General features: G+C 45.3%; 1 protein-coding gene across 1 annotated transcript; it reads left to right on the top strand.

Annotated features, from left to right (window-relative positions):
* The first annotated feature begins 51032 nt into the window (after positions 1 to 51032).
* UBE2QL1 (ubiquitin conjugating enzyme E2 QL1) lies at positions 51033 to 195370 on the top strand. The gene is made up of 2 exons (XM_069219703.1): positions 51033 to 52359; positions 193662 to 195370. Exons 1-2 carry the CDS (start codon positions 51631 to 51633, stop codon positions 193791 to 193793), a joined length of 861 nt encoding a protein of 286 aa, XP_069075804.1. The 5' UTR covers positions 51033 to 51630; the 3' UTR covers positions 193794 to 195370.
* The last annotated feature ends 92988 nt before the right edge of the window (positions 195371 to 288358 follow it).

Below are 288358 nucleotides of genomic sequence, written 5' to 3'. Positions count from 1 at the left end.
CCAATGATAGACTACATCAACATCTGGTAGACCTGGGTCCACTTTCCCCTCAAGAATTGGGGAGGAAGTCAGACCACTGGGTCAAAACAAGGGTTACCAAAACTACCACTGGTGGGGGAGACCAAAAGAAAAGGCCAAAAAGCCCCCCCAAGGGAAAGTTGGAAGATGGAAGATTCTTCTCAAGGCCCCCAAACATTTGCACAGAAGGGTTGGCCCAGAGACTACTCACAGTCCAGGGGAGGGTACAGAGGGAAACACTTTGGGGGTCATTCTGACTTTGGCGGGCGGCAGAGGCCGCCCGCCAAATTCCCGCCGTCAGAATACCGCTGCGCGGTCAGAAGACCGCCGCGGTAATTCTGAGTTTCCCGCTGGGCTGGCGGGCGACCGCCAGAAGGCCGCCCGCCAGCCCAGCGGGAAACCCCCTTCCATGAGGATGCCGGCTCCGAATGGAGCCGGCGGAGTGGAAGGGGTGCGACGGGTGCAGTTGCACCCGTCGCGATTTTCAGTGTCTGCTTGGCAGACACTGAAAATCTTGGTGGGGCCCTGTTAGGGGGCCCCTGCAGTGCCCATGCCATTGGCATGGGCACTGCAGGGGCCCCCAGGGGCCCCACGACCCCCGTTACCGCCAGCCAGGTTCTGGCGGTCAAAACCGCCAGAACCAGGCTGGCGGTAAGGGGGTCGGAATCCCCATGGCGGCGCTGCCTGCAGCGCCGCCATGGAGGATTCCCTAGGGCAGGGGGAAACCGGCGGGACACCTCCGGTTTCCCGTTTCTGACCGCAGCTGTACCGCCGCGGTCAGAATGCCCATGGATGCACCGCCAGCCTGTTGGCGGTGCATCCGCGGTCCCCAGCCCTGGCGGTAGACAACCGCCAGGGTCGGAATGACCCCCTTTGTCCCCAACAAGACTTGATGCTCATACTGTAGGACAAAAGGGCACCAAACTGGAGGCTTTGGCTGTAAAAACAAAAATAATGCCTCTAGTCAACCTGTAGTACATGTAGTTGCCAATATCCAGATGGGGTCACAGGTGTGGCCTGACCATGTCAGTGTCCCCACAGAGGCAACATTAGTCCCTGAGGTGGGGGGAACTTTTATCTTGTACTGCCTGTCCAAGTAATAAAGGGGCAGATGTATGAAACTTTTTTGCACTCGCAAACGGTGCGAATCGCAAAAATTGATCGTTTGCGAGTGCAAAAAAGTGGTCTGTGATGCATGAAAGGCATTCGCAGACCAAAAATAAGAAATCGCAAAAATTCTGTTTTTTTGCGTTGCAACATGGTTTTGCGAGTCGCAATTTGCGATTCGGTATTTCCAGTAGGAAATTGCGAGGCGCAAATTGCTAGTGGCAAAATCCAAGTCGCAAAGAGATGCATCAAAAAATCACAAATTGCGATTTTTTTGCAGAATGGCATTTTGCACATGCAAAATACCACTAACTGAAACCAGGTGGTAACCAGGTGCAACCTATATAAAGAGGCCCAGAATGCCTCCGACTCTTTTCCACAATGGCTGCACTCTACGTCATGCGAGGAGGATGAGAATCTTGGCAGGTTTGAGGAGAGGGAGGAGGAGACAGGAGCGCATTTTCAGAGTGCGCATTACACTTTTTAACCTGACAGAGGAGGAAATATATGAGAGGTAAAGGTTGAACTCAGCCATGATACTTGATCTGATAGCTGAGCTACAACCCATACTGCAGCGCAGAACACTAAGGACTCACAGCATACCCACCCATGTGCAGGTATTATGCTCCCTCCACCGACTTGCCTAAGCAAGCTAAAGAGGGGTCATAGCAGTAGCTGGAGGGGTCTCACATAGTACCCTCTCCAGATTTTTCAATGCATTTATCAAAGCCATGCTGAGCAAACTACACCAGTACATCAGATTCCCCCACACCCCACAGGAAATACAGCAGACAAAAACTGACTTATACCAGATAGCACAGTTCCCCCACGTCATAGGCGCCATTGATGGTACACATGTGGCAATCTGTCCACCATCCGCCACAGAGTATGTGTACCGCAACCGTAAATATCAACATTCAATGAATATACAGGTGATATGCAATGCCCCCTACATCATTACTGATCTCGTGGCCAGGTACCCAGGGAGCACACATGATTCGTACATCTTTCGCCACAGCAGGATTCACACAAGACTGCTAGCTGGGGAGTTTGGTGAAGGATATCTACTAGGTATTGTCCCTCTATACAATGGCACATTGATGGCATGCTGATGTCAGATGGCCCACTTCCTATCATACCCTCTGTCCCTTCCAGGAGACAGTGTCTACGCAGTGCGCACCTACATGATGACGCCATACCTCAATCCTGCAACACCTGCTGAATGGAGATACAATGCAGCACACAGGGCAACCCGCAATGTGGTGGAGCGCACCTTTGGACTGCTGAAGAGTCGCTTCCGGTGCCTCCACAAAAGTGGAGGGTCACTACAGTACAGTCCAGAGACGACATGTAGAATAGTGGCTACTTATGCTATCTTGCACAACATAGCTACCACCAGGGGCATACCTGTAGAAATATGTGATACTTAATCTGATGAGGATGATGATCCCATACCACCCCTACATCCAGCGGACAGGACCAGTGCAGCAGAGGGAAGGCAAAGGCGTGCCGACATCACACACAACCATTTCAGACATGAGTATAAATGACACAAATCCTCTGACAACTGTACCTGTAGTGAAATAAATGTATTACCTTAAGTCAGGTAATGTTCGTGTGTGGAATAACATAAAAAGGTTAAGTGATAAACTCAAAACAATGAAAGACCTGAGTAATGCACTATTACTTCATAGTGCAAACATATGTCCACTGGCAGCTAGAGTCATTTATTGCGGCCACGCACACCACTCGGGTGCCCAGTTACCTCACTGACACCTCTTTTGTCCACCTCAGTGGCAGTGCTGTGCTTGGTACTGCGCCATCTGGTGTCCAATGCTGGTACAGCAACACTGCTGAGGCTGGAACTGTCCTCAGTGTCCCCCAGTGCAAGCTCACTCGGTGTGGCTGACCTCGGTCACATTATGTGGTCGATCACATTGGTGATCTGCACCAGTCCGTTCACAACATCCCTGCTGCTGTGTGCTGCCTCCACTTGCGCAGCCACTGCACGACGGGCAATCAGTGCAGTTGCATTTGCCGCCCTGTTAGAAGAACGACAGAAGCTGCCAAACATGTTCCTAAATCTGCGCTCCTGTCTGCGCTGGCTCACCCTCTCATGGCGCAGCTCCTGGCAGAGTTCACAGACAGCACTTGTGAGGTCTCTGGTGTCCTGTGATGCCTGCACCTGTCCCTCACGCAGCTGTTTAATGTTGGCTTTGAGGGACTCAAGTTGGCGATGCAGGCCCACCATGTTGCTGTTATGTTTGCGCAAATTCTTTTCTAATCCTTGTTTTGTAGGCGCTGTTGCTGCAACATAGCAGCTTCCAGCCCACCAAATAAGGAGGGACCCGCACCTGCTTCATGCTGCTGTGCCCCGGAATTTGTTGCCATCCTGCGTGGTGCTGTGGTCTGCTGACACCTGACCTCCTGCATCTGGCTGCGCCTGCCTGTTGGTGATGGGGGAATTGGCCCTTCCTGCTGCTCATCTGAGTCGTTACTGAGCTCTGGCAGTGGCAGTGCCCTGGGCCTGCGTCGGTCAGGCGCAATGGTGAGAGATCCACTGGTGTTGGAATCGGAGGCCGGATGGGTGTCTGTCTCGCCTACCCGTGCTGATGCTGTGGCTGCTGGGCCTGGCCCACCTGCAACGACAGTATGCAGCATGTCAGTTATGTTTGTTACATTTTCGGTCAGACAATGGTAATAAAGGTACAGGTACTTCTCTACACTGTGTTGTGTGTGTTGTGTTCCTCTGGATGTCACTCTACTTAATTACATTGTATGTGCTACTTTCAGCTCTGGGTTGTGGACTGCCACTCCCATAATGCATTGTTGTGCTGCTTCTAAGATGTAGACTAGACTACTTCTCACAATGTTTAACATTACTGGCTAATTCCTAAGGGGCTTTTGTGCATACACATATGGGGTTACAAATCAATATTGCACTTACCTTGGCTGGTACTTGGTGTGCTGGAGGTGTCTATCTCTGTGACCCCTGTCACAGCTTCAGGGAGGATTGTGGACTCAACTAGGTCCTCTAATGGGGTGGATGATGCCCCTGTGGGTGGACCGCCTCCTGTGCCCCTGGCCTCCTGCAGTCTCCTGGCCGCCATCTCCTTCGCACAGGACCGCAGGTCATATCACCTCTTCTTAATCTCTTCTACAGAACGCTGTGCCACTCCAATTGCACAGATATTTGTTTGGATATCCGCCCATAGTCTCCGTTTCTCGCTCTCAGGCACCTGGAGTGAGCTTTTTCCAAAAAGGGGGTCATGGCTCCTGACCACCTCCTCTGTCAGCACCTCAAGCTCCTGCTCACTGAATTTTAGCTTGCGCTTTCTTTCTCCCTTCTCCTGTGCTTGGGCTGAGGTGTCCATCCTTTCTCAGGTGAGCTGCCTCTTTCAGATCGCTGCTCTGTGTGGCTGGGCTGCTTTCGCTCAGGATGCTGGTTTGGGTGTGGCACCTGAAACTGCCTGGGATGACTCATATCCTGCTGGTGATGTCATCAGGCTCCTCCAGGTGTGCTTTCTGGAAACTTCTCGCAATTTGCGTTTTTTTACGAATCACAAAAAAATCACAATTTGCGAAAATGCAAATTGCGATTCGGTAAATGGGCCTCGCAAACTACAAATAGCGATTTTTAAGAAATCGCTAATTCCGAATCGCAATTTTCTTACATGGCCAATTGTGACTCGGAAATAACGATTTCTTAAAAATCGCTATTTGCGATTCACTAAGCCATTTTTTCATACATATGGCCCAAAAAGCCTTAAGGGATACAGGGACTAGCATCACTATGGTGTCTCAGCACCTAGTCCCCTCAACTCAATTCCTAGTAGGGAGGTCTTATCCTGTCAACAATGCTGACCATGAAACCAAGTTCCACCCCATGGCTATGGTAAACTTTGAATGGGGAGGAGTAGCAGGGCAGAAAGAAGTGGTTATGTCCTCATCCATCCGTGTAGATTGCCTGCTTGGTAATGATCTAGAGGATTCCCCCTGGGTTGAGGCATAGCTAAAAACCCATGCAACAATGCTAAGAATCCCTGAGTGGGCTTGTGTCAAGATTAGGGCACAGAGCAAACTTCAGAGAGAAAAGGGAGAACTGGATCCGGAAATGGTGGACCAGCCTCCCAAGAGAAAAGGCAAGAAGACTGGGGGACCAGCTTCACAACAGATCATAAGACAGGACCCCTCTCCTCAGGAGGAAGAGGAGTCACCCACCTTAGAGGGAACTGAGCCTGAGGAGCTTGGGTCTTACCATCTAGAGCTCTTGGGCCCAGGGGAACCCTCTAGGGAGGATCTGTGCCAGGAACAAATAGAGTGTTCCACTCTTGAAGGCCCGAGACAGCAAGCTGCTCAGGAGGAGCTAGGGAATGTCAGTGGTACCCACAGGGTCCACTGGGAGGAGGGGCTCTCGTACACTGAGGCCAGAGACCTCAAACCTGGTGCAACCAGGAGGGTGGTAGTACCCCAGAAGTTCAGAGACTTCCTTCTCACTTTTGCCCATGGCATCCCCCTAGCAGGGCATCTGGGTCAGAATAAGACATGGAGTAGGTTAGTTAACCACTTCTACTGGCCAGGTATGTCCCAAAAAATGAAAGACTTTTGCCAGTCCTGTCCCTCCTGCCAAGCCAGTAGTGTAGCAGGTGGGCACTTAAAGGTCCCTTTAATTCCACTCCCTTTGATTGGGGTTCCCTTTGAGAGAGTAGGGGTTGACATTGTTGGCCCCCTTGACCCTCCAACAGCATCAGGACATAGATACATTTCAGTGGTAGTGAATCATGCCATTAGGTATCCTCAGGCTATTCCCCTTAGGACATAGGTCTTCAAACTTTTTGATGCCGGGACCCCCTCTCAAATGTTTTTTAGGCATAAGGACCCCCTCCTGACAAAAAATTCTAGAAGCTGGCACTCCTCATCATCAACAACCATAAACATACCCAATTCCCACTACAAATCATTTTTACGGTGAGGAAAGAATATTAAACAGCCTTTAGCAAACCAAAGGTCAGTGACTGTGGGGTTGTGGTCCAAGGTGTGGCTAAAAACAAGGGTCCTCGTTTATGAAGAACTGGTGTAGGGCAGCGCCGCAAGTCCTCTTGCGCCAATATAAAAGGGCAGGAATGCACAGTATTTATGAAATACAGTGCATTCCTGCCCTTTCCCCCTGTGCTGGCGCACAAATTGCTCCCTAGCACCAATGTAGGCAGGGTTGGTTTTGTGCAGGAAGGCAGACTTCCATGCACAAAAACAATCCTGACAGGGATTTTCCTCTTTCCATGTGTGCAGCAGAATGCAACACGCATGGAAAGAGGAAAAAACGAGGAGAAATGAACAAATTTCTCCTCATTCTGCCTGCGTAAGGTTTTGGTGCTGCTCCAGTTTACGTGATTTTGTGACTCTGGGCAGCACCATCCCTCAGTGTTGTGTGGAACACCCACTGCAACGGCCATGGAACGCCGCCTTGACACACAACGTACTCTGTATCTATGAAGCCATACTAAGCCGCGTATGGTGGCTGTGCGTCGCCTCATAGGTATGCGTGAGAGGCTTGTGCGGCTGGAGAGTCAATAAAAGTGATGCTCTGACGGCGTAAGCCTCTCATAGATATGCCCCAAAATTTTCTGTAGGTTTTTAAACTCTATCACCATCAGGTAGCTGCATATAAAAGAACAGGCAGCTTAAAAAAAATAAAAGAAAAGAAAGTGGTTACTCATTGGGAGATGCACTGTAGAGCATTATGAAACCTCTATTAATGCACCACAGAGGTCTGTGTGAACTAGACTGCCACAGAATTAAATCTTGGTTGGTGCAGTGGAGAATAGTGATTTGTGTTTTTTAGCGCCACGAGGTCACGGCCTCTGACAGAAAGCACTGTGGAAATGTAAGTCATTATTTTATATTTGCATTACACATGGTATAAGACTGGCCACTACAAATTTACTAAAAGGTTCAAGATAAAATTTCTAAAATGTAGATTTAAGTAATACCAGACCATATATAATACATTTTTTATAGCTGTCCCTTCAACACCTTCTCAGGGGTAGTAAGCACTATGGGCAGATTTATGCAAAGTGGCGCTGCACATAGTGCAGCGCCACTTTTCTTGCGGTCCTTAGCACCCCCCTAACGACACCATGGTAGCGCCATATTTAAAATACGGCGCACCATGGCGGTAGTTAGGGTGACTAGTGTCACAATTTTTATGCTAGTCCGGCACTTTGCAGGATTAGCATAAACAATTATGACACTAATCCTGCTAAGCACCCAGAGGCCCATTGTAATCAATGGGGGCCTCTTTTTAACGCCTGCACTTAGCAGGTGTTAAAAAATGCCGATAAAAATGGCGCAAAGGAATCTCATAGATTTTTAGAGCCCCCTCTAGCACAGGACCGCCCCCTTGCATACATTATGCCTGGCGCAGGCATAATGTGGCACAAGGGGTTACAAAGTGGCGCATTGCATCACTTTGTAAATATGGCGCAGCGTTTTTCCCCTTCCAATGCCACAGCGTAAAAAAATTATGCTAAGGTGGCGTTGGAACGGCGCAAGGCCAGCATAAATCTGGCCCTATGAAGATACAATTACTAATAAAAGAACATACTTCACCGCCCAGTTATTAATCCTTTCCACTATCACTCAAAAAGAACAAATGTTTGACATCACAAAGCTTCGAGTGATTCAATCAATTAAAGCCAGAACGGGCTCCAAAGCAGACTTTACGTTTGTATATTTTACCATTTACATCTGTAGAGCAACTCGTAGCTCACAATTGCATTTAATTCAGGAAGCAGCCCCCTGGCACGATGGCTTCTGTAGCTGACTGTGCAGCTGCCTTTCACAGCACAGGATGCTCAATCAATGAAAGCTGACGGCTGGGGGAATGCATGACCCCCTTTCCAGGACACCACGGCCCCCCTGGGGGTCGCGACCCACAGATTGAAGACCTCTGCCTTAGGACCATCACTGCACCTGCAGTGGCCAAAGCCCTCCTGGGTGCCTTTACCAGGGTGGGGTTGTAAGAAAGTACCATCTTTCTTTGCATGTTACCCCCAATTTCTGCCTGTTTTTCAGTATGTTTTGCCTGTCTCGCTGGGATCCTGCTGGTCAGGACCCCAGTGCTCTTAGTTTGTGGCCTAATGTGTGTGTTGTCAGTAGTGCTTAACTGTGTCACTGAAGTTCTGCTAACCAGAACTTCAGTGCTCATGCGCTCTCTGCGTCCAAATTAGTAACTATAGTTTAGGCATTTCATATTCCAATTCCAATTGGCACACTGGACCCTCCTTATAAGTTCCTAATATATGTTACCTAGTTACCCAGGGCATTGGGGTTCCAGGAGATCCTTATGGGCTGCAGCATTTCTTCTGCCACCCGTAAGGAGCTCAGACATACCCTTCTTTAGGACTGCCACTGTAGCCTGTGTGAAATAGTGCACACACTATTTCACAGCCATTTTACACTGCACTAAGTAACGTATAAGTCACCTATATGTCTAACCTTCATTTACTGAAGGCTACGTGCAAAGTTACTAAGGCCCTCATTCTGACCTTGGCGGTCTTTTCGCAAGACCGCTGAGTTACCGCCGCGGTGAAGACCGCCGACCGCGGCGGTGTGCCGCTGTGCGCATTCTGACCGCTGGGAGCGTTCCGCCGGAAAACCGCCAGCAGCCACACTGGCGGTCGGCGGGAAAGTGGAGACTGGTCAACCTCCACCGCCACGCCAGCAGAACACCGCCCACAGAATTACGACCCACATTTCTGTGTGGCGGTCTTCTGTTGGCGGTCTTCTGTTGGCGGTCACGTCCCTATGGCTCCCGTCGCCTCCCGGAGGACCAACGCACAAGGTAAGTTGATCGTCCGTGAGGGGAGGGGGTGGGGGGGTGTTGTGTGATGTGGGCGTGCATGGGGGTGTGCGTGTGAGTGTGTAGAGGGGTGCTGCTGTGTCTATGGGTAATGTGTGCTGTTCGGCAGGTGCGCATGTCGGCATGTATGTGTGCGGGTATGTGTCCCCGTTGTGTATGTGTGTGTAGGGGGTGTGTATATGTGCATGTTGGGGGTGTGTGCATGTCGGGGTACATGTATGTACATGTCGGGGTGGGGGTGGGGAGGGGGTTCGTACCACCTCTGGGGGGTGGCAGGGGGGTGGAGGGTGTGGGGGGAGGACTCGGGTGGGTAGTGGGGGGTGGGGGAGACCCCTATCAGTGCCAGGGAAGGAATTCCCTGGCCCCGATAGTGCTTACCGCCATGGTTCGCACGGCGGTTCCCGCCCGCAAGAAACCGCGGCGGTAGGCAGGGTCATAATACCCTTGGCGGTCTTGGGACGACCGCGGGGCCGGAGTGCGCAAACTCCAGCCCCGCGGTCATGACCGCCTCGGCGGTCGGAGTGGAGAAGTAGCGGTCGGTCGCGGCGGGGACCGCCGCGGTCAGAATGCCATTTTTAATACCGCCGGTCTGTTCGCGGTCCGACCGCCGTCTCTCCGCCGACCGCCAGGGTCAGAATGAGGGCCTAAGTGTGAGGGCACCCTTGCACTAGCAAAGGTGCCCCCATGCTGTCCAGGGCCAATTCCCCAGACTTCGTGAGTGTGGTGAGACCATTACACGTGTGCACTACATATAGGTCAATCACAATGGTAACTCCGAATATGGCCATGTAAGGTGTCTAAGATCATGGAATTGTCCCCCCATTCCAAATATGGTATTGGGGGGCAATCCCATGCATCCTGGGGGCTCCACCATGGACCCCCAGTACTGCCAAACCAGCTCTCTGAGACTTGCAAAGCAGCTAATGCTACTTCCACCTCACAGACATGGTTCTGCCCTCCTGGGGTCTGAGCAGCTCAGTCCCAGGAAGGCAGAACAAAGCATTTCCTTTGGGAGGAGGGTGTTACACCCTAACCCTTTGGAAATAGGTGTTACAGGCTTGGGAGGGGTAATCTCCCAGAGCCTCTGAAAATGCTCTGAAGGGCACAGAGGTGCCCTCCTTGCATAAGCCAGTCTACACCGGTTCAGGGACCCCTAGTCCCTGCTCTGGTGCAAAACTGGACAAAGGAAAGGGGAGTGACCACTCCCCTGTCCATCACCAACCCAGAGGTGGTGCCCAGAGCTCCTCCAATGTGTCTCTGGCATTAGCCATCTTGTTTTCCAAGGTGTGGGGACACTCTGGAGATCTCTGAGTGGCCAGACATCAGAGACCCTCCTGATAGTTGCATACCTGAGTAGGTAGCCAATCCCCCTATCAGGGCTATATAGGGTCTCTCCTGTGAGTTCCTCTTTAGATTCAGCTTGCAAGTTTCCTTCCAGGAATCCTCTGCATCCTCTGCTTCAGCTTCTGACTGTTGGATCAACCGCAGATTGCTCCAGGAACCGTAACTGCAACAAAGTATCCAGAAAGGCTACTGTCACCCTGCAACTTCAGCTCCAGCTAGCAACTGCAACAGTTTCAAAGGTGTGCAAGCTCTGAGGACTCCCTGCTTTCACCCTGCAAGAGAAGAACCAGAGGAATCTCCCGTGGAGTGATGGAGTCACTTCCCTGCTCCTGCAGGCACCTTCCAAGATGACGACTGGTTCTCTGGGACTCCTCTCCTGACAATGAGCATGCTCCCTGGAACACAGGTGGTAGACTCCTTCGACCCAGAATGTCCTAAGGTCCAGCTGAACAAATTTGGCACAGGTAAGAGCTTGCCTTCCCGGTTTGTGACAGTACCCCTGTGCACCGCGTCATCTCTAGCTCCTTGGGCTTCTGTGCACTTCTTCCCATAATCCTTTGTGCACAGTGTAGCACAGTGTAGCCCAGGTCCCCAGCACTCCATCCTGCGACGCACAACTCGCTGAGTTGTTCTCCGGCGGCATGGGACCTTCTTTTGTTGTGCTGCACCAACAGCAATTTGAACATTCTTTGTCCCCGTGTCCTGGGACTCCCGTGGGTGCTGTCTGGTCATCTGTGGGCTCTGTTGAGTGTTGGGAGCCCCCTCTGCCTCGGCACCCTTTTGATGCAAAACGCAACCTTGCTTGAACCAAGGCTTGTTGGACGAATCCAGGGCCGCAAACAGACTGCATCCAACATCTCGACGTGGAACATCTCCTGCACCATCCAGGAACCCGCAGCCATCTTCTTTGGTGCTCTTCTGCAGACTTCTTCTAACCAGAGAATACTCTTTTGCAGGAGCTCCTGTCCTCCCTAAAATCTTCTGCGACTTCTGGATGTGGTCTCCTCTCTTCACAGGTCTTTAGGTCCAGGAATTCACCACTTGTTGCTTGCTGTCTTGCTTGGTTCTTGCAATAACTCGTATCACGACTTGTAGCTTGTCCTGAGGAAACTTGCAGTACTTTACTACTACTTTCCTGGGCTCTGGGTTGGGGTATTTTACTTACGTTTGGTGTTTTCTTACAGTCCCTGCACCCCTCTATACACTACACTTGCCTAGGGGGGAATTCTAATTTGCATTCTACTTTTTTAGTGTATGGTTTGTGTTGCCCCTAAGCCTATTGCATTCTAATGTATTTTCTACTGTTTGCACTATTCTATGACTATTTACTTACCTGATTTTGGTGTCTAGTGTATATATTGTGTATAGTCCTTACCTCCAGAAGAAGCATTGCCTCTAAGATATTTTTGGCCTTGTGTCACTAAAATAAAGTACCTTTATTTTTGGTAACACTGAGTATTATCTCTTATTGTGTATAAGTACTGTGTAACTATAATGGTATTGCAGGAGATTTGCATGTCTCCTAGTTTAGCCTAAGCCGCTCAGCTACAGCTACCTCTAGACAGCCTAAACTGCTAGAACACTGACTAAGTTTCACTAATAAGTGATGACTGGACCTGGTATGATGTGTAAGTACCTAAAGTATCCACTACAAACCAGGCCACCCTCCTACATTGGTGGTGCAGCGGTGGGATAAGTACTTGCAATTGCTTTACCACTTTGTTACTAGTGCTTTTCACAACAAAAGTTTACTCCAATACTTAGAGCTATACATAATTGTTCCTAGAAGTCATTTCTAACTTTCTAAAAAGTTCTTTAAAACTTTCTAAAAGTTTTCAAACGTTTCTGAAACGTTTTTATTCTTTTCTCTAAAAGGTTAGGCCTAATAGTTTACTAACCTTTTAATCTTTTCCCTAACGTCTTTCTGTCAATATGTCTGGTGTAGACGCTACCCCCAGAGTTGTAATGACAACTTATGAAAGTTTGAATTTTAAAAGTTTGAGGGGTCTCTGCATTTGAAAGATGTTTAGGGATTGGGAAGAACCCCAATAAAGAATTCCTCTTAACTCTCCTCCTGCAGGATGACAGGGGACTTAGCACTGCTCAGGTACAGTCAGAGAGGGAGGTAGAGGAAGATTCCAACCAGACATACTCAAGAGAGCATTCTGAGAATCCATGCTGGGTAGGGTCCTTCCACAATTCTTTCCATCAACAAACCCCGTAGTGTAGCTGGGAGTAGGAAGGGGTCACACACAAGTAGGGCTCCCTTCACACCTAGATGCCAGGTAACTTGGGTGAAATAAGTTAGGGAAAGATCTGCCTCTGCCAATTCCTATGTCACTTCTGTCTCAGAGGTGTCATACACATCTAACCCTGAGGACCAGTCCCTAGATAGGGAACTCAGAAAGCGGAGGTTAGAGGAGGCCGGACTGAGGCTACAGCAGCAGCAGTTGGCCTTGGACAGGGAATCCCTGGCTGTGGAAAGGGAAAGGCAGGGGTTGGGGTTAGTTCCTCATGGTGGCAGCAGCAGTAATTTCAAGAACTCCAGTGTTAGGGAACCTACATTTGATTCCATTATCTGCACATGGTTGTTCCCCCCTCACAAGGATGGGAATGACATGTATAAGTGGTTTGCTGCACTTGAGCGGGCATATAAAGTTCGGAGGGTCCCTCAAGCACAGTGGGCTGCTATCCTGTGGTTGTCTTTCACTGGCAAGGGGACAGACAGACTCCTTAATGTCAGGGAGGATGACTCAGATAATTACCACATTCTCAAAAGTGCACTCTTGGATGGTCTGGGTTTAAACACTGAGCAATATAGAATAAAGTTCAGAAAGACCAGAAAGGAGGCTTCACAGGATTGGATAGACTTTGTAGACTGTTCAGTGAAGGCCCTAGAAGGTTGGTTAAATGGCAGCAAGGTGACTGACTATGAAAGTCTGTATACCTTAATTCTGAGAGAGCATATTTTGTGTCTGATTTGTTGTACCAGTATCTTGTGTACTCAGATCTGACCTCTCACCAATAACTGGGAAAGAAGGCAGACAAATGGGTCAGAACATGTGTGAGCAGAAAAGCTCATACAGGGGGTGACAAGGACAGCAAGAAGAAGGATGGTAAGTCTCATGACAAGGGAGGTGTGAGAGACTGGCTCCTTGTTGCTGTACCCCCCCACACACACTTTTTGCCTGGTTTCTGAATGCAACTTGGACTGCAGTGCACTGAGATCCCACTAACCAGGTTCCCGGTGCCAGTGTTCTTTCCCTAACACATGGTAAAAGCAATTGGATACTCCTTTAGCTACCACTATTAGTCCCTAGTAAAAGGTAGATAGGTACCCAGGGTATGGGTACTATGGGTAAGCACCTGAGGGGGGCAGCAGCACTGATTGTGACACCCTCAAGGGCTATGCATCTAGATGCACCCAGCACTGCCATAGCAGGCTGAGTGTCCTGGTTCAAACCTAAAATGGAAACACGACTTCTCACACTCTCTGTGTGCCCTGTCTACCCTACACTGTATATTCTATGAGTAACTCATCCATGTAGCAGGCCTTTCAGCCCTAAGGCAGGGTACACCATACTATATGTGAGGGCATAATTGCATGAGCATTATGCCTCACTGTGTCCTTGCCAAACCTGGGACATAGTGAGTGAACTGAGCAGCCATTTTAATATATGTGCTGGACACAGGTAAATACGAGTTTCCCAGCTACATAATGGCTACTCTGAACCCTGGGTTGTTTGGTATCAAACAACTCAGAATAATAAATCCAAACCGGTCACAGTACTGGATTTATTATAAAAAGTACCCAGGGGTCACCTTACAGGTGCCCCCTGAAAAATAAAACTATCCTGGCGTGGGTGCTGACTAGTCCCATCCAGCCTACTGCCTCCAGACAGCAAATCCACAAACCTTGGGGTAGGGCCCTGCCACTCTGGTTTGTGAAACAAAGACCTTCCTGGGTGGAGGAGCTAACTCCCCCTCCCTTGGGAATGTGCACTGCCCTGGCAGTGAGCTTCAAAGGGCTACAGCCCTTGAAACTCAACCCCCAGGCCTGCTGCTAGCTGCAGATGCCCTCCTCTTCTGCAAACCCCCAGTCTTGGAGGGAACAAAGGCAGGAAACCACACAAAGAGTAGGAGAAGTGGTCTCCTCTAGCCTGCGCCATCCCCTGGGGGCTTGCAGGCGAAGTGGACCCTTCATTTCATTTTTCTCTATCTTGGAATGGAAGGAAATAGCGAATCAGGTTTAGGAAAGTGACTCTTCCCACAGGAAGTGGTAACTGTAGTGGATGTAGCCGCCCAAGGGTAAGTGTCTTATTGGACACTACCAGGTTTCCCCTGAAACGCCCACTAAATTCAGTATATAGTGGTCTCCCCTAGACCAAGAATTTAGATTCAAAAAGGATTCCGAGAAGACCAGCACCAAAGAATCCACCAGGACGAGAACTGTGGACCTGCTGCACCAGAAGAGGGGCCAAGACCCATGCTTGCTGCACCAGAGTTCCTACAATCGTGATAGTGGAGGAGCTTAACACTGGACCGACCCCAAGAAACCCAGGCTACCTCAAGGCTTCAAGGATCACCCCGGAGCTCCCTCCTGAGTGGAGGTACCACTCAAGAAAAAAAAGACAACTGAAAAGGACCAAGAAACCAGTGAAGGACACTTGACTGAATTGCTAATATCTCCGCGACCGGAAGTCACAGCTGGACCCAACAACACAGCAATGACAGTCCAGAAGTGCTCCCCAACTGTACCAAGTTTGGTGGCGCTGCAACCCTCAGTAGCCGAGTGTAAGAGGCTCGTCTGGCTTATAGTGGGTACCTGAGGGTACTTGTACCTTGTGCCAGGTCCAGTTATCCCTTATTAGTAGATTAGTAGTGTTCTAGCAGCTTAGGCTGATAGAGGTAGCTCTAGCAGAGCAGCTTAGGCTGTACTAGGAGACATGCAAAGCTCCTACTATACCACTTATATCATATAGCACTATATCATAAGAATCACAATACTCAGAGTTACTAAAAATAAAGGCACTTTATTTTAGTGGCAATGTGCAAATAAATATCTCAGAGGATATACTCCCTTAGGAGGTAAGTAAAATACAAAAAATATACACACAGACCAAAATCAGGTAAGTAAACAGAAAAGTAGTGCAAACACTGTAGAATACAATAGGATGCAATAGGCCTAAGGGTAACACAAACCATATACTAAGAAAGTGGAATACGAACCACTTAGGGACCCCAGGCATAGTGTAGTGTGTAGAGGGTCACTGGGAGTGTAAGAAAACACTAAGGGTGTCCAAGATACCTCACCCCAAGACCCTGAAAAGTAGGAGTAATGTTACCCTACTTCCTCAGAGACACACTAAAGTTGTGATAGGAGATTCTGTAAAGACCACAACAGACTGCAAAGCACTGAAGACAGATTCCTGGACCTGAGGACCTGTAAAGGAAGTGAACCAAGTCCAAGAGTCACAAAAGTGTCCAGGGGGGCAGGAGCCCACTAAACTCCAGATGAAGGTGCAAAATGGCAGCCTCCGGGTGGAAGAAGCTGAAGATTCTGCAACAACGGAAGATGCCAGGAACTTCTCATTTGCACAGAAGATGTCCCACGGCATGCTGGACGATGCAGAGTTGTTTCCACACAGAAAGACCGCAAACAAGCCTTGCTAGCTGCAAAGGTCGCAGTTGAAGAAAATGGGTGCTGCCCGGGCCCAGGAAGGACCAGTAGGAGACAGAGGGGGCACTCAGCTACACAGAGAGCTTATGCAGAAGCAGGCAGCACCAGCAGAAGCACCTGAACACGGTTTCAAGAAAACTGAGCATGGCGGTCATCTCAACACTACAAAGAAGGGTCCCACGAAGCCGGTGTTCAACTCAGCGAGTTGAGCAATGCAGGACGGAGTGCTGGGGACCTGGGCTGTGCTGTGCACAAAGGATTCCTTTTTCTAAAGTGCACAGAAGCCCTAGCAGCTGCAGTTCACGCAGTACACATATTACTGTCTGGCATGGGGAGGCAAGGACTTACCTCCACCAAATTTGGACAGATGGAACACTGGACTGTCGGGGTCACTTGGATCCAGCTCCTGTGTTACAGGGACCACGCTCGTCAAGATGAGAGGGGACCCAGAGGACCGATGAAGCAGAGGTTTGGTGCCTGCAGTAGCAGGGGGAAGATTCCGTCGGCCCACGGGAAATTTCTTCTTGGCTTCCAGTGCAGGGTGAAGGCAGACAGCCCCCAGAGCATGCACCACCAGGAAACAGTTGAGAAAGCCGGCAGGATTAGGTGCTACAATGTCACTGGTAGTCTTCTTGCTACTTTGTTGCAGTTTTGCAGGCGTCCTGGAGCAGTCAGCGGTCGATCCTTGGCAGAAGTCGAAGAGGGAGATGCAGAGGAACTCTGGTGAGCTCTTGCATTCGTTATCTGAAGAGAAGCCCACAGGAGAGACCGTAAATAGCCCTCAGATGAGGATTGGCCACCTAGTCAGGTAAGCACCTATCAGGAGGGGTCTCTGATGTCACCTGTTTGCACTGGCCACCCAGAGGCCTCCATTGTGCCCTCACACCTCTGCATTCAAGATGGCAGAGGTCTGGGACACACTGGAGGAGCTCTGGGCACCACCCCTGTGATGGTGATGGACAGGGGAGTTATCACTCCCCTTCCCTATGTCCAGTTTCACACCAGAGTAGGGGCTGGGGGATCCCTGAACCGGTGTAGACTGGTTTATGCAAGGAGGGCACCATCTGTGCCTTTCAAAGCATTTCCAGAGGCCCTGAAAGGCCACTCCTCTCAGGCCCTTAACACCTATTTCAAAAGGGAGAGGGTGTAACACCCTCTCTCAGAGGAAATCCTTTGTTCTGCCTTCCTGGGACTGTGCTGCCCAGACCCCAGGAGGGCAGAAGCCTGTTTGTGTGTTGGCAGCAGCGGTAGCTGCAGTGAAAACCCCAGAGAGCTGGTTTGGCAGTTCCCGGGGTCCATGCTGGAGCCCCCAGGATGCATGGAATTGGCACCTCAATACCAGATCTGGCATGGGGGACAATTCCATGATCTTAGATATGTTACATGGCCATATTCGGGGATACCATTGTGAAGCTACATATAGGTATTGACCTATATGAAGTGCACATGTGTAATGATGTCCCCGCACTCACAAAGTCCGGGGAAATTGTCCTGAACTATGTGGGGGCACATTGGTTAGTGCCAGGGTGCCCTCATACTTACTAACTTTGCACCTAACCTTCACTAGTTGAGGGTTAAACATATAGGTGACTTATAAGTTACTTAAGTGCAGTGTAAAATGGCTGTGAAATAACATGGACGTTATTTCACTCAGGCTGCAGTGGCAGTCCTGTGTAAGAATGGTCTGAGCTCCCTATGGGTGGCAAAAGAAATGCTGCAGCCCATAGGGATCTCCTGGAACCCCAATATCCTGGGTACCTAGGTACCATATACTAGGGACTTATAAGGGGGGTCCAGTATGCCAATTGAAATTGGTAAATGAAGCCACTAGCCTTCAGTGACAAATTTAAAAGCAGAGAGAGCATAAGCACTGAGGTTCTGGTTAGCAGAGCCTCAGTGACACAGTCAAGCACTACTGACAACACATACATTAGGCCACAAACTATAAGCACTGGGGTCCTGGGTAGGCAAATGCTGAAAGTGCTAGACATGGATGCTCTCTCAATAAAGCCATAGCTGGGCAAACACTTTGTCCATATGGCTGTAAGAGAGAACAGGGTTGCTGTTTCTCTTGAGTTGGAGCAGGGCTGCTGTCCTGTAAGCTCCACACTAGGACAGGGCTGCTGTCTTAAGTGTTTAGAGGTAGTGCAGGGCTGCTGCACTAAAGTTTCTCTGGGAGGGCTGGAGGGATGCTCCATATTTACTAAAATGGTTCAATTTTGCACATCTGCTTTAATAGTTCCACAGAGAGGTACCTTTACCTCTGGGAGACCAGCTGTGGCAGCTGATGGCTCCTTTGGAACAGGTTCCACCCCAGGAGCGTTTTCTCCCACCACAGGAATGGTATCCATAGTGGCACGGTGGGGAAGAGATACTTTGATACCCTATTTACCTGTTGGTGGAGAGATTTTTCACCATCTTTCTTTTTGATGTCTTTGTCACTCCCTGTATGAGCTTTTCTGCTCACCCTTGATCTGACCCATTTGTCTGCCTTCTTTCCCAATTCTTGGGGAGAGGTCAGATCTGAGTCCACAAGATACTGATGTAACAAGTCAGACACACAATTATTCAAAATATGCTTTCTCAGAATCAAGTTATAGTCAATCACCTTACTGCCATTTAACCAACCCTACAGGGCCTTCACAGAACATTCTACAAAGTCTGTCCAGTCTTATGATGACTCCTTTCTGGTTTCTATGAACTTAACTATGTACTGTTCAGTGGTTAAGCCCAGACCATCCAAGAGTGCACCTTTAAGAATTTGATAGTTATCTGCATCATCCTCTCTGACAATAAGAAGTCTGTCTCTCCCCTTGCCAGAGAAGGATAACCAAAGGATAGCAGCCCACTGTAAATGAGGGACCCTCTGAACTTTACAGGCACTCTCAAGTGCAGCAAACCACTTGTAGATGCCATCACCATCCTTGTAAGGAGGGACAACTTTGTGCAGATTTCTAGAATCAAATGAAGGTTTCCTAACATTTGAATTTCTAAAACTGCTGCTCCCACCATGGGGAACTAACCCCAACCCCTGCCTCGCTTTCTCCGCAGCAAGGGATTCCCTTTATAATGCCAACTGTTGCTGCATTGGCCTCAGTCTGGCCTCCTCTAACCTCAGCTTTCTGAGGTCCCTATCTAGGGACTGGTCCTCTGGGTTAGAATTGTGGGATGCCTCTGAAACAGAGGTAACATGACAGTGTGCAGAGGTAGATATATTACTAACAGGGGCCACTCTAGTGACCTGGCCTCTAGTGGTGAAGGGAGCCCTACTTGTGTGTGAAACCTTCCCACTACCAGTTATACTAGGGGGCTTATTGACAGATAGATCTGTGGAAGGACCCGCCCCCCTCCCCCTCAGGATTGTCAGTTTGCCCCTCTGAGCCTTCCTGGTTGGAATCATCCTCTACCTCTTCCCCTGTCTGATCTGGACCAGTGCCATGTCGCTGGTCATCTTGGAGGAGAAGATTTAAGAGGAACTCCTTATTGGGGTTCTTCCCAATCCCCAAACTTCTTTCAATACAGAGACCCCTCAGACTTTTAAAGTTAAGACTTTCATATGTTGTTTTCACAACTCTAGGGGAGCTTTTACAGAAGACATATTGAAAGAGAAAAAAGGTTTGGGAAAGTGAGTAAAAAGTTAGTAGAATAACAGAGCTAATTTTTTAAAGAAAAGAAGAAAACTTTTCAGAACTTTGTAAAAACTTTTGCAAAGTTTAAAGAAACTTTTAGAAAGTTAGAAAATTACTTCTAGGTATATACTATGTATGCTCTAAGTAGTGGAGCAAGCTTTTCTTGTGAAAAGCACCAGGAACAAAGTGGTAAAGCAATTGCAAGTACTTATCCCACTGCTGCACCACCAATGTGGGAGGCTGGCCTGGTTCGTAGTGGGTACCATGGGTACTTACACCTTATACCGGGTCCAGTCATCCCTTTATTAGTGAAGTGGTAGTGTTCTAGAAGCTTAGGCTGGTAGAGGCATCTATAGCAAAGAAGCTTAGGCTGAACTAGGAGACATGCAAAGCTCATGCAATACCATTTATAGTTACACAGTACTTATACACAAGTATAGACAATACCCAGTGTTACAAAAATAAAGGTATTTAGTTGGGTGACACAGTACCAAAAATATCTTAGAGACAATACTTCTTCTGGAGGTAAGTATTATACACAATATATGAACTAGACACCAATATAGTTAAGTAATTAGACATAGGACAGTGCAAACAATAGGAAATGCTATAGAATGCAGTGGGAGAAAACAGGTCTAGGGGCAACACTATCCATATACTAAGAAAATGGAATGTGAATCACAAATTCCCCCCTAGACAAGTGTAGTGTGTGCAGAATCGCTGGGAGAGTAAGAATACAGTAAAGGTAAGTAAAGTACCCCACCTCAGAGCCCAGAAAAGCAGGAGTAAAGTACTGCAGGTTTCCTTAGGACACACTAAACATTGTGATTGGGATTTTGCAGTAACCAACCAAGTCTGCAAACAACAACTGCTGGATTCCTGGACCTGAAGACCTGCAAAAGAAGGGGACCAAGTCCAGAAGTCGAAAGTAGTTCCAGGAAGGGCAGGAGCTCTTGCCAACCGAGAAGAGGGTACAAAAGAAGAGTCCCCGGTTGGACAAAGACTGCAGGATTGCACACTAGGAAGATGCCAGCAGGTTCCTGCATGATGCAGAAGATGTCCCACGACGTGAAGATGGATGCAGACGTGATTTCGTGTTGGAAGTTGCCAACAAGCCTTGGTTACAACAAAAGAGTGTTTTGTGTCACAATGGCGCTGGCTGGACCCAGGAGGGACCTGGGGGCCTAAACTCAGTGTGAAGAGGAAGAGGGGGTTCTCAGCCCTTAAGGTGACAGGAAACACCCACAGCAGTCCCAGGGCATTGAGACAAAGAAGGTGCAAAACGCGGTTGGTGCAGCATAACAAAGGAAGGTCCCACGCTGCTGGAGAACAACTCAGCAAGTTGACCGTCGTAGGATGGAGTGCTGGGGACCTGGGCCAGGCTGTGCACGAAGGAATTTTGCGAATAGTGCACAGAGACCTCAGGAGGTGAAGAGGACGCAGTACACAGGGGTACCGTCGCACTCAGGGAAGGCAAGGTCTTACATCTTCCAAATTGCATCAGCAGGACCTCAGGACAGTCTATGTTGATGGAGTCCACCCTCTGTGTCCTTAGGAGCATGCTCGTCGCTGTGAGAGGAGTCCAAGAGTACCAGTCGTCGTCTTAGAAGGTGCCTGCATGAGCAGGGGATTGAGTCTGTCATCCCACGGGAGATTTCTTCGGTCCTTCTAGTGCAGGATGAAGACAGGGAGTCCTCAGAGCGTGCACACCGTGGAAACTGTTGCAGTTGCTGGCTAGAGCTGAAGTGGCAGAGGAAAAGTATCCCTTGTGGATACTTTGTTGTGGTTACAGTGGTTCCTGGAGCAGGCTGCGGTTGATCCGAGGTGAGAGGATGAAGTAGGAGTTGCAGAGGATTCCTGAAGGAAACTTGCAAGCAGAATCTGAAAAGAACCCACAGGAGAGACCCTAAATAGCCCTGAGAGGGGGATTGGCTCCCTTATCAGGTAAAGACCTATCAGGAGGGGTCTCTGATGTCACCTGCTGGCACTGGCCATTCAGAGCCCTACACCTTGCAAAGAAAGATGGCTGAAGTCTGGGACACACTGGAGGAGCTCTCCAGTGTCAACCCCTACCCTCTCAAAGGGCATCCCAACAACTGTCAATGGGATTAAGGGGGCCTTTGGGGTGCCACCAGTTTTGCCACTGGCTTGGCAGGTGACACAGGAGTGATAAAACTCCTTAGTGTCCTCCGACATATGAGGCAAGTGAAAATGGGGAACAATTCTGTCCCATGTTTCACTTTGTCCCAAATGTCCTGCCAAAGGAATATCATGTGTGGGAGTTAGAAGTCATTCCCTATACTGCAAAGGGATGACCAGTCTCCTGGTGGCACCAGGTTTAGGGTCCCTTGCCTCAGTATAGAGGAGATTATTCTCCCAGTAAACTAATTGATATCCCCATTTTGCTGTTTGACAGCTTGCTGTCTGAGACCCTCTAGTGTGGGAGAGGTCTGCTGTGCCACACTCAGTTCAGCCCTGGCAGACCCCCACCCCACACCCAAAAACTCAACTGTGTCAGCTTCAAGCTCCTCTGGTGTAGGTTCTGCACAGGGAGCTGAATCCTCCTCCTCAAAAGGGGAATCATCTGGAGAGGGAGGGATAGTGGACAAGGGTTTGCCCTTTCTACCCCTAGTTTTTGGGAACACTTGGTCCATTGTTCCAGTGTGAGAAAGTAGCCTCTTTCTAGCATGGTTACCCCCACTTGTGGCCTGTTTGCCAGTGTGTGTCTGTAAGGAAATGCCTTCTTGGCATGGTTACCCCCTGACTTTTTGCCTTTGCTGATGCTAAGTTATGATTTGAAAGTGTGCTGAGGCCTGCTAACCAGGCCCCAGCACCAGTGTTCTTTCCCTAAAACTGTACCTTTGTTTTCACAATTGGCACACCCTGGCACCCAAGTAAGTCCCTTGTAACTGGTACCCCTGGTACCAAGGGCCCTGATGCCGGGGAAGGTCTCTAAGGGCTGCAGCATGTCTTATGCCACCCTGGGGACCCCTTACTCAGCACAGACACACTGCTTGTCAGCTTGTGTGTGCTGGTGGGGAGAAAATGACTAAGTCGACATGGCACTCCCCTCAGTGTGCCATGCCAACCTCACACTGCCTATGGCATAGATAAGTCACCCCTCTAGCAGGCCTTACAGCCCTAAGGCAGGGTGCACTATACCATAAGGTGGGGGCATAGGTGCATGAGCACTATGCCCCTACAGTGTCTAAGCAAAACCTTAGACATTGTAAGTGCAGGGTAGCCATAAGAGTATATGGTCTGAGAGTCTGTCAAACACAAACTCAACAGCACCATAATGGCTACACTGAAAACTGGGAAGTTTGGTATCAAACTTCTCAGCACAATAAATGCACACTGATGCCAGTGTACATTTTATTGTGAAATACACCCCAGAGGGCATCTTAGAGATGCCCCCTGAAAACATACCCAACTTCCAGTGTGGGCTGACTAGTTTTGCCAGCCTGCCACACACCAGACATGTTGCTGGCCACATGGGGAGAGTGCCTTTGTCACTCTGTGGCTAGTAACAAAGCTTGTACTGGGTGGAGGTGCTTCTCTCCTCCCCCTGCAGGAACTGTAACACCTGGTGGTGAGCCTCAAAGGCTCACCCCCTTTGTTACAGCGCCCTAGGGCACTCCAGCTAGTGGAGATGCCCGCCCCCTCCGGCCACGGCCCCAATTTTGGCGGCAAGGCCGGAGGAGATAATGAGAAAAACAAGGAGGAGTCACTGGCCAGTCAGGACAGCCCCTAAGGTGTCCTGAGCTGAGGTGACTCTGACTTTTAGAAATCCTCTATCTTGCAGATGGAGGATTCCCCCAATAGGATTAGGGATGTGCCCCCCCACCCCTCAGGGAGGAGGCACAAAGAGGGTGTAGCCATTGGCTACTAACCCCCCAGACCTAAACACACCACTAAATTCAGTATTTAGGGGCTCCCAGAACCTAGCAAGATAGATCCCTGCAACCTAAGAAGAAGAAGGACTGCTGACCTGAAAGCCCTGCAGAGAAGACGGAGACACCAACTGCTTTGGCCCCAGCCCTACCGGCCTGTCTCCCCACTTCAAGAAAAACTGCAACAGCGACGCGTTCCCCAGGGTCCAGCGACCTCTGAAGCCTCAGAGGACTACCCTGCATCTAAAAGGAACAAGAACTCCCAAGGACAGCGGCTATGCTCAAAGAAGAAACAACTTTGCAACAAAGAAACAAACTTAAAGGACTGCACGTTTCCCGCCGGAAGCGTGAGACTTTCCACTCTTCACCCGACGCCCCCGGCTCGACCTGCGGAGAAACAACACTACAGGGAGGACTCCCCGGCGAGTGCGACCCTGTGAGTAGCCAGAGTTGACCCCCCTGAGCCCCCCAAGCGACGCCTGACCGCGACTACCTGCTTCTAAGAACCAGACGCCTGGTAAAGACACTGCACCCGCAGCCCCCAGGACCTGAAGGATCCGACCTCCAGTGCAGAAGCGTCCCCCAGGTGGCCCTCTTCCTTGCCCAGGTGGTGGCTACCCCGAGGAGCCCCCCCCTTGCCTGCCTGCTTCGCTGAAGAGACCCCTGGGTCTCCCATTGAAACCTATTGCAAACCTGACGCCTGTTTGCACTCTGCACCCTGCTGCCCCCGTGCCACTGAGGGTGTACTTTTTTGTGCTGACTTGTGTCCCCCCCCGGTGCCCTACAAAACCCCCCTGGTCTGCCCTCTGAATTCGCGGGTACTTACCTGCTGGCAGACTAGAACCGGGGCACCCCCTTCTCCTTTGAAGCCTATGCGTTTTGGGCACCACTGTGAACTCTGCACCTGACCAGCCCTGAGCTGTGGGTGTGGTAGCTTTGGGGTTGTTCTGAACCCCCAAGGGTGGGCTACCTTGGACCCAACTTTGAACCCTGTAGGTGGTTTACTTACCTGCAAAACTAACAAATACTTACCTCCCCCAGGAACTGTTAAAATTTGCAGTGTGTCTAGTTTTAAAATAGCTTATTGACATTTTTGCCAAAACTGTACATGCTATTTCGCTGATTCAAAGTTCCTATGATACCTAAGTGAAGTACCTTTCATTTGATTGTAAATCTTGAACCTGTGGTTCTTAAAATAAACTAAGAAAATATATTTTTCTATACAAAAACATATTGGCCTGGAATTGTCTTTGAGTGTGTGTTCCTCATTTATTGCCTGTGTGTGTACAACAAATGCTTAACCCTCTGATAAGCCTAATGCTCGACCACACTACCACAAAATAGAGCATTAGAATTATCTCTTTTTGCCACTATCTTACCTCTAAGGGGAACCCTTGGACTCTGTGTATGCTATTTCTCACTTTGAAATAGTACATACAGAGCCAGCTTCCTACAGTGTCAGATTGTTTTTACTGTGTCACTGGGATCCTGCAAGCGAGTACCCCAGTGCTCATAGATAAAAACCTATACGTCACTATGTTTTGCCTGTCTCACTGGGATCCTGCTGGTCAGGACCCCAGTGCTCATAGTTTGTGGCCTAATGTGTGTGTTGTCAGTAGTGCTTTTCTGTGTCACTGAAGTTCTGCTAACCAGAACTTCAGTGCTTATGCTCTCTCTGCTTCCAAATTAGTCACTATAGTTTAGTGACTTCATATTACAATTGCAGTTGGTACACTGGACCCCACTTATAAGACCCTAGTGTATTGTACCTAGGTATCCAGGGCATTGGGGTTACAGGATTCCTTATGGGCTGCAACAGTTCTTTTGACAGCTATAAGGAGATCAGACAAACCCTTCTTCAGGACTGCCACTGCAGCCTGATTGAAATAGTGCACACACTGTTTCACAGCCAGTTTCACTGCACTTAAGTAACTTATAAGTCACCTATATGTCTCACCTTCATTTACTGAAGGCTAGCTGCAAAGTTACTAAGTGTGAGAGCACCCTTGCACTAGCAAAGGTGCCCCCACGCTGTCCAGGGCCAATTCCTCAGACTTCGTGAGTACAGGGATACCATTACATGCGTGCACTTCATATAGGTCAATACGTATATGTAGGTTCACAATGGTAACTCTGAATATGGCCATGTAAGGTGTCTAAGATCATGTAATTGTCCCCCATTCCAACTTTGGTATTGGGGGCAATCCCATTCATCCTGGGGGCTCCACCATGGACCCCCAGTACTGCCAAACCAGCTCTCTGAGTCTTGCACTGCAGCTACAGCTGCTGCCACCTCACAGACAGGGTTCTGCCCTCCTGGGATCTGAGCAGCTCAGTCCCAAGAAGGCAGAACAAAGAATTTCCTTTTGGAGGAGGGTGTTACACTCTCCCTTTGGAAATAGGTGTTACAGGCTTGGGGGGGGTAGCCTCCCAGAGCCTCTGGAAATGCTTTGAAGGGCACAGAGGGTGCACTCCTTGGATAAGCCAGTCTACACTAGTTCAGGGACCCCCAGTCCCTGCTCTGGCGCAAAACTGGACAAAGGAAAGGGGAGTGACCACTTCCCTGTTCATCACCACCCCAGGGGTGGTGTCCAGAACTCCTCCAGTATGTCCCTGGCGTTAGCCATCTTGTTTTCCAAGGTGTGGGGACACTCTGGAGATATCTGAGTGGCCAGTGCCAGCAGGTGACGTCAGAGACCCCTCCTGATAGGCACATACCTGAGTAGGTGGCCAATCCCCCTCTTATGGCTATTTTGGGTCTCTCCTGTGGGTTCCTCTTCAGATTCAGCTTGCATGTTTCCTCCAGGAATCCTCTGGATCATCTGCTTCAACTTCTGACCGTCGGATCAACCGCAGAGTGCTCCAGGAACCGCTGTAACTGCAACAAAGTATCTAGAAAGGCTACCATGACCCTGGAACTTCAGCCCCAGCCAGCAACTGCAACGGTTTCCAAGGAGTGCATGCTCTGAGGACTCCCTGCCTTCACCCAGCACCAGAAGAACAGAAGGAATCTCCTGTGGAGTGACGGAGTCACTTCCCTGCTCCCTCAGGCACCTTCCAAGATGATAATCGTTTTTCTGGGACTCCTCTCCTCACTATGAGCGTGCTCCCTGGAACACAGGTGGTGGACCCCTTCGACCCAGACTGTCCTAAGGTCTAGCTGTCTAAATTTGGCAGAGGTAAGAGCTTGCGTTCCCGGTTTGCAACAGTACTCCTGTGCACTACATCATCTCTAGCTCCTTGGGCTTCTCTGCACTTCTTCCAAGAATCCTTCATGCACAGTGTAGCCCAGGTCCCGAGCACTCCATCCTGTGATGCACAACTCACTGAGTTGTTCTCTGGTGGCGTGGGGCCTTCTTTTGTTATGCTGCACCAACCGCAATTTGCACCTTCTTTGTCCCCATGTCCTGGGTCTCCGTGGGTGCTGCCTGGTCATCTGTGGGCTCTCTCTAGTGTTGGGAGCCCCCTCTGCCTCCTCAGACTGAGGGGAGGCCCCCAAATCCCTCCTGGGTCTAGGCAGCACCATTTCGACTCAAAACACGACATTGCTTGAACCAAGGCTTGTTGGATGAATCCAGCGCCGCAAACAGCCTGCATCTAATATCTCAACGTGGGACATCTCCTGCACCATGCAGGAACCCGCAGCTATCTTCTTTGGTGCTCTTCTGTAGACTTCTTCTAACACGAGAATCCTCTTTTGCACCATCTTCTAGGTTGGCAGAGCTCCTGTCCTCCCTGGAATCTTCTGCGACTTCTGGACATGGTTTTCTTTCTTCACAGGTCTTCAGGTCCAGGAACCCACCATTTGTTGCTTGTAGTCTTGTTTGGTTCTTGCAATAAGCCTTATCACGACTTGTAGTGTGTCCTGAGGAAACTTGCAGTACTTTACTACTACTTTCCTGGGATCTGGGGTGGGGTAATTTACTTACCTTTGGTGTTTTCTTACACTCCCAGTGCCCCACTACACACTACACTTGCCTAGGGGGGAATTTGTGATTCGCATTCCACTTTCTTAGTATATGGTTTATGTTGCCCCTAGGCCTGTTGCATTCTATTGTATTTTCTACTGTTTGCATGCCTGATTTTGGTCTCTAGTGTATATGTTGTGTATAATACTTACCTCCAGAAAGAGTATTGCCTCTAAGATATTTTTGGCCTTGTGTCATTAAAATAAAGTACCTTTATTTTTGGTAACACTGAGTAGTGTCTTTTATTATGTATTGTAGGAGCTTTGCATGTCTCCTAGTTTTGCCTAAGCTACACTGCTTCAGCTCCAGCCTAAGCTGCTAGAACAGTGACTACATTTCACTAATAAGGGATCACCGGACCTAGTATAAGGTGTAAGTACCTAGAGTACCCACTGCAAACCAGGCCAGCCTCCTACAGGGGTTCCTTAAGGAGGTAGTATCAGACAAGGGGTCAAACCTTATGTCTGCATTTTTAAAACATATGTGTCAGGAATGTGGAGTGACTTATAAGTTCACTACCCCATAACATCCACAGGCCAATAGGCTGGTAGAAAGGTTCAACCAGACCCTACAAGGCATGATTGGAGGGCTCCCTGAAAAAACCCAGAAGGAGATGGGATGTCCTACTTCCTTGCCTACTGTTTGCCTACAGAGAAGTGCCACAAAATGGAATGGGTTTTTTACCCTTTGAATTTTTGTTTGGGCATCCTGTTATGGGACCCCTGAGTCTTGTAAGGGAAGGCTGTGAGAGACCTCTCAAAAAGCCCAAGCAAGACATTGTGGACTATGTGCTTGGCCTATGTTCCAGAATGGCTGAGTACATGGAGAAAGCCAGCAAAAACCTTCAGGCCAGCCAAGACCTTCAAAAGATATGGTATGACCAAAAAGCTGCTATGGTGGAGTTCCAACTGGGGTAGAAAGTGTGGGTGTTGGGGCCTGTTGCTATAAGGCCCTCCAGGACAAATGGCCTGGGCCCTATCCCATCCTTGAAAGAAAAGGGGAGGTCACCTGTCAGGTGGACCTGGGCAGTTGCAAAAAACCCCAAAGGATCATTCATGTCAACCAATTAAAACCCTTCTTTGACAGAGCTGATGTGACCATGCTCATGGACAACAGCAGAAGGATTGCAGGAAAGTGTTCAACCAGTATGCTGGGCTTTTTTCTCTGACCCCTGGGAAGACAAACTGGTGTACCCTTGATGTGGACACTGGTGACAGCCTGCCTGTCAAAAACAAAATTTACAGACAGTCTGACCATGTCAGAGAAAGCATAGAAGCTGAAGTCAAGAAAATGATGGATTTGGGTGTCATTGAACCCTCAGAAAGCCCCCTGGGCCAGCCCAATAGTGTTAGTCCCCAAACCTCACTCCAAGGGTGACAAGAAATAAATGAGGTGTTGTGTGGACTACAGGGGCCTCCACTCAGTAACCAAAACAGATGCACATCCAATTCCAAGAGCTGATAAGCTCATTGACAGATTAGGGGCAGCCAAGTATCTGATTTAACATCAGAGTACTGGCAGATTGGCCTGACGAGAGGTAAGCATTTTCTATTCCTAGTGGGAATTTTCAGTTCACTGTTATGCCCTTTGGACTCACAAATGCACCTGCCACCTTCCAGAGGTTGGTGAATCAAGTCCTTACTGGGTGTGAAGCTTTTAGTGCAGCTTACTTGGATGACGTAGCTATCTATAGTTCCACCTGGCAGGATCACCTGATCCACCTGGTAAATGTCCTTGAGACCTTGGAGAGTCAGGCCTCATTATCAAGGCCAGTAAGTGCCAGATAAGGCACGGAAAAGTTGTGTACCTGGGCCACCTGATTGGTGGAGGCCACGTACATCCTCTACAACACAAGATTCAGACTATTCTCGCTTGGGAAGCTCCTACAACACAGACACAAGTCAGGGCATTCCTTGTCTTAACTGGATATTACAGGAGTTTTGTGATTGATTATGGCACAATTAGTTGCCCCCCTCACAGAACTCACCTCCAAAAAGATGCTCAGAAAGATCAACTGGCCAGTGAGTTGTTAAGAAGCCATTGACACTCTGAAGAAAGCAATGTGCCCTGCTCCAGTGCTACAAGTGCCAAACTACTCAAGGGAATTCATAGCCCAGACAGATGCTTCAGAGTTGGGAATAGGAGCAGTCATCTCCCAAAGGAATGTTGATGGACATGACCAGCCAGTTGCTTTTATTGGCAAGAAGCTACTCCCTAGGGAACAAAAATGGAATGCCATAGAGAGGGAAGTCTTTGCTGTAGTTTAGGCCCTGAAAAAGTTGAGCCATACTTGTTTGCCTCTCATTTCACTGTTCAGACTCACCACAGGCCTCTCCAATGGCTACAACAAATTAAAGGTGAGAATCCCAAACTGCTTAGGTGGTCCATCTCCCTATAGGGAATAGACGTTAAAGTGGAATACAGACCTGGGACTGCCCATGCCAATGCAGATGGCCTCTCCAGGTTCTTCCACTTAGAAGATGAAGACTCATTAGGGAAAGGATAGTGTAGGAAAGTCCTCCTTTTTGCCCTGGTCACTCCCACACTTTTTGGACAGGTACTGGTGGTTACTGACTCTTGGCTGTGCCCTGGGTACTGCTTAACAGTCCCAGGGCCAGTGCTCTGTGTAAAGTGGATATGCAAATTAGGCTAATTATAGTTGGCTACGTTAACCTACCTATAAGTCCCTAGTATATGGTAGGGCATGTAGGTTTAGGGACTACAGCATAGGTAGTGCACCCATAGGTGCAATGCTGAGGTGCCCAGTGTCATTTTAAAGGCAGGCCTGCCTTGCTGGCTGCTTTTAAATTAAAGTTATATGCAAATTTGTCTTTGGAATTAAAAGTAGTTCCAAAGTCTTAAACTACCTTATTTTTACATATAAGTCACCCCTAAGGTGTGCCCATGGTGCCCGAGGGCTGGGTGCCATGTAACTATAAGCAGGCACCTTATAAAAGTAGTTTTATAAGCCCTGGTGAGGTAAAAAGTGCCAATTTGCGAGTCACAAAACCATAGGCAGAATGGTGTCCCTGACACCATCTGCGAATCGCAAGGGGGTCACACAGACCCACCTCATTAATATTAATGAGGTGGGTCGCAATTTGCGACCCCCTTGCGATTCCCTGCACTTACAAGGATGGTGGCCAGCTGGAGACAGTAGACCTCCATGTCTGTGACTGCATTTTTAATAAAGCAGTTTTTTTTTGTATTGCAGCCCGTTTTCCTTAAAGTAAAACGAGTTGCAATACACTCGGGAAAATGAAACCATGCTCTGAAAAAATGTTTTTGGTGCCATTCACAAAGGGGAAGGGGTCCCATGGGGACCCCTTCCCTTTTACGAATCAGTTAGCACTCATTTCACATGGGTGCTAACTGCGAATTGCATTGCGACCGTGTTTGTGGTCACAAAGCAATTCTACATCGCGGTGCGAATTGCAAATAGGAAGGGGAACACTCCTTCCTATTTGCGAGTCGCATTCCCATTTTGCGAGTCGGTGCCGACTCGCGAAATGGGAATGTGCATCGCGATGCGTGTTTTGCATGGCGTAAACTACGAATTTCACAGTTTGCGCCATGCAAAACGCGTTGTACATCTGGCCCTAAGTCTGAACGTACAAAGTTGACCAGGACCTACCAGCCAGCGTATCCGAGGAGGGCTCCAAGGACATCGGACAAAGATCCAGGTTTACCCCGGTCGAAGAATTTTCACCTCGAAAAAATGACTAAGTCCGAAGGTAAAAATCTCCACTGAGGGCTCCCACGACGCGTATCCAGAGAAGAGTTCCTGGAGGTCGGATTGGACTGGCAGGTTCGTCCCGCTGAAGAAAATCTTCAGAAAAACGACTAAGTGCGAAGGTAAACTTTTGACCGAGGCCTCCCGTGGGCTGTAGCCAAGCCGGGCTCCATCGCGGTCGGCCTTAATCTTTGCCTTTTCCCTGGTCGAGGTGCAACCAGATGACCGGGTTGCCGCTTTTTGTTTCTAGGCGCTAAAAAAACAATAATTCTTTAAAAATTCATATCTACGGTTCCCCTTATCCGATTTTATTCTGTTTTGTATCATTTTAAAGATAAAAATATAATCTATTTTTATAAATTGGTTTTGGATTTTTAAACTGTTTCCTGTGTTTTATTTAATTACTGTTTTGTGATATTTGAATGCTTTACACTCTGTCTCCTAAGTTAAGCCTTGTCGCTCATTGCCAAGCTACCAAGGGTTGAGCTGGGTTTAATTTACTGAGACCTAACTGGACCTAAGTGGAGGTTAGTGGCCTATTGCTAAGTGTAGGTACATTTTTGGTGCGCAGTGGTGGGATCCTGTACTTGTGTTTAGTATCACATTACAGTTTTAAGTAAAACAAATTTAAAATCCTTTACATTGTCCTAGTGCAAAAATTGTTTTTTATTTTTAATTTGGATTAATTTCAATTATTGAATTTTTTCGATTTTTCTCAATTCTTGTTTACAATTTTTGCAAAACATTTTTGTTGACACAAAACTAGGAAACCATGGAGCTTGATCTGGCTAGCCTACCCACACTGACAGTAGTCCAGCTTAGGTGGTTGTGTACTGAAAGAGGGTTGCCTGCAACCACGGACCTCAGGAAGCATGTCCTGATCAAATCCCTGACAGCATGGGCTGAGGCCCGAAAGGTAGACTCAGAAGAAGCTCCAGAGGAGGAAGAAGCAGGGGAGGATGCTAGCTCAAACCACTCAGGGGAGGGAGGGCATCTGAGCCTAAGTGAGGAGGAGAAAGGCAGGTCCTCACTGTACACAGTTACTGGGGTCATACCCAAAGCTAGTTGGGGGAAGGGGGTCCCTTCAGGAGGAGAAAACCTGTCCCTCAGGGAAAGAGAGCTGGAGACCCAGCTAGCATTTATAGCTTTGGAGGCAGAAAAACTGGCCCTAGAAAAGAAAAAGTGGGCAAGGGAAGAGAAAAGAGATGGTGGCAGCGACAGAGAAGCTGAGGTGTCCATGGGTGGAGGGTTTTGCCCCAGATTACCCAAGGGGGTGGTTCCTGCCTATGTAGAGGGGGTTGACATAGACAAGTGGCTGGAGGCCTTTGAGAGGGCCCTCCAGATGAGGAGAGTCAAGCCTCAGTACTGGGGTTCACTTCTTTGGGAGTTAGTCCCCAACTCTGGGAGGGATAGGCTCCTAACCTTGAGGGGGGAGGAGGCAGATTCATACCCCAGTATGAAGAGATGCTTGACTAAAATGTTTGGTCTGACCCCAGAGCAGTAAAGGCTGAAGTTTAAAAGACAAGCACCCTGTCCTGGGTGGACTTTGTGGACATCTCAGTTAAAGCACTAGAGGGCTGGATACAGGGCAACAAGGTAAGCACCTTTGAGGGGCTGTACAATTTGATTATGAGGGAGCACCTTCTAACCAACTGTGTCCAAGAGAAGCTCCACCACTATCTAGTTGACTCTAAGTTGACCAACCCCAGAGAGCTGGAGGAGGCAGCAGATGACTGGTTAAGAACTGGGGTTAACCAGAAACCCCCAGGGGGTGTTCAGAAAAAGGGAGGACATGGTTCTTCTCAGGGGAAGAACCAAGGGAAAGATGACAAAAAGCCCAAGGAGTCAACACAAGAGTCCCCAAAAACTTCTCAGGGTGGGGGAGCCCCGAGCCATTCCACTTCTTCGGGGAAAGGGTATCAGGGGAAGCATTATGATCTTGTTAAAGCAGGAAAGTTTCAGGAGCTTTCTAAGGCTGGCAAGTGCTTTGAGCGTCATCAACCTGGACACAAAAGAGGAGATGCTATCTGCTCCAAGAAGCCCCCACTGGTGGGCAATCCCAGGGGATTGCTAGTGTAGGGTTGGGGGTGGAAGTTGGCCCAGGGCTGGGATCAGGGTACACAGAGGTCACCTTAGTATCCGTGGGTGGGGTGGACATTGCAACGATGGCCACCTTACCTCCCAGCATATAGAGCTATAGGCAGAGGCCTAAAGTCAATGGGACTGGGGTGGAAGCTCTGAGAGATACAGGAGCCAGTGTGACAATGGTCGTAGAGAAACTAGTTTCTCCAGAACAGGACTTACCTGGTGTCTTCCACCAAGTAACATATGCAGATAGCAGAACCCAACTCCATCCCATGGCCATGGTGAACCTGGAATGGGGAGGTGTGACTGGCCCTAAGAAGGTAGCTGTAGCTCCTGCCCTCCCAGTAGAGTGTCTGCTGGGAAATGATCTTGAAGCATCTGAGTGGTCAGAGGTGGAGAGAAGGGTCCATGCACAGATGCCGGACCTCCCTGAATGGGTGTGTGCTGTGACTAGGTACAGGCAGCACAACAGGGAAGTGCTGGACACTTGGACCCTGGAACAATGGGCCAAGCCTCCAAGAAGAAGAGAAAGGGCACAGGTTCTGGCTTGCCAGCCCCTACAAGTACAGAGGATCAGGAGGAATCCAAACCTGAGGGGGAGGATCTGACCTCTGAGGGAGGGCCACTTCCCCTGCAAGCTCTGCCTGATTTGGCAGAACTGCAAGGGGCAGGTGGGCCCACCAGAGAAGAGTTGTGCCAGGGACAAAGAGAGTGTCCCACTCTTGAGGGCCTAAGGCAGACTGCTGCCAGGCAAGAACAAGCGTATACCAGTGGGAACCACAAGGTTTACTGGGAGGATGGAGTTCTCTACACCGAGGCATGGGACCCCAAACCAGGGGCAACCAGGAGAGTAGTGGTCCCCCAGAAGTATAGAAAATTCCTCCTTACTTTAAGCCATGATATTCCCTTAGCTGGACATTTGGGACAGACCAAGACCTGGAACAGGCTGGTCAACCATTTTTATTGGTCCCAAATGTCAGAAAAAGTCAAGGAGTTTTGCAGCTCCTGTGTTACCTGCCAAGCCAGTGGCAAGGCAGCGGGCAAGCCAAAGGCTCGATTGCTACCACTGCCAGTGGTTGGGACTCCCTTTGAGAGGGTAGGGATTGACATTGTTGGTCCCCTAGACCCACCAACTGCCTCAAGTAACAGGTACATTTTGGTGGTTGTGGACCATGCCACCAGGTACCCTGAGGCAATACCCCTCCGGACAGTCACTGCTCCCACAGTGGCTAGGGCCCTACTTGGTGTGTTCACCAGAGTAGGATTCCCAAAGGAGGTGGTCTCAGATAGGGGCATAAATGTTATGTCTGCCTATCTGAAAGCCATGTGGGATGAGTGTGGTGTTACTTATAAGTTCACCACCCCCTATCATCCACAGACCAATGGTCTGGTGGAAAGATTTAATAAGATCCTGAAGGGCATGATCATGGGTTTGTCTGACATACTCAGGAGGAGATGGGATGTTCTCCTCCCATGCCTGCTATTTGCCTACAGAGAGGTGCCACAGAAGGGTGTTGGATTCAGCCCCTTTGAGTTACTGCTTGGGCATCCTGTAAGAGGCCCATTGTGCTTGGTGAGAGAGTCTTGGGAGAAGCCTGTCAACATCAGGGCAGTGCGCGCTCTACGTGCAACAAGAATGCAAAAACCCAACAGTTTCAAGCTAACATAATTTATGCATTGTGATGATATGACGTTGTTTAACCTTTTGCATTGCAGAGTTTAATCTTAAAGACTTATGTTCAGCATGCATATAAATACTGTTCACATGCTATGTACTGCTGCAGGTTTCCAGACTGTGTCAGGGTGTGGTTCCCTTCCAGGGCCTTCTAGAAGCTTTCCCTGCAACATGCCTGGGTGTGGTTTGTGGGCTGGGCCAAGACTCTATATAAGGGAGCCAGCCCAGCTCCACGTGCTCACTATTCAGAGATCCCGGTGCAGAGTAGCAGCAACTTCCTGAGCTCCTGTTCCGGTGGCCTACTTTGATCTTCCAGGCCTCTGCCCTTCATTTACATTGGTGATCCTTAATCAGGGCGGTAAGACAGAGGTTGGGCTGGCCCCCGACCTCGTTATCGAGGACGCTCGAGTTCTTGGGCCTAATTCTTGCATGATAAACCATTTTAACTCTTGCGCGTGTGAATGTGCGCTTGGGCGTTTCGTGGCATTTGCATGCTGATACTCGAATCGGCAAGACGCACGATTCATGTTCTTGTGATTTAACCCTTGATATTAATTGTGCGCTACCATTCCTTGACAGTTACATGGTGGCATTCGAATCGGCAAGAAGCGCGATTCATGTTCTTCTGATTTAACCCTTGATATTCATTGTGCGCTACCATTCCTTGACAGTTACATGGTGGCATTTGAATCGGTAAGACACGCGATTCATGTTCTTGTGATTTAACCCTTGATGTTCCTTCTGCGCTACCATTCCTTGACAGTTTCATGGTGGCATTCAGATCGGCAAGACTCGCGATTCTTGTTCTTGTGATTTAACCCTTGATATTCATTGTGCACTACCATTCCTTGACAGTTACATGGTGGCATTGGAATCGGCAAGACGCGCAATTCATGTTCTTGTGATTTAACCCTTGATGTTCACTGTGCGCTAACAATCCTGGGCAGTTACATGGTGGTATTCGAATCAGCAAGACGCGCAATTCTTTCCTCGTGCTTAATTCATGTTATTCATTGTGCGATACCATTCCTTGGTAGTTACATGGTGGCATTCGAATGGGCAAAGCGTGAGATTCTTTCATCGTGCTTAACCTCTAGGGTGCCTTGGATGAGGTGATCTCGTCCAAGGCACCAGTTTCCGGGTGCCTTGGACGAGATCACCTCGTCCTGCACCCGGGAACTGGGGAGAGCGCTAGCGCTCCCCCCCTGTGCTCCCCACCCACCCCCCCAAGGCAGGGATGGAAGGGGAAGCCCTTCCCCTTCCACCCCTGACCACCCCACCCCCGTGACGTCAGCGCGCGATCATGCGCTGATTTGTCACAGGGCCTCCTCCCATCGCACTGAAAGCTCAGCTTCCAGCGCGATCGGAAAAGAAATGCTTTGCATTTATCTTCCGAGCTCGTGGGGGAGGCCGAGAGAGGCTTCAAAGGGAAGGAAAGTTATTTCCTTCCCTTTGAAGCCTCTCTCTGCGTTTTGGCAGTCGGATTGAAAGCAATCCGGCTGTCAAAACGCCCACTAGACACCAGGGATTTTCTTTTTTCTTTTTGAAACTGGCATAAGGGAGCGACCCCTTGGGCAAGGGTCGCTCCCAGGGGGGGCATTTTCTTGGAAGGCCTTTTCTGCCCCCCCCTGGGGGCAGAAACCTCTAGGCACCAGGGATCTTTTTTTTTTTTCCTTTATGTGTGTTTCTGTATTTTTGGAGTTGGGGAGCGACCCCGCAGACAAGGTTCGCTCCCGGGGAGGGTTGGGGGGCTAAATTTATTTTAGGACATTTCTGCCCCCCCCCCCCGGGGGCAGATCGACCTATTGCTATTAGGCCGATCTGCCCCCAGAGGGGGCAGAAACCTCTAAGCCCCAGGGCAATTTTTTTTTTTTTTTTTTTTTAGAGATGGGGAGCGACCCATTAGGCAAGGGTCGCTCCCCTGAGGAGCAAATTGTATTTAGACCATTTCTGCCCCCAAGGCCGATTTTAGGTCAATCTGCCCCCAAGGGGGCAGAAACCACTAGGCACCGGTGATTTTTTTTTTGGCGCCAATGTCACGCATGGGGAGCGACCCCGTAGGCAAAGATCGCTCCCGGGGGAGGGTTGGGGGGGCTAAAGTTATTTTAGGCCATTTCTGCCCCCCCGGGGGCAGATCGGCCTATTGTTATTAGGCTGATCTGCCCCCAGAGGGGGCAGAAACCTCTAGGCGCCAGGGCAATTTTTTTTTTGTGTGTTTTTTTTGTTTGTTTTTTTTAAGAGATGGGGAGCGACCCATTAGGCAAGGGTCGCTCCCCTGAGGAGCAAATTGTATTTTGACCATTTCTGCCCCCAAGGCCGATTTTAGGTCAATCTGCCCTCAAGGGGGCAGAAACCACTAGGCACCGGGGATTTTTTTTGCGCCAATGTCACGCAGGGGGAGCAACCCCGTAGGCAAGGGTCGCTCCCGCGGGGGGGAGTTGGGGGGGCAAATTTATTTTAGGAGATTTCTGCGCCCCCCCCCGGGGGCAGAAACCACTAGGCGCCAGGGCAAATTTTATTTTTGTGTTTTTTTTGTTTTTTGTTTTTGAGATGGGGAGTGACCCATTAGGCAAGGGTCGCTCCCCTGGGGGGCAAATTGTATTTAGACCATTTCTGCCCCCTTGGGGGCAGATCGGCTGAATTTAGGTCAATCTGCCCCCAAGGGGGCATAAACCACTAGGCACCAGGGATTTTCTTTTTTGCGCCAATGTCACGCAAGGGGAGCGACCCCGTAGGCAAGGGTCGCTCCCAGGGGGGAGTTGGGGGGGTGGGCAAATTTATTTTAGGCCTGGGGCAGAAACCTCTAGGCCCCAGGGCACATTTTTTTTTTGTTTTTTTAGAGATGGGGAGCGACCCATTAGGCAAGGGTCGCTCCCCTGGGGGGCAAATTGTACTTAGACCATTTCTGCCCCACTTGGGGGCAGATCGGCCGACTATAGGTCAATCTGCCCCCAAGGGGGCAGACACCACTAGGCACCGGGGATTTTTTTAGTTTTTGCGCCAATGTCACGCAACGGAAGCGACCCCTTAGGCAAGGGTCGCTCCCGGGGAGGGGGTGGGGGGCAAATTTATTTTAGGCCATTTCTGCCCCCCTGGGGCCAGCTGAGCTAGAGGCCAAAATCCACAGGTAGGCACTTTGCAAAAAACACCTCTGTTTTCTGTGAAAAAATGTGATGTGTCCATGTTGTGTTTTGGGCAATTTCCTTTCGTGGGTGCTAGGCCTACCCACACAAGTGAGGTACCTTTTTTATCGGGAGACTTGGGGGAACGCTGGGTGGAAGGAAATTTGTGGCTCCTCTCAGATTCCAGAACTTTCTGTCACTGAAATAAGAGGAAAACTTGTTTTTTTAGCCAAATGATGAAGTTTGCAAAGGATTCTGGGTAACAGAACCTGGTCAGAGCCCCACAAGTCACCCCATCTTGGATTCCCCTAGGTCTCTAGTTTTAAAAAATGCACAGGTTTGGTAGGTTTCCCTAGGTGACGGCTGAGCTAGAGGCCAAAATCTACAGGTAGGCACTTTGCAAAAAACACCTCTGTTTTCTTTCAAAAACTTTTATGTGTCCACGTTGTGTTTTGGGGCATTTCCTGTCACGGGCGCTAGGCCTACCCACACAAGTGAGGTATCATTTTTATCAGGAGACTTGGGGGAACGCTGGGTGGAAGGAAATTTGTGGCTCCACTCAGATTCCAGAACTTTCTGTCACCGAAATGAGAGGATAGCGTGTTTTTTAGCCAGATTTTGAGGTTTGTAAAGGATTCTGGGTAACAGAACCTGGTCAGAGCCCCACAAGTCACCCCATCTTGGATTCCCCTACGTCTCTAGTTTTAAAAAATGCACAGGTTTGGTAGGTTTCCCTAGGTGCCTGCTGAGCTAGAGGCCAAAATCTACAGGTCGGCACTTTGCAAAAAACACCTCTGTTTTCTGTCAAAAAATGTGATGTGTCCACGTTGTGTTTTGGGGCATTTCCTGTCGCGGGCGCTAGGCCTACCCACACAAGTGAGGTATCATTTTTATTGGGAGACTTAGGGGAACATAGAATAGCAAAACAAGTGTTATTGCCCCTTGTCTTTCTCTACATTTTTTCTTTCCAAATATAAGAGAGTGTGTAAAAAAGACGTCTATTTGAGAAATGCCCTGTAATTCACATGCTAGTATCGTCAGCCCGGAATTCAGAGATGTGCAAATAACCACTGCTCCTCAACACCTTATCTTGTGCCCATTTTGGAAATACAAAGGTTTTCTTGATAGATATTTTTCACTCTTTATATTTCAGCAAATGAATTGCTGTATACCCGGTATAGAATGAAAACGCACTGCAGGGTGCAGCTCATTTATTGGCTCTGGGTACCTAGGATTCTTGATGAACCTACAAGCCCTATATATCCGTGCAACCAGAATAGTCCAGCACACGTAACGGTATATTGCTTTAAAAAATTAGACATTGCAGGAAAAAGTTACAGAGTAAAATGTAGAAAATAATCGCTGTTTTTTTCACCTCAATTTCAATATTTTTCTTTTTCATTTGTTATTTTCTGTAGGAAACCTTTGTAGAATCTACACAAATTACCCCTTGCTGAATTCAGAATTTTGTCTACTTTTCAGAAATATTTAGGTTTCTGGGATCCAGCATTGGTTTCACATCCATTTCTGTCACTGACTGGAAGGAGGCTGAAAGCAAAAAAAATCATAAAAATGGGGTATGTCCCAGTAAAATGCCAAATTTGTGTTGAAAAATTGGGTTTTCTGATTCAAGTCTGCCTGTTCCTGAATTCTGGGAAGTTGGTGATTTTAGCACCGCAAACCCTTTGTTGATGCCATTTTCAGGGGAAAAACCACAAGCCTTCTTCTGCAGCCACTTTTTCCCATTGTTTTAAAAAAACAAAATTTTCACTGTATTTTGGCTAGTTTCTTGGCCTCCTTCAGGGTAACCCACAAAGTCTAGGTACCTCTAGAATCCCTAGAATGTTGGAAAAAAGGGACGCAAATTTGGCTTGGCTAGCTTATGTGGACAAAAAGTTATGAGGGCCTAAGCACGAACCGCCCCAAATAGCCAAAAAAAGGCCTGGAACAGGAGGGGGGAAAAGGTCTGGCAGCGAAGGGGTTAATTCATGTTATTCATTGTGCGCTTCCATTCTAAGGCATTTACTTGGAAGTTTTCGAGTTGACAAGTCGCGTGATTTATTCCTCGAATCTACGTGGTGTTATTCATGGTGCACAATCCTTCTATGGTGTTTACTATCTATTTGAAAATCTGCAAAGTGCGCAAATTCATGTTCCGACAATTTGAGAAAACAAAAAGGCCAGAGTTCTAGATGTAATGTGGTGTGTTCCTAATATGTTTTCTCAAAAATGATTCATATGATGGTTTAGAAATGATTTAGATTGTTTCCTGATTCTCATGCAAAGGAAAGTACTTGAATTTGAAAGTTTCATTTAACCATTGCTTGAATCCCTCACAGGTATCCAGTCGTCTTGAAGCCTAGTCATTTTAAGTCTATGTTTAGGTTGTTCATGTTTTCAGAATGACGATGCTTAGAGTCATTACCTAGTACTGATTTCTTGTGATGTAATTTTGATACTGTGTGTTTTAACTTTTGCTTCCTACAGGTCTCCTTCCCAGCTGTTCCCTTCCTAATCCCCTTTTTCCCACTTGGACTCTCTTAGACTCTGTGACAAATCTAATCAGAGTATTGGAGCTGTCTTGTGGTGGAAGTGTTGGGAACGTGCACCGACCCCGAGGATCTGGTGACTCTGACAAAGCCTCTCAAAGAGTCCAAGGAGAATGTGCTAGATTATGTGCTGGGCCTGCGGTCACGCATGGCTGAGTACATGAAGAAGGCAAGCAGAAACCTGGAGGCCAGCCAAGAGCTCATGAAGCTCTGGCATGATCAGAAGGCTACCATGCCTGAGTATCACCCAGGACAGCTGGTGTGGGTTTTGGAGCCCATGGCTCCTAGGGCACTTCAGGCCAAATGGACTGGGCCCTATCCAATTGTGGAAAAAAAGTGTGAGGTCACCTACTTGGTGGACCTTGGTGCCCCCGGGAATCCTCATAGGTTCCTGCATGTTAACAGGTTGAAACGCCACCAGGACAGGGCAGACATGACCATGCTGATGGTCAATGATGAAGGGAAGGAGGAGGAGAGTGAACCTCTGCCAGACCTCCTGTCCTCAAATGAACAAGATGGGTCAGTGGAGGGAGTGGTACTCTCTCCCAAGTTGACATACCAGCAACAAAAAGACTGCAGACAAGTTTTGGAGCAGCTTGCTAGTCTGTTCTCCCTGACCCCTGGACTCACCAATTGGTGTGTCCATGACATTGACACTGGTGACAGCTTACCTGTCACAAACAAGCTGTACAGGCTGTCTGACCAGGTCAAGGCCAACATCAAAGCTGAAGTGGCTAAGATGTTGGAGCTCAAGGTAATTGAGCCCTCTGACAGTCCTTGGTCCAGTCCAGTGGTACTGGTGCCCAAACCTAATCCCCAAGATAGGAAGAAGGAAGTGAGATTTTGTGTGGACTACAGAGGTCTAAATGCAGTCACTAGGACGGATGCTCACCCCATAACTAGAGCTGATGGGCTCATTGATAGGTTGGGGGCTGCCAAATTCCTGAGCACGTTTGATCTGACCTCAGGATACTGGCAGATTGCTTTAAGTCCAGGAGCTAAGGAGAGATCAGCATTTTCCACTCCGGAGGGCCACTTTCAGTTCAAGGTAATGCCCTTTGGCCTAAAAAATGCTCCTGCCACCTTCCAACGGTTGGTGAATAGAGTCTTGTCTGTTTTCAGTGCAGCTTATCTGGATGAAATAGCTGTATTTAGTTCCACATGGGAGGACCACCTGGTCCACCTGAAGGAAGTGCTTAAGGCACTGCTTCAAGCAGACCTGACTATCAAGGCAAGCAAGTGCCAGATAGGGCAAAGCTCAGTTGTGTACCTAGGGCACCTTGTTGGTGAAGGCCATGTACAACCTCTCCAGCCCAAGATCCAGACTATCCTGGATTGGGAGGCTCCTAAATCCCAGACTCACGTCAGGGCTTTTCTTGGCCTGAATGGGTACTACAGGAGGTTTGTTCAGAATTATGGGACCATAGTGGCCCCTCTGACTGAGCTTACCTCCAAGAAACAGCCCAATAAGGTCATTTGGACCCCAGAGTGTCAGAAAGCTGTTGACACCCTAAAACGGGCTATGTGTTCAGCACCAGTGTTACTGGCCCTTGACTATAGCAAAGAGTTTATAGTGCAAACAGATGCTTCAGAGGAAGGGATTGGGGCAGTGTTAGCACAAGTCAATGAAGAGGGCCAAGATCAACCACTTGCCTTCATCAGCAGGTGACTACTCCCCCAAAGAGAAAAGATGAGAGGGAGGCCTTTGCTGTGGTCTGGTCCCTGAAGAAGTTGAGGCCATACCTGTTTGGCACTCACTTCCGTGTACAAACCGACCACAGACCTCTCAGATGGTTGATGCAAATGAGGGGGGAGAACCCAAAACTGTTAAGGTGGTCCATTTTCCTACAGGGGGATGGACTTCACAGTGGAGCACAGACCTGGGACTGTCCATGCCAATGCAGATGGCCTTTCCAGGTTTTTCCACTTAGCTGATGAGGATTACTAGGGTGTAGGTTAGTACCCATCACCTTTCATCTGGGGGGGGGCAGTGTAGGAAAGTCCTCCTTTTTGCCCTGGTCACCCCCACACTTTTTGGACAGGTACTGGTGGTTACTGACTCTTGACTGTGCCCTGTGTACTGCTTACCAGTCCCAGGGCCAGTGCTCTGTGTAAAAATGGATATGCAAATTAGGCTAATTATAATAGGCTAAGTTAACCTACCTATAAGTCCCTAGTATATGGTAGGGCATGTAGGTTTAGGGACCACAGCATAGGTAGTGCACCCATAGGTGCACTGCTGAGATGCCCAGTATAATTTTAAAGGCAGGCCTGCCTTGCTGGCTGCTTTTAAATTAAAGTTATATACAAATTCGACTTTGGAATTAAAAGTAGTTCCACAGTCTTAAACTACCATATTTTTACATATAAGTCACCCCTAATGTCTGCCCTATGTGCCCCGAGGGATGGGTGCTATGTAACTATAAGCAGGGACTTTATAAAAGTAGTTTTATAAGCCCTGGTGAGGTAAAAACAGCCAAATACGTTTTTCCCTCATTGTAGTGAGTGGCCTTCATAGGTTAGAATGGGGAGACTTTATTTTAATTTTAAAAGTCCCCTTAAATGACAGATGAAAGAGTTTGGTATCAAATTAATTGTTATAATAAATCTCACAACTTCCAGTTGTTGGATTTAATATAACTTGTTCAGGTAAAGAGTTTTAAACTTTACCTGAAGAGTTGCCAATTTCAGCCCTGCCTTGTTTTTGCTGCTGATTTCTGATTGGCCAGCCTGTGGCAGCCTGGCCAGGCTGCCTTGATGAGGTGTGAAGTGGCCTGGCTTCACACAAAGAGATGTGCCTGTGGGAGGGAATCTCCCCTCAGCAGATGGTGAGGCAGGAAGGGGGAGGGCTGCCAAACTGGTCTTCAAAGGCAGAGAAGGACATTTGGAGCAACCCAGCAACATCCCCACATCCTGCAACCTCAGACAACTACCTGCCCCCTTGATTAGATTAGGAGAGGGCAGGAGAGGGGTGTGTTTATGATTTTTAGCCACACCAGTGGGAAGGCACAGCCAAATGTAACCTCCAAAAATAATTTTCAGCCATGATGGATTTTTGAAGAATGTTGCGTCCTGGGATTGATTTTTGCCACACTTCCCAGGAAGTGGTCATCAAAGGGGGAAGGACCCTGCACCTGATTGGAGAATCAGGACCCCCCTGTTTTTCACCCAGGAGTAAGGATAAAACTGGCAGACCTGCACCCACACCTCAGATGCCCATCAGATTCCAACAAGGAAGAACCAAAGGAGAAGGACTGCCCTGCTGGACCCCTGGCCTGCACCTGGAACCTGCACTCTGAAGGACTGCACCAGCTGCACACTTGAGCTTCACCACAAGAAGGACTTTGCCTGGCTTCGACTGGTTCAAGGAGGGACTCCCTGTTTGCTACAGGTGAAAAATTGCTAACCAGAGTCCCCTGCACCAACTCTTGAAGAAATCAACCAGCTGACCACTGCCTAGTGGCCAAAAAGGAGTTTGCGCCAGGTGCATTCTGGGAGTTGTAGTCCACACCCCAAGGATCATCTCAGAGTTTCTGGACCCTTGGGGTGAGCTGTGGACCCCAAACAAACCTTAAAGGAACATCTGGGAGAAGATCCAGAAGTTTGGAGAACTTTGGAAAAAAAGCTCCATAGAGGGACCGACCCGCTGCGGCAACTCTAGCCGGCTTGCCTCAACTGTGACCCGGCCTGACTTGCAGGTTTGTACCGGTGAAGAAAATCTCCAAAAAAGAGACTAAGTCCGAACGTACAAAGTTGACCGGGACCTCCCAGCCAGCGTATCCGAGGAGGGCTCCAAGGACGTCGGATCAAGATCCAGGTTTACCCCGGTCGAAGGATTTTCACCTCGAAAAAATGACTACGTCCGAAGGTAAAAATCTCCACCGAGGGCTCCTGCAACGCGTATCCGGAGAAGAGTTCCAGCAGGTCGGATTGGACTGGCAGGTTCGCCCCGCTGAAGAAAATCTTCAGAAAAACGACTAAGTGCGAAGGTAAACTTTTGACCGAGGCCTCCCTCGGGCTGTAGCCGAGCCAGGCTCCATCGCAGTTGGCCTTAAACTTTGACTTTGCCCCGGTCGAGGTGCAACCAGATGACCCGATTGACGCTTTTTGTTTACAATAATTCTTTAAAAATTCATATCTCCGGTTCCCCTTATCCGATTTTATTTGTTTTTGTGTCATGTTAAAGATAAAAATATAATCTATTTTTTTTAATTGGTTTTGGATTTTTAAACTGTTTCCTGTGTTTTATTTAATTACTGTTTTGTGTTATTTGAATGCTTTACACTCTGTCTCCTAAGTTAAGCCTTGTCGCTCGTTGCCAAACTACCAAGGGTTGAGCTGGGTTTAATTTACTGGGACCTAAGTGGAGGTTAGTGGCCTATTGCTAAGTGTAGGTACCTACCTGCCCTTACCAATAACCCATTTTCCAACAGGTAGTCTCATCCTCTTTTGTTTGGGGGGGTAGTGTGAGAGGAGGCCTCGTTTTCCATGGTTAGACCCCACTTTTTGCCTGATGTTGATTTATTTTAGAAGTTGGTAGTGGCCAGGGCCCCTGCTAACCAGGTTCCCTGGGCCAGAGCTCTTTCCCTAAATTTGTTGTGATGCTTGGCACAATTGGACACACTCTTAAATACCCCTATAAGTCCCTAGTAAATGTTTACCCCAGTACCTGGGGCAAGAGATATTGAGAGTAGGCCCCTGGAGGAAGCGGCACTGATTGTGCCGCCACCAAGGCTGCTGAACCCAGATGCATCCAGCATTGCCATTGCAGTCTGAGTGTACTGGGGCAACCCTAAAAAAGACACACTCAACATGGCGCCCCCTCTGTGTGCCCTGTTGACCCTACACGGCATATATTATGGATAAGACACCCCTCTGGCAGGCCTTCCAGCCCTAAAGCAGGGTGCACAATACTGTATGTGAGGGCATAGCTGCATGAGCAATATGCCCCCACTGTGTCCTTGCCAAACCTAGGACATAGTGAGTGAACAGAGCAGCCATTTTAAATGCATTTACTGGACACTGGTCAAACACGAGTTTCCCAGTTACATAATGGCTACTCTGCACCCTAGATTGTTTGGTATCAAACAACTCAGAATGATAAATCCAAACTGGTACCAGTATTGGATTTCTCCCTAAATGTACCCATGGGTCACCTTAGAGGTGCCCTCTGCAAAAGCTAACCATAACCGGCAGAGTTGCTGACTGGTTTCATCCAGCCTGCCACTCCAGACAGCCAATCTACAAACTTGGGGGAGAACCATGGCTCTCTGGTTTGTAAGCCAGTGCCCTTACTGGGTGAAGGAGCTAACACCCCCTCCCTCAGGAAGGTGCAACACACTGGCGCTGAGCTAAAAAGGGCTACAGCCCCTGCAACTCGAGCCCCTAGGCCTGCTGCAAGCAGCAGAGGGCTTCCCCCCTTGCAAACCCCCACTTTGGGCAGGAGCCAGGGCGGGAAACCAGACAAAGGATAGGAGGAGTGGCCTCACTGAGCAGCCTCAGGGCTGGCATGCGAAGTGGACCCTCTGATTCAGTTTTCTCCATCTTGGAATTGAGCAAAAACAGCCAATGAGGTTTAGGGAAGTGACCCTTCCAACAGGAAGTTGTCACTGTAGTGGGTGTAGCCACCCAAGGGTAAGTGTCCCATTGGGCACTACCAGGTTCCCCCTAAAACACCCACTTAAATCAGTATTTAGTGGGCCCCCCTGGACCAAGATTTGAGATTTGAAAAGGATCCCAAGAAGAAAAGAAGACCAGCACCAAAGAACCCGCCAGAACGAGAACAAAGGACCTGCAGCACCAGAAGAGGCACCCAGACCCCTGCTTGACGCACCAGAGTGCTGACAATCTCGACTGTGGAGGAGCTGAACACTGGACCGACCGCAAGAAACCCAGGGGATCTCCAGGCTTCAAGGATCACCCCAGATCTCCCTCCTGGGTGGGGGCACCACTTAAGAAAAACAAGAAACCTGCAAAGGACCAACAAACCAGTGAGGGTCACTTCACTGAATCGTCGATATCTCTGCGACCGGAAGTCACAGCTGTACCCGGCGACACCCCGATGACCACCCGGAAGTGCCCCACAACTTTGCCAAGATTGGTGGCACTGCACCCTCTGGTGACCGAGATACAGCAATACCCTGGGTACTGGTCAGCTGACATTGGACCAGGAGAAACCCAGCTCCCCCAGAGCTGAAAAAGGATCAGGAGGAAGTCCCAGTCGAGGGACTTCAGGACCGACCCCGAACTCCGACCAGAGTGCCCTACTGTCCTGTAAATCGCCCACAAAGAGACCCGCCTCCAGCTCCAGTGGACTCCATTGCGCACAGCATCCAAGACCTCCAAAACGCCCTGCACCTGGCCACCCTTGGCATTGCATCACAGGATCTGCTGTGTGCCCCAGGGTCCCTACCCCTTGTGACCTAAACAGCCCAAGGAGACCCCAAGGCACCAACTTTAAATCTGCAAACCAGCTCCTTCTCCAAGTGGCTCCTCAAGGTGGCCCTGTGCCTGTGCCAAGAACCTCTCCAACACTGCTCCCGCCGGAACCGGGAGCTGCCCAAGAATCTCCAGCTGGCACAGTGTGCCCACCGACTGCTGCGACCACCGTACAAAAGAAGAGACTGATAACTCAACTGTGTGATTTTTAATGCATTTTTAAAAGTGACTGCCTATTGATTCCTATGGTGCATAATTACGCACAAAAAGACTAACTTTGCTAAAACTTTAAAAAGTCATAACAAGAAAAGTACTTAACGTATTCTAAAGATTTTGGGCTTAAAAATTATATAAAAGTCGGAAGTATTTTTGTAAATTCTGGTCTCAAGTTATTGATTGAGTATGTGTGTTGCTTGATTGGATTTGTGAGTACAGCAAATACTTAGCACATCTGGATTATTCTAACTGCTCGACCAGCTACCTTAAAAATTGGAGCATTAGGTGGTCTGATTTTTACCTCTAGAAACCAACGTGTGGTTGCCTGAACCCTCTGCATAGGGTGCTTGGTTTTGTACACTGCATAGAGGGTCAGCCTCCAACAACTGGACTCATCACACTTTAAGCACCTACCTCGACATTCATCAGCTACTACAGTTATGAATGAGGTGATCTCACCTACTAGGTCAGATCAAGCATTAGAACCTGGCCACCAGTGTACAACCAGAGTGCATCTCAACTACCTAATACCACTCTGTGTGGCCAACTAATGCAAGAGCTTTGACGACTTATTGAAGAAATATAATGTGACTGTTGTTTATACTTTTTATTTAACAAAGAGGGAGATGAAGTGGTGTGGGACTATGTGCGCTATGACCCTTGCGGTTCTAGGTGGATTCAAGGGAGAAGTTACATAACTTGCTGTAAGGTATCACGGTGTGGTATTAACGGTTATGACATAAATAGTGTGCAGTGTTTGATTGTATGCTGATTGCTGAGGAATAAAAATGTCTGTTATAGAGCTCAGTATTTTGCGCAGTCATTTTTATGCTCCCAGGCTGGGAGAATGATACACCATGTACACTGCCATAGACCTGATGTTTCTCTTTCTGTAGCTTGTAAGCCCAGTGGGCCTTTTCCATTGTTCATCTGAGCTGAATGCACATATTGAATAGAATTAATATGTTACTTACTCATGGTTTTCAGCACTGAAGAATGGACTTTCCTCCCATCTTCCCAGCCATGGGCACTATTTTGTGTTAATCAATGTTAATTAAACATTATCTTTTTTGTGCATATGTACATATAAGCTTAATATGTTAAATAGGCGACCTTATCCTTTCCACTCTGCAAATCAGCTTCCCAGTTTAATGTGAAAGCAATCGCTTCATGAAATTCAGAGGGAAGATCAGGTAAAAAAATAATGAAAACTGGCAAGGAGTAATCACACAACTGTGCCCCTGTTGTAAAAAAGGAGGGTTTTCGGTAAGTTCAGACTTCATAATAATTTTCAATTGAATCCAAGTATACATTTGTAGCACAATTATAAACTTGAGAATCCATCAATCAAACCCCAATTGATCAAGTTTTTGACACCATATTTCAGGGGTTTCCAACCATTTTTGTAATAAGAGGTACTTGTGTTGACTGTAAATCATCCGGAGCTACTAATATTATTAGAATTGCAATAGTGTCCACATCAGACAAGATTACAATAGTGGCCACAAAATGCATGATTACCAGCAGTGATCACCTCAGTACATCAGGCGGGGGTGTCAGCAGTAATGTAAAAAAAAAGTAATCTCTCCCAACGTCGCATTAGAGATACTTACATGTAGCTGGAGAGCTACTAGTAGTTCACAAGCTGCTCGTTGGAGAAGCCTGTCATGTGTGATTTACTCCACTCAACTGTGTGAGCAGGATGTGCGAGAAATAGACTGCTGCTGCCTCCCTGTCACAATAAAACTGAAAAACTGTGAGTGAGTGGAGCCTGTCAAAGCCGAAAAATAAACAGCTGTTTTTGCAAGCATCGTAGCTAGTTAGGGCATTGTTTTATTTCATGCTTAATTTAGGGAATGGTTTTGGCCGGTTTCTACTAAAGGAAACTCCTGTTAGCTTGACTTTTATTTAGCAAACTAAACCTGCCAGATTTTTTTTCAGCAGTCTTATTCTAAACGCGAGTACAGCTTGGATATTTCTATTCATTTGCTGTTTGCCCATGGGCGTTTCGAGTCGCATCCTGTTTTCTATTTATCTTGGTAAACTGCCTAACATCTTGCCTTGTATGAAAGGCTGGGGGCGAAATTGAGTAATACAAAAACAATCCCCAAGGCGCCTAGAGGCGAATATATTTACAGTGCTGTGGTACACAAACATCCAAACAATAAACATAATAATAATATCCATCAACGTGTGTCAAAAGGATCCTTAAAAACGTAGGATTTTATGACTCTCACTTTTCACTGCAGACGGTGTTAGATGCTGACATCCACCTGTTTGCCGAATGTGGTGAAAAGAGCTTGTTATCTAGGTCAGAAAGTCTGTCTCTCGCAGAGAGTTGAAGGTCAACGGCATTTAAGCTATGGTCTCAATAATCGTGGTTTGAAGGGGATTGGTCCTGTTCCTGACAAAATATATGACGCTAACATATGTTTGAAGATTAATTTTGCGCTAAAAACTCGTCTGCATGGCTGACATAAAAAGTACAGTACTGATGACGGAAGGAAGCTGACCTGGAAAAACAGAATGAAGAGGCGCACACACAAATCCGCATTTGTCATGTGACAAACTATAACCGATTTTATATGTTGGTAACAGGTTACTTTCCCCATATCCAATGTCCCAGCTTCTGCCTGAATCGTATTCTTATGAAAACATCGGACAGGAGGCTCTTATTAGTGGTGCCGCAAACGTCTTGAGTCCTGGTGCTCTTAATGAATCATGCTCTCTCTTGCATCTTATTCCCCGTGTAATAAAAGAACCAGACTAAGATAGCGGAGCAGAAGCTTTCAATCACACTTTTATGTATCTGTTTCCATTTGCAAAGTGTTCAACTGCCGATTTATGGAAATCATATTTCAAAAAGAATTACAAAAACGTCACCATGGAGAATGAAAATCGCAATTGACAGTAAAAAAACACATGGAAAGGCTTTCTCTGAGGGGAAAATGGGACATGGACAACCTTCTGCATGAATCCGAGCGGCTCGAGTAACCGCCGAGTTCAATTGATATTTTGCAGGCTCATGTGTCTGAAAATTATTTCCACGTATTTCATAAACTCGGGAGACGCGCCTGGTCTCCTAAGTAGTCATGCAAAGCATGTGGCATGCTTCAAATATCTCCACGCTCCCCTCCCCCACAGCCCTTAGCGTGATCGTGAATGCATATTAATTAAAGTGTGAAAATGTACTTTCAGTCGCAACAGCAGCCGCCCAACTACAGAAGTGCAAGCTCGTTTATAAATTGCAAACCGTTCTGCCAAGCCCACTCATTATGCACTGTTCTCCAAACTGAGCGCCTCACATCAGTTCAATAAAGGGGTGCGTGGGGATCGTGTATTCGTGGTTGTGCTGCCTCCGCCGCAGATGCGTGGACGCTACACACTCGGTGCGCATGAGGTGTGAACGGAAGGTCTGTTCAAACGCTTCTCGTTAGCTCCATCCATAAACGGGGGGAGGGGGTCAGCTGCTACCACTTCCTCTGCCTCCCCCCACTACTTCGCAGATGGCCGCAAGGCCTGCCTGCTTGGGTATGCAGTGCAGGTATCGGGGGCGTGGGGTTCAAGTGGGCACGGCTGACGTCGCCGGCAGTGGGCGTTCCCGTTGCATTAATAAAATGACGTCGGCAAGCCAGGCTGCGGGTTGGTCAGGGACGATGTCTCTCCTCCCGCTCTCCCGCCTCCCAGGAGCAAGGTCAGCCCCTCGCTCCGCCTGCTGTGTGGGACTCTCTGAAATCCAGCCCTGCAGAGCGGAGTCTGCGGCGAGCCGGGAGCAGCAGCTGCGGCACCGCTGGCGGAGAACAGCAGCCGCCGGCCCTCCTGTGAGCCTCCGAGCAAGGGGGAGAGATAAAACACTCCGCTAAGGGGGTGCAGGGGTTGTGGGCGTCATCCTAAAAAGAACCCTCACGGAGAAGAATATCCAACATATCACATCGTGTTATCAGTGAGTCGGTGAACGGGATTTCCAGCAGCCCCATCCTGTGGGGAACAGGTCCAAGGAGCGAGAATGGGCGAAGGCAAATGACCCGCTGCGTCCCGTTGTGGGCGGATGTAGAAGGGCTGAGCTAAAGCTATTTTTCTTGTTGATGAACAAGGTGTTGGCCGCTCTCACCTTTTGCTCGAGATGGTTTGGGCTGCGGTGCTTGGGAACTGATTACCTTACCTCTGCAGCAGCCATGCCAGGCGCCGCCTCGGTGCAGCAGAGCCTCTAGAAGCTGAGCGTCCAGCATCCCGAGCACCCAGGAGCTGACCTCTCCGCGCCACGTGTGATCTTGTGCATGTGTGCAGCCTCCGACCGAGCATCAGATAAAAGATGGCCACCCTTCTCCGCAAGATCGGGCTCATCCGCCTGCACGACCGGGACACGGAGGACCCGAAGCACCACCACCGCCACCAGGGCTCCCTGAAGGGCAGCAACAAGGGCAACCAGAAGAACAGCAGCAACCTGCACCGGCCCTGTCCAGGGGGCAGCGGCAGCAGCGAGGTGATCCCTTCCGAGCTCAAGAACCGGCAGCTGGAGCAGAGCAACAAGGACCGCCAGTGCCCCCCGGCCACGGCCGCCGACAAGCCGAGCAGCGGCGCCTCCAAGGAGGGCCGGGCACCCGCCGGTGGCGCCTCCAAGACCCCTGCCCCGTGCCAGCTGCCCCCCAACCGGCAGCACTGCACACAGGTGCGCAGCCGGCGACTGATGAAGGAGCTGCAGGACATCCGCAAGCTGAGCGAGCGCTTCATCACGGTGGAGCTGGTGGAGGACAGCCTCTTCGACTGGAACGTCAAGCTGCACCAGCTGGACAAAGACTCCACCCTGTGGCAGGACATGAAGGAGACGGGCACCGAGTACATCCTGCTCAACCTCACCTTCCCGGACAACTTCCCCTTCTCGCCGCCCTTCATGCGCGTGCTCAGCCCCCGCCTGGAGAACGGCTACGTGCTGGACGGGGGCGCCATCTGCATGGAGCTGCTTACCCCCCGTGGGTGGTCCAGCGCCTACACCGTGGAGGCCGTCATGAGGCAGTTCGCAGCCAGCCTGGTGAAAGGGCAGGTAAGGGCTTGCGAGTGCGGCGAATAGCATCGCAGCGCCGGCATCTGAGCTGTTCCTTGTGCTGCTGCAGCCTGACACATGGATAGCTCGGTGCATGGTAAATGTACACTGGCATAGGGGCTCACTACTTCTCTGTGGCAGCCGCTTGAAAGGGCAAGCTGGAGAATAGAAGATGAGGGCGGTAGAGGCATCTGCCGCAGGTCGTTGGAAGGTCAGACAAGAAATCAGGCGAGGCCAACAGTCAGGGGCATAGTTACCATTGGTATAGCAGGTGCGGTGGAATATGGGCCCATAACCTTGAAGGGCCCAGTGAACCTTGAGTGTTGTATTTTACTACCGCAGTAGCGGTCAAAGGAGCCATTTTCTTTGCTTGCTCTAGAGCCGGTGGCATCATTGCTGCGCTACTGCCAACAGTGTAGGAACCCCGCTGTTGGAGCCAAGGGAAAGTGTAGCAAACAGCACATCCGAAAGTGTACAAGGGAATTAATGTAAGATCCACTTTTCATGGAGCTGTCTGTTTGTTATTGCAGTTGGAAACAATTGGTTTCATTGGTTGCATTAACTGGCCAATAGAATCTTCAGTGTTTTTTTTCACTGGACTTACCTATTCAGGTGCCCAAAGATGTTCAGAGCTGAGGCCAGTGCAACTGATGTGATAACACTTTAACTGCTACTGTCACCGGTGAGCCTCCCAACTGGAGGGGGGGCGGGGGGGGGGGGGGGGAAGGAACGTGTGGATGGTGCAGACGAAAAGCGTCCAACAGCCCATGGTTTCACACCTCATGCACATCTTACATGCAGCCTGGTGATGGCCACCTTAGAATTTAGGCCTGGGATGTAAAATAGATCCTGCAGCACGGTATTTCCTACCTCTAACGGTCTCTGCTTGACCGCGGCCTGTAATGAACACTGTCTACATGGCGTATTAGGGTCTGACCACATTTTGGAAGGAGGGTCCCATTCCTTTTCCTTCCGCCTCTCGGCTCCAGCAAAGTGGGTGAACTACTCACTTCAACGGTCTCGCAGGACTGAGTGCCACACTGCAACAGTCTGGTAAAGGGGGCCGGTAAAATCAGTGGAGAAGGGTGAGGACAGACTAGCCAACCCATGTATTCAAACGAAACCTGGGTACTATAGACATGAAAACCCCTATTGCAGGCAAACGTGTGGGATAAAATAATATATAGCTTTCCGGGGCGTTTTTGCTTTCCACCTGATCTGTAAGGAGGGCATGTTCGTCCCCTCCTTGATTGGCTTCTCATGGATGTCAATAGATGATGCATACAATACTCTACAAAAACACCCATTGTTAGTGAGACCAGAAAATTGTGAATATCGGCGACAGAAGACCGACCCTGCCCAAGAGAGGGCACAGCAGAAGACCACAGCTGTTCCGCATCTGCTGCTCAATCATGGAGGCAGGGGGCACGCTGAAGAGGGGGAAGCAATTGGAAATGCACTTCGTGCTTCAAAATCTAGACAGCAGGGCCGGCAGCTGCTTGAAAACAAAAGCTCGGGACTTGGCTGCACTTTTCCTAACTGTGTGTAGGGTTGTCCAACAAAGCAGAAACATGGAAAGGCACCACCAAAAATTATTCCAGAGGCATTCAGTGTATTACATAGCATGCTCAAAGGCGCAGAGTAATTCTTTACAGGCGGTTTGCAGGCCATGGAGCTTTAACATACAAATGCCATTTATTTTATGAAAACTCGCATATAACCTCGAGACTTGGATATGCCATTGTGTATATGAAAACAATTATTTTGTCAGAACTCTTTAAACATTACATTGAAAGCATGAGCACTTTTACAGCGCCTCTTGTTGGACTGTAGTTCTTTATAGTATAGTACTCTATAGCGTCCGAACAGGATATCGATTAAGCTGGCAGACGTTCACATGAGGCGACGTCTGCTTGACTCTGTACATTCGTCCTGTCAGAAGCGACACACGTAGTTAAAACAAATGGCACATATAACAAACTAACGATTCTTGATTCGATCACATAATGTATCAGTGCTCCAAAGGATCATTGATTTGCACATTGTGTTTTGAGTTTGAAATTCCCTTCTGCTTTGCTTCCTTACAGTGTACTTCTTTGTACTGTACCAGTCTCTCTAGCCTCTTAGTATCTATGCACTTTTTTAGCTTTCTCACCGCGCAGCACTGCGGATATTCCTGACTCGCCACCTTCTCTTCATTACACCATTTTTCATTGCAAATCACCGAGGCCCCTGTGTGCTGTTCTAGGCATTCGGTGCCCCCAGCAATACATAGTTAGCGTCAACCCCCATGTATCAGAACAGTGAACAGGGACATTTTACAGAAGTAAACAAATAAAGAGAATAATTTCATGAGGATCACCTCCTCACAGATGATCGTGAAGCTGCTGCCTGTGCATTGATGTGGCCGGTGTGTCTGCCGTAGTTGCTGTGTGTAACATTCTGTGCTCGCAGTCATTCATGGACTGTATAGGACAGAGACTTCAGGGTAGTGTACACTTTAATGACGGCTGTGTAACTGTGTCTCTGTATCTTTGTGCGCCAGGATGTGTGCATGCATTCATGCTCCAGTTTTCATCCCTGGCTGTCAGATTCCTCCTGACAGCGATGCGTTTTGGATACCGAGGCAGTAGCCTCATTACTCCATATACACTTTGGACTTGTTAAATCACTTTTTTGTTTCCTTGTTGATCTGTGACTTTGTCATAGTTGAAGTTGCTTCACATGGTCAGCGCTATAATGGGCAGCGGTTAGCCGTCAAAAGGGTTTGCAGAACTGTCTGTAAGTTTCTTGATCAGTGGATTTTCTTTTTGATCCAGTCCTTTGTAGAATTTCACTTTGAATTTGCGGAGATGGTCGTCCAACATCTTAACGCCCAAAAACTCTGTGCAGGTCTGCTTCTTCTTGCCAAGCAAGGAACACCTGTACCTATCCATAAGGCTTTGTTCTGTAGTGTCTGCAGGGGCTTCTGATACTGTGGCTTGCAACCACTCCACACTGGTAAAGCATATGTCATTGTAGGTTGAATAATTGCGTCTATTGTGTGCACTTTGCTCCGCATAGGAATTGATTTTGTTCTCAGAAGTGGGTACTTAGGCTCCAGTTTTCTTCTCTGGGTGTCAGATTTCTTCTGTTACATGGATGCCTGTTGGGCCCATTGCTGTGGAATGCATGCCACTGCTACACTGATTCACGGTGGAAGCTAGCTGAAAGGACATCTGTTCTGTAGGCCAAGGCTTAAGGTAGACACAGTAGGCTGATCCGAGACCAGTAGACGTCACCTTCTCTGCATCTAGGAAGGTTGTCCTAGATTTAGGGGGTCATTCCGACAGGGCCGGGGACGGAGGAAGCACCGCCAACAGGCTGGCGGTGCTTCAGGGGCAATTCTGACCGCGGCGGTAAAGCCGCGGTCAGAAAAGGGGAACCTGCGGTTTCCCGCCGGTTTTCCCCTGCCCCAGAGAATCCTCCACGGCGGCGCTGCAAGCAGCGCCGCCATGGGGATTCCGACCCCCTTCCCGCCAGCCTGTTCCTGGCGGTTTACACCGCCAGGAAGAGGCTGGCAGGAACAGGGGTCGTGGGGCCCCTGCAGTGCCCATGCCACTGGAATGGGCACTGCAGGGGCCCCCTAACAGGGCCCCATTCAGATTTTCAGTGTCTGCAAAGCAGACACTGAAAATTGCGACGGGTGCCACTGCACCCGTCGCACACCAGCAACTCCGCCGGCTCCATTCGGAGCCGGCTTCATCGTTGCTGGGGCTTTCCCGCTGGGCGGGCGGCCTTTTGGCGGTCGCCCGCCCGCCCGGCCGCAGTGCGGTCTTCTGGCGGTCTCCGCCCGGCAGGCGGCGCCCGCCGGGGTCGGAATGACCCCCTTAGTCTATAAAGCAGGCAAGCTTTCCAGAGTGCTTTTTAGGTCGAGCGTGCAGTTGCTCTGACCTGTTGTAATCTATCTCTGGGATTTTAACCACGGCCACCGCACGCGTAATTCAGCTGCTGTGTTAAAATGGTGTTTATAGAGAGAACATCTCACAATACATATATGCCAGATAGTCAGCTAGGAAGTCATTACTAACCACAAAGTAGACATTCACTCCATGAAGCCAATGGAGCACATTTGTCAGAATGTGACACACACTTCTAACATGGTTCAAGTATGTCACAGTGCCAGAAGCACTACGCACACATTAGGTGCTGGGTGACTGGCCTCTTAATAATGTAAGAGCTTATTGAAAGGGCCATCCATTGGCTAAAAAACTTCTAGTTTTACCTAATCTTACATCAGCAACAGTCACCAAAAATGACGTTTCCAGATTGTCCCTTTATTTCGTGATGTCTGGTTGGTTTGTAAAAGCTATTGCTGCCTTATTCATTAGGTGGCCTTTTTTAGCACATAGTAAAACCTTCCAGTCATACTTCTCTCATTTTAAATAATACACTTCCTGTTTAAAAGATGCTACATTGCCACCCATCTATCCGACATGAAGTATTATTATCTTCTGGAATTAAACCCTACAATTAACATTCACATCTCGCAATGGCTCAACACTGGCTTTAAGATGAACCAGAGCACAGTACCCGAAAAACCCAATATAAAATTACTCCGATTCTGGTGAGCAAAGAAATTCTGGAACCTTTGTGCTCGTGTATCCCACTGTAGTGCAAGGCCATACTAATGGTAGTTGTGTGAAATACAAATGTTGATACCTTAAATATATAACATACTAGAATGTTGGTGTTACAGCTGCTAGGGAATTTGTAGTTATGATGCTGTGCAGCCTTAACTCACCAGTTAACTCTCCAGTTATAACATTAGCCATCAAACATATAAATATATCAATTATAACATCAAAACTGCAAACTCTGAGAGGCAACATGCGTTAGATTTGTTTGTAAAGGAGAGCAAAAGGAGAAGCAGAATGAGAAAAGTTGAAGGGTATGGTGTAAAATTTTCCTGATGTGCAAAAGGCCATCAAACGTGCATTATTGCATCCTTTACAGCTGCCCACCTATCTGGTTAGTACAAGTGGCATTACTACAGAGAGTACTGAATGCCTGTCCAAATTAGGAATTTCGAAGGTTACGATTTGATCACATGGAAGATCAGGACCCACAGTCATAGGGTACTACTCTAGGCATTTATGAGCAGAAGCCCATATTCTATACCAGGCTTGATAGGTTCCCCCCGATGCATCATTTATACAGATGATAGATACACAAGGAAGAGTACAAATACCAGGAAATGTTGGCCTGGTTGTTGTGCAGGAAAGTGCCTAGAGAACTTGTATTGAGGGTGGGTGATAAGTCATGTGTAGACCAGACTACCCCAAAAGACAATGATGTCTCCTACTTTTACCTCAGAGAGCTGTATACCTGGTTACATCAAGGGCAGATTGCAGGATATTAGACACTCACTTGCAGGATATTAGACATTCACTGTTTCTACCCTGTTGCACGAATTTAAGGATACATTTCATGAACCATGGACTGGGGGGAGATGAGAACTGCGTTAGTTAAACAGTGGGGAAAGACACCAGACCTGGAAGGCCTTTTGGCTGATTTTACAAATGAGTAGCAAGCTTACATTTGGATAAAATTTGGGGGGTCTGAGACAAGGTCCTGGAGCGTGGTAGGTTGTAATGAAGGTACCCCAGCCAGGTAAAAACGAAATAGATTTTAAGTCATACAGATCCATGTTGATGATTAACACTGATATTAAACTCATCAGTAAAGTTATAGTGGGGTGGCTCATGAGAATGATACCATTGCTGGTAGTTCAGGATAGGTTCAGCTTCTCCCTGGTAGGCAAGTGGTGACCAACCTGCAGAGGCTAGCCTATAGTAGACGCTTTCTGGAAATGAATTAGGGTGACTACATAGAAGGGCCCCTCTATAGAAAGGATTCAACTCTGTGGCGTTTGAGTTCCTTTTTGAAGCACTGAAAGGATTCTGTTTTGGTCCTTGCTTTCTCAAATGTGTGTGTCTGTTATAGTTCCATGCTTGGGGTGAAAACTAAAGTAATAATCCTGGAAACTTAGGCTTTAGAACGTGTGTAGGAGGCTGGCCTGGTTTTTAGTGGGTACCTTGGGGACTTACACCTAACACCAGGTCCAGTTATCCCTTGTTAGTGAATGTAGTAGTGTTCTAGCAGCTTGGGCTGATAGAGGTAGCTATAGCAGAGCAGCTTAGGCTGAACTAGGAGACATTGAAAGCTCATTCAATACCACTTATAGTTACACAGTACTTATACACAAGTAAAGACAGTACTCAGTGTTACCAAAAATAAAGGTATTTATTTGGGGTGACACAGTACCAACAATATCTTAGAGACAATATTCCTTCTGGAGGTAAGTATTATACACAATGTATACACTAGACACCAAAATTATACAAGTAAATAGTCATAGAACAATGCAAACAGTAGGAAATCCTATAGAATACAATGGGAGAAAATAGGTCTAGGGGCAACACAAACCATATACTAAGAAAGTTGAATGCAAATCACAAATTCCCCCCTAGACAAGTGTAGTGTGTGCAGAATCGCTGGGAGGGTAAGAATACAGTAAAGGTAAGTAAATTATCCCAGCCCAGAAAAGCAGGAGTAAAGTACTGCAAGTTTCCTTAGGACACACTACACCTCGTTTTTGGGTTTTTGCAGCACCCAACCAAGTCTGCAAAGAACAACTACTAGATTATTGGACCTGAAGACCTGCAAAGGAAGGGGACCAAGTCCAGAAGTTGAAAGAAGTTCCAGGAAGGACAGGAGCCCCTGCCAACCCAGAAGAGGGTGGAAAAGAAGGAGTCCCCGGTTAGTCGAAGATTGCAGAAATGCACCCTAGGCAGATGCCGGCAGGTTCCTGCATGATGCAAAAGATGTCCCACAGTGTCAAGATCGTTGCAGACGAGATTTCGTATTGGAGGGCGCCAACAAGCATTGGCTATGACAAAAGTGCGTTTTGTGTCAAAATGGCGCCGGATGGACCCAGGAGGGACCTGCGGCCTCAACTCTGTGTGAGGAGGAAGAGGGGGCTCTCGGCACTTTAGAGAGCCCTCAGAATGCCAGCTAGCACCCCCAGAAGCAGCAGGATCCTGGTTCAAAGGAGGTGCAAAATGTGGTTGATGCAGCACAACAAAAAAAGGTCCCACAACGCAGGACAACAACTCAGCGAGTTGAGTGTCGCAGGGTGGAGTGCTGGGGACCTGGACCAGGCTGTGCACGAAGGAATTTTGCAAAGACTGCACAGAGGCCTCAGGAGGCGAGGAAGACGCAGTACACAAGGGTACTGTCGCTTTCATGGAAGGCAAGGTCTTACCTCCTCCAAATTGCATCAGCAGGACCTCCGGACAGTCTATGTTGATGATGTCCACCGTCTGTTTTTAGGAGCACGCTCGTTGCTGTGAGAGGAGTCCCAGGGTACTGGTCGTCACCTTGGAAGGTGCTGGCTTGGAGCAGGGGAGTGACTCTGTCACTCCACAGGAGATTTGTTCGGTCCTTCTGGTGCAGGATGAAGACAGGGAGTCCCTAGAGCATGCACACAGTGGAAACTTGCAGTTGCTGACTTTGAGCTGAGGTTGCTGAAGAAAAGTGTCTCATGTAGACACTTTGTTGCAGTTACAGCGTTTCTTGGAGCAGGCTACGGTTGATCCGAGGTCAGAATAGTCTGAAGTTGTTGCAGTGGATTCCTGAAGGAAACTTGCAAGCAGAATCTGAAGAGAACCCACAGGAGAGACCCTAAATAGCCCTGAGAGGGGGATTGGCTACCTTATCCGGTATGGACCTATCAGGAGGGGTCTCTGACATCACCTGCTGGCACTGGCCACTCAGAGCCCTCCAGAGTGCCCCCACACTTTGCAAAGCAAGATGGCTGAAGTCTGGGACACACTGGAGGAGCTCTGGGCACCACTCCTGGGGTGGTGATGGACAGGGGAGTGGTCACTCCCCATTCCTTTGTCCAGTTTCCTGCCAGAGCAGGGGAGAAGGGGCCCCTGAACCAGTGTAGGCTGGTTTATGCAAGGAGGGCACCATCTGTGCCCTTCAAAGCATTTCCAGAGGCTGGGGGAGGCTACCCCTCCCCAGCCTGTTACACTTATTTCCAAAGGGAGAGGGTGTAACACCCTGCTCTCAGAGGAAATGCTTTGTTCTGCCTTCCTGGGACTGGGCTGCCCAGACCCCAGGAGGGCAGAACCCTGTCTGTGAGGTGGCAGCAGCTGTAGCTGCAGTGCAAGCCTCAGAGCTGGTTTGGCAGTACTGGGGGTCCATGGTGGAGCCCCCAGGATACATGAAATTGGCTCCCCAATACATGATTTAGAATGGGGGGACAATTCTATGATCTTAGACATGTTACATGGCCATAATCGGAGTTACCATTGTGAAGCCACATATAGGTATTAACCTATATGTAGTCCCTGCACTCACAAAGTCCGGGGAAGTGGCCCTGAACTATGCGAGGGCACCTTTGCTAGTTCAAGGGTGCCCTCACACTTAGTAATTTTGCACCTAACCTTCAGGAAGTGAAGGTTAGACATATAGGTGACTTCTAAGTTACTTAAGTGCAGTGAAAATGGCTGTGAAATAGTGTGTGCACTATTTCATGCATGCTGCAATGGCAGTCCTGTGTAAGGGTTTGTCTGAGCTCCATATGGGTGGCAAAAGAAATGCTGCAGCCCATATGGATCTCCTGGAACCCCAATGCCCTGGGTACATATGTACCATATACTAGAGACTTATATGGGGGGGTCCAGTGTGCCAGTTGAAATTGGTAAATAAAGTCACTGGCCTACAGTGACAAATTTAAATGCAGAGAGAGCAGAAGCACTGAGGTTCTGATTAGCAGAGCCTCGGTGATACAGTTAGGCACTACACTGGCATACACATTAGGCCACAAACTATGAGCACTGGGGTCCTGGCTAGCAGGATCCCAGTGACACAGTAAAAACACACTGACACACACACTCTCAACAGGCCAAAAGTGAGGGTAACCATGCTAGAAAGAAGCTACTTTCCTACATAGTGTTACCAGGCAAGTGTGACCACTATCACCACTCCTGTTCGTTTTGGCCATGGAGCCTTTAATATATTTGTGCTCACATTGGGAACTACACACCTGGGGTGTAGCAGTTGGCAACACAACACGTGGTATCACTCTATACTGATGACACATTGATGAATTTATCTGAGCCTCAAAGAACTGTCCCTCATCTGCTTCAATTATAAGAGTAATTTGGTAGTTTATTGGGCTTCAGGGCCACCAGTACACACAAGGAATGCTCCATTTGATTTGGTTGTCATTGGTAGACTTGTTTATGACACGCCCAACAAGTAATCCAGGCATCTCGCATATCCCCGATTCCACACATATGTGACAGGGTAATGATACCATGTACCACAATTGCTATAGATGCTGAGATATGGGTCTCCCTTGTTTTGAGATTTTAAGAAAACTGACACGGGTTGTAGAATGATTTAGGGTTGCTGCTGAATAGGGAATATGTGAAGTCAGGAAAACTTCTGATGAAGTAGGAACTACTTTGCAGTCCAGTCTGGTAATTTCTTGCTTTATGCCCACCTGACAAGGGCTGTGAAAACACTTCTGGCAGGGGTTTTCTTTTAGACCAGTATACCTGCAGAGCTACATTTATTGTTGATGGGTGGAAGACCCATATCAATGCTGTAAGGGTCTCTGTAGTGACCACCTAGTGATAATACACCCAGTAATAGTTGCTACATAGGGTCTACCTAACTCCTGAGTTCCTTGACAAGATGTATCCTATACATACACTGGACGGCCCTAGATGCCTTGTGAGGAATTCATATTTTATCCACATAATACAGCAATGCACAGTGGTGGGATCTTGTTGGAACAGGGGTGCATTGCATCTGCCATGTACTGGAGGAATGCAGTTGTTGTAATACTGAACTAATTCAAGTTGGGGATACACCCAGATCCTAAAAAAGTGAAGATGATAGCAAATTCTCCCTTTTTGACAAAGAGGTGTGTTACTATTCACTGGCTGGAAAATCCTGGGCCATCTTACAATGGATGGATATGTGATCTAAGCAAAGGATTACTGATAGAAGAACTTCAGATTGCAAGAGTGTGTACTAATAATTCGTTTGGGTAGGATTTGTTCATATGAAGGTAAACATATGGAACATTTAATTAGTTGGGAGGTTGAGGGGAGAACTTAAAATAGAGATGACTAAAGGGCTCATGCTTAATTTTGGAGGGGAAACACAACCTGATGGGGCACTACACTAACTGTATACATCATGTGATACTTGATGCAATGAACAATATGGTACCTGTCTGCTAATCAACTGTATATCACTCTTTCTATTGTAGGATGCTTAATGAAATCAATAACAACTATTTAATACGTTTTTTTTCTGGCTACAACTCTCTAGACCGCATCTAGAGTTTTGGCCAATAAGACTTGGTCCTGTTCCAGACTCAACATTTCACCCTGAAATGCCAGGCCAGGACACCAACCCCAATATGGGCACACTAGCAATATTAAACCAGTTTTGGCCTATTTGTGCCTCCTTCAATGAAGTTCATCATGAGTTCAATGACACAGTGGGCCCATGTCCGTGCATACCTATAAGACTTAGGAAGTCTCATTTAAAAAAAGAAAAAAAGTGATGGATTGAATTATTGAATTAATCTCAGCTGCTGACAACTATTTTGCCCGCATTCCACTCCATTATTTTTTTTTTGCCAACTGCACCACTCTAAACAAAGAACAACCATAAGCAAATCAGAATTGGTTATGCTCTAATAGGGACAGACTAGCCAAACTAGGTACCCTTGAGATGGCAAAACTAGCAACCCAGATCACTGCCTATTTTGGCCCCTTCTGCATCGACATTCCTGCCTTACTGTTTATCAGTGTCTTGCTTTTGAACCTTCTTCCAGCGAATACAAAGGCAGGCCAAAGGAGTCTGTAAAAAAAAATATATATGGTGAAGACACAGGCATTAAATAGGATGGATAAAAAGAAAAGTTTGGGGAAAAATACAGAAGAGATAGGGTAGAAATGGGTATTGAGCATTGTGGTTGGACAGGTTTCCTTCTATGAGACAAGAAGGATTAAAGTGAGGGGTAGAGGAGAAGTAGATATGAGAGCAGGGAAGCAGAGTGAAGGAACAAAAAGGAAATATGGGTATGGCTGACGTGAGGAACACCGAAATGAAGGGACACAAGAAGTGTAGATGGAAGAATGATCAGTGACAAGATGCAAGAAGGTGGACAGGAGAAGCAGAGACAGCAAAATAATTGGAGACAAAAAATGTACATGAAACATATGATTGGCAGATGTCAAACGGGTAGCAAAGGAAAGGAGCATGAAAAACAGAGGAAGGAGTTGAGTATAAGGGGCAAGGGAAGTAGGAAAACATTGGTGTTGAAAGGGAATAGAAAAGAGGGAAAGTGGATTGCAGAGGAGGAGTATCTCCCCGCTATCTAAGTTGCTATTTTGTTGTGTCAGTAAGGATGTGGCATTATAGCTCGCCCCTGATGGTTGGGGTGCTGAATTATTGTGTAGTACATTATTTTTTATTTCATATATTTTGCATTATAAATGTTGAAGTAAAACACAGTTTCAGTGCTTTGTATGTTTGTTTTAATCAAATGATTAAAGCAGAACATCTAAGCTGGATATCTCAAAACTGGCCAAAGCAATTTCCCCCAGACTAATTAAACAACATACTCCTTTCAGGGCATCCAAACCAAAAAAAAAAGTAATTAATTTGAGACCAAACATTACTGTTTAGAGAATGAAACATTATTTTTCAGACTTTTTTTTAACATACTTAATTGCATTTTGATAACCTATGACTCAATACATCTGATATTTCGGCAGGGTGACATTCTACATTGATAGGATGATAGAATGATTTGTATGCGTTTAGTCATATTACAGTCAATATAGCATTCAGGCAGGTTTGCTTATACACCTTCACCCCCCCTCACCTCCCCACCCTAACCCCCTGGCATCACCACCCATCACGTGTGACTCATACGTGTTGTGGTATTGGAAGGGATAAAGCTGTTACATCTTACTGCGAGGAGATGTATGATGCATACTATGCTCACATTGTCCTATTTGGCCTCGGGACTCCTCTCAGTGAGGAGCGTTGCTCTCCTCAAACCCCCAGTGGGTCACCTCACTACACCATGCCTCCAATCTCGGGGCGGTCTATGGTTTTCAATGCTGCGTAATAAGCCATTTTGCCAATAATAGAGACCGGTTTGCAAAGTAATGTACCACCTTGGAGTCCTGCAGTTGGGGATGGAGCCCTAGTATACACTGTGCTGGTGATTCACTGGTCTATCCCCGGAACATCTGTCAACACTCTTGCTACTCCTGCCCAATATTGGGTCAGTCCAGGATAGATCCATAACATATGTAACATATCGGCCTCTGGAGCCTTACATTGAGGGCAGTTGGAGGCTGCAGTTAGGAATATTTTTGCAATCTTAACTGATGCTAGATATGCCCTGTAGAATTATGTGAGATTTGTCTTGGATATTCAAGTATGTGTTCCCAGACTTTATCAGTTATTTCACAAATGAGGTCAGTCTCCCATATCTGTTTTAGAAAAGTCAAGGGTGCCCCCAGGTGTGATCGAATTTCTTGATAGAGCCAACAATTAGGAATTATCCCATCCCACCATGAGATATAGAGTGACTATACTAATTCATGGATGTCATGTTCCCTCCCATCTGGGGCCTGGTATTGCCGTTTGAATCGATCTATGCTGGCATGCGTCAGAAACCGTGTCTCAGAGGTCCAGTGTAAGTACAAAAATTGGGCATGTGATAGCAGGGTGTGATCCTGAAACAGGGAGCCCACCATCAACATTCCCTTCCATTCCTGTAGACCAACCACTGCATAGTGAGTGTCCCGGAGGATGTAGAGATCCCAGAAAAGGGAATATTCGGTGCATACGGTATGGCACTTGCAGTATATTTCAGTGCTAGTTTCTTCTATGCCAGGGCTAAGCAAAGTAAGGGGGGGCAGAGTCTCTGAGCAGACACTCCGAGGCATAACAACTTAAGGAGCTTCCCCTTTGCGATCTGTGTTGGTGAGTAACCAATCTCGGGCCAATTATGACTGCTAACCAATATGCCAACCACTATAATTGGTTGACAGTGCAGTGGGCCTTAAAATCTGGGGCCCCAAATCGACCCCTAGACGTCGGACATTTTAACTTAGTAAGGCCCATTCTACGGCACCCTCTACCTTAGGCGAGATTTCCCAGCATAGTATTTAACAGACAGTGTATCCACGTTGGTACCATCACTGGTAAGTTTACGAAATAACAGAGTAGGCGCGGTAACATGCCAATCTTTGCCACAGCCAACCGGCCACCAATCGATAGTTGTAGTGTGATCTAGAAGACAATTTGCAATTTAAGTGAATTAATCAATCTCACAAGATTAACCTCTAGCAGATCCTTGGTGTTGCGATAAGAATGCACAAGTAGCGGAAGATGTTAGTAGCAGCTGCCAGTTCCGAGCCTTCAAGTTTCAGCACTGGACCTGTAGCACTGGCCTTAAAATGAAAAGCTAAATAACTGCTAATATGGAGGCCAGATAATGCCCCGAATATTGTCAGCAACTGAGGCATACCCTGCAATCCGGTACTGAGATCTCTGAAATATAGAATCCTATCGTTTGCATACATGGATACAGAGTGTAACTTTTGACCCAATCGTACACCCCATTCCTCAGAGTACTGACAAATATAAAAGAGGTGAAATAGGATAGCCCTGACTGGTCCCACAAACTACCTGATAGGTGTCTGAAATATGTGGCCTGGTCTTAGCTCTAGCTATTGGGCTCTGATAGAAGGGAGAAACCCATTGTATGTACACCTCTGGGATGCCGTACTGTGACAATGCTGCTATCATGAAATCCCATCAGGGAAGCGCGTCGAGAGGTGTGTCCAGGGGCAGGAGCCCTTTAATTTCCTACAGCGCTCCCGCCGTCGCGGGAAGCGCGTGGAGAGGTGTGTCCAGGGGCAGGAGCCCTTTAAATTCTTACAGCGCTCCCGCCGTCGCGGGAAGCGCGTGGAGAGGTGTGTCCAGGGGCAGGAGCCCTTTAAATTCTTACAGCGCTCCCGCCGTCGCGGGAAGCGCGTCGAGAGGTGTGTCCAGGGGCAGGAGCCCTCTAATTTCCTACAGCGCTCCCGCCGTCGCGGGAAGCGCGTGGAGAGGTGTGTCCAGGGGCATGAGCCCTTTAAATTCTTACAGCGCTCCCGCCGTCGCGGGAAGCGTGTCGAGAGGTGTGTCCAGGGGCAGGAGCCCTCTAATTTCCTACAGCGCTCCCGCCGTCGCGGGAAGCGCGTGGAGAGGTGTGTCCAGGGGCAGGAGCCCTTTAAATTCTTACAGCGCTCCCGCCGTCGCGGGACGCGCGCGGGCGGCGCCCGGGCAAAGCCCGGGCCAAGGGCGGGCCCGTCCTTGCCCGTCCTTGCCAGGAAGAGGCAGGGCAGGGCCACCCCCCTAACTTTCACATCAAGACGCTCGGTTTAGGCAGCTCATAAGTAGCTGGCCGCCTGAAGGTACTGTGCCAATACCTACCCCTAAAAAAGGTCCTTTTATAGAGGGCCTTAGGACGGAAGTCATCCTTTCCCAGCATAGTGCTTTTCTTACTATTACCTGCTAGATTTGAAGTGGGGCCCGGCCGGGTCGCTGTCTCTCTACTTTATTGCAAGAAGTTTACCTGTAATCTTGAGTGTAAAATCTTTACTTAAATACTTGTCATATTCATTGTCCGTATTTATCATTTAGGCTTACCCCCACTAGACCTACTTCTATTCTTGTCCATAAATACATATTTGTCCTCTGGTTCCATTAGAGCCGAAGTATCATATAGGTGGCTCAAAGTATGGGAAAACGTAAGGCATCAGAACCCCCAAGGGGGAAAGAGAAATCTACAAAAAAACTCAGGAATGCGGGCGAGAGCTGCACTATAGACGAAATTGATGATCTTATTGAGGAGGTAGAGTCATTATTATGTAGTAGGGCCACTGTCCGGGAGGGACCTGATAAAAAGATTACCTCTTACTATACGAAGAAAGTTGAACTAGAGGAAGATAAAGTGATAGAGACTATTAGTCAGCAAGAGGGGGAGGTATCACCCGATATTAGGACTGGTAGCCCTAAGGATGCTACAACTCGATCCAGACATCCATGCACCATAGATAGTACTAGGAAGAAGGGCCACATGCAGGAGTGTGAAGTTGTATGTTTCAATAAATATGCAGTCTTGGCAGAACTTGATAGTAATAAAGTACAGAATACACAAGAGGGGGAATTGCTGGATGAGTCATACCCAACTATTCCAATTGTACAGTTACCTAGAGAGAGGATCTCTCCATGCAACTTAGAACCAGTGAACCCTCCAAAACATAAAACTAGAACTATAGCAGACCTCTATGACCTACTCTCTGGATTAATACAGGAAGTTAAGGACCTGAAACTTGAAGTAAGAACCCTATCAGATATTGTGGAAAAGGAGGGGGGTAGGGGTACCCACAAAGCTCAGTGCGAAAAGGAGACCCCCCTTATATCATTTCAGCCACAAGGTAGATCCACACGTTCTCAAAATTCGAATACTAACCCCAACCCTACCCCAGCTACAGCCAAGATTTTACAGCATCCGCAGGGATATACGAGAGGGGTAAACGGGGAAAATACTGGTCCACGCAACTACCCTAGAAGTAATGCTAGTGATTTATGCCAAAAAATAGGGAATCCACGAAGAGAATCCCGCTTGGTAAAAGGGCCCCAAAAAGGGAATGTGGAGCTCACTCAGATCCCCCATCCCCAAGTGTCTCATGACCGTTACCATTATACTACATGGAATCGACATTCTGTGGGGGATAGGTTTCCCATTAGGACCAATGTCGTTTATCTGTTAAATGTTCCAAAATTGGCCCTAGATAGTAGTGAAGACGAAGATTCCCTAAAGAATAAGCTTACACACTGGATTAGGACCAAAAGACACTGTCTATCCATAATTCATTCAGATATTAAGAGGGCAGAAAGAATCTCAGGAGGGATGGGGCAACATGATGTTATTGCATTAACATTTAAGGATGGAAGCTTATCCAGAGGCCTGATTGACATGGAACAGAGAACCCCTGCCCCCACGATCAATGCCATGAGGTTCAGTTCGGATCCTTTCATTACCAAACCCCTAGTCCCGAGGCCTAAGTATAATGACATGGAGGGATTGCAAAAGAGAAACTGTGATTCCAATCTTGAAAGAGTAGATTGACTACTCCAGATCGATCAGGCACAAGTGGGATCAATTGGGGACCCAACAGTAGGTGAGCCCCACATAGGGTTTGATCCTCATGTTACAGGGGCAGGGAATGTAGTGGAGTCTTTGCCCCGTAGGAAAGACTCGACAGCATATTTGAGCCCTACTTCTAATGTTACAACCCCAAACGGGAGGGGTCCTATCACTATGATCTCCTGGAATGTAGCAGGCTTAAAAAATAAGCTTACAGACCCGGAATGGCAGGACTATATTGATCAATACCATGTCTGTCTCTTTCAAGAGACTTGGCTTAAAGACCCGCCGTATAAGCTAGGATATAAAACCTACTTTATTAGTGCAATTTCAGCTGCCAGAGGGAGACCGTCGGGGGGACTGGCTGTTTGGGTGAAAATCTCACTAAATGTTCAGATACGTATGCAAGCCACAGAGTCAGATGACATTTTATGGTTGGTAATGGGGGGGAAAAATAAGATAATATCCCACTTGTTCAATGTATACATAAGACCTAGAAGGACAAACTTGGAGTCGCCTGAAATAACTCTATTAGACGACCTGCTTAAAAAGATCCCAGGAGGAGAGACAATTATGATAGGGGGTGACCTTAATTGTAATTATGAACCCATAACTGGATTTGAACATTTAGCAGAAGAAGATCGAGCCAGAGCAATTCCTTATTTAACAATAGAAAAAACTGTTCCAGGCACAGTGGCTGCATTGCAACTTATGGGCCTTACATTAAAACATGGACTGAGGGCATGTAATGGTAGAGTGGGTGAAGGAGGCCTTAATTTGGATACCTTCCAGAGAGGCAACTCTACCTCGAAAATAGATTATATTTTACATAGTATAAGTACATGGGGAAGAATAGTGACTTTTAAAATAGATAAAAGAAGGGAAATCGACCACTTCCCGCTAATAATTGAACTTAGCGCCCACCTCCTAGATTTGGATTTGGAATATGTAGAACATAAGGTGGAGTTACAACCCTTCCTCAGTAACAACAGACGGGATATAAAATGGCCTGCAATAATAGGCAATCTGGAGACTATGACAAATATTTACCATACATATTCTAATCTCCTAGAGCCTTATGTTGAAAATGAACTTACTGATATCCCCATCACGGCCATTCACCAATCAATGAGTATTGCACTAAGACCCTTCCTGACCAAACAGCCACGGTACAAGCCCAAAAAGGAGAAGGTGCAGATCACCCCAAGCAGCCCATGGTACACTACCAAATGTAGGGAGAGGAAAAGAGAGCTGATAGAGGCTCTAAAGCAAAAGAACCAATTGGCCATACAACAGGCAAGGACCAGTTACAAGAAAACACTGGCAACTGCCCAAAGCAACTGGGAGGATCAAAAATGGCAAGATCTCCTGGAAGCAGCAAAAACCAGTGACGCTAGGATCTTCTGGAAAATAGTTTCCCATGGTAGCAAAGAGGGGATAATTTCTACTGATCATCATATAGATCCCAATACATGGGTTAACTATTTTACACACCTTTATTCTGATCCCCCCAGCCTTGATTTCTATCCCTCAAGACATAAAACCTTAGCTACTCAGGGCATCTTACCCGAGGTACAATTTAGCCTGGAGGAGACGGTGAACGCCATTGAAGCAATCAAGCTGGGGAAAGCCCCCGGTTTGGACAAGATCCCGGGGGATCTGTTCAAACATAGTTTAGAAATTTGGGCACCTTATCTAAATCTCTTAAGTAACGCTATAGCAAGGGGAGGTCTTGTGCCCGAGACATGGAAAGGGGCAGAAATAATCCCAGTCTTCAAAAAAGGTTCCAGGGATGAACCAGGGAACTATAGACCAATTAGCCTCTTAGATGTCACGCAAAAAGTATATGCTAGACAGCTGCTGAATAGGATTAACAGCTGGATAGATGGAAACAGCATACTGACTATATACCAAGCTGGCTTTAGACAGCAGACGAGCACAGTCGATCAGGCCTTTAGGCTATTGACGATAATGTGGAAATATACTAGACTAACGAAAGGCCATCTCTATATCGCATTTGTGGATCTGCGTGCAGCTTTTGATCTAGTGCCAAGAGACTCCTTATGGGCTGCACTAGGGAAACAGGGTATGCCAGGGAACCTCTTGAGCCAGCTAGAGAGACTACACGAAAATACATTTGCAAAGGTTCGGTGGGGGCCAAAGGGTGAGTTGACAGACCCAATACCTATCAAGAGGGGGGTGAGACAGGGTTGTGTGCTTGCCCCAACCCTCTTCTCACTATACATTAATGATCTGGTTCATTATCTGAAACAAAGCAACCATGACTCACCAAGATTGAACGGTGATCCTGTCCCCGCCCTCCTCTTTGCAGATGATACCATCCTATTATCCCAAACTCCCATGGGCTTGCAAACTCTATTAGATAAATTTAGCGAGTATTGCAGCCTGAAGGGATTAGAAATTAATACAAACAAGACCAAATACCTGACTGTTAACCCTCATAAAGCACTCAAGAGAAACATTTGGATTAGAGGGCAGGCATTGGAACGAGTAACAAATTTCAACTATCTAGGGATACTCCTTGATGCCAAATTGTCATGGGCACCGCATGTTAACAAAGCTGCTATTTCCTTAGCGCATAGCTCCATGGCAATTGGCAAAAATTACAAATGCTCAAGGTCTAGTATTGTTTCACCAGTATTTGAGATTTATAGGTGCAAAGCACAGGTTGCTGCCCTATATGGTGCTGAACTCTGGGGATTCATAAATCTAACTCCATTGGTTACCCAGGAAAATAATTTTATGAGGGGGGTACTGGGTCTCCCTCCATCTACTCCACTGATTCCTTTAACCTATGATATTAACATGAAACAAATAGGTAAACTGGCAGCCTTGAGGCCCTTGCTTTACTGGTGTAGACTCTGGTCTACCCCTGAATTAATCCATTATAGGCAAGCGCTAATTGAGATTATAGACTTGGACAAGGCAATTTCCCTCCCGTGGCTCCATTATATAAGACAATGCTTTTACACTCTTGGCCTGAAATTTTACTGGGAAGAACGACATACACTAACAAAACAATCTAAGAATCAACTAAAACAAGTATTTTGGGACTTAACCCTAAACAGCCCTCTTTACAGCAAGGATCTAGGTAGACTTACTTTAAGTTTCCTGGATATTAAACCATTACCGCATGCTGAGGAATGGATAGATACTATCCAATCTAGACGAGCAAAAGTTTTATTTATGAAGCTTCGATATGGGACTCTCCAGGTTAAGGCTTTTACTTCTAAATGGGGCCCCTTCAATGGGAGAAGACAAGAGGTGATTTGTGGGCTGTGTAATATGGAGACTCCTGAAACGACGGACCATGTCCTTTTAAACTGCAATGCCTATGATAAACCAAGGAGGAAATGGCTTCGACCTATTTGCAGGAACGTTGGAATCAGGAACTATAATGAAGCAGCAAGATTCTTGAGATCTAGTACGATACCATATGTTGTTTTTGGTTTAAGCCGGTTTTTACTAGCAATCTCATTTATTAGAGACAAGGTGGGCCTAAGGCTCTAGGATTCAGTTATTAATTAATTTTATTTTAAATAGTCCTCCCTTACCAAAGCAAAATAAGTGCCTGATGGCACTGGAGGCAAATTCTAAGGGCTTTATAAAAATGTAATACTGTAATTGATTCCTATTTATAGCTTTTAAGATTAATATTCGCTTTTATCCAGACAGTCGGTTTTTAGTAGCTAAATGAATATTAATTGTTGTTGGAATAATGTGTCTTTTATAATACTTGATCGTTTGCCTTTTATGGCTTTCAGCCGAATATAGGCATGTATGGGAAAAAGAAATCGTTGGGCATTAGGGATTCTCACTCAGCTCTTAAAAACTAGCAAAACAAGACCACATGTGATGATGGTAGGCACATTGCCAAGATTCTTAGAGGCACTTTGGTATGCTATGGACTAATGTCTTACAAAAGAAGCACGAAATTCTATTTTCATAATGGTCATTATTTGTGCTTACTTATAGTTCTAGAGACCAAGTGAACTTTCTTGCCAGTACACAGCCGTTGCTATTAACAGTCCGATATCAATCCCATTTGTTTTGTGCACATAGATTGTATTCATGGTTATTCTATAATATTCTTATGGTGATTTGTAAAGGGATGTGTACTGTGTATTTCTATAGTGTTTTAATCGATCAATTGCTTATTCTTTTTTTTATCTAACTGTACTGTATGGCCTTGGGGGAGTCCTGGATTATTTATTTTTTTAATCTTATGATGGGTCTGGTTTTACTGTTTTTACCAAATTACCTTTGTTTTCTTTTAGAAATGTATGAATTGTGTCGGCATGCTTTTATGGTATTGTTTTACCGAAATAAAGCTGAAATTGAATTGTAAAATTGAAATCCCAGCTTAGTGTATCAAAAGCTTGGCACACATCTAATGAGACACATTCTGCATACTGGTAAAGATCACGCAACACAGTCATGACATGGAACAACTTACGGATATTCAGCAAGGTATTGCGACAGGGGTATGAAATCACATTGATCCTTGTGTATTAATCGTGGGAGCAGTGGGAGAATTTGGTGTGCTAGGATCTTGCTCAGAATCTTATATTCAATATTTAAAAGGTAGAGGGGCTAGTTCGGTGTTAGTTTCATAGGCTGTTTACCAGTCTTCGGCAGTGATGTTACCACCGCTTCTCTGGTGGTAGGAGGCAGTTTAACCAATTCTGAAGACAACTTATACAATTTTTTGAGGCGTGGCAATAATTTCGGGGCGTACGTAGAATAAAATTCTATTGGGAGCCCATCCGAACTTGGTGTTTTGTTTCTAGTTAATACCTTTATTGCTCCCTGTCCCTCTCTCGATGTTACGGGTGCACTCAAGGCTTCCCTTTCACTCTAGGTAGTGATGACCTCTAAAAATGTTTCAACAACCGAAGGATTGAGGGGGGGGGGGGGCGCATAAAGAAGTGTGTAGTGTTAGTTGAACGCCCCATTAATATTCAGTTGGGTATCAAGCAAGACCCGAATGGTCATTTATAGATCATATGGGTGTGGGTGTGACGTCCGAATGTACCAGACGGACCAGTACGATCCCGACCTGTCTGTCTCAGTATGTAGTTTCTGTGCATATATCTTATAGTTAGGCCTTCCCAGTATCTCGGCATACAAGATTCAAGCCTCTTGCAGCTTGTCCACTGCCTCTGTGTCAGTGAGTGCTTTTCTCTCCAAGGAGCCCATCTAATTTTCTAGATGTGGTGTTTCTTTCAGCACCTCTTGTCTGGCACCCACCACTGCGCCGATGGACGTACCATGCACCACAACTTTAAAGGCCTCCCATTCTACTAACAAAGAAGAGTCAGTACCCTCCTTCTCAGTAAAATAGTTCTCGATAGTATGGGCCAGCGTCTTCCTGAAAACCACATCCTCTACTAAGTCTGATCGCAAATGCAATGTGGGTATGGGAGTTGTCAATCGTCCCCAGGGCAACGTTATTTCTTCTGGGTTGTGATCTGAACGTGTTTTACCCAAATGTGTGTGGCCTGTATCATATTGGCAGTAGCTTTTGGTGGGCAGAGGAACCTATTGAGGTGGGACTTCAACATGTGTGGGAATAGAATGTAGAATGCATTGCCTTATTTCGGCAGCACCACACATCAGAGAGACCCCAACCCTCCACCAACTGTTACAGTGCTTTAGTCTTACAAATAGGTATTGTGCCTGGAAGGGGGAATGCTATCTAGCCAGTGCTATGTCTAAAAAGGCATTAAAATCTCCACCCAGCACCCAGGTATATGCCGACCACTCTGCCAACACAGTAGACAAATGTGATAGGTAGACCTCATGTCCAGTGTTTGGTGCATATATGCATCCCAGCACGACACATTCACCATCCAACTTGCCCCTGAGCAGGACATATCTCCTTTTGAATATCTAATTTTGTGTAAATGATTGTAAGTGGAGCTCCAGCTTGGAGTCATATCGCTGTGCCCCTGGCAAAGGCAGAATAGGCAGTATGAAATAATTGACCCCTACATTTCCTGCATAATATTTGGGCCTCATGTATGGATTAGTGAGTTTCATGCATAAATATGATGTGGGCGCAATGTCTATTAATGTACACTAGAACGAGGTGCCTCTTGCAAACAGATCCCATACCACATACAATCCAAGTGATTGTTATATTTATTTGCAATCGTGTCAAAGGCAGCTTTAGTGTGCTGGTTGGTACCTCCCCTCTGAGATGTAACCTCCCTCGTGTTCCACAACATCTGTGGGTGGTGACAATGACAAACAACCAACAGTTATCCCCAAATACTCAGCCCAGCTTCTCTGAACAGCTTGACCCAACTTAAATACAACCATAATGGAATTGCAATGAAAATATACTTGCCTACGCTAAGAGGGCACAAGCGTTCATCTTGTGTGGAACGATATAAAGAAGGGGGTAGATCTATACCATCCATTACAAGTCAGCCAGAGCTGGGCCCTAGTCATTGAACAATGTAGCATCATTATGGCAGGGCCCAGCACTATTCCAAAAATGGACAAACTTTATCAGTAACGCAATCAGATCAGTTGGTATACCATAAATGTTGACTTTATAAGAATCAATACAGTGCCTACACAAAGGTCCACAATTGGTTCCTCTCAGTTATCGAGTCTAAAAGGAAAGGGTTATCAATTAAACTGTGTGGTTGTCATATAATGTCTCCTCTACAAGTCATGTGCCACCTGCTGAATAATTGATGTGAAAAGTGCCATACTACTGGTTGACTCTGAATCAGTTACCTTCTTGTGATGTGCAGGGGCTGACTTGGTTGGTATTTCATCTTAGGGAAGTCACCAAGGTGATTGTCGCTTGTTGTCCCTCCTAGACTTGTGGGGAACGTGCTGAACTCAGACCGACCTGCGTGGATGATTGGTGCCTTCTTTGCTGATTTTGCTGCGGTTTGGGAGGAGTAGGTTGGGTTATGCTCTGTTCCTGTGAACCTAGAAAAGTTTGTTCCAACCAATCCCAAGTTTCCTCCGGAGCGTCAAGGAAAATGGTACATGATCCATGTATCGCCTTTAGTTTAGCAGGGAACAATAAAGCTAATCGAAGACTCACAGATTTCAGCTGTATTATAACTTCCTGAAATGAAGAGCGTCTGAGCTGGACCGCTATCGTGTAATCTGGGAACAAGGCTCACATGGCCGGTGACTGTCCACCCCATCTAGTAGGCTAACAGACTGCACAGGTCATCAGGACCCCGCAAAGACCCTCTCGGGCCGCTCCACACGTCTCCGCCAGTAGAGAGGCCTCAGATGGGAAAGATGCAGTCTTACTTCAGAGTGCCTTCAACAGGCTTTGCACTACAGCTCCTGTGCCTGTGCATGGGTTCCAGTTTACCCAGCCGCGGTCGATGCACCGGCCGCATCCGCTGCTTTTATTCACTCAGCGAATGCAGCAAAGGGGAAAGAGGAGGTGAGCGCTCCCCAATTACTGAATTCTAAGCAAGTGTTATGTCATTTGTTAACCACCCCCAATGGTACCTCTGCCAGAACTGTTTCCTCCCGGCATAAACGGGTGCCAACCCCACCAGTCGCCGGAGCGGGTGCTCAGGTGAGGCCCACCTCACTGGCCCATCATCGGCTGAACCCACCCCCGGGTGTTCTGGCGAAGCCCAACATTGAGGTCCTTGCTGCAGTCTGCAGCTAACGCTGCAGCTCTGTCTCGGCCAGCCTGACAGTGCAGCTTTGGTGGACACCGGTCGTATGCGCCTAGGGTCGTGCCACAAAATGGTTGCCCCGACAGCCTAGTTGCCAGCGCCATTTGGTGAGCCCTTCAGACGTTGTTCTGCTCCAAAGATGGCTTCCTAGGTGGTTCACTGCACCGGGCTGCCAGATAGGAGCTGTGTTTCCTGCCGATGCTCTGCAGTGTAGGCCCTGGCAGCAGGATTTCAGGGCTGGGGTCCGGGAGCCCTCCGCTTAAGCGACTGACATCTTGGGGGGGGGGGGGGGGGGAGGGGTGTTTAGCCAAGCCCCCTTTGTTTTTCAGACTTAATGAACAAAAATGTATTGGTTAAACTATCCTAATGTTCACAATGATAAATAGTCCTATATTTTTGGGGAAAATTAAAAATACTGATGTAACACAGATCCTATGTCAGAATATCACTAGCAACAATATTGTCCAACAGAAATAGTGTGTGCTTAACGTTTACAAAATTCTTGTTCGATAGCGTTTACATATTTCTGTCAGATAATATTTGTTACAATAATGTGGCACCATACTGTAAGATATTTGGTTATTAGTTAACACGCTGGGTGCCCTGGATGTAACCGTTACGTTCAGATAGGGCCCCCCCCCCACCACCACTTCCTCCCCTGGGCAGGGATGGAAGGGGAATCACTTTCCCTTCCACCCCTGACCCCCGTGGCGTCTGATGATGTCAGTGCGTGATCGCGCGCTGACCTCATCAGATGCATACCCCTGAGGTTCCAACTCGGAACAGAGGAGAAATTGCATTTCTCCTCCGAGCACGTGGGGGGGGCGAGAGAGGCATGAAAGGAAAGGAAAGGCCTTTCCTTTCATGTCTCTCTCTGCATTTCTGCTGCCCGATCGCGATGCGATCAGGCAGAAGAAATACCAGTAGGCACCAGGGAAAATGTTTTTTTTTTAAATTATTTTGAAATATATATATGTGGGGAGCCACCCAATAGCCAAGGGTCGCTCCCTTGGGGGCAAATTTACTTTAAGGGCATTTCTGCCCCCCTTAGGGGCAGATCGGCCTATTTGTATTAGGCTGATCTGCCTGCCGGGCGGGGGGGGGGGACGCTGGGTGGAAGAAATTTTGTGGCTCCTCTCAGATTCCAGAACTTTCTGCCCAAGACAGACAGTTTTCCAAGAGGAAGAAGGGAGCACTTCACAAAAAGCGCCACCCAAACATAAAACTTAAAAGCCCCAGACCCGAAGTTGAATTTGGTGTCTGAAAATAGACTAAGGAGTGGTTGAGACTTCAAAAATTTGCCAAGCAGCCAGACGGGCCTTGTGAAGTGGGGAAACTGCAAGACTACTGCCTGTGACTAGGGTTGGGGGGCCAAGACCTGCTAGTCTCCATCTTGCTAGTGGAGGGGACATCACCCAGGGAAATCAACACCACTTGCTCTGGAGCCTGGAACACCAGCGCCCGCCTGCTTGCCAAGACCAGTGTGCCTTGTGACAAAGAGGAGAGTGTTTGAGGGAGCAAGGTCGACTTGGAAGCCAGGCTGATTTGACTCCCGGTGCGAGGTAATGGTTGCTACACCGATTGGATCATTGCCTATGTGCAGATTTCAGTCAGCCACCACTGTACACCAGGAGTGGGCTGCTGTGAAGAGAGCCATAAGAGGAGTGGAGTGCAGGACAAGGGAAACGTGTGCAGTGCCGGTTGCAGCAGCCCCATATGCCAGGAGGGGACACCGTGGTGTGGACCACCCGGTGATGAGGGCTGACATGCTGGCCGGTAAGATTCATGGTAACCCTGTATGCCAGGCGGGGCTGCCGATATCCAAGTTGTTGCAAGGATCAGGATGTTGCCCATGAACTGTAAGCCACAACGTGAAGGCCCCCCAGAAGCATCAAGGATTGATCTTAGTTTACCCCCATGTACTGAGAAGGACTCCATGGGTGCATCTCCACATCACCAGTTGGGGAGCGCAAGATCTACCTGCAGGGGCAGCACCAGAGCACCTCTGATCGCTTCTGGAGCCGGATGTGTATGCTCAGGATGCTCAGGAGGGAGTCTGTGTGCAAAGAAGTGCAAGTGCTCGGGTCAGAGCACTTGCTGGGATTACAAGCCTCTTCACTGCTGGAATGGCATGACTGGTTACGGGCCCATTGGCCCTCTGGGGACTAGTTGCTAAGGGTGCCAAGACACAAGTATTTTAATAAGAGTCAGAGTGGACTCTTGAATTGAAGTCTTCTGCTGAACATTCCCTGTATGTGGCCAACACTGATTGGGGAATAACCCCTACCATACCACGAAGAGATGGTGGGACAGGGATTTGTAAGTGAAATACTAGAGCCCCAATCTCAAGAGGAATGTGTTATTGTCTATATGTGTTGTAACATTGCTTTGAATGTATACAGTTAAAAATAAAATACTTATTTTTATTATTAAAAATAAGCATTTGATAGACATTGATTTATTGACAATGAGGTGGCCCCTTTGAGTTAGGAGTTGTGTTCACTGACCTTCTTGAGGGAGCCATGGTCTGCTCGACCACAGTTACCACTGAAAGTCCAAGTGCAGAAGGGGTACTTGGCCAAGTTGCTCAGGATCCACAGCAGATCAGACCTGGAACATCCGGAGTAAAAGGCCTCAAACCCCATTGTTGGGCACAGTAACCCATGCCTGTCTCATGGTCCTCTGGACTGATTTCTGACAATTGGGGACAAATAGTGGGAAGCCTAACATTTAGGAGCCTGAATAGAGATGGTATTGGTAATTTCCAATTTGCACCAGTAGTGCAAAAAGGCAATTTTTCCCATCTATGCGCACAAGCGAAATGCATAGACAATGGAAAACACATGGTTGGGAAGTGACCTAATCACCATAGACCAGGTAAAGGATTTATGTAGGGACAGAGGATGGAGGAGTCCCAGGAGTAGGGACATGGGGGCTTTGCTAATTTCATTAGGGACCAGTTTGAGAAAGGGATGAGGCTGTAGTGGACACTTAGGAGGGAATCGTGTTAGGAACCCAGGAAGAGAGTGCTGTGGTATCAGTCTCTGATCCCCTTAGCACAGATATATCCCAGACACATAACAAGTGTGTCCCCTACTGCATTTTACAGAGTGTCAACAAAACACTCACCCCTTTTAGTTTTTAGAATATCTCAGGGGTGTACACCACCTTGAATTTCTAGGTTACCACTGTCACCAGTTATAGGAGTAAATCCCTTGGGTGAGATAAGTCTAGCAGAGACCCTGAGCTTGCAGTTGACACTTTAGGCTGATGAAGATGAGAAATCCAGAGTTTCGAGAGGGAGAAGCTAAGTCTAGCTCGCCGGGAACAAGAGGAGAGAAGGCGGGAGAGACAGAAGAATGGGACCAGGAAGAGAAACTGAAAGAGAGATAGAAGCAAAACAAAGAGAATGAGGGGAGAAACCGAGAGAGTGGGAGAAGAAAGAGAAGCAATTGGAAAAAGCTGGAAAAAGAAAAGATAGCCCGTGAAATAGAGAAAATTAAGATGGCAGCAATCACAGCTCCTTCTGGGATAAGTGATACTACATCCTGTGCAGGCCAGGTTGTTGCCCAAGATTTCAAAAGATCTTGTGCTTTTGTGTGTAAAAAGTCAGGATATTTTAGAATGGTTTGCAAGCTTTGAAGTCACTTGTAAGGTGCTGGCCTTATATGAGGTGTCTAAGGCAACTGCTTAATAGGGCGCATGCCACTGGAATGGACAGCCGCCATTGGTAGAATATCTGTGGCATACAAGATGGTCTTTGAATGAATGAAGGAAGCTTTCATTTGGTGATCTGGGATTAAGAAAGCTCAGTACTTGCAGAGATTCTGTGACTGCAAGGCAGCAGATAGTTTTCCGTTTGAGACTTGTATTGATGGTGTATTGCATGAGTGGGAAAGAGGGATGGAGGTCAAGGATGTTCAGTCCCTTAACCAGCTGATGGTGACAGTTTCTTAAGGAAGAGTGTTCTACCTCACTTAGGCAGTGCCTGTCTGATATGACAGAGATGGATCCAACAAATCCCGCAGTGTTCGTTAATATGTGGTTGGGTAGCAAGATTCACAAAGGGCTAGAAAGCACAGTTCTAGGCCAAAAAAGGAAAATAACTCTCCACAGACTGCTTGTAAACTAGGGGGTAAAGCCCAGGGTTATTGTCATGGTGCTTGAATAGGGCTCAGAGAACACGGGGATGGTAATGGTGTATCCAGAATGGAGCATTAGGGCAAGGGAAGAGAAACCCTTTCAAGTCCAAGATCGTAGATTTGCCTTAAGTGCCACAAGATGGGAAACTTCTGGGAGGAAAGTGCCTGGTCTAAGAGATACTTGAGCCTTCGGCAGTATGGTTAAACGCGAGTACCTTAAGCCTGAGGAGATAGACGCTGGAACCAAGGATACAGGTTTGGAAGCCAGTGGATAAGGCATGGAGTGTCCACTTGCCAAGGTTGAGACTGAGCTCAATGGCAAGGCAGCCATTATTGAGGTTGGGGTACGGTAAAAGCAAGGAGCTGGTTATTTCTTAGTGTGTGATTGCCCCTGACTTGGTGCCAGGACCAGAAGCGTTTATGACTTGGACAATGTCAGCTGTGTTAACCAGAGCACAGGCTGCACATCAGTATCAGAGTGGGACTGGCATCATCTCTGACTTGCAGGGGCCAGGACAGGGTAGTTTGATGGGAAGGGCAGACTCCGGGAAGGCAATAGAGGTCATCACTTCTGCTCCAGATGGAAGAGCGGATGAGGCTCCTAAAACGCACCATTTGCTGGAGTGTAGGTCACTTCAATAGCTTCAGGGTTTGTTATCTGCTGGAGAGGCCTGCCAGGGAAGATTTCCGCAGGCCAAGGCAAGAGTGCCATATGCTTGTGGACTTCCGAAGGATGCGTAGGAACAGGTCAGCAAAGGACTGGATAGAAAACAGTATTTTGGCTGAGGGGATTGTCTGTCTTATACTGAACCAGTACATCTTGAGCCAGGAATTAGCAAAAGGCTAGTGGTTACATTAATGCACACAAAGTTTCTATTGTCACTGGCACATGAAGTGCCCTTAGCAGGACACTTAGGGACATGGAGAGGTTCTGCAGAACCTGTCACACTTGCCAAATGAGTGGTAAGACGGGAAGGAGGACTAACGTTAGTTCCTCTACTGGTTGTAGCTGGCCCATTTAAGCAGGTGGGAATAAACATAGTTGGTCCATTCACTCCCCCTCCCCCCTCAAAGGCAGGCAACAAGTATATCTCCATTGCTGCTCATTATTCCACCAGGTACCCTGAAGTTCTACCTCCGAGCAGCATGACTGCAAAGGTGGTAGGGAGAGCTCTCCTGATCTTTCTAGTGTCGGATTCCCAAGGATGACCATTTCGGACAGGGGATCCAACTTCATCTCTTCTTACATGAGAGAAATATAGGAGCGAGCTGGATGCAACATACCACTTTTCCATGGCATACCACCGACAAACCAATGGTTAGGCCGAGTCTTAGAGACCTGTTGTATACACTTTGTGGACTTGCATCACGCCCATTACTTTTAATTTGTTACTTGGATTGTCCTTCCAAAATGCTTGCTTGCTAATTGTGAATCCTTCCTGTTCGTCCCTCCTTTTTGTCTTTTATTTCCTCCCACAGAGAAGGGACCAAGTACTGTATCTTTAGATTTTAGTTGTTTACCTGTTTGAGGGACTGGTTTTTTCTTTGTTTCTTGCTGGTGTTGCTGTTTGCCTGTGTTGAGTTTCAGCGCCCGTAGCTGATTTCATTGGAATGCAGATTTCATCCCTGCCACCACCTTCCATGTAACTGCATGCCCGCCCCACCTACCCTGCGTTGCTGTTTGTTTGTTTTTTAATTTTATATTCAGTGCTATTCTGCCAGGTTTCCATGGTGTGCCTGAGGCATTGCAGCCCCTCCAACTCTCCCTTGTTTTAGCTGAGGCGTTCATGACAGCTTATGCTGTTTCCTAGTTATTTTTTGTTTTGTTTTTACCTCTAACCATTGTGTGAACACGTTCTACTGCTGAGTCACCCGACCTCCACTTGCATCACATCCCTCCACCCCCAAAGTGCCGTCCCTAAGTCACTCGCTTCCGTTGCTTCGGAGCACTGCTGCTTCCCATCCTGTGGAGCCACAGACTGCCTCTTGTGTGTGCAGGGCTTGGCTGACTTCTGCTGGTTTTTCCTAGTAGCACCAGTAGGCACAATACTTGTGTTGGAGGGCAGGGGGAGAGAGGAAGAAGGAGTGTGTGTCTCTCTGCCTGTCTTGTTAGTCTGTACCTTGCATCTGCTATGAGACTGAAAGAAATTTCAACTGCTTAGCTATTATATATCTAACCATCTGTCTGAGGGGAAAACACACTCTTGCTGCCTGTACTTTTGCGACAGAAGCTTGCCTTGTGACTGCCTGTTCTGCCAATAGTGGCTTTGTGTACATGTAAATGTGAAACATTCTGTTGCTAGTACAGCACATGCACCGGGTGCGTCGTCTTCTGAATGAAACTTGTATTGATGCTGCCCTTGCCGAATTTGTGCTGTGGCGAAGGGAACTTACACTGCCGTTGCCATGCTGTGCTTGACTAGTGAGGGATGTTCACTGTGTTGCTGCCAATGCTATGACTCTCCTGTGTGTCTGGGACAAATTTGTGCTAAATCTGCAAAAGCTGTATACAAGATCTGTGTGAAGGGAAGAGTGTACTGTTACAAATGCTGTATACATATTCTCTGTGCGAGAAAGTGTAACCTTGCTGCCCATGCTATAATGGTTTTGTATGTGAGGATTTGACTTCCCTTTCGCTGTTGCTGCCCTTATTGTACTTTTTCTGTCTGTGAGAGAAGATTTAACTGCAAATACATTGCTGTCTTTTCTGTGTCTGAGGAAAGGTTGGGCGGCGGTTGCTGCCTGTGCTGCCAGCCCTGTGTGAGAGGGAAGCCTGTTCTCTCGGCCCTCTGTGGAGAACCCAAGCACATCTTACTATATCTAGCTCTACATATTTAAGGGGGGGTCTAGGGCAGTTGCCTGGAAGGTTGGAGTAAGTGCAGTCAGTACATTTTATAACAGATTTGGTTATCAGATGACAGCATTCATCAGTAACTTTTTTTCAGTACTAAACCATTGAACAAGTAGTCAGCCTCACACTAGACTGTTCCAGGTTGCACTAGTCTGCCACAGAAACGTTTCCTCTTGGAAGTATTATACTTTAATTTTGTAAAACGTGTATAGTTATAACTACGGCTGTGAAAAGTTACGACTCTTAATGGCTTGCAACTCTTGGAGTTTAAAAAAAATTATTTTTGGAGTACTGTTCGGCCAGATTTTTTCTGTGATTTTATTTTTGCTCGCATTGTGGCCCCACTAAATGTGATTTGCAGTGATTATCTGACTCGCCTGTATAAATGGGATGCTCTTTGGCTTAAGGCTTTATCTGATGGCCATTTGCATTGGCTTGGTTTCCCTGTACCACAGTCTCCCCTGTCAGTGCTACACAGCAAACCCTGGCAACTTCACTGCTGTCACCCTCTGCTTTGTTTCTAGGTTTTCCAAACAAGAGCCGCTGGGCAGTATTGTAATTTGATTTCTAAAATACCATTTACAGAGCTAACCAACATATACAAATGTTTTAAAACAGTACTACATAAATGTTGCAAGACAAGTCGCAGCCTCGTAATCTTTTTCAACAGCATAAACAGAACCAGCCACTCCTAGGTTTGAAAGATAGTTCTACGTGAAGTTTTTTTTTTAAGAGATATTGCTAAATTGCAGCACCAGTTTTAAGAATTTGGCATATGTCTTTTTGCTGATGCAGAATAGCATTACCTGATAGCTAAAAGAATTTGCAAAGACAATAGGGCTGCACAGGCAAAGCCAAAAGGCGAGACCAATTGGCAATGCCAATGCTTGTTTGGTAGAGCAGTTTAGCAAAACACTGAACAGCATGATGGGAACCCTGCCAGAGAACCTCGAGAGGAAGTGGGATCTCCTCCTGCCATGCCTCTTATTTGCCTACAGAGAGATTCTGCACAAGAGAGCAGGATTCGGTCCATATGACTTTTGCATGGACATCCAGTGTTGGTCCATTTGCCTTAGTCAGAGAAGGGTGGGAAAGAAGCTGGGAGTCCCCACAGAAGACTGTAGGGACTATGTGATTAGTTTCAGGACGTTGATTGCATAATACATGAGTCAAGCAAAGAAAGACCTTAAGGCTAGCCAAGCACTGATGAAAGAATGGTACGACCAGAAAGCTACACTGACTGGGTTTCAGGAAGGTCACAAGCTGTTTGTGCTAAAGCCTGTTTCTCCAACAGCTTTGGAGGACAAATTGTGTGGGCCATACAACGTAGTTCAGAAGGCTTCTGGAGTAAACTACTTGATCGACACAGGTGCCCCAAGAGAACCCTAGAGGGAATTCCATTTGAACATGCTGAAGCCTTATCTCCGGAGAGAGAAGTTTGTTAATGTCACGGCTATGGCAGAGGAAGCTGATAAAGACAGTAAGCCTCTTCTTGACTTACTGCATAGTGACATGAAGGGTGGAAGGGGTCCACTTAGCCCCCAAGTTAACACCTAAGCAGCATAGAGAGAACGTAGAAAGGTGTTGGAACTGTTTGACAATCTATTTTATTCTCACTCCAGGATTGACACCTGTCTGACATACACAGGTGATATTCTGCTAGTAAATGGCGGAATGTACAGAATGTCTGGTTCAGGGATGCATTAAGGTGGAAGTTGCCAAGATGTTGGGCCTGTGGTTCATTGAGAAATCTTGTAGTCCTTGATCTAGCCTGTGGTTCTAGTACCAAAGCAAGGGTCTACTGACTTGCCGTTCTGTGCAGAGTACTGAGTTCTCAATAAGTCAACCAAAACAGATGCCCATCCAATCCCAGCAGCGGATGAGCTTGTAAATCATTTAGGTGCTGCAAAGTACTTGAACACCTTAGAGCAGCGAATATTGGCAGATCGCTTTGGCACCAAATACTTAGGCGAAAAGAACATTTTCTACACCAGAGGGGCTGTGTCAATTTATGGTGAGGCCCTTTGGGTTAAAAAATGCTCTTCCACTTTTCAGTGCCGAGTGAACCAAGTTCTCACAGGGCTTGAAGCATTCTGTGTAGCCTATCTTGATCATATGGCAGTGTTCAGCAGTTCCTGGAAGGATATCTGAGGCACCATAAGCAGGTACTGGCAATGATAAAGGAGGCTAAACGGACCTTTTAGGCAAGTAAGTGGTCTCACCAGGTATTACAGGAATTTTGAAGCAAACTATAGAAGTATAGTTGCCCCATTGACTATTTTGACCTATAAGAAGCAGTTTAGGACAGTAATGTAGACTGAAGAGTACCAAAAGCATTTGAGGAACTGAAGGATGCACTATGCACTGCACCAGTACTGAGAGCACCTGACTACAGTCAGCTTTCATGGTACAGACTGATACCTCTAACAAAGGAGTTGAAGTGGTGTTAACTCACCTGGATCAAAGGTAGAAATCGTCCGATAACATTTGTTATTAGGAGATTACTACCCAGAGAGCAGAACTGGGCAGCTATTGTGAAGGAGAGCTTTACCATAGTGTGGGCCTTGCACAAGGTATGCCCATATTTGTTTGGCACTAAGTTTGTGCTGCAAACAGATCATAGGCCACTGGCTATGTAGGGGGAGAATCCTAAATTGTTGAGATGATCTTTTACTTTGCGAGGATTATATTTTGTAGTGGAGCACAGAGCCCAATTGAGCCAATGAAATGCTAACGGACTTTCCTGCTGGTTTTACTGATCTGACCACCCAACCTCTCTAGGTTAAGAGTTGGTTCCAGCTGTTCTGGTCTAGTAAGGTCACCTATTGTCAGAACCCCTTTCAGAGGGCCACGGGGCACACAGAGGTTAAATACTTATTCTAAGAATACATAGACAATAAAACAATACCTTTGAGGCCTGGGCTCTAGTGTTTCACTAACCAATCCCTGCCCCACCCCGACTGCCATACACAGAATGTTCACCTCACTAGTAAGCCTTAACTTAGGTTTACTACAACTCTTAGCAAATAGTCAAAAGTGTCTGCGCTGTTAGCAGGGAGGAGCAAATAGACTGGTAACCAGTCTTACCAGCTCCAGAAGCGAGGAGGCTTGCAGTGTCCCAGTGAGTGTTCTGACCAGAGACACACTAACTGCTCTGTTCCTGTTCGGAGAGTTGGTTGAATACCCGGCCAGCTCCAGCTGTGAATGGAGTTGTTCTGGTGGTCCTCTTCCATGGTATGTTTTGTTTTCCTCAAACGGGATGGGGAGGGAGGGAGGGAGAGAGGGAGTTGAGCGGGAGGTGCCAGGAGAGGGGCATTGGATCCCGATGATCCCAGCTGGGGTCCCAGTGATGTGGTCATATACCCACGATGTCCTCAGCACACAGGGACAAACCAGGGTCTAGCCACAATGGTGACCTATGAGTCACGGTCCACAGTTCACAGGCAGCGTCCCAATCTTTGCAACAACTTGTGTATCGGCAGCCCCTCCTGGCATACAGGGTTGCCATAATTCTACTGGCCACGGGCTGGCCCTCACCACACAGTAATCCATACCTCAGCAGCCCCTCCTAGTGTATTGGGTCACCACTAGGCTCCTCACAGACTTCAGCACAACTTACATGAAGGCCACTTCTAGAATAAAGGGCAGGCCTTGAAACATCATAAAAATGTTACTAGACCTGCAGGTCGAGTAGCTTGAATAAACTACTCAACCTAACTGTAATGTACTTGACCAGGAAATAGGTCTCAAATTGTGTGATCCTAGCAAATATTGTCTTTTACAGTCAACTTTTTCTTCGTTCTCACATATGAGTGCACCTTCAAATATGTGAGTTCAGCATTTCTGTTGTTAAAAAAATAAATAAAAAAATCCTATTTTGTTTGATTAAATACACTAAACGTTTGCTCCATGTATAATAAATCTAGCCAACATATAGGGTACACATGATCCATGCATGACTTGTCTCTTAGTTTACTAATAGCTTTGCCATCAGGGCAGGAGTGTTTGTCAGTATATGTTTAAACCCTCACTTTTAATAAATATATTACTAAAGCATGATGTGGTAGCGCACTGTCAGTTACAGACCGTAAATTTCCAAGAAATGTCCAAAAACCTTCCGACTAACTTGGAGCATTACTGATAAAACTATATAGTGTATTAACAATCTGTGAAAATTGGGTTTCAGAAAACATTTATCATTTGCACATCACCAAGTAAAGTCTTTTGACTTTTTTTTCATTCTATTAAAAAAAAAAAAAAATCAACACACAGAAGTAGAAAAAATGGTCCTTCACAGCTACTGAAATATATTTTGAAATGTTTGTAAAGTTGACTTAGTTATATAAATGTTGTGTGTTAGGAAAAACCTGATACCAAATGTGTTTCATTTCACACAGGTCAGACAGTTCACTTTACAAAATCTGGACCTCTGCAGTCACAATATTGCAAGAAGACAAACTGACTTTTGACCTCTGTCTCTGAACACAGAGCATATGTGACAAGAATAAGATTTAAAGGCATCTTAATTGCTAATTCAGTTTCTGACTGAACAGAACACCTATTCTTTGTCTACTCCCCAGAAGGGTCAAGTGGAATATAAAAATAGCTCAACCTCATAAAATAAAACTTGCCATAGCATAAAGGGTCACTGCAATCAGCACGGTACAGGGTTCTCCTGCCCCACACAGCACTTCGCTCACGGCTATCTTCTCTGTACTCCCCTCCTGACATACAAGCAATGACCCAAATGTACGACAGCCGTCTTATCATACCTCGTACCGGGAGTGGACTCGGCTGGACACCCAACTGGACCTCAGGCCCTCCAACACTCTGCTTTTCCTCTTAGGGCACAGTGGTCTTTCTAAATAGGCAGATGCTTGTGTTCCAGGCTCCAGAGCAGGGTGTCTGAGTTTCCATCTGTGATGGTCCCTCAACCAGCATGGAGATTAGCAGGCATTGGCCCAAAATCTTGGTCACAAGCAGCAGTCTTGGAGTTTTTCCCCTCTTCACATAGCTGGTCTAGCCCCTTGGCAGATGACAGATTTCTGAGGTCCCAACCCCCCCTACTTAGTGTCATTTTCTAGGCACCAAATGTGATTTAGGGTCTGGGTCTTTGATGTTTTAGTTTGGGTTTCGCCTTCATTCAGTGTTGTGCCTCTTGAAAGGCAGTCACAGCAGGTGACCCTGAATCTGATAGTTTCACAACACTGGCCATGGGAGTGACTAGAGTTCCCACCTGCAAGTGAACCACAGTGATGCTCGTATCAAAAGGTTAATCTGGGTCTCCAGGCTCTACTCTGATTCACTTACTAGCCCCTTCTCCTTCCTGTGTCCAGCCCCCTTCCCTTGTGATCTCTCACTGAGTCAAAGAGCACCCTTTAAACTGTACAGGGGGGTCACTCTCTACCTTCTCCACTGTGCCTCACCCAGCTTACAGGAATGCAGAAAAAGACAAATCTGTCTTGAGGGCTGGATTTCCCAAAACAGAACAAAGGGACCTTCATGTTATTCCATTTCAGGCACACTTGCCCTCAATTTACATACACACCACACATACCATCTAGCATTGTCACCTCCATGTACTGTGCCACCCCAAGTACACATACTTTCAGCACACACCATCACTCTGTGTGCACTACCCATTACTGTATCCTTTCTGTATTGGGCCACAGTGCGCTACATGCAAACATACCCTTGACTAGTACATACATTCCCCATGTGTGGGTTGAACAGCACTTCATCCTTCATGCATTGTACTTCTCACAAGAACACACAAACCCAGCACATGCTTTCACTGCACACAAACTGCACAGCACTACATTTCACATGTAATTTATTGCTCTTTGGTTTACATACACCCAGTACACGCACTCGCCATGCATGCACTGCACAGCACAGCACTGCTCTATCCTTATACTGTATCATTCCCAGACACATGTATATCCAGCTCAGAGTCACCAGTCCCACGCAGCACTCTGCAGCTAACTGATCTAGGCCAAGAGGAAGTAAACACACTCCTGCTGAACCTTAAAGGTTAGTGACCCTGTAGGCCTCACTCCAGTGACCTACGTTAAAAAAGACCTGTTCGCTCCTTATCACTACATGGCAATAGCGAGTGTTTTACCACTAAGAGAGTAGCACTTTGGACACCCCTCACAGTCCAAAAAGACCATAATCCGTGAGATAGGTCTACGTCATGGGGTGCACACATGATCCGTGTTTGCCTGTAACAGCAAAAGTCTGCATTATGCGTCCAGACAACAGTACAGTTGGGCACTCAATGGAGAGATGCACTCCCATAACCATGGAGAGGACATTTTTGTCTCAGCATCATCTCTGCTGTGCCCCTCTCAGAAGAGTACCAGCCAGCTAGATAGTAATAAGTACTTAATTCTGTTTGTACACCTCCTCCGTCCTCATTTTAATTCATGTCATAGTACACCCAGAACAGGGCACCAAATGCAACCCCACCTGTTACAGTAACTCACTTGAGCTCCTTTCACAACAGGGCCAGATATACTATTACTCTGGTCCCCAGGGCTGAGTTGGAAAAAAAAAAAGCGAGGGGGGTTGTTGTAAGTTTGTGAGTTGATCGTGGCCCCCTGGGCTACTGTCTATTCCCCAAATGTTATAATTTTTTTATTTTTTAAAGAAATTATTTCCTTTTTGTGGATGTTCCCATTTTATCTCGAAAGAATGTCATTTTGCTGTTTTTTGCAACCAGATTATAGTCACAAAACATGGATACTATATCGTACCTATTTGCAATTATGATGGGCTCCAACAAGTTACCCTTGCACAATCCAACTGTACGAGTTGGTAAAGCGTGTCCTCTCCTAAAATGGGATTAACAAAATAATATATTTTCCTGCTGCAGATACATTGTTTGTGACTGCAAAATATGTTCGTACACCATGCTCCGAATTAGGTGGGTTTTCCATCCATGCGATATTGAGAATCAGCCTCCCAGTTCCTTCTGATGGGATCTACACAGTGCTATTCATGGTGCCTTCTGCTATATTTCTTAAATCTTAGTGATTATGAATCGCCACAAATGGGATCTCCACAATGACAAAAGGTTATCAAGTGCCAAAGCAAGTATAGAATGAACGTACTATTTTTCACTGCCCCTACTTAGACACAAGGGCACATCCCTTTGTTTTTACGCACCTGTTCAAATCAGTAGGTGGCAAATTAGGATTTCAGGGAGCCTTGGGATATTGTTCACGTTTTCACATGGTGTTAATTGTCGCTTTATTGGAAAGAAAGGCATTGCGATCTGACATGTTAACCAGTAACTGATGTGCCCTGGAATTGTTTTTCGTGATTATGCTTCTTCATCTCGGCCATTACAGGTTCAGCGCAGACCGACCATCGGGCTGAAAATGAAACGACCACAAACTCACTGTAAGGGGTAAAAGGCCGCTTTAATAGAACAGGTCTTGCAATAAAAACCTTGGCATTATAGCCTCACAAAACTACCCAAACCTCACTAATACAAAAACCATCAACTAACCCCTCCCCCTCCCTCTAAACTCACCCAACCGCCCCACCCTTTGTCCCATCCCCACCTTGCCCCAACCACCCCATTAAACATCTGTCCTGCAGTCACCTTGTCCAATTACCCTTGACCATTGCAAAATCCCTACCCTCTCCTCTTTCTGAACTACCCCTTCCCCCCCCCGAAAGGCCACACAGGGAAACCCGCAGGTGTTTCCCTGCCCCCACCCCCCAAAATATTATCTATCCCACAACCGTTCACCCAATAACTCAGCAATCAACAATCTCATGTCCAGTAAATAGTGCTCGTTACCCAAGAACGTTAAATGGACACCATCCTGGCGAAACATCTCTACGTCAGAAATTCCAATATCCTCGTGACACAAAACAGAAAACCCTTGAACTTTACAAAAACTTTTCATCTCCCTGTTAATCTTACGCCGTTGCTTTTCTATACCCTTAAAAGAGTTGGCACCCCTCCAAACTCTTCTCGGCACCAAACACGTCCAAACTATATGCACACCCGCCCAACGTTCCTTAATCCGACAGAGATCCATCTTCATGGCCTTTATCAACCCGATACCTGACAAAGCTACTAAATCATTTTCCCCCAAGTGCAAAACCAATAAATCCGGGCAAATACCCCTTTCCATTTTCTTGGCCAAGACATATAACAACTCTCCCCATCTCATTCCACTCTTGCCTACCCAACTAACCCTTATTCTTGAACTATCTAAACCCAATTGCCTCCCAAAAGGTCTTGATGCTGCTTGCTTCTCCGCCCATCGTACAAATGAGGGTCCCACAATCCATACGACGCACACCTTGTCAGGACCCCCGACACAACCTACAAGAGAAAATATGTTCAGTGATACATCTACCACCTGTAGACCAGAACTAAAAAAGACCAGAAAAACCCAGGACAGAAAAGCATAAAGTTAAGCAAAGCAAATAAGAGCATAGGCAGAAAATAGAGAAATTCTAAATACTAGGCAAAGAACGCTATTTAAAAGAACGCACGTACTTCTTAAAACAGCCCGATCTCCACCTACCCATTTGTTTGATCAAATGATCAGATTTACCTTGCTTCCGAGCTTCCGTGGCGGCCCCAATCCTAAATGAATGTGTCCCAAAATTAGAAGGATCCAACCCCAATCTCCTCAATGCCATCCTCAGTACCGCTAAAAGCTGAGAAGCTAATAAGCGAGATCCGTCCTGATGAACGAATACATACCTGGAAAAATGCGACCCCACTGCTGCAAAAGAAAACCAGCAGCGCACCGGACAATCGTTAGAATAAACTGCCTTTAAAAACACCTCCTGACCCCTCCCCAGCTGGTCCATTTTTGAAAAAGGCAACCATATAGACACACCCCCATCACCTACCTGAACATTGCTATGCATAAGACCTTCTTTGCCCTTCACCCCTAGAAGCTCTGAGACACGAAAAGCCCCATGAAACAACCAAGACATACAAAGGGAAAATAAACCTACCTCCCAATCCGAAAAACATACGCTCCCCAAAACCCCCAACAAAGCCCTCAACATGCTAAGTGTGATCGGACGCCTACGATCGCACCTCACCCCCCCCCCTGGCCCATCCTGCTAAAATCCTCCTACACAACTCCCCGTCAACTGGGTCATAACCCTAAAAATACTTACCGTAAAAAGAAACACCCGATAACTTACCCGATATGGTAACTGCCGCCAACCCCTTCTCAATCTGCTGCATTACAAAATTCACTGCATCCTCCTGCCTATAATAAAGCGTGTCACTGCCTGTAGAACGCCTTACCGCACCTGAATCCAAAAATTCCAACCATGCTTGCCAATAAGCCCTCCTCGTTGACGGAGCTACAGACTGTTGGACCAGCTCTAAAATCCTCAATCTCCTAGGGCCCATAGCTCTGGAGGAATATCCGTCTTCAACTTGTCCGCTCCCGGCGCCAGACCACGGAATCTCTGCCACTGAAATCGAGAACGCATCGGCTATGTCATTTTTAACACCTGGCACATGACGAGCCTTGAATAAAATGTTGAGCTTCAAACACTGCAGCAAAAACATCCTCAACAACTTAAGCACCTTCACATCCTTTGCCTTTTGCTGATTCACCAAATGTACTACAGCCTGATTGTCAACATTAAAAACCACATTTTTGTTACACAGAAATCTGCCCCAAACTGCCAAAGCTACAACCAAAGGAAAAAACTCCAAAAATGCAATGCTGAACTTTGCCCGCTTCCAACTCGCAGGCCACGCCTCTGCCGCCCAATGACCATCCCAAAAAAGTCCAAAACCATGCGCACCAGACGCATCTGAAAATATCTGAATTTGCCAAAACCAATCGTCGTCATCAACTAGCATCGTCACACCATTGAAATCCTTCAAAAATTCAATCCACATCTTCAAATCCTCCTTTATACCGGCCCACAGCCGAATATGATGATGCGGCAAAAAGGCTCCCTTCATTGCAAAACCAAGCCTGCGGCAAAAAGCTCTGCCCACCCTTACCACTTTACAGGCAAAGTTTAAATGACCCAGCAACGATTGCGCCTGCCGCAATTCCAACTTGGGTCTTCGTATCGCATCCTCCAACAAAGCAATCAATTTTTCCACCTTATTCCGGGGCAACCTCACTTCCATTTTTACCGAATCCAATTCGATGCCCAAAAAACTGAGACAAGTCGCAGGCCCCTCAGTTTTGCCTCTCGCCAAGGGTACACCCAACATTAACATCATACCTTCGAAATCTTGAAGGGCTCTGCCGCAATCGCCAGAACCGGCGACTCCCACAAATAAAAAATCATCCAAATAGTGGGTCACAAAGCCAGCACCTCTGAGAAACACAAAAACCCATTCTACAAATGAACTAAACATCTCGAACAAACTACACGACACCGAGCAACCCATAGGCGGCATCCTGTCAACGAAAATGGCATCATCAAATTGCATGCCTAACAAAGAAAAATCATCAGGGTGCACCGGCAATAGCCTGAATGCTGACTCCACATCAGATTTCGCCATCTCCGCACCCTTACCACACCTCCGAACCAATGCAATAGCGTCATCTATGGAAGCATAATGCACCACCGAATCTTCTCCTGCAATAAAATCATTAACCGAGGCCCCCGCGGGCCAGGACAAATGATGTATCAATCTAAACTCACCAGCCTGCTTCTTAGGGACCACCCCCAAAGGAGAAATCATCAGATTTGCCAAAGGCCAATCTAAAAAGGGGCCCACAATCCTGCCAAATTCCACCTCTTTTTTCAATTTCGCTCTCACCACCTCAGGATGCTCCCTCGCTGACCTCAAATTATTGGCCCATCTTCTCAATCTCTGGCCCTGATAGCGCAACTTAAAACCTTCCAAAAAACCACTAAACAAAACTTTGGCCTCTTCCTCAAGATTATAAAATTGTAGCCAATAAGCAACAACTTCAAAATTAATAGGCGTAGGGCCCTTTTCCCGTAACTTGTTGTGAAGAACCTCTACCTCTGTCGACGCCTCTGGCCTGCGGCCCATGCCAGGTCCACTGAAAACCTCCCAGACACTGGAAAACTGGATGCTTTCCCCCACAGTTGGAGCAATCATGCCTGAACTTGCACTGCTGTCTATTACAGGTGCCACTGTTGTAAGACCAGCATGCCCCATTCGCCTGAAACTGCCCTCGGTGCCCAAAACCCACCCCAAATTGGGTGGGACGCCCCTGAAAGGGCTTATACAACACTGGTAAACCGCTCGCCGTATGAGTTGTGGGCACGTTCCTCGCCGACCTCAACCATTGCATCCACAATTCCTGATCAATTTCACCCCACATCTTAGAAGGGTCCATAGCTTTCCTTGCCCTAAACTCCTCATATCTAAACCAGCCAAAACCACCAAAATCCATCTGAGCCCTACGAACAACATCCATATACTTCATCAATGCTACGCAAGAATCCTGATGCTTCTCACAATAGACGCTGGCATAAATCAGGAAAGCTGACGTCCAGTTCTCAATGGTGGTAGGAACTCTAGGTCTCCTAGCTAGTTCCCACTCCTCCTCTTTCGAACCTTCTTTTGCCTGCACCTCCCGATGAAGCAACTTAAAAACGTCAACGAATTCATCCTTCCAAATCTTTTCTTTCAAACTTGGAGTGAGATGCGCCCCCAAAGGCATCGACACTCCCATATATGGTAACCTTTTAGCCTTAATGTTGCCTCAAATGCCCTCCCCACCCATATGCTTAGACCCCGACTGTGCTCCCTCCCCTCCTTCCGCCTTATTTGATGACCCTTCAGACCCCGCACTTACCTCCAACTTACCGACCTCCATAACCACATTCGCTTGCACTGCAGCATCCACCTTATGACTTATGTCTTTCTCACCCTGCAAATACGATACCCTTGAATCACCAGAAACCCCACGACCACAAATCCCACCCTGTGTTACTCCAAAAACACCCAACCCTTGCTCACCTCTAGGAAAACCGCTTGCCAATACATGAGACCGCTCTGGCACCTGGCCGCCCTGAACCGCACCAGGCGTCTCTTTCTGAGACCGCTCAGACTGTTTGGAAGAAACTTGAAAGTCCAACTCTTCATCATAATCAAGCAGATCGTCGTACCACTCCTCCCAACCATCCCCAGCGCCCTGGCTAGTAGATGGCTGAGCGTCGCGAGCGCTAAATGCATCCCTCGAAGTCAGGCGGACCGCTCCAGATCGCGCCCTCCCTTCTGGCCAGTGTGCTGAAGGCGCTCGGACCTTCACCGGTGTGCTCAGGTCACCAACCATCCGCCCAGATGGTCGATAGACCGCCTTCACCCCCTGCCCGCCCGAAGCAGGAAGCGCGTCACACCCAGAGGGTCCCTCACTCCAGATTGCCTGAGAAACATCTATCTGAACAATTGCCCTGTCCCCTGCACTAGACCCGAAGGTCTCACCAAAAACCCTTCCACTCAGTACACGTCCACTACCATCCAAAAATTCAACCTGCTCGTCTGATCTAAAAACAGTCAGTTTATCCAAATGTCCTGACTGCACCTTACCTGACCTTGGACTAAACAACTTACTACTACCTTGACTCATCCTGCCTACCCCCTTCGCGCCAGCCCCAATAAACACATCCAAAACTTTATCCCCTACACCTTCGGGACCTCTCAATTCCCCTTCTTCCTCATCCGAAATGATTACCACTTCAGCATCCTCGATGACAAAGGGCGCGGCCATCTTGTCGACCGTTCCTGACTGACTTTCCTCTAAAACCTGGTCATCTGACCAATCAGAGACCAAGGGGGCGGCCATCTTGTGCGCGCCTCCCAAGGCTCTTTCCTCTAATGAGGTGCTCGCACGTTCGCCGCCTGTTTCCACAGACAGTAGGGCCTTCCGGGGCTTCCGAGCCGATCGCGCATGCGCGAAAACGGCCCGCGCCCCCATGCGCTCATACGTGCGCACCGCACCCACTGTGGCCGCACCCCTACCTCCAGCCGCAACGCGCCTGGATAATGACATTCCCTGCCTACGGGGAAAGCGGCAACCACCTTGCCGCTTCCCCGCAACGCCTGAATATGAGACCGGCACCGCAGAAAACGGCTCATCAACCCTCTGAGGTGAGCGCACAACTTTCCTGCCACTTACGCTCTTCGCCTTGAATTTTTTACCCTGTTTAACCGGCGATGTACACGCCGCGACTGCAGCTGACACGCCCTCAGCTGACAATCTCTTAGGGCGTTTAATCCCAACCCACGCCTGCTCCAAAACTCCTTCCCGTATCAAATCCTCTCTACCCTCATCATGAAGCACCTTGAGTGCCTGAACAACTCTATTAGGTTCCATGATACCAACACCAAGCTAACAAACACACTAAACTCCTCCCACAAACAGCAAAGCACCGCCTCTAGAGTCCCAAAAACTCACAGAAATAATCCCTGGCACGAAGACCAAAACGCCCACTGGGTGTGACACGGCCAAAGAGGCCGCCCACACCCAGACCCTCTCCTTTATACCCCTCCCGACGTCACAACCCCATTACCCTCCCCAAACCAATCCCCAGTCGAGTCTGTGGAACGTTCCACCACAGCCCGATAAACCCGGGGGGAGACGGGCAAGCCCCGTGCTCCCCCCAAGTCCCCATTGTAAACGTCTCCCAGTGAGGAATGTGGCTTGGAAATGGGCCTTCGGCTACAGGATCAGGCAGGGTGCAGGCCTAGCTGTGAATATGTATGTGACTGGGTCCCCGGAGAGCTTACCCACGGCATAGGAACCGGTTGCAAATGCTTAGGTATCCTTACTTTTTTAATTAACCTAGAGCTTCAAAAGGTTAACATTTCCTCGGTTGCCACCATTTAAAGCCTGCTGAGTCGTTCACCTTCAGAGCCTTAAATTTCACTGCTGGGGGGAGATGGGGTTTCCCAAAGGCTAGCCTTTGTGAATTTTATTAAAGGAGACCACCTCTTTCGTACCTCCATTTTACGTGCCTTTTCTGCCGCAGCTGGAAGTTGCAGTCTGTTAGAAAAAAAATCGATTTAAAAATCAGGGCTCCTTTTTAAAATCCTTTCTTTTAATCAATGCAACCTTCTTCCAGCACCCATGTCCTGAATAAAGCAAATACTGATTTTGCCTACGTTGTTCAGTATGAGCTCTTCCTTATTTCCCAGAACACAAACTGTAGAGTCAACCCTCTGCAGCATTGTCAATGTTTGTTTTACCGTTCAATATTAAACAAGACCTGTACTTGGAGGAGTCAGGTGATGAAGAGAAATGGACCAAGCAATGTAACAAAGCAAGGGATCTTGCAGCACTGCGTGAAAAGGAGAGTAGAAAAGCCCTGTATTTACAAAAATATGGCAAACATCTGCTTTTTCCTTGCACTGGCACATTTGTGGCAGCCTAGGGCCAACACAGGCACCCTTGTGGCACAATGCAGGGGTGCCTGCATTGTGGTCCGAATAGATTTTGTGGAGGAAGGGGTCTTTTTTTGCACAAAAACTATTCTTGGAGGCTTATTCCTCTTGTGTGTGTGTGCTGCACTCAGAGGAAATAGAGCCACATGTGCAAAAGGTTTTAGCAGTCGCAAACAGAGAATCTGCTGGTTTGTGACCGCCAAATAGCCTTTTGACATGTACTTACCCTATTTTGCGATTCGGTAACCGTTTACTGAATCGCAAAATATCTTTCCAAGTCGATATTAGGAAGGGGTGTAATACAAGGGTCCCTTCTTAATAGCTAGTTGCAGGGGGATGTATGAATGTTTTACGACCAGTACACTGCCTCAAAACATTCGCAGTTTACCACCAACTTCGAGTTGGTGGTAACCCATTAGCATATGGACCCCTTCCTTGCCCTGGGCAAATGTGGGCACAAACATTTTTTTTAAATGCAGGCAGGGGTCCCGCGAACCACTGCCTACTCTTTAAAAAAAAAATTAAAGGAAAACTTTTCATTTTTGTTTTTTAAATGCATCTCGTTTTCCTTTAAGGAAAACACTGCATTACAAAAAAAATGCTTTATTGAAAAAACTATCACAGGCATGGTAGTCTTCTGACCCCAGCAGGCCACCATCCCTGTGATTTTGGCCATTCACAATGTGTTGCAAATTGCGACCTGCCTTTTGAATATTAATGCGGCAGGTCCATTTGCGACCTACTGGGAAACACTATATGTGTCCGAGACACATTGGTACATCGCAGTTTGAGATCTCCTAACTGTGAGTTGCAAATAGTTGCAAAATCTGGTGATTGTACATGTGGCCCTCAGTGAGAAGTAAATATATTTCTCTTAAACCAGCCTCGTGTAGGCACACCATTTTGGAGCTACCCCAGCTTTTCAGACTTTCGTAAGTCTGGGTTTGTGTCAAAATCCATAAGTGAATGTACGGAAATACCCATGCTTCACCTATGGAGCGTCTCCTCGCCACAGGATAACACACAGCAGCAAAATGTTAGTAAATCTGGGCCCAAATCTTTAAACCCTTAAGAAATCCTAAAATACCTACTATTGAATGAACGTATCACAATTCATAGATCAATGGCAATCAAGCTCTACCAGAAGAACAGAGCACTAGGCCACCTTTAATAAATGTACACCTTAATAATGATACATCCAGTTTCCCTCTCGTTTCATAATGTGTATCCGTATGTCGGAGGGTGTTATTCGGTTTTTCACTTAAGAGAAAAGGTACCCTATAGGCTGCTTGTCTGCACTGTTTTAAATCGTAATTTTCGTTTTTAATCAAAGGACACGTTCATTTTTATTGATAAATTCCTCATATTTAGATCGTTTATGGTAGTTCAGAAGAACTGCAGAAACTGCAGGGAGTCTAGGTTTAAAAAGAGGATGAACAATGGCGCTGACGGGGGAGGGTAGGGTGCGTAACAGTATGAAATATGAGATCCCTTCACCCTGTCTCGCCAAAAGAAAGGAAAGCAAGGCGATAAATCCACGGGGGCCTCACTATGCATAATTACATGGGCACGTGCTCAGGTGCGCTATCGGCTTACGAGAAACACTTAGCCGGGAAACCTGGCGCTTTCGGGCTTTTGCTAATACGTTTTAGACAAATTAAATATTAGATTAGACAAGCAGCTGCTTGTTGTATGGGTGAAATAATTTAGCAGCCTTGACCCGGCTGAACTCCTTCATATCTAGAGCCTCGGGAAAAGCATATAGCTTGTCACAAAGCCTTAGCAGGAGAAATGAGGTGGAAAAGAGGCACATTCCCTTTACATTAGGCGTCGGAGAGGGGAGCTTTTACTGTCTAATGGGGGATGTTTTACTCCATTGTACTTAGTGTCGCTTCCGGGCTCGTCTGAGTAAAGGCCCCAGTCAGCGCTACCTTTATTGCATCTAGTTTATTTGTCTTTTATGGTTCTTATTTGTTACTCTTTTTCAATTACCCATATAGCTGTTTGCCACATACTTAATGTTGCCCATTTTTTTCAATCTACAAAATGAGACACCGCTCTAAAACATAAGGCCACTCTCCACGTCATTGAAGAAAAAAAAAAAAAAACGTACATTGAAAAAATCTATTTTGATGTTTGCAGAGCTTGCAGTGCAGTCTGTGGTGGCGCCTTGAACACTGCCCCTTAACAATGAGGCCTTCGCGTTTCACCAAGGCTTTTGATTTGAGGCTTATTGTTTGCCCCACATGGCAACCGGAAACTATCTTCCGAGCTGTGGTCACTGGCCACTGATGTGAAACCCGTTGTGCCCCTGGGATGACATTATTCAAAGAAACCAGCAAGATCGGGTGCGTGCAGGCCACTCGTTGGCAACAGGTAGCCATGTTATGAAACCCAAAATTGAGTAAGGGAGCAGTCAAGACGTACAAGATATTTTCTTCAGGAACAGGAAAGCTGCTGTTGATTATTTTTGATCCTTGCAGCTTCATGAAAATGTAGGCGGCTATAATACGCGAGTCAGCACCGAGCTGTGCTGTCCACCTGGTCACCGGGGACGCAACTACAAAGGTTGATTAATGGTTTCTAGATATTTCTGAAAGTTGAAGCACTAGCTAGCGCAGGCAACAGAGGCAGTATTTGTTCCTGTATCAGCAAAGTAATCACAAAGGCCGAAGACCAGTCTCCTAGTCTAAAAATAGGAGGTACTGAATTGTGAGTCGTCTTTTTTTGTGAGAAGCTACACCAAGCATTGGCAAAGGTCTTTATTGTTTGAGAATATACCAGGTATTCGTCAATTAAAAAAATAATCATTTGCTGCATGCAGAAACGTTTTTTTTGTCTTAAAAAACAAACACACATTGTTTGGCACTGAAGGGAACTGCTTTGTGTGTGGATGTATTCCTTGTGAAATGGCAGCATGCAATTAGGGTGACCACCTGGCACTGAGGCAAATTCTGGACAGGACTGTAAAAAAATTCAGGACAAAGGGTCAAAATTCAGGACAAAATTTCAAGAACAAACGTCAGTTTTACAGACGCACGCAAGAGAGGCCATGCCTCACTATGTTATCAGTGCATTTATTTACTCTTTTTTAACATAGCACTATTTATTCACTGTGGACCTTTTGTGATTGCCTCCTGGTGTGCTACATTCAGGTGTCACATTACGTCCTTGTTCAGTAGTAAATGAATGCCCTTCACAGCAAGGCCATCACCCCTACCCAAATCTACCCGATCTTTCCTGAAGAGAAAGTAACAGCAACATTTTGATTATGTTTCTGAACATTTCAAAACCCCTGGCAAACAGTTTAGGAAACATTAAGGTAATTAACCTTATGCTAGTTTAAACAAATTGAACAAAAACATCTTGCTTACCCCAACCGCCCATGTACTTTCAACCTATTTTTTTTTAAAGAGGCAGAGCAGATGGTCTGGGTGACAGTCTCACACCTAATGACAGGATGTGATGTACCCATAACTTGTCTGTAGTCTCACTGCACTAGAGTGTATGTTTGGGACTCTACATTTATCTCAGAAATGGGAGCCCGGACTACCAATCCAAGATAATAAAAGAGGAGGATGAAATCGAGATCAAATGGGAGATCCACAGCAAGTAATTCAAAGGATTGTTGCTAACAACTGGATAAATAAAGAAGAGACGAACAAGGTGGGACAATTCCTAAAATCAGACAAGATGGGTCCACCAAGACTATTTGAAGGTATTGGGTACCTGGGGAGTTGTCTGCACATAGGAGCGAAACAGAAGGGGCACTGTCAAGTGGTTGAACAATCAACACCCATCCACCTTGGCAAACTCTTCTGGTGCAATGGTTCGCATGTTAGTGCTTGTGAAGGGTGAGCAGGGGCCAGACCCCTTGCAAGGTTGTGCAAGGTAATTGCCCGCTTAGTCCATGTCTTTATATGGTTTTGAAATTGAGCAAAACCCAAACTAGAGATCTGGGTTATCCCTAAGTGTCAACTACACATAGAATCTTCAAAATATTTGGGATGTAAATTGCACAAACAAAATTTAGAAATTTTAAAATTTAATTAGTGTTTCTTTAACATATGGCACTGTTTTCGCCTTCATACACAATTAGATCTCAGATTGAACTGGGAACCAGTTACCTTTCGATACCTAATGATTAATATCTACCATTCTTACACTGATTTCCAGGATGAAAATCTCGGCAGAGCGAACGGTCCCTCCAAGCCCAGTTTGCTTTTTGGTCTTCTCTTCTGCTTTCTGTAGAGGCCATGTGGCACTAGCGAAGATGGTGTGCTACCCCAATGATAGTATTATTTTGCAAACCTTCCCCTGCTCATCCTTCATTCCTTCTTCAGACAGGCCACACATCTGATTTGGTCGCTGCGGCGCCATCGGGAGCTCTTTCCACTCTAAAGCTAACTGTGACTGCGGATGGATTAGATCTTCTGGACTTAGAATGCTTTTATTCAGCTGCAGATGTCCAATGGGTGGCTCACTGGCTTTCTGCCCACCTCCCTGCATGAGATGGGGTTTATCAGTAAAGACTTTTAAGGAAGGCTTAATGCACTGCTAATCGTTTCCTACTGACCATTCTATGGCTCACCATCCGGGGTTATCATGCATTGCTTTCTCTTGCCTTGCCAGAACCTGTAAACTCACTGACACGAAGAAACCTATGCTCCTGCACTACCTTTGCTAAGCCTTCCCACTCGCACAGGATGGCTGTGCTCAGAGCAACTCCATCAGTGGCATGCTGCAGGTGTCTTAAAATTGGGGACTTTGTTTCTGAACAGTGAGCTACTAAATTTCCAAACCCTTGTGGCAGACTACCATCTTCACCCCGGTCAACTCCTTACTTACAACCACCTTAAATAATCATTAAATGCCCTATTTCATGTCTGCTACCTAGCACTAACCCTACAGGAGGTGTGGCATAAGCTCTGTACCGATGGAATGGATGTACAGACCTTTCCTGCAGCATGGAAACCACTCCAGGTCTTCTTGTCATACTGCCTGGGTGATTGATGTACCAAACCTCTGCAAGATATGGACTAAAATACTGGACTTTCCCCACAAAGTATCCCACAGCTGTCACTTTAAGTAAATTCATAGTGCTTCCTTGTGAATGCATTCTGCCCGTTGCTTGCCATTGGCCTTGTGGTTTGTAACTCACAATTTGTTGCTTTCAATTTGCTGGCTTTATTTGTTTTAGGCTATGCAGCTTGAATTCCTCCCTTCCCTTGCCAAAACCTTATTTACAGTATCCTGCCGAGTGCTCCCTTTCTGTAAACAGGCCTGTAAATCTTGTTCTTATCTTATCATATTTGCTGTGCATTCAAAGAACAAAGTCAAATGTCAGGCTCTGTCTTCGGTGGGAACTGAGAGGGTTATTACAACTTTGGAGGAGGTGTTAATCTGGCCCAAAAGTGACGGATATACCACCAGCTGTATTACGAGTTCCATAGGATATAATGGACTCGTAATACGGCTGGTGGTATATCCGTCACTTTACCGTCACTTTTGGGACGGATTAACACCTCCTCCAAAGTTGTAAAACCCCCTTAGTGTTTCCTTTCCTTTCTCTGACTTCAAAGTGAGAGGATTTATGCGACAATCTTGCTGGATACTGGGGTTAGGAAAGAGTTTTTTCTATCACATGACAACATTTAAATAGACTTCAGAAGATATCAGAATTAGAAGTACAAATCAAGCAAATTTTTGTTAATTCTGAACTGTGCTGGAAACAAATACCTTTACATGATTAAAACAAATCATTGCATTAGGTGATGCAATTTCCACACATCATTGTCTCTGCACAATATAGTTTGATTTGAAAAACTGTATATCTGTGCAAATGTAATGGTCATTTCAATCAAAAATGTGTTGTCTGTAATGGCAGTGTGTTACCACACCATGCATGCTCCACTCCACTCCGCTCTGCACCCTACTCTGTATCACTCCACTTTACGCCACTCCATGCCACTGCACTCTTCTCCATTCGGAACCACTCCACATTATGCCACTGCTCTCTATGCTACTTCACACTATGCCTCTCTACTCTACTCTGTACTACTCTACTCTAAGCCACTGCACTTTACGTCTCTCTACACCACTGCGCTCTGCTCGTCTGCACGCCATACCACTCCAGTCTAGGCAACACCAATCTAATCCGCACAACTCCACTCTCTGCCACTATGCAACGCTGCACTGTACGCCACTGCACTCTAAGCTAATACACTCTATGCTAATGCACTTTATTCTGTAAAACTCAACTCTATGCCCCTGCACTCTACAGCCATACACTGTACATCATTCTAATCTACTCTGCACCTCTGCACTCTATGCCACGGCACTCTACACTACTTTACTCTATGCCATCACACGCTATGCCACTTTATGCAACTCCACTCTAACCTGCACTTCTCCACTCTAAACCACCTCACTCTACTGTGAAATAATCTACTTTATGCCACTGCACTCTGTGCCACTGCATTCTATGCCACTGCACTCTACCCTGCACCTCTCCACTCTATGCAACTGCACTCTACTCTGAAACAATCTATTCTACGCCACTGTACTCTATACCACTCTGACCACTGCACTCTAGTTCAATGCACTCTACACCACTGCAAGCTGACACTCTGCAACACTGCTCTGGCCGCCACCATACTCTACACCACTCTGCTCTGTACTACTGCATTTTGCACCAACATACTCTATTCCACTGCATTCTATGCCACTCTACTCTGCCCAATGCCACTCTATGCAACTGCACTCTACACCAGTGTACTCTAAACAACTGCACTGCCCTTTACTCTGCACCACTGTACTCTATGCCACTGTTCTCTGTACCACTCTACACCACTGCACTGACACTCTACTCTGCACTCTACACCACTCTAGTGTCACTGCACTATACTCTACTCTACACCACTCTACAATACTCCACTCTGCACCACTCTACACCACTACACTCTATGCCACATGAGTCTACTCTGCACTCTGACACTGCACCACTCTGCATTACTGCACTCTCTGCTACTCTATTGTATGCCACTCTACTCCACTGCACTCTATGTAACTCTACCCCATGCCACTCTATGCCACTGCACTCTGCGCCAATGCACTCAACGACTGCACGCCACTGCCCTCTACTCTGTACCACTGTACTCTACGCCACTGCTCTGTGCCACTCTACTCCACAAAACATCACTGCACTGACACTCTACTCTGCAGTGTTGCACTCTCCACCACCGTACTATACACCAATGAACTATGTACTACTGCATTCTATGCCACTGCACTCTATGCCACTCTACTCTGCATCACTCAACTCTACAGCACTTAGCCCTACTTTGCACCACTCTACACTGCGACACTGCACTCCCCGCAACGTGAGTCTACTCTGCAATCTATGCCACTGCACCACTCTACACTACTGCTCTCTCTGCCACTCTATTGTATGCCACTCTACTCCACTGCACTCTACGCCACTCTACTCTGTCCCATGCCACTCCACTCTAAACCACTGCACTCTACGCTAATGCACTCTAAATAACTGCACTGTACCCCACTGCACTGTACTTTGCAGCACTGGGCTCTACGCCACTGCTCCTATGCTACTCTACTCCACTCCACACCACTATGCCACTAGCTTTAAGCCATGCTGAACAGCAGCTACTCTGGTGTATTACATGGCTAATGGCTAAAACACATTAGCAAAGCCAATAACTCTTTTGTAGATGAGACCAACAGTCTTTGCCAATGTTTGTTAGTACTATGAGGTACCCAGGTACCTGAAAGAACTGTAAAAAAAAATACAATTACATTATAATAAAGGCTGCTATAAAATGCGCAAATACATTTCGGTTAAATTTTTTTAAAAGCGCTTCTCAAATACAGATTTGAATAATGTACAGTTTATACCTAGTGCTAAAAAAATGTTATAACACTCCATTAAAACCACACACTCCACAGCTCACCTTGGAAAACCATTACAATACCTCTCTGAAAGAAATATCTTTGCCACCAGAAAACTTCAAGTGATTCCTTTTAGTAAAGTCAATGCAGGTTTTCAAGCCCCTTTGTATTTGCAGATTTACCAGTGGCCCACATTTGCATGTCTTTAGGGAAGGAGACCCCCTGGCAAGAAGGCCTTTTCTTATCTGTCTGCCCCTCCCTCCCTCAGAGCACAGGAGACCCCCTGCCTTCCAGCCCAGCTGGGGAAACTCCTCTGCCCGTAATTTCGCCCTGCCTCCGTTGCCCTTTAGGTGAAAGGCTAAAATTACGGACAAATGCCGTCAGTTAAAGATTTCATCATGGACAACGGACAATAGGGCAAAATTACGGACAGTCCGTGAAATTTACGGACGGGTGGTCACCCTACATGCAATAGCTCACAGTGAAGTCAACCAGTGGCTGAAGTGGGTCAATATTTAGCTCCTTAATGCATACTGTAGTAGACTAAAGAAAGAACAATGACGGGAAAGAAGGAGGGAAGAAAAGCACAAGAAAGAAACAAAGAAAGGAAAGAGAAGGGAATGAAAGAGAAAGAAGGGAAGTAAAAATAAAAACATGATAACTTCATATAGAAGAGTTTTTCAAATGAACACAGGGACATATTTACAAAATAATGATGCAGCCCTGCGCCGCAAGCCATCTTGCAGCTCTGAGCTGCGCCATTATTACAGTAATACAATGCATCCCTGTACTTTCCTCAGTGCTGGCACGCAATTGACAGGCTAGTTCCAAAGCAGGCACCCTAGCACCACTGTGCAGGGATGATTGGTTATGTGCAGAAAGGGACACCTTCCTGCACATAAACAATAATTAATGGTGTTTTCCTCACCCATAGAAAGAGGAAAAAATTAGGCGAAATAAAGATATTTCTCTTTGTTGTGGCACTTTAATGCCACCCCTTGGGTGGCATAGGAATCAGACGCATTCCCCGCCTTGTGAATCTGGGAATGCGACAGATTCCATGGGTGTTGTGTGGGAACACCCAAAGCAACACCCATGAAACACACCTTTCACACGGAGTAATGTGTGAAAAGGGGCCATATTTACAAGACCATGAAAAGCCATGCAAGGTGGCTTTGTATGGCATTGTAACTATGGGCCGGGAAACTGCGTCAGTGGAGCGTCAAAAAAAGCTGAGGTCCAGTGGCAGTAGGGACTTGTAAAAATACCCCACATTCTGGTATGCTGTGAAATAGCTGCAGTAAGAAAAGCATAACACTCCAAAAGTAATTTACAACAGCATTGGCAGGAGATGGGATCTGGGAAAAAGGGAATGTGCATCAGACGCATCCTACTATCACATCAGCCCCTAAACACAAAGCAACATCAAAGTAATTGTAAAGTAAAATCAAAAACACTGAACTGAAGGGAGCTAGCTTTTTTGCTAATGTGCCCCTGGTGATAGAGTAAAATGATGTAATTCAACGTGAAGTTAACCAGTGCCTTAAGTAGGATAACCCACTGCCCCATGCTGTATGCGGCAGTGGGTGGAAGCAAAATGTGAATGACACAACAGACCAATGGATGAAGAGAGGTGGCTGAGAGGCGCTTTATACAAGTATATTATTCGCATTTAATAAAATCAAAATGTCGTGGCAAACGCCAGACCTAAAAAAGTGTTTTTTTTACGGGGGCAATACAGTTCGTTATTAAGGACATATTTATGATGCACTGTGCAAGATTGTATAGTGTTTCCACTGGTAATGTGAACCTGAGGCAGCTGTGTTCAGCGTGCCTGTTTATCAGTATGTAGACCTAAAGTGAAGGACCAACTGTGTGCACTGTTGTATTTAAAATAGTGTGGAAACGTAATTTGAATTAGGGAAAGCATGGGGTAAATCTATGAGAGGAAGATTTTCCAGCTGTTTCAATTCACAATTAACTTAACCTCTCCACTTTGATAAATTATTATGGTTTCAATTTCTTGCTCACCTATAAAAAAAAAAAGCCTTCCAATTTCTCCTTCGGTCAGTTGGAATTTACAGTCCATGACTGAATAGACATCCTGCCTCATCCCCCATCTGAGTTTGGACAAACAAGAAAGCTTTTGAAACCATGTGTCCCCAGGTTAATATTTTTTTCAGGGAAGTTTGATAAAATCGTCGGGCAGCAGAACAGCAACACATCAAAAATAGGTTTATGACCACAACTGCTATTGGAAACCATTAATAAAGAGAAGGAGGGTGTCGTGTCGCTGATGTTTCCTATTCTTAGCTATTTGGAATTGGTTATAAAAGGCACTTTGAAAATCAGAGAGTAGAGTATGTTTAGTAGATAGGAACTCCTGATTTTGCAGTCACAAAGCCTGTTATTTAATCAGAGTGGCAAAACCAGTTTGTACACCAGTGTCTCAACCCCCTAGGGTATCTACCTGTGGAAGGGAGAGAATTTCATAGTCTGAGTCCCCCCCATGGTAATTTAATTTCCACTTACTGCAGCTTTATTCAAACAAACAAGGACATGGGGTCTGTGCTTATACCGGACCTCATTTCTAATGATAGACATGAATTTGTGAATTTAATTGATTAGTTTTGTTTCAGGGCAATACATTTTTATGTATTTCTATCGTAAAGTAAAAGTTTACACCAACAAACACAGTGAACTAGACCAAGCAACAAAACACTAAATTTTTGTGCTCACCTATCACCCAGAAGCTCATATTTTGTATTTTTGGAACTGGATGAAAGTCTCTTAGATATCTCCTGTTAGAAATGGGGTCTCTAGTTGACAGTCGGTTTGCACCCTGTCCAAGTAGGGACCCTCACTCTAGTCAGGATAAGGGGGATAAGCACTCAGATAACCCCTGCTCACCCACTTGGTAGCCTGGCACGAGCAGTCAGGCTTATCTCAGAAGCAATGTGTAAAGTATTTGCACATAACACACAGTAATAAGTGACAACACTACAGAAGGACACCACACCAGTTTTAGAAAAATGTGCAATATTTATTAATATAAAATAAGACCAAAATGTTAAAAATACAGTGCTAAAGATATGAATTTAGCAAGATTTACTCAAAAATACTGTTCCTTGAAGTCGAACTCGGCATCGTGATCAACTAAACCCAACAGTTCAGGCTGGCAGCGGCGTCGCGGGCCAGCTGCAGAGCCTGGGTGACCCGCAAACAGTACCTTTTGGAATTGCAGGGTGTCATGATCCTCGCGGTGAGCTCTGGAGAGCGGGGTCGATGGTGTCGGTTCCGGAGTTAGTGCAGGGGTCGTCGAGCCCTTGAAGTCACACGCTTTGCAGATCGAACTCTGGGCTGATGAAGTCAGGAGCGCTGTCATGGATGGCACCGGGGCTGCGGTGCGCAGCGGGACGATGCGATGTGCGGTGCCCACAGGTCATGGTGCAGGCAGCTGCTCGGTGACGGCGACCAGCGGCATCGGTGAGACCGGGGCTGCGGTGTGAAGCAGGGCGACGTGCGGTGTCACCAGGTCACGGTGCAGTCAGCGTCGCCATTGTTGCTAAAGCACTATCATCTGTATGTGCAAGCCGGTGATACAGGGCGGTGTATCATGACCCTCACGAGCAGTGTCCACAGGCCATGGTGCAGGCAGGGATGCCTGGTAACGACACTGGAGACCATGGTGCTGGCATCGGTAGACCGGGGCTGCAGTATGGGACGGGACAGTGCTTCGTGTACCTCACAGGCGGCGGTGTCCACAGCCCACAGTGCAGGCAGCAGCACTGATGTCAGCAGGAGTGGCATTGTTGGGCATGCCCAGGCTGCGGTGTGAGCAGGCGATGCCGGAGTGCGGGGCCCACAGTTAGCAGTGCGAGCAGCGGCTCGGTGAAGTCGTCCGATGACGGTGTCGGTGAGACCAGGGTCGCTGTGCTAAGTGGGGCCATGTGGCTCTGTGTGGCATCATCAGGTTAAGTTGCAGGCCAGCGGAGCCGTTAGCAGCATCGCGGTGGTTTCTCCTTGTGAACAGCACAAAACACACAGTTCCTAGTGCTGCAGGTCGAGGAAACTGAAGTCTTTGATGTCCCTGAGACTTCCAGCAAGAGGCAAGCCCGACTCCAATCCCTTGGAGAGCTTTCTCAAGCAGGACACACAGCAAAGTTCACTCTTTGCATTCTTGTCAGGCTGAAGCAGCAACTGCAGGTCAGTCCAACAAAGCAACACAGCAAAGTGACAGTACTCCTCCTTCAGCTCTTCTCCTGGGCAAAGGTTCCTCTTGATTCCAGAAAGACTCTACAAGTCTGGGGTTTTGGGTCCACTACTTATTCCCAGCTCTGCCTTTGATGTAGGCATACTTCAAAGGAAAGTCTCTGTCATTCATAAGATCCTGCCTTGCCCAGGCCTGGCCCCAGACACACTCCAGGGGGTCAGAGACTGCACTGTGTGAGGGCAGGCACAGCCCTTTCAGGTGTAAGTGACCACTCCTCCCTTCACTCTAGCCCAGATGGCTCATCAGGATGTGCAGGCCACACCCCAGCTCCCTTTGTGTCACTTTCTAGAGAAGAGGTGTGAACAGCCCAACTGTCAAACTGACCCAGACGGAGAATCCACAAACGGGCAGAGTCACAGAATGGTTTAAGCAAGAAAATGGCTGCTTTCTAAAAGTGGCATTTTCAAACACACAATCTAAAAAAACAACTTCACTAAAGTATTTTTAAATTGTGAGTTCAGAGACTCTAAACTCCATATTTCTATGTGCCGTCAAAGGGAATCTGTGCTTTAAAGTTATTTAAAGGCAGCCCCTATGTTAATCTATGAGGGAGATAGGCCTTGCAACAGTGAAAAAACGAGTATGGCAGTATTTCACTGTTAGGACATGTAAAACACACCAGTAGGTGTCCTACCCTTTAAATACACTGCACCCTGCCCATGGGGCTACCTAGGGCTTTGGGCATGGTAGGTGGATGCAATGCAGAGGATTTTACATTACATTTTAGTTGGAAAAGTTGAATTATGTATTTGAATGTCACTGTTGATTCAGCAAGTTCACCTCAATGCCCCAAAAAGACTACACAAATAACAAATGCCATAAAAGTTCCTGCTCACCAGTCACCTTACTCAACAAGTTTCGTAACCTGATTTACGATATTGATTTCCTCTTTCATCAGTGTATTAACTTTTCACTGTCCAGCAGAGGCACTGTTGGATTTAAGTGACAAATCACCCTATTTGTAAACATGGTAATATGGCTAGCTATTAGCTATCACTATATTTCAGACCTTTTTATTCACCATCACAGCTGTTATAAGTAGAAGGAGAAACCAACAACACTTGAAGGAAACACAGTTCAGAGTCTAGATCTGGAAGTGTGAAACAGTTTTTCTTGTTGAACATCCAGAAAGGTTTGATAACAGTTCTAATCCATGTCTACAATCTAGCTTGACCCTCCTACGCCTTTCTGCTTACACTATTACAATACTCAGGATAAAAATATGGATTGGAATCTCAGGATTGCCACCAATAAGAGCACGAAACCTGATCTGAGGTCCGCAAGGTCGAGCCCATGCAGATGTTTAGAATAACCACTGAGGACATTACTACATATAGCTTCCAAATACCAGGATCGGTTGCAAGCATTGTTTGCTTAGAAATAGCTGTGTTAGGTACCAACAATGTATATGCCTGACCCTGGTGTTCCGAATTGTGCTTAAATATCACACACCTGCTTTTTTTCACCTTGCATCTGGAAAACAGGCCAGAAGGCAAATAAATGTGTCGATATTGGATGTGATAGCTCCATTTTCTCTCGCCCCTATTCTTAGCAGGGAAACTCAACTTTGCAATAATTTCTCCTAGGACAAAACTTGAAGGTTTGGTAAAGGATTTTCCCAGCTGCAATTTTAATGCACAAGCCTACTCATAACAAGGACTTGACTAAGTAAATTACTTCAATTCAGACTGCATTTTAAACTCACGTCGTATGAATATCTGGATAATCTTTCATGAATTGGCGATGTGTCTGTCCAAATTAACTATATCTTAAAATTCCTCCATAAGATTACAAATCAGGAAATATCAATCTGTGAGGTTTGTGAACACTCCTCATGTTTACAACTTGTGCCCAATGCATGCATGTGCCCCCTCACTGATATTGTTAAATCCATTACAAATTGAGTTGATATTTGACACTTAAATCCATAACAAATTGAGTTAGGTATCGGATAACAACTCAAAACAGTCTTATCGAACTACTTTCTTCCGTATCCAACAATGGCTTTAGCAGAGCTGTCTAAGGCTGACTGAGAATTGTCCTGCAAGTCAGCAACTGAACTTATGGCTATACGTTCTACAACATTCAACATACAACATTCAGAGTAACCCGATAGCCTTTAAATATGGGCTTATTTTTGTGTTCTGTCCAGTGGCAGAGCACGTTTGTTGTAGGCACGAAAGCAAACAAGGAAGGAAATTGGCTCTCTGGCTGCTGTTTGAATTGTAAAAATCCGCAGTAATCAGGATTTGGTGGGCCCTGGTTCCATGGCTCCTACTGTGCTAATTGGCGCTACCTCCCGGTTCTATCCATATCTTTCAGCCCAAAATCAGTGCATTTGCCAATTAGCCCCTTCCAATTTCTTCATTTATGGAAACTCCTAAAACCCTTTTGACACTGGACCAAAACACACGAAATATGCTTGATATTAAAGAGCAAAGTTGAATTAGGCAAACTTGACTGCCGTAAGGATTTATACAATGATCCATACAGCACACAGCGACCTAGAAGGGAGAGACAGAAGTGTATTGCTAGATAGGGAGAAATGATGAATTTCATTTTGGTACTCCTCCAGGTCTTCCTGCAGGAGTATTGTTTTATGCAGTCTGTGAATATCACGTACCTGCAAACCTGATTCACTAATTATTCGTAATTCCTTTGAAGAAGAGGGTATGGAAATTTGATTTACAGTTCTACACATAAAAGTGCACTCATGAGGCAGGCCTGTTGTCTGTGTCAAAGCGTGATCAGCAAAATGCAAATTTGAAAGAATACATTCTAAACATGTAAAGACTATAGAGAAACGGGATACCGGTGCAAAAAATCTGATCTGAGCTTAAAAAAAAAAAAAAACATTATACCTCACAAACAATTCAAGTAAATAATTAAGATATTGATAGGATTACAATTATTTTTCAAAATGAAGTAAACCGAGGATTTGTCTGGAGACCTGACGATCAGTTGGCTAATTCTTGAAGGTCCACACACGCACATTATCTATAGATAAACGTGTTATAAATTGTTTGTCAGTAGTTATGTATATTGATATTACTGTGTTTGGAAGTTGCATCTTGCTAATTGGGAGATCTGATATATTTCACGTGTTAACGGTCGCCTGGGAAATATTCACGATAGCAAATTTAAAATAGTGGAGAGACAAAACAAAAGATACTATCAATTTGAGGCGTTTTGTTGGTAATACACTGTGTTTGTTGAAGTCTAGCAATGCCAGTTGCCAGTGATTCTTTTCTTTAAGTTTTTTTAATTGACGATTTTTTAATTGACGATGACGTGCTTTTCATGGTATGAGCACTAATGATGAGATATCATTCATAGTGCCTGCTTTTTAAGTTTTCAGTTGCATTTATTTATATTACCAGGAACAGAATAACAAATGAGCCATTTTCATTGCACAAGGATGTCTTTGGATAATTAATTTCCTTCTATAGTCCAACAGGCATAATTGTAAAACTGCCATCAAGAAAATTCTTTGCACTGGCATTAATTGTAATCTTCCTGTTACTCCGTACACCTTTGTATATTTCACATGAAGAGATTTCATTTGTTACTTGGATTGCTATGGTATGGCCTGTGGTGTTATCAGCATTTGCGTAGAACGTAGATGCTTGTGCTGTCTGGTAGGTGTGCTTCCTCCAAATTCTAGCATTCATCGCAGGCCGAAGTCAGGGTTGTCCTGGTATGGTTTGTGGCACTGAGAAATATTCTGCTCTTAAGGGTGCTTTGTGTTCATTGTGTAATGTGATAGTTGAGCGTTGGGTTCCATTAAAGAAGGATTATAGTGGAAAGCATATGGCTATGCAGTTGGTTACTTTGTGTGTTCTCTCTAATGCTTACTGTATCATTTATGTTGCCATTGCTTCCTTAACGAATGATGCAGTTGGCTGCAACATAGTAGCTTTGTCTCAGGCAAATGTGTTCCATTTGAATGTATGTAAGATCTTCTGAGTAAGTGTTCCGGGGCATCAAGCAAGTGAAGGCTTTAATATGTTCTCAGGCTTTTCCAGAGAGAAGTGAACTACTGGCCGCTCTCCAGCTGCCTGTCAGTAGCTCTCCTGTGTGCAACCCAGTCTATATACATTAGAAGTTTTTACTTGGTTGAATTAACATAAGTATACAAACATGGAAAAGCATGTATGAAAATATGCGTATTTTCAAAACTCATAAGCTGATGCTATTTAAAGTTGATACTGGATTGCAAAATCATGTGGCCTTTGGAGAGGTATTACTAATATTTTCACTTTGATAACAGGCGTATTTCAGCTACCGCTATAATGTAATACCCACGTAGAGGCATACTACATTCACAAGCCTTTTTTACATTACTGTTGACTACCATGCCTCATGAAATCCACTAGAACGTTTTGATAAAAAACACGATTTGTAATAATGTCATAGTTTACAAAAAATGACATTCTGTGAAGTAAAACCTCTATTCATTGATGGTTGGATAAGCCATCCCTGGTCCAGACAGCCATGAGACAGCCATGAATTAGTGAAGTACAGCTCCTTGCTTGCTAGTACTCTTTACATAATAAAGGGAAGACCCCCCCCCCCCATTCCTGATGTAGGTGGTGCAAGCTTTTACGATAAAGAAGCCATGATTAGCACAGGTAGGATTCAAAGCCTTTAGACAAGGATGTACCAATGGCAGAAGATGTACCATACTGATAACTTAAATGTAACATATAACAACCTCGCAGTATGTCAATCTCAATAATAAAATTTAAGTGCTCAGAAAGTAGTGTTAGAAATTGAAACCCCGAACTCTTGTACTTTTGCTAATACATTAACTTGTATCAAGAGGCAATTCGAAGGCAGAGTTCAGCACGGGCATTTGCTTTAGGTTGCCTGAGGAAGTTGGGTGTAGGCTTCAGTTTGAATATGATCAAAAACGACAGGGATTCACTGAATTGAGCAAAAACAAAGTTTAAAGTAACATACAATTCAGTATAGTATTAAAAGCTTCCGTTTAAAAAAAAAAAAGAAAATCCCCAGAAATTAACAGAAAAAAAACGGTTAATGTGATGTTATAATTAGGTGTTGAAATGAGATAAAAACTAACATTTAACAACCAAAAAAAGTAATTTACCAGTTGCAGTTTACTGATCAAAATTGCAACTTGCGCCTGTGCCATGCACTGCTTATGACTTCCCATATTACACTCATGACATCTCAAATAACATAATTGATTAAATCACCAAAGACATTATAATTTTAATGTGACAGCACCCTATAGGATTATTGGACTTGAAGTAATTAAACATGCTATTCTTGTGGCCAATCATTTATTCCTCTTAATGGTATTATACTGTTTAAGATTTCACATGACCTACAATTTCAAATCAAAAGGTAGACAGATCTGCATTTGGCATGGAAAAAACACCTTCTGCCAGGCCCCATGGACAACACTCTTTAGTTTGGTAAAATACATGTTATACATTCCTGAGATGCCTACAATGGCATACAACCTTAGAGCCAAGCTTTCAATGCCATTGTGAGATAAACCACATCTAAGTGGAACACTCCTACAGTCTACATTATTAAGCAGTCTTCAATGCCTCAAATTCTCCAGCAAAGTACTGGAAATAAACGTGGCTACCTTTTTATAAACGTCCTCGCCACAGAGAATTGTTCTGTGGCACTGTATTACAACTATTTAACATGGACACCTATCCAGATGCCCAACTGTTTGGCCTTTCTCAGGGATTTTTAGAAGAGGCTTTGGCTATATATTTTCTCTCTTTTTCTCTTTCTTTTTCTCTTTCTCTTTCTCGCCCCTTTCTGGTTATATACACACATGCCAACCCTTGTAAAATAATATACTTGTGTTGATGGAATGTATTGGTGTGTGAGCATCTCAGGCGGGCTAACCATCACACATCAGATGAAGTCCAAGTGACTCAACCTGAACAGTGGGTGATGGAATCAGTGCTACCAGACTTTGTCAATCAGCTAAAGAAAAAAAAAAACAACCTGACACCAACCTCAAAGTAAACCTTATTGCATATAGAATAAAAAAATGCTTTAAACAATAGGATGTACGTATATATTGTCCAGGAAAAGAAAAGATAAAATAGGGACAGTTGTATATAGCTGCAAAATCTACAGTCATATTTCCCGTGAAATTGCGATCTTTCTATGAGAATTCTTGAGAGAAATTATGATCTTTCTAAGAGAATATGGACAGTCATGCAAAGAATCATTGTTGAATCCATGGAAAATTGTAATTTCACATGAATGGCAAAGAAACACCTGGACAGACTGCAAGAAATACTAACCTAATTTGATCGAGTCCTAGTTGGAGGTAGCACTCTGGGCAACACATTTATACAGAGAAAATTACTTGTATTCCAGTGGCTGTAGGAATCAGATGGTCTGCTCAGCTTGTGGATATTCTCTTCTCCTTTTATATAAGTAATCTTCCTATCCCTCTCCAAGAGAGGCAACCCTGCAGGTAGGCAGATCATTAGATTTGGTTCAGCCTCACCTTTGAAAACTCAAAGATGCCATTTTGTGTGTGCCAGGTTCCAAGCACCCTCAAAATGTGTTTAGCCCAGAGTTTAACTTGCCACAGTATATATTGACAAATGATATCGACATCAGTGTTTCATGAAGACAATGTAGCATTACACTGCATTACAAATATAATGTCTATTTCTGCTTCTCAGATTTGTTTTCAATCTCTTAGTAGCTCATTTTGAGCTAGGCAATATAATGTTGACTAGTGATTTTGTGCGTTTTCTCCGTGCCTTGATTGTAATAATGTTAAACACAACTGAAGAGACTTTACCCTGTATATTTGATGTAGAGAGCTAAATGCTGAGCGACAACATTAGAACAATGTTTATTTATTTTGAAATGCATTTCCTTGTTGGCACTATGCAGCTACTTCACAGAACTTGAGAGTCTGAATGTCGAGGGCATAGTATGACCTCATCATATGAGGAGCTGGACTCTCTACTGTGGCTTGTTGCTTTTACCTCTTTTCCTTGACTTCTTTGTGTACTCCTTTGTTTTTCCTTTTCCTTCAGCATTTCCAGCGTCTCGTCTCTCTTGAAATCAGTTTTTTTCCCAGCTCATTCGAGCCTTCAGTGTTTCCGCCACCACTACACTTCTTTCCCCACATGGCCTACAGCCCTTCTTCCACAGTCAGGTGACTGTTCCTCACTGTTTAAATTTCGAAGACCGCTGGCCTGAAAAGGGTCAAACAGCTCTCAATTAGTACTGTTTCATGATTACAATCCAGTGGCAGCTGGAAAAGTTCAAAAGTGGTGGTGTGCAAGTCCAAACCATTTGCCTCAACGAGCGAGCACGAAGGTCATAAAGGTTGTTCGAGAGAGGGTGGAGGGCGAGTCTTCTAGGACCATTTCTTTAATAAACTAACCAAAAATCGGTAGCTTCTATACGCATTCCTAAAGGTTAGAATATGATAAGATAGCTAAAGGATAGGGAGGATAGACTTGCAGGGATATGATATGTGTTATCAATTTTGTGACTGGATAGGGCCTAGCAGAGGCTAGTTAGGTTCAGGCCATCCATTCAGCGTCATTGCTTTTTATGTTTTTTGTTTCCCTTTTGTAGTGGTTACCAGTCACTGCAGAGGGATGTCTTTTGAAAATGCATGAGTGCCCAGGCATTACCCCAGCATTGGTAGTTTGGAGTGGATGAAATAAAAAAACCCCAAAGGGTGCCTAGCACAATATATCTCACATTTATCGACCTGTACCTTAATAGCTTTAGTTTTGGTATTACGTTCATATAGGTCTTTCTTCAATGCCAAATACTTGTAGATGGAGGTTAATTACATGTGGCAGTGCTGAACGCACACGAGCACCTTTGTTCTTGCCCCTGTGTATTTTTTTTTTTTTTTAATACTGTTGGAGTACAGCTCGAAACCCAGACCAAAAGACACATTAAGTGCGCTGTTAAGTTAAAATTAAACTGTGTCCAGTTTCCCTTGCGTGGAGTAGCCATCGGTTTCAAATGGATTATATGAGCCAGTAAATAAGGGGTTAGACTCAGGCTCTCTGGCCCCTCGTCTTAGAGTTGGCAAAGTTATGGCAGAGTGACCTACTTGAGTTTTGCTCTATCAGTGATCTTGTTACTCTTCAATGCAGGTGCTTAGCACTTCTGACCAGGTACTACAGTGCACACTGCGTAACACAATGCCAGCCATTCCAGTGATCGCAGTGTACTACTGTTGAAACTAGATCGGTGAAAATAAAGTAATGGACCCACCAAAGTGACAAATTCAATATGGTTAACATGCCAAAATTTGTACGATGAAGGTTCCTTCCATGTACAAAATATTGGGAGTTTGGGCCTATCTGTGTACTTCACTAATTGAACGGTATCAGGTGAGCTCGAGTACTGGCACCGATTGCCAGAAGAGCTCCTTCCTTTAATCTTTCACTGCCTGCTGTCAAGTCATCTCAGGTTCTGTTGCAGTGTGAAAGGATTAACTAATGTGGCAGCAACTGAAGAAAAGCAGCAGTGCAGTAACAAGTGATTAGGAGAAAAGGGGGTGGTGGTGAAAGTTGGTGTAAAAAGTGGGTCTCAGGTGTTCTAACCAAGAAAAAATAAAAAAAATGGATATTGGAAATAAAGTTGTCATGTTTGATAATGTCATTAATAAATCTGGGCAAACCATTAACCGCTTTTTTCAGTTTTAGAAACGGAGCAGACATCCTCACAACTAAACTATAACCAGCAATTGTAATGCAATAGGTCTCGCATTAGTGAGAGTTAGCGGTGTTGGCGTTGTAAATGATAATGACAACCTCACATTTGGGATCTTATAAATATTTAGCCATGCAGCGCATTAAACCTTTTTCAGAAATAAACTGTGTTTCTGCATTCCTTCATACACATGGCATTAGACTGTAATGGTCTGAACAGCTACTACATAGCACCACAGTAAAAATAGCATTTGGAAGAAACATAGTCATGAAACCATATATTCAGCCCCTAGAGTCCATAATCACATAAAAAAGAATTATAAAGAACATTGTGGTGTAACCATATAATCAGCCTCTTGAGGGCATAGTGTATTACACATTTTGAGGCGTTGCAGGCCTTTTAAATATCATTTAACTGTGGAGTCCACAGCACAAGGGTGAACTGTCGCAGGTCGTTACTAGATGTTCCGGTAGAGCAGAGGTCTTCAAACTGGGGGGCGGGCCCCCCTAGGGGGGCCTCAAGTGATCCCAGGGTGGGCGCCAAACTCTGGCCAAAAGAAATATTATACAAATAACATGCCTTTGTTTTAAGCAGAAGCATGTTATTGCAGTTTTTAAAAGGTAACAATACTTAACTGTAATGTTTAAATAGGTATAGACCTATTTAAATATTGCCATCTTTCTAAAATAATTGTGAAAAATTCTGAGGGGGGGCCAATGATTTTTTATTTTTCAACTTGGGGGGCGTGGCATTAAAATGTTTGAAGACCACTGCCGTAGAGTCAGAAGGTGCAGTACCACTTGTCGTGGCTAGATGTCTCTTTAGACAACAGCTGGAGGCGCAGTACCACTGGTCGAGGCTAGATGTCCCTGTAGAGTCAACAGCAGAAGTAGCAATACCACTAGCCGTGGCTAGAAGTTCCACTGGAGCCAAAAGCACTCAGAGCACAGTGTCACAGAACACTGCCAGGACTACTTCTGATGTCAAAAGCTCAGAATGTCCCACAAACGTGGAAACGGCTGGAGAAGTACCAGGTCCTCAGTGAAATGGTTGAAATATTTAGCGATGCTGTACATTAAAATTTTATCAGAAATAAACTGTGTTTGTGCATTAGTAGAAGATGTAATACCACTGGTTGTGACTAGATGTCCCCGTGGAGCCTACTAAGTTAATAGTGCCTTGGGGCAATTATCATCCTTCAGCCCTTGAAAAGCATAGTGCATTACACATGTGCAGGCCAAGCAAGTATGTCAGAATATTACTACAAACAAGGCCTTTATAACACAAACTTATCTTGACTGTAAAAACAAAAGTTCCAGCTAAAAGAGAGAGGTTTAAATATGCATTGAATGGTGGAAGAGGTTTGGATGTATGGGCCCCCTCTAACCTAGTGTGACCCACCAGATGGACTGGACAGAAAGAGCATATCGCTGTGGATGTTTTGGTGGTTGTTGCATTGCCCTAGGACCACCACAAGCTTAGTTATGGTCAGAAATGTGTTGTAAAAGGAATGCCTGCAAAGCATTATGGGGTGTGTTTCCCCGAGTGCAGTGATTATTGTAGTATCTGCTCTCTCGCTGTGCGGGGAGAGCCACTGTTGAGGATTCATTCCTGGGTCAATTTCATGCTACATAAAGCCACAAATTTGTTTTACAAAACACGTGCTAGCGTGCCTGGTCCTTAGTAAGTAAACTTTAAAGGGGATGTGTATAGGTTGATGAACCTTTTGAATCGCATGGAGTATCCTAGTCATGCAGTGATTACTGATCCAAAATTCAACATTAATAAGTCAATGTCAACATTCAGATAACCAAGAACGGAAACCTTAATAATAAAAAAATAACCATCAATCACTGTAAAAGGTTAATAATTTGTATTCCCTATTGATTACAATTCTAGTCAATCTTTATGTACCTTTTATTAATCAAAGCTGTATTAATCATCAAGAAAAACATTTTCACCGAAAGAATCACAAGCAACAAAGCAAACATAAGTCAGCAATTATCATCAATAATGGAGTAATTCAGCAATGCAATTTCGTCAGTCAGTTGTCACAGTCAATATTTTCCCTTGTCAACCTACCTAACCGAGATTAGCATCAGCATGTGGGTCTTTATGCGAAAACAATTTTAGATAAAACATTAATTTGGAAAAATCTATCTAAGAGAGAATTTCTGTATAACAGCCCAGTTGGTACCTAGAAGAAGAGGCACAATTTAATCAGTTGCATTATTATAGCTACCTATCCAGGATGGATCAACAACGAGTCCGTCTTCGTCCCCAGGTCATCAGAAGTCAGCAAAGTATCAGGCTCACAGAGAGCAAGCCCAATTATCAGCACTTCGGACAGCGTCTCCTGACATCATCAACTTCTCCTCTCCGCTCTGATTTCGCTCCCCTTGCCATGACTTTTTATTAGGGTCTCCCAGTCTGTCCCACTAATTGTTAATTCGTTAACTTTATCAGATGTTATGACTCCAACCTATAGTTTTTGTTTACCGCATCTACATGCTTACTTAGGCTTCAAGGTCCATTAATTTGATTGGTCATCCTGGTGATGAGACCATCACCCGGCTCTTCAGGTAACAAAAGTGTTGCATACAAGTCCTTAGTCAGTGCCTTCATTGTTCAAGTCCTGGGAAAGTACATTTAGCCTACACTACATATAATTGTATCAAATTGTCTTCATCTCCGTCCGCTGGTACATTGCAGAATGTTCTAGCAGAGCCATCTGAACTCTGCACAGTTGAAGGTCCTTCACTCCGGTTACCAGTCCTCGCAACCCTCGTCGAGTCTTCACGTTATAAGCAGACAAGGCCAAGTGAAACCAGGCCTTTTACTTCGGCTAAGTTAAGAAACCAAATTATCATAAAACACAGGTTATACATCCAATCATGGTATATTAATACATTTTACCTTAATTTTCTCATTATTTAGTATCTTGTTAATACACATGGTGACCACTCCCCGTGGGCACATTTTGCTTACACACGTTATTTCCTAATATTAATTTCTCTATGAGATTTTCTCATTAAATAACACGCATTCGGTATTAGGAATTTCTCAAAATTAGCATATCTGCTCCATCAGTCCCTCCTCTGATGACTAAATATGTCATCTCACCTTTCCTTGTCAACATTTCATAATTTGGTCTCCGATGTATTTTGTCTGCTTCTCAGATTTTCCCTATAAATTCTTCTCCTAGGTTGTTCTTCACTCCTCTGATCATTCTTACTCCTCTTTAATCTTACTTTTTGCGACAATTTACATGTAGCCCATAATCGTAATATAGAAACAATCACAATTAGTATCCCTTGGACAATTTTCCATAATGCCCCATTCCAAATTTGAGTAAACCAATTCCCCACAGAGACAAATCCATTTCCAACCTTCTCTTAAACTCCTGGTTCCTTTAATTCTTTCAAATCTTTGCTCGCATTAGTTAAATTAGTATGTAAGTCTTTTATCTCTTTATCATTCTCAGGGATATATGAACAGCAGTGCTGAGCATTAATCATTTTACAGACTCCACCGTCCTTCGCTAAAATTATGTCTAAAGCAAGCCTATTTTGAAGCTTCATAGCTCTATCCACAGCTAGTTCAGTATTTAATAGAACTAATGCTTCTGTAAAGTTTGTCAGCATATTATCCACAATAGTAGACAATTTTCGTATCTTGTTTGCATTTAAAATAACTCCTATAGAAGGAATTATTGCCCCAAAAATATCCCCTACAGTTGCAGAGGCGGTTTCTCTCCTTTGTCGCACTTTATGTAATTCAGTCACTTTCGGTATTTTCTTTAAATCATCTATCTGATAAATCTTAGGGAAAACTATCCCTAAATAGCATGTTCCATACCATCCTCTAGGAAGAGGTTAATAGGCATTAAGTCCACAAATATAATAAATCCCAGGAAACACAGGGTCCGCACCATTCAACATGAAAGTCCATTTACTCTGAAACAAAAACACATGGCTACATTCACTCGTTCCCACAAACAATGGGTCAGTGAGCGATTTTGGCCTATATATACATAGCTTCCCTACATGTAATGCATCTAAAGCTAATCTTCCTTGCGGTTTAATAGCAGTGTAAGCATAGTCGTTTTCATAAGTTCTTTTCTCCTGCCCTTTTTTCTCATTTCTCTTTTAATGCTTTTCTTCTGTCATCTGTATGCCCTATAAAGCTCTTTTCCATGGGTGTTAATAAGCATTTTTAATTATTTCGGTGAGCATAAACTGTTCCAAAGGTTAGGGTTGGCTCAAAGAATCCTCTAACTATTACTAGATCAGGCTCCTTAGCTATTTTACTCAATTATCTAATCATGTGCACAAAAGAAAACACCAGGTCATGGATCGAATAGAAATACTGAATATACTCTTGATTATAGAATCTGGTTAGTAGCAAACTACATGTTATGCCATAGGTTAAGGGCCAACTATGGTACGTAACCCCTTCTTCCACAGAGGAAGGAATTTGTTTACACACAAGACAATTCTTTGCATCCAACGTCTCCACATATTCATTTAGCAACCGATAGAAAACATTAGAAAAAAAGCTCTCCTCGTACATTAGTTTAATCATGCAAATATTTTTCATCTAACTTAAACCTTTCTAAACTGTTAGTGTAGTAGTCTCATGAACAGGAGTAATAGCAGCTTCTTTCATCTCGTGAATAGACATTCCCACAATCATTATTATAAACCTTATTCCACACATAATTGCCACTCCAGCACTCAAATATCTACAATACCTAATATTTCTAATGTTATCATTTAATTCAGCCATGATCTCTAAAGAATCAGAAAGCTGAAATAACTCTTAAATAAGGTGCAACAGAAAAATTCAAAATAAAAAATATGCTTCTTTCTTGCGATTCAGTTTCACACACGGGAACCCTTTTCTCCCTTGTCAAATCAGTTAGCAGCTTGTCATTCAGGGTTTCAAATGTCATATCAGGTTATCAATGACTTCCAGGTTTATTTCAACAGTCTCTTTTCAGCTTTTTCTTTAGATCAGCTCAATAACTCAGTCTATTGATTCCCTTCGGGTTGCTTCAAAATACTGATTTGGAACTTCTCTGTCAAAGCAAAAGGACATGAACTTGTTTTGCCATTCACTTGTTGCTACATATGCCCACTCAGGACCTGTGTATCTTCGACTTGCTACCCTTTCTCTTCAACCTTCGTTCTCCTGCTAGGTCTCCTTCACTTAGTTCGTCTTTTCTTGTAGTATCTACTTCTTCCTCTATTGTCTCATTTATAACCAAGTTTTTCTTCTTGTCTATATGGGATTCAGGCCAATTTTCCCCTTTCCTTGTTCCTTCTGTCCGTAATCTTTTTAATATTGGACTTTTCTCCTTTCCCTTATCTATGGTGTTCTCTCTTGATGGACCTCCAATGGGTTCAGAAGGTGTTGGATCACTTTGGCTTTGATCCGCCTCGTCTCTTTCCCCCTCCTAATCTGGTACTTGATCTGCTTGTGCTTCAACACCGACTGCTTCTGGGAGAATTTCCCCTGTGCTAGACTCTCCAGTCGTCTCTGTTGGGTTAGGCTCTTGTTCCGTTCCTCGTGCTCCTGCACCTTCGTCTCTTACTGGTGTGATTGATCCATCTTCCACCAACTCTGGGTCAACTTCAGGCTCAACTTGCTCCAGTTCTGGATCGGGAAGGGCCACTTGTTTCGCTGCTATTGGTGCCCTTAACAACACTTCTTCATGATCTTACGGACTCACCACTCTCTTGGTATGGCTCGCATGTATCCAGTTAGGTAGACCGGCACATTTCACAGCTGTCGTAGTTGTCAGCACCACCTGGTATGGCCCCTTCCAACGTGGCTCTAGGCAAGTCTTTCGCACATGCTTTTTGATGACGACCCAATCTCCAGCTCTTAGGTTGTGACCTGGGTCATGGATGGGTGGCAGGGTAACAGCCTGTACCTGCTGAGAGAAAGATCGAATCGCAGTAGTCCAACACCATATCATCTGTAATATTGACAAGAGCATTTGCTGGTATTGCTGGTAATCTCATTGCTCTGCCCATGAGAATCTCATGCAGAGACAGTCCTGTCTTTCTGTGAGGTATATTTCGCATTGACATCAACACCAAGGGTAATGCATCTGGCCACTCGAGGTTTGTTGCAGCACACATTTTGGCAATCCTTGATTTCAATGTACCATTCATTTGTTCTACAAGTCCTGAGGCTTCTGGGCGATAACTGCAATGCAGTTTCTATTCAATTTTAATGCGGCACATAAGAGTTTGATTACTTCGTTATTGAAGTGGGTTCCCCTATCTGATTCTAAAGAGATCGGAAATCCGAACTGTGGTATCAATTCCCTAAGCAATAGCTTTGCAACTGTAAGACTATCATTCCTACATGTGGGGTATGCTTCAATCCAATGACTAAACACACACACATAATCACCAACACGTACTTCAGTCCACCACATACAGGCATTTCAATGAAATCCATCTGCATCCTGCTGAATGGTCCTCCTGCTCTACCAATGTGACTCAAATTCACCACTGTCCCCTTTCCCACATTTAATTACTGACAGATCACACATCTGTGACATACTACTTCTGCTGCTTGTCTGAATTTTGGATTAAACCAGTCAACCTTGAACAATCTGACCATGGCATCTCTCCCAATGTGCAAAACAAAAGGATGATGGACGGAGTGCTGAACAATGCAAACACTCACCCCCAGTCACAGATCTGGGTTTAATCCATCGTTCTTTTGCTCACCATGCCACCCCAGTTTGGACCCAGCCATATGCAAATCAGTCTTGACCCTGTTCCTCATGGGAACATTCCAGCCCGAACTGCCAAGCCAGGTCCTCCATTGACCGGAAACAAGCATCCTGGGACCGGTTTCAGGGTTTCACCCTTCATCAGCCAGTCTAGCTTGAATCCAGTGGCACAGGTGAGCAAGGGACCCACGTCTGGGAACTTAGGGAAACTTCCCTAAGGGAACCTTCCCACTTAGGGGAAACTTTAGCAAAACAAAAGGATGATGGACGGAGTGCTGAACAATGCAGACACTCACCCCCAGTCACAGATCTGGGTTTAATGTGTGCCTGGCCATGGTAGTACCGGGCCATCTGAGTCAATAAACCATCTGGCCCTCCTCAGAAACCCAAATTTAATCTGGTTTTTGGACACATTTTAACTCCAACCAAAGCTTTTTCTCTACCTTGTCGCCATTTTCCTGAATGTTTTTAACTCTTCTAAAGTGTCAATTATTTTCAAAGCAAAATTTGCACAATTTGTTTCTTCTTCTGGCATTAGTTCCCACTTATCCTTGAACGATATACAGTTCAGGGTGCAAAATCTTGCGACCTGATATGCATATCCATTTCCCAAAGAAATGTAATCTAGTGTCTTTTGGTGTGCACTGCATTTCACCACGGCATTTTCTTCAGGTAACTGAATTGCATACAACAACCCCTTTATCCGGTCCCCATTTCTCACTGGTGTCCCAGTTGAGGTCATAAAACCTTGCTGCGACCACTATTGGCCAAAATCATGAACAATTCCAAATCCATACTGACTATCAGTGTAGATTGTAACTCTTAACCTTCACATTGGGAAAGACTTTGACCAACTGTGGCTACTGCTCGCAGACAGCCTGGTAAAGCTGCTGCAACCGGGTCCAAGGTAGCTGAAAAATAAGCTACTGGGAGGTAAGCACCTCCATAGACCTGTGTCAAGACAGAACATGCATCATGTTCATGACAAAGCAATGTGAAAGGCTTTGTATAATCAGATCCTCTCTCAGTTCGGTGAATGCTTTCATCTGGTCTTCATCTAGGATAATAAGGTCTGTATCTCCCTTATGGGTTAACTGTTGTAAGGGTTTGGCTATTTTGGCAACATTTGGAATCCACTGCCTACAGTACCCCACCGTTCCCAGAAACATTCTAACTTCTCTCTGAGATGTTGGGGGGCTTCTTTGCAGAATCATAGTGATCCTTTCACAGGAGATTCTTCTCAGCCCTTTCTCAATCTGATGTCCCAGATATTTGACTGACTTTTGACAATACTGTAACTTTACAGGTGAAACTTTTGTCCAAATTCTCCCAAAGGATTCAAGAGGGCAATTGAGTCATGTTTATACTCGTCCCTTGTTTTGGATGCGATCAACAGATCATCAATGTACTGTACAAGAGTCGATTGGCAGGGTATTTCTAATGACTCCAGATTCTTTTTCAGGATCTGATTGAGCAGGGATGGTGACTCCGTACACACTTGTGGAAGCCTGCACCAGCTGTAGACTCTATCTAAAAACTTGAAACTGAAAAGAAACTGACTATCCTCATGAAGTGGCACAGAAAAGAAAGCTTGTGACCGATCAATTACTATGAACCACTCTGCATCGCAAGGAATCTGAAACAGTATCACTGCTGGATTGGGCACAATCGGACAGCATTTAACCACCATGTTATTCACTTTCCACAAGTCCTGTACAGCTCGTACTTTCCCACGTCTTTTTCAAACCCATTATCTGAGAATTGCATAGGCTGCTCAACACTTCTTTTAAAACTCCTTGTTTTAAAAAGTCTCCGATTATTTGTGCCACTTCCACCAAAACATCCTGTGGCATGTTATACTGTGGAAGCTGCAGGAATTTAACATTGGGCTTCAAAGTGACTTTAATCGGTTCCACTCCCTTAATCAGACCCACTTCTTTTCCTGATAAGTCCCAGACTTCCTCCTTCACAGTTCCTTGTAAATCTGCATGCAACTTTTTCACAGTGAACATTAGGAAAAATTAAATCAGTGGGTATTCTTCGTAAGCATTGTTGAGTACCATTGCAGATGCCTGTTCTCTTCAGAACATTTCAACCTGCACTGGTTCCTTGATAGGGTTTGTCAACTGTCTATTCTCGACTCCCACAGCTTCAACTGTCCTACCCGAAAGAGGTAGGTTTGGTACTTATATGCTCCTCACTGTAGAGCGCGTAGCTCCTGTATCGACCAAGAATGATACCTTGTGACCCATTACTTTTCCCTTTACAAAAGGCCCTCTCTGGTCTACTTCTAGGGAAGCGGCAAGTATACAAGCACCTTCATCTGAACTGTCACTCATCCATTCATCGTTTATTTCATCCTCACTGTAAAATGGAAACTGGTGTACTGTGTTACTACTATTGTCTTGCCTTTGTCCTGTGACCTGTTGAGTAAGCATCACCTGTTGCTGTTCCATCGGTGCTTGAGGTACTTGCATTTGCTGTCTAGGTACCATAGAAACCTGCTCCTGTACTGGTGATAACGGAGTAAATTGTGCACGAGGCACCTGCATTTGCTGCACTGGTAGGAAATTCTTCCCTCGACTCTGAGTATTAGGAATTAAACCCTTCATTCTTGGAACTTTCACAGGTTGAAATGTACTGACGTCACCTTGCTGAACCACTCCATCCTGCACCATCAGTGGACACTCCCACTTCCAGTGTCCCACGTTTCCGCACAAATGACACAGTAACATCCTTTTCATACCTTGTACGCCATGCTGAACAGCCACAGTTCCCACATCTGGACCGCGCATTATATCCATTCCATGCCCTCTACCCCTCACTTGAGGTTGGAACATGATGGTTCTCTGTTGCATCGGCGGCACTAAAGCTCCCTGCGCTCCTGTTTGAGCTGCCTTGATTTGCATCACCATTGCCTTCTCCTTCAATTTCTTTTGTTTCAACTCAATCTCATGACTACAATATTTAGCATATTGCAACACCTCATCAATCGGCTTTGCCTGCCAGCAAATTAAATGATTCTTAATCATCTGTCCTACTTCTGTTCTCAAACCTTCAACAAATCTGAACACAAAGTGCAACATGTCTTTCGGCTCAATTGCTTCCTTGCCACTGTATTCCTTGAAAGCTTTTAACAGCCTCTCGTAGTAAGTATGTATCAACACTTTAGACTCTTGGACTGTTCTATCAATTCGCTGCCAATCAATGTTTTTGGGAGAAATTCTAGTCTTCCGGAACTCAATCACCTTATAATAGTTCTTAGTTCTTCATTACCTCGGGTGAAGGTGCACCTGTTACCTTGTCCCTCTCTGATTCACTCGTTGGCCAGTCTACTGACCTCTTACATTCAACCCAAAAGTCAGCTGGAACAACTATCTCCAATAATGTGTTCAAGTCTTCCCACAAACATTTGGATAGCTTCACAAATCTCTCAGTTTGTTGGTACCACTCGACTGGATTTTCCCTCTGCTTGGGATAATCATTTGTAAAAGATATGTCACTCCTGTGCCACGGGACATGAACAAATTGCCCCCCTGGGATCTCCCTCATTGGAAGCATCTTAACTGATTCCCCTTTATCAGTACTTTCCGAACCCTCTTGTGAATCTTGTTTCCGTTTTTCTTTGTCCATCTACCTTCCCACTTCTCTAATGCTCACCAAATCTGCGCACTCTGCAGTAGTTCTCTCAAGTGTGCTTTCATCCCAGCTGATCTCATGTGTTTGAAATTCTTCGCTTCAAAGTCTAGTCTGTAACTCCGTCACAGATGCTTTGTCGTCTTAATATCAATGTCATGTTTGTCTGCTAAATCCGCTAACTTCTGATGTATTTTTGTCACTTCTTTTGTGATCCTTGGGCATACGTATCTCAGCTCTTCTTCTGTTTAAGACTCTAATCTGTTGAGCCCCATGGTTCCTTCAACTAATTCGCTTGCTTCTATATTCAACCCCACTCGATCTATCTGATCTTCACCCTTGGATATGTTCTGAGGAGTGGTTAGACTGTTAAACCAATTAATTAATTGCTGAGCTGTTAACCCCTGCAATTAAATTTTACTTGCATTTGGCGCTGGAATCTGTTGTGCCACTGTACCTGAAGTTTGTGGAGTCAAAAGTCTGAGACTCTGACTTGTACTCAAGCCATTTACTGCATCTGGAAGTGCTACAAGAGGACTAAGATCCATTAAAGGGCTAGGTCCATTGAAGGTTTGTCCTGCAGATCATATTAACTGTGCGGGATCTCCCATTCCCCTACTCACAAGACTCTGAGACCATTCATTCTGTTCTCCTGTCTCTGACTTCTTCTGTGCAAATAAGGGTACTGCTGGACCAACAGTAATCGGTAACGATATTGCATCTGGAGCTGTTCTAGCACCTGCACCTTGTGCGAGTGCCACCCTCATTGCCTGATTCATAACTGGTGTAAGATCTGACTATGTTCCTGTCAGTGGTGTAAACTTTGGTAAACCCTGTGCTGGGGCTGAAGGCACTAACATTGGTGTCGGATCTGTCTGTATCAGCATTGGCTTTGGAAATACCTGCTCCCTTGGTACCACAATATTTGAAACTGTCAAGAACTGGTACCTCTGGATAAATTCTCTGCACTGAAGGTGGATGTATCTGCACTTGATTTACAGTATTGGTTTCTGCATTTAGGTGTACTCTGTACTACGCCTGGCAATTGTCTGCCTTCTACCTGAACGCCTCCCTCAGGTCCCTGGGCTTGTGCGGAGCAACTGTAGGAGCAGTAGCATTGGTACCTGGACCCCCCTCATAGGTCGTTGAAGGTGGAGGTCTGTCTCTCAACAATTGCGTAATAAGATCCTCAACATCAGAATCATCATCATCTACATAGGACTTTCTCTTCTTCTTTCTTCCTCCATTTTCATCTTCGTTCGCACTATCTTCCTTCTCTGCCTCGCCTCCCTCTGTAATGGCAGGGAACAATTTAATCTCCTGAAGTGTTGCCATTCTCCATCTCTTTTGCTCCCAATCCCATCTAGCTTCAGCTTATTATTTTTCCACTTTCTTCATCCTCCTCTTAAACTTCAGCTCCTGCTGCTGTCTGGCCACTGGCTCCCAGATTGCTAAGGCTTTAAACTGTGCTGGTCTCGGTATTGGCTTCATGTCATATAATGACATTCGCAGTTGATCCAAAATTCTCAAATTAAACGTTCCGTGCTCCGGAAACGCTAAAGACCCTTAATTTTTTTTTGTCAACTTGCTCCATTGTTCTAACCAAAAGACACAGTGCTACACCTCGCTCTGCCATCACAAAATAAGCCGGAGAATCCTCCGGTGGGTTCGGCTCCCCCACTGACGCTTTGATTTAAGTATCGCCCTTCATTGCACTCCTAAATGCCTTGAAAAACTTCATTTTGGCTGGTCTGTTTACTTGTGTTTCAATAATGAAATAACTTTTACTCCCAGGATTCCCTTCACCTGCTTACTCAACCAATTGCCTCTTACGGACGGCTGCCAATCCGCTCGCGGCTCTTCTCAGTAACTGACCTATCCCAGCGCGGCACACTCGGACGTCACACACAGCGGCTGACAAAGTCTTGCGGCTCGTCCTCCTTAACTCGATTCACTCAACTAATGCAATTTATTGCGGGCACCTTAACCAAACAATAATTAAAACAAACCTGCTGGTTTACTACAGGAAAGGACACAATAGCTTTAGAGACCTTACAGATTTTCACTAATGGCCCTTTCGCCCATGTAGCTATTCCTCTTTCTCAGTCTCCCACATTCTCAAGCAAAATTCGACCCACAAATTTTAATGTCAACTGATCAATGGGACTGTCCTGGTGCTCATAAGACTCTCTGTCGAGAATTATTTTGCTCAATTATCACACCACGCCCGATCAACCTATTAAAGCAGACAGATTACAACATATAACCAAGTGTCTCCTACACTTGTCAATATACTCCGGAGTCTTAGACCACGCAGGGTCCGTACATCACCAACAACCGCGTGGACAATTTTTTAGCACAAAGTGCCACACACGTGAAGTTCGACGTCTTCCCTACTCTCACACTGCGGAGTACGCACACTCCTACTAACCTCGACTGGAGTACACAGACTCCCTACTTTACCTCACATACCTCACAATTCACCTGCGATTTGCTTAAGCCTGTGTAAGCGCAACCTACCACTTTCATACTCCCACAAAATTTGCCGGGAACATACCCAATTGTATTAGCAGGCCCAGGATCTGGGAAACTCATTTCTGGGCTTAAGGGGACATCATCTTTGCTACAATTGCCATTTCAGAAAAAAAAAAATTAAAACCTCATAAAATACGAACAACTAGCCCTAACTTAAACTAATACCATAACAAATCACCACATAACTAGTTCTCCAAGGAAACTAACCATCCTCTGCTACCAAAAACTGATAGCGTGCCTGGGCCTTAGTAAGTAAACTTCTAGGGGGACGCGTATAGGTCGATGAACATTTTGAATCGCATGGAGTATCCTAGTCATGCAGTGATTACTGATCCAAAATTCAACATTATTAAATCAATGTCAGCTTTCAAATAACCAAGAACGGAAACCTTAATAATCAAAAATAACCATCACTCACTGTAAAAGGTTAATAATTTTTGTTCCCTATTGATTACAATTCTAGTCAATCTTTGTTTACCTTTTATTAATCAAAGGTTTAATAATCATCAAGAAAACATTGTTCACCGAAAGAATCACAAGCAACAAAGAAACCATAAGTCAGCAGTTATCATCAATAATGGAGTAATTCAGCATTGCAATTTCGTCAGTCAGTTGTCACAGTCAATATTTTCTCCTGTCAACCTACCTAACCAAGATTAGCATCAGCATGTGGGTCTTCATGCGAAAACAATTTTAGATAAAACATTAATTTGGAAAAATGTATCTAAGAGAGAATTTCTGTATAACAGCGCAGTTGGTACCTAGAAGAAGAGGCACAATTTAATCAGTCGCATTATTTTAGCTACCTATCCAGGATGGATCAGCAACGAGTCAGTCTTCGTCCCCAGGTCATCAGAAGTCAGCAAAGTATCAGGCTCACAGAGAGCAAGCCCAATTATCAGCACTTCGGACAGCGTCTCCTGACATCACCTTACTTCTCTCCGCTTTGATTTTGCTCCCCTTGTCATGACTTTTTATTAGGGTCTCCTTGTCCGTCCCACTAATTGCTAATTTGTCAACTTTATCAGAGGTTACGACTCTAACCTATAGTTTTTGTTTACCGCATCTACATGCTTACTTAGGCTTCAAGTTCCATTAATTAGATTGGTCCTCCTGGTGATGAGAACATCATCCGGCTCTTCAGGTAACAAAATTGTTGCATACAAGTCCTTAGTCAGTGCTTATATTGTTCAAGTCCTGGGAAAGTACATTTAGCCTACACTACACATAATTGTATCAAATTGTCTTCATCATCTCCGTCCGCTGGTACATTGCAGAATGTTCTAGCAGAGCCATCTGAACTCTGCACAGTTGAAGGTCCTTCACTCCGGTTACCAGTCCTTGCAAGCCTCGTCGAGTCTTTATGTTATAAGCAGGCAAGGCCCAGTGAAACCAGGCCTTTTAATTCGGCTAAGTTAAGAATGCAATTTATCATACAACATAGGTTATACATCCAATTATGGTATATTAATACATTTTACATGAATTTTCTCATTATTTAATATCTTGTTAATACACATGGTGACCACTCCCCGTGGGCACATTTTGCTTACAAACGTTATTTCCTAATATTAATTTCTCGTTGAGATTTTCTCATCAAATAACACGTATTAGGAATTTCTCAAAATTAGCGTATCTGCTCCATCATACCCATGACACAACTACTTGTATTTACTGATTTTTGTAAAGTAAGGACCAGGTGAAGGGCAAACACGGAAAACAAACCGCGTGCATGAACACAAGTGCTTACTGAGAAACATGAGAGGCAGAAAAAAGAAATAGTCCGCCCAAACAACAGAAAAACATTCCAGGTGTAATTAAACTGTACTTGGAAGAATTTACTTTGAAGCACTGTGCATGGATCATCGGGCAGTACACAAAAAGGCACACTCTTCATTCAGAAACTCCCCACCCCCTACATTCCCAGGAGGTCTTTAGGATCTGGGAATTTAAAGTTGCTGACAACATCCAGGGTCAACAAGGTGAGATGAGGTGGGTGCTCTTTTGCATATCTTCTTCCCAAGTTATGAAATGACCTTCCTGTGAGCATCACAATGGACCATCCCTAAACCACCTTAAAAGAAAAACTCCTGAAGTTGCATTTCGTATAACTTTAACCCATGCCACAACTTAAAGCGCATCCAGCAAATCAGCAGGAGTGTTGTCTTTAGCGCTGGGAGGCCCAATTGGATGGCTATGCCCTTTATCAAAATACCTGAATAGAATTGAGTAGAATAGGTTTTGCGTGAAACATTACATCTTTATTCACATAAAAGCACATTAAAATACATATAACAGTTTTTAAAACAAGCTTCAGTTAGATACTTTTAGCCATCGATTTTAAAATATATACTGTTAAAATTAATTATTGCAGTGTAACGTATTATTCTAGTGGTTGAAATTTCAAAGATAAACCTGCACAAACACAAGCCACCTCTTACACCAGCCCTAAAAGTGCCTTTAAATATGGTACTTGCAGCAGTTAATTCGGTACTATTCATTACTACATTATAACATACTTTTCCATGCAAAAACAGCTAACTTGCGAAATAAACCTACTCGATAACCAACCTCTTCATTGCATAGTAGGTGCAAGTGTCTCAGGGCTACCTTACATTGATCAAAACAATCATTTCAAAGACCTGTTAACAGAATGTGACTTGAGTAAAGCAGTTAAAATTTACAAAAAATGGAACAGGGTTTGCTCTGAGGTGCCATCACATGGACAAGCACCCCTCTTAGAATCATTAGATTATCCTAAGGTGAACCGCAATAGATGATGAACCATACAGTACCTAAAACGGAAGAAAATATATCTATCCCAACTCCCTTGCTTTTTGGTCAGATACAACGCCATACCCTCTGTCTCCTTCAGAGAAAGGTAATTAGAAGCTGTGCCCTTGCAACATTCCAACCCCTCCCTCAAAGGCAGTCTTTTTTCCCTTGATTTTCCCTCCTTTTTAATCTTGGGGCATATCGGAGCAGGAGAATCAAACAACTGGGGTGGCCTTTATCTTTTAGGATTGTGCCAACATAAGTCAATCAAGGTATGCAATCTCTATCCTCATGGAGGCAGTGAATATCATCTCTATTTACTCTGGCCGATGGACTGGCCCAGATTCATGTCTATAATAGAATAGGGACCAATTTGATTCAATCCTCCAGGTAGGGTGAATCCAGTTAGCTTTGACAGAGAAAATTAGAACTAGCAGATTGTTGGCTCAAAAGTTTCCTACAAAGTCAGTTCTCCTCAACCTGTAGGGGGATGACAGGTGGAATAGCCCCAGACCCTTATGCCATAACTAGCAATAGCAATGCACTGAGAATTATAAATACTGATAAGGGGGGGACAGCTCCTTATGACCTGCTGGCTGTAGGGGATTCAGGAGGGCCCCACCTGCCCTGGATAGTCTTGAAGTACTTGCAGAAACATAAGCACACTAGTTATCCACTTTATATCACATACCAAAGAAGGAATATTTTGCATCTTATGATCACGTTATGATGTCGACTTTACTAAAATTTGTGGTCAAATCCAGGTTAGTCATGAATTCAACAAAGGAGACCACCAACCTCCTAAGTAATGACGTTGTTTGGAACGCTGTACCCTGGAGTAAATCTTTTGCATCTCGTTTAAAATGGCCAACTGTTATGTCTAAAATATGTAACTTGAAGAATTTACAAGATGTATTGTAAGCGGTCTTTATTTTTCCTGGTCAGTTGCAAACGTGTAGCTAATTCCTAACCTGGGAATGGGGAGTACCCATGAGTGAGAGCTTCTGTCAACAGAATGTCCAAAGCACAGCAAAAAGTCTTTTTTCAGGTAAAAGGTGACTCCTGCATTTGCTGTGTGAATTAGTTGACTCAGCTTTAGCAGGTAACCGCTTCTTGGGCTGCAGGTGCATACTGAATTTTACACTGCTAGGGATTTATGGTGTATTACAAAAAAATTCTCAGCCCAGTACTCTGCATAACTGGGTGAGGGTGTTCAATTCTAAGGGGCTGGTAATTCCGTTTTCGGAAATAAACTCCTGTTACAGCTGAAACTGGATTTGAAGTGGCCTTGTATTTCCATTGCAAAAAAAACTGATATAAGTATGCACGTACAAAATGGGCAAAACATGCTGTAAATTGCGCATTAACACTGATTTCCCCCATGTTATTCCTTGCTCCAGATATTAGAACGCATAATCGGCCAAGAAAGTCATGGTAACATCTCTTGTTTTTTTGTTTTTTAATGTGTTTGTTTTATTGAGTTTTTCGCCATTATATAACAATATGAGCATGTGCATATTCAAGCACATGAAAACATTACAACATCTCTTGTACAGAATATCAGCATGGTCTGTCACTGCAGCCGTTTGCGCTTTGTATTATACGAAATATTGTTAGCAACATATATATACAATTATTTGTAAAAATAGAAGAATCTGCGTAGAGTAGGAGTATATTGTGTCATGCGGTGATGGGAGGCTACGGGAGAACAATCCCCAGTGCAGCTGATCCAGATGAGTTGTAGCTCATTAAGGAGGAGTAGTCAGTGCAAGCGCCCCACCCCCTTCTCCTCTAAATGTGCAAGGGTCGGTGACTGGTACACAAAGAGGCGGGGATCTGATCCTATGAGAACACTGACCGGGTGTGGCATGTGCCGACGTGGCTCCTACAGGCCTCCACATCACTCATCCCCAGCTGCCCCCACTCCAGGGCAGTGAGCCCTTCAGCAGTCGTGTAATTGGAACCTATGGACGTAGTGCAATGATGCATTTCAAGTGGACGTGTGTCTTTTTTAGCTTTACCATTAAGCAGTACGGTTTACTAACATTCCCCACCAGTCTGAGAGTCTCCCTTCATGTGAAGCAACTTGAGGATGTTGGCTGCCATCCATGTCCATGTTAGCAATGTGGTCAGCCACTGCTGGAGATCGGTGGGGGGTGGGGTCTGTGCCTGGGGTCTTATTCCTGGCAATTGGGGAGATAGCCACCCGTTTCTTCTCCAACTGCTGGGGCACGTTCACCTTGGCCCTCTACAGCAGGTTCAACCGGACGAATGATAATTCTTGAACAAATTGCTGCATGTGGACCAATGGGGAATGGGAGTCAGTCCCCGCATACAACCCCCCCATAATACTCATGGAAGGCAGCAGTGATGGGCAGCTGCAAGGTAATCATAGTGCCATCATTTAAGCACAGTGCCTCGATTGGGACACAATACTGATCCTCTTTCATGAGCCACACCATTGGCCTCCCTGAGTTGTACCTCTACACATGTAACAGGGCTGTGCGTTGCTTGTATTCATGTTTACCTAGGAGCACTTCAGCCTCAGACCACTGTCTATGCAGTTGCTGAAGTTGCTCTGCATACGCAGTACAGTCAGACACCCTTACCTTCAGAATCCTCAACTTCTGCTCGATCGCTACCAAGTCCTCCAACAAGCGACAGAGTATCCACCAGAAGGCTGCCAGGCAGTGGCCACATGCAACAACCTTGTGCCCGTCCCAGTCCAAGGCTCGGGTTGAGGCAGAGCCCTTGTTCCTTTCAAAGTAGCGTGCAATGCACTGCACCAGCTCTGCCCAGAATGGGTGGAGGAGGTCTTAGTCTCCATTTGCAACCGCCAGGTGGGGATAGTGGGGTGTTGTCTACCCCAGCATAGAGTAAACAGCAGGGGGCAATGGTGCGAGAGGGTGCATGTTAAGTTCTTCACTCTGGTAATCGGAGGACCCAGCAAAGAAAGAGATCAATCCTAGTATGTACATCGCAAACTGGGGAGTAAAAGGAGTATTCACGCTCAAGCAGGTTACCTAACTGCCAGGCATCATGTAAGCGTTGGTGGGAACACATGTGGCACAACGCAGAGATGGGGTGGAGCGATCAAGGCCCACATCTGGCACACAGTTAGTCACCCCCCAGAGCACCGAGTGCAGTGGGTCCGAAAGAGCACCAGTGTAAACATGTCCAGGAATCCCTATTGATTTAGGGGCATAGAGTGCCACTATTGTGAGAGGAGCCCTGTCAAGGTGGCCCTCCAGGATCACAGAGCACCCATTTGTGTCCACCCTGTGAGCATCCAGGACAAATGGAACCTGGGCATAAGCTGATGTGGATGTGCCGTACACCTGACCCCACCATTTCGCATGGACCTAGTGTAGCTTTACTAATGTGAGATGAGTTTCCTGAAGCATGGCATTGTGTGCCTAATGGTGTTCAAGATATGCAGGAATACAATATCTCTTCAGGGGGATGGCCATGCCAAGCACATTCCACATGAGGATATGATATTGTGGGATGTGCGTATCAAGTGTTGTCTGGCAACATGCGAACCGGTAATGGGGTTCGTGGTTAAAGATATTGTGTGCCCCCCCCCCCATGTCCCCGCCAGTTGTGACCCACAGACGAAGGGGACGGCCATGGCCAGATCGAGTGCCACCTGAAAGCACACGTGAGCAGCAGACCCTGTGGCAGACTCAAACAAAACAACATTGTGAACAACAGCTAGGTGAAGCGACAACAACCCCTCAGGACGGTGGGCATGTGCGTCCCTGTCCAAAGAACCCCAAATGTGAAACAGAAACAAAACAAGAAAGAAAAACAATCAAACAGGCCCTCATGGGAGCACTGGCAGGACATGGTGAAGCAGACTGGGTAGGTTTTGTCGCCTGGGCCCACTTCAAAGGTCCAGCAGCCAGCCCACCAAAGTGAACATAACTCCCCACAATAGAGGGAAGCCAGACTGTGCCAACTGAGCAGGGAGGTGAGGGACCCAGTTCTGAGAGAAAGGTCACAGTAGGTCATCGGCGGATCTTGGCATGATTTTAGGATCAGGTGTGCTTCAGGTGGTATATGTCTCGGAGGCGCCTGAGGATCTGAACCAAATTCCACTTGGAGTGCAATGCCATAAAAAGATTTGTGTTGTCTAGGGAGTCTACCTCCACCGCTTGGGGCTGCTCAGCAGCTACTTGGTCCTGGGTAAGTTGAGTAGCACCACCCCGTGCCACTGGCATTTAGGACACTGGATCACCCAAACCCCCTCCACTTGTTCATCCTCGGCTGTGTGTGATAGCTCTTTTTGCATGAAGTTGGATCCAGACATCCTCAGATGTGGAAAAGATGTGAGAGAGCTTTCCATTCATGACCTTGAGTTTTGCAGGAAACATTAGTGCATAGCGAAGTTGCTGTTTAATATTGTACAAGCCCCGGAGGCGCTGTACCTCTTACGTGAAGCTTTGATATGCTGCTATTTTTGTGGTTCTCATAGCGACTGGAACCCTTTGTACTGAAATGCTGCTATTTAAGTTCCTGATCTCAAAAGTTAAGGAAACGTGCAATGAGTGGACAAAGTTGTGGTCCAGGAGGGGTGAGCAACCCAGGAGGCGGTATGCTCACTCGACTGAGAACAGATTAGAGCCCTTGTTTGCCAGGAATTAGCCATTCCTCAAAAAAGAGCTCAGCACTGGGGCGTTCCAACCTTTCCGGTAACAGCAGAAAGCAAATGTTGTTGCATCATGAGCCCCCCTCGGCATCCTCTGCGCGATGGTGCAAGGATGCCAGTTCTTCCTTCAGGGCATTCAGTTTGGCTTGCAGTTCTTGCATTGAAGAGCCTAAGGAGGTCAGTGTGGACTCTGCATCATCAACACGATCCACCAGTTTGTGATGATCTGCCTGCAGCAAGTTTACATCCAGAGACACTGTCAATTTCGCTCCAAAGATGACTGTGTATCCAGAATGGCATGGAGAACCGTTTCAAATTGCACTAAGTGCTTGTTGAGGGTGGATTCAAGGTGTTGCAGGCTGCCCATAGTTTGGTCTGAAGTGGCGCCAGGGTGCTAGACTCAGTGGTCAGAGTTCTGGCAGTTCTGGTTTTCCCCAATCATTGTGTCGTAAGGGTGAGAGGCAGCAAGTAAAGCCAGCTAAGCAAGTGTGGAAGTGGACCTCACTTGCGTGTTAACTCCTTGAACGGCTTGTAGTCAGCAGCAGGGAGAAATTGCCATAGTCACATCCCCCAGAGGAGTCCCAGTAGGGGGGAGCAGGGGCCCACCCAAGCAAACCAGCCAGGCATGCAGCAAGGAGTAATCCCTTATGCAGCTGGTGGTAAGTTGCTTAGTGAAGAGCAGAGCCCCAGGGTCACAGGCACAGGTTGCTGCAAGCAGAGTTCAGTGAGTGGTCATTATCCAGGCTGGTGCTCCTTCAAATGTGCACACCCTTGCCTAGAGGGGCCCACCATCCTGTGGAGCTCACTATGATTTGGGCTCTAGTCTACAAGGGGCCGCAATCCCAGGAGGGCATGCAGGAGGGGTGGGGGTCATACACCACTCCACCCCTACAGCAAATAGCTAGGCAACATAGAGTGAGCAGCTCTGTGGCGATGGCCCATCCTCGAGATTCAGGAAACTGGGCCGGATCTGCACGGCCACCCGACCTCGCTGCGACCGCACTCTCTGCTCTCCACTCTGAGCAAGCTAATCAGGCCGATACAACGTGTAAACAATCCAGGAGCTTTATAGTCTCCACACTTTAATATTACCCCCAATTACTGTTGGGGCAGTCACATCCACCTTCGAAATTGTCAGCACTTGTGGCATCCCAAGGGTGTGCCAGCCCAGTGATGGGGTGGAGGGGGGGGGGGGGGGGGGCTAGCAGTGCCTCACAGCCTCACCATGGTAAGTAATGAAACTTACCACTACGAGAAGTATTACAGCGTTATGGTCCAATATCCAAGTGGCCCAGAAGCGCCGCAAGCAGGTAATGTAGCAGTCCGCTTTGCTGTGCGGTGTAGCGGATGCAGTCAGCACACCACCACCAGACGGGGGTCAGCATCGGCCCCACATTTCGACATTGCTGCCGCTTACCACCCAGGGGTTCACAGCTAGTTCTTAGAGGATTAGGGACAGCAAGAGCTCTGAGGCGAGGTGGTGCAGGGAGGTAGGTCGCACCCCCGATTCAAATGCCAGGCTCTACGATGGGGCACATTGCCGACAGCGGAGCCCCTGTACTAGGAGTGATGCTCACCTGCTGTACGACCCTGCAGCAGCAGCACTCCACGCTCCTCTCTCAGCTCCTCAAACGGCCCGGTGTCACTCGGATGTCCACGAACCTAGGGAGTGGTGCAGGTCCCATACTTTGGTCATCCCCGTAGGGGGGTCTTGATTGAATGTTCATCAGGTCTGCCCCACTGTGGCAATTTTGAAGTGCCACATGGGCAAAGGGAGGAATGACAATAGGCAGATGCCGTTAATTAAGCAGGATGGTGATCAGGCCCGGCACAGAACTCGCTTAGAAAGTGTCCGATGCTGCTGCCATCTTGGCCACTCCCTAAACATCTCCCAGTATCTGTAAAATCGGCATATAAAGTCATGGTAACATCTCCCCATATTTGTAATAATATCATGTGTGGTATTACTGTGCCATTTTACCGGGCAACTTGTTGTTATTACCCTCATGGGGTACAACTTAAAACTCGTATACCAGTCGGTCTTGGTATGAGCAAAAAGAAGAGTGATGCTCATTCAAGACATAGACATTTTTAATGGGTGCAAAGTACATTTAATTTACTTTGTTTACCTGGAACACTATATACTTGAAATCGTGACGTTTTAAAACCTAATGTTGTTTTACTTGGATAATTAGCACTTACTCCCACAATAGTCTCACTCCTGAACAATTAACGCAACTTCTTTTTTTTAATCTTGGCTGATTTACCATACAGGGAGTGCAGAATTATTAGGCAAATGAGTATTTTGACCACATCATCCTCTTTATGCATGTTGTCTTACTCCAAGCTGTATAGGCTCGAAAGCCTACTACCAATTAAGCATATTAGGTGATGTGCATCTCTGTAATGAGAAGGGGTGTGGTCTAATGACATCAACACCCTATATCAGGTGTGCATAATTATTAGGCAACTTCCTTTCCTTTGGCAAAATGGGTCAAAAGAAGGACTTGACAGGCTCAGAAAAGTCAAAAATAGTGAGATATCTTGCAGAGGGATGCAGCACTCTTAAAATTGCAAAGCTTCTGAAGCGTGATCATCGAACAATCAAGCGTTTCATTCAAAATAGTCAACAGGGTCGCAAGAAGCGTGTGGAAAAACCAAGGCGCAAAATAACTGCCCATGAACTGAGAAGTCAAGCGTGCAGCTGCCACGATGCCACTTGCCACCAGTTTGGCCATATTTCAGAGCTGCAACATCACTGGAGTGCCCAAAAGCACAAGGTCTGCAATACTCGGAGACATGGCCAAGGTAAGAAAGGCTGAAAGACGACCACCACTGAACAAGACACACAAGCTGAAACGTCAAGACTGGGCCAAGAAATATCTCAAGACTGATTTTTCTAAGGTTTTATGGACTGATGAAATGAGAGTGAGTCTTGATGGGCCAGATGGATGGGCCCGTGGCTGGATTGGTAAAGGGCAGAGAGCTCCAGTCCGACTCAGACGCCAGCAAGGTGGAGGTGGAGTACTGGTTTGGGCTGGTATCATCAAAGATGAGCTTGTGGGGCCTTTTCGGGTTGAGGATGGAGTCAAGCTCAACTCCCAGTCCTACTGCCAGTTCCTGGAAGACACCTTCTTCAAGCAGTGGTACAGGAAGAAGTCTGCATCCTTCAAGAAAAACATGGTTTTCATGCAGGACAATGCTCCATCACACGCGTCCAAGTACTCCACAGCGTAGCTGGCAAGAAAGGGTATAAAAGAAGGAAATCTAATGACATGGCCTCCTTGTTCACCTGATCTGAACCCCATTGAGAACCTGTGGTCCATCATCAAATGTGAGATTTACAAGGAGGGAAAACAGTACACCTCTCTGAACAGTGTCTGGGAGGCTGTGGTTGCTGCTGCACGCAATGTTGATGGTGAACAGATCAAAACACTGACAGAATCCATGGATGGCAGGCTTTTGAGTGTCCTTGCAAAGAAAGGTGGCTATATTGGTCACTGATTTGTTTTTGTTTTGTTTTTGAATGTCAGAAATGTATATTTGTGAATGTTGAGATGTTATATTGGTTTCACTGGTAATAATAAATAATTGAAATGGGTATATATTTTTTTTTGTTAAGTTGCCTAATAATTATGCACAGTAATAGTCACCTGCACACACAGATATCCCCCTAACATAGCTAAAACTAAAAACAAACTAAAAACTACTTCCAAAAATATTCAGCTTTTGATATTAATGAGTTTTTTGGGTTCATTGAGAACATGGTTGTTGTTCAATAATAAAATTAATCTTTAAAAATACAACTTGCCTAATAATTCTGCACTCCCTGTACATGCAATGATGCTGACTATTTAGCTGCAGCAGTTCAACCTCAGCATTACTTTTCGCTTCATTTATTTTTTTCCTTATGTTCCTTTTCACACTTTTTGAACTGTTTTGCACAAGGTACCATGAGGTGATTTATGCCGGTCCTGGGCAGTATTTATGGTGATTATTTCAGTTGCTACTGTTTTCCACAGATCACAAGTGCAGTTGCATTCATGAATGAACCACATACTCCTTCAATACTCGTGTGTCTTCAAAGATACCTTCACCAACAGTCATGGCTTACTCCAGGAGGTGGCAAAAGAGTTGAAAATCAGCAGCAGCTGGAAAACACATCAAACATTAGTGTTTATCCAGGTCGGTATTTACAGTAGTGAAAGGCACAGCAATTAAAGTAAGGTGCTTAACATACCAGAAGTTTCTAGTACCTTCAGGGTCTGTGTTCTTTTCCCAGACATTATTTTGTTTTTCTTGTTATGTGCAATGTGTAGATGACAGAAGCTTCAACAGAAATTGGATCACCGCTACCTCTTCATTTTATTCCAGGTTTCAGTTGCTAAACACAAGTCACTGTAGTCTAGGTAGCAGATATGATGTATTTCAATTACCACCCAGGCTACGATTGGCATGCCCTTGGTCCATGAATCTTTGCTGTCCGTACATTTAGCAAACCTGTATGAGAGGGATTAATGACTCAGTTAGTGTAAGCCGTTACTTAGGTGCCTGTGTCGGTACCAAGGAGACCCTTGGATCACTCACTGGTGAAAGTGGGGAAACCCTAGTGTAAATGAAGAGCTCGAACGTTGGAGGTACATGTATCTCACAAAGTAACAGAAGGCTGTAGTTACATTTTAGGGTCCAATTTCCTACGCTACATTATTTAAATTCACTATCAGACAGTTGACCTGACGTACCGAGGAGCAGATCAAGGAAGCGGTGCAGGTTCATTAGTAAATGCAGTCCTTCATGGTCTCCAATGCGTCTTTGACTCTCTGAGCCAAAACTAATTGTGCCCCCTGGGCAGTCTCCTTGAGTTACTCCTCCATACTGGTATCTATCCGTCAGCTAGGACTTGGCTTTGTTTTGCCCAGTAAGGTCAGCTTATCACCACACCTGGACATCCAGCTCCTCGCTGGGTCAGCAGCTTTTGATTTCTCATGTGGGCCTAAGCTTAGTCCCTACCTCGAGAGAAGAAACAGCATGCCTACGACCTGTCTTTTCTGAGCTCCTACTTTGGAGAATTCTTCCGCTATCTAGAATGAGTATGAGGTACCATCCCCATCGGCACAGCATTTATGGCAGACTGAAGTCGCTGGTGCTAAGCAATCACAAAACATGGTACTTTTGAATTTCAAGCTCTCCAAACTATATCACATACAAATGATAGTGTGAAAATCGGGTTTCAGTGAATGTTTATCGTTTGCACATTACCAAGTAAAGTGTTTTGATTTGTTTTGATCCTATCAAAATCTTTGCTTCCAGCACACTTCAGGATTTCAGAAAATGTGCTTCATTTTTGCTTTCCTAGCTGTTGAATGTGAACATTTAATTTTCAGGTTTTTACATTTTGTTGCGTTACAAAAAATGACATCCTACAGCCTTTTCTCTTACACAACTTGTACCTCAGCAAGATTGTCAAATAATTTACTTTAATTTTCTTTCTCTGGCTGCAAAGGGAGAAGAGTTTGTAAATACCAGTTCCCAGGTTAAAAAACAGTAATATGTCAGAAAACTAAGCCTGACATTTGACCTCTGACTTTGAAGCCCAGCAAATGTGGCAAAATGAATACAAAATGTAAAGGCATTTTTATTTATTGCTTGGACTTTCACGACCCACCAAAAATCGGCTTGCGACCCACAGTTTGGGAAATGCTGCACAAGGATGTGGATTGGGAAGTTGTGTGCCAGATATGCCAAATGCCGTCAAGTTGTTACTGCGCCGATCTGAAGCCGACTGTGTACAGCCATCCAAACAGGTTTTACTAGGCAGATCAACGTGGTTTGTCCCTCAGGGAAAAATACATGAGTGAAGCTAGTATGAAGTGTATGGTAGAAGGTCCCTAGTGCTAAGTCTAAGTGATAACTTACTCCTCGTTTTATCATTGATTTGGTTTGTTTTCATGTGCACGAGTCCCCTGATTTGGTATATTGCTCATCAGTGGACTCAGTGGAATGATGAGTATATCACTAAAGAGGTATTTTTTTGTCATGGTAATGATCAGAAGTTTTCGGTTGGTGGGTTCTCTATGAATTTTGTCATTGTATAGAAACTGCAGTCAAAGGTGAGCTGCTCGCCATAAGCTTAACAGTAGTGAGCCTCTTGAATTCTATCGTGATCTCCATTCATTGCCATGTTTGGCCTGTTTTGACGATACTGCATTGGGTACCCCTCGTACAAGGTTAGCACCAAGGAGTGTTTTTTTCCTGCAAGGGGTTAACTGCCCCTGACTGCCCTCTGGAGATCAGTGTACAGACAAAAGTGGACCATAACATGAGCAAATAAAAAAAGAAGCAGTACTCACACTTACGGCCACATGTACAAAAGGTTTTATTGGTCGCAAATGGAGAATCGTGGCATTTGTGACTGCTAAATAGCCTTTTGACATGTATTAATTCTATTTTGCGATTCGATAACCTATTACCGAATTGCAAAATAGGTTTGCAAGTCAGTATTAGGAAGCGGCGTGTTAAGAGTGACCCTTCCTGTTAGTGAGCGGCAGGGGGATGTATAAATGTTTTGCGACTGGAATGCAGTCGAAAAATCATTCACAGTTTACCACCAAATTTAAGTTGGTGGTAACCCATTCACAGATGGGCTGAGGTCTCCAAGGTACCCCTTCCCTTTTGCAAATGTGGGTGCAAACATTTTTTAAGAGCCAGGCAGTGGTTCCACTGACCACTGACCACTGCCCACTCTTAAAGAAAACGTTTCATTTATGCTTTTGAGATGCATCCCATTTTTCTTTGAGGAAAGCAGGCTGCATTACGAAAAAAGTGCTTTTTATTGAAAAAGCAATTACATCCCTGTGATGTTGGCCGTTCCCTAAGGATCGCAAACTGCGACCTGCCTCATGAATATTGATGAGGCAGGTCCATTTGCGACCCAATGGAAATCACTATATGTGCCTGAGACACATTGGTACATCGCAGTTTGCGATTTCCTAATTTTGAGTCTCAAAATCTGGCTATCGTCCATGTGACCCTTAGTCACAACAAGAAATACGGACAAGGAAAAGTAGTATCCTTTTTGGTGCTTCTGAAACTGTCTATGATAATGTTAGACACTGACACCACTTTTAGTCACAGAAAACCAATATGCTCTACTCATCCTTCAGCCACGCGTGCAAAAAGTGAATACGATTGCAATCGCAAATGACGTAACTGCTCTCAGTAATGCAATAAGATCTCTGTGTTTCTGTGCTCTTTCAGTGGAACTGAAGCTGCTCAGAATTACGTGGTATCCCGACGAATGAGTTAAGAGGTAAAAGAACGTGTAATTCAGATGCTGTGGTCCCCAGGGCACAGCGTCATTTAAAGAGAGAACACATTTCGATATCCAATGAGACACATGCTTGACTGGCATCAGCAGGCTCCTTCTTTTGTACTGTGCTTCCTTCCTTTCGCTCTTCTCAAGCATTACATATACCCTAGTGCTGTAATCCCTAGCCCCCTCAGTGGGAACTTGTGCAACGTTTGTAATGAAACGATGCATAACCCTCTGCCCTAGGAGCAGACCTGCCAACTTCACCAAAAACCTCACAACGTGAGGAGGGGTGGGGCCTACGAGGGGGCATGGCCTTGTGCTGAGAAGCACCTAAGAGGCACGATTGCTCCCACCCCGACCTCCAACTCCCTCCTCAAAAAAAAAAAAAAAGTTTGCTGAGGCTGCTGCTGATGTCCTGGTCTGTTTTCATGCCCATTAATGGACGTCAGCAGTTTGAACCTCAGGAAAGAAGCCTAAAAACACTGTTTACAGTGGTTTTTAGCTTGTTTTCACTGCTACCGTGTGATATTGGCTCCTCACTGGGAAACCGTGTGAGGGGAGCCAATATTGTGTGTCACACGGTGGCACCATGTGATTTGGCAGGTCTGTAGGAGCTGTACTGTTACCATCAAATCAAAACACCAAGTATTTTGGAAAGTGGATCAAATCAGGGTGCTCATTTCTTTTGCAGGAACACATTGATATTCACTGATTGGACCTCGATTTTAAAATTTCGATATTCTAAAATCAGTACAAGGTGAAGCAGAATTCAATGTAGTGTTAGCGTACCCATCATGAATTCAAAGACACTGATAAACATAGCTGCCAAAGTTTCAGATTGCTATGTGTCATATTTTCATAATTTCAGTGTAGTTATGAGTGACATTTCAATAACTATGAGTGACACTTTCTCGCGTGCAAAATCAAGAAATGAAGATGAGGGAAACATAAATATCAGAAAGTACACCCATTTGAACACCGAGAAGGTGTTCAAATGGGTGGAGGCTGGCAGGCGCACCCCTCTGCATCTTCCCACCTGCGGGCCGCATGGCTGGAGGAACATGGCATTTAATCCTGCCTGGTGAAAGCAATGCCGTTTGGTACAATGGTTTGAGCAGGGGTTGCTTTTGTACGCTAATAAAGTGGGTAAGTGGTTTTGTGTTTATCTTCAAATATCTGTGCTTTGGTTGACTGGGATATGAGTGAGGGATTGAGAAGGAGTCTTTGAAAAATAAGCAGAGTGGGATGCCAGATACACTTCTCATTGGAGAGGGCCAACGGTGTGCTGTACATGAGTGAAGTCAAGCTCTCCCAGATCTCCCACAGTTGTCACCTTCACTCCAGCTGTATGACTCTTTTTATTTTGTAAATTTTTTTTTGTGTCTCTGTCTCTGCATTCTATAGTTTGATTATTCCATCATCTCTTTTCACTGAGAATCCTCAAATTAAATAGTGTATGTCACTATAGCTCCTAAGTGCCCTCAGTACTAAGGGTTCACTGAAGCAGCCATTCAGGCCGCACAGAGCCAGGCTAAAAAGCACCATAACCAGAGATCAGCCATTCCCAGATTAGGGACCTGATGTTTGAAGAGAAGCGTTGTACACCAGCACCACTTTGTGGCCATTGATAAACAGTACTCGAAGCTTAGCTAGCGAAGTGAGAAACGAACTACAAAGTTTGATCGCACTTCAGGACATGATTCTTTTTCGTGACAATCTCAGGCATTGCGATAATGCGGGAAAATGACAAAAAATGTGTTATTTTAACACATGATGCGTGGCACTTGGCAAGGCTGCATAAAGCACACCTTTCAGTTGTTTCTGGCTCAGTTATACCAGCGGAAGACTAGGCGGAATCTTATTGTGTTTGGTGTCTGAACAGGCTGTTTTAGATATTACCGTACCACTTGATTTTAAGGTGACCTTTGGCTAATGAAGGAGGGCAAAAGGCCTTTGCCCTGATCTTTCTGGTTATCTCTCTACCTTTGCCAGAGCACATTGTCCTATCCTTCCCAAGTTACATAAGTCAGGGTTGGGTTTTTTGATCACCTAATTGTCTTTCTCTTGGTTGGTCAAAGAGGAAGGTGTTCTGGATGGATTCTCTGTGTTCCTGGACACAGCTTGTCATGAGGGGCTCAAGTGGCTGTGGTCATTTCTGAGAACTTTTTTTTTCATTGTCTAGATGCGGCATGTGGGTCAAAGCGCAGCACTTCGGGTGCAAACGTTGGACAAGTCTGCTCTTTTGTATTGTTGGTGCTATTTTAGATGTTAATTTTAGGAACTCATTTAACATAATTTGGCAGAATGTTTGCTCAAAAGGCTTCTCCTTTAAAAAACACTGCATCCCCATGTTTTAGTCTGTCTCTGCCCAGCCAGCTTCCAAACCGCCCCACCCCGGGGTATGACCAAGTACTCAGTACATTTCCGAAAGAGAACAAAATCACTTCTTAGTGAATATTTTTCACTAAGAAAATAGAAGCGGGACACTGTTCGCTTTCCCCACTTTATTTGCATCAAAATAATTTATAAGACGCAGTTGTGAATGATATAACATTTGGACGTTGTTGCTGACTACAACCTCATGTCATAGACCGCATGAATTATGCTTCTTCGTTATTGATCAATTTTGAGTCCGGTATTGCACGTTCTTCCGTGTAAGCACAAATAAACGAATACATGACCTTTTTGATAAATCAAAGTTCTTTGTGGCACGTGTCTTTTACTTCGGTTCGTGTGATTGTTTTACCCACCTATGTTGTTTTGTATTCCTGATGGACTTTTGCACAGTGCCCCTACATGTACGTTACTTTACCAATAATAATCGTGCGCTTTGGCTTCCTTGGAATTTATTAAAGCTACGATTGGCTTCGGGTCATGCAGTATTTGGTATTACTTTGCTGTTTGTAAGCGCCCTGTAGGAAGTTGGCTCTGTATGTACTATTTCAAAGTAAGGAATAGTATGCACAGAGTCCAAGGGTTCCCCTTAGAGGTAAGATAGTGGCAAAAAGAGATAATACTAATGCTCTATTTTGTGGTAGTGTGGTCGAGCAGTAGGCTTATCAAAGGAGTAGTGTTAAGCATTTGTTGTACACACACAGGCAATAAATGAAGAACACACGCTCCGCGACAATTCCAGGCCAATAGGTTTTTGTATAGTAAAATATCTTTTCTTAGTTTATTTTAAGAACCACAGGTTAAAATTTTACATGTAAAACTTCAAATGAAAGGTATTGCAGGTAAGTACTTTAGGAACTTTGAATAATCACAATAGCATATATACTTTTCAAATAAATCACATATAGCTATTTTAAAACTAGACAGTGCAATTTTCACAGTTCCTAGGGGGAGTAAGAGTTTGTTAGTTCTTGCAGGTAAGTAAACCACCTACGGGGTTCAACTTTGGGTCCAAGGTAGCCCACCGTTGGGGGTTCAGAGCAACCCCAAAGTTACCACACCAGCAGCTCAGGGCCGGTCAGGTGCAGAGTTCAAAGTGGTGCCCAAAACGCATAGGCTTCAATGGAGAAGGGGGTGCCCCGGTTCCAGTCTGCCAGCAGGTAAGTACCCGCGTCTTCGGAGGGCAGACCAGGGGGGTTTTGTAGGGCACCGGGGGGGACACCAGTCCACACAGAAAGTACACCCTCAGCAGCGCGGGGGCAGCCGGGTGCAGTGTGCAAACAAGCGTCGGGTTTGTCGTTGAAATCAATGGGAGACCAAGGGGTCTCAGCGATGCAGGCGGGGGGGGGGCTCCTCGGGGTAGCCACCACCTGGGCAAGGGAGCGGGCCTCCTGGGGGTTACTCCTGCACTGGAGTTCCGATCTTTCAGGTCCTGGGGGCCGTGGGTGCAGAGTCTTTACCAGGCGTCGGGATCTGGGAAGCAGGCAGTCGCGGTCAGGGGGAGCCTCAGGATTCCCTCTGCAGGCGTCGCTGTGGGGGCTCAGGGGGGGCAACTCTGGCTACTCACGGTCTCACAGTCGCCGGGGAGTCCTCCCTGAAGTGTTGTTTCTCCACAAGTCGAGCCGGGGGCGTCGGGTGCAGAGTAGCAAGTCTCACGCTTCCGGCGGGAAACGCAGTTGTTTTGAAGTTGCTCCTTTGAAACAAAGTTGCAGTCTTGGGTGAACAGAGCCGCTGTTCTCTGGAGTTTCTTGGTCCTTCTAGAGCAGGACAGTCCTATGAGGATTCAGAGGTTGCTGGTCCCTGGGGAGAGCGTCGCTGGAGCAGTGTCTTTAGAAGTGGGGAGACAGGCCGGTAGAGCTGGGGCCAAAGCAGTTGGTGTCTACGTCTTCTCTGCAGGGTTTTCAGCTTAGCAGTCCTCTTCTTCTTAGGTTGCAGGAATCTGAGTTCCTAGGTTCAGGGGAGCCCATAAATACAGAATTTAGGGGTGTGTTTAGGTCAGGGAGGGCAGTAGCCAATGGCTACTAGCCCTGAGGGTGGCTACACCTTCTTTGTGCCTCCTCCCAAGGGGAGGGGGTCACATTCCTATCCCTATTGGGGGGATCCTCCATCTGCAGGATGAAGGATTCCTAAAAGTCAGTCACTTCAGCTCAGGTTGCCTTAGGGGCTGTCCTGACTGGTCAGTGACTCCTCCTTGTTTTTCTCATTATCTCCTCCGGCCTTGCCGCCAAAAGTGGGGCCGTGGCTGGAGGGGGCGAGCAACTCCACTAGCTGGAATGCCCTGTGGTGCTGTAACAAAGGGGGTGAGCTTTTGAGGCTCACCGCCAGGTGTTACAGCTCCTGCAAGGGGGAGGTGATAAGCATCTCCACCCAGTGCAGGCTTTGTTACTAGCCACAGAGTGACAAAGGCACTCTCCCCATGTGGCCAGCAACATGTCTCGAGTGTGGCAGGCTGCTAAAACCAGTCAGCCTACACGGGTAGTTGGTTAAGGTTTCAGGGGGCACCTCTAAGGTGCCCGCTGGGGTGTATGTTACAATAAAATGTACACTGGCATCAGTGTGCATTTATTGTGCTGAGAAGTTTGATCCCAAACTTCCCAGTTTTCAGTGTAGCCATTATGGTGCTGTGGAGTTCGTGTTTGACAGACTCCCAGACCATATACTCTTATGGCTACCCTGCATTTACAATGTCAAAGGTTTTGCTGAGACACTGTAGGGGCACAGTGCTCATGCACCTGTGCCCTCACCTATGGTATAGTGCACCCTGCCTTAGGGCTGTAAGGCCTGCTAGAGGGGTAACTTATCTATACTGCATAGGCAGTGTGAGGTTGGCATGGCACCCTGAGGGGAGTGCCATGTCGACTTACTCGTTTTGTCCTTACCAGCACACACAAGCTGGCAAGCAGTGTGTCTGTGCTGAGTGAGGGGTCCCCAGGGTGGCATAAGACATGCTGCAGCCCTTAGAGACCTTCCCTGGCATCAGGGCCCTTGGTACCAGGGGAACCAGTTACAAGGGACTTACCTGGATGCCAGGGTGTGCCAATTGTGAAAACAAAAGTACAGGTTAGGGAAAGAACACTGGTGCTGGGGCCTGGTTAGCAGGCCTCAGCACACTTTCAAATCAAAACATAGCATCAGCAAAGGCAAAAAGTCAGGGGGTAACCATGCCAAGGAGGCATTTCCTTACACGCCCCATTCATTCATTCATTCGCAGATGTATTCGGAATGAGAGAGAGCTGAGATCGTTTTAAGTCTGTTTGAAAACGCAGCTGCCTGCAATAAATATTGTCACCAATACTTTAACGTATCGATTGAAAGAGGCCTTGGCTCTGTCTCCAATGTGTATTACTCTCATTATATGCTGTTCGCTGTTTGGATGTATGTATGTATGGGTCTTTCTGCACAATTGAAGTGGGTGAGGGACTATTTTTCATTTAATAATAACATTCAATCATGACAATCAAATCTTTATGGAAAATATGCAGTCTAAAAACAAAACAATAATTGGTATTATTTTTATTAACCAAATAAATCGTTATCACGGATGCACACATTTGCCATTGTTTTCTTTTCGTCTCATGGAGTTTACATCACCTTTCCCCTTATGCTGAGGCCATTTTGTGAACAGTGCCAATGATCGCACCAGGACTACAGAGAGGAGAAAATGAACTAGTAAGCATTTAGGAATGTACAGCCATGATTACAGACTTCCATTTTTCTCGCCACTGAAGTGTAACATCGGACATGATCAGCTTACAGTTGTGGTCGCTCTTATTTGTCCTGTTTGTTTAGATTTCAATAGTATCATGGTACTTTCTCCATAATTTCTCGTACAGCGGCATTGCGTAGCGTGGTGTGGTGTTGAGTGGCATAAAATGGCTTGGCGTTCAGTGAAATAGGGTACGATGAAGTGGTGTAAAGTACAGCAGTGTACGGAGGCATTATGTGGAGTGGAATGGGAGTGGCTTACAGTTGAGTGGCAAAGAGTGGTGTGGCATAGAGTGGACTGGTGTACCATGCAGTGGCATAGAGTAGTGCAGAGTAGAGTACAGCAATGTAGAGTAGAATGGTATAGAATGGAGGAACATGGCATAGAGTGCAGTGGTGTAGAGTGCAATGGCATAGAGTGGTGCACAGTAAAGTAGAACAGCATATAGTTCAGAGGAGTAGAGTGCAGTGCATAATGTAGAGCGGCGTACACTGCAGTGGCATGAAGTAGAGTGGTGCAAAGTAAAGTGGTATATAGTGCAGTAGCATAAACTGCAGTGGTTTATAGTAGATTGACGTATAGTGCAATGGTGTAGAGTAGCGTAGCGCAGAGTACAGAGGAATAAAGTGCGGTGGCCTACAGTTGTGCACAGTGGAGTACAGTGGCATAGAGTACAGTGGCACAGAGTTCTTTGGCTTAGAGTAGACTGGTACAGAGTAGAGAAGTGCAGAGAAAGTCTCTTGGTTCATTTCAGTAGTACTGTAGTACTTTTTTGATAATTTTGACAAAGTACTGCGATAAATCGTAAACTTTGAAAAAAATATAGAGATCAGTAAAAATAATTTCTCCTAACAGAGTCTGCTATACTGTCTTCCTATACATTACAAAAACAGTGATAATGTGTATTTCACACTGAACCACAGAACAAAGGCAAAGTGTGGGCTAAACAATATGGCTGTTTTTTTTTATTTTGCAAGGGCTTAAATTAACCGATTATATTGTTTCGTCATCTCCATGTACCACGGTATACCTCAAAGGTACCACAGTATGCTGTGGCCCATTCTATCACTGATATGTTTTTGTCCCTTATTATGTAAAAACAAATAAACATATTTAAATCTGATTTTAAAAAAATACTCTTTCCACACCAAAATCTATAATCCTGCCAAATTTCATGTAAATCCTTGCAGCCATCGTGCTGCTACGTCTGTCTGAAAGGCGTATGGAAAAATGGAAAATGCATTGGTGGAAAAATGTGTTTTAGGACACCCTTTTTTTTTATCTAATTATGTAAGAGCTCTGATAATAGCCCATTGATTATGCCAGGGCTGCTACTATAGTAGGGCTTGAATACTTGCAATTTAAATCCCTACTATAGCAATTTCTTTACTTTTCCACCTTTCTGCAGATCTACATACTGGGGCTGGAGGAAGCAGTAAGCAATAGTTCCAGGGCTGCAATTCCTTTTGAGTCTGCAAACCTACTAGCTTGCGAGTTTTAAGGATTTTTGCCAGCTCTTCTCTAATCTTTTTCCCATAATACGAAAGGTTGGAAATGTACTCCTGACAATGGCAGAAGTAGAAGTTCTTCTAGGGTTGGGAAAAAAAAGTGGTTGGAGGGAAATTGAACTTGTAAACGCTTAAAAGATTTTCACATGAGCATATCTACACATGCAAATTTGTTTGTGCTAAAATACAGTTCACAAATATTTTCTATGAGTATGATTTCCTGGTCTACTTCTGTAAGTATTCTGGCGATAACAAAGACATTTTGTTTTTTATTAAACTTCTATTTCTCTATCAGCTGGCTTTACTGTGAGTGATCACATTCTGCTCTTCCACAAGGAGCATATAGGCACACAAAGTAATTTTGTTCAGTGCCAGGAACTACTGTGGCAATCAGTGGTGTAACAAAACTGGAGGGAACCCCCTGAACACCGAGGCCCCCCTCCAGACTCACTCAGGGCAGGTGGTGTGCTGAGGGTGCCCCCTGGAAGGGGGTCTGCGGGGCCTCTGTTGCTCCACTGGTGGCAATGTGTGGTTTTTGAGACCAAATTTTGTTTCTTCTTTTTGCTAGTGTTTGTTACAGTGGTGGGGGCCTGGCAGCTCCCACAACAATAAAGTGTTACAGGTGCCATGTCAAATATATACATGCATTGACAAAACCAAAAGAATCACAAAACAAAATGTCGGATCGGTTGGCTTTGCCAGTGCTTGTTTATATTCACACTTCCCATAATCTTGTTGAAGATGGTGACACTGATTTTCCATTAGGAATATTTTGGGAAATACTAGCATGCATCAGCATATTTTACTAAATGACGCTTTAAAGAAATAGCACCTAAAATTTCATAGTAGCAAAACGTTTTTTTGTCATACTTGAATTTTTTTCTGAACATTTTATTTTAAAAGCAAAGAATCATCCCTCTTGCTTACCAGCATCTGCAAACATTTGCATCTAATCAGAGAGCATTCTGGGAGCGTTATACTCAGCACCATATTGTTAAACTTTTCAAACATGTGTACAGTTTTTTTTCTTCTTCTTTTTACTGGAACCACTGTCAGTAGTGCAGTGTGACCCTAAAAACATATACTTACAGCGCTCGCCCTAATAATGAAGGCTTTTCATTAATGAACCTGTTGTCTTTGACCCCAAACAATATGTCTCGGACAATAGGTATTCCACATCACTGACACCCAGCTTCCCTGCTGAAAGTGGCGCATACTATCGGGGCGGCTCCTGATAATTTAAAAAACTTTGTCTTCCAAAATGGATAGTGAAAGTCCTCAGTTAATTTATTGAGAAAAGATCCAGCCCCTGCAGCGCGTTTCGACAGTAAGCCTTGTTCACGCAGTCACGTAATCGACATGCATAGATAAATACACTGATGTAAATCGCCAACATGTATATGAGGACGTTGATTGTCAAAATCAGCCCTATGATTTTGAATTTCTTATCATTACTCAGTTTTTTGCCATTTTTTGTGTATTGATTGTTGTTACCATTGAATCCGTAAGATATACTTTGTAACTGTTACACACAGGTAATGACACTCTAAGATGACGTCAAACTTGTGAGCCAAATGGAGTATCTTACTTGTTGCAGTGCGTTGTTCACGTCTAGGCACAATTTGTTTGGTCTGTATGGTGCACTGGGTGTGTTCAGTCGTGGAAGCGAGCGTGTTGTGTTCCAAATCGCATAGGGAGCTTCTTGAATAAATAAATCCTTTCGTCAGCATCTGGGACAGTCTGCAGACTTGTTTTTTGAAGCAAGAAACATTATTATATAGATATATATAGATAGATATATATAGATATATATATATATAATATACTGTTTGAGCCTGGTCCCTACAAGGCTCAATGATGAAGAATATGAACTGTTTGGTGATGGATTGAGCTGAGCAAGCCTATTACCTGAACTTTCAGTAGCAGTAAACTGTAAGGCTTGTCTTCGTGATGGGCAAGTAGATCTTAAAATCCTGTTTCAAGTACTATTATTTTTTAACATAAAATATTGTTTATTTTTAGCAACCTTCGGTCTTATATTTAACTAGTTTAGTATGAATATATTTGCTCTGTTTGCACAAATTTAGAGGTTTGCTTTCTTTACTTATAGTTAGAGATATACTGAAATTCTTCAAGAATTTATTTCCTCCTATTGATGGCCCTACTCACTCACAGCCTAAAGATGATCTTCCAAATGTTAATTAAACTTTCTTATCAGCCCAATGCAAGTACTTTGTGAAGTTACTCACTTTCAGAGGGTCAGAATCCTGTAGTATCAAGATAACAAATGATTAACAATGGATGGCTGTGACAAAACCACAAGAAACCGCACTCACCACAATCTTCTACTATCTTTGCAAATAGTTAGGCAAAAAGTTAAATTTTGACAGGTGCCCTGGTTTGATGGAGCAGCCACCAAAAACACTCTCATGAAAGAATGGACCCAGATTCTAAGACCAGTGCTACTCCGCACGCAGCATGGCCTCAGTATGTAAATGTTTCAATATCAGTGTAATATACATTATTGTCCAACAGTTATTATAAAAACAATAGGAATGGTCCAGAATAAATTCAAAATTTCAATCCTTTATTGTCTTTTTACTCCATAAAAAAAAATCCATTTGATTATAGCAACACCTTACGTTCTTTAGGAACTTCTTCAGAGCTCATAATACGGAATCATCATAAGTCACTGTATATGGCAAATCTTCATATTCCAACTCTCCAAACTGATAGACAATTTGGTCCCTTGATAAAGGATTGCATCAGTCCCTGTGCGGGGTGGTCCGTGAAGTGAGCTCTCTGCTTTCCTCATGAGGACTGATGAGATCAAGAAATAGGTATGTAGATCTCTCACATCTAAGCATGTGTTTCCCTTCAGTACAACAAAAAGGTATTGAGTCTGCAATATTTGAGTGTATACAGGGAGTGCAGAATTATTAGGCAAATGAGTATTTTGACCACATCATCCTCTTTATGCATGTTGTCTTACTCCAAGCTGTATAGGCTCGAAAGCCTACTACCAATTAAGCATATTAGGTAATGTGCATCTCTGTAATGAGAAGGGGTGTGGTCTAATGACATCAACACCCTATATCAGGTGTGCATAATTATTAGGCAACTTCCTTTCCTTTGGCAAAATGGGTCAAAAGAAGGACTTGACAGGCTCAGAAAAGTCAAAAATAGTGAGATATCTTGCAGAGGGATGCAGCACTCTTAAAATTGCAAAGCTTCTGAAGCGTGATCATCGAACAATCAAGCGTTTCATTCAAAATAGTCAACAGGGTCGCAAGAAGCGTGTGGAAAAACCAAGGCGCAAAATAACTGCCCATGAACTGAGAAAAGTCAAGCGTGCAGCTGCCACGATGCCACTTGCCACCAGTTTGGCCATATTTCAGAGCTGCAACATCACTGGAGTGCCCAAAAGCACAAGGTGTGCAATACTCAGAGACATGGCCAAGGTAAGAAAGGCTGAAAGACGACCACCACTGAACAAGACACACAAGCTGAAACGTCAAGACTGGGCCAAGAAATATCTCAAGACTGATTTTTCTAAGGTTTTATGGACTGATGAAATGAGAGTGAGTCTTGATGGGCCAGATGGATGGGCCCGTGGCTGGATTGGTAAAGGGCAGAGAGCTCCAGTCCGACTCAGACGCCAGCAAGGTGGAGGTGGAGTACTGGTTTGGGCTGGTATCATCAAAGATGAGCTTGTGGGGCCTTTTCGGGTTGAGGATGGAGTCAAGCTCAACTCCCAGTCCTACTGCCAGTTCCTGGAAGACACCTTCTTCAAGCAGTGGTACAGGAAGAAGTCTGCATCCTTCAAGAAAAACATGATTTTCATGCAGGACAATGCTCCATCACACGCGTCCAAGTACTCCACAGCGTGGCTGGCAAGAAAGGGTATAAAAGAAGGAAATCTAATGACATGGCCTCCTTGTTCACCTGATCTGAACCCCATTGAGAACCTGTGGTCCATCATCAAATGTGAGATTTACAAGGAGGGAAAACAGTACACCTCTCTGAACAGTGTCTGGGAGGCTGTGGTTGCTGCTGCACGCAATGTTGATGGTGAACAGATCAAAACACTGACAGAATCCATGGATGGCAGGCGTTTGAGTGTCTTGCAAAGAAAGGTGGCTATATTGGTCACTGATTTGTTTTTGTTTTGTTTTTGAATGTCAGAAATGTATATTTGTGAATGTTGAGATGTTATATTGGTTTCACTGGTAATAATAAATAATTGAAATGGGTATATATTTGTTTTTTGTTAAGTTGCCTAATAATTATGCACAGTAATAGTCACCTGCACACACAGATATCCCCCTAACATAGCTAAAACTAAAAACAAACTAAAAACTACTTCCAAAAATATTCAGCTTTGATATTAATGAGTTTTTTGGGTTCATTGAGAACATGGTTGTTGTTCAATAATAAAATTAATCCTCAAAAATACAACTTGCCTAATAATTCTGCACTCCCTGTATTGGAGTATGACATTCGTAGATTTGAATTGAGACCCCCTCTCCCCCCCCCCCCCCATTGCCATGCCTATAGAAAAAATGAGGCTGCCATCACATGGTTTTCATATGATTAAGTTTAATATATAGGAGGGCGCCATAAAACGAACTCCAGTAGCCTCACATTCTACAGTAGCTACAATCCTGACCTGTGGCACATATAATTTGGTTTCAGTATGATTACATTATTGAATGGAGACATTAGGACACATTTAATTATCTCAATAGAAAATAATGTACAATTTGAATTTCCCTTACTCTAGCGTTTATCATGATATCTGCCAGGTGTTAAGGGTGGGATTCCTTTAAAATGTAAAGAAATAGATTTGGTGGCATGCAGATTTTTATCAGAAGTTTGTGTCTTGATGATGCATCAGAAGTTGTCTGGAATTTGCCACTTACAGCTTTCTCAAACACATATCCATCTGGCTGGGAGATCAGGTCCCAAGGGAATTGGATCATAAACGGCAAGGGACTGCCCCATCATTAGTTAAACTTGAACATTTAAAGAAACACTTAGGAGTAATATATCTTAGTGAACTGTAACCTGAGTCGTGAAAAGTGTTGAATTAACCATCCTTGCCCAGCGCACTAGACCAGAACTATTCTTGTACCAGCTTTTATGCTAAAGGGAAACATTACCTGAGAGAAAAATTCTAAGTATAAAATATTCTGGCCTAGATTTATTAAGGGTTTGCATTACCTTTGTGCTATGCAAAGGGACATATGGTGACACAAGACCTAGAATGAGATTTACCAAGCCTCGCACGGCCACCATGCATGGACCTGCGTGGCTTGGTAAATCTGGAGTAATGCAGAGCTTTGTAAATCACTGCTTTGCGTTACACTGCATGGTAGGGCCGTTATATGGGTGGAGTGTGGGTGTACTCTCGCAGCCATCTATGAATTCTGAAACATATCCAGATTTATCAACACTGATAGAAATGTGAATGAGTCAGAATTGTACACCTTCCCACCAAAGGCACAATGAGGAGAAACATCTTTACTTCTGCTCTTTGTTTCCTTTTTCTTAGTGTGCTGCATTCTCAACACACTTAAAAACAGGAAAATGCCTCTAAGAATTGTTTTTGTGCAGGACGGTGTCTCTTCCTGCACAAAACCAATCCTATCTTTACACCGGCATCCTTGCTTTATCACGCAAGAGAGCCTGCTTTGGTGTTAGGCTGCAGGCAGAGGACAGGAATGTGCCATGTCATGATAGATATGGTGCATTCCTGCCCTCTTCCTTTCACACAACGCAGTGCAACAAGTTGTCTTGTTGTGTTGCATGAATTTTTTTTAAACCTGTCCTAATTCCTATCGCCCGACGCCCGGGACATCTTGTTTGGGGTCAAGGGCAACAAGTTTTTATGTTTACTTTGTCCTTGGGACAAGTAGGCCCAACCCTCTGCAGCACAAACCCTTTTGGCTGCCTGTTTACAGAGAGTGGAACTCTCTACAGTTGAGGTAATGTGTTTCCAAAAGATAATGCTGTTCGAACTTGTATTTATGGTTCATTATTTGAAAACCTTCATTATTAGGGTGAGTGCTGTAAATAAATGTTTTAAGGTCACACTTCACTACTGATGTTGGTTCCAGTACAAATAAAAAAAACGTGTATACACATGTTTGAAAAGTTTAGGCTATGAGGCTAAGTATAATGCTCCCAGAATGCTCTCTGATTAGATGCAAATGAGGTGTCATTTAGTAAAATGTTTTTGATGCATGCTAATATTTCCCAAAAATATTTCTAATGGAAAATCAGTGTAACCATTTTCAACACGATTATGGGAAGCATGAAAATAAACAAACACTGACAAAGCCAACTGATCTGACATATTTTTTATAAGTCTTTTAGTTTCATCAATGCGTGTCTTGTTTTGACATGGCTTTTGTAACACTTTATTGTTGTGGGAGCTACCAGGCCCTCAACATTGTAACAAACACTGGCAAAAAAAAAAAAAACGTTTTTGAACTCTAAAAGCACACGTTGCCACCAGTGGCATAACAAAGGCCCCGCAGCCGCCCTCCAGGGGGACCCTTCAGCACAGCACCTGCCCTGAGTGAGTCTGGAGAGGGGGCTCCTCCATGTTCTTTGCAAAGGGGCACCCTCCAGTTTCGTTACGTCACTGATTGCCACTGTAGTTCCTGACACTGAACAAAACTACTTTGTGTGCCAATGTGCTCCTTGTGGAAGAGAAGAATGCGATCTCTCACAGTAAAGCCAGCCGAAAGAGAGAGAAATAGAAGTTTAATAAAAACAAAATGTCTTTAACACCAGACCTAATTAGGGACCAAGACCCACATGTAGGTAGCTTTTTGCATGTCGCAAACAGCGACTTTCGCTGTTTGCGACGTGCAAAAAGCACATTGCGGTGCACAAACCCAGTTTTGCGATTTGGTAACCTGGTTACCGAATCGCGAAACGGGTTTGCGACTCGCAATTAGGAAGGGGTGTTCCCTTCCTAATTGCGACTCGCAGTGCAATGTAGGATTGTTTTGCGAACGCGGGCGCGAACCAATCACAGTTTGCACCCATTTCAAATGGGTGCTAACACTTACACAAAAGGGAAGGGGTCCCCCTGGGACCCCTTCCCCATTGTGAATGTCACTGTAAACATTTTTTCAGAGCAGGCAGTGGTCCGCAGGACCACTGCCTGCTCTGAAAAAATGAAATGAAAACGTTTCATTTTTCGTTTTTGTAATGCATCTCGTTTTCCTTTAAGGAAAACGGGCTGCATTACAAAAAAAAAAAAACTGCTTTATTGAAAAGCAGTCACAGACATGGTGGTCTGCTGTCTCCAGCAGGCTACCATCCCTGTGAGGCCGCCATTCGCAAGGGGGTCGCAAATTGCGACCCACCTCATGATTATTCATGAGGTGTGCATTTGCGAAGCCCTTGCGAATCACAGATTGTGTCAGGGACACCATCCTACATTCGCAATTTGCGGGTCGCAAATCTGAACCTACCTACATGTGGCCCCAAATTCTTAAAGAAAGTCACAAAAGTGCATCCATGGTATATGTCGTACCCCTATAAAATATTTGTGAACTGTATTTTAGCATGGGTAAATACGCATGTGTAGATTTGCTCATGTGAAAATCTATTGAGCATTTGCAAGTTCATTTTCCCTCCAGCCACTTTCTTCCCAACCCTGGAAGAAGTTCTAATTCTGCCATTGTCAGGAGTAAATGTCCAACCTTTCTTATTATGGGAAAATATTAGAGAGAAGCTGGTGAAGATCTTTAAAACATGCAGGTTAGTAGGTTTGCAGACTCAAAGGCATTCCAGCCCTGGAACTATTGCTTACTGCTTCCTCCAGCCCCAGTATGCAGATCTGCAGAAAGGTGGAAAAATAAGGAAATTGCTACAGTAGGGATTGAAACTGCAAGTATTCAAGCCCTACTATGGTAGTAGCCCTGGCATAATCAGAGAGGCTATTATCAGAGCTCTTACATAATGAGATTGCTGCCATAATTTGGCGCCACACTACATGGCACCAAAGGGACAAGTAGATCTTTTTACAGGACAAGTAGATTTGAGAAGCAACCTGTCCTGTGGACAAGTAGATATTTTAATAAATTCCACACCCCTGCACGTGTTAACAATCTTTACAGGGCATGCTATAACATTGTAGCCCACTACCCTGAGGGACCTCCCTCCCAGAATTTATCCTGATAGAAGCTAAACTCATTATGGGAGCAACGGGCATGAGGCGTCTCACCGGTTTATCAAACCCTGGTCATAAACGGCCACACTACACTGGATCATTTTCAGGAACATTGGAAGAACTGGATCAGTCCCCTCGAGGACTATGACTGGTGTGATGCCCTAATGGCCCCCACACTATTACTATTTCTGCCAGGTTATGTCTGATTCAGACCTACTGCCTCCATTCCGCTTATCTTACACTAGCTTGGCTATATCGGGCAGGGTTCCTCCCTAAATCTGCCTGTGCCCAATGCTCTGACACTGTCGTAGATTTCGATCACATGGTATGGTCCTGCCCCATGATTCAGCGATACTGGAGGGTCATAATAGAGGAACTCTCAGAGATACTGGGATGAGAGGTGGAGCTTTCTGCTTTGAGTCTCCTACTTGGGCTCCTGAAAGGGGTGCGGGGCACCAGAGCGGATAAAATGGTTCTAGGTATGGCTACTTTGGTAGCAAAGCGTAATATAGCAGCACAGTGTAGAAACCCGACTCCCCTGAGTATTATGTTGTGGCGGAGAGGGGTGGACTGGTGTGCGTCACAGGAAAAGCCAGTGTTTGAAGTCAGGGGTTGTCCAGCGAAATTTGACCAGATAGGGGGAAACTGGATGGGTCGTCTGGGATGACTAATTGTATATGCTACGTTAACCTGTGCGCCCTGTTTCTGTTTTTTCTCTGCAGCTGCCTAACAGGGATGTGTACCACCTGCATGATTGTATTGTTTCCTGACAGAATGTATCGTATCACACTAAATATGTGGATGTACCGCTGTGAATATTCAATCAAAATCAATAAAATTGGTTATTAAAATATTGTAGCCCACTACAAGGGCTACAATATTTCAGTATTAATTGCCAAGGGCTATAAATTATTAATGCCAAGGGCTATGCTGGTCATTAACCAAAAGTTGTAGGCCTGAGCACCAGATGGGGACTTACAACAGGTGATTTTTCAATATTCCAATGTTCTCATGTTTATTGTTAAGCTTGGTGACCTGCTTTCATCTCAACTATTTAGTAATTATTTAAATGTTCTTCCCCGTGCCTCACATCTTTATTGGTGAGGCCTGTTGCATACATTATATGTCAAAGGCTGGGCATTAAGCAAAGTTAAACCTTTGCAGCCTGTGTGAGGTTGTTATTGGAATGCTCTATAAATTAATTATACTTTCTTACTGTGACTGGGTAAGAGAGTATGTTCCCTTACAGCTCACTCGCCAATCTTGTTGAGGTGAGTTTTAAGGTACCATGCCCTTTGACCAAGTCATACCACAATATTTTCTGATTTGATTTAATGAGTCTGATTCTTCTACTGAAAGTTTATAAGGCTACCTTTTGTGCATCTGTGCGTACTTTTACAAACAATATGGTTTGGGCTTTCACATAAAAGCTTGATCCTACATTGTAAAGGGATGTTGCTGATTAAATACTCACCACTTGAGAATGTTACCTTTTCTCAGAACACTGAAGCTGTGGCTCTGTTGTAATAATGGAAGCAGCACTATAAATAATCAAGTGATATCCAATGTTACATTTCTACATAAATGTATGTATTACACATGGAATGTTTTTCTTCCTACCATCCTTTATGTGCACTGTGTTGTGCACTCATCTTTCATTTTCATCCTAGTTAAATAGAACCAACAAATGTTGCAAGAACAAGAATAAATGAATTGTACTTAATAGTAATGTCATGTCCTCCATGTGTCAACTAGCCAGGTACTGCTTTCTTCTTTCATCTGTCCCATTTAACTTTCGATGAGCGATTGTTTGAAAGCTTTTGTTGTAAGGATTGGTTCTTTCTGCCCATGAAGGGTGGAAAACCAAGGAAGTCGTAGGTCATCTCCGATTTGGAATTTTTCCATTGTGATCCTTTTATCAACTGGGGCTGTGTGTTCAAAATGGTGCTAAAGAACGATGTTAAGAAAGCTTGAAAAAACTCATTACAACTAAGTGCAGTTCTTTCGTGCTTTTCTTAGAATTAATTCCTGTTGTTGCTGAAAGGCATAATCTCCCTATGAATAGCAGGTGCATGCGTGTACCCATGTGTTAATAACATTCTTTAAGTATTACGATTAAAAAAAAAAAAAAAAAAAAAACTTCTAATATTAAAATAAGTGCTCTGTTATTTACAGAAGGGATTAATTATTGCTATGGTTGCCTTCGTATCTGGGCCATGCAGAACAAATCTTTTGCCTTACGTACCTATAATAAGAGAACACAATTTGCACAATAATTCCCAATTTTTTGATTAGAGCTCTGCTGGTATTCCTATACCTTTTCTTATTTAGGTCCTTAGGACTCTAGCTACATGAGAAATAGCCGCCTCTTAAGTAGGCTTGTACATGCACAGCGCTTGTATCCAGTAATTAAACTGGCTGATTAAGTCCTGAAACCTTGTTTTAATTATGGCTGCTTATAACATCAGCTCATTTTATGAAAAGCTAGATGAGCGTTAAAAGACGGAATAAATGAAGAAATTAAATGTGAAGGCCATAGCCAAAGGACACTCTTGGTTTTCGTTTTTTTAAATTTATGAATTACATGTTGTTGTTGCCGCCGACAATCAAAACATTGTTACAGAAGAGGAAATACAACTATCTCCAAAGCTGTTCTCGGTTCGTGTGGTAAATGTGTCCCATCTGTGTATGGTCTAGTCTCTCATTTTAATGTCCTTGATGTAGCGTGTTCTTTTTGTGTTGACTCTTCATATTCTCATTAACTCTATAGACATAACTATATATGTTCTCTCGTGCTGAGTCTACCAAGGTTTAAACAATGGAACTTTATCCAGGAGTTTCCACTACATGCTGGACACTTCAACCCTCATCAACTCGGGAATGCAGCAGTATTAGGCTTCACCTGTGTGCTGAATCTGGCTGAACATACTTTCTGGCTACCAAAATATAGGCGGTGATTCTAACCGCGGCGGGCGGCGGTCGCCGCCCGCCATGCGGTTACCGCCAAATGACCGCGGCGGCCATTCTGGCTTTCCCGCTGTGCTGGCGGGCGACCGCCAAAAGGCAGCCCGCCAGCACAGCGGGAAAGACCCAGCAACGATGAAGCCGGCTCCGAATGGAGCCGGCGGAGTTGCTGGAGTGCGACGGGTGCAGTAGCACCCGTCGCGAATTTCAGTGTCTGCTAAGCAGACACTGAAATTCTTTTTGGGGCCCTCTTACGGGGGCCCCGCGGCACCCCCTACCGCCATCCTGTAGGGGGTGTGAAAATCCCCATGGCGGCGGAGCGCGCTCCGCCGCCATGGAGGATTCTCACGGGCAGAGGAAAGTCGGCGGTACACCGCCGACTTTCCGTTTCTGGCCGCAGCTGAACCGCCGCGGTCAGAATGCCCAGCGGTGCACCGCCAGCCTGTTGGCGGTGCTACCGCGGTCATTCGCCCTGGCGGTTTTTACCGCCAGGGTTAGAATGACCCCCATAGTCTCTAACCTTCATTGTTAGGAAATGTGTAGTTTTGACAGAAACAGACTGCCTTTTCTCCTAAGTCCTAATAAATCCTTTCTCACCGGTATAAGTGTCCGCCACTCGCCATATACCCCTTGAGTCACATCTCAAAAAGCTTACCTGCAAAGAGCCAAAATACAGCTTCCGTCTTTCTTTATTCCAGGCAGTATTTCTGCCTGACCTGCTCAGCTTCACGGTCATGCCTTTTATGCCCAGTAGTCTCTTGAGACTGCTCTCCTTTAAATTTGGTCTGGTGGCTTTTGGTGATGTATACCGGTGGATCTTCCATGAGCCCCAATTGTTCCATAAACCAGTAATGTATAAACTCTTAGAATATGACATTCAGCCCTTTTAGTGTAGACATCCATTCTCAGAAACTTGGCTTGCCAATGGGGCTTGGGTAACTCAATCCTGATGTGCCTTCTCTATTAATGCTAATTCTCAGGGGGAACTAGTTCAGTTTCACTTGGCCTCTATATCTTTTCTTTGAATCTTGTGGCATCCTTAATGGCTTGTCTAAACATAAAACATAATCCCATACTGTGACTCTTCTGGAAAAAATAAACCACTTGCATCTCTTCTTCTTGGGCGGTGCACTTCCTGCTAGCTTTAATCCAGGGAAGTTTAATTAGACGTTCAAAAATCCAGACAGATTAATTTTAGGTAGCAGAGACCAGAGGCACTTTCCAGGGATTCCCTCACAAAAGACAGGTGGTAGAAAACTGAGCTACTGTGGCCTCTAGAAGGGTAGAGAGCTCAGCATTTCCACTGCATTGGCTGAATTATGGCTCGTCTCAATGTGCGTCTAAACAAACAGTGCTTTTGGGCCAATGTCAATTTTAACTGTCTATTCCTATTTAAAGAATACCATGGCTTCCCTGCATGATAACATTACAATGATTCAAAGATTGGACTATCTGAAAGATACCAACACTGGACAACTGGAGTTTCAGATAAGTAACTAATTTCTTTTCTCACATGTTCTTTGATGGCGAAGTATTTCCAGATAAACCTTGCATAAATTAGGAATCTTGTGTGGATAAATGCAAACAAACCTATTGTATATTATTCAATTAATCTCTCTTAAAGAACTATCTTGTTGCCCTCTTTTCTTAAACTCAAAATCTGAGCTACCTAAGTGCGGAGAAAGGTTACTTTTTTGTATTTTGCATTTGGCCAAACGCAATTACAGTTCTCAATTATTGTGGCTGACAATATAGCCCAAATGCTCTTTGTTTCAGTGTACCACATACAGTTTTGTTTGCTTATCACACTATGTGCAATTTATGCAAGGCAATGTATGTAAACGCGCAATCATGCAGAACTTGAGCAGTCAGATTTTGTAGGAAAGTACCATTTTTCTTGGTTTGTTACCCCCAATCTTACATGTATGTCAGTATGTTTTTGCCTGTCTCACTGGGATCCTACTAGCCAGGACCCCAGTGCTCATAGTTTGTGCACTAAATGTGTATGCCTGTGTAGTGCCTAACTGTGTCACTAAGGCTCTGCTAATCAGAACCTCAGTGCTTATGCTCTCACTGCCTTTACATCTGTCACTATAGGCTAGTGACTACAATTGCCAATTATAATTGGCATACTAGACCCCCCCTTATAAGTACTTAGTGTATGGTACCTAGGTACCGAGGGCATTGGGGTTCCAGGAGATCCATATGGGCTGCAGCATTTCTTTTGCCACCCATAAGGAGCTCAGACAAACCCTTACACAGGACTGCACTTGCAGCCTGTGTGACATAACGCACACGTTATTTCACAGCCATTTTCACTGCACCAAAGTAACTTATAAGTCACCTATATGTCTAACCCTCACTTGCTGAAGGTTAGGTGCAAAGTTACTAAGTGTGAGGGCACCCTTGCACTAGCAAAGGTGCCCCCACATAGTTCAGGGCCATTTCCCCGAACTTTGTGAGTGCGGGAACGCCATTACACGTGTGCACTGCATAAGGTCAATACCTATATGTAGCTACACAATGGTAAGTCAGAATATGGCCATGTAACATGTCTAAGATCATGGAATTGTCCCCCCCATTCCAAATCTGGTATTGGGGAGCCAATTCCATGCATCCTAGGGGCCCCACTATGGACCCCCAGTACTGCCAAGCTACTGTTGCTGCCACCCCAGAGACACAGTTCTACCCTCCTGGGGTCTGAGCATCTCAGTCCCAGGAAGGCAGAACAATGTATTTCTTTTGGGAGGAGGGTGTTACAGGGGTAGCCTTCCAGAGCCTCTGGAAATGCTTTGAAGGGCACAGATGGCGCCCTCCTTGCATAAGCCGGTCTACAGCAGTTTAGGGAACCCCAGTCCCTGCTTTGGCACGAAATTGGACAAATGAAAGGGGTGTGACCACTCCCCTGTCCATAACCACCCCAGGGGTTGTGCCCAGAGCTCCTCCAGTGTGTCTCAGACCTCTGCCATCTTGTTTTCAGAGGTGTGGGGGACACTCTGGAGGCCTCTGAGTGGCCAGTGCCAGCAGGTGATGTCAGAGACCCCTCCTGATAGGTGCATACCTGGGTAAGTAGCCAATCCTCCTCTCCGAGCTATTTAGGGTGTCTCCTGTGGGCTTCTCTTCAGATTTTCGACTTGCAAGAATTCACCAGGGTTCCTCTGCACTTCTCTCTTCGACTTCTGCCAAGGATCCACCGCTGACTGCTCCAGGACGCCTGCAAAACTGAAACAAAGTAGCCAGAAGACTACCAGCAACATTGTAGCGCCTAATCCTGCCGGCTTTCTTTCTTGACTGTTTCCTGGTAGTGCATGCTCTGAGGGCTGTCTGCCTTCACCCTGCACTGGAAGCCATGAAGAAATCTCCCATGGGTTGATGGAATCTGTCCAGAGGTCCAACTGTCTGAATTTGGAGGAGGTAAGTCCTTGCCTCCTCTCCCAAACAGTATCACCGTGTGATGTGCAGCTACAAGGGCTTATGTGCACATTTCCATGAAATTCTGCATGTACAGCAGTCCCCAGCACTCCGTCCTGTGAGGCTCAGCTCCCAGAGTTGACCTGGTGTCGTGGGACCCCTTTTTGCAGTGTTAAGACGACCGCTGTGTTCAGTCTTCTTGAACCCGTGTTCAAGGACTCCTGCAGATTCTTTCCTTCTTCCAGTGGGCTCTCTACGTTGCTGAGGGCCCCAGCTGTCTCCCCTCCTGAGTGGCGACATCCTGGTCCTTCCTGGGCCCGGGCAGCACCCTTTTTCTTCCACCGCGATTCTTGCATGTAGCAAGGTTTAGTTGCGGTATTTTGCCAAGGAAATCACCCTGCATCCACTAGCACATCGTGGGACATCTTCTGCACAAAGCAGAACCTCCTGCCTCACGCCGTTGGTGCAGAACCAGCAACTTCTTCCAACCGGAGGCAGCCATTTTGCACCTTCCTCTGGGGTTTAGTGGGCTCCTGCCCCCCTCACAACCCCCGACACTTTAGCAACTCTTGGACGTGGTCCCCTTCCTTTACAGGTCTTCTGGTCCAGGAATCCGTCTTCAGTGCTGGCAGTCTTGTGTGGTCTTTGCAAAATCCTCTATCACAACTTTAGTGTTTTTTGGCGGAGGTAGTAGTACTTAACTCCTGTTTTCCTGGGTCCTGGGGTGGGGTCTCCTCTATACCCTTGGTATTTTGTTATGCTCCCAGTGAACCTCTACACGCTACACTTTCCTAGGGGTGCATTCGCGGTTCCCATTCCACTTACTTGGTATGTGGTTTGTGTTGCCCCTAGGTCTATTGCATTCTATTGTGTTTTACAGTGTTTGCACTACTTTCGGACTGTTTAACCTACCTGATTTGGTTATTTGTGTATATTTTGTGTGTTACTTACCTCCCAAGGGAGTATATCCACTGAGATATTTTTGGCACATTGTCACTGAGATAAAGTACCTTTATTTTTGGTAACTCTGAGTATTGTCTTTCTTATGATATGGTGCCAATGTGATATAGTGGTATTGCAAGAGCTTTGCATGTCTCCTAGTTCAGCCTTGGCTGCTCTGCTATAGCTACCTCTATCAGCCTAAGCTGATAGAACACTTCTACACTCTACTAATAAGGGATAACTGGACCTGGCACAAGGTGTAAGTACCATTGGTACCCACTACAAACCAGGCCAGCCTCCTACAATTTTTTTTGTGAGTTAGGGCCACGTTTTGGAGACCTGCTCAGTCAGTGAGGGCAAAATGTGGTGGTCAGAATGGTTCTCTAGGAGTCTCGTACCAACCAACTGATAGAAACAATTTAAAAATGTCAGTCTTCTGAAGGTGTTCATACAAACAGTAGATCATGCTGTTTATCGAAGCGTTTGAAAGTCTTTTCAGCATTCAGTACTCATACGTGTGAGGGTTTCATTGAGTTTTACTCACCTTGCTTATGTTTTTGCCTACATACACCAGTGAGGGAATCAAGGATGTAATTTGTGATGTCATCTGTGACATAATCTGTGAAGTAAAAAAAAAGTGTATTGGGTTGAGTTATGGTTTATGCAATGGTCCAATTTTTGTTGCTTTTTGGTTTTGTTTCTAAAGCATGTCAACTCCCTAATCTGTGTGTGTGTGTGTGTAATAGATATGCAGATGCACAAAGATCGATATACTATTTATTCTACTTGTGAGTGTGGGGAGTGGTCATGACTCAGAAGAGGCAAAGCCTTGAGTAACTCATAGTGCATCTGCCCTCCATCACAGGGAGGGTCTTTACCTTGCTGAACTCTGTGCAGCTGCAGATATGGATTCTGCCATGCTATTGTTAGGTCCTACAGTAACCATAATATAAGAGATCAAATCCATGCAGTGAGACAGAATTACAAAAGCTAGGTACGGTGAGCATGAGTGCTGTTTTCTTTATTAGTCCCTTGAATAGAGTACTGGGAGCTTGCCAGTGAGTCAGAATGCAGGATACAGCTACCTTTAGAGACCCACGAATGAAGCATTCTGTGCTCCCAGGCCCCACAGGGCAAGCACCACTCAAAATGGGGATGCTGCAGGAGTAGTTGTTGCCTCTCACTAGAAAGATAAGTTGAAAAAAAAAAAATCTTTATTCCCTCCGAGATCTTCCTCAGCCTCTGAGTTAGATGGTTGAGACTCCACTGTGCAGGCCACTCCCTTTGATTCTGCTGAGAGGAACACTCAATCATTCAAGGAAAAAAAAAAAAAACATGAACTCATTTTTATATATTCGACTTTGTTGGCTGATTTTTGCTTACATTTCGTCTAAAGCAAGGGAGGGACCCAGACAGGTTTGTTTCAACTAGCTTCTTTAGAAGAGGCTGCGGAAGTGTACTGGGAGAGTGAGCTATTTTAAATCTGGCCAGAGATGGCATTAGCTGAGATGACCTAATCACCAAAAGAAATTAAAAAGCAACTATGGCTTGTTCCCTTTGTTAATTTTCTTTACGGGCATTTGATCAGAGTGCAGTTGTGTTAGACCCACAATGAAGCAGTTTTTTTAAGTCGAGCCTAGCAGCCTACATGCACTGCTATCTCGACATTCTTCAATCTTCTCTGTGGGCTTTAACCACGCCCATCTTACACCCATCACTTTCATTCGTTCCTTGGCCTGCCTTTCAAAATTCAGTTGATTTTGTAGGTAAATGTTTTAGGTATGTCCCCCGCCTTGAGGCTGTTTTGTTTTCGCTTTGGAGACTGACCCTGTTACATAGTTAATTGCACGACTGGCAATATACCTTAGTGTGGCACACTAGTTTTTTCTTTTGCCTCTCTGCTTCATGGCCATATGTTGTTTCTTCCTCTTCCTTGTGTGTTTTTTTTTTTTTTTTTGGGTGTGTGAGTCTAAAGGCTGCAAGCTGGAAGAGGGTGGGGATTCTTTTTTATTCCTTTTTTTTTTTTTTTTTTTTTAAGTTTCATATATCGCAAACTCGATCAGAGGTTTCATATAGCGCAAACTTGATGGGAGGAAGGCTGCAATCGGAGAGGCAGTTTACACTTACGTACAAGTTTAGCAGTTTAAAATGTGCAAGTTGGTAGATTTTTCAACAGAAACAAAACACAGAAATCCTCAATGTGGCTCTCCCGGCACAGCAGGAGAGATGATACTACAATATTCATTGCACTTGGGGAAACTCACCCCATAATGCTTTGCGGGGCATTTCTTTTACAAAACATTTCCCCCCATAACTCAGCTTGTGGTGGTCCTAGAACAATGGGGCCACCATCAAAGTGTCCAACACAAGGTGTGCTCTCTGCCAAAGTCATTTTTGGGTCCTCACACTAGGTTGGAGGGGAAAAATAATTGTGTGTGTGTGTGTGTGTGTGTGTTTTTTTTTTTTAAACCTTTCTCATGGCTGGAACTTTTGTTTTGCAGCTGGGAGTAGTTTGAGCTTTTAAGGGCATTCTTTATAATATTATTCCTGTAGGCCTGAAAATGTCTAATGCACTACGCCTTCTAGAGGCTAAATATATGGTTACATTGCATTATATTCTGCCATTCAGTTTTCACGCGGTTATTGCCCTCTAGGGGCTGACTGTATGGTTACATGACCATGTTTCTCACAAATGCTGTTTTTTATTGTGGTGCCCTCTCTAGGGGTTGTTCTGAGCATGACAGTCAAGATACTACAATATTTGCTGCACTCAGAATGTCTAGGTCATTTCTGGGTCCCCACACTAGGTTGGAGGCGACCCCAAAATAATACCCACTCCAACCATTCAGTGTCTTTCATCTGTTTAATGGCTGGAACTTTTATTTTACAGCTGGGAGTAGTTTGTGCTTTAAGGGCCTTGTTTGTAATATTCTAGTAGGCCTGCTAGGCCAGTAAATATAACCATATTCATATATGACTAAAGTACGCCCTCTAGAGGCTGACTATATGGTTACACTGCATTGCTTTCTGCCATTGTTTTCATGTGGTTATGTCCTCCATGGGCTGACTATATTGTTACATGACCTTGTTTCTTCCAAATGTTTTTTTTTTATTCTGGTGCCCTCTAGGAGCTGTTCTAAGAATTAGTCTAATGCCAAGTGTATGAAGGAACGCACAAACACAAAGCTTATTTCTGATAAAGGTTTTTAGTGGGTTTACATGATGATTGTATATGTTTGATTGATTTCTCCTTATTACACTTTTGACAATGATTCATGCCAACTTAGTATCCATATTACACTATGACTGTTTGAACACTCTTGATATGTTTGAGTGACCCTTTTAAGGGGTTACCAGTGTTTGTACAAAGTCAGCTATGGTATGTTCCATCTGCCAATGTAATGTACCGCTTGGCTAAATACTTATGAAGTCACAAAGGTGAGACCTATTGGCTATGCCAGTGCTTGCTTAGCTTACAACTGATATATACATTCGTTAATGCAGACGCTTGTCAAATACAGGAGAAAGGGACTTTGCAGGGTGTAACCACATGACAAATAGAGAAGAAAGGGATTTTGCATGGTGGACGTCCTGACAAATGCAGTAGGAAGGCATTTTGTAGTATGAACAACAAATATTATGAATTTTACTTTGTAAACTCCATGACCATCACAAGAATGGGCTTTACCTAGCTAACTCTGAGACATTTTCTCATCCAGCTTTCTAGTTCAGTATATGCAAGAGAGGTCTGCTTTCCATTTTCACATTTAAAATGTAATCTTTAGTGTGTAGTTTTGGGTGAATTGAAGTGATTTTTATTTTTAAAAATAAACACTGACTGGACATTGATTTATTGAGAGTTATGTGTTTTGCGGAGTTCAGAGTTTCTACTCCACACAAGCTCCTTCCTTGAGTAAGCGTTTGTCTGCTTTGTCTCACTACCTCGATATTCAGTTGTTAAAGGATTGTTTTTTTTGTCTTCATTTGGTATGGTGGCCCCAGGACTTTGGTTTCTCCCCTTTTTGTTGAACATCATCTTCACAGGTAAATAATTGGGTGGTTGTCTTAGCCTGCTATGGAGTAGTTTCATTGCTCATACCTGGTAGCCATTGTTGATGGAGACCAATGTCAAATACAGCAGGATGGGGCTTTGCGTGGTGTAAAACTCTGAGAAATACTTTCATAAGAGATTTACACTGTGACATTTATGACAAATACAATATAAAAGTGTTTTGCATTGTGTACACTGTGGCAGATACAATACTCTATAGAAAGGTGCTTTACATTATTTACCACTGAGAGACCTACTAGCACATTTGTCTTGGTTTCTCGTTGTGTGCATTTGTAAACTTGTGTAGTATTTAGCTGGGTATGGGTATTTCAAAGTAAAAGCACTGCCTTGAGGTTTATTTATAGTTATTGTGTGTGTTGCAGAGTTCTGAGTTTCTGGGGGATCCTTTGGGTCCGCCTCATTGGGCCCACGTGAGAAGTCTTCAAAATGGTTGATGCCAGGACCCCCCTGTCAAACTTCTTTAGGCATAAGGACCCCCCCCACCCCTCCTGACAAACATTTGGCACACAAGTGCCCCCAATTCCCACTGCAAATAATTTTTACGGTGGGCAAATTATATTAAACAGTGTTTAGCAAACCAAAGGTTAGTGGGTGACTGTGGTTCGGTCTCAAAGGCTTACCACACAGTTCAAACAAAAAGTGCCCCAAAAATTCCCGAAAAATGCTCAATGGTACTTTTTTTTTTTTTTTTTCACAAACAAAACCTAATTTGACAAAACGTATTTGGTTGATTACACCTTCCCAAACTAATGTGATGGGTGTGCCTGTTTTTATCCAGAAAGAGTGTCAATCTGTTATTGCACCTCATTAGTACCAGTTTAATACCCACCTATAGTAATAAGCAACAAAAGTGGTCTCTTAATCTTCTTTCACGCTGTTTTTCTAAAAAGATTTGTATTTTTTAACAATATGAAAACAGACACTTATATTTTAGCAAAAACTGGCTCCTGGTTATATTAGTTTGGAGCTGTTGTCTTCAGTTTTTAGGTCTTTCACTGTCAGGTAGCTACATATAAAAAAACAGGCAGCGTCAATAAAAAATAAAAAAAGTTGTTACTCCGTGAGAAATGCACTATGGCATATTATGAAACCTCTATTAGTTAATGCACTGCAGAGGTCAGTGTGTAAACTGAAAGCCACAGAATTAAATCTTGGTTGGTGCAGTAGAGAATAGTGACTTGTGTATTTTCAGTGCTACAGGGTCACATACAGTCCTAGAAAGCACTGTGAATATGTAAGTCATTATTTTATTCTTGCATTACATACAGTGTAAGACAGACTGCTGCAAAATGTGCCAAATGTTTCACGATAAAGTGGTTCTTCCAAAATATAGAGTTTAGTAGTACCCAGACTGTAGTAAGACATATATTTTTTTTTTACATCACTGTTGTCCCTTCATCACTCCCTCAGGGGTAGTAAAAACTATGTAAATACAATTAAAAGCATGCACTTGGCAGCTCAGTTGTTAACTCTTCGTACTACCACCCAAAAAGAATACAATTTCGTCATCACAAAGCTTCCACTGATTCGATCAATGAAAGCCAGTACACGCTCTAAAGCATCCTTTATTTTTGCAGATTACCCTTTACGTTTGCAAACTAACTCGTAGCAATTTTACAGCACAGGACCCTCCCTGAATAACACTCCACCTTAAGCATTTTATGAATCGAAATTAATCGTCCCTGCTGTCTTTTCCCAAAATGAAGAGCAAATGTTTCGGATTTCAGGCAAGGGTGAGGCTTGGCAATACACACCTTCCACTGACACCACAGCCGCCTGGAGGGGTCACACACTACAGATTGAAGAGCTTTGGCCAACGGGGTGAGGGTATTCCTACCCTGCCCCTTCTATTATTTTTTTCAACTAACTGAAACATTTTTCTCATGTTTCTGGTAGCTAAACTGAGAGCTTGCTCTTGCGGCACTCTGGAAGTCTGACTCCTGCAGGAGTGGGATGGTCCAAGGAAAATAAAGCTCCGTGGACCAACCATAACCCTCTATTTTTAAACTGCTGGTCTTGTCTTTAGAAACTTTCCTCTGGAAGGATCTTTACCTATGGCATAGGTCGGGATCCCTCCGGAGAAAAGCTCCCAAATACATTGGTGCACACGAATTTGTACTGACGAAAGAGAAACCAGCCTTTTGGGAGTCTATAAAGCTGTATGTCTACATTGAGAGTTAACTCAAAATATTTTTTCTTATAAATCATCAAAAAGAAAACATTATTTCTTTACTGAATCCCTTCTTTAATCATTCCGACCAATCATCTCCAGAGAATGAGCATTACCAAACACAGGCCAAGTTTACTTTTTCGAAAGTACTGTGTAGGATCATGCTACCTTGATTCAAACATAGAGTCGATGAGTTCTATGTGTCTCTGAATTCTGCTTCTCGGTGTAAAATGAAGCCCTGAACTTAGAGTCCCCGTGTGTTCTTTGACCCTGAGTTAGAAATGATCTGTATATTTTATGGCCTTGAGATCAGGCTCCTTATGTATTCGCTGTTCCTGGTCCCAGTGCATTTAGTATTAAGTGGGTGGGTCTACGCTCCGGATTCCTATACAATGTGTGTTTTTGAGCTCGTCTTTTTTGTGCATTAAGATATACGAGTTATTTGGCTCCTGTGTGAACGCAATCCAACCACCAGCTGTTCCATGTTTCTTGACATCAAGGTCTATACATTTAGCAAAGGCCTGAATTCTGGGTTGGTCCTATGTTATTTGGCTCTAGCACTTGGGCTTTCTCTCTTCTCATCGTTCCATGCCTTGACTACACAAACGCATAGACAGACCCTTTTCCCCCCATCCGGTCATGTCATTATTTTTGCAGTCAGTGCTCAAGGTCGCTCCTTTTCCTGTGTACCTATCTAAGGTACATTATTACTATAGATATCTTTACGATATGTTTACGGTATTTCTAGGCCATTCTGTTGCACAAAAGTGAATCGTTTCTTAACCTTATAACCTGGGCATGATTACTTTTTTTTGGCATCAAATAAAGTGTCACTCGAAGTGTCACATAGGGCATAAAAATATCACACAAGCACAGTGGATTGTGGAAATGTCACACATAACTAAAGGGAAACTTGGACTATTGAAAATAGGGAACGATCAGCTTGTAAGTAAGCAGTGTCAAGGTTTTCGGTGCATGTTTTGTCTTTTTGTTTCTCATGCCAGATGAACCTTCCCATTTTATTAGCCTATATAAGGAATATGTTTCTCCCAGACCAGCAGATTAGCGGCTTGTTCCAGTCAAAATGTAAAATGGACATAATTTACACACACCCATTAAACATGCAGTTATGAAAATACTTTATAGAACCTGCCAGAGGTGAACATGCCAATACCTAACACAATGAAACGTTTGAATTCCTAAAACAGGAAACCTCGTTTTAAAATAACTTTTCAGAAGCTTATCTATGAAGGGGTATGTGCAGAAATATGTTTAAACGTCATAACATAGTGAAAGCTTTGTGATGATTTTTCCCACCTCTCTTCTTAATAAATCGTAATCATTTAACCAACGGAATGCTTTATTCTAAATATTATGAAAAGCTTTCTTCAAGTCAGTAAACTTCTAAACATTGTATGTGCGTTCTGTGGTGTATTGCATCTTCCCCACAAGCTCCTTCAAGTAGTTAGTTCTCAAATATTCCTGTTAAGGTATTTGTTAATTTGCAAATTCGGTAAACACGTTTTACTTATGAATGTTTTACTATTTACACACATGGAATGAAGTACAGCCATGCATATTTTATAAGGATACTACAAGTAACGGGGGATTATCGTGGCCTTTTAGCGCTAAGAGTCTAAAGGCCGAGTCCTTTAGAAACTTTTGGCACGGACTTGCAATATACTGGTAAACATTCACTCGGGGGACATTTTATTCATTATAGCACATCATGGCCATAAATGACAAGGGGATTCATGGTTTCTGGGAAAACTTTAACCAGTCTTGACTATTTAGAGATCAGCACTTTGTATTCTGGGTTCTGTAGAGTCATAGGGACAATGGGAAATCTAAAATGACAAATCCATTAAAAGCACGGGCTGGTTTCATGTATCAATTATGACCTGACTCTTTTTGAATATTTCCAAGACCTGGCAGAAAGGTGAAATTTGTTTTCCACCAGCTCTTATGTGGAAAATGAAAAGGCTGCTGTTTGCAGGCCTACTCATTCAGTGTATTTTGGGCAATGTTGGCCTGGTGCACCCAGCCCTGCTCTACTGATATCCCATCTAGGCAGGAGGGAAGTGAGGGGTATGTTACAGGATTATACCCCACTGATGTTGAGCCCCGCTCCCTTTTGTGTTCCCAGCCTGCTTTCCCCTCAGTACTCAGCCAGCAACAGAAGACTGTTGTGTGCGCACAACATAGGGTTGTCTGGGCCCCTGGATCCCCCTCTTGAGTGTAATAATGACTCGGGCACCCCAGTGTGTGGTGCTAATAATTGCCGCGCCGGAACTTGGCGGGCTCCTTTATTTGTTCACCTCCTCCACGTCATCGCCATTACCACTGGCGTGGGGATCCAGAGGCTGGGACAAATTCTCACCCTTTCATTCCAGGGCGAGATAACGTGGGCTCTCGTGACATCACATTCCTCCTTTACCCAAACAAAAAACACAATATAACCAAACAAATACAAAAAAGCAATACACATTTCACGCTGTGGCATGAATGAAGAAAGCCAAAATCTTTTGACCCGTGATAATTTCACCCCCTACTGGACGAGACACGTTCTGTTAGTTAGTACATAATCTCTGAGCCTAGTGGATACCTGAGGCTGTGGCCTCAGGTGATACCTCTCGGTGCCCTGCCGCTGCATCAGGGATTCGCCAGCTGCTCCTTCGTGACCATCTACAGCCAGATCTTCTTGTCTGCCACTCAGGCTAAGTCCTGGCCTGTCAGCTTCTCTGGGTCCGACCGACAGGGGATGTGTCAGGATCAGCACTCTTGGGGGATTGTATATTGATACATTCTGCAATTGTTCCACTTCAGAGTCAGGTAGGTGGTATTGTTTAATGAAGGACACATTTCGGGAGATAGTCTCAAGTCCTCGTTGAGTGTTAACCATGGTTCCCCTGACGTCACACATTTCTCAGGGCTCCACTTCAAACGTGGGTTTGAAGTTTCAACCAGGTTGTCAGTTCTTTACTGGTACAAGGTGACCCACCTGGATGTCACGCCGATGGACATGTCTTTTCCTCGACACGCAGTCATTTTGGACTCTGTGCTGATGCAATGCCTCTGCGACTTGGTTGTGTGTTTCAGAGGGCACGCCAATGTAAAGCAGGGTATTGCCCACCATACTTTCTTGTATAGCATGCTGGGTGTCACTTTGGTAGTTGCATGGGGGTGAGCTGGTATTCACGCAGAAAAATATATAGGGCACATTCCATGTTTTGGTTGTTGGCCACGGCGATCCTCAAAACTTTTTTTAGGGCCCTCATGAAAGTTTCAGCCTCCCCATTTTGCTTGCAGCCAGTGAGCGGTGATCTTGCAGTGATGGACGTTGTGGGACTTTAGGTAGTCGGTGAACTCTTGGCTTGTGAACGGTGGGCCGTTCTTCATTTGTGCATCAGCCCATGAGTGGCCATGACTTTCTCCAGTCGTGGTATTGTTTGGGTAGACGTTATGACATCCACAATCTCGACTTATCGATACTTTGAGAAGTCATCAATTATTAAAAGCACATGACGACTATCTGTCAAACTCTCAAAATCAGAGCTTGCTCGATACCACAGGATAGGTGGAATCAATTCAGTGATGATGGGGGCCGGGTGGTTCTGCGGAACCAACTGCCTTACTTACAGGTCAGTGCCTCACAGCCCACTCCACCTGTTTGTCTAGCCCTGGGAACCACTCTTTGCATCGCCTCGCTTTGGTCTTCACTATCCCTTTATGTGCAGTGTGCGCCAAATCCACCACTCTTTGCTGTAGTGAGCCAGGCCATGCAACAGGCATCCTTCGGGAGAGACTGCGACGTGATGTAGTGAAGATACTCCCCAAATGGTGCCATGGAAGACTTTGGCAGCACTCAACACCCCGAAACTGAGGCGCTTGTACCTCACCTCGTCAGCCGTAGGTGAGTGGAGAATGTGGTGATGTCCCTGAACTCGGGAGCCAGCATCAATTGATGGTATCCTGCCCTGAGATCCATTTTGGAGAATCATTGCGACCCACCCACCTCTGCCACAATGTCATTTACTGTAGGTGTCAGGTCAATTTGGGCAGGCGCACATCCACACATTTTCGGACCTCCCAGGGCTGTTTGGGCTTTCATGTGATGACAATTGGAGAGATCCATGGTGTTGGGCCATCCACCTGTTCAATGATGTCCACCTGTTCTAGTTTATGTAGGTTTTCTTCCACTTTTGGACGCGAAGGGAAAGCCACCCGGTGATGTTTCAGGGCTATGGGCTGGATAGACTCATCAATGTGTTTGTGTACAAGCCTGTCCTTCAAGCATCCGATGCCTTCAAGCAGCTGTGACAATTTTGATACCAGATCTTCCACACTCCCCAGGTGTACACTAAATGCGAAGGTCACAAGGTTCAACTTCTCTGTGGTTCTGCAGCTAAGTTGCATGCCCGACCCTGTCTTGGTGACATATACTTTGACTTGTGCTGATTGGGTTCCAAGGTACATCTCTGTGGTGAACACCCCAGCCAAGGGAAGAGGTGTCGAGGAGCCGAATGCGTAGACTGGAGTTGTGGTTGGACTTAACATGGGGCGAAAAGGCAAGGCTTTCAGCACCAAGTGCGCTAAGATGTTGATGGATGCTCTGGTATCAATGAGTTCTGAGATCGGATGTCCTTCAAGAGAGAAAGTGCACTTCGGAATACAATGTCTGGGATGTCTTCCATGCTGCATGGTGTGGATCACATGCACAGCACCTTCAGCGTCCTCATTAACGTCCATGTCTCTTTCATACTCAGAGATCCTGGTCGTTTGTGCATTGTTGATCAACCTCATCTTCTGGTTCTTTTGGGATGTTGAGGAGCTGCACCCTTTTGCAAAGTGATTGATTTTCTGACAGTTGGTGCACCGCTTCCTTTGAGCAGGACATGGTCCTTGGTGGGGATAAGACCCTCTGCACATTTAGCAGGATCTGGCATGGTGGCTTGCTTGGGCCGAGGATGATTATTCTTCATCCCCGTTGTTGTTGTTACCGCATTAACTGTTTCCGTCTTTACTTGTCGCTGCAGGGCTGCTTCCATATACACCGCACGCACACCTAACAGTTCCTTGGACTGTCCCAAGGTGAGTGTGTCCGTCATTGGCATACCTGGAACTTGCAAAATGTTCTCTCTTGGTTTTACTGAGTGACAGCCTTGTATGAACTGAGCGCGTATTTCGTCGTCCACATTAGGTAGGGTGCAGGTTCTTTCCAGTTCTCTGAGCCTTTCTTAGAAGGTATCCACCGATTTGTCCGGGAGTTGCCTGGCTTGCCGAAGGAGGCACCTCTTATAGTCCGGATTCACAAGCAGTTCAAAATGCGTTGTGGGGGCACGTTTTAGGGTCTGATTTGTGAAAGGTGGACCTTCCTCCATCACAGGTTTGCTCAGCCTGTGAGTCATGGCCCCACCGAGGTGTAAAAGCATGGGTTTTCAGTCATTATCCAGATCCACCACAGCAAAGTATGTCTCTAGTTTCTCCACCCATTAATTCCATTGCCCTGCTTGTGCCGAGGGATGTCCGTCTGCAACAAATGATTCTAGAGCTGGGATGAATGCCATCAAATGTCGTAGTGGGTGAGACGGGTGAGAAACCCTGATGCTTGTCCTGCAAAACAGTGCACGAAGTCCCTAACCAATGTCAGATTTGTGCAGTCACTGAAGGCTTGCTTTGGGCTGTGGTGTACGGGAGTTGGGTGGGGCCACTGCTGGGACGATGTGACATATGCTGCCCAGGATATGGTTACTGGAGTCACTTGGGTGCCCTTTCACTGTGTGTGACTGAGACCATGTACCCCCTCCATTTGAGTCACTGTGAGCGGACTCCGCTGTTAGTGAAAAGTCCTCCCGATGTCTGTTTAAATTTAATATTCTTCCTTTTTTAAAAAAAAATACATGTTGTTTATTGTTTGTATGACCCTGGAAAATGTATGGGCCGCAATGGCGACAGTCAGTGGTGTTTCAGCCACTTGATATATAAGCCCCCCGGTGGCAAGTTGGGGGAGGCTCTAATCATGTGTTCTGCCCCTTGCTTCATGTAGTCCCCCGGGCCCCGTGGTGAGAGGAAGGAAGACTGGTTGTGGGCGGGACTATTGGCCCAGACGGGCCACGCTGGCTGCACTTGATCCAGTGCCGTTGAAGACATAAGGGACACAGTTTGCCAGCAAGCTGGCCTGTGAGGAGCCAAACAGCAAGGCTGTTCTCCCCCCCTCCCCCCCTCCAGGCAGTCCCCTAGAACACCGCTCGCCTACAGAAATGTTCCCTTGAAGTGCGGATCCAGACTCGTTCCATCACCACAAGTGCCCGCAGACCACAGGTGAATTCAGTGGGGGTGGGTGTCGCCGGCCCTCGTTGCCAGTTAGTTTTGTGCATGATATATGGTTGTCTGGGCCCCTGGATCCCCTCTTGAATGTAATAAGGACCTGGACACACCACTATGGGGTGCTAATAACTAATGCAACCAAACTTGGCGGGTTCCTTTATTTGTTTGCCTCCTCCACATCATCGCCAGTACCACTGGTGCGGGGGTCTTGAGGTAGGAACACATTCTCCCCCTTTCATTCGAGGGTGGGATAAAGTGACCTCTTGCGACAACAGAGACAACCTGGCAGCTGATGCTATGACAACACTAGGGGCTTGTATACATTATTAAGGGCTAGAAGCGACTTTTGTTCTTGTTTTTTAAGCATGCTGTGATGTCAGAGCAGACCTGTACAAGAAAATGATTAAAAGGATTTATAGAGTTCAGTCTCATTCCTAGCATAAATCGATTTAGATATACTCCTTCTGAGTAACTTGATCTGGAATAAAGCTGGGCGACCAGCTGTCCTGGCAACTAAATCTCTCAGTTCATATGTTTTTTTTTTTTTTTTTTCCAAGGAGAAGTCATTTTGTAAATCGTTAATCTATTTGCACTTCCACAAAGCTTTATAACCGCAGTCCTCTTTAAATGCAACTTGTAATTTCTATGTAGTACTGGTTGGTTTACTTTTTATTTTATGGACTTTGGAAGCAGTACTATGAAATACCTAAGATATGCGTACTGCAGGCTTACATTTACTACTCCTCTTTCCCTTAATCAAAATGTAATGCATAACTTCACAGAATTTATTCATTGATAGTTTTTTGTGATATCCATAATCTCAGTTCCAGATTCAGCAGGAAAATGTCTTCTAGTTAAATCCCTTTGTCCTGAGGGATACAACTTAGACTAGGACAAATATGTATCCAGGAAAAACAAGCACTGTCAAAGCCAATAGGTGTTGTCTTGCTTTTATAATTCAAGTGCTAATGTGTTGGTTTTGGCAATATTTGTCTTTAAAGCATTGTAAAAGGAAAGAAAAAAGCATTTCAAAATACTGGAGGAAAAGGAAGCTCATGGTATCTCAAAACTGTACAGTGAATCCAGTGTATTCCATTTTTATAAATGGCAAAGGTTTGTTTTCAAATATTTTTCATTCAGCAATATTCTGAACAAAATTTAAAAGGAATAAAGAAGTACAAACAGGAGCACTCCCAAGCCTTGTTTAGTTTTGTAGGATTTAGCCATTATTTCCTCCCCACTAGCCCTGGGAGAAGATTTATGGACCTCCAAAAGATGTACACCTTCTGCCTCAAACATCAACTGAGTGGGTGTAGCAGATGGCCCCTCCCCTCTATACCATGAAAACCTTTGTTTGCCAAAGGTTGGTTTTCATGCAGTATTTGAAATGCATGAGACAAAACAACCGTATCAGCCGTACCCCAACATAAATCCCCCTGTTGTGTTCATACAGAGAAGCTTGGAGGGTGGGAGCAATACAGGACAGAGGGGGGTGGGCGGGTTGAGGCTGAAGCAGTATTACAGGGAGCAGAGCTAGCAAACACATGAACTCTTATAGAGTACTGAATGAAAAAGAAAAAAAAAACTGTCCCTTAAATGTGAGCAGTGAAAGGATGCATGCAGTCAGCCAATCAAAAAGATCGTAAAGAGACCGTGCTCCAGAGCAGAGATAAACACAAGAAGGCAACAAGCCACTGAATAAGCAAGCAAGCAAATAAGAGTGACAAAACAATTCCATGGTAAGCTACGGGCAGGCTGTAAGTGTACTCTAAGCTCACAGTAAGTCTTTGCAACCAGACAGCCTGGCTGCTTGGCAGGGTAGATTTAAAATATCAACAGCGAAGCCAAAACCAAAAACATGCATAAGTTTCCCTAGATGCCGGCTGAGCTAGAGGCCAAAATCCACAGCTATGCACTTTGCAAAAAACAGGTCAGTTTTCTTTGGGAAAATGTGATGTGTCCTTGTTGGGTTTTGAGGCATTTCCAGTCACGGGCACAAGGCCTACCAACACAAGTGAGGTACCATTTTTATCGGGAGTCTTGGGCGAATGCTGGGTGGAAGGAAGTTTGTGGCTTCTCTCAGATTCCAGAACTTTGCAGCACCGAAATGTGAGGGAAAAGTGTTTTTTGCCAAATCGTGTGGTTTGCAAAGGATTCTGGGTAACAGAACCTGTTGAGAGCCCAGAAGAAATCCCATCTGGGAGTCCCCTAGTTGTCTAGTTTTAACAAATGCACAGATTTGGTAGGTTTCCCTAGGTGCCGGCTGAGTTAGAGGCCAAAATCCACAGCTAGGCACTTTCCAAACAACACGTCAGATTTCAATGTAAAAATGTTGTGTCCATGTTGTGTTTCCTGCCGCGGGCACTAGGTCTACCCACACAAGTGAGGTAGCATTTGTATCAGGAGACTTGGAGAACACAGAATAGAAGAACAAGTGTTATTACCTCTTGTCTTTCTCTACATTTTTTCCTTCCAAATGTTAGTCAGTATCTAAAAAAAAGAATTTGAGAAATGCCTTGTAATTCACATTCTATTATGGGGACCCCAGAATTCAGAGATGTGCAACTCACCACTGCTTCTCAACACATTATCTTGTGCCCATTTTGGAAATACAAAGGTTTCCTTGATACCTATTTTTCGCTCTTTATATTTCAGCAAATGAATTGCTGTATACCTGGTATACAATGAAAACCCATTGCAAGGTGCAGCTCATTTATTGATTCTGGGTACCTAGGATTCTTGATGAAGCTACAAGCCCTATATATCGCTGCAACCAGAAGAGTCTAGCAGATGTAATGGTATATTGCATTAAAAAATCTGCCATAGCAGGAAAAAGTTTTAGAAGAAAACGTGGACAGAAATGGCTCTTTTTTTCACCTCCATTTCAATATTTGTTTATCTTAGCTGTTATTTTCTGTAGGAAAACCTTGAAGGATCTACACAAATGACCCCTTACTGAACTTAGAATTTTGTTTACTTTTCAGAAATTTTAGCTGTCTGGGATCCAGCACTGGTTTCACACCCATTTCTGTCACGAACTGGAAGGAGGCTGAAAGCAAAATAATAGTAAAAATGGAGTATGTCCTTGTAAAATGCCAAAATTGTGTTGAAAAATGTGTTTTTCTGATTCAAGTCTGCCTGTTCCTGAAAGCTGAGAAGATGGTGATTTTAGCTCTGCAAACACTTTGTTGGTGCCTTTTTCAGAGAAAAACAAACTCATGCTTTCTTCTGCAGCCCTTTTTTACCATTTTTTTAAACAAAATTTTAGCTGTATTTTGGCTAATTTCTTGGTCTCCTTCAGGGTAACCCACAAACTCTGGGTACCTCTAGAATCCTTAGGATGATCGAAAAAAAGGACACAAATTGGCGTGGGTAGCTTAAGTTATGAGGGCCTAATAGCGAACTACCCCAAATAGCCAAAAAAGGCTTGGCACAGGAGGGGGAAAAGGCCTAGCAGCGAAGGGGTTAAAGAAGGTCCATTGCAATGAAGCTTGACAGCAAAGATAATTAATGGTTAATTAAAACTCGCTCCTGCTGTAACATTATTTTGGCACAAGGCATTGCCTAAAGACAATAGACACTTTTGGAACGGATTTTTTTTTTCCCCAGTTGCATGTCAATGAATGCATAGTTCCATTGGTATTTAAACATTCTCTGGGAAACATGTCCAGCATCTGTATGTGCAAAACTTTCAAGACACATGCACATCTTGTGGCATAATCTTTTGTCAAACACAGAGAAGGTGTCCATCGTAAATAGCTCTTGACTAACACAAGTGGGCCATTCATTCTAAGAATACAAGCGATTTCTGTCAGAAAGGCATGCACTTTATTGGAGCTACAATATGTCTCGTGGTTGCAAATATCTGCTGAAGCGGGGTACCATTAGAGATAGCCAGGTAACAAAAGAGCGTCTAGGAAAATTGAAGCATATTATTTACATTAATAGCAACATCGGTTGCATAATATCATAAAATCCTTTGGAAAAAACATGTGCTCATCCTAAAAATGTATTGGCACTTTGTCTACTGTGTTAATCATGCAGGGCAGGCTGAAAGGAATAGTATGCTTACAGTGTACAGGCCTTACTTCACCTAGATTTATGACTGCAGACATCATTAAGACCATGGTTTTAGGGTTTCCACAAAAAAGCTTTCAAAAAGGAGAGTGACCAGTCATCAAAACAGTGCTACCATAATTAGTAGGAAAAAATAAGCACAGATATAGAAAAATTGTTGCCTTTTGTGCTTGGTATTGAGCGCATGCATACACTGCTTCACTGGAAGACGTGTGAAGAGACTGTCAAATCAAAAAGTGAGTTACACAGTGATTGTGCCTTCGTCAGAATTGAGATGAGCACTGCTGTTTTATGGCACCTAAACGGTTCTTTGTGTTTTGGCTTTTCAAGCATTAATTTTCGCTCCTGAAAAACAGCACTAACTCAAAACTGGAATAAGCAAAAACTGCACACCCACACTCTGTGCTAAGTGGTGCTAAATCACACTTCTGTGTTATTATGCTCAACTTCTTTCTTCCAAGAATCAGTGTTGTGTTGCGGCAGATAAAACGAGCATTTTCAATGGAATGGGTCTCAAATTTGCTTGAGTTAGAGCTATTAGCGTTGTAAAGAAAAAAAAAGCAGCGCGATTGCGCTGCGTGGAAAATAAACAGATAAAGTAATCTGGACACCATACTGAAAACATTGAGCCTCTTATGTTTTTAGTAGTTTACCGGTGCTGTGTAGGTGGGCTAAGCACAGGAAAAGGTATGACGTATGGATGCCTTTCACAAATTAAAGCAAGTGGATTTTAAAAGGCAACCCCACGAACCAATGTAAGAGACTGACGTGACATGGGTGTGGTTGGAAGCCCAGAGAGAGATTACAGAATGGGGCGGAGCGCTTTGCACTCACCCATAAAACATCAACATTGCTGATTTCTTCTATATAGACAAAAAGGATGGTGATTTATTTATTTTCTTAAAACACCACTAGATGCTGGCAAAGGTTTACAATGTGCTTAGTTGTGCAAACTGGACTGTTTATATGTATTTGCATTTTAATCAGTCACTTCTTTGATATGTATGCTCTTGTATATGAACAGATAAATATGAGTGATATATATCTCTGGGCCCCACATTTGTCCCCTTTTGAGTTTTAAAAAAAAGTGGCTATTCCCAGGACTCAACAGAACAGAGTGTGCCTCCAAGCTAGAAAGACAGAAGCTGTGGAAGAGCAACGAAAGACTGTGCAACTCGAATTCCACATTATGACATAAAGCCAACTACTGTCTGGCATCTCACTGCACAGAGCACTAAGCTCACCTGTTTGAATTAGCTCCATATGACGCACTGTCCAGCACAATTTTGTCAGTATTTAAAAGTGCCATCAAACTACATAGCAGGAAGCTCGGCCGTGGAGCCTGCACAAAGTTACATCAAAACATGTTCTGGCATACTACAAAAACTCCAAAGCTCAGCTTCCACCTGCACCCTCAAACCACACCCTTTCACAATTTATCACAGGGAGGGATTGGGCCAGCAAGACTTGCTGACCCGACCCACACTGTGACGAGTTGAGAAGGGGTGGAGTGACTGAGACTGCAGTTCTTGATCAATGTCAAGCCCCTTGTGCTGTGGGGCTTCAAGCCAAAGCTTCTGGGGCAAACATCCCAACACCGTCTTCAGGGGTGGAGCTCAGCCCTCAAGGCTGTGGCTTTGCCAGGCTGATGCATCACAGGCCTCAAGGCTGTGTAAACGGCAGCCTGGAAAATGCATTGACAACAGACTGTTGTACACGCGCATTCAAGCATAGCCAAATTCAAACATTGTTCACAGGGAACACTGAGAGTGAGTGTAGTCCTCAGCCAGCGCACGTGTGATTTTTCGCGTTTTGTTTAATCACATTAAAACGTATATAAACAAACTAATTTTGACTTTGTTGGAAAAAATTAAAGGGGCAGAGCCCCCACACCCATGATGCTGAACCGCCCCTGTTCAGGGAGTATCAGTATAATTTCTCTTTTCAAAAAGACCCATATGGTTCAAAACACCTCTGATTTAGAAGGAAAGAGAAGCTTTAATTATTTTATTGTGGCATCAGGCAAATCTGTAATGAATCCATTTAGGTAATGGAACAACAGAAAAATTAAGGTGTAGAGTCATGGCGCCTTTCTTATGGTCCTCCAACAAGTTCATTGTCACTACATATCTAATTTGACAAGAATCTCTGCTTCCGCCCCTGGACCATCTTTGAGCAACCCAAAATTCTAAGTGCATCTAAAAAAAGTATTCAAAAGTATAAATTGATTTTTTTTTTTCATCTGGGAGATATTAAGTATTTTCAGTAACTTTATTTTAGTTACTTTTTTAAAACTTGATGTTTATATGTAATATACATAGTTACATTCACTAGCACTATGCTACACAATCCCCATGTGTGCATGTGTGCTTCAGTTGTGCTGTTTATAATTATCACATTTAGCAATTTCAGAAATATACTTTGGAAAATCTCTTTACGCCTTCATTTAATATGTTTCATGTGTTCTATAAACCATTTTGCCATTCCTTTCATCCTGATGGATATAATCCTTAAGCATATTAGCAACTCATTGACCCTGACTTGCAGCAGATTATCCATGCACATGTTAATCAGTAGTCTTTAAAGAGATTAACTAACGTTGGTTGGCTTTTTGCAGAAGCAAATGTGCAGCTTTCACTGAAGGAGCAACTCAACTCCCAAAAATTTACAATTTCTTTCATGCATACCGCATTTAAATTACCCAAAGGTTTTCAGAATATTTGTTGTTGCACATGTAAAAACGTTTAAAAAGTATTTTGTTGCTGGGTTTTGTAATCAAGTTGCAGCAACTTCTTCAAAATGTAAGGCCTGTTGATTTAAGATCCACAATGGATACCTGCTGTGACCACCATGCCTGCATGGGAATTCCCTGGATCTCTGTCATGCTAGGTGACTTTAGACACAAACCTTTCAGGAGCCCTACTTGCTGCAGATTATCTCTGCACCTAGTCCCACCTGAAGGCAGCAACCTAGCTGTAAAGTTACCTGGGCAAGAAGGGGAGCAAAAGTATTCTGTTCCTGATGCGTACAATAGAGAGTATGTGTGGGACTTTCCACCAGCCATCACTTCCAGCTGTACATGGACATCCTGTGAGTGATCTGGCACCTAAAGGTGGCAGTGTGGGAGACTCAAGAGAGAAGGGGGAAGATATTCACCCAGGCGTACTCTGCATCATTCTAGCACATTGGGTGCTACCCCCTGACATACTAGCCATAAACCTGTCAGTATCAAATTGTATGGCACAAATGAAAACTAAATAGCATTATAGCATATTGGGCACTTCCATAGACATATGGCCAGTAGGACTCTCATATAGCCTTATAGCCCAAAGTAGGAGGCTATACCAGTCATCGAAGGCCCGCTCCAGGGTTAATGGCCCAAGCCTTTGGCTTGGGCCTTTAACAAGGGAGAAGGACTTTAATGCCAGTATAACCCAGCTACTTGAGGGCTATAAGGCTATTAGAACATTCCACCACTAGAGGGCAAAATGTTCTAATACATGAGTACCCACAAATATTTCCTCAGGGGCCAAAATATTTGGTCTGTGATGTGACAGAGGGCCGCATTGATGACAGCATGGTGGTGGTCAGGAACTTGGAGGGATGGTGGGTTTGGTGGTAAGGTGGGAGTAGAAGAAGCAAAACATATACATCTAGTGGCTGAATTGCACAATGAGAAACAAGAAGACCTGGCGATTGATTCCCCTCACCCCCTTTAATCAAGTTGTGTTTACCTAGGCAAATATTTTATTTCACTTTCCCTCCTTTTTCTTTATTATCACATACAAGAAGACCTTGATGTACAAAACGTGTAGATGTGCCTTGTAAAAAACTTCTCCTTTTGTTTGCTTTAATGAACTATACATTTTTTCATGTATAATAGGAACCCAGGCCACCCATAGAGTTCACATAATAACTGACATGCCTCTTAGTGCAATATTTCAATTCCTTCTCAATGCCCTGATAATCTGATGTATTAAGGTGAAACGGTTCTGCACGGTAATACTAGCACGTCGGTCCTTATTAAGTAAACTTACAAGGTGACACGTATAGGTCGATGAACCTTTTGATTTGCATGGAGTATCCTAGCCACACTGTGACAAGTGTACATAATAATAAAATGCGCAGCTTCATTAACAATAGTCAAGCAGTAACAATCAATCAAGAATACCAAGTAATAGGCGCACCATGACCCTTAAGTCATGAATAACCACATCTCAAAATATACACTTAGTAGTTTTATTGCCCTTTAGTTACAATACTGAGTCATGAGATGAATTCAAAACTTTATTCAGTTCAATAAACCACGGTTAATCATAAGATGCCATGAACATAATCTAATCAAAGCTTGCATCAAAATACATTCTAGAGAATTAGCACAAATTATCAAGATGAATCCCAATAACCCGGTAAGTAACATATATTCAGCAGAATTGTATCCGTCAATCAATTGTCAAACGTCATGTCAAGTACCGTCATGTGGAGTAACCTTAACTAAACCAGATCAGCATTAGCATGTGGGACATCATGCGAAAACAATTTGGAACATGAATTTTGAAAGAAAAAAACATCTACCTAAGGAATACTAGATAGACAGCGCAGTTGGTACCTAGAAAAGAAAAGCAGTGCAATACAGTCACATTATCATATCTACCTATCCTCGGTATGGATCAGCAACAGAGTCAGCCTTCGTTCTCAGGTTATCAGTCGATCAGCATCACATCAGGCTCTTAGTCAGAGAGTCGAGCCCAATGACAGAATCTCGAGTCACCTCTGCAATTTCAATGAAGTGTGCTCTACTCTCCCTCTCTATCTGAAATATTTTCCCTCTGTCATGATGTTATATCAAAGTCACCCAGACTGTTCCCTAATTCCTAATTGGTCAATTAGTTGTGCGTTATTTACATAGCCAATGAATAAAAACCAGCAAATCTATAGATTCTAGTATTTCATGGTTCTCGGACTGTTGGTTTGTTCGTTTTGCGATGTCCTCATCATACGGCTCATCAGGTATCGAAAATGTTGCATCTTCTTCTCCAGTCAGTGTCCTCATTGTTCAAGTCCTGGGAAAGTACACCTCGTTCGACTTACACAATAGTTGTTACAGCTCTAACTCTACCATCTCCTGTCCGTCGGTTCACATGAAGGCTCCTTGCAATGCAGATTTTGTTAAACAATGGGCAGTTCACGGTTAGTTCAGCTTCATCAACGTTTTACATTTTACCATTTAGAAACACAGCTTCTGCAATGAGGCCTGGCAAGATTAGGCACACACAATTGCTAAGTTAAGGCACATAATTTATAAAAACATAGGTTATATCTTTCAATATGTTATATTGCTACACTGTTCGTATTACATTTTCATCATTTACGTATAAATTAATCTTCTTTTTAATATTCTCGTTAACGTTGGTGGCCACACACCGTGGTCACAATTTCAAACGTGCACATCATTTTCTGTATTAATTTTTCTACTCATTTCATTACATAGGCATTCAATAATAATTTCTAAATAATACATTTGCATTAACAGTAACTAAATACACTGTTTGAATTCTGGAGAGACTTTGGGCCAGATGTAGCAAAGGGTTTTTCCCATTCTGTGTCAAAGGGAAAATGTGTTCGTACATATGGCCCTTTATCCTAATTTACACATTTGCTGCAAGATGTCTTTAAAAAATAAGGTGTTCCTAAAGTTGAGCTGTGAAGGATACCTTAGTTTCTTTCCTTCACTTCTATTTACCTTTAAACAAATGCTTGCCTGTTTTTTTACATCTATTTGATGTTAGTGCTGCTGTTGACAAGGGGGCTGCATGTAAAGGTCAGGAGGGCTGCATGCAGCTCCCAGAGTACTTTCAGGTTCACAGTTCTAGTAAATAAAACAAAGGCCTCGTGGAGCCCCAGGGCATTGAAATCGCCTCTGGCTCCATGAGGCCTTAACAACAGTGGAATGTTGGCGCTCCGGTCTTCTGGTGACCAGTAGAAGCCCCTGCACTGCATTGTTTTCAAAAGAGCTCCCAACATTCCAATGTTCTAATATTTATTAACATCCAGATATATAGGCCTACGTTTTGGCATGTTGGGCAGCACACCCATCATAAAGAGAATCATACTAGCATCCCAGACAGCACGCTGACATATAGGGCAGCATCTTGGTATATTGGACAGCATATCACTCGGGTATATTGGTCAATACCATAGCTTATTACTCCATTCCCTAGCGTATTAAACTGGCCCGTGCATGTTGAGCACCCCGTTCCCTGACAATTACGGCCACATCCTGGAGCACCTAACAGTCCCTGGCATACTGACCATATCGACCTGCTGGGATGATAACCAGCCCATTTCCATGTTGGCTCCTCTTGATTTTCTTACAATCTAAGCCAGCCAAATATATTATTGCCATAATTATTTTAATTAATACATTTGCGCTAACACCAGCACCCAGATATGTACTACTATTAAACTGTTGTGTTATAACATTATTTAAGATTCTAATTTATTTTGATGCACAAGATTTCTGATTTCATGTTCACTGGTACACTGACTGGTATACTATCTCCTGCACAGTGTCTAAAATCTGTATTATCTCATATGATAGGAGATTCTCTACTAGGTCACATGATGTCTGATAATTTTGTCTTACAGCACAAACCTTTATTTGCAGGGAATCCGATGTTTCTATTGCGCATACAGGCCCATATTTATACTTTTTTGCGCAAACCAGTCCCCTGGGCATGGTCATTGAGCGCAGTGGCATGTAGGGGGGCCCAAGTTAGGTCCCCCATGTCACTTAAAAAAATAAATTACTTACCTCAACTTACCTGGGATGGGTCCCCTCCGGGAGTGGGTGAGGGTGGCAGGGGGTGTCCCTGGGGGCAGGGAAGGGCACCTGTGGTCTGCTTCCATGGTCAGAGACCCCTCCTGTGCGTCAAAATGACCCAGGAGTATAAATAAGGCGCACATGCCTTAAAGTCATTTTTTGGACGGGAAAGCCTACCTTGCATGTCATTAACGCAAGGCGGTTTCCCGCATCCAGAAAATGACGCACACTGCTGAATTTTGACGTTTGCGGGGTCGGGCGTCAAAGTATAAACCTGGTGTTAGGTTTGCTCCAAATTTCCATCAAAAATGTTGACACACATTCGGCGCAAACAGAGTATAAATATACCCCACAGTTTTCTGACTGCCACATAAATGCATTTTTCTGATGCTGTGGAATGAACGGTGCTTCTACATACTGCGATAGATCTTGGAGTGAACAAGTATTTCATAAGCATCCTTTCACATCTGCGTCTAAAAACTACAACTTTAAAGCCCAATATTTGTGAAAATATGGTTTAAAATGTGCCACCGGGACCTATTTTTAAAAATATATATTCTCCAATAATCTCTTTGAAACGGTGCCAGCAGCAAAAACAAATATTTACAAAACTGACAAAATATATGTTTAAAATACAGTGTTCGTTGTGCTGCTCTATTTTTTCTGTGCAAGAAGCAACGATTGTTGCAAGCTTGATACACAGCTGTAGCCAGTGATGTTTTGTAAATCGTTTTCACTATTTTGCACTGTGACCACTTTGTTGAATTCAATGGTTGATATAGTTTTTTTTATTCTGTGTGTTGCAGGGTCGTATCTGCCGAAAAGCTGCCAAATCGAAAAAGTCCTTCAGTCGCAAGGAAGCAGAGGCTACGTTTAAAAGCCTTGTGAAGACTCACGAGAAGTATGGCTGGGTCACACCTCCCGTCTCTGACGGCTGATGTTTACACGTCGAAGAAAAAACAAAAAACAGACGCTTTTCATACTCTACAAGCAGACATTCATACACCCAAACAAAAGTACTCCGCCATCTTGTACTCTGTGCTGTGTATCATAACTTCCAAGGCCCTTCTCTTCCCACCTTCATCGTCTTCTACTACAATTTTTGTTTGAAATCATGAATGTCAAAAAGACTTTAACTTATGTATGGACAGATGTGTTTACAGAGAAAGAGAAGTGAGAGGAAAACAGTCGTTCTCTCCATATTAAGTGTCCAGACTAATGAATGATAGTCTTGGGGTCATCTTCTTGCAAGAGGTTGAGATTGCTTCATTTGTCCGCCCTGGCGTATTGTCTTCGGCTTCTTTCCATGACAGCAGCATTGAGAAGCCAGCAGTGGAAATTCCATCCACCTGCTGTTCAGCTCATTGACATGTAAATGAGGCAGTTAATATTTAATAGGCAGGCCTAGCATAGCATTGTCAGGTACATGTTTGCTGTGCTGTTCAGCTTGGTTCCTCGTGTTTTCAGGCCAACTCAGGCTAAACTGAAAGACTCGGCTGCAGCCGCAGGAAATGGCCGGCGGGGTTTGGACCCGGTTAACGGGCAAGGAGACCTGCGGTGAAAATGTGAGATTAAACATGTGGAAGAGATGAATGTGAAAAGGATCTATTGTAAACTGGTTTTGTACTTCAACTAACCTGCAAACGGTTAAAAATGACCATTACTCCTGCTGATTGTTTGGTGTGCTGTTGTGCAAAGATTAATTTGTGCTGTTAGATAGAATTAAAAACTGCTGCTCAGTATCAGGTGTACCACAGGATTCCCATTCGGCCAAGGGAAAACATAGGCCCCTGCAGCGCAGGGGGGGTGGGGGTATTCAGCCTAAAACCTCTGAATATCTGTAAGATACGGGAATCTTAGGGTCCCCCTAATCACATTCTGCAGAGTCCCCATCATTATGTGTTCTACCACTGCATTCAGCGCATGGTATTGTTGTATTTTTCTGCCAATGTACAGTGAGGCTGTGCGAATACTGTATGTTCAGGTTAGCTTCACCAATATTATTGCAGATTACCGTAAATGCTTGCGGTATAAACTGAGTCGTTCAAATCGTCATCACTAGGTATCACTCTTTACCTCTCAACGAAAGTTCTTGAGACTGCAGATAATTATTTACATTCATTTGCCACAGAAATCTGTTGGGTACATCTGTAAGGCAAATGTGCAAGAAAACGTGCAACCACAGTGAAAGTTCATTGTGTGCTTTTATCAACTACTGATTGACCCAATGCAAAAAAGGACTGTGTTTCGGTCACACAAAGATGATGGTACCAAGTTTAGAAATGACACGCTGCCCAGCGGCAGCAAAGCCTTGAAGCAGACCCCCCAAAAAAAGAAAAAAAAAAGGAATACTAACTATTTGTAAGATGATTTGCATGACACTGAAGTATGATTTGTTTTATTAGTGTTATTTATTTATTAGTCGCTATGTGTGTACTTTGAGTCAAGCGACCGAGAGAAACCACTGCTGTATATAAATGTCATGTTATTTAATTAAAGTTTAATTTGTCCCTCGTGTTGATAAACCTGGAACTTTTTGACTGTCTCAGTGAATGGAGAGAACATTGAAGCCCCTTTGAATGGAAAAATAAAACATGCAGTAAGAGAATCAGAAAATAAAACTTTTTATAAGCCAGCTACCCCCCCTAAAACCGACAGTCTGACAATGTGTTTACATTTTAAGAATACCTTAAATGATTGAGAACATAATGGTCAAAACCAATGGCGGACGGCAGCTTTAGGAGGGAGGGGGCCGGGCGACACACACTCATTCTTTCACACACAGACACTCACCCACATCCATTAACAAACACTCATACCATTCAAACATGCACGCACCAAATCAATCAATCAATCAATCAATCAATCAGTCAATCACATTTGTAGAGCGCATTACGTACCCGTTAGGGTTTCAAGGTGCTGAGGGGGGGGGTGCTGCTACTGGTCGAAGAGCCAGGTTTTAAGAAGTCTCCTGAAGGTGAGAAGGTCCTGGGTCTGTCGCAGGGAGGTCAGGAGGGTGTTCCAGGTCTTGGCGGCAAGGTAGGAGAAGGATCTGCCACCGGAGGTCTTGCGCTTGATGCGGGGGAACGATGGCGAAGGCGAGGTTGGCAGAGCGGAGTTGGCGGGTGGGGGCGTAGAAGTTGAGTCTGTTGTTCAGGTAGGCTGGTCCGGCGTTGTGGAGTGCCTTGTGAGCGTGGGTGAGGAACTTGAAGGTGATCCTCTTGTCCACGGCGAGCCAGTGGAGGTCTCTCAGGTGGTGGGAGATGTGGCAGCGGCGGGGTACGTCGAGGACCAGCCGGGCGGAGGCGTTTTGGATGCGTTGGAGGCGTCGGATGTCTTTTGCTGGGATGCCTGTGTAGAGTGCGTTGCCGTAGTCCAGTCTGCTGCTGACGAGGGCCTGGGTCACCGTTCTTCTAGTTTCCGTCGGGATCCATTTGTAGATTCTACAGAGCATGCGGAGGGTGTTGTAGCAGGAGGAGGAAACTGCGTTGACCTGCTTGGACATGGTGAGGGCGGAGTGGAGGACGAAACCCAGGTTGCGTGCGTGGTTGGCTGGCGTTGGCGGGCCTCCCAGCCCAACATTCATTTTAAATCACACACACTTATTCTTTCACGCACACACATCCATTAACATTCATACCATTCAAACATGCACGCACGCACCAAATATTCATTTTAAAAGATCGCACACACTCATTCTTTCACACACGCACACACATCCATTACCAACACTCATAACACTCAAACAATCACGCGCGCACCAAACATTTAATTCAAAATATCACACAGACACACACAGACACACACCTACCTTCAGCCTCCAGGTCCCAGGAGGGTTGGGACTGATGCCTTCCCTCACTGGCTGACCTTAGGTCAGCCAATGAGGGAAGGCAGCAGTCCCAGCCTCGACACAGAGTGGGATGGGGTCAGTGGGACTGCTGACCTCACCCCACTCTGTGACGAAGTGTCACTGATTGACACTCGCCCTGGGTGCTTCAGGGCTTAAACCTGAAGCTCCCACGGAGAGTGTCAATTGGTGACGCTTTCCTCATCACCCAGGGGAGGGCCTCGAGGCACCTTTGCTGAGCCGAGGAGTTCACGCCCATAGGAGGTGTGACCTCCTCAGCCCAGCAAAGTTCAGCTCAGGCAGCCAGGAGTGTGCGCAAAATCGCGCATGTCTGCTCCTGGCTGCCTGAGCTGAACATGGAGAGTGTCTGTCAGGCTGACGTTGTTCAGCCTGACAGACACTCTTCATGAGGGGTAAAAGGTGGGGGAGCATGGCCCCTCCGCCCTAAAGGAACGTCCGCCACTGGTCAAAACCGAAAAAGAATGATTGTCAACCCTAAACATCCTTTTCAAAACAAATGTTGAATATGTTAGAATGGATTGCTATCAATAACTGATCTGTTCTGACTGTATTGCAGTAGGCAACTAAACACCCTGAGTTGAAGGGAGTCCCTGATTGGCTGTCCAACTTTCTGTCTGGAATGCTGACGCCAAGTGTGAATATTGATAAAAAAGAGCCTGATTCACAGGGGTAAACTTACACTTTTTGTGTAAATGTACTACTTTTTGGTATTCACAAACTACATGCAGAGTTTTACAGCTTAGCATTTCCTGTACTTGTGTGTGCGTGGTGTTCTCTGAGTGCGGAGAACTCCTCCCACATAAGTATAGGGAGTGTGGGGTTGTAAAATTCTGCACGCATTATATCAATACCAAACTGTAGTAAACTTAAGCAAAAGTGTAAGTTTACCTTTGCAAATTAGGCCCTAAGAAATTAACATAAATCTAAAATATCAGAATTCATAAAACAAACTCATTATCTTTCCTCAGTGGTTGATAATTTTGAGGACAAATATAGTATACCTGTCATCTCGTAAGTCTTTTTGACTTAAGGTGTGGCTAGCATCAAATTTCCAAACCATGTCAAATTTTTCACCACACATTTTCAGCCCATCTGTGTAGGCTGGTTAATAAAGCAATATAGTTTTGCTCACTGATTTAAAACCTATCTTTCAGACTTCACCCTTCCCAAAACGCAATGACTACTGTTGGCTTTCATATTTTGACAGGTGGGTATTTTGATGTTGGTATTAGAATTCTCAATATGTGGGTGCCTCTGGTACAACAGTAAATGGACAAGGGGCCTGTACTTTTCAAGACTTATTAGATCTTAATTAAGCAAGTAGGTACTGCCAAGGGTGGGAGAACAGTATTGCATGATGATACAGGAACAGCAACTGCTTCACTATTCTCAGCACCCCTTTCAGAGGGCCACGTGCCACACCGGGGTTACTGGGCCCAACTGTGGTGGTTGCTGTCTTTTACTCCTGATGTCCCAGGGCTCGACCTACAAAGGATCCTGAGCAGCTGGGCCAAGAATCCCTTCTCCAGTTGACTGTCAGTGATAGCTGTAGACAAGCAATCAACAGCTCTCTTTTGGAGGGGGGAGGGAGAGTAGACATAGGTAAGTGAACATGACTCATAACTCAAAGTGCGCACAGTACAAAAAACAAATGTCCAGTTTGTGGACTTGACTTTCTGGTCATGGCAGTAATCCTCTAGTTCAGGCCAGGGTGCAAACACTTGGCCACAGTTGTACCCGCAGCCTCTCCTGGCATCCAGGGTTGTCCCATTACTCGCGATCAGGGTGCAGACTACTCCAGTCCGATCACTGTCACTATGGCGGCCCTTCCTGGCCTATAGGTCGTCAGCCTCAGTGCATACAACTCTCGTGCTCCTGTCCCAAATAGGCTTAACAGTTGCCCCTCTGGCATCTGGGGTCGACATGGCAGTGTGGGACTAGCACTTCATGCTTGGTGCTCTTCACACAACTTAGATCACAGCAGACCTCTCTTGCCATATAGAGGACCCAGACCATTCCGGCACAAGGGCAACATACTGGTCGGTTCACAGCAGTTCTCCTCACACCTCGCACACAGAACACTCTTGGTAGAGCTCCCCACTGAATCTCCCTCCCTCCAATGCTCTCCTCTTCCTCACAGGGCACACTGGTTTTGGCAAGCAGACAGGCGCTGGTACTCCAGGCTCTAGGGTAGGTGATCCTGGTTTTCCTTGTCACCGAGCAGGGAGACTAATAGGCCTTGGCCCACCCAGTCCTGGTCACAGGACTCTTGCAGAACAACCCTTGTCATGCAGCCGGCCTGGCTGCTTGGCAGATGACAGTTTGGGATCTCAAACTCCCTTTTTTTAATCGCCCATTTCCAGACATCAAAATGTGATTTAGGGTCTAAGTCTTTGAAGTTTTATGTTGGGGTTCTGCTTCTTTTGAAATATCTATTTCTCTATTTCTTCTTTCTTCATGGAAGGATGTGTGTCACAGCAGGCAAGATTCCGAAGCTAATTGACCCACCACACAATTAATAGAAGTGACCATAGTTTAACCACAGTCATATGTGCACCAAAAGGTTAATCTCAGGCTCCCTGCCCTACTCTTGGATTTCCGTATCAGCCCAGTCTCCTTTTTAAAGATGTGTTGGGCCCCTTCCTTGTGATCTATCACTGAATCAAAGACCAAGGGGGAGTGGAGTCTCCTTCTAGTGTGTGTCCCACCAAGTTCACAGGAATGCAGTAAAACACATCTGCCTGGGGGATTCCACTACTCCTCATGTCTCCACAAGGTAGACCTGAGCTTCTCAAAATGGAACCTAAGGTCATCCATGTATTGTACCTATACAGGCACACTTACTAAGTGTACATTCACAGCACACTTCCTCCATGCATTGTACCATTACGAGTACACATACATTCAGTACACCCATTCAGCCCGCATGCACTGTTTAGCACTGAGGCTTTTTATACTGTACCAGGTTGTGTTATTTGCAAGCATACACTCTGCCAGCACACACACTCACCATGTGCGTGCTGCACAACACTTCACACGTCAGATATTGTACTTCATGCAACCACACATACACCCAGCACATGTGCTAGCGCGCCTGGTCCATAGTAAGTAAACTTACAAGGGGACACGGATAGATTGATGAACCTTTTGAATCGCGTGGAGTATCCTAGCTATGTAATGACTAATGTATATCAGCAATTCAATACGCAATCAATAAGCACTAAGAGAAAAACGTTAATCAGCTGTTAATTTCATCAACAATTCATTAATAACCACGACTCAATATACATTTTAACAATTTTTATTTCCCTATTTGTTACAATTCTAAGGCATAAGGTTAACTCAAACTTTTATTTATTCAATTCAATATTAATTCATTAATGACCACCAATAAGATAATCTAATCAGAACTTGAGAAAACATTTGCTCTAAAGCTTCAACATAAGCCAACAAAGAAGAATATGACAACATTAATAGCAGAGTTCAACAATCAGTTTGTCAACCATTTGTCACTGCCTGCGTCACCCAAGGTAACCTTACCTAACCCAGATTAGCATTAGCATGTGGGACTTCATGCGCAAAAACAATTTAGAACATGAATTTTGAAAAACATCTAGCTAAGAGAAAATCAACTAACAGCGCAGTTGGTACCTAGAAGAAAAGGCACAAGGTCACATTGTCATAGCTACCAATAAACAGAATAAATCAGCAACAAACTCAGTCTTCATCTTCAGGTCATCAATCGATCAGCAAAGCATCAGGCTCTCAAGCGCATAAGCCCAATGACGGAATCTCGAATCGCGTCTTCTGACGTTATCAGTTCTCTCCTCACATCTCCCTAGTTCTCCCTCGCAACTCTCTGAAGCCTTAGCCCATTGTCATGACTTTTTATTAGAGTTTTTCAGTCCATCCCCCTAATTCCTAATTGGTTCACTAATCACCAGTTACTACTCTCTCCAATTCATTTTAGTTAACAAATCTATGAATTCTAATATTATGCTGTTCTCAGTTAGTTGATTGGTTCACAGTACGATGTCCTCATCATCTAGCTCATCAGGTATCGAAAATGTTGCATCTTCTTCTCCAGTCAGTGTCTCTATGTTTCAAGTCCTGGAAAAGTACATCCAGTCTACTCTACACATAATTGTATCAACTCGATTCCATCATCACCTGTCCATCGGTACATTGCTGAAAATTCTAGCTAAGCAGACTTTAACATCTGGTAGTTCAAGGTTAGTTCAACATCTCAGCTTCACTACAGTGTGCTATTATTCAGCTTCAACATGAGGCCTGGTAAAACTAAGCCACAACTTCGGCTAAGTTAGCTCTACAATATAATGTAAAACATATGCTATACATCTCATTATGACATATTACTACATTTTTATAATTCATCTTCATTATTTTCCACATTTTAATCATTTTTAGTACAATTCGTGAACATTGTCCGCCACTCTTCGTGGTCACATTTTCAAACGTCCACATTAATTTTGTCTAGATTAGTCATTTTTACCTTCTCTTTGTTACTTAATAATGAAATATACTCATTAATAATTTTAATTAGCATATCTGCTTCATCAATCCCTCCTCTGATGACTAAATATGTCATCACACTACTTCATCATCAACATTTTTTATAATTCTATTTCCTCTGTATTTTATCTTCTTAAATCTTCCCTATAGATTCTTTCTCTGTTTCGTTCCTCCCTCCTCTGATGATTTTTAGCCCTTTTTTAATTTTAATCTTTTGACATAATTTGCATGAACCCCATAATCCTAATATGCAAGCAATCACAATTAATATCCCCTGCATGATTTTCAATAATACTCCATTCCAAATGCTACTAAGCCAGTTTCCAACTGAAACAAGTTCTTTTCTAACCTTTTCCCAAACACCTGGTTCCTCCAATTCTTTCAAATCCTTACTTGAGTTAGTCAGGTTAGTGAGCAAATCTCTTATCTCCTTATCGTTGTCTGGAATATATGAGCAAAAGTGCCTAGAATTAATCATTTTACAAACTCTGACGTTTTTCGCTAAAAGAATGTTTAACGCAAGCCGATTTTGAAGCGTTTTAGCTCTATCCACAGCCAATTCAGTATCTATCAGGAGTATTGCTCCTGTAAAATTTGTCAGCATGTTGTCCACAGTAGTAGCCAACTTTCGTATCTTGATCAAATTTCAGAATGATTCCTACTGAAGGAATCACTGCGCCAAAGATATCTCCCACAACTGCAGAAGAGGTTTCCCTCCTCTGTCGCTTATGATGTAATTCAGTCAATTTCGGTAACTTCTTTAAGTCATCTATTTGTTAAATCTTTGGGAAAACTATCCCCAAATAACATGTCCCATACCATCCTCTTGGAAGACGGGTATAAGCATTAAGTCCACATATGTAATAGATTTCCAGGAATCGCGGGGTCCGCACCATTCAACATAAAAGTCCACTTACTCTGAAACAAAAACACATGTCTACATTCACTCGTTCCCACAAATATAGTGTCAGTGCGTGACTTTGGCCTATATATACAAAGCTTCCCTACGTGTAATGCATCTAATGCTAATTTCCCTTGTGTTTTAATTATAGTGTAAGCATAATCATTTTTGTAAGTCCTTTTCTCTAAGCCTTTTTCTAATTTTTCTTTTAATGCCTTCCTTCTATCATCAGTGTGCCCTATAAAGCTCTTTTCTAAAGGTGTAAGCAAACATGTCAGCTTATTCTTATGCACGTAAGCTGTCCCAAATGTTAGTGTAGGCTCAAAGAATCCTCTAACTAAAACTATATCATGCTCCTTAGCTACTTTACTCAAATACCTAATAATAGGAACAAACGAAAACACAACATCGTGGTTGGAATACAAATACTGTATATACTCTTGCTTATAGAACCTTGTTAGTAGCAGACTATATCCAATTCCGTAAGTTAATGGCAAACTGTGGTACGTAACTCCTTCCTCTACTTATGAAGGAATTTGCGTACACATAAGACAATCCCTTGCATCCATCGTTTCAACATTCTCACTCAACAAGCGATAGAAAACATTAGAAGAAAGCTCTCCCTGTGCATTAGTATAATCATGCAAGTATTTCTCATCTAACTTCTCCAGAGCTGTTAGTGTAGTAGTCTCAAAAGCAGGTATATTATTCCCTTCCCTCACTTCCATTAGACATTCTTCCATTACTATTATAAACAATATTCCACACATAATTGCCATTACAACACTCATATATCTAAAGTGCCTACCATTTCTAACTTGATTATTTAACTCAGCCATGATCTGTAAAGAAGCCAAAGCAGAAGTAACTCTTATATAAAGTGCAGTAGGAAAAATTATTTTCATGCAGTTCAGTTTCACACTCAGGAACCCCTTTGCTTTTGTCAAAGTAGATTAGCAGCTTGTCACATCCGGTTTTCAATGTCCGATCAGCTTATCAATGTCTCTTCCAGTTTACTTTACTCAACAGTCTCTTTATGGTTTTTCCAGATTAGCTCAACAATTCAGCACCCTGATGACCTTCAGGTTACATCAAAGTACTGACTCAGAACTTCTCTATCAAAACAAAAGGACATGAACTCGTGTTGCCATTCATTGGTAGTTGCATATGCCCGTTCAGGACCTGCGTATCGTCGACTTGCAATTCTTTCTTTTCAACTTTTGATCCCCACTTAGTTCCCCTTCACTCAATTCTTCCTTCCTTTTAATGTCTACTTCTTCCTCTATTGTTTCATTTATGACCAATTCCTTTTTCTTCCTTATTTGTGATTCAGGCCAGTTATCTCCTTTCCTCGAACCTTCCGTCAATAATTCTTCACCTTAATCTCTTACAGGGGTAATTGAATCATCTTCCACGAGCTCTGGTTCAACTTCAGGTTCTCTTGGCTCCTTTTCTGATTCAGGTGCGGCAACCGGTTTCGCTGTTGTTGGTGCTCTCAACAACACTCCTTTATGCTCCTGCGGACACACCACTCTCTTCGTATGGCTCGTGTGTATCCAGTTCGGAAGTCCTTCACCCTTCTCAGCTGTAGTTTTTGTTAAGACCACCTGATACGGGCCTCTCCACCGTGGCTCTAAACACATGTTGCAAACATGTTTTCGGACAACAACCCAGACACCGGCTATCAGATTGTGCCCTGGATCGTGGATGGGTGGCAGGGTAATGGCGTGCACCTGCTGAGAGAAAGAGCGAACCACGTCAGCCAGACCCTTGTAGTCCAACACCAAAGCATCTGTAATATTCACAAGTACATTGGCTGGAACTGCTGGTAACCTCATTGCTCTGCCCAAGAGGATCTCATGAGGCGACAACCCTGTCTTCCTGTTGGGTGTTTCTCATCGAAATCAACACCAAAGGTAATGCACCTGGCCATTTCAGATTGGTGGCTGCACACATCTTTGCAATTCTTGAAGGTACCGTTCATCTGTTCCACTAGACCTGATGCTTCTGGGCGATAGCTACAATGCAACTTCTGCCTGATGTTTAGTGCTGCACATAAGAGTTTCATCACCTCATTGCTGAAGTGAGTTCCCCTATCTGATTCTAAAGAGATTGGAAACCTGAAATGTGATATCAACTCCCTAAGCAACAACTTTGCTACTGTGAGACTGTTATTCCTTCGTGTAGGGTATGCTTCAATCCAGTGACTAAAAACACAAACAAACACCAACACGTACTTCAAACCTCCACACGTAGGCATCTCAATCAAATCCAGTTGCATTCTGCTGAATGGTCCTCCTGCTCTTCCAATGTGGCTCAAATTCACCACTGTCCCCTTTTCCACGTTTGGCTGCTAACCAATTATACTGCAATGGCATACTGCTTCTGCTGCTTGCCTAAACTTAGGATTGAACTAGTCTATTTTGAACAACCAAACCATGGCATCCCTCCCAATGTGTGCCTGTCCATGATAATAGCGGGCCATTTGCGACAAACTATTTGACAAAACCATCTGACCCTCCTCTTAAACCCAAATCTCATCAGGTCTTTGGACACATTTAAATTTCACCCAGAGTTGTTTCTCTTCGTTGTCAACGTTACTCTGCAATGTTTTCAACTCTTCCAAAGTATTGATCACTTTTAATGCAAAACTTGTACATGTGTTTTCTTCCTCTGACATCAATTCCCACTTGTCTTTGAACGATATACAGTTCAATGCGCAAAACCTTGCAACTTGATCCGAATATCTATTTTCCCAATGAGATGTAGTCCTGTGTCTTTTGATGAGCACTGGATTTCACCACAGCAATTTCTTCAGGTAACTGTATTGCATAAGGCAATTATTTTATGCTGTCGCCATTTCGTACTGGTGAACCAGTAGAGGTCAGGAAATCTCTTTGCGACCACAATTGACCAAAATCATGAACCATTCCAAATCCATATTGATTATCTTTGTAGATAGTGATGTTCAATCTAGCAGAAACGTGGCACGCTCTAGTAAGAGCTACCAATTCTGCCACTTGTGCACAATACACTCCTCGAAGCCAAGAAGCTTCTAAAGTACCTGTAATTGTGCGACCAGCATATCCTGATCGCTATGTCCCTGTACCATCTCTGATACATGAGGCATCAACAAAGACAATTTGGTCATTCTCTTCTAATCATGTATCCCTGATGTCAGGCCTGGTTTGGTTCACAGTTCTGTTACCTCAAGACAATCATGCTCAATGTCTTCTTCTTTTTCAATTTCAACAGTGTCACTTGGAAGCAATATTGCTGGGTTCAGCACTGTACATCTTTTCAATGTTACATTTGGAGCACCTAGAATGCTCGTCTCATACCTTGCTAGTTTGACACCCGTCAACTACTGTGTTTTTGTCCTTGTCAGTAAAAGCTCAACAGAGTGAGGAACCATTACCGTTAGAGGGTATCCCATCACTGCTCCCTCACATTGAGAAAGACTTGGACCAACCGCGGCAATGGCACACAAACAACCTGGTAAGGCTGCTGCGACTGGGTCCAAGGTAGCTGAAAAATAGGCTACTGGGCGATAAGCACCTCCATTGACCTGTGTCAAGACAGACAAAGAACAAACATCACATTCATGACAAAACAATGTGAATGGTTTAGTGTAATCAGGCATTCTCAACGCTGGAGCTCTGCACAAACTGTCAACTCAGTAAACGCTTTCATCTGATCCTGGTCTAGTGTAATGGGGTCTATAATATCTTTGTGTGTCAGCTGCTGCAGTGGTTTGGCAATCTCAGCAAGATTTGGAATCCACTTTTGACAATAGCTTACCATTCCCAGAAACATTCTAACATCTCTCTGTGAAGTTGGTGGACTTCTCTGCAAAATCATTATAATCCTTTCTCTAGATATTCTCCTTGACCCTTTCTCTATTTGGTGACCCAAATATTTCCCTGACTTCTGCCAGTACTGCAATTTCAAAGGTGACTCCTTATGACCGAATGTTCTCAAATGATTCAACAGGGCAATCGAGTTGTACTTACACTCGTCCCTTGTCCTCGCAGCAATCAATAGGTCATCAATGTAGTGTACTAGGGTCGATTGGAACGGTAGTTCCAATGTCTCCAAATTCCTTTTCAGAATTTAATTGAACAGAGACGGTGACTCCGTGTTCCTTTGAGGGAGTCTGCACCAGCTGTAGAATCTGTCTAGGAATTTGAAACTAAAAAGAAACTGACTATCCTCATGGAAGAGGCACAGAAAAGAAAGGTTGTGATAAGTCCACCACTGTGAACCACTCTGCATCACATGGAATCTGAAACATTACTGCTGGATTTGGCACTACTTGACCACCATGTCATTCACTTTTCGCAAGTCTCGCACAATGCGCACTTTCCCACACGGCTTCTTTATGCCCATTATCGGTGAATTACATGGACTGCTCAACACTTCTTTCAAAACGCCTTGTTTCAGAAAATCTCCAATTATCTGTGCCACTTTCATCATTAACATCCTGTGCCATGTTATAATGTGGAAGCTGCGGGAACACTACAGTTGGCTTTAGAGTGACTGTGATGGGTTCCACCCCCTTAATCAGACCCACTTCCTTGCCTGTCAGGTCCCACACATTTTCCTGTACCATTCCTTGCAAATCTCCATGCAATTCTTTCACAGTGAACATCAGGAAAAACTAAATTAATAGGTATTCTTCATTAATGGTTTTATTCTCAGTTTCAGGAGACTGTTCTTCCTCCTCATCACTATTTGTCTGAACCGCTATTCCAGCATTTGAACAATTAATTGAACATTTGGTCTTGCACAATACAGGGAGTGCAGAATTATTAGGCAAGTTGTATTTTTGAGGATTAATTTTATTATTGAACAACAACCATGTTCTCAATGAACCCAAAAAACTCATTAATATCAAAGCTGAATATTTTTGGAAGTAGTTTTTAGTTTGAGCTATGTTGGGGGGATATCTGTGTGTGCAGGTGACTATTACTGTGCATAATTATTAGGCAACTTAACAAAAAAAAAATATATACCCATTTCAATTATTTATTATTACCAGTGAAACCAATATAACATCTCAACATTCACAAATATACATTTCTGACATTCAAAAACAAAACAAAAACAAATCAGTGACCAATATAGCCACCTTTCTTTGCAAGGACACTCAAAAGCCTGCCATCCATGGATTCTGTCAGTGTTTTGATCTGTTCACCATCAACATTGCGTGCAGCAGCAACCACAGCCTCCCAGACACTGTTCAGAGAGGTGTACTGTTTTCCCTCCTTGTAAATCTCACATTTGATGATGGACCACAGGTTCTCAATGGGGTTCAGATCAGGTGAACAAGGAGGCCATGTCATTAGATTTCCTTCTTTTATACCCTTTCTTGCCAGCCACGCTGTGGAGTACTTGGACGCGTGTGATGGAGCATTGTCCTGCATGAAAATCATGTTTTCTTGAAGGATGCAGACCTCTTCCTGTACCACTGCTTGAAGAAGGTGTCTTCCAGGAACTGGCAGTAGGACTGGGAGTTGAGCTTGACTCCATCCTCAACCCGAAAAGGCCCCACAAGCTCATCTTTGATGATACCAGCCCAAACCAGTACTCCACCTCCACCTTGCTGGCGTCTGAGTCGGACTGGAGCTCTCTGCCCTTTACCAATCCAGCCACGGGCCCATCCATCTGGCCCATCAAGACTCACTCTCATTTCATCAGTCCATAAAACCTTAGAAAAATCAGTCTTGAGATATTTATTGGCCCAGTCTTGACGTTTCAGCTTGTGTGTCTTGTTCAGTGGTGGTCGTCTTTCAGCCTTTCTTACCTTGGCCATGTCTCTGAGTATTGCACACCTTGTGCTTTTGGGCACTCCAGTGATGTTGCAGCTCTGAAATATGGCCAAACTGGTGGCAAGTGGCATCGTGGCAGCTGCACGCTTGACTTTTCTCAGTTCATGGGCAGTTATTTTGCGCCTTGGTTTTTCCACACGCTTCTTGCGACCCTGTTGACTATTTTGAATGAAACGCTTGATTGTTCGATGATCACGCTTCAGAAGCTTTGCAATTTTAAGAGTGCTGCATCCCTCTGCAAGATATCTCACTATTTTTGACTTTTCGGAGCCTGTCAAGTCCTTCTTTTGACCCATTTTGCCAAAGGAAAGGAAGTTGCCTAATAATTATGCACACCTGATATAGGGTGTTGATGTCATTAGACCACACCCCTTCTCATTACAGAGATGCACATCACCTAATATGCTTAATTGGTAGTAGGCTTTCGAGCCTATACAGCTTGGAGTAAGACAACATGCATAAAGAGGATGATGTGGTCAAAATACTCATTTGCCTAATAATTCTGCTCTCCCTGTAAATCCCTTCCCAGTAGGGATACTGGACTCGAGTCACAAACTTGTGCAATCCCTGAAAGTTGCCAATCTTCACCTGTACTGGATCTGTGATCAAATTTATCAACTGTCTATTTGCTGCACCTACAACCTGAACTGTTCTGCCTGAAAGAGGTAAGTTCGTAACTTCTGCACTTCTCACTGTAGAGCGTGTAACTCCTGTGTCCAAGAATGAGACCCTGTGACCCATCACCTTCCCTTTCACACAGGGCCCTCGCTGATCTACTTCTAATGAGGCTGCAAGCACACGTCTCCTCATCTGAACTATCACTTATCCACTCTTCGTTTATTTCATTCTCACTGTGTAACAGGAACTGGTGTACTGTGTCACTACTTCTGACTTGTCTTTGGCCTGTGACCTGCTTAGTAAGCATCATCTGTTGCTGTTCCATTGGGGCTTGAGGTATCTGCATTTGCTGTCTATGTACCATAGAAACCTGCTGCTGCATTGGTTGTAACTGTGTCAATTGTGCACGAGGCATTTCCACCTGCTGCATGGGTTGAAAATTCTGCACTTGATTCATGTTATTCTGAAAATTCGGATTTAGTCCTCTCATTCTAGGGACCTTCACAGTTTGAAATATATTGACATCACCACTTTGCTGAACAACACCATCCTGCACCATCAATGGACACTCCCGCTTCCAGTGTCCCACGTTTCCACACAGATGACACGGTAACATATTTTTCATCCCTTGCACATCATTTTGAACCACTGCAGTACTCAAATCTGGTCCGTGATTCATATTGGCTCCACCACCCCTACCTCTCATCTGAGTTTGGGGCATAACAGTTCCCTTCTGTTGCGGTATCTGCTGCACTAAAGCTCCTTGCACTCCTGTTTGAGCTGCCTTAATCTGCATCACCATTGCCTTCTCCTTCAACTTCCTTTGCTCCAACTCAATCTCATCACTACAGTATTTTGGATACTGCAACACCTCATCAATCGGCTTTGCTTGCCAACAAATCAAATGACTCTTAATCATCTGACCTACTTCAGGTCTCAATCCTTCCACAAACCTGAACACAAAGTGTAACATGTCTTTCGGCTCAATCGCTTTTTTGCCACTGTACTCCTTAAACGCCTTCAACAACCTCTCATAGTAGGCATGTATTGACTCCTTTACTTCCTGCACTGCCCTGTCGATTCTCTGCCAGTCAATATTGTTAGACGAAATTTTCATCTTCAGGAACTCAATCACCTTATAATAATGTTTCATCACTTCAGGTGATGGTGCACCTGTAACTCTATCCCTTTCTGGTTCACTCGTCAGCCAATCCACTGCCCTCTTGCACTCAACCCACAAGTCAGCTAGAACCACTATCTCCAGTGGAGTATTCAAGTCTTCCCACAGACATTTAGAAAGCTTCACAAATCTATCAGTCTGCTGGTACCACTCAACCGGTTTCGCCCTTAGTTTTAGATAATCATTTGTGAATGACAAAATATCACTTCTGTGCAAGGGAACATGAACAAACTGCCCTCCTGGAACTTCCCTCATTGGCAAAACTTTACTGGATCCTTTTCTTTCTGCACACTCTCAGACCTTTCTTGTGAATCTCGATTCCGTTTATCCTTCTTCTTTGACCATCTGCCTTCCCACTTCTCTAATGCTCCCCAAATCTGAGCACTCTGAAATAACTCTTCGAGATGCGCTTTCATCCCTGCCGACCTCATGTGTTCAAAATCCTTTGCCTCAAAATCTAATCTGTAATTCCTTTTCAAATGCTTTGTTTTCTCAATTTCTACATCATGTTTATCTTCCAGGTCTGCCAATTTCTGATGTATTCTGCCCACTTCTCTCTTAATTCTCAGACATAAATATCTCAGCTCTTCTTCTGTATAGGATTCTAACCTATTCACTCCCATCGAGCCCTCGACTAGTTCAGTTATTTCTGTAGCCAACCCCCCCACATGATCAATCTGCTCCTCACCTCTGGATGTATTTCGAGGGGTAGTCAGACTATCTAACCACTCATTTAACTGCTGTGCTGTTAATCACAGCAATGAGATATTACTTGCATTCAGCAATGACACCTGTTGTACCATTGCACCTGGAGTTTGCGGTGTCAGAAGCTTCAAGCTCTGACTTACACTCAGTCCACTTGTTGTGCTTCCAGATGCCGTAAATGTTCTAAGATCCTTTAATGGCCTAGATCCATTAAAGGTCTGACCCATAGATGATATTACTTGCACATGATCTCTCACTCCCCTCCTCACGAAGCTCTGTGACATTTCACCCTGTTCTCCTGCATTTGGCTTCTTTTGTGCAAACAATGGTACCGCTGGACCAACAGTAATTGGCAATGATATTGCATCTGGTGCTGCTCTAGCATCTGTATTCTGTGGAAGGGCTAATCCCATACTCTGATTCATTACTGGTGTCACATCTGACTGTGTCCTTGTCAATGGTGTGCACTTCAGCAAACTCTGGGTTGGTGCCTGAGACGACAACATTGGAGTCGGCTCAGTCTGAATAAGCATTGGACTCGGAACCACTTGCTCCGTAGGAACCACTAAGTTCGAGGTTGACTCAAGAATCGGTACTTCTGGATAAATTCTCAGTATGGGTGGTGGATGCATTTGTGCTTGGACTACCGAAGTATTTACTGCATTCAGAGTACTCTGCACTACCCCCTGAACCTGTCCATTATCTGTTTGCGCTAGTCCCGATGTCCCCAATGCCTGTGCTGGGGCAGTTGGAACAGAATTAATACTTGGACCCCTATCATGCGCTGCATATTGCGGAGGTCGATCCCTTAATATCTGAGTAATAAAATCCTCAACGTCTGAATCTTCTCCTACGTAAGACTTTTTCTCCTTCTTACCCCCTGATGAACTCTTATCACTTACTAGTCTCCTCTTTCTGTTCTGACTCGTCTTCCTCTGTGATAGCTGGAAACAACTTCACATGCTGTAATGTCGCCATTTTCCACTTCTTCTGTTCCCAATCCCATCTTGCTTCCGCTAAACACTTCTCTACCTTTCTTATTCTCTGGAATTTCATTTCTTGCTGCTGCCTTGCTATGAGCTCCCAAACCGCTAATGCCTTAAGCTGTGCTGGTCTCGGAAGTGGTTTAGGGCCAGATGTAGGAAAGTCCGAGTTTGCGACTTGCAAATTGCGAGTCGCAAACCCGGATGCAGGATGGTGTCCCTGACACCATCTGCGAATCGCAAGGGGGTCGCAAAGACCCACCTTATTAATATTAATGAGGTGGGTCACAATTTACGACCCCCTTCCGATACGCAGCACTCTCAGGGATGGTGGCCTGCTGGAGACAGCAGACCACCATGTCTGTGACTGCTTTTGAATAAAGCTGTTTTTTTTTTTTTGTTTTTTTTTGTATTGCAGGCTGTTTTCCTTAAAGGAAAACGAGTTGCGATACAAACGAAAAAATTAAACGTTTGTGTATCATTTTTTCAGAGCAGGCTCTGATTTTTTTTTTTTCAGGGCCATTCACAAAGGGGAAGGGGTCCCATTGGGACCCCTTCCCTTTTGCGAATGGGTTAGCCCCCATTTGAAATGGGTGCTAACTGCGAATTGGTTTGCGACCGCGTTCGCGGTCACAAAGCAATTCTACATTGCGATGTGAATCGCAAATAGGAAGGGGAACACCCCTTCTTATTTGCGAGTCGCATTCCCATTTTGCGAGTCTGTAACCAGGTTACCGACTCGCAAAATGGATATGAGCATCGCGATGGGCTTTTTGCATGGCGCAAACAGCGATTTTCACTGTTTGCGCCATGCAAAAAGCTTCATACATCTGGCCCTTAGTCTCATATAATGTAATTCGCAACTGATCCAAAATTTTCAAATTAAACGTTCCATGCTCTGGAAACGCTAAAGCTCCCTGTTTCTCTGTCAATTTGCACCACTGCTTTAACCAAAGACATGGCGCAATACCTCGCTCCTCCATCACAATAAATGGTGGAGAATTTTCCGGTGGGGCAGGATCCCCAACTGTCGCCTTAATGTAAAAATTGCCCTTCATGGCACCTCCTGAATGCTTTGAAAAAACGTCATTTTTCAATCTTTTGTGTATTTGATTCAATAAGGAAATGACTTTTACTCCCAAGATTCCTTTCACGCGCTTCCTCGTCCAATTGCCTCTTGCGGACGGCTGCCAATCCGCGCACGACTCTTCTCACTAACCAACCTATCCCAGCGCGGCTCACTCTGACATCGCACTCGCACACTGCGGCTGACAAAGTCTTGCGGCTTGTCCTCCTGATCTCTAATTCACACAAAACGAATGCAAAATTATTGCGAGCACTAACCAAAACCAATAACCCAAAAACAAATCAACTGGTTTACTACAGGAAGGTACACAATCGCTTCAGAGACCTTACAGATTTTCACTGATGACACTTTCACTCATGCAGCTATTCCTCTTTCTCAGTCTCCCACATTTGCAAGCAAATTTCGACCCGCGAACTTCACTCTCAACTGATCAATGGGGTCTGTCCTGGTGCACATGGGACTTGTTAAATCTCAGTCGAAAATTTCTCTTACTCACTTAACTTACACACCGACTTGTTGACCACGCCCGATCAACCTACTAAACAAGACAGATTACAACATATAACCAAGTGTCTCCTACACTTGTCAATATACTCTGGAGTCTTAGACAACACAGGGTCCGTACATCACCAACAACCACGTAAACAATTTTTTAGCACAAAGCACCGCACGCATATGAAGTTCAATGACTTCCCTCCTCTCATACTGCGGAGTAAGCACGCTCCTTCTACACTTCAACTGGAGTACACGGACTCCCTACTTTACCTCTCATACATCACAATTCACCTGCGATTTGCAAAAGCCTTTGCAAGCGCAACCGACCACTTTCACACTATCACTAGAACGCCAAGAACATACCCAACTCTACTAGCAGGATCCAGGATCTGGGAAGGTCATTTCTGGGCTTAAGGGGACATCATCCTTGCTACAATTGCCATTTCAGAAAAACAAAATTTAAATCTCAGAAAATAAACAACTAACTCTAGCTCAAATTACTACCATAACCACTAATCACCACATAACTAGTTCTCCAAGGAAACTAACCATCAAGCTGCTACCAAAAACTGCTAGCGCGCCTGGCCTTTAGTAAGTAAACTTACAAGGGGACGCGTATAGGCCGATGAACCTTTTGAATCGCACGGAGTATCCTAGCTATGTAGTGACTAATTTATATAAATAATTCAATACACAATCAATAACCACTAAGAGAAAAACGTGAATCAACTGTTAATTTCATCAACAATTCATAAATAACTACAACTCAATATATGATTTAAAAAAAGTTTACTTCCCTATTTGTTATAATTCTAAGGCATAAGGTGAACTCAAACTTTTATTTATTCAATTCAATATTAATTCATTAATGACCACCAATAACATAATCTAATCAGAACTTGAGAAAACATTTGCTCTAAAGCTTCAACATAAGCTAACAAAGAAGAATATGACAACAACAGCAGAGTTCAGCAATCCGTTCGTCAATCATTTGTCACTGTTGGCGTCACCCAAGGTAACCTTACCTAACCCAAATTAGCATTAGCATGTGGGACTTCATGCGAAAAACAATTCAGAACATGAATTTGGAAAAACATCTAGCTAAGAGAATAACAACTAACAGCGCAGTTGGTACCTAGAAGAAAAGGCAGAAGGTTAATCAGTCACATTGTCATAGCTACCTATCCACAGAATAGATCAGCAACAAAGTCAGTCTTCGTCTTTAGGTCATCAATCGATCAGCAACGCATCACACTCTCAAGCGCATAAGCCCAATGACCGAATCTCGAATTGCGTTTTCTGACGTTATCAATTCTCCTCTCACATCTCTCTAATTCTCCCTCGCAACTCTCTGAAGTCTTCGTCATGAATTTTTATTATAGTTTTTCAGTCCATCCCTCTAATTCCTAATTGGTTCACTAATCACCAGTTATTACTCTCCAATGAATTTTAGTTAACAACTCTATTAATTCTAATATTACGCCGTTCTCAGTTTGTTGATTGGTTCACTGTACGATGTCCTCATCATCCGGCTCATCAGGTATCGAAAATGTTGCATCTTCTTCTCCAGTCAGTGTCTCTATTATTCAAGTCCTGGGAAAGTACATCCGGTCTACTCTACACATATTTGTATCAACTCGATTCCATCATCTCCTGTCCGTCGGTACATTGCAGAAAATTCTAGCTGAGCAGACTTTAACATCAGGTGGTTCAAGGTTAGTTCAACATCTCAGCTTCACTACAGTGTGCAATTGTTCAGCTTCGACCTGAGGCCTGGCAAAACTAGGCCACAACTTCGGCTAAGTTAGCTCTACAATATAATGCAAAACATACGTTATACATCTCATTATGACATATTACTACATGTTTATAATTCCTTTTCATTATTTTCCACATTTTAATAATTTTTAGTACAATTCGTGAACATTGGTACCACTCTTCGTGGTCACATTTTCAAACGTGCACATGAATTTTCTCTAGATTAGTCATTTTTCTCTCTTGGTTACTTTATAATGAAATATTTTAATTAACATATCTGCTTCAGCACATACTTTCATTGCTCCCGCACTGCACAGCACTACTCTTTTCATGTCCTGTATTCCCCACAGCCATACATACTCAGCACATGCATTAATTCCACATGAAATACAGAGTACTCCTATATCCCTTAACTTTACCCTCCCCAGGCATCCATACATCAGTGCAAAACAACTACTTCTGTGCGGCGTAGCCCTTCACATTTACCTGATGTACGCCAAGGGGAGGTAAGAACACATCAGTGGAACTTTTAAAAAGGTAAGTGAGTCTGTAGTCCTTACTCTAGTGGGACAGGGTTAAAAGGTACAATTCACTGCTACTTATCAATACATGGAATGCTGCCACCACCGAGCTTGTGCTGCTTTACCTGTGGTGAAGGAGGTAGCCTTCCACCACCATGAGGGTAGTGCTTTGGGTACCACTCCTCATCCAACAACCTTGGAGAAAGGCCTCTGTCATTGCGCATGTGCATGATTCATTTTAGCTTATGACACAAAAATCAGCATTACTGGATCCAGGCAAAAGTACATTGGGGCATTCAGGGCAGGGGTACCCATATTTAATCTTGCAGGTGACTTTTTCATTCCAACAGCTATTTTCAGTTAATTTGCTCAGGCCACAATTCTCTGGTTCAAAGTGCCTGAAACTCACTAAGAAATTATAGATTACTGTTTTTTTCATTCTCGCCAGATTGTATCATAAAGTGTCTTACATTTGCTACATCAGCCCTGTTAAGGTGTCTACTCCACAAATAAAGGACATTACAGAAATATTTGTGCATGCAAAATGGTCACCTGAAAAGCACCTTTTAAATTGTATGCCTTTTGCACCCAGTTCATCTTGTGAAATGTCATCAGGTGTAATACTAGATCTGGAAAAACGTAATTTGCAGCAAGGGCCAGTAGGTTGCAACAACGTTGATGCTGTCAATCATCAGCAGATGTGATATTGGTCTGTATTGGCAACACCTGGCACTGTTGAAGTGAGTTGTTTTTTTAACATGTACCCCTGACACCAGGATTCACTGCTGCACAAACTGAGTATAGTCATCTTCAGACCCCTGAGTCAAACTAATCAGCTTTACTCTTGCAGCCTTCAGCTGAGTATCAGCCCCCTCCAAGAGTGTGGTCAGTTGGTCATTTCCTTGCTTCAACACTTGGCTCAAGTTTTTTTAGGGGCCAGATGTTCTTACCTCCAGGTTACAAAAAGCAGTCACAAATCTGCGCAAAAAACGTTTTGAGACCAGTGTTTCATTTTGTGAACCAGCTTATGTACTGATAGGCCGGTTCATAAACTAAGGGTTGCTGAACAGCCCAACTAATTTTTATTCATTTGGCAAATCACAATATCTGACCCCTTGCTAATGGTACAATCATAAGGATGTTGGTGTGGGAGGGACTGATCACAATTCCTGTGATTTCATTTGAAAATGGAAAACTATATTGAAGGAGAGTGAGTTCCTTAGAGGAACCTTTGCTGCCTTTAAAAAAATAAGTTTTATGAATTGGAATACATCAGCGAGACTGGGCAGAGGTCTCTTGGGCCACTGCTTGCTCCTCCTGAGTCTGCCACTCCAAATCACAGAGATAGTGGTCCAAAGGGGATTTCTTCCCCTTTTGAAATCAATTAGCACCCTATCTTGGGAATGGATAACTGATCAATGCTTTGATTGTGGTCACAAATCATTGATACATACCATACTGATTCACAATTTAGAAGAGACAGCCCTTACATGCCCCTCCCAAACTGTGATTCAGCATGTGTTAGTAACCCCATTTTGCAATTAATTTTTTTTTCTGATTCACAGAATGTAGTTAATACATTAGAAAAATTTATTTTGCTGTTGCAAAAACTGATTTTGCTAATTGTAGGGTTTGGGTCCATAAAATTCCATAGTATTTGTGTCCTTTAGGTCTCTAGTCTTATCGTCCATTTGTGGAGATTTGAGGGAATACTTAAGAAATAATGACGCAGCCATCTTGCTGCGCCATTAGGAAAGTGGAGGGATGTGTTGTGTTTACAGCATTACAATGCATTCCTGTACTTTCCTCTAATGTTGCACAATTGGCAGCCTCACATTAATGCAGGTACCCTTTGCACCATGGTGCAAGGGCGCCTTTGTTACAGGGATTATTGTGTATGTGCAGGAAAGGACACCTTCCGCACATAAACTATCATTAATGGCATTTTTCTCCTATGTGTGCTGCAGAATGATGGGATCCAACACACATAGAAAAAGAAAAAACAAGGAGAAATAAAGATATTTCTCCTTGTTTTGCATTTTTATGCAGCCCCTGGGGTGGTGTCGGAATCTGATGCATTCCCAACCTTGTAAATCTGGGAATACGTCAGATTCCCTGGGTGTTGCATGGGAACACCCACAGCAACACCCTTGAAATGCCCCTTTCACACAAAGTAATGTGTGAAAGGGGTCCATATTTACAAGGCCATGAAAAGCCATGCAAGGTGGTTTTGTGTGGCCTTGAAAATATGGGCTGGCACACTGTGCCCCTGGAGCGTAAAAAAAAGTGACGCTCTAGTGGCACAAGGGGCTTGTAAATATACCCCTGGATTTGCTGCAACCAAGAGGTACCCTCCCGCTCATTCATGTTCTTTTCTAACTTGAGTACTCACTCCTTCACTTTATGTAGTTTGCTGTCAGCCCTAATTGTTCTCTCTGTTCTCTGGAGATTTTACATGAGGGCATATTTTGAAGGGGACAACACTCTGGGAAAGTGCAAGTCTGTAGTCTTCTCATGTTGGGTCCCTCTTAACCTGTTATGTGCTGGGGACGTAATGGTTACATCCGTCGGCACAGTGCTCCTGTGCCGGGGATGCAACCATTACGTCCCGGCACCGGAGCTCAGAGGGGGCTTCACCCCCACCCCCCATGCAGCGCTGGAAGGGGAATCGCTTCCCCTTCCACCCTGACCTCCCCAGTGACGTCTGATGACGTCAGCACGCGATCGCGTGTTGACCTCATCAGAGGTCACCTCCCATCGCGCTGGAAGCATGCTTCCAGCATGATGCGGAAGAGAAATGCTGAGCATTTCTCTTCTGCTCGGAAGGAGGGGGCCGGCAGAGGTATGGAAGAAAAGGAAAGGCCTTTCCTTTCCTTTCATGTCTGCAAGCATGTCTGCTGCCCGATTGCAATGCGATCGGGCAGCAGAAATGCCCACTAGACACCAGGGAATTTTTATTTTTAGGGAATTGTCAACAGGGGAGCGGCCCCTTGGGCAAGGGCCGCTCCCCAGGGGGCGAATAATTTCAGGGGGGGGCAGAAAACCACTAGACACCAGGGATACATTTTTTTGTTGTTTTTTTGTTTTTATGTGTGGGGAGCGACACCTTAGGCAAGGGTCACTCCCTGGGGGGCCAAATTGTTTTTAGGCCATTGTGCCCCCCGGGTGGTAAATCGGCCTAATATAATTCGGCCGATGGCCACTAGACACCAGGGATTTTTTTTAAATTATTATTCTTACGCATAAGGGGAACGGCCCCTTGGGCAAGGGCTGCTCCGGGTGAAATTATTTTTAGGCCATTTCTGCCCCTGGGGGGCAGAAAACCCCTAGACACCAGGGATAAAACATTTCTTTTTTTTAATATGTGGGGAGTGACCCTGTAGGCAAGGGTCACTCCCTTGGGGCCAAATTATTTTTAGGCCATTTCTGACCCCCCTTAATTATATTAGGCTGATCTGCCCCCGGGGGGCAGAAGCCACTAAACACCAGGGATTATTATTATTATTATTTTTTTATACTAATGCATAAGGGGTGCGGCCCGGTACGGTGATCCCACACAGAGGATTGAGGTTTACTGAGGATTCTGGGTAAGAAAACATTGGGGGATCCACACAAGTCACACCTCCCTAGACTCCCTCGGTGTCTAGTTTTCAGAAATATCTGGCTTTGGTAGGTTTCCCTAGATGGCTGCTGAGCTCAGGACCAAAAACGCAGGTGCCCCCTGCAAAAACAGGTAGTATTTGATCATTTTGATGTGTCCAGATAGTGTTTTGTGGCATTTCCTGTCGTGGGCGCTAGGCCTACCCACACAATGAGGTACCATTTTTATCAGGAGACTTGGGGGACTGCTGGGTGGAATGAAATTTGTGGCTCCTCTCAGATTCCAGAACTTTGTCACTGAAATGAGAGGAAAAAGTGCTTTTTTGGCCAAACTTTGAGGTTTGCAAAGGATTCTGTGTAACAGAACCTGGTGAGAGCCCCACAAGTCACCCCATCTTGGATTCCCCTAGGTGTCTAGTTTTCAAAAATCTGCAGGTTAGGTAGGTTTCCCTAGGTGCCAGCTGAGCTAGAGGCCAAAATCTACAGCTAGGCACTTTGCAAAAAACATGTCAGATTTCAATGTAAAAATGTGAATGTAAAAATGTGATGTGTCCATGTTCTGTTTACTGTCGCGAGCATTAGGCCTACCCAAGCAAGTGAGGTAGCATTTTTATCGGGAGACTTGGGGAACACAGAATAGCAAAACAAGTGTTATTGCCCCTTGTCTTTCTCTACATTTTTTCCTTCCAATGTAAGACAGTGTGTAAGAAAGACGTCTATTTGAGAAATGCCCTGTAATTCACATGCTAGTATGGGCACCCCAGAATTCAGAGATGTGCAAATAACCACTGATTCTCAACACCTTATCCTGTGCCCATTTTGGAAATACAAAGGTTTTGTTGATACCTATTTTTCACTCTTTATATTTCAGCAAATGAATTGCTGTATACCCGGTATAGAATGAAAACCCATTGCAAGGTGCAGCTCATTTATTGGCTCTGGGTACCTAGGTTTCTTGATGAACCTACAAGCCCTATATATTCCCGCAACCAGAAGCTTCCAGCAGACATAACGGTATATTGTTTTAAAAAATCTGACATCGCAGGAAAAAGTTACAGAGTAAAATATGGAGAAAAACTGCTGATTTTTTTATTTCAGCTGTTATTTTCTGTAGGAAACACTTGTACACAAATTACCACTTGCTGAATTCAAAAATAGTAAAAATGCAAAATGTCGCAGTAAAATGCCAAAATTGTGTTGAAAAATTGGGTTTTCCCGATTCAAGTCTGCCTGTTTGTGAAAGCTGGGAAGATGGTGATTTTAGCACCTCAGACCCTTTGTTGATGCTATTTTCAGGTATAAAACCACAAGCCTTCTTCTGCAGTCCTTTATTCCCATTTTTTTAAAAAAACAACGACATTTTTGCTGTATTTTGGCTAATTTCTTGCTCTCCTTCAGGGGAACCTACAAAGTCTGGGTACCTCTAGAATTCCATGTATGTTAGAAAAAAAGGACGCAAATTTGGCGTGGGTAGATTATGTGAACAAAAAGTTATGAGGGCCTAAGCACAAACTGCCCCAAATAGCCAAAAAAGACTTAGCTGGAGGGTAAAAGGTCTGGCAGCGAGGGGGTTAAAGAGAAAAACATCTCTTGTCTTACTTTTCTCACTTGATTTGTTAGAGTCCAGAGGGTTTTAGGACTTTTTACTGCTAGACTCTTATCGATGGAGGCAGTCTGCCAATGAAAACCCCATGGTGAAGTCCCAGTCCAACTGCATCTTTTTATTTTGAAGACTCATCCCACCCCCTTTTGCCCTTACATACCTTTTCCTTCATGCAGGTATAATGTCCTTCTAAGAAACTCTTCTGTTCCTTTAGAGGAAGAGCACTGGTGTCGCTGGCCTGGTGTTTGGTAAAGGCCGATACCCAGAAATGAAACCCTATTGTGTTTTCATTTTCTGCCTCATAAGCAACATGTTTTTAGGGGGTACCCTTCATACCCGTTTCATTTTTTTAAACTCACCCCCTCCTGCACTTCTGGCTTTCCTCCTGGAAGGCAAATGACAGTGAGGTAGGAAAGCAGGAAATTCCAGGCAGTGAAAAGTCTGATTACAAACTAGGGGACATCTTGCAGTATAATAAAAAAACACCAACAGGACCTAATGCCTTCAGAAAACTCTATAGTGTGTCCTTTCTATTGCTCTCCAAATCATTAAAAAAAAAACTCAGTCCCATGGTCAGGTCCATATGAAATGTGACTCTGTTTCTTTTTGAGTTTGCACCTAGGTCGTATTTCTGGAAAAGGGCTAGTTCAAGATAGTAATCCTTTCGTTGATTCTTTCATTGGACCTCCAAATTGCTTATTTGAATATTCCAGTGAGGGTCTGCCTGCCATGGTTACTATAAATTTGCTCCCACAATTTTCACAGCAGTTGTAGTAACATGTTTGAGATGCTTATGCATCCCATTTCTCTTGCTAACCAAACTACGGTCTGCTATGTGCACATACTCCCCTTAGATTGTTGTTTCATCTGTATCAGACATGCGACCGGGATGGGGGGGATGTCAGAGAGCTGGCGCAGATGGCCACCTGCTAAATGCAGCCTGACCAATTCCTTTCCCTTCTCTCCAACGAACGCTTGAGTGCCTGAGAGTAGGCTTTGGGGCTACCCTGACTTGATCCCCAGGCCACAGAGGTGCATCGGGTGTGACCTGCTTCGGCAGTATCCCTACATGCGCTCTACCTTGGCTTTCCTTGGGCCTTTTTTGCACGCAGGGCTGCACTACCTGCACCAGTCACTTTCTCAGGCCGCTGCCCGCCACCACATTGCCTTTATTTGTCTGATTTAGGGCTGTGGCCTATTGGAGCCCAGCACCGCCCTCCCTTACCTTACCCAGAGAAGCTCGCTGACAGTGGCTTGGCTGCGTTGACTGCCTGAAACCCAAGTCGCCTCCCTACTTTCTGCGCTGGACCATACTAGGGCCTATTGAGGCCTGATCTCCTGCTGTTGTTGGGGAGCTGGTGGTGCCCTGCTGCTGTTTGGGGCTCGGCCCGTGGGGCAGACTATACTTCATGCCAGACCAGAGCTTGTCTGTCCCTCTCTCCATTTGACTGCACCCCTCCAGGATACCCCGTTGCCCTACGTCCTCCTCTTAGGCCTCGTTACTGGCACCGTGGGGGGCCCGGTGATAAATTCAGAGTTGGTAGCTAGGGACTGACAGAGCCTTGTGCCATGGTTGAGAAGACAGTGCCTTTCCTCCTGCTGTGAGGCCTAGGAGGCTTGCAGTCTGATCATCTGCCTCTCACCTCCTGATATTTGCCACCCAGTCTCCAGAGAGGGCTGCCTACATGGGCTATGCATCAGGGCTCTTGCTCTTGAGGTGCCCCATTTCCCTATCCATGGCCTTACAGTGCTGCCAGGTGAAGTGCTCCTTCTCTGCCTATACACTTACCTGCTGTGGCAATACTGGGCTCAGTGTTTCCTCAGCCCTTACTGGAAGGGTACACCTCACAATCGGCAAAACTGATCATAAGCAAACCAAGCTCCAATTCGACAAGCGTCAATCTAGGATGTACGGTGATGTGTCAACAGTGGACTTGCACATGTCAGATGACTCTGATGTGACCATCATGTTCTAGGCGCTCAGGGAGGGGGGGGGGTCACACTCTATTGATGGCAAGATGGACTGCTGACTACATCCTTAGATACAATCCAAGAGCGACCAGATAGGCAGGATTCCAAGCGCACACTAGCTGAGACATTTATCCCCGACTTGGAACACTTTCAATGGAAGTTGGACCATGGACTGAGGGAGTCAGTACAGGAGCTCTAGCTTATTAAGGACAAAAAAGGAAGACCTGGAAGGCCTATCTCATTATAATGTAAGAATTTTGGGTGTGCCTGAATCTGCTAGCGGGTCGATGGAGAGTTTTGCATGAAACTCTTGTGGGCACACTGTTTGGCCACAGCTGCTTCTCAGAAGTCTTCCTTGTAGAACTGGTGCACCATGCACTCACTCCCATACCTAAAACCGGTCAGGGCACACAGCCCATCATCACCACTTACTAGATTGCAGAAACCGTGATTTGATCGTGAGGCTCAACAGGGACAATCCAAATAGTCAATATAAGGGCTCTAAAATCATCTTTTACACATATTTCAAACCTGCTGTACAGGAAGCTCTTCACACTTTCCAAGAAGTCAAGAAGATTCTCCAATGGCATGTGGTTCAGTACCCCATGCTCTTTACCAGCCAGGCATTGCATCGAGCACAGAGCTAAAACCCACTTCTTCCTTACGCCTTAGAATTAATCAAACATCACATCACTCCTGGCAGGGCCAGATCCTCCAATCCCCCCAGCCATACTCTCTACCGTGGTGGGAAGCGGCGTGGTACCTCCACCCTCAGTGAAAATGATTATCTGCCTATTTCTTGGCATTGTCTGTCCTTGTGCTGTTTCTCGTATGCAGTATTTAGGCTCTCACCCCTTTCTCACTGTTTTGTCTTTCCCTCTGACAGCTGTTATCTTACTGGATCTTCCCTCTATACACTGTGAGCATGCCGCTGCTGTCTGCTACATGATATACTCTGCAGCGCCCCAGTGGGATCCCAATAGCTGGTTCCACACATGTTCAGTGTAACTTTGGCATGAGAACTTTTGAGAACTCCATAAATGCCTATCCTGCAGTATTGCTTGGGGCTCTCTTGCACTCTCTAGATGCCCCCTCTGCGTAGAGTGCATCACTTGCCCTGGGGTTGTGTGCTTCCTTAGCGTGGTGATCCCTCTTTCCTTTGTTGCTTCTTCTTTCCCTATTACGTCCCTGTTTGTTAGATATGTTTGGGATATTTGCTGGCGTTAGGGGCTGGCAGGGGGGTTGTTTCTTGTTCTAGTATAAGGTCCATACCTTTTGTGTTTATGCTCACACTTATGTTTGTGCACACAATCCTTGATATGCATGGTACACTTGCCCTCGAGGGATACAGTCCCTACTGTGCATTGCAGGTTTCCACCTATTTCACACCTCAATGCCTAACGTCCTGACATGGAATGTGCTAGGTATCAATAGCCCCCACAAGGCTAGGTAGGGGCTGGCATATTTAGATCAGAACAAAATCAATGTAGCCTTTCTTCAGGAGACTCACTGTTCTTCTCTTGGCACCCCAGTGTTTGCCTCTTTCTGTGGCACTCATTGTTACTTCATCGGACCCAAGCTGAGTACATCTTCCATTCTCCAGTGCTCAACACTTCATCTCACCTCAACATTTGCTTTCTCACTGCAGCACTTATGCGTAGGGTGCATACTGTTGAGATTCATCCTCACACCTTATCAGATCATTCACCAGTTATACCATCCCTCTCCCAGTCCACCCCTGCTTCACAGTTTTATACTTGGTGGCTCCATGCGGTCTTTTGTGATGAATTTGGTACTGCCATTGCTGAGTATTTTGAATTGAATAATAAGACATTTGGTAATACTACACTATGGGAAGCATTTAAGGCTTATATTGGGGTGTCCAAGAGTGGCGGAGTCCTAAAGTCAATTTGGAACTGCGTGTCAAGGTTGGAATCTCAGCTTACACGCTGGAAAACCAACAGTTCTGCCACTAAGGACAGAACTTTACTAGCACATCTGCACAAGAATACCGTGAGGAGGTGGAGTGGGAGGTTCTGTATATGGGCTGGGGCTCCAGGGTTCAAGACTTTGATGAGGTTGACCGGCATGGATTGTTGGTCGCATTCTGCAGTACACATAGAATGAAGAAAACCTCAAAGGATTTTTTTTGCAGAAAGATGTCCCTTCCTGCACAAAAACAATCCTGTCTGCAACCCAGGTGCCCTTGCACTATGGTGCAGGGGTGCCTGCATTAGTGCTAAGCAGCATATTGTGTGCCAGCGCAGGGAAAAGACAGGTGTGTGCAATTAATGTACAATATGGTGCATTCCTGCCTTTGCCCTATCACACAGTGCAGCTAGGTGGCTTGCTGGGCTGCGCTGCATGATTTTTTGATAAATGTGCTTCTCTGTGGGGTTTTTTAAACACAACAAAAGGGAGGTCATGTTTGGTGCAGCACTTTGTCTGCATCCTCATTTCACTGTCAAATTGATTATGCATGTTCTGCTAACCTTGCTACATTTTTTCCTCCACATCCTTCAGTGGCATTAGTACCTCGATCTAAAAAGATCTTCTAGTTTTGTTGTAGACAGATCACGAGAAGACCCTTTCAATGACAAATATTTTGCTGGACGTTGTATCCAAAAATTCAGCAAGGCTCTAGAGAAGAGCAGAGATCTATACCGTTGTTGGAAGGATGTTTTCATTTCTGACATTTCCCAGGCTGTGATGTACACTCAAAAGGAGGCCGGTTCTAGTCTGATCTTTACAGCAGGCTGTGCTTCAGCAGCTTTCGCTTTCACTCTTCAGTGTTTTTACTGGGTTTATGTGACTCTTTCCTGCTCTCTTCGGGGCCTACTCAAGGATTTTTTCGCTAGATGAAGAATCTTTGAGAAGACATATTTGTCAGAAATGCAATTTTCCTAACTTTGATAACTGCCTTTCTGGTTGGTACTCGTATATTTCGTGATGGGTTCTACATAAGAGTGAAGGGGCGTTGATCCTCTGACTGCGGCCATTACATTACTTCATGCAGTGCATCACACCATCATACATACAAACTGTATATCTGCCACCACATGGAGCAGCCTCTCCTGGCAGATAGTAGCAAGCGTGGCTTTATTGTGGACCAGCAGCTAGGGCTGTTTGACTGATCTGCACATCAGGTTGGCCGGTAATTTGGTTATGGCCAACCTGACGTGCAGTTTATGGTTTCCCCCTGGACACAGCTGTTAGCGAGCTGGACAAGCAACACAGCCACATTGGTCTCAGATGGAGCACTGTGGGCAGTTCCAGCCAATGCTCACACTGCTCTTATGCTGTTAACTATTCTAATCAGCATGAGAGCAGTGTTTTCATTGGCTGACATGAATTGTTTTAGTTTCAATTTGCCTGCTCAGCATGCATTGCTCAGCTCTCACTAGGAGTGGACTTAAGAGTCGGGCTGCGGGTCCGTAAGCTCGACTGTAGTACGGAGGTAAGTTGATTATCTGTTAGGTGAATTCCATTGCAAAAGTTCGGGCACTTGCAGCTACTGCTAACCAATTCTTAGGTCATATGTAGCAAGTCCAAGGGTAGCAGGGTATTTGAAGTTTTACAGAGCTACGCCAGCCTTCAGGCAAGCATTGAGAGACATGCAATGGTAAAATGAGCACCTTCCAATAGGAAACTGCTGACGCAGAATGTGAACATAGCATTGTTGCATAAAATCATTGTATACATATTAGAAAGGTTGGCACGCCACATGTAAAACATCTCACAAACAGTGCATTTGTACTCACAAAATGCAATGCACTGGGTGGCTGGCTATTAGCACATTAGTGTACTCAATATATTGTCACTATTACCAAACTAACGCTCTGCATGCATACAGCATCGATTGTGGACACTTCACTGCCGCTGAAAGAAAGGAACTGTCAACAGCTCAAAAATATAACTATACAATTCCCCTTCTACTTATGTATTTTCTACATTAGCATGACCGAGAAGTTGGTTGCCCCTCCCTCTACGCTTGTTGTCATCCAAAAGGGGTACCACCGTATGATGACACAGAGAAGGAGCCCTTTCACTCAGCCCAGTGAAGTCTGATGGTCTGCAACTCAGGGACACAACGAGGCGCGATAAGCAAAGGGGATCCCAGAGGCCACCTTCGTTATGTTTTTTTTTGTATAATACATCTTGTCTTTTTTTCTAATTGCAAAGTGCTGGGATACTTTTGGTAGAGTTTGTTCATAAAAACTACAAAATTAACGTTGACAAGGTAGCAGCAACAAGCACTCAGTAAGGTTCTTTCACACTCTACCCGTCCCAACTATGGAAGGTAGAGAATTAAAAGTTGTCTAGCTATTGCGTTAAGAATTTTAGATTCTATTAAGGACACGAAGATGAGGATTATGCTTCTCATTCTTTACTGATGTAAAGCACAGCAGCCAATTACAATACAATAAAACTTTAAATTACATACCCTAAGAGCCCCAGCCCTTAACTGTCCAATCACAAGGCCTCACTGCCTTATATATTCTGGAATCAACAAAGTCCATCCTCTTTCTTTGCCCATAACGGAGCTTACAATAACGAAGTCCAACAGTCAGGAACCACAACCACCTCCAGTAGACGAACCATGTCTACGGAGGTAGAACCATACTTCACTTTTCACTCTTCTGGAGTGTAGTGTTCAAGCAGCTTTGCCGTTATTGCCTAGAGAATAGAAAATATGGAATAGTGCCAAGAAAAAACATGGACCGAAATCAACAGGGTGGGTGTTAAATTGAAAAACATACTCATAGATGTAATACCATAAATAATCAGTTATGAAATACATATGAATAACTCTGGGTGGAATAATCCTTGCCTCCACGTCTTTAATAGAATCTAAAATTCTTAACACAATAGCTAGAAAAGTTTAAATTCTATGTTAGGACCGGAGGCTTCGGATTATGCTAGTTTAACGTTGTTCTACTACCCTTGTTGCAACATCTACAATTGCTTTATGATATTATACTTTAAAAGTAGATTCTGAAGACCAATCCGCTGCGGCCATAGTATCTTCCAATCGAGTACCTACTGAAAAAGTCTTGGATGCCATAGCTCCTCAAACAGAGTGAGCCCCAAAAAGACTAGTATCTATATCAGCTTCTGTCAATAACCATTTAACCCAACAAGCCAAAGTTGCAGAGGAGACCGGGCGGAAGGGGTTCTGTAAAGAAATAAGTAGTTGATCTGACGAATCTCGTCTAAATTCAAGACTACTATCTTCGTATGCTTTCAAACATTAAACTACACATAACTTATGATAGTGAGGAAAAGCTGGATCGGAAACACAACGTGATGTAGTTTTAGTACGTTAAGAAATAGTAAAACACCCCAGAAGGTGTAAATACTCTACATGCAATATCCAGTGCTTTTATATCCGATACCTGTCTGCAGGATATCAACCATAACAGAGTGGCTACTTTTGCCGATAACTGCTTACGGGAAGGGTCTTCATTAGAAGGACAATTTCTCTAAAACAAAACAATGACAGTAATGTCCCATAACACTGAATACTTAGGTTGAGGGGGGCGAATTAGTCTAATACTCGGTAAGAGCCGACATACAATTGGATGTTCACCAACTGGTTTACCTTCAATATGAGGATGGCCTTCTGAGATGGCCGATCTATAATTGTTCACTGTCCTGTAGTCTGTACCCTGACTGGCTAACTCTGATAAAAAAACCTACTCGAGTTCCAGCCCCCAAGGGAGCCACATCCCCAACTAACCCAGCATCGTCAGGGTGATTCATATCTTCTGTGGGAAGAGGGAGCCCAAGATTCTTTGAGGAAGAACATTGCTTCCTCCAAAACTCGAGGCACTCACCAATGTCTCCTGAAAGTGTCCATACCGTGGGAGACAGAAGGCCCTGCACCACCATCAGATGAGGACGACCCACTGGGTCCAGCAGTAGGTTTGGGAAGGACCGGACAGAAGCCAGAAGGTCACATGACAACCTCATCCCCTCTGGGAATCAGGGTTAGGCCTTCCAACAGGAAGACATCAAGATCACTTCTGCTTTTTGGCGTCTTATCTGAACCAATACTCCTGGTATCATGCAAAATGGAGGAAACGCATACAGGGTCCCCAACGACCAGGATTGTAGAAATACATCTAAATGTGTCGCCAGAGGATCCCACCTCCAACTGAAGAAGGTAGGGAGTTGTGCATTCAGTCTGGAAGCAAAAAGATCTATCAGACATGAACCCCATCATAGATTGATGGCCCAAAAAATCCTGGGATGTAACCTGCAATCGCTGGAGTCTCGAAGGAATCTGGTGTTCCAGTCCGCTCTCACATTGGCAGTTGCTGGTATGTATACCGCTATTACTGAGATTTGGCGATCCAGACAATAATGCTAAAGTTCCTTGGCTGTCTCTGCCAGAAGTTTGGACTTCATACCTCCCAGGCAATTTATGTAATGGACTGCTGAGACATTGTCTATTTTCAGGAGAATGCAACATTTCACCAAATTGGGAGACAGAGACTTGATCGCAAATGCTCCCGCTAACAATTCTAGACTATTATGTGATAACAGAGCTCTTCCAGAGACCGACGGCCCCACTGTCTAAACCGGACCACACCGAGCTCCCAGCCCCAACGGCTGGCATCTGATTCTAGGATCACCTCTGGTTGAGATGCAAATATGGCTTTGCCGTTCTAGGCATCCATATGAGCCACCAGGAAATTTCTGCCCTGGCCTCTGTCGAGAGAGTGATCTGTTCTCAGGAAGCTAACCCTTTCCGAAGATGTAAAATCTTCAGATTTCGCTGTGCCCTATAATGATGGGGACCTGGAAATATGGCCTGAATAGATGATGCTAGGAGACCCACTGGACAATCTAAAATCTTCAATGATGTTCTCTGAGAGGCAAGGGCTCTCCTCAACTCTTTCTTGCTAGAATTCTGCTTGTGAAGGGGAAGTTTCATTTGTGCGTTGATCTGTAAGCCTAAGAACTGGATTGTCTGAGAAGGGTATAAGCTTGACTTTTTGTTGTTGATGATGAATCCTAAATCCTGAAGCAACTGAATTGCCCAGGACAGATGAAGCATGACAAGTTCTATGTTCCATCCCAAGATTAGAGGTACTGGACAACAAGGCGAAGTAACTTGGTGAAACACCAAGGAGCTGATGACAGACCAAAAGGAAGGGCTGTGAACTTGTAGTATGTCTGACCCCATTGAAACTGAGGAAGTCATCGATAGAGGGCACAAATTGGAACTGACAGGAAGGCGTCTTTTAGATCGAGACGCACCATCCAATCTTTCTCCTGTAACTGATCTCTGAGTAAATGGATACCTTCCATCTTGAAATGGCAATAAACTATCCAAGATTTGAAAATGCTTGTGGTTCAATACAAGGCAAGAACCTCCGTCTTTTTTCTTTACCAGGAAGACTGTGCTGATGAAACCCTGGGGATGAGGGATGGTCTCTACTATAGCCCCTTTTCAAACCAGAGCTTCGACTTCGTTGTTATGAATTTGCTCTCGCTTAGGGAACAAAGGAGAGGATTTGGAGGAAGGGACTGCTTCAGAAAGGAATAAAACTCTAGATGAAAGCCCCGAGCTGTCTTCAGTACCCAAGGATCTTGTGTAATGAGAGCCCATTTGTCCACAAATAACTGAATCCTTCCCCCCTCCAAGGAGACTTTGGAATCGGGAATCAAATTTACCTGTAAAGTCGGCATCTGTTGCATTGAATCATCCTCGATATCCTCCTCTGCGGTACCTGCCTCGTCCCCCTCTGTATCTTGTGGGATAGAAGTTTGAGGAAGAAGAACTTCTGGCTCTGGAAGCACCTCTAGTGGTCTGTCGGAAACCTCAGCCTGGCATTCCACCTCTATAGCACCCAGCCCTGAGAAAAAGGGCGTTGTTGAATACTTTTTTAATTGGCATCTTGGCTTTGTCCAAGGCTGAAAAGGAGACTACATACTTCCCAAGTTCTTTAACAAACTTATCTCCAAATAAAAAGCCGTTTGGCAAAAAAACAGCTTCTTTAGATGCTAAATCAGCCACTTTGGGATCAATCCTCAAGAGGAAAGATTTACGCCATTCAGCAGACATGGTGCAGTTTGCGTTTCCAAGCATACAAATGGCCTGTTGAGCCCATTCCAGAATGTCTTCTGGATCTAAGCGTGAGTTACTTTCTTTCGCTTGTACAGCAAGTTCTAATATTTTCATCAAAGGGCCGGATAAATCTAATAATTTGTCCTGACACCTGTACCAGGCGCGGTAGAGACCTTTATTAGGCTGTTTAGTGACTTTTCACAGAAAAGTTGCCATGTTAGGGTCCAAATCTGGGGTGTGTGCCACCTTACCAAGAAAAGACGGACGAGTACACTCTGAACGCAGGGTATTACGAACATCACGTTCAAAGCTCTTGCACAATTTCTCTTGTACATAATGGGCTACTTCTGCATAAGGAACCCATTCAGTGTACCTAGGATGAATGATATTTTCCGGCTCAAAAAGCAAGTTGCGCCCTGCAGTTTCTGGGACCTCTGCAGATGAATGGTGAGATGTGCATTTCTTTTTGCGAGGTTCATGGTCAGATTTGTCAGAATCAGTGGCGTGAGTTGAAGTATCAAAATAAGTATCACCTCAACCAGGAATATATTTAATCCCCGAAGGGACTTCAAGTTCAACACCTTGTTACTCATGGTCCCTGAGTACTGAGGTCGTCATCTGCGCCAGGATATCAGCGGAAGAAGAACCCCAGTCGAAGGTCTCAATTGCGACTCTGATTCTTGAAGTGGTAGCTGATAAACATTCTGACTGAAGCTTCCTAGCAGCCCTCTATTGCCAAATCTCACCAAAGACTGAGAAAAGGGCTTAAGGGCCTTGATTAATGCCCAGTTCATAGAATCATGCACGTGATAACTCAGTGCTTCCACCAGATGCCCTTCCATTTGGTATTCATCTTGATTCTCATGCTGATCCAGCTGAAGATCCTCCTTATCGGCATAGTATGCCATAATATGATGTTTAATGAGGAGAGGAAGAAGTTCAGGGGGGGCAGGCCCAAGCAGGTAGTGTAATTCAAGTGTGTTAGGGGTCCAAAAACAAACAAAATTACCAAAATTGCAATTTTAAAGGTGAAGGCAGCACCTGCATAGCCCTAGGCCAGGCCTCCGACGTTTATTCGCGCCATTGGACGTTCTGGGGGGCAGAAAATAGCCAGTGCACAATAGCGCGCGTGTAGTCAATCAGAAAGATACAGATTTTCCAATCTGGGTACAGCACACATGCGCGAGCGGCAAATTAGAAAGAGGACTACACCCTCAAGGGAAAAAATGCTCGACCGGCCCGCTCCACAAAGCGTTTCATCTATTAATTTGAACAAAGAAAGAACCGCTATTCCAATAAATGTTATCAGAGAAAATAGTAATTATAAACCGCGCATTACGCGGTTTAAACAGAAATAAATAAATAAATGATGTAGTACTTCTCTCTGCTGCAGCAACAAAGAAAGAGGAAGGAATTTGTTGATTCAAGAATATATAGGGCAGTGAGTCCTTGTGATTGGACGGTTGAGGGATGGGGCTCTTGGGATATAAAGTTTTATTGTATTGTATTTGGCTGCTGTGGTTTACGTCAGAAAGAGAAGCATAATCCGAAGCCTCTGGTCCTGACATAGAATCCGGTCAGGACTACAAGCTGCTCGGCCTGCTGAGGACAATGTGTCCCTACGATAACCTTTGTCATTATTCGTTTTATTGATTCTCTTAAAGTATGTTTTCATTGTACAAAGCATCTTGTATTGTAAAAAAATATGTTTTTATTCCGTACCATCAAAACGAAAGCCATGAACTGTTTTTAACAGGAAACTGTCTAGATGCTAGATTCACTCCAAAGAACATCGATTTGCTTTACTGTCAAAAACTTTATTAGAAGAGTGAGCATCGTGTCTGAAATACCAGGTAAATAATTCGCCAACGCTCCTTCATTAATGATGGAAGTCATCAGGCTTAGAAATGCAGATCAGCCACTTTAACTTTGCTGCTGAACAACAATGCAGTTTTGACTGCAGCACGCCAAGCTAATGTACAATGACGCTCGTGTGCACATCTCATCTAACCTATGCGCCTGCGCCTCCCACATGTTCCTTGAGAGCACACGGAAGAACAAGCGGTGAACATTCCTAGCTGCAGAGATCACCCACTGTTGGCAGGTGCTCCTAAAACCCATTGTTTTCATGCAAAAAACACCCCATACTATCTGCCAGTAATTGTGTCCACCCATATCACTGCATGCAAAGACACCAAGGCATTTCAACATGCAATTACTATACCTTCAGCATTGTTAATAACAATCTCACATTAAAGGAAAAACATCAGGATATAATGCATACATTGCACATGTTATGTCTATAGAGCGGTGTTTGCTGAATAGCTGATCATATTTTCACTTCTGTGTAGCATTTTTTTCACACTTCAACGAAGCAATGTTAGGGGCAGACCCCTTTTCCTGGGCCCCTTATCGCCCACCTAACACCACCATGGTGTGAGAAAGTAGCCTCTTTCTATCATGGTTACCCCTACTTTTGGCCTGTTTGTGAGTGTGTCAGTGTGTTTTTACTGTGTCACTAGGATCCTCCTAGCCAGGACCCCAGTACTCATAGATAAAAACCTATATGTCAGTGTGTTTTGCCTGTCTCAATGGGATCCTGCTAGTCAGGCCCTCAGTGCTCATAGTTTGTGGCCTAATATATATGTCTGTGTAGTGTCTAACTGTGTCCCTGAGGCTCTGCTAACCAGAACCTCAGTGCTTAAGCTCTCTCTGTTTTTAAATTTGCCACTGTAGGATAGTAACTTCATTTACCAATTTATATTGGCATACTGGACCCCCTTATAAGTCCCCAGTATATGGTACCTAGGTACCAAGGGCATTGGGGTTCCAGAAGATCCATATGGGCTGCAGCATTTCTTTTGCCACCCATAGGGGGATCAGACAAACCCTTATACAGGACTGCCACTGCAGCCTGTGTGAAATAGTGCTCACACTATTTCACAGCCATTTTCACTGCACTTAAGTAAGTTATGTCACCTATATGTCGAACCTTCACTTGCTGAAGGTTAGGTGCAAAGTTACTAACTGTGAGGGTACCCTTGCACTAGCAAAGGTGCCCCCACAAAGTTCAGGGCCATTTCCCTGGACTTTGTGAGTGCAGGGACGCCATTACATGCATGCACTACATGTAGGTCAATACCTATATGTAACTTCACAATGGTAACTCCGAATATGGCCATGTAACATGTCTAAGATCAGGGAATTGTCCACCCATTCCAAATCTGGTATTGGGGAGCCAATTCCATGCATCCTGGGGGCTCCACTATGGATCCCCAGTACTGCCAAACCAGCTCTCTGAGGCTTGCACTGCAGCTACAGCTGCTGCCACCTCACAGGCAGGGTTCTGTCCTCCTGGGGTCTGGACAGCCCAGTCCCAGGAAGGCAGAACAAAGCATTTCCTCTGAGAGCAGGGTGTTACACCATCTCCCTTTTGAAATAGGTGTTACAGACTGGGGTGGGGTAGCATCCCCCAGCCTCTGGAAATACTTTGAAGGACACAGATGGTGCCCTCATTGCATAAACCAGTCTACACCAGTTCAGGGACCCCTTCCCCCCTGCTCTGGCGGGAAACTGGACAAAGGAAAGGGGAATGACCACTCCCCTGTCCTTCACCACCCCAGGGGTGGTGAACAGAGCTCCTCCAGTGTGTCCCAGACTTCAGCCGTCTTGCTTTGCAAGGTGTGGGGGCACTCTGGAGGGCTCTAAGTGGCCAGTGCCAGCAGGTGATGTCAGAGACCCCTCCTGATAGGTCCATACCTGATAAGGTAGCCAATCCCCCTCTCAGGGCTATTTAGGGTCTCTCCTGTAGGTTCTCTTCAGATTCTGCTTGCAAGTTTCCTTCAGGAATCCTCTGCAACAACTTCAGACACTTCTGTCCTCGGATCAACCGCAGCTTCTCCAAGAAACGCTGTAACTGCAACAAAGTGTCTACAAGAGAAGCGTTTCTTCAGCAACCTCAGTTCCAAGTCAGCAACTGCAACAGTTTCCACAGTGTGCGTGTTCTGGGGACTCCCTGTCTTCATCCTGCACCAGAAAGACCGAAGAAATCTCCTGTGGAGTGACAGAGTCACTCCCCTGCTCCAAGCAGGCACCTTCCAAGGCGACGACCAGTACCCTGGGGCTCCTCTCAAGGCGACGAGCATGCTAAGGACACAGAGGGTGGACATCATCGACATAGACTGTCCTGAGGAGCTGCTGATGCAATTTGGAGGAGGTAAGACCTTGCCTTTCCTGAAAACGACGGTACCCCTGTGTCTTGTGTCTTCTTCACCCCCTGAGGCCTCTGTGCACTCTGCAAAATCCCTTCGCGTACAGCCTGGCCAAGTTCCCCTGCGACGCTCAACTCACTGAGTTGTTCTCCAGTGGTGTGGGACCTTCTTTTGTTGTGCTGCATCAACCACGTTTTGCACCTCCTTTGAACCCGGAATCTGCAGCTTCTGGGGGGTGCTGGTTGGCATCCTGAGGGCTCTCTAAAGTGCTGAGAGCCCCCTCTTCCTCCTCACACAGAGTTGAGGCCCCAGGTCCCTACAGGGTCAACCCAGCACCATTTTGATGAAAAACGTACTTTTGTGGTAGCCAAGTGGCGCCTTCCGACACAAAATCTCGTCTGCAACGATCTTCACGCTGTGGGACATCTTTTGCATCATGCAGGAACCCGCTGGCATCTTCCTAGGGTGCATTCTTGAGTCTTCGACTAACCTGGGACTCTTCTTTTACACCCCCTTCTGGGTTGGCAGGGGCTCCTGTCCTTCCTGGATGTTCTTTTGACTTCTGGACTTGGTCCCCTTCCTTTGCAGGTCTTCAGGTCCAATAATCCTGCAGTTGTTCTTTGCAGACTTGGTTGGCTGCTGCCAAATCCCAAAAATGAGGTGTAGTGTGTCCTAAGGAAACTTGCAGTACTTTACTCCTGCTTTTCTGGGCTCTCGGGTGGGGTAATTTACTTACCTTTACTGTTTTCTTACTCTCCCAGCGATTCTGCACACACTACACTTGTCTAGGGGGGAATTTGTGATTCACATTCCACTTTCTTAGTACATGGTTTGTGTTGCCCCTAGACCTATTTTCTCCCATTGCATTCTATAGGATTTCCTACTGTTTGCATTGTTCTATGACTATTTACTTGTCTAATTTTGGTGTCTAGTGTATATATTATGTATAATACTTACCTCCAGAAGGAGTATTGTCTCTAAGATATTTTTGGTACTGAGTCACCCAAATAAATACCTTTATTTTTGGTAACACTGAGTATTGTCTTTACTTGTATATAAGTACTGTGTAACTATAAGTGGTATTGAATGAGCTTTTAATGTCTCCTAGTTCAGCCTAAGCTGCTCTCCTATAGCTACCTCTATTAGCCTAAGCTGCTAGAACATTGCTACATTCAGTAATAACGGATAACTGGACCTGGTGTAAGTACCCAAGGTACCTACTGCAAACTAGGCCAGCCTCCTACACATGTTAGCTCCATATTTAAAATATGGCACACAATGGTGGTAGGGTGACTAACATCATAATTTTTTGCGCTATTCCAGCGCTTTGCAGGATTAGCGTCAAAACTTATGACGCTAATCCTGCAAAGCACCTAGAGGCCCATTGTAATGGCCTCTTTTCAATGCCTGCACTTAGCATAGATTCCTTTGCACCATTTTTACGGGCCCCCTAGTGCCTGAACGCCCCCCCCTGCATACATTATACCTGCGCAGACATAATGTGCTGCTAGGTGTTACAAAGTGGTGCAATGCAAGCATTGTGCCACTTTGTAGATATGATGTGGCGTTTTTCCCCTTCCAACGCCGCATTAGCGTAAAAAAATGATGCTAATGTGGTGTTGCAACGGCGCAAGGCTAGCATAAATCTGGCCCTTAGGCCCATATTTATACTTTTTGACGCTGAACTGCACTAACACAGTTCAGCGTCAAAAAGGTTACTGCCAGCCAGCGCCATACGAAGACGCTGGTCGGGCGTCATATTTATGGTATGACGCTAGGCGGCGGTAAGGTCCGGCTAGCGTCATAGAAAAGGACGCTAGCCGGGTGCAGGAGGCGTAGGGGGAACAGGGAGTTTAGCGTAATTTTTCGATGTTCAAACCCCATGGACATGACTCCTGTTTCAGTTAAGACAGGAGGCATGCCCCCCAGCCCCGTGGCTATGCCCAGATTACTTATTTCGCCTGAGCATGACCATTGGGCACAGTGCCATGTAGGGGGGGCCTAAGTTAGGCTCCCCCATGGCACTTTGAAAAAAATAAAAAAATACTTACCTGGGATAGGTCCCCCAATCCTTAGGTGTCCTCCAGGTGTGGGTGTGGGTGGGTGGGGGTGTCTCTGGGGGCAGGGAGGGGCATCTGTGGGCTGTTTCCATGGTCTCTGACCATGGAAAAAGGCCCACAGGTTCCCTAACGCCTGCCCATACCCAGGCGTTAAATAATGGCACTAAGCAGGCTTAGCGCCATTATTTAAGGCACTACTCCTCCTGTGTGTGATTTTTGTACGGGATGATAAATAAGGCGCTAGGGCCTTAGAGTCATTTGTTGCCCGGGAACTCCTACCTTGCATCTTATTGACGCAAGGTAGTTTTCCACAGGCAAAAAATGACTTTAACTCCAATATTTTGGCGCTAGACATATCTAGCCCCAAATTATAAATATGGAGTTACGTTTGCTCAATATTGCGGATTACACAAATCCGGCGCAAACAGTGTATAAATATGCCCCTTAGGCCCATATTTATATTTTTTTGCGCCGCATTTGCGTCATTTTTTTTACACCTAAGCAGCGCAAACTTACAAAATACAATTATATTTTGTAAGTTTGGGCCTCTTTTACGTCAAAAAATTACGCAAATGAGGCGCAAAAAATTATAAATATGCCCCTCAATGTCATGTTGATGTTTGCTGCATTAGGGAGAAATGAACTGTTGCAAATAATCCAGTGCCTTGGTCTTTACACATTTCGGTAAGTGCGACAAAAGTATGCCGTTGTATAAAAGGATTTGATAGTTATCTTCCATTTGTACGTGTATGGGAAACTTCAGTCGCAAAAATGTGCTACTGAAATCTTGTTTGTAAATCTTGACATAGAAGGGTACCCATACCATAATGGTGGCATCGATACGATTAATGTAACGGGGGAACTTACAGGGAATATTTTGGAAAACAAATGAGGCAAGTACTGCGCCCCACCACTTTCAAAGATCACATCCGTCACTGCGTACATGCACGCAGATTCGTCCTTACTTTCTTTCCTGCATAGGCTGAGCAGTTAAGTTTATGTTGGCTACCCATTTTCAAAATGTTTACTATGTTTAGCTCTGCCCATTTCTCCCAACATCTGTGGAGCTTATAACTAAGGCAGAGCTGACTCCAGGTGTCTTTTTGGGCTCAAAAGTCAAAGTCATTCTGACACTACACAGTAGCCAGTGCTGGGACTGAAAGTTTGCCAGAGCTGATGTTTTATACCTAGAGAGATTTTACAAAATATTTTAAAATTTGATAGATCTGCGGGAAGATGGGTTATCCATAATAAACAGAAGATAAGTAAGTATTCATGTGTCTTTTTGATCAGTTTCCGATGTCCTGCCATTTTCCCTTCCCCTCTCTCATAATATGGGGTAAGGTCTTGGGGTCAAGGAGGTTCAAACTCCATAGGTTTTTCAGACATTCTCAAATTATGGGCATGACGACATGCCAGCTGTGCCCACGAAATGCCATCAAAGGGTGTCGTGCTATCAAATATTCGCACAGGATGACACATGCCCCTAAAGCAAGTCTGACTGAGGAGCGGGTTTTAACTCATTATCTGAATATAAATGAACATATAAATGTTTATTGTATGGATTTTGGCCAAATATTTTCAGAAGTGTTGCCGCTATCACATAGACAACAGGCATCCAACAAGGTACATGGTTACTTGACATATCATGTAGCTCTTTTGGTCTGAATAGAAGCATCAAGCAGCTGTTCTTGGGCATCCAAAATTGTTTCATCGATATGACTTGTTCCAGCAGTAGTCTAGTGTGTTGTCGCTTGCTATTGCTCATGGGCATGCTTGGCTCCCTAAATGTCACTATCTAAAATACAGACATCCCTCCAAAGACAAGCATTGGCTTCGAGGTCTTGTAAAGGACCAAAAAACAACCTGGAGAAACAGTTGACAACTCAAACAGCACATTTATTGCGACATGATAATTGATGACAAAAGGGAAATGTTTGATACTCAGATCACTATACATACAAAGAACCTAATAAGTTGAGATAAAATAGGTAAAATATGGAAAAGGAATTATGCTCTCTTGGATTCATCTGGGACACCGGCCTCACATTCAAGAAATGCTCTGATAAAAAATCAAGGACTGCCTGGTACTCGTTTTCACTTCTAAGGAAAATTATATTGTTTCTTCCAGAAAGTGACTTCAGAACTGTTGTTCACGCTCTTGTACTCTCACATCTGGATGCTTGTAATACCCTGCTGCATCCGCTGAGACTGAACTGACATCCATAAAGTGCATCCTAAACCTTCTAACACATCTCATCCAGTGATTGAAAGAATACAATCATATCGTTCCCCAACCCACTAGAACTCTATTGGCTCCCCCTGCCAGCCCACACCATCTTCAAAAATATTTGCATCACTTACAAAATGATTACAAACAGCACCCCATTTATCTGGCAGATTAGCACATCATCTCTGGGGGTTCTCCGATCACCTGTACCCAGGAAATCATCAAACCTCAGACAAGGAAGCATAGAAAAGAAAGAGCAAGACAGCAGACCAAATCCATCTATACCCCAGGGTGTGGAACAACATCCCCATATCCATTAGCACTGCCCAGTGCTGCTCCACTTTCAGAAAGAGTTAAAGATGCACTTCTTTAAAGAAGAATACTAAACCACGGTGCAGTAGCAGTCCACAAACCAGCTACCCCCGCTATCACTCATTGACTTTTGTGCTTGTCTTGGAACCTGTACAGCGCTCCTTTGCCTTTTGGCTAGGTTTGTGCTGTAGAAATACCATACATGCATATACTGCTGAGAAAATACTTAAGCCTATATTTATACTTTTTAGTGCAGCATTTGCGTCATATTTTTACGCAAAAGTGGTGCAAACTTACAAAATACAATTGTATTTTTTAGGTTTGCGCTGCTTTTGCGTCAGAAAGCGGTGCAAATACGGTGCTAAAAAAGTATAAATATAGGCCTTAAATTAACAGTGTCAAGCCAACTTTACTTCCTGGTTTGGACAGGTGAAGCTCAGACAGTGCTCGTTTCACTAGTGGGTCAACCATGGAATGGCAAAACAATAATACAGATGGTGAAGGTTGATGAAATAGTGTCTATAGAGAATCTTAAATAACTGCAACAGTGATAATATGGCGGACAGGACAACTACAATGTTTTTCCAGAGTACAAGGTCTATCAAACTCTAAATGAGAGCTTAAGTCCCATTCTTAATAATTAATCATCACGTAATTATTATAAACCTTATGTAACCTATAGCATAAGTTCTTCTGTTACAGATTTATTAACCAGTTTAGCAGCCATTCTATCCCTATATATCACACATCGATAGGAAAGTGTGGACCCACAACCATTCTTGACAGGGTCTGCCAAAGCAAAGACCAAAAGTCTCTGTTAATGTCTTCTTAAATGATGACACAGTCTTCCAAGAGTTTGACTTCTTACACATGCAGGACAGTAATCAGCAGCGATAAACGCTACTTTGATCTCTATCAATTATATTAATCAGCATGATTTCCAGGATATTACCACATTTCTTTAATTCTATATTGAGTAGAGCAATCTGGTGGAAGGGCTTTTCACCATCTCTGATGTTTTGTCTCATGTTTTATTAATGAAATATATGTCATAGCCTAAATTCCTAAGACTTGGGGCCTCATTTACAAGGCCCATGGCGCAGGGCGGTGGAGCAAGTATCTTGCTCCACTGCCCTGTGCCACTGGGAAATGGCAGAAATCTGCCATATCTACAAGATACAGTGCATTTCTGTCCTCTCCCCCTGCACTGGTGCACAAATTGCTCCCTAGTGCCAACGCAGGCACCCTTGCACCACGGTGCAAGGGTGCCTGCGTTGTGGGGATGATTGTTTTTGTGCATGAAGGGACGCCTTCTTGCACAAAAATAATCACAAGAGGTATTTTCCATTTTCTATGTGTGCTGCAGAATGCAGTACATATAAAAAGAGAAAAAAAGGGGGAGAAATAAAGCTATTTGTCCCCGTTGCATCATTCTTGTGCCACCCCTGAGGTGGTGAATGGAATCTGACGCATTTCCATACTTGTTAAACTGGGCATGCATCAGATTTCTTCAGGTTCCATGGGTGTTGTGTGGAAACACTCGAAGCAACACCCATGGAACTCTCCTTTCATGCAGTGTTATGGTTGAGGGTGGTCCATATTTACAAGGGCATGAAAAGCCACGCAATGTGGCTTTGTGTGGCCTTGTAAATATTGTCTGGCACACTTTGCCACTGGAGCATAAATATTTTTAGCTTCGGTGGCACAGTGTGCCGCTAGGGGCTCGGACATGAGGCCCTTGGTTTCTTCACCATTTGATGATATGTAATTGAATAATCTTGTTGGTAACAAAAGTCAATCTTGTTCAAGACTAAAACCATAAGGCTTCAGGCCTTTCTGTTTTACAAAACTTGGATGATGCCTTCAACCTTTGATATATATGCCTCCTGTTCTAGTTTTATCCTTATTTCATAATTTCCAATCTACCTAGCTCATCCTGATACTGATAGGTTTCACATAACTGATTGCTTCTCCCTCTTTCTGCCCCAAACACATGCTCAAGACCTCATTGGGCCGTAGCAGCGGGTCCTCACAGAAATAGACATCTGGACAAACCAGTATGGATCTAAAGTTCTGAGAGCTGAGACAGGTCCACTATATGTTTTTTTAAACACTTTTATTGAAGATTTTGATACAACAAATCCCACATACCTGGGAACCATAAGCAAAAAACTTCAGACACAACAGATCATTGGTGTTATCATGAATACTTTGTCTGGCAAGCATTCGCTTCTACATGCCAAACATTCAGATTTTGTTTAACTCTTCCCTGACGCAGCTTCCCGCTTTCCGGTATCACCGCCGCTTGCAGTCAGTTTCACTTGTCTGGCACAGAAGTCTGCGTCAACCGCTGCCCTTTAGGGTGCCCCCCCCCCCCACCTCTTAGTCATATTTTCTGGGACAACCTGCATGCACCAATCCATATTGGATTCCCATCCCTGCACTATTGAGATTGTAGCACCACTTGTGGATCCAAACTCAGCGAGCTACCATAAGAACATTACAGAAAATCATTGTGTATCTGTTCAGTGTTTGCTCCCCCAGATTCTCAGGGCCACCAGCTGAGGTGTGAGATCTACTGTTATTTACAGGTCCTGCACCTTAGTCTCTCTCAGAAGTGCTGATTTCCAGGGCAGCCCCAGAGTGTGTATAGCAGTGTGCCTCCCTGCCCACATAGCCACGAGCATAGGTCGGAATCACTCCTGATTCAGAACAACCTAGTTTTCATAAACTATGCGATATGGAGCACCATTTACTGGATCAGTTGAAACCTTTTTCTTATAGCCACCTCACAGGAATTGATGCGCACCTCTTCCCAATCCTCTTCCTCCAGTTTACCCAAGTCAGCTTTCCATTTCTTCATCAGAGTGTCTAACGGAGGGAAACTGTTATGAAGCTGTGTCGAATAGATTTGGGACACTGCGTGGCAGGCCAGGGATGCCCTCAGCCCCCTATGATCTAGAAGTCTCTCATCTTCTACCTCACTCAGTACCTCTCTGAGCTGGCCTACGAAATGTCAACTGCAGGTATGTAAGATATTGACTACTTGTCAGTCTATATTGCTCTTGGAGTTCAGAGAACGGTATCATCTTACCGACACGCCACATATTCCTAATTTTGGTAAGACCCTACAGGTCACATTTTCCATGCCCTTCAATGACATGCAGAATTCCCATAGTGGGGTTTTCAATGTCACTTTACTCTTCCATCCCAGGTAGTTTGTTGCATAGATGTAGCTCCATGAGTTCACCGCTCTACAGTCTTCCATCAGCGATGGTTCCTGCTGTGTGCAGTCATTAATGACCTGCAACTGCTTCGCTCAATGTAGGTGCAGGTTGGGGAGGGTGATTCCACCCCGTAGGGCTTCCTGGTCAAGGTGGTCAGTGCTATCCGTGGTGCCCCTCCGTCCCACAATAGGGCCCTAGTGACATCATCCACCGACCTGAAGAACCCATACGGAACCTCAAATGGGGCATTTTGCAACACAGAAATTTCAGCAGATAAATCATTTTATATAGGGCCCCCACCATTCCATCAATAACAGCAGAAGATTATGTCAACGGCCTACATCTGCTTTATATCTCTCAAGAATTCTGACAAGGTTTCCCTAAGAAAGGCTTCCGTATCAGTGGTCACAGTTATGGTGAGATATTAAGGCCCATATTTATACTTTTTGACGCAAAACTGCGCCAACGCAGTTTTGCGTCAAAAAAATTAGCGCCGGCTAACGCCATTCTGAAGCGCCATGCGGGCGCCGTATTTATTGAATGACGTTAGCCGCCGGCGCCGTCTGGTGTGCGTTAAAAAAAACGACGTACACCAGGCAGCGCTGGCGTAGGGGGATATGGAGCTTGGGCGTCAAGAAATGGGGCAAGTCAGGTTGAGGCAATTTTTTTGCCTCAACCCGATTTGCGCCATTTTTTTTCACTCCCAACCCCCATAGAAATGACTCCTGTCTTAGCAAAGACAGGAGTCATGCCCCCTTGCCCAATGGCCATGCCCAGGGGACTTCTGTCCCCTGGGCATGGTCATTGGGCATAGCGGCATGTAGGGGGGCACAAATCAGGCCCCCCTATGCCACAAAAAAATAAACACTTACCTGAACTTACCTTAATGTCCCTGGGATGGGTCCCTCCAGCCTTGGGTGTCCTCCTGGGGTGGGCATGGGTGACAGGGGGTGTCCCTGGGGGCATGGGGGGCACCTCTGGGCTCCTTCAGAGCCCACAGGTCCCTTAACGCCTGCCTTTTGCAGGCGCTAAAAAACGGCGCAAAAGCAGCCGTACGTCATTTTTTTTGACCCGCCCACTCCCGGGCGTGATTTTTGCCCGGGAGTATAAATCCCACGCACATGCTTCGGAGTCGATTTTTTAGACGGGAACGCCTACCTTGCATATAATTAACGCAAAGTAGGTGTCCATGCTAAAAAATGACGCTAACTCCATGGATTTTGGCGCTAGACGCGTCTAACGCCAAAGTATAAATATGGAGTTAGTTTTGCGTCGAAATTGCATAAAAAAAAACGACGCAATTTCGGCGCAAACGGAGTATAAATATGCCCCTAAAACTCCACGATATTGGGTATGCATCCAATTTGTGCCTGTTGATGTGAATACCCAAATAAGACCAAAGCCCACTAGGGCCCAGATTTATACTCTGTTTCGGCTGAATTAGCGACTTTTTTTACGTTAATTCAATGCAAACTTAACTCCATATTTATATTTTGGCGCTAGACAAGTCTAGCGCCAAAGTGAAAAATCATATTCGGGTTGCTCAGACCACTATCAAAATCACAATATAGCAGACTGGACACCCTCTATTTCATTTGAATGTTCCTTAATAACTAGTAAACAAGCTAATTCAAATAGGTTGCCTGCTTGTCCCGTTCTCCCGCGCACACCTTTCCTCAGGTACATTTTAAGAGTCCCTATCAAGTTTCTATCTCCCTCACATATCAGTCAGCAGAATTTCTGTGTATCAGGATTTTAGGATACCTGCATCCTAACACACCTTTCCTTAGGCTCCTCCTTACATGTTTATAAATCTTACAAGAAGCATGTTTGCTATATTCAGTTTCAGGGAGAAGTTCTCTCTGGGTGACTGAGGGACTTGGGCACATATTTATACTTCATTTGCGCTGAATTAGCGTAATGTTTTTTACACTAATTCAGCACAAACGTAACTCCTGTGTTGGGCAAAACTCCAAAGTTGGAGAGGGTCCAATTTTGCTATTCTCCTGTGTAAATGCCTTGATTATAAAATGGGGGACTTAGCCAGAGGACAAGGACCCAAACGTCCTCTAAAGAAGAGAATGCAAAGTCGCCCCCTCTGGCATTATAAGCCGGCATTATATTATGGCTTATAATGCCAGAGGGGGTGAAACACGTGTTGGCTTGGCTTTTTCTTTCTCTCTTCTTGCAACATTTGATTGGATGCTGCTTTTGTAAAAAGGAAATGCTTTCGCATAAGGAAATGAAGTGACTTTCTTGGAATGTTTGGAAGCAAAATGTTGGAATAAGTATTGCAATAAACTTCGAATTTGATATTTTCAGGAACTCTTGAGTGGGACTTTACCCCTTTTTGACTTAGTAACTCCTGTGTTGGCCTTTGGGGTGGTGGGTATGACTCCTGTCTTTTCCAAGACAGGAGTCATGTGGTATGGATGGTTTTGCGTCAAGAAATGACACTAGGCTGGTTAGAGGCATTTTATTTTTCCTCTAACCAGCCTAGTGTCATTCCCCCATACCGCCACCCTCACCCGGCTAATGTAACTTTCCCTGGCTTGCGGGATTCCATAAATTTGTCGCCCAGCTGGTGCTTTGGCATGACGCAAGCCGGCGCTATACTTTCTGCAGTTTTGCAACATAAAGTATCAATATGGGTCTTGGTTTGGGGCTGCCCCGCTGATACTAATGCTGGTGTCTACTGCTCAACCCAGCCCAAAAGTTTGCTAAGCCATTTTTAAAATGAGTGGGGTCAAGCATATGCTTCTTCTGAAAGGCAGATTCTGGCTCTTGGTTTGCAAGTTGCAACCACTTTTTGTGGAGCAACCTATCTTTTACAGAACAAAAGTGATGTGATCATCCTACATTGGTAAAAGCTGACAAACAGTTGTAGATTACACAGCCGTTTGCAGTACTGACACCCACCTACTTGCTCTACACACTGCAGATGGCATGGCTGAACATGGCTCTGCTAATATTGAAGCAAGTCCTGAACTAGTTGCTGGTCTCAAAGAAACAAATGGTCGCTATGTGTAACCAGCTGGACCAGGTCCACAACAGAATAGACTACTAAAGACAGAGACACAAAGGGGCATATTTATGAGCCCCTAGCATCACTTTACATGAAGCTGTTCCCTGCTCTGTATTTACAAGGTGGCGTTAAGCCACTCTTTGGGGGTCATTACAACCCTGGCGGTCGGTGTTAAACCGGCGGGAAGACAGGCTGGCGGTCTTACTTTGGGGAATTATGACCATGGCGGTTACCGCCATGGTCATCCGCCGGTTTTCCGTTCCGCCTGCTGGGCTGGAGACCGCCAGCGGTATTTGGACCCGGCTTACCGCCGTGGATTTCCAGCGGTTTGAACCGCCATGAAATCCACGGCGGTAAGCACTATCAGTGCCAGGGAATTCCTTCCCTGGCACTGATAGGGGTCTCCCCCACCCCTACCCCGACTCCCTCCCCTACAGCCCCCACCACCCCTGCCCAAAGGTGGCAGGGCCCCCCTCCCTACCCCGACCCCCAACATCACATCACCCATACCCACACGACACACAGGCACCACCTACACCCTTACACGCACACACGCCGACATACATGCCAACATCCACACACACAGTCAGACACGCACACCCACATTCAGACATACACGCACACATCCATACAGACATACCCACAGCCATACACGCACTCATTCCCATACACACAACACCCCTGCAAGCATACACGCACTCACACACCCCCTCTACATACACACACGCACACCCCTATGCACCTACACAACACACAACACCCACCCACCCCCTCCCCTAATGGACGATTGACTTACCTGTTCCGTCGATCCTCCGGGAGGGGACGGGAGCCATGGGGGCAGCTCCGCCGACACCATACCGCCAACAGAACACCGCCACGGCGAATCACAGGACGTTATTCGCTGGGCAGTGTTCTGTTGGCGTGGCGGTGGAGCAACCTCCACTTCCCCGACATTTTGTAAATACTGCCCCTTCACACGCACCATTTTGTGTGAAAGGGGCGTGAAAGGGGAGTTGCTGTGGCCGTGCCACAGCAACACCCATTGCATTTTGACGCTGCCCCAGATTTACATGTTTTTGTAAACCTGAGGAAGCGCCAAAATCTAACGCCACTCCAGGTGTGGTGTTAGCAGGGCGCAACGAGGAAGAATACTTTTATTCCTCCTAATTTTTTGCTTTTTCTACGCGTGCTGCGGGATGCAGCATGCATAGAAATAGCAAAATGCCAGAAATGATAGTTTATGTGCGGGAAGGTGTCCCTTCCTGCACATAAACAATCATTTCAAAATGACACTTTGGCACTTCTGTGTGTGCTGCATTCTGAAGCACACACAGAAGTGCTGAATCACCTTTAGTGATTGTTTATGTGCAGGAAAGGACACCTTCCCACACATGAACAATCGCACCCCTCAACGCAGACATCCTTGCACTATGGTGCAAGGACATCTGCGTTGGTGCTAGCCAGCTCAAGCACCAGCACAGGGGTAAATGCAGGGGTGCACCATATTCCTCCAAATAGGGCACATTCCTGCATTGTGAAAATTACAGGGCGCGGCGCTACCAATTTTGGTGCAGCATCGCGCTCCTTCTTTTTCTGTTAAATATTGGCAAATGTCTGAGAATCACATTGGTGTACTCTAAGACCTAGATGGAATGCATATATTATAAGGTAGTGTTAGCGCGTCTGACCTTAACTTACAAGGGACGCCAGTAGGTCAATGAAACTTTGGACTCGCAATTAAGATGATCCCACCATAATTCCAGTGCATGCAGATCAATAATCAATAATCAATACACAATATCAATAATTAGTAATAATCAATGACATTAATAATCAATAGTCATGAATGGACACACACCATGACCTTTCAGTCATGAATAACCACATCTTTTAGTAAAAGTTAGAATATTTATTCCCCTATATTAACAATGCTAACATCATGTAAATTAATCTCAAAATCAAATGATACGCATACAGGAACAACACTGGCTGTCCAAAGCGACAGAAGAAACGTAATCTAATCAAAGCTTGAACTATTACACATTCTAAGGTTACGGTGCCAATTAATAACAAGAACAATTTGGCAAACGAGATCACATACATGTAGCTTCAGCAAAGAAACTTATCAAGCATCATTCCTTATTAGCAGATTTTCTTTAGTGAGGATCCTTAACTAACACCATATTAGCATCAGCATGTTGTGCTTCATGCAAAACAGTTTACGAACACTACTTTGGAAAAACACCTAACTATGGCTCTCGCAAAACAGTGCGGTTAGTACCTATAAAGAAAAAGCAAATACGCATATCATATATCGGTACAATAATACCTCTCCTCAGTTGGATCGGCAAGCTACGATAGTCTTCATCATCAGGACATCAGTCAATGAGCGAGGCATCAGGATTCAGCATCAAAGTTCTGAAAACGCAGTCTTTAAGCATTTAAGTTAAGCATGTCTCTTGTCAAAACGCACAAGAAAATATTGACCTTTGGCCAGCAAGAAAATGGGCAATTAGGCTGACTTTCCTCGTGCAGTCTTGTTAAGTTAAATTCATTAAAACGACTTCCCAAATCCCTATTGGTCAAGGGATCGCATGTTCACACTTTGTCCAATAAAACTAAAACTCCAAATCTATGAATTCTACAACTACTCCGTTCACATGTCACTGATTGGTTTTTCCCGCAATGTTATCATCATCCGGCTCCTCAGGTAACATTATTGTTGCAGCTTCTACTCCAGTCAGTGTCTCCATTGTTCTCCTCCTGAGAAAGTCAGTCTTATACACATTACACACATAAAGTTCCATTTAGCAAGAACAGCATCTTCTAGCAGTCGGTTCTCATGAGAAAACCTTCTCAGCTGCAAGCACATTTACACAATACAATGGAAAATCACAGTATAACTCTCTAGGACAGCCATTTATTAAACGTTAAGAAATACAGCTTGTCATGAGGCCTGGCAACTAGGCCAAGACCTTCGCTAAGTTAAGGACTACAATTCATTAAGTTAATACATAATGCATAACTCTTAATATGACATATTACTACATTAATCAAACATAAGGTTAATATTTCATAGCATTGGACTATTAATAAGTACACTTCGTGAATATTGGGGGCCACTCATCGTAATCACATTTTCAAATGCATGCATTATTTTTCTACGTTATTATATTTTCTACACAAATCCATTACTCATAATACATGAACACTCATTAATAATTTTTTTAATAAAACACCTGCGCTAGCAATAGCAGCCACATAGGATTTGCATTTGAGTGTTCCCTGATGCCCAGTCCGAAACTGCTTTCTTGTGAAAAATATATATTGATCACTGGCACCTAAATCTGTAACTGGAGAATCAATACAATTTACTATCTCGAGGAATTTAAACTATAGTGGCTGTGAAGCCATTCTATGAGATTCCAGGGAGGTTGGTAGTATACACCCTGGCAACACAAAGGTAAGTTATTGCCTTGCTTTTATACAGTAGTGAAAACTGCAATGAGACCAAATAAAATATACTATGCCTCACCTTGCAAGGCTGAAAATAACTGATGGTAAAGCCCTTTTCCCAATCCAAAAACAAAGTAACAATCCACAGCGCAAAACTCAGAAGAGGAATGGCCATATACATAGCTGGGGGGAAACATAAGACTTTTAATGGACACAAATGACTGTATTCTTACCAATCTTTATTCGGTTAAAAAAAAAACATAAAAGAATGGACATAAAATACTTTTCATTTTTGGCAAATACCTTCCCAAGAGTAAAATCATCTGACTTAGAATCAATCCATGCCCCTTCACAGTCACAAATTATATTAAATAAATCACAAGCTAAAAAACAGACATACAATCAAATTAAAATCTTGTCCAAACCGTTTGCAGACAATGATGTACACAAAGTGGCCAAGTGCAAAGAAGTACAGTAAACCAGTTCTTAATTTGTACATAAAACGTGCCGATGCTCAAAGTTCTCCTCTGAAACGCAGCTCGGCTGCTGCAATTTAATTTGCAAGCACAGAATAGCGAAACAGGGTAATCCTAACGCCATCTCGGATCCTCTAGTCCATTTACAGCCACACCCTGCCCCTTCAGCTCACTCTTGCAGCTTTCTGCTTTCTCCCATAGGGACACTTTTCAGTCTTTCTTTGATCCATCTTTCTCATGTGTGTCTTTTGCTCGCAGTAAATGCCTGATGAAAAAAAATAAGCGCCAGTCCCCCCAAAAAATGCTGATGCCCCCTACCAGCAACCACCGACTCGTATTAAGCATTGAGTAAAAAAATCCATAAATGATATCAAAAATATAAAAGACAGCCCCAGAACAAATAATACAATTAAAACAACCTAATCCGCTTATATATTTGTTGCTTGATGAACCCAATACTAGGCCCATTTAGCATATCATTTTCCAACTAATCTGCACTGCTTGACTACAGCAGTGATAAACCTATAGATTGTGTGACAAACCACATCAGTTTGCAGGAGCTGTAGATAATCCAGCGCCGCCTTGCACTCTCTTGTGTTAAGGTTCCTCAATATGGGTCTGAAAATTTGCATTCTGAGGTCCTTATGTATATTACAAAAAAACTAGGGCCCATATTTATACTTTTTGATGATGAACTGCACTAACGCAGTTCAGCGTCAAAAAGTTTATCACCAGCTAGCGCCATACCAAGATGCCGGCCAGGCATCATATTTATGGTATGATGCTAGCCGGCGGTAAGGTCCGGCTAGCAGCATAGAAAAGGACGCTAGCCGGGTGCAGGAGGTGTAGGAGGAACAAGGGGTTTAGCATCACAGGATGGCGCTAGTACGGGCAGAGGCAAAATAAAATGCCTCTGCCCATACTAGCGTCATTTTTTGATCTTAAAGCCCCATGGACATGACTCCTGTCTCAGTTAAGACAGGAGACATGCCCCCCAGCCCAATGGCCATGCCCAGGGGACTTATGTTCCCTGCGCATGGCCACTGGGCAAAGTGCCATGTAGGGGGGCCCAAGTTTGGCCCCCCTATGGCACTTTGAAAAAAAATAAAAATACTTACCTGGACTTACCTGGGATGGATCCCCCCCAGCCTTAGGTGTCCTCCAGGTGTGGGTGCGGGTGGGTGGGGTGTCCCTGGGGCAGGGAAGGGCACCTGTGGGCTGTTTCCATGGTCTCTGACCATGGAAAAAGGTCCTCTAACACCTGCCCATACCAAGGCGTTAAATAATGGCACTAAGCAAGCTTAGAGCCATTATTTAAGGCCCTCCTGCTCCTGTGCATGATTTTTGCACAGGAGGATAAATAAGGCGCTAGGGCCTTAGAGTAATTTTTTGCCCGGGAACACCTACCTTGCATCTCATTGACGCAAGGTAGTTTTCTGCAGGCAAAAAATGACTAACTCCAATATTTTGGTGCTAGACATGTGTAGCGCCTAAATATAAATATGGAATAAAGTTTGCGCCGGACTTGCGTAAAAAAAAGGATGCAAATCCGGCACAAACAGAGTTTAAATATGCTTCTGGGTACAGCTGAGACTGAGGAGCTATTGAACTACACAGATTATCAAATCTCTATTAACAAACACCCGAAGAATTTGATACCAAAAAATTAGCCATGCCGACTCTGAATCTTATCAGATAAAACCTCTGGTAGAGTGGCACTTTTTCTTAATATGGTTCCAAACTAGCAGTTGGAATCAGTTCAACTGCTTATCCTGACTCTTTCCTCAATTGCCTTTCGGCTCTTTTCCCAGCTATTTAGACCAATAGTTCGCTCTTCACTGAGGTTTTGGGTGTCCGGTTAATGTGCTGCTGGCTTTTATACAAATGTATCCTTCCAATCACCCACAGATCTTCTTTTACATGCATCAGCCATTTAATATTTTCGACTCTTGTCAATTTTAAACAATCAACTCTCACCATTTGGCTAAGGACATCTTCAGGCCTGGACCAGAGAGAAAGCCACAACATAATTGGTGCTAACTTTATAAGGTCACTCAAATAGGGGCATGGTCTCGCCATGCCGCGTGATGGCCGCCTGATAGAAGAGCTCCACGTCTAGGGGTGCCCCAGACAGTGACGGGGTGCCCTTAGAGCAACGGACGCCTTAAATGCCTGTCTGGGGCAGGGCGCTAGCAGTGTGCCCCGGACGGTGGGCTGAACCGCCGCACATAGACTGCTGTGGCTGGCTGCAACCGGGGCAGTTAACCTCGATAAGCGGTGAAGCAGCAGCCTCACGTTGGATCAGAGCCGGTGGCCTCAGCTGAGAGCCGGGGAGCTGCAGGTCATACTGGCCCTGCCTTGCCTTGTGGTGGGGGTGCGTTAGGTAAGCCCCTCCCCTCAACCCCATCCCTGCCTCTGCATCAGGGAAATACCGGGGGACTCCTCCTCAGGGGAGCGCCTCCCCTCCAATTTGCCTTTCATCTTCCATCCCCTCCACCCCCTGCCATCAAGAACCATGCGAGTGGGATGGAAGAAGCGGGGGATACCACAGCACGGAGGGCTATACCCCACAGGAGGAGGTGGGCCCCACTCCCCGCGAAGCACCTTGCAGTCAGCAGGACACAACATCATCGATTGCCCAACCTGGGGGACTGTATATTTTAAATATGGGACAATAAAGCTGCCTTGGGCACTGTATCAACCCCCCTCCCTTGCATATGTGGAACCGAGGACTGGCAGCGCAGCAGCACCACATCCCAACCTGGCTGGCCTCCCACTTTGTAACCCCTGCCACTGTATGGCCTCCTCTGAACCACCGGGGGACTTCATAATATCCCCACTAGACCTAGAGCCTCCTCTAATACCGGTGGAAACAGGACACAGGACACAGGGGATTGACAGTCATCGCTGGCAGTACTAACATGGTGGTTTTCTAGGTGAAGCGTGCCAGATTATCCTTGCATCAGACACCACATACCACGGGCATTGAACCGTCTCGAAGTCTGAACAGAAACCAGACAAGGGGTAAGTGGAACGGATATCGACGGAGGCACCTGGGTCGGGCCCATGATATTCCCCCCCTCTACTTAGGGGATAGGGGTAATGGTCCCGTAAAAGTACCACTCTTCACCCCTCATTCAGATGGTGATTCTGGCTATTTATTCCCGGACAGACATTGCACAAAGTGGTAACATCTCAACCTTTAATCCTCGGACAGCGCCTGGATTACCGCCGGGTACACTTCCGCAGCAGCTTGAACGTAGATGGTGCAGCCTGTAAATGCCCAATGGTAAATCATCAGGCAAAATGTCTGGCAAAACCAGCAAGGCAGCTCCTTTTTTCCAAGGCCCTTTGGCATTCACGTCCAGTGGCCTCAGCTCCAGATCTGCAGCCGGCAGACAGGCCCACCCTTGAAGTGGACACAGAGCAGGATAACACGATGGAGCACATTCTGTAAAAAATCACAGCTGTGGGCCGGTGGTTAGAAGGGATGGTCTCCTACATCTCTATGTAAGCAACTGAAACTAAATCCATTCGTTCAGACATTGCAAGTTTTCAGTCCAGAATAACAGCGTTACAGCTGTAGGGGACCATTTGAACATCCTGCCAGATCAGGAGCAGGCACTCCTCTTTCTCCGTAGCAAACTCATTGACTTGGAGGATAGAAGCCGTAGGGACAATGTCCGCTTCTTTGGTTTCCCAGAACGAATTGAAGGGCAGAACATCCAGGCCTTCCTCCAGAAAGTGCTCTCCACCCTAACCGGCATAACCTTTGATCCACCACTGGAATTCCAAAGAGCACACCCGCCTGGGATCGAAAAGACTGGATGGAGCGCCTCGACCCCATCCACTCATTGCTTGCCTTCTGCGCCACACTCAGGTCCAAAAGATATTCATGGAGGCCCACACCCATGGACCGTTCCGTCACGACGATTATGAGATCTGCATCGCAGCAGACTTCTCAAAAGAGACCAACGACCGTCGCAAGGCATTTTTGGCACTTCGGCCTTGTTTTCACCTACTGGAAGTTAAATATGGCTTATTTGGACCGGCACGCATGTGGATCACCAAAAATAGGCAATCAAAAGCCTTTTATAATCCGGAAGACCTCACATCTCTTCTTGGACGGGCTGATGACCACAGCCATGGATATGACCCCATCAATACCACCCTCCGAGCTAGGTGAGGACTGTTCGAGCACACCGTCTTCATATACGTCAATAGATGGACGCAACAGAGGCGATGGCACAGCCATTCATAGAGGCCGAGACCTGGAGAGACTACTGAGACCCCATGGAGACAGGGACCATGCGCTTTTAGCTGTGGCACACCACACCCAACCATCAGACAGGGACAAGTCCCACTCCCTTCTCAAGCCTACAACTTCACCCAACTGAACTTTTGGCAGCTGAGAGGATCAGATGTGCACAAGAGACGGAGGCGGGCCATGAGTAGTGTACCCCACACTGTAGGAAAGCACACCTCCTACTGCATGTTCGTATAACATATTGATCTAAATGAGCGGGCTCTGAACTTTTATTGAGGGGTGCACATACGTTAAACTAGCTCTCACTACTTGTTCCATTGTTTACTCACTGCCTAGTATGCTAATGCCTCCTCTCCTCTTTTGCTCTCGAGGCCATAACACATTTCACACCTCACTTGCCTGTCTGGGATGGATATGAGCTGGGGTAAGGATGGACCTCTGTCTACGTCAAGTTCAAGTTTTGTTCATTGTTACAGGTTATGTTGTTGTATATGCCTCCTAAATCTGAACTATATCCTATGGCCAAGGATGCCCCTCTATTTCTAATTCTGCTACTGCAGGTGTGGCATCAGTCAGACACCCAGGTCTATTGGCACCCACCTTTAATAGCACCTCCCTTCAGTGACTGGTACCATGGCCTCCATTGGCCCGCTTCGCGTCATCTCCTAGAACGTCAATAGGTTGACCTATTACGTGAAAGGGAAAAAAGTACTCTTCTACCTCCAATCCAAAAAGGCAGATGTGGCTCTCCTACAGGAGATGTACCTGGATTGGGAAGGTGATTTTTAGCAGCTGTCCGGCGCCGCAGGCTGCAGGCTGTGGAACGCCAAGGAAATGCGGAGTAGCGATCCTATTGGGCGAAACCCTTCCAGCATCTGTTGTTCGCACATGGTCTGACCCCGACGGGAGGTATGTATTTGCCAAATTAGAAATTAGGAGCCAATCACTTTGCGTAGGTTCAGTGTATGCACCCACACGTTCCAAACGCTTATTTCTTCTTCGCCTGAACCATTTCCTTACAGAAATTGGGGTTACACGCTATCTCATAGGGGGTGACCGGAACCTCGAACAAGATGGAGTGCTGGACAGGACAGGCCCCAGTGACATTAGCAACAATCCAGATAGAGCGAAAATGACTGATGTGCTAGCCGACCACGGCCTAATGGACTTTTGGAGATTAATATATCCGGCAGAAAAGGAGTATACTTTTCTTTCATCAGTACATTGGACCCAAACCAGACTGAGCTATTTCCTTGTGTTGCACACACTGGTGGCACAGACATGGGACGTGCAGATACTAGAGGGTGCTCTCTCCGACCACTCGCCGATTACAATCTTTGTTGACCTCGGTCTCCCCTCCCCTGGACGCAAACCCTGGCGCTTTGCTACACACCACGTCCGTACGCCCCAGGGCAAGACACAGCTACGATCGCATGTATCCACCTACCTGAATGACAATAAGGGTTCCCCTAGACTTCTATGGGCAGCCGCAAAGGCAACCTTGTGAGGCAAATGATGCAAGACGCTACGTTAGCCAATAGACAAGGAACAACTTGTCAAATAGAGTTGGAAAATGCCATTATATCTCTCACCTAGCTGATTAGCAAAAAAACCCTACCACAGGTACGCAGACGCCTCGAGACAGCGCGGATGGCTCTCAATGAATTGTTTACCTCTCAAACCGAATATGCATTGCAACAGTTACGGGGACGACACTATGAACAGGGGGGAAAGGCGGGGAGACTCCTAGCGGCTCAGCTTCTCCAGCGGGCAGCAGTGCAGGCTATTCCTGCAATTCGTTCCGTGTCAGGTGAGATCCTCACTCATCCACAGGATATAGTACGAGAGTTTGCGAAATATTATCAGAACTTATACACACCGGAAATAGAGACTAGCCCTGGCCAATTAGAATCCTATTTAAACAGTGCCCATCTTCAATGCTTGACATATGAACCTTTCTGGAAGAGCTAAGGGCACAGGGCTTGGTGTTGTGACCATTACCTGCATGGGTTGTGTGGTGGAAGTCATTGGGCTTGAATCGGGTCTAGGAACATAATTAGACAGGTCAAACCGAGGGGCCTGTAGTACTGGAGATCTTTGTTTTAGTTTGTCTTGTGGTTTATACTGCTGTAGTTCAGTGTGCAACTCCAGGTTCTCTTAAGGAAGGAACTTCCTTCTGTAATCCCGCTACGGCCCTAGTTAAATCTAATAAAGATGGAGCATCTGGGAAAGCCTGTGCTAAACCTTTGAAAGTACCCATTGAGGAATCCATCGCCCAGGCAGCCCTGTATGTTGTGGCTTGGCTTTATGTCGAGACGGAGCCACTCACCTGAAAAGCAGGATGTCTACAGGAGCGATGGTATGCCCCCGACCTCCTGGAACACCTCTCGGCACTTCCTGGTGGACACAGAAACCCCGGAAGGTGTTCCAAAAGGAAAGGGGGAGTGGAAGAGAAAGAGAAAAAAACACTGCCATGTCTTGCCGGTCCAGCCAGGCACCCTGTATCTTCGGGGAGGCATATCGTTGTTGACAGAGTGATAGTAGAGTTAGTGCACTCAACTTCCTTGAAACTGAATCTCTCTTTCTGATATGGGCACGGGAGCGGTAAAAGAACACCGGGATTCTCCAGCACTTTTCTTGGATAATAATAACTGCTGGTGCAATTACACTGCATTACCAAAAACCCAAACTGAGTACCATAACAATAAGTACTGCAACACTAAGGCTGGCTTCACAGAGATTCACTGTTGCACACTACAATTAGAACTGTGGTTGCACTTGTCATGCAAAGAAAGACAAACAAGGGCATTAATTATATCATATATAACTTTCCTGCATGCGTAGGGTTAAACTAAAGGGAACAAAAACAGTCCAAAAAATACAAATGTCCACTCTGGGTTCAAACAGTTAGGGTGGCACAGTTTGGTTTGGTTTCACTCTGTGTGTGAAAAACCCTTCAAAAAGCAAATTCCTCAAACCTGAAACACAGGCATGAATGACACAATTTAAATCCAAGAGTTATGCTAATAGAGAACGAAAAGTCACGTAAATGCTCTTTAAAATTGCACTGTCACTTTTTGTAGTACTTGAGCTCAAACAGATTTCCTGAAGCACATTTAGGCAAGTAACTACAATAATAATGTAGAATGTTTAGAAATGCAGAAATGCATTTGTCTCTTCAAGATAAGCACTCTGCCAAAATACGAGGTCCGAAATACATGAGCTGTTCTAGGAAAGCACGGCGCTCAAAGAACAAACTCCCTGGAGAATACTAGTCACTTAGCTGCAGTCTTTTCTGGAGTGCTGGAGGAATGCCTGGTGTCATCTGGTACAGGAACGAAGAAAATAATTGCCTCTGCCTGTTTGTGGATTCCCTGTCTGGGTTAGTTTGACAGTTGGGCTGTTTTCACCTCTCTCTAGACAGTGACACAAAGGGAACTGGGGTGTAGCCTGCATATCCTGATGAGCCATCTGTGCTTGGCGGGAGGGGAGTAGTGGTCACTCACACCTGAAAGAGCTGTGCCTGCCCTCACACAATGCAGTCTCCAACTCCCTGGTGTGTGTCTGGGCCCTGGCCTGGGCAAGGTAGGATCTCACAAACAAGAGAGACTTTCCTTTGAAGTAGGCCTACTTCAAAGGCAGAAATGGGTATAAGAAGAGCACCCAAGTCCTTGGAAATTAGATCACTTCTGGAATAAAGAGGAACCTCTTCCAAGGAGAAGAGCTGAGGAGAAGTGCTGCCCTGCCTGTGACCGTGCTTTGTGGAGCTATCCTGCAGTTGCTGTTTCTGCCTATGAAAGGGGACAAAGAGTGGACCTTGTTGTGTATTCCTGCTTGTGAAGAATCTCCAAGGGCTTGAACTGAGCTTGCCTCCTGTTGTTGAATTCTCAGGGCCATCAAGGACTTCCCCTGCCAGCACCTGGACTCTCTGCTGAGACTCCTGCCCTGCCAAGTGGTGCCCTATCCAGGTCCTGGGCCCTTGAAAGGTGAAGCTGGCAGTCCAGTACTGAAAATCCACGCACAGACCGCCGTGTGGGGAAATTTTCGATGCACCTTCCGAGACGCGGCTGAAAAAACAACATGCTGCCGGCTTTGCGGCTGAAATCTACGCTCCACCTGTATCGCAGCTGGAAGATGGACACAACGCGGCTGTAGAAAGACGTGCAACACTTGGTAAGGGAGGCTGATGATAACGCAAACCCCATGCAGCGCGGTTTTGTGATACCGTGCAACTGGATTTTCAACACAACATCGCTGGGCACAGAAAAACAACCCAAAGCCTGCCCAGAGCTGAGGTGCCTGTCCTTATCGATGCATCTCTCTTTTGCAGGAGAGGAAAAACGATGCATGCTGATCCGACCAGAGGAGGATCGACGCACAGTCATGCTTGCAAGTGAGAAATTGACGCATCTCTGGCCTTTTCCGACACACACTTGCCCGTGCGGTGTTATTTTGATGCTACCCAGGTACTTTTGAACGCTAAGAAAGTTCTCACTGTTTTTGAAAGGATTTAAGACTCTTTTTTGTATTTTAAATTCATAATTTGACTTGTGTATGTTGTATTTCTGTCATTTTGGTCTTGTTTTGTTTAGATAAGTATTACCTATGTTTCTAAACTTGTGTTGTGTCATTTTGTAGTGTTTTCACTGGGTTACTGTGTATGTTGGTACAAATACTTTGCACATTGCTTCTGAAATTAAGCCTGCCTGCTTGTGCCAAACTACCAAGGGGGTGAGCGGAGGTTAACTGAGGGTGATTCTCCTTTACCCTGACTAGAGTGAGGGTCCTTGCTTGGACAGGGGGTAACCTGACTGCCAACCAAAGACCCTATTTCTAACAATTTCGGATTCTTTTCCGATCAGCAGAGGGATGAGACAGGGATGTCCGCTCTCACCTCTCCTGTTCCTCTTAGTCATGGAACCGTTGCCGGCAACCATTTGCCAATCTCAGTTCATCACTGGACTCCACGTGAAAGGGATGGAGGCCAAGATATACCTTTATGCTGATGATATTCTACTCACCAAACAAACTTGGATCGCTCCATTTCGGCCTTGCTAGATAGCATTGATGGATTTGTGGCTATATCAGGGAACTGAGTGAACTGGGACAAGAGTGGAACACTACTCCTTTCCACTCACACTACAAGGGTGGCGATCCATGGTTTCTCCTCCGCTGGACACCATCCCGTCTTAAATATTTGGGGATACTTGTAAACCTGGGACTGGATTGCATGGTGTCAGACAATTTGGATCCTCTTACGACACGAATGTCCTGCAATTTTGAGAAATGGGCCCATTTTGGACTCTCTATGTGGAGCAGAGTCCAGGCAGTAAGAATGGTCACACTGCCGCACTTCACCTATGTGTTGGACATGTTACCCATGCAAGTATCAACACTTAGATGAACTGACACAAAGATCGAACCTTTTTGAAGGGCTCCTCCCGCCCCGCCTGTCACCTGCTAAACTCATGGCCATTGCTCCTGCCGTGGTATAAGGCTCCTATCAGTGGGGAAATACTCTCTAGCTCTTCATTTATCTCAGCTGGCACCTTTGGTACCTGAAGTGCCAGACCCGCCACAATGGGTTCTGGCAGAACGCACAATGCTCGCCAGCCAGGGTGGTTTTAGCTCACTCTACTGACCCAGTGCCTTGAGGCTCCACACTAACAATCCGGTGCTGGAGGCAAGGCAAGTGGCCTGGTGCCGGGCCCATCGCCTTCTCAGTTCCAACCCTTATCGCCACAAAAGGCCCCTCTATGGGACAATGAATGCATACACATAGGTGGAGGTACCATCCTTTGGTTACAATGGATAGGAGCTGGCATTGAGCACCTAGACCAGGTCATCGCGAATGGCGAACTCAAGTCATTTGCAATATTACGTGAGGAATACGGCCTGCGGCCAGACCAAGCGTGGAGGTACTTACAAGTTCAACACTGTCTCCAGTGCATTAAGGGAGCCCATATATGGAACCTCCAGCCCTCCCCAGTTTTATCCTAGTTAGTGACATGGGGCAGAATTAAAGGAGTGATGTCTGGTCTTTATGAAGTGCTTACACATCACCCATACTCATGTCCTGTCCTGGACAACTTACGGTCTAGGTGGCAACTCTGCCTCCGAATGGAAATTGAAGAGGAGGACTGGGCTGATATCATGACAGCCCTAGACAAGGGAACCCAGGAAGCCCGTCTGAAGTTCTGTCTCTTCAAAATAATGCATGACTGGTCTTGGACCCCTGCAAAACTGCACAGAACAGGTTTCCTACCTCACGCGAACTGCTGGAGGTGTGCTGAGACACACTGCGATTTAACCCATATACTATGTGACTGCCCCACAATACAGCCCTTGTGGGAGGAGGTGGGAAATACCCTTGGGGGCTCCATTAGCATTAGCCACTTGCTCCCCATTCTATTATCCTTCTTCATGACTTCAGGGATCTGCCCGACTTGTCTAGTCCACAGCGCCGATTGCAACACACTACTTTGTCGACGGCTAAGATCTGCATCCTCCGTCACTGGAGATCTGTTTGTGAGAAAAGTAGCCTCTTTCTAGCATGGTTACCCTCATTTTGGGCATGTTTGTGAGTGTTTGTCAGTGTGTTTTTACTGTCTCACTGGGATCCTGCTAGCCAGGACCCCAGTGCTCATAGTATGTGGCCTATGTGTGTTGTCAGTAGACTTGACTGTGTCACTAAAGTTCTGCTAACCAGAACTCCAGTGCTTATGCTCTCGACACTTACCCAATTTGTCACTACAGTTAGTGACTCCATATTCCAATTCTGATTGGCACACTGGACTCCCCCTTATAATTCCCTAATATATGGTACCTAGGTACCCAAGGCATTGAGATTCCAGGAATTCCTTATGGGCTGCAGCATTTCTTTTGCCACCCATAAGAAGCTCATATAAACCTTTCTTCAGGACTGCCACTGTAGCCTGAGTGAAATAATGCACACACAATTTCACAGCCATTTTCACTGCACAAAGTAACTTATAAGTCACCTATATGTGTAACCTTCATTTAATGAAGGCTAGGTGCAAAATGACAGTGTGTGAGGGCACCCTTGCACTAGCAAAGGTACCCCCACGTTGTCCAGGGGCAATTCCCTGGACTTCGTTAGTGCAGGGACACCATTATAAGCATGCACTACATGTATGTCAATACATATATGTAGCTTCACAATGGTAACTCCGAATATGGCCATGTGAGGTGTCTAAGATCATGGAATTGACTCCCCAATCCAAATCTGGTATTGGGGGCCAATCCCATGAACCCTGGTGGCTCCACCATGGACCCCCAGTACTGCCAAACAAGCTCTCTGAGGTTTCCATTGCAGCCCCAGCTGATGCCACCTCACAGGCAGGTTTCTGCCCTCCTGAAAATTGAGCAGCTCAGTCCCACAAAGGCAGAACAATGCATTTCTTTTAGGAGAGGGGTGTTACACCCTCTTCCATTGGAAATAGGTGTTACAGGCATGGGAGGGGTAGCCTCCCAGAGCCTCTGCAAATGCTTTGAAGGGCAACAACTGTTACATAATCCAGTCTACACCAGTTCAGGGATCCCCAGTCCATGCTCTGGCATGAAACTGGACAAAGGAAAGGGGAGTGACCACCCCCTGTCCATCACCACCCCAGGGGTGGTGCCCAGAGCTCCTCCAGGTGTTAGCCATCTTGGATTCCATGGTGTGGGGACCCCCAGGAGACCTCTGAGAGGCCAGTGCCAGCAGGTGATGTCAGAGACCCCTCTTGATAGGTGCATACCTGGGTAGGTAGCCAATCCCCCTTTCGGGGCTATTTTGGGTCTTTCCTCTGGGTGTTTCCTCAGATTCAGTTTGCAAGATTCCTCCAGGGCTCCTCTGCATCCTCTGCTTCAGCTTCTGACCGTCGGATAAACCGCAGACTGCTCCAAAAATCACTGTAACTGCAACAAAGTATCCAGGATGATTCCTGTGACCTGCAACTTCAGCTCCAGGCAGCATTTGCAACAGTTTCCAAGGTGTGCACGCTCTGAGGACTGCTTGTCTTCACCCTGCACCAGAAGAACCAAAGGGATCTCTCGTGGAGTGACGGAGTCACTTCCCTGCTTCTGCAGGCACCCTTCTGCGATGACAACGGATACTCTGGGACTCCTCTCCTGACAACAAACGTGCTCCCTTGAACACAGGTGGTGGACCGAAGTGACCCAGACTGTCGAAAGGTCCAGCTGTCCAAATTTGGTGGCGGTAAGAGCTTGCCTTCCCATGCTGCGACAGTACCTCTGTGCACCACGACTTCTGCAGCTCCTTGGGCTTCTGTGCACTTCTTCCAAACATTCTTCATGCACAGTGTAGCCCAGGTACCCAGCACTCCACCCTGCAACTCACAGCTCTCTAAGTTGTTCTCCGGTGGCGTGGGGCCTTCCAGAATAGTGCTGCGACAACTGAGCTTTGCATCTTATTTGTCCCCAAGTTCTGGGCCTTCTGTGGGTGCTGCCTGTTCTTTTGAGGGCTCTCTCAAGTGCTGAGAGCCCCCTCTGTCTCCTCAGTCTGAGTTGAGACCCTCAGGTCCCTCCTGGGTCCAGGCAGCTCCTCTTTGACTCAAACTGCATACTTGCTTGAACCAAGGCTTGTTGGCAGAATCTAGCAACGCAAACAGCCTGCAACCAACAACTCAACGTGGGACATCACCTGCACCACGCAGGCAACTGTAGCCATCTTCTTTGGTGCAATTCTGTACTTTTCTTCTAACCTGAGAATCCACTTTACCTTCTTCTAGGTTGGCAGGGGCTCCTGTCCTTCCTGGACTCTTCTTCGACTTCTGGACTTGGTCCCCTCTCTCCACAGGTCTTCAGGTTTAGGAATCCATTGTTTGTTGCTTGCAGTCTTGCTTGGCTCTTGCAAAATCCTTTATCACGACTTGTAGTGTGTCCTGCGGAAATGTGCTGCACTTTACTTCTGCTTTCCTGGGCCCTGGGGTGGGGTACTTTACTTACCTTTGGTGTTTTCCAACGCTCCCAGCGCCCCTCTACACACTACACTTACCTAGGGGGGAATTCGACATTCACATTCCACTATTTTAGTATATGGTTTGTGTTTCCCCTAGACCCATTGCAATCTATTGTATTTTCTACTGTTTGCACTATTCTATGAATGTTTACTTACCTGATTTCGGTTACTAGTGTATATATTGTGTATAATACTTACCTCCAGAATGAGTATTGACTCTAAGATATTTTTGGCCTTGTGTCACTAAAATAAAGTCCCTTTATTTTTTGTAACACTGAGTATTGTCTTTTATTGTGTATAAGTACTGTGTAACTATAGTGGTATTGCAGGGGCTTTACATGTCTCCTAGTTCAGCCTAAGCTGCTCTGTGACAGCTACCTCTAGACAGCCTAAGCTGCTAGATCACTGCCTAAATTTCACTAATAAGGGATAACTGGGCCAGGTATAAGGTGTAAGTACCTTAGGTACCCACTACAAACCAGGCCAGCCTCCTACATTGGTGGTGCAGTGGTGGGATAAGTACTTGCTTTACCACTTTGTTACTGGTGCTTTGCACAAGGAAAGTGTACTCCAATACTTAGAGCTATATAAAATTATACCTAGCAGTCATTTTTTCACTTTCAAAAAGTTCTTTCAAACTTTGTAAAAGTTTTACAAAGTTCTGAAAAGTTTTTCTTTACCTCTAAAAAGTTAGGGGAAATGGTTTTCCAACTTCTTACTCTTTTCTCTAACTTTTTCTATCACTATGGCCCCCATTACGACCCTGGCGGTGGGTGATAAAGTGGTGTGAATACCGCCAACAGGCTGGCGGTAATTACTGCCAAATTATGACCATGGCGGTGATATCTCCGATAGACAGTCAATGCACCACACTGACTGCCAGGGCAGAAAATACAGTCACCACAGTGGTAGTTGCCTACAGCCAGGCAGAAGGCAAAGTACCACCCACCATATTCTGACACAAGGAACCGCCACCTTTTCCGTGGCGGTACCAACGCCATCAAAACCTGGCGGAAACAGAGCACAAAGCCAAAGGACTCACCATTGAAGGCACAGGGAGGAACCATGCCGCCATGGAACCCGAACTGCAAGTCTTCCCGATGATCTTCTACGTTATGCTCCACCTGAAACACCAATGCCAGCGAAGACAATGACGGTGAGTACAGCTGCCTAGCACACAAGGGAAGGTGGGAGGAAAACACGAGTGACACACACACGCAAAACATACACCTGACACACACACACCATACACACAACCAGCTGCATCACAAAAACAAGTAGACCCTGAAAATTTGCAGAATAATGCAAGGACAACAGGAATTGACAAAAGTGATTGTAATTAGTTCAACAAAAAAATCAATAATCTGATTTGGCCATGAAACAGATATGTATACTTGTATAAAAAAGGGACACTGCCCAGTTAATAGTTAAAAGGGCCCACATGGTCACAGGGCACAGTCCAAGGCCCAACTTGAATCCTGCAACAATCTGGATAGAACACTGCAGGGGCATCAGTTGTCAAATAGGCAGGCAACTCGGGGGGGCACCTCAGCCGGATGCCGGAACAAGTCCACTAGTTCTGGAGAGGGCAACATGCCCATTGCTTAGTCCTGGGAAGTGCAAGGCCAAAGTCTTTCAAGTGGGTGTCTTGCCCACTGTTTCTGGAGGGGGCAACATGCCCATTGCTTTGTCCTGGGGAGAGGAAGGCCACAGTCTCTGGAGTGGGTATCTTTCCCACTGGTTCTGGAGGGGGCAACATGTCCATTGCTTTGTCCTGGTGAGTACAAGGCCACAATCTCTGGAGTCGGTGTCTTGCCCACTGGTTCTGGAGGGGGCAACATGCCCATTGCATTGTCCTGGGGAGTGCAAGGCCACTGTCTCTCAAGTGGGTGTCTTGCCTACTGGTTCTGGAGGGGGCAACATGCCCATTGCTTTGTCCTGGTGAGTGCAAGGCCACAGTCTCTCAAGTGGGTGAATACCCCACTGGTTCTGGAGGGGACAACATGCCCATTGCTTTGTCCTGGGTAGCGCAAGGCCACAGTCTCTCAAGTGGTTGACTTGCTCACTGGTTCTGGAGGGGGCAGCCCGCACAGTAGCCCATAGAGGGTAGACTACTTGGCGTCCGCTGGCAGTGATGGCTGCACTGTGGTCGTGGTTTGGGGAGGTTCCTGGTCAGCTCCTGCACTCTGTGATGGTTGCACAACCACGGCTGGCGGTGGGGGCCCTGTGACAGCTGCTGGTGGTGACAATGTTTGGCTGACAGCTTCCGCTGGCGTAGATTGCCTCCTCTCCTCTTGGTCACGGGTTGGGGATCTCTTACCCTTCCTGGCAGGGGTGGATGGGCTCTTCCCCCCTCTGCCTGCTGGTGCAGGCTCTTTCCCCTTCTTTCCATATGGTGCAGGCTCCTTCCCCTTCTTTCCAGGTGGTGCAGGCTCCTTCCCCTTCTATGCAGCTGGTGCAGGCTCCTTCCCCTTCTTCGCAGCTGGTGCAGGCTCCTTCCCCTTCTTTGCAGCTGGTGCAGGCTCCTTGCCCTTCTTCACATCTGGTGCTGGACTCTTCCCTTTCATCCCAGGTTGTGCTGCCTCCTTCCCCTTCAGTATCGTTGGTCTGGTATCCCTACCACCACAAGTAGGTGGTGCTACCACTGTCCCTGTGGGCTGTTTGGCTGAGGTGCTGGACTGGGTCTTGCTACCCTGCCCATACATGCAGGACAGGGGGAGGGGTAGGGGTAGGGGTAGGGAAGAGGTCAATCGTGGAAAGGAAAAGCTTTTTAGGTACGTTGGGGCAGGAAGGGGGAGGAGTAATGGGAGTTCAGGAGGAGGGAGTGGTTTTCGGAGGTGTATTTCTGCTGGATTTGGGTGCTTGTGCATGGGCTGTATGCTGTTGTGAGGTGGATGGCTGTTGGGTGTCTGAGTGGTGGCATTTGTGTCCTTTGGGGGGGCAGACACGGCGGGAGAGGACACAGGGGACACGTACATTGATGTTGTGGAGGTGTCTGCCAGTGAGGCGTGTGTTCTGCTTGGGGTGGTGATGATGCTGGTAGTGGATAATGATGTAGTGCATGCACGTGTGAGTGTAGAGGTAACTGTCTGGGTGGTGGAGGAGGAGGAGGAGGAGGTAGAGACAGTAGAGACAGTGGATGTTGTCGTGTCTGCAAGTGAATGGTGTTTGAGTGCCTGTGGGATGAAGTGTGGTGCCTGTGCCACTCTTGGGTGTTGTCTTGTGTGCATGCTCATCTGTATGTGTGCGTGAGAAGGGTTGGGGTTGAGGAGAATGGGACTTGGAAGTGGAAGATAGAGGGGAGGATGGCTGAAACAGGGACAATGGCTGCCATCAGAGAGTAGGCCTTAGCCTCAATCGATCTCTGTTGGGCCACGAATCCAACATGAATGCCCTCCAGGAATGCATTGTATTGCTGCATCTGGGATGCCAGCCCCTGGATGGCATTCACAATGGTTGTTTGCCCTACAGAGATGGATCTCAGGAGGTCAATAGCCTCCTCACTCAGAGCAGCAGGCCTCACTGGGGCAGGGCCTGAGGTGCCTGGGGCGAAGGAGATGCCTCCTGGGTGAGCAGGCATGGCAACTTGCTGAGGGGCTACTGGGAGGGCAGTGCTGGTACGGGGTAGCGGCTGTACCTGCAACTGGGGTGGTCACAGAGGTGTTCGCCACCACCAGAGAGCTCCCATCGGAGGAGATATCTGAGTCTGTGTTGTCCCCTCCAGTCTCCACTGTAGTGCTCCCCTTGCCCTCCGTCCCACTGGTGCCCTCAGCATCGGTGGACTGTGCCTCCAGGGTCCTGTGGGATGCAGCTCCCTCTGTCACTGGTGCCTCTGCTCCTCCGCCAAATGATGCTAATGCACATAAGGACAGGATGACAAAACAAGAAAGTGGGGAGAGAGACAAGAGATAAACAGGGTCAATGACTGCACCAACACCACTGTTGGTGTACACAGCACCCTCACACACAGGGAACAGGCCTAAACACTATGCATGGCACTACCAGTGAAATGGCTAGTCAGCAAGTAATGAGGAACGGCACACACCACCAACTGCAGCACACCTGGGACCCATGCAGCCCTGCCCAGAAGTGAATAGTAACAAGCTAGGTAAGCAGTATTTTACAGTAAAACCCTTACCACCATAGGACTTATGCTGTTATGTCTGGCCTGGCCTAGGGGCACCCAAGGACACACAACCACCACCTGGATACCACCCCACCAGCCTCAGGTTGTAATGATAGCCACTGTACCTTGTGGCTGCTGTGATGCCCTCAAGCGCCCATCCAGCTCAGGGTAGGCCACCGCCAGTATGCGGGCCATCGGAGGGGTCAGGGTCCGATGGGCACCCCTTCCTCGTTGGAAGGCCATCCCCATGTGGGCCTCTGCAGTCTTCTGTGCCCAGCATCTCGGGTCCTCCCACCGTTTCTGACAGTGGGTGCTCTGCCTGCCATAGACCCCCAGGGTCCGCACCTCCTTGGCAATGGCACGCCATATTCCCTTCTTTTGATGGGCGCTGACCTGCAGAGTCAATACACACAGGAGAACACCATTAAACAAAAAGTCCAGCCTAGCACATAAATGGCCCACCATACCCATTTGCACCACCATTGGCACACACATAGCCCAGCCCACAACATGTACACCACAAAGAGGACATCCACTCACCCCCCTTACACAAGGTCAGGAAACAAGTGAGGAATCAGATAGAAAATGGCATTCATGTCCGCGGCGGTGCATACCGTCACTGCCGGCGTAGATCACCATTGGCCACTGTACTCCATAGAGCTCCATATTATCCAGTTAGGGCCCAATATTAACCAATGAGGAATTGCACGGCGGTTCACGACCGCCCACCGGCACGTCGCACAGCGTCGGCGGCATTACCTCACTTCCACCTGTCCCTCCACACAGGACAGGCGGTCGCCATTTCAGGGGGGGTGAACAGGCCTATTGATAATTGCTGCGTCACAGGATCTATAGGCACATACTTTATTAATGGCACTGTCCCATAACATCATTGCATGATGTGGACTGCTGTTGTGGCTCCATTGTTCAGTTTATGACAGCCTACTCACTCTTGTGTCCCTTAGAGACCTACCACTGCGGATGAATAGGAGATGGAGACATACTGCCAGGTACAGACCCCTGGTGGACTTGGCTACACTGGAGGACAGGCACATAATACTCACCTATAGACTAGAGAGGGCCACAATCACAAAGCTGTGTGCCCAGTTAGAACCTGACTTGATATCAGCATCAGTCATCCCACTGGGATCACCCCTCTTGTGCAAATTCTATCAGTGCTCCATTTCCTGGCAACTGGTTCTTTCCAAGTGACAGTGGGCTTGGCAACAGGAATGTTACAGCCAATGTTCTCAGTTGTGCTAGCAAGAGTCGTGTCTGCCCTGATAAAACACATGTGCAGCTACATTGCTTTCCCCCAGGTTGAGGATTTGGCCACTGTGAAAGCCAGGATTTATGCAATGGGACATATCCCCAATATAATTGGGGCGATTGACGGAACACATATTGCATTTGACCCCCTGCCACCATGAACAGGTGTTCAAGAATCGTAAGAGTTTCCATTTCCTGAATGTGCAGATGGTGTGCTTGACAGACCAGTACATCTCCCACGTCAATGCTAAGTATCCTGGGTCAGTGCATGATGCTTTTTTCCTGAGGAATAGCAGCAGCCCAAATGTGATGTCCCCACTATAGAGGCACAGGGTGTGGCTAATAAGTGAGCCCTGATTCCCACCCAGTATATGTTGGTGTATGCCTATGCTTTTGGTCATATAGGATAGCGTGTGGCTAAATGTTGTCCCTCAATATTTGCAGGTGGCTCTGGTTACCCAAACCTATCATGGCTGCTGACCCCTGTGAGGAATGCCAGGACAAGGGAAGAAGAAAGTTATAATGAGTCACATGGGTGAACCAGGAGGATCATTGAAAGGACCTTTGGCCTCCTGAAGGCCAGGTTCAGGTGCCTCCATCTGACAGGTGGATCCCTGTGCTACTCACCCAAGAAGGTCTGCCAGATAGTAGTGGCATGATGCATGTTGCACAACCTGGCCCACAGACTCCATGTACCTTTTCCGCAAGAGGAGGAGACTGGAGTTGCCCCTGTGGCAGCAGTGGACCTTGAGGATAGTGAGGATAAGGAGGCAGAGGATGAGGATGTGGACAACAGATCAATGATATGTTAGTACTTCCAATGACACACAGCTGAGACAGTAGAACTTCACATTTCTATCAGTATTGGTGTATTCTGTGTGGCATTGGCATGCTGGCATTACCCACTTCTTTGCCCTACTTACTGTTGCCTATGGATATTCATTTTGCAGATGTTGGTGATATGACAACATTCTCCTGGTTTGAGCACAACAGCCAGCTACAGGTCATTAATTATATGATCATACTACTTAGAGTTCATTTGCAATGGTTGTAGCTGTTTCAATCAATACAAATGTGCAATAAATGAAACACTAGTAGTCGAGTTTTATCCAAGGGTGTTTATTATTGTGCTAAAATATAGAGGGGGAAGTGCAATGGAATGGGGTTATGATGGAGGAAAGTCCAGGGTATTTTTCCAGTCTGTTTGTAGCACAGGTGCAGTGTCCATTGGGCCATAGGAAGGGGAGCAATGGCAGTTCAAGGTGGACAAGGTGACTGAGCGGGACACAAGGGGGACAATTAGGAGAGTCTCATTTCCTGGCTGTGGTCTTGGCAAGTATTTCTGGCTTCTGTCTGGTTTGCAGGGAACGTTTGCAGGGTGGTTCACCTTCTGCAGGGGGAGGGGTGCTAGTGGCCTATTGGTCTTGTGGCAGGGCCTCCTGGCTAATAGCGGCAGCAGGAGTGGAGGGCTGTTCCAATGACTGGCTAGTGGCAGGGGCCCACTGGTCTGCTGCTGCCTTCCTCATGATGTTGGCCATGTCTGCCAGCACCCCTTCTATAAAGATCAGGGTGTTGTTAATGGCCTGCAAGTCCTCCCTGATCCCCTGATACTGTCCCTCCTGCAGCCGCCTGTTCACCTGCACATTGTGTAGGATCTGGCCCATCGTGTCCTGGGAATGTTGATAAGCTCCCAGGATCTTGGAGAGTGCCTCCTGGAGAGTTGGTGCCCTGCTCCTGTCCTCCCACTGGCACACAGCAGTCCTCCCAGTGTCCTGGTTGACATGTTCCTCTGTCCCCTGTATGGTGTGCCCACTGACCCCAGGTCCCTGATTGTCTTGTGTGCAGAGTGTGGCCTGGGATCCCTGTACAGGTGAGCACACTGCTGATTGACGTGTCCTGGGGACAGAGGTGTGGGTACGCTGGGTGGGTGCTAAGGTGTTGGATCCTGACGGGGAGGCTCTGTGGTGGTTTGTGAGTGGGCTTGGGTGACCGGCTGTCCAGTGGTCCCTGATGGGCCAGGTAGATCATACAGATCCTGAAGTCCAGAGTTACTGTCATCACTTTGGGCCTCTTCTTTTGGGGGACTGGATAGTGGTGGCACCTCCTCTTCAGTGACATTGGTGCCTGTGGGGATGTAAATGATGTATTATGCTTCAGGTGTCTGACATTTGTACTTCTGTAGCTTCCCCTCTATGGTTGTTGTTCCCCTGCCAGATTTTGCTTGTGTATGTTGGTGTATTGTGGTTATGTTAGTTTCCCTACGCTGTGCATGCTTTGGTGATGAGTGTCCATGCATTGGTACAGCATGCAGGGCTTTGCATTGGGATTAGTGAGATGTGATGGTGGAGTGTGTGGGATGTGGTGGAGTGATGGGAGTGAGGGTGTGTGATAGCAGGCAGCAATGGGGGTGATAATTGTTAAAAGTAGACTTACCAGTATCCAGTCCTCCTCCAACTCCTCGAGTCCCTCAGGATGCAGTAAGGCAAAGACCTGCTCCTCCCATGCTGTGAGTTGAGGGGTGGGGGTGGGAGTCCACCGCCAGTCCTCTGTATTGCAAGCTGGTGTCTTGCTGCAATGGAACTTACCTTCCCCCGTAGGTTGTTCCACCTCTTCCTGATGTCGTCCCTTGTTCTTGGATGCTGTCCCATGGCGTTGACCTTGTCCACAAGTCTTCGCCATAGCTCTATCTTCCTTGCTATTGATATCTGATGCACCTGTGCTCCAAAGAGCTGTGGCTCTACCCTGACAATTTCCTCCACCATGACCCTTAACTCCTCCTCAGTGAAACGGGGGTGCCTTTGTGGTGCTATGGGTATTGTGTGATGTGCATTGGTGAGGATGTGTTGGGTAATATGGTGGGGTGTGTGATGTGGAATGCGTGAGGGGTGTATGGTTGTGAGTGGTGTGTGTGTCTAGTTGTCTCTATGCTCTTCTTCTCAATCTTGTGGTGGCAATAGTTGTTGGTAAAGGGTTGTGGGTAATGTGGGTGGGTGTTTTATAGTGGTGTGGGTGTGTGGATGAGGTATGTGTATGGGTGTCAGGTGTGTGTTTGAATTGGCCAATGTGGTGTTGCTTTGTATGTGGGTGTCCATTGTCAGCGCGGCACTATGTACCGCTAATGGTTTACCGCCGTTGAATGTCCGCCATGGCGATTCGTGGGTCATAATGTGATGGGCTTTGTTCTGTTGGCGTAACGGTGTGGGTTTGGGACCGCCAGTTTATCACTGACCTTTGGTCTGGCAGATTTGTGCATGTGGTTGTATTCTGTCGGATTGGTATGTGTGTGTCATAATAAGGTGAAAGGATATTCGTCTGCACAGCAGGAAGCAGGCAGCCATCAGCACGGTGGTAAGCGCCATTTACCGCCAATGTCATAATGAGGGCATATGTCTTCTGTAGAGGCTACCCACAGGGTTGTCCAGACTACTTATGAAAATCTTTATTTCAAAAGCCTGAGGGGTCTCTTTTAAGAAAGAAGACTAGGGATTGGGAAGAAACCTAACAAGGATTTCTTCTTGAATCTCCTCGTACAAAATGACCAGGAGCATCCTGAGAGTCATGTGCAGCCAGAGGAGGAGGTAGAGGGGGATCCTGACCATGTAGATTCAGGAGAGGGTCCTGAAGATCCAGAGGAGGGGCCTTCTACAGATCTTTCCCCTAACAAACCACATAGTGTAGCTGGTAGTGGAAAGGGGTCTCACACAAGTAGGGTACCTTTTACACCTAGAGGCCAGGTCACTAGGGTTACACCAGTTAGGGAGAGATCTACGTCTGCCCATTCTCACATCACCTCAGTCTCTGAAGGGTCTCACATCTCCTACCCTGAGGATAACTCCCTAGATAGGGAACTCAGAAAGCTGAGATTGGAGGAGGCTAGACTGAGGCTGAAAGAGCAACAGCTGACCCTAGATAGGGAAGCCTTAGCTGTAGAAAGAGGAAGGCAGGGGTTGGGGTTAGCTCCCCATGGTGGCAGCAGCACTAAAAGTTTAAGGACCCATGAGGTCAGTGAGGACAACATTAGCTCCAGAAACGTACACAAAATTATCCCCCATACAAGGTGGGGGATGACATTCAAAAGTGGTTTGCTGCACTTGAGAGGGCCTGTAAGGTTTAAAGGATCCCTCCAAACAGTGGGCTGCTATACTTTGGTTGTCAGTCTCTGACAAAGGGAGGGACAGACTCCTCACTATTAGGGAGGAGGATGCAGACAACTACAACATTTTAAAGAATGCACTCATTGATGGTTGTGGCCTAACCACAGAGCAATACATAATCACGTTTAGGGAACCCAAGAAAGAATCTTCACAAGATTGGGTTGACTTTGTGGACTGTTCTGTGAAAGTTTTAGAGGGCTGCTTACATGGCAGTAAAGTGTCTGATTACCAGGGCCTGTATAATCTGATTTTGAGAGAGAATATATTGAATAGTTGTGTGTCTGATTTGTTACACCAGTATCTGGTGTACTCAGACCTGAACTCTCCCCAAGAATTGGGAAGGAAGGCAGACAAATGGGTCAGAACAGGGGGTGACAAAGAAAAGAAGAAAGATGGTGAAAAGTCTCAGGATATGCATGGGGATAAATGTAAGAACAAAGATCCTTCTTCAGGTCCACAACAAACCTCTGGGGGTGGGGATAAATCATCTTCCTCTTCTTCTCACTCTGCACACAATAAACAGCCATGGTGCTATGTGTGCAGAGGCAAAGGCCATAGGCTAGGGGATAGGTCTGGCCAGGTAAAGTCCCTGAGCCTACCAACACTAATACATCAAGCTCTAGTGCCCCTAGCAGTAGTGGTAATAGTGGTGGGACTACTGCCAATAGTCAAACAAAGGGTGTAGTTGGGTTCACTTTTGGGTCCATCATAGAAACTGGGGTAGACACTCCCAAGACAGTTTCTGTCCCACCTGATGGCATTGGCCTTGCCACCTTGGCTGCTTGTCCCTTTAACATTGATAAGTACAAGCAGTCAATTTTAATAAATGGTGTTGAGGCCCAGGTTGACAGGGACACAGCTGCCAGTATCCGACTGAAAACTTGGTATCACCTACACAACACCTTCATGGACAGAAGTACCAGGGTACCAATGTCAATAACTCCACTCAGTCTCTCCCCTTAGCTGTAGTGCAACTTAGTTGGGGTGGTGTTACTGGCCCAAAGCAGGTGGTAGTATCACCTGGCTAACCTGAAGACTGTCTCTTAGGGAAGGACCTAGAGGCCTCAGATTGGGCACAGATACAGTTTAGGACCCATTCATCCATGCTGGGTATCCCTGAGAAATTGCTTCCTCTCATTTCAGGTGGAATGAAAATGCAAAGGAGAGAAAAAGGCCTGAAACTCAGGATCCCTCTCCATCAACAGGTAAAAAGGGTATCAAGGTATCCCTTACCCACCCTACCACTAAGGCTACCATTCCTGTGGTGGGAGAAACCTCTCCTGGGGTGGAATCTGTACCAGAGGAGTCCACAGCTACCTCAGCTGGACTCCCAGAGATAAAAGTACCTCTCTGTGGAACCACTAAACCAGATGTGCAAAATTGCACTGTTTTAGTAAATTTGGAGCAACCCTCCAGCCCTCCTAAAGAAACTTTAGTGCAGTAGCCCTGCACTATCTCTGAACACTTAGGACAGCAGCCCTGTCCTAGTGTGGAGCTTACAGAACAGCAGCCCTACCCTGCTCCAACCCAAGAGAAACAGCAACCCTGTTCTCTCTTTCAGCCATATGGACAAACCTTTTGCCCTGCTATGGCCTTACTGAGACAGCATGCCTTTCTGGCATTCTCTTCCTTAGGACAGGAACCCTGTCTTAACATAGGCTCAGAGGAACAATCCCACTGCCCAGCTTTAAAATGTTCAAATATAGACTCTGAGAATATACACTTGCACTGTTTTCTAGGTAAAAATCTCCAAACAGTGTGGTTTACATCCCCACAGGGAAGTAACCATACAGTGGATGATAAAGGGAGTAATCACTCTATTGCAGATCTACTCTCCACTTATCACCACTCAAACAATAAAGTCTCAACTGGCCAAGGTTAAGCCTTATTGTCCTTCATTTGGGGGGGGGGGTTATGTGAGAAAGTAGCCTCTTTCTAGCATGGTTACCCCCATTTATGGCCTGTTTGTGAGTGTTTGTGACTGTTTTTTTACTGGCTCACTGGGATCCTGCTAGCCAGGACCCAATTGTCCATAGTTTAAAACCTATTCGTCAGTGTGTGTTGCCTGTCTCAATGGGAGCCTTCTAGCCAGGACCCCAGTGCTCATAGTTTAGGGCCTATGTGTGTTGTCAGTATGCTTGACTGTGTCACTGAAGTTCTGCTAACCAGAACTCCAGTGCTTATGCTCTCTCTACTTACCAAATTTGTCACTACAGTTAGTGACTCCATATTCCAAGTCTGATTGGACACATCCCCCCCCTCCTTATAGGTCCCTAGTATATGGTACCTAGGTACCCAGGGCATTGGGGTTCCAGGAGATCCTTATTGGCTGCAGCATTTCTTTTGCCACCCATAAGGAGCTCATACAAACCTTTCTTCAGGACTGCCACTGCAGCCTGAGTGAAATAGTGCACACACAATTTCACAGCCATTTTTCACTGCACACAGTAACTTATAAGTCACCTATATATCTAACCTTCATTCACTAAAGGCTAGGTGCAAAGGTACTGTGTGTGAGGGCACCCTTGCACTAGCAAAGGTGTCCCCTCGTTGTTCAGGGCCTATTCCCCGGACTTCGTCAGTGTGGGGACACCATTACAAGCACGCACTACATATATGTCAATGCATATATGTAGCTTCACAATGGTAACTCCAAATATGACAATGTGAGGTGTCTAAGATCATGGAATTGACCCCCAATCCAAATCTGGTATTGGGGGACAATCCCATGCACCCTGGTGGCTCCACCACAGACCCCCAGTACTGCCAAACCAGCTCTATGAGGTTTCCATTGCAGCCCCAGCTGCTGCCACCTCACATACAGGTTTCTGCCCTCCTGGGGATTGAGCAGCTTAGTCCCAGGAAGGCAGAACAATGCATTTCCTTTAGGAGAGGGGTGTTACACCCTCTCCCATTGGAAATAGGTGTTACCGGCATGTGATGGGTAGGCTCCCAGAGTCTCTGGAAATGCTTTGAAGGGCACCAACGGTGCCCTCCTTGTATAATCCAGTCTAAACCGGTTCAGGGACCCCTGTCCCTGCTCTGGCGTGAAACTGGACAAGAAAAGGGGAGTGACCACCCCCCTGTCCATCACCACCCCAGGGGTGGTGCCCAGAGCTCCTCCAGAGTGTCTTTGGTGTTAGCCATCTTGGATTCCAAGGTGTGGGGACCCTCTGGAGACCTCTGAGTGGCCAGTGCCAGCAGGTGACCCCAGAGACTCCTCCTCATAGGTGCATACCTGGGTAGGTAGACAATCCCCCTCTCAGGGCTATTTAGGGTCTCTCCTCTGTGTATTTCCTCAGATTCGGTTTGAAAGATTCCTCCATGACTCCTCTGCATCCTCTGCTTCAGCTTCTGACCGTCGGATCAACCGCCGACTGCTCCAGGAAATGCTGTAACTGCAACAAAGTATCCAGGACGACTCCTGTGACTTGCAACTGCAGCTCCAGCCAGCATTTGCAACAGTTTCCAAGGTGTGCAGGCTCTGAGGACTGCCCGTCTTCACCCTGCACCAAAAGAACCGAAGGCATCTCCTGTGGAGTGACGGAGTCACTTCCCTGTTTCTGCAGGCACCCTTCTGCGATGACAACTGGTACTCTGGGACTCCTCTACTAACGATGAGCGTGCTCCCTGGAACACAGGTGGTGGACCGAAGTGACCCAGACTGTACAAAGGTCCAGCTGTCCAAATTTGGTGGAGGCAAGAGCTTGCCTTCCCGTGCTGTGACAGTACCCCTGTGCACTTTGTCATCTGCAGCTCCTTGTGCTTCTGTGCACTTCTTCCAAAAGTTCTTCATGCACAGCGTAGCCCAGGTCCCCAGCACTCCGTCCTGCGACGCACAGCTCTCTGGGGCATTCTTCGGCGGCATGGAACTGCTGCGACGACCGCACTTTGCATCTTCTTTGTTCCCATGTTCTTGGCCTCCCGTGGGTGCTGCCTGGTCTTCTGTGGGCTCCCTGAAGTGCTGAGAGCCCCCTCCATCTCCTCAGCCTGAGTTGAGAACCCGAGGTCCTTCCTGGGTCCAGGCAGCTTCTCTTTGACTCAAACCGCGTACTTGCTTGAACCAAGGCTTGTTGCAGAATCCAGCAACGCAAACAGCCTGCAACCAACACTCAACGTGGGACATATCCTGCACCACGCAGGAACACCCACAGCCATCTTCTTTGGTGCACTTCTGTACTTTTCTTCTGACCGGACAATCCACTTATGCACCTTCTTCTAGGTTGTCGGGGGCTCCTGTCCTTCCTGGACTCTTCTTTGACTTCTGGACTTGGTCCCCTCTCTTCACATGTCTTCAGGTCCAAGAATCCATTGTTTGTTGCTTGAAGTCTTGCTTGGTTCTTTCAAAATCCTTTATCACGACTTGTAGTGTGTCCTGAGGAAACTTGCTGTACTTTACTCCTGCTTTCCTGGGCTTTAGGGTGGGGTATTTTACTTATTTTTGGTGTTTTTCTACACTTCCAGAGCCCCTCTACACACTACACTTGTCTAGGGGGAAATTCGACATTCCCATTCCACTATTTTAGTATATGGTTTGTGTTGCCCCTCGGCCCATTGCTATCTATTGTATTTTCTACTGTTTGCACTATTCTATGACTGTTTACTTACCTGATTTTGGTTACTAGTGTATATATTGTGAATAATACTTATCTCTAGAAGGAGTATTGCCTCTTAGATATTTTTGGCCTTGTGTCTCTAAAATAAAGTCCCTTTATTTTTGGTAACACTGAGTATTGTTTTTTATTGTGTGTAAGTACTGTGTAACTATAGTGGTATTGCAAGAGCTTTACATGTCTCCCAGTTGAGCCTAGGCTGCTCTGCTACAGCTACCCCTAGACAGCCTAAGCTGCTAGAACACTGCCTGCATTTCACTAATAAGGGATAGCTGGACCTGGTATAAGGTGTAAGTACCTTAGGTACCCACTACAAACCAGACCAGCCTCCTACACTATTACCCCACCTACCATGGAGGAGTGGCTAGTGGCGATGATACATACGGCTGCCCATGAACATGTCATCTATAACCTACAGGATCAATCCGCCCTGTTCACTCAGATCTGGGCACCCTTCCTCCCTGGGGATCTATCGAATACCTCATTGATCATTCCGGCACGCTCACCGTAATCCTGCCTGCAACCATCAATGCTAAGACTGCTTACGCTACTACACTGTAAATGTTTTCACACGTATCCCTCACCATACCCCCTCCCTCGTACCTTCTTTTTCTCTCCTGCTGAATCACTGCAGACAAACAAGATAACAGGTTTGCCTCGCTGAATCAAGTTCCTGCTCCGCCTTACCCCCTCCTTACTCCTCCCCTTCCCACTTTCTATTCTCCCCCCTTTTCTCCCCCCCCCCCCCACTACCCACCCTCTAATTGTCACCCAGTGCTGGTACCTCACTACACCTCCTCCTCCCCATCCCTCCATTCCTCTCTCTAATTAATCTCCATCATCCTTCTCTTCTAGCATAGATTCTCTGTGTTTATCTTCGCGCTATGCTGTGCCATTCTGGTGTTCTAGTAACTACACTGCTTAACCTGCTCACCCTCCTACCTCCCGGTCTCCACCCATATCCTCTCCCATCCTACGTTCACAGAGATCACTGTAAGGCCTGGCAACATGAGAGGCGACAAAGTGCCTTCCTCTTTTCCATTTCTCCCTCCTTCCATCTATTAGCAAGGGGACGGCTGCTTCAGCCTGCCTCAGAGGCCAGAACAAATGTGAACACATATGTAATTGTCCGAGGATAACTGCCAAGATCCAGGATAGTCTCCCCTACATATGTCAAGTACGGGTATAATGTGTTCTGTACTCATGTATGGTCGCTATTTCTTAATCAAATATTACAACACAAAAAAAGGTCACTTAAATATTGAAGCCCTAATTCCTTGTGGCTTATTAGGGTTGGGACACTTTTGGGAAGTGATAGCAGTCCTCGCAAGAAATTGTTTTCTCTGACCTGAAGAATAGCTATACCCCCATATGCTAGCACCTTAGAAAGCAATCAATAAGGATCTAGCTTTGTAGATTTTAATAGCAGCTTCTAGTGGTAGGAAACCTAATTTTGCAGCAAATTTGTACAGGGAAGAAATAGCATGTGGTTCTTGTGTTATCAAAAGGGACACCCCAGGTAAGTAAAGGTAGGTACACTCTGAAGTATGGTACCATCATTATGAAAAGGAATGATCATACTCAAGGGGTGACAACACACCATAGCGAACAACTGTATTAATTAGATTTGTGCATAGTTTAGCTTTGAAGGTAAACTTTCTAATAGTCACTGCTAAGGATACAATGTGTAATGGGTCATCCTCAGAAGGTGAGATTGTTTTCCCATGTGTAACGACCGTGTGCAATCAGAAGAAAATACTTTGCAACAGATACAAAGATTGCATTTCATCTAGCCCAAGAGTCCATGTAGGAAGGGAGTCAATGGTCAGAATCATGACTTGCTGTGCATTTTGGGTTATTTAAATATGCTGGGTTCTCAGGATGCTAGTCTGTCATGACCGAAGTCAATTGAGTAGGAGCTGTGAGAGCTGCAGCAGAAATGCTCACTTAGAGAAACCATATGGATGACAGGGAGAGCACTACAGGGTCTATTAACAAAGTAATTTTGGAACATGTCAACTAGTACTCACGTAGCACTCTTTTATGTACTCCTACATGCCTTTCTGAATTAGCCCAAACACTTGTAAAATAGGGATACAATGGGAATGTTTAGGGAATGTTCACATATAACTATTACAAATATAAGCATCTGTGCTTTCTTTGCATTTTAAATTATAGGGAGAAAATAAATATATTTTATTTTATCTGTGCTACGAAAAATACGAACTGTAACTGAAATATTTATTAAAGATATTAAAAGAATACATTTTATGAGGGACATTGAAGGTAAAATCGGGCTATAAGAAAATATGTCTGTAAACTGGTTAAAAAAACAAATTATTTTAAATTAAGTTGGGATACGAATATTATATTTCGTTAATTAAGCACTTTAAAAAATAAAATAACATGTCATCGGTTAAGAGGGGACCACTGACATCGGAACTGATATTAAGTGTAAGTGATGGTGTAAGTGACTGTTTGGTAGCATAGGATAGTGAATTTGAAAGTGTCTATCAAGAGAAAATTGAATTTGAGAGGAAAAAACATTAACAGTTAATATTACTGAACAGTCTCCTAAGAGAATTATCTTCTAAAATCGGAGGAAGAAACTCAGTTGTTTTGCATGCTTTAATACTTATTACCAACGGGAGCTAATGTTTCAAAGTTTCATTTTAGTGTCAGTGCGGAGGAAATTCATACTATTTCATGCAATATATGGGGTTTACAAAGTTGGTTGGCCAAGTTAAAACCACAAATGTTGGATAACAGCAGTATTATTGTATTATAGTATGGTATCATTCCAAGAATCTTGGAAATACTGTACAAATAGCCAGTTGTTCAGGGTTTTTAATGTTCCTGAAAGTACGCTCAATAAGGGGGAAAGAGACACCTCTCATTGGAGGTTTATTTACTTTGATAAATAAATTCCATAAGTGCTGACATTGGGGGTGTGATGATAATATTTTGGCAACTTATTTATTTTCTTTTTTCTGCTAAAAAAATACCGGAGGTGCTATGTTGTGACAACTACTACATTGTAAAGCTAAAATATATATGGGCATATTCATAATGCCCTAGCACCACCTCACACCACATTAACATAATTATTTTTGATGTTAATGTGGCCCAACAAGGCCGAAATCCCCGCGTCGTATTTACAGGGTGGTGCAATGCATGCATTGCACCACCCTGTAACTCTTTGCTGTACATTATGCCTGCCCCAGGCATAATGTATGCAAAGGGGGCGTTCCTCCGTTAGGGGAGCTGGAAAAATGGCGCAAGGAAATCTATGAGATTTCCTTGTGCCATTTTTTACTGCACTTTTAACGCCTGCTCGAGATGCTGTTCAAAGGGGTCTTCCATTCTTTGGAATGGGGTCCTACGTACTCTGTAGCACCAATATCTTGGTGCTACTCCTGCAGAGTATATCAATAGGGTCATGAGAAAGGATGCAATTGCCCCCTACTCTGCTCCGTGGTGCGCCATATTTTAAATACGGCGAACACGCGGTTGGGGAGTGCTAAGGGGCGCATTGAAAGTGACTCTGAACTAGGTGCAGCACCACTTTCCATAAATCTGCCCCATAGTTTTCTTGATGGTTACCCAAGGATCTGTTCATAGGAAAGTATCCTGAGATATTATTTATTTTAGGCGGTGTTCTAGTACACAATTATTACATTCCTCTTGGAAATCTATAGGGAGAAAAAAGGGAAGTATTGTATGATTATGATTATCTTGGCATTCTCGAATTCTATATATTCCATAAACAAATGTAGTGTTACAGGGTAAAGGTTTGCTAATATTTTTGCTAGTTTATGGTCACTAGTCATGTTTTTAAATCAACCAGTAAATAGTATCCTTGCGAGGAGTAACATTATTCACCCTCTATGTTATACATTTGTGGGTTATTGGGGATTTTCTATACATAAATTATCTTTTAAAGTTCCGTTATGAGATGTAAATTCCAAAATATCCCCATGTATCCTTTTAGGTGCTGTAGTGCCTGCTTCATGAATTTTAAGTCAGCATTTGATGTTGTGGATCGTGCTAGTGAGCAAAAAGTACAAGAGGGCTTTAAGTGGTTAAAAGCAGGGCTATGCTCTTGTTCCCCTGCTATTTTCTCTGTTTCACTAGTTATAAGTGATCTTTTAACAAATCACAATGCAAATCTGCATCGAATTAATGGGAGCCCATTGAATACGGTACTTTAGGAAGACAACGTGATAATTTCAAGTAGATCTACTATTGACCTACACTGGCAGCTATCTGCCATTGAAAGTTACAGGCTTGTAATTAACATCAGAATAACTCAAACTATGCAAGGCTGAGGAAAATAAACGATTTTAATTGGGCCTTAAATAATATGAAACATTAGGCTTTGTACTCATATAAATATTTTGGAGTCATATCTAAAGTTAAAATAAGGGGCTACAAGAACTGACGCATCGCAGCAGTAACGCAACAATGTGTCAGAAAAACTTGTAATTCAGTATGACAGTTTCCAACGCCATGGAAGCGTCGTATCTACAAGACCTTGCACCATGGCGTGAGGTCCCCTGATGCATCAAAAAAAATGACACATCCGTGGGAGGGATGTCATAGAGAAAACTGGCATATGTGCTGCAAAAGTGATGCATGGCTGCTATGCGGCATGGCTTTTGAGTGCCTAATGTGTCAGAAATACTTTAAAAAGTGACACATTAAAAAAAAAAAAAAACTTTTGCCATACATCTAAAGGGAGAGATGGAGCAGGCAGCAGCAGACAGGGCAACAACCCCAACAACTCTAGCACCAGCCAAGCTGTCCCCACAGATGTCTAGGGGAAGAGAACAAGTAATTTTAGCGAGGGTGAAAATAGAATACTCATAACAGAGGTCACAAAGTGTGAACATCATCTCTTTGTCACCTCAAGATTGCCATTAGGGAAGAAAGGGGCCATTTGGAAGTCCATAGTGAATAAAATCAACAGTGTAGGGCAAGTCAACAGGACAGTGATAGACTGCATGAAGCGCTGGCATGATTAGAAGAGTAGGACCCAGGAGAAACTGGCCAGCAACCTGAAGGCAGCAATGCGGACTAGAGGAAGATGACACTGGAGTACCAGAGGAGCAGAAGTCCTTGGAGGAGCAGATGGAAGTAGTCATCCCAGCGGAGTTGGTGGCAAGAGCGGAAGGATCTAACAATGCAGCCTATGAGGTCCAACAAGACCTACAGGATAAGTGGCAACAAGGGACAATATCACCCAATATGTCTTGCTCTCCAGAGCTGAATGCTACTTTCCTGCACTGCACTGCAATCAAAGTAAGGAAAAGGGATGGAATAGTCTACATATCCAGATATCCATCATGGAAATGTAAGTCAAAATAACTAGTCACATTTTGCACAACCCAGTGACCACAACACCAAGTACCACAACACAAAGCAAAATATCTGGGGGCATATTTACAAAATAGTGGCACAAGGCATTGCAGCAAGTGACCTTCCTGCACTGCCTTGCTCCACAGGGAAAGGGCAGGAATGCACTGTAGTTACAAAATACGTTGCATTTTCTTCCCTCCCCCCTCTGCTAGTACACAATTGGCTGCCTAGCGCCAACTCAGGCACCCTCGCACCATGGTGCAAGGGTGCCTGCATTGTGCGCATGATTGTGTTTGGGCACAAATGGACACCTCCCCGCACCAAAACAATCCATGGAGGTGCATCCTCTGTCTATGTGTCAGAAGGATGCAGAACACATGGAAAGAGGAACAAATTAGGTGAAATGCAAATATGTCTCCTCGTTACGCCTCCCCTGGAAAGGTGTATGTTTTTGATGCCTTCCAGGTATGCAATTCCTTGTAAATCTGGGAATGCACCAAAACCCATGGGTGTTGCATTTGAAAACCCACTGCAATACCCATGAAGTGCGCCCCAATGCATAGTAAGGCAACGCATCAAAATGCACTGACTTGCCTTACTCCATAACAATGAAGCCATGAAGAGCCATGTAAAGTGGCATTGCGTGCCCTCATAGATATGGTTATGCACTCTGTGATGCTGAAGCGCTAAAAAAGTGACACACTGGGGGCATATGGGGCTTGTAAATATGCCCCTTGGACGCCACAACACAGCAGGACACTGGAAACCTGAGCACCCTGACTTGGATATAGCTTGCCTCCTTCCACCATGTGGCTAGTGTTTTTTTTTCATTATGCAGAAAAATCTGGACTGCAAAGCAATGGAATACAATGGGTTTGTCAGAGGATAAACTCCTCATCTGAGAGTGGAGTAATGTGTTGGACATGAGAAGTACCACCATATAGAGCATGGGAAGAGCCACATACACATAACATGAAACTACATTTACACACAGCTGCCCTGATATGTGGGTAGCCAACACCCTAACACCCGTCATGTACAAAATATTAGGAGGAGAATGCAAGTGATGCATAAAATAGGTACATGTCTGTTTGTAAAAACAATAGATGGTGTGTGAGACAGTTGGGTCTCTGGTCGTGCTGGTCAATATAGGTGTGGCTGAGCACATTACACTGGCACTGAATTGGGGCACATTGCATAGCAAGGGCATGAGAAGTGGCATGTGTACTGCAAGGTAGCCTGCGTTACACAAACGCACTTCTGTGTCTGATAGTGGCACACTTCTGTTGCAGCTGGGAAGTGATGACATAGAAGGGGGCATAGGTGTACTACATCCTACATGTTGTGTGGACCGTGGGGAAACGTAGCACGTGTCATGAGGGAGACGGAAGAACAAATCTCATACCAGACCACATATGTCAAAGCAGGAGGATGTCAAACAGGGAATTTTAAAGTGACTGGATGTGCCAGGTTGCCATGGCTATGTGCATCAATCTGTGATTGTTGGAGACTGATAAATATGGGTCTAGTTGTGTGGCTAACCAGGGTAGGTACATGTAACCGATCATAAAAAATCTACTAGCATGTATGGGTACAGGTTGACACATAGCCCTCAAATACAGGCAGCCATGTTAGGCAGTTGGAAGTGGTGAATCTTATTGTAGGGTTTGGCGTCACATGAGAGTCAATGTATAATCAGCTCCCATCTGTTTGTGACAGTTAGTGGAGTTCCTGAGCCTAAATGAGGATTGCCAGAAAATACATGTTCAAGTAAAAGTGGGTTGGGCAGAGTAAAAAAATGTGTGATACTCTGCAAATAAACCAAATCTGGCAATGAAAAAATGGGATGAGCGTCAGAGCCAGGAATTTACCTAGTTTGACTGGGCCTATCCCCTCAGAAGTAAAACACACTGGCCACTGTTTTCACAGGTAGCAGAACCGTAGTAGGCATGCACTTACACATTCCTGCACTGTAGCAAGCTTGTTAGCTGTGTAGAGGAGTGTGGATGCATGACCAATATGATCCTTGCCCACAGGAATGCACAATGGACATGCAAGACAGCACAATAAGGCAGACTGCCGTGGTATAATATGAGTAAGGATGACAGAATGATCCAATTAAATACATCACCAAACCCAGTTCACTTTCACAGGAGCTGTGGCTTGAGCAGTGGCCAGAGGGAATGCTCGGCACCCTGGTGACTTGGTGCAATGTGCACAGTAGAACTTGCAAACAAGTCAAGTATAGCCATCATGAAAAAGAATGCTAATCTCTAAGGCAGATGTTGATCTTACCTCAGCTTTCTCTCACTGGCAGGGTGCAAGCTGTGTAACTGTGTTTTAATGTGTGGTATGACACAAACAATCAACCTTGGCACACAGTGGCGTGTTAACAATGCACAATGAGACTGCCATTTGAAAGGCAATTATAGTGCCACTTGGCCTTAATACATACAAGTCACATAGGTACTACAAAGCAATGTTGAAATGAAAGTTAATGAGGATAAATATTATATGTCAGACAGATTACTTATTTCAACATCTAGCAACGATCACCTTTTACATATCTCCATTTCATTGCAGAAGGAAAAACTACTGGCAGATAGCAGATGAGGTGCAGGCAGAGATGGACACCATTGTGGGCACCGTAGAGAGAGTCCATAGGTGACTCAGTCCCAATAAGCACATCTCTGAGGCAATAAGAGGCACCTACATTTCCATTCAGAGATTAGAACAGTCCTTGGCTGACATTGCTGGTGTCATGAGGTAGAGGCAACAACAACAGCCCTGCCGATATGACTCCAATGAGCTTGCCACCCAGCTGGGGGCTACACGCACCAACTTAGAATCTATGGAGTGGAGTCAGGACTCCTATATCACAACAATGGGTGCCTTTGACTGTGATTTTGTTGCTGTGCTGACAAGCAAGCAGGTCCTTCTCAGTGCTCTGCTGCCTTCCTTGTTGATACAGGCACATTTTCTGGGGACTGGGGAGCCATACCTTCAGCCCCTGATGTATGTTTGCCTCAGATGCCTTCTGCATAAACATCACCCTCAGAGGGGGCACAATACCCATCAGAGTAGGAAGATGTGGACTTTACTGCTTTCCTGCAGAGAACTAGCCAGTAACATTTGCCTGTGCCACGTGGCCAGTTTCCCATTGTACCCGTGTTAACTAACATACCAACGCCCTTATCATCTAGTACTGTCTCCTTTCCTTTGTGTTGGCCCACCTGTTAGTCTTATCAATTTGTGGACTGTCGATGAGGCCTTTCTAATGGCAACTCGGATTTCCTCCTCACAGGAACACATCTCCAAACATGAACCCCCAAACCCCTTAATGACACATAGGCCATGATACCGCCGGGCGGCCGCCAATGCAGCCGCACTCCCGCAGGGTCTATTTGGAGATCCCCGCTGGGCCGGCAGGAAGAAACCTGGTTTCTGCCCGCCGGCCCAGCCGGGATCTCGGCCGCAACACGGGAGCGGTGCGACGGGTGCAGTTGCACCCGTTTCGCTTTTCACTGTCTGCAATGCAGACAATGAAAAGCTCCATGGGGCCGTGGCAGGGGGCCCGCGACACCCCTTTCTGCCAACCTTTTTATGGCGGTTCATACCGCCATGAAAAGGCAGGCGGGAGGGGGACTCGTAATCCCCTGGACAGACCTGCAAGCAGCACCACCCTGGGGGATTACAACCGGCGGGACAAAAGTGTCGGGAAACCGCCGGTCCCAGCGGTGCGACCGCGGTGCTTCCGCCACGGTCGTAATGCCCGAGTTTGTACCGGCAGCCTGTTGGCGGTACAAACTCCAAAACAGCCCTGCCGGTCTTTGACCGCCAGGGTTGTAATGAGGGCCATAGTCACACAAAACAAACATAAACTGCACCTAGATGAAAAGCTAAACAAATATATATTTTTGTATTTATTTTACATTGGTTTTGTTTATTTGTTTCTGAAATATAATAAACATCAACCCCTCGCTCACGAAAAAAGCTATCCACTCATATCCCCACCTAAAATCTTAAACTAACTAATACTAGCCTAACTTATCCCTATGCTAAAACCTATCCTAACCAGTGCTAAAATACGAAACTATACAAACTACTTAGAAAAAACAAGGGAAAGGTAAATGCCAAAGGGGTATCTATATTTGGACACTAATAAGGTTCGCTGCAAAGTTGTCATCATGGCCACCATTGTTGCAAGTTCTGCCTCAATTGCTGCCATCTTTTGTTTGAGGTCTGCAAGATCTTTCAGTGCCTGAGTCTCAAAATAAGATCTCACTGCCATGAGTCGTGTTTAAGGACTGAGGTACTTGGGCTGGCTGTGCTGATCATGTGCCCGGAACTGTCACTGGTCCTCCACCATGGTGCATGTCCACATCCTGGCTACATGTTTCCCTTGCTGGTCCTTGTTGCCCCTGCCTCCAGGTCCTGGATATCTTCCTCTCCTCATATATATGTCCCATGCACTAGTTCGGCCTTGGCAACATGCCTAATGTGGTGGTATTGCTCCAATCAGAAGATGTGCACCTTTTGGGGTTCCCCAGTCATATTGTCTGGTGTTATGGATGTCTGTCGCCTCACTGGATTAGGAGCTGCAACCCTTTTGTTTGTAGGTGACTGAATCATTCCTACGCCAGTTAGAGGCGGTCAGGCCAAACTTCCCAGCTCTCTAGCAGTACCTGACTCAAACCCTATGTAGTAAAGCATGGACTCTGACCTCTCAGGGAAGTCATGGTTTAACAAATCTCACCCCTTTTCTCTTGTTAGAAATAAGGGCCAGATGTAGGAAAGAAGCAAATTGCGACTTGCAATTTGCGTGTCCGTGCGACTCGCAAATTGCAAGTCGCAATTTGCTATGCAGAAAGGTGTCTCAGACACCTTCTGCGAGTCACTATGGGGTCGCAAAGACCCACCTCAATAATGAGGTGGGTCGCAATTTGCGCCCCCATAGCGACTCTGGGCACTCATGGGGATGGAGGCCTGCTGGGAACAGCAGACCTCCATGTCCGTGACTGCTTTTAAATAAAGCTGTTTTTTTTTTCCAAGTGTAGCCCGTTTTCCTTAAAGGAAAACGAGCTGCACTTAGAAAAAAAACCGAAACCTTTAGTTTCAGATTTTTTCAGGGCAGGTAGTGGTCCCTTGGACCACTGCCTGCTCTGAAAAAATAATTTTGGGTCCAGTCACAAAGGGAAAGGGGCCCCATGGGGACCCCTTCCCGTTTGCGAGTGGGTTACCATCCACTTCAAGTGGATGGTAAGTGCGACTCCATTTGCGACCGCGTACGCGGTCGGAAATGGAATTGCATACCACTGCGACTCGCAAATAGGAAGGGAACACCCCTTCCTATTTGCGACTCGGAAATGCATTTTGCGAGTCGGTTCCGACTCGCAAAATGTATTTCTGCATAGCAAACACGCATTTGCGAGTTGCAAACGGCGATTTTCGCCGTTTGCAAGTCGCAAACAGTTTGCTACATCTGGCCCTAAGTCTTTTACACACACACAGGCAACGAAGAAAATGCAGGATAGTTTTCAATATATTTATTGAAAAGACTGCAATCTACAATAAAATGCATGTCGTGCAATGATTGTGACAATGAGAAATACCATAAGCAGAAAGGTGGTAAATATGAAACTCCCCAACTTATTACAATAACATGAAATATGTAATTCCTAGTAATAAGGCCTAATCCCTACCCTAAAGCGAGAGCTGGGCAATGTAAGCCTAATCTGCCAGTACAGTGTCCATGAGAGACCCCCCCAAACTCTGTTTTTCGCTGTAAAGCAGCGTGGAATCTAGATGGTGTATCCTGGTGGAACCCCCCTTTAATGACCTTGGACTTGTGAGGTGTTTCTATAGGACACATGTTATTGTTTGTGCAGGAATGCTGACACAAGTATGTACCTAAACATCAGATTGTGTACGCAAACTTGTGTCAGCAATTACATGACATATACCTGACATGTTCGCATTCTGTTCTTGTCAACATAAAACAAAAG

The sequence above is a fragment of the Pleurodeles waltl genome, chromosome 2_2 (genome assembly GCF_031143425.1).
Source record: "Pleurodeles waltl isolate 20211129_DDA chromosome 2_2, aPleWal1.hap1.20221129, whole genome shotgun sequence".
NCBI lineage: Eukaryota > Metazoa > Chordata > Amphibia > Caudata > Salamandridae > Pleurodeles > Pleurodeles waltl.
Note: the sequence above shows the minus strand (reverse complement) of the source record. Positions and strands in the feature narration are given on the sequence as shown.

What these genes read in the sequence shown, in the direction of transcription:
- UBE2QL1 (XM_069219703.1), top strand. Translation starts at nt 51,631, where the DNA reads ATGGCCACCCTTCTCCGCAAGATCGGGCTCATCCGCCTGCACGACCGG. An exon ending in CCAGCCTGGTGAAAGGGCAG is followed by an intron (nt 52,360 to 193,661) that starts GTAAGGGCTTGC and finishes TGTGTGTTGCAG; the next exon opens with GGTCGTATCTGCCGAAAAGC.